The 230,491-nt window shown below is 41.0% G+C and overlaps 2 protein-coding genes and 1 long non-coding RNA gene across 5 annotated transcripts; 1 reads left to right on the top strand and 2 right to left on the bottom strand.

Moving 5' to 3' along the window:
* Positions 1 to 38,061: 38,061 nt before the first annotated feature.
* LOC124161864 (G1/S-specific cyclin-D2-like) lies at positions 38,062 to 149,669 on the bottom strand. The gene is made up of 4 exons (XM_046538089.1): positions 149,063 to 149,669; positions 145,077 to 145,292; positions 115,569 to 115,725; positions 38,062 to 41,678 (listed from the first exon to the last, which is right to left on the bottom strand). The coding sequence occupies exons 1-4, from the start codon at positions 149,261 to 149,263 to the stop codon at positions 41,293 to 41,295; spliced, it is 960 nt and encodes a 319-aa protein (XP_046394045.1). The 5' UTR covers positions 149,264 to 149,669; the 3' UTR covers positions 38,062 to 41,292.
* LOC124161866 lies at positions 66,665 to 182,595 on the top strand. Its single transcript, XR_006865417.1, has 3 exons — positions 66,665 to 67,007; positions 182,128 to 182,264; positions 182,344 to 182,595. It is a non-coding gene; the product is annotated as an uncharacterized LOC124161866 (long non-coding RNA).
* On the bottom strand, positions 165,410 to 210,179 carry LOC124161863. 3 transcript variants are annotated; one of them, XM_046538086.1, is made up of 8 exons: positions 210,099 to 210,179; positions 193,781 to 198,804; positions 191,227 to 191,424; positions 181,309 to 181,423; positions 178,412 to 178,457; positions 174,775 to 174,875; positions 171,707 to 171,772; positions 165,410 to 167,519 (listed from the first exon to the last, which is right to left on the bottom strand). In XM_046538086.1, exons 2-8 carry the CDS (start codon positions 198,578 to 198,580, stop codon positions 166,576 to 166,578), a joined length of 6,270 nt encoding a protein of 2,089 aa, XP_046394042.1. In that variant the 5' UTR covers positions 198,581 to 198,804; positions 210,099 to 210,179; the 3' UTR covers positions 165,410 to 166,575. The 3 variants fall into 3 exon arrangements, with proteins under 3 accessions (XP_046394042.1, XP_046394043.1, XP_046394044.1); XM_046538087.1 differs by lacking the exon at positions 171,707 to 171,772; XM_046538088.1 differs by lacking the exons at positions 165,410 to 167,519; positions 171,707 to 171,772; positions 174,775 to 174,875; positions 178,412 to 178,457; positions 181,309 to 181,423 and adding exons at positions 182,593 to 183,004; positions 183,487 to 183,914; positions 183,999 to 184,239.
* Positions 210,180 to 230,491: the final 20,312 nt, after the last annotated feature.

Raw genomic sequence — 230,491 nt, forward strand, 5'->3', positions numbered from 1 at the left:
TCTACGACAGTTTGATAGCTAAATTATGCGATTTATATTATTTAAGGCAAGTTTTTGGAAAAAAAATTCTATAACGTATTAGAACCACATTTTAAAAACGTATCTCAGGGTATTTAATTTGAGGTTGATGTAGACCTATACGGATATCAAAATCTGAGTCTCTTAGGGAAATACGCTTGTTGAATTAAGGTGGAGTAACCTATATTTAATAATCTAACCCCCGAATTTAATTTAATTTTTTGCTCTCTCCTTAGGTGCAAGCCGTCCCCGGACGTGAGGGGAAGAATGAAGGGTGGAGCAGGAAGAATGAAGAAGAGAAGACTACGATGGCCTCGCCGGACATCCAATGCTAATTCCTTTTATGTTATTCGAAGAGTTTTCATTCGAATTTTAATCCACATTTTTGCTTTTTCAATTTCAGGATGAATATTGAAGATTTAGAACACCATTCATCGACTTAAGTTGAAGAGCACAGTTTTCCTCGGACGCTGAGCATTGCCGTATCAGGTTTTCATCAGGTTTACATCAGGTTATATTGAACGTGAAATGGTAAATTAGGGCCGACCTGAACCACACAATTGGAGTTATGAGAGACTCTGGTGGAAAGTGAATTCACCCTCGATTATCAAAGCACGAGCTTTAGGTAACAGCAGTACACGAGAAGGTAACGGCTCGAAGGAGCCAGTTTAAAAAGGTTTCGAAACAGCGCTGAAACAAAGGTACCAGAAAGTGCACTTTAAAGTTATTTACTAAGAATGAGACCGGTCCTAGGAAACAAAGAATGCATTCTTAGGCAGGAAATCCATGTGGGTATTTTTGTGTTTGAGGTTCTTTTAAGGTATTTGGGTGGGTTTTGTACTAACACCATTTATTCCAGGAGTGAAGAATTGAATAAAGAAGACGTAGCTGAGGCCCCGAAGATTGAAGACATCGCAGGGGGCCTCGAAGAAAGAAGAGGGAAGATAATGTGTCTGTGTACATCGGGAATGAGTGGACATTGATAATCCCTCGCCTGAACTGAGTGTTTTTTTTTTGTACTTAATTGTAACATGTCTGTAACTCTTTCCCTTCCAGCCACGAAGATTGAAGACATCAAATTGAGCTCGAAGAACGGCAAGAATCCGATTGCGTGTGTTTTTTAATCTATCGTGTGATTTCGTGTGATATTTTTCTGCGTGTGATTATTAATATTTACGTGTGCTGCGAGTATTTTTCCGTTGCGTCGCGTTAGGGCTTGCATGTTAGTGTTATTTATATTTTTGTTTGTGCATGCACTAATCTTACCTCTTCACAGATTCAAGCCATCGCTGGACTTCAAGGAAGGAGGAGTGCAGACTGAACGAAGAAGAGGAGATTGAAGACGCAAGTATTCACAGAAGAAAGAAGAGGAGCATCGTAAGAAGATGTGTGCGATATTTGCGGCTTAGCTTTGGGCCCTTCTGGCCAACGAATAAAAATATGCGTAAGGCTAGGCGTTTTTTCCGTGCGGTAGGTTTAGTTTTTTTGTCCCGTGGTTTTGCATTACGTATTCCATGGCGTCATGCAGGAGTAGGGCTGTGGATAGGTAGGAAATGTTTGGTTTCCTATTGATTCCATCGTCATGCTTTTGTGTGCTGCTTTGGAGTGATGCAATCCTCGGAAGGGTTATTTATTTGTGTATGCACTAACCCGCTCTCTCCCTAGGTCCGCAAGCCATCGCTGGATGTGAAGAGAAGAATGAAGATTCATCGGTAGAAGAGAAGACAGAAGAGGATGGCATCGCGGGACCAGGAGAAGACGACATCTTAGTTTTGGGCCCTTCTGGCCGATGAACATAAGTTTGCGTAAGGCTAGGCGTTTTTTCGCGCGTTAGTTGTAGTTTTTTGTGCCGCGGTTTTGCATTACATATTCCATTGCATCATGCAGGAATGTGGCTGTGGCTAGGTAGGAAATTTATGATTTCTTATCGATGCCACTGTCACGTTCTTGCGTGCTGCTTTGGAGTGGTGCAAATCCTCGGAAGGGTTATTTATTTGTGTATGCACTAACCCGCTCTCTCCCTAGGTCCGCTAGCCATCGCTGGATGTGAAGAGAAGAATGGAGATTCATCGGAAGAAGAGAAGACAGAAGAGATGGCATCGCGGGACCAGAAGAATACGACATCTTAGTTTTGGGCCCTTCTGGCCAATGACCATAAGTTTGCGTAAGGCTAGGCGTTTTTTCGCGCGTTAGTTGTAGTTTTTTGTGCCGCGGTTTTGCATTGCATATTCCATTGCGTCATGCAGGAATGTGGCTGTGGCTAGGTAGGAAATTTATGATTTTCTATTGATGCCATTGTCGCGTTCTTGTGTGCTGCTTTGGAGTGGTGCAAATCCTCGGAAGGGTTATTTATTTGTGTATGCACTAACCCGCTCTCTCCTTAGGCGCGAGTCATCGCTGGACATGATGGACAAGGAGAAAGAAGACACTTGGAAGAAGATAGGATGAGGCACCTTACCGAGCCGGCTTCTTGCGGCTCTACATGAGAGTCAGCAGATAAGGATCGGTATGATCTCATAATGTTCATTCAAATTTGGTTCATTTTTCCCGCACAAATTTTTAAATTAACGAGTTGTTTGAGAATGTTCAATTTTGCATTCATTAACGGAACTCAATTGTGCTCATGCTTATAATGAAATTCTAATTTGCCCATAATGCCATCAAAATTAACAAATAAACTTAAAATCCTCCTCAATTTGACTACATAGTTTGCAAATTGTACTTGGCACTTAGTAACTAGAAGTGATATTTCATTGGCCTTTCATTAACTTTGAATTGAATTGAAAAGTTATGAAAAAACATTGCAATGGGCAAAATATTCTTTTTGTGCCAACATTTTTCTGGATGACTCATAATCACACATCAACGTCTTTTCTTTACAAATATTTTAGAGACAAAATATCACCTCCCTTAACTGTCTCCGCAAAATATTTTCACATTATAAAGCAGTCCGAATAACTTTTATTTATAATTAGTTTCTAATTATCTGTTTATTCATTACAAATTTTTTTCATCATTATTTTTCATTCTGAATCAGAATTATCTGACTATTGTTTATCCTGTGAAAGGTTACCCACTTCAAAATCAATCCTTAATTTTTTCTATTTAAACGAAGATATAGTTCCATTTAATTGGAATTACTTTATTATAATAAGTTTTATTAATTAATTGAATATTACTTTAATTTTCTCTCCAATACGGGAAATTTTATTTTTCACTCGAAGTTTTTAAAGCTTATTAAAAGGTGAGCCTATTCACTCTGTAACGTCCATGCGCCTTAAAAAAATTTATTCATTGGTTCGGCCATTAAGCCGATTTTCTAGGACATTGCTTTGCCTCTTTATGAGTGTTCGTTTTTTTCAATTGCAGAGTTCGTTGGATCGTATTGTGGGAGTTGACTACTCGAGGCCTCGATGAGAGCACGTGCAAAGAGATCGAAAGAATACAGCTCGTTGCCGCAGGCAGACGGTTAGATTTCATTCATTCCTCTTCCAAGTTTTGTGTTCAGTTAAGAAGCATTATTTAGTGATCAAACAGGTACACTATAATTGTTACATTCAGGAACCTCGATGATAACAGTAATGATTCCGTGAGAAAATAAAAAAATATTTTCACTTTTCCAATGCGAAATTATTTCATTAAACCGCACTCAAAATTAAGATCTCGCGCTTTTTTTGCAACACTCACAAAACTTTAATCCCGCGCTGAATCTCAAGGCATTGATTGGTTGACGACGACGATAGCGTTTGCTTTCATATATTTCGATTTGAAACTTCATTTTCATTAAATTTAATAATTCGAATGAAGGTCAGTTATGGGGATTTTCGTGAATCTATCATAAATATTTACTTTGCTGTTAAATTTTCTCATTGTAATGTTGAGGTCGAGGTTTTCATATTGGCCTTGCTTTTGGTAATTCAGCAACCGTCATGCGCGCTCAAGTAATTACTTCCTCGGAGACCCTACCTGAGGGAAACATGAGATTCCGGTCATATTTTCTACCTTTCTGAATTTTTCCGTGAATTTAATGAGTAATTATAAGTGACATATTTCAAAAAAAGTCGCAACAATAATGTTATAATGATTGATACTCTTTTTGTTTAATTTTGGATACTTAATTTCCGGTGACACGTTTTTCCTTGCAATTAAATATTTATTAAGCCAATGGTGTCGAAAAAATCAGTAAATATTTTTCATTTTTTTCGCCTGTTTTGTTTCTGAAGTGATACTTTGACCTCTGGCTCCTTACAATATTTTGTGAATTAACTTATATTATTTCTTTAGTATAGAAAGACTTAATTATTAAATTACATCCTACAAGAAATTATTAAAATACATCCTCCTGGATAGGCGTGGTGTCCTTATTATGGAGCCATATTTGTAACTTCTGTTTCTTCTTCTTAAATAATTTCATCGTATTGATTTTTATAATGTCATTATTGTTTTCCAATTCGTATAATAGTACATATATTAAATGCAGAATGGTATATATTTGCTATCAATGTTTAGTAATACTCATGAAGTCCAAGTAAGTCGTAAAAAAAAGTTATATAAATAACACACTCAGCTCACTGTAATGATTTCTGGGAATTTTTTTAATATTGCCCAATCATATCTTGTTTAAAGAATAATGAAAATACATTGAAATATCGCCAATGAGATAAAAGCGTCAAATAATTTGGAATTACCCACTCTTGCAATTTATTAATTTTAAAAATTTCTTCACACTTAAAAAGTTAAAATTTTTCTGAACGTCTTCCTCGAAATGATATTTCAGAGCTGTAAGTTAATTTTTTAGGTCTCCCCTTCGTTGGATTATGATAATTTTTTGTTATATTACCACAGGTCAAGCTTGTGGACAACGACAGCGATTGCTTTTGGAGACAACTGTGGAGGTCCATGAAATTTACACCTGAAGGTTACTGCGCCCACAACGGGAGACTTGAGGATTTTATCGTGAAGAAAGTAAGAATGAAGATTGGAAGAAAGAAGACACCAAGCCTGAAGATGGTTGTTTTTTTTGCATTTTTTGTTGCAACTATTGTACAGGGTGTTTGTATATTTTTTATTGATGCATGTGTTTTTTCCAGCTATAGTTAGGATTTGCGGCGTTTGCGTCCTACCGTCGAGTAGAAATAACTCAGATTAGGCAGGTCTTTGTATATCGTGGCCACGATTCCGTATTTAGGCGTTTAATTAATTCAGGCGTATAAAGCAGTATTTAGGTAGGCAGGGCTGTATGAATGGATGAATGTGATTTTATGAAGGAGTGAATGGAATTTGATCTTATGAATGAGTGAATGGAATGTGATTTTATGAATGAGTGAATGGAATGTGGTTTATGAATGAATGAATGAATGATATTAGTAGTAGTAGTGCTTGATTGCTATGATTTGCTAATTATATTTTGTGTAGTTTTTTTTAATTCTTATTAATTTTGGTAGTAGTGTAGTGCATGCCCCCCTCAAATCCAAACTGTTCCCTCATCGTGGGGAGGGGGTGTAACAGGGATAAGTCATTAATTTGCATCAAATGCTTACAAAATTGCACACTTATTGGGGATGTGATGGAATATTTTTTCTTCCAAAGTTTGTGGTTTTTTGGCATTAGTTGCAGATTGTAAAGTTTATTTGATAACATGCAAATGTGACTTATCCCTGGCTAAAACAGTTGGTGCATTTGTGATTTTGTATTTAAATATGTGAAACCATTGAATATAATATATGATATGTTGCTATCATCTTTATTCCAGTGCTTAGTACTATTTGCATTACTGTTTTTGTGATGTTTTTCGATAATATTGTACAGAGCCTTTTTTTTATTTTTGTAACTAATGCATGTATTTTTTCCCATCTATAGTTTAGACTTGGGGCAGTAGAGTAGGGATTTAATATTGCATCTTACAGTTGATAAGAAATAACTCAGAATAGGCAGGTCTCCGTATATTGCGACAATGAAAATATAATTAAGTAACACGCTGACCAGAATAAATTGTACCTATTGCTAAGGTCGATTTGTATTATTGTTGTTGATATTTTGTCTCGATTTTTTAATGATATTATTTTAATAGCATTTGAAATTATTGATTTAATAATTTAAATGCTATTAAATGGTGTGCATGTAATTTCTCCCTAATGCATTGTACAAGTAAAGGCAATAAAACCATTTTCTATGTACCTTTGACTATGTCACAAAGGAGATGTTGTAAAAATAAAATATTTTAATATCTTTGTGATTGATGACATAAAATAAAACATTTTACCTGTCATTTTTGTGAAAATAAAAGTGCTGGTACAAATCCAGTAAAATGGAATGTCGTTAAGGTATTGACAACATTTTACTATCGTCAGTTGACAATTAACCTAAATAAAGTGAACATATTCGAAAGCATCCATCAAGGTGCAATTACATTGGGCATATATTAAGTGCATAACAATATTTTAATTCATTCGAATGTATGCAAATAGGCAATTCGTTAACATTGTTAATCCATTTTTGGTAATGATAATATGACATTGTTACACAAAAAGATTAGGAACATGAATTTTTCAGGCTAAAGTTCAGGTTTGGAAGAGGAGAATATGGGTTGTATATTAAATATATAATGCTGTCGATTATAAATAACTTACACTAGGCAGGCCTTCGAACATCGTGACAATGAGTCCATATTATGGCGTTAGATAAATTAAGGAGTGCATGTTGAGGTATTTAGTTAGGTAGGGCTTAAATAATAGATTGGATAACAATGGATGAATGTGATTTTATGAATAATTATAATAGTATTGGTAATGCTTGATCAGTATAAATTGTTTTAATAATGTACTTAGGTATTTTTGATAACCATAGGGGTGTTTTGGGGGCATAAACATCCCCCATATTTTTTACCCTGGAGGTGACTACCTGCAACGCATCTGCTGAGAAGACCACAAGCCCTCTAGCACTCCCATTTTCTAATTATGTGGTTAAATTTCATCATGTCTTCCAGTAATCAACGAGTTGTCATAATGCTGAAAGATTATTTCATTGTTAAGTAGCTGAAAAGTTTGTAACGAGTGTATCATTGTCTGATACCTCCAAAGCGACGACAAAAGAGTATCAGTGCAGGCAAACCACATAACACCAAAACTCTTTATACCTTTCTGGCTATGTGGCTGACTGAGAACTCAGTAGCGATCTGCCAGGTCAGTTCAACCATGAAAATTAGAGCCTCATTTGCATAGCCAATTTGCATTGTGTTTTTAAATATATAACACTGTTAGACAGTAAGATGGAGGGAAAGGGGCTTTGGGATATCAGCCTCGAATATTTATACATATAAGATGAAAATATTCCAGGTTGGGAACACAGTGCAAGATAATTTAATGAAAATCATAACTCTGAGGAAGGTGGTAGATGCCCATGAAAATTTATTTTCATCTTTAAGAGTGTATTTTACTGTGTGCGCCCAACCTGGACGGTTTTGTGCTATACACCTCATAGAGGAATTTACTGAAGTATTTATACATAAAATGGTAAGCAGGGGCGGATCTAGGATTTATATCGGGGGGGGGGGGGGGGCACAAGCGCGATCGTATCCAGGATTTTGTTCTAGGGGGCACAAGGATACTCCGTAATACAAAGCGAACGCAATGATAATGGGACCGTATAAATATTGCAAATTTTTTTCAAGGGTCTGGGGGGGCACGAGCCCCCATTCCCCCCTCTAGATCCACCTATGATGGCAAGTTATTAGTAATATTCATATATTGTCACTTCTTAGTAGGGTAAGGTAAAGTATTATATGTATAACTCGCTGCGATCATTAATGGGCTTTGCCCCTTAACAAACCCGGGTCCGGCTTCGCCGTCTACTTTTATGGTTGTACGAAGAATTTAAATTCAAATAATCTTACCCGAATGTGCTAGTGGCCGTTTACGCCGGCTAGGTGGTAGGAAAAGGCCCCGCTCATTCCTCGGAACGGCTTTGCCGTTCCTCGTTGAGAGGCTGAGGGGGGTTTAACCTCCGGGACCTTGCCGAAAAAGATATAAAAGTCACCTTTCCGAGTAGTTTTCGTCACAATTCAGCCGGTGTTCACCACACCTACGACTTATTAAAACACCCGATAACCCCATGAAACCTTCCAAAAAAAGAATTTTCTGAAAAGTCGCCTCTTCGGGAATTATCTTCAGAATTCCGCCTCTGTTCCGGACCCCTTCGACTTATCGGCACGGAATTTATAAGAACGATTGGTGACCACTGGTACAACACAAGTACTTTACTCCCTCTCGTAAGTTGGTCGATCCGTCGAAGTATATTGTCTTACAATTAAAGCTGAAGCTTTTCGATCAGCGATAGCGAACAAAACATGCACATGAAACATCTGCCGCAATATCACAGCAAATAATGCCACTGAGTGTTAAATTCAGTTTGATTTAGTGACACTAGAAGACTGGTTCATTCCCTTTCCTGGCAATGAATTATCTAGCATGAGCTGCACAATTTATGTGGCATTAAACACTGCACATATCCCGCATACATTTTCCTTTAATCATGTTGTTATAAAAATATTGCGGGAAATGGGAATGTTGTTCAAATTTCCCTCCCACTGGTGCAATAGAAGATACCGAAACTCGATTTCAAAACTGCAGCGAAAAGACGCCGCTCAATTTGCTGCAATACTTTTGAATCCGACTGTACCTACTACCTAAGGGGAAAAACCGGTTTGCCCTTCCAGAACCGGTTCTTATTTCGTCAGGGATGGGGACGGGCGACTTTTTCCGTTTACTTCTCCTCCAAGGATTTTAAACCTGATGCCCACAATGGCGAATTACGAGACAATTCGGGGTTGGATTTTGAAAAAAACAGATAATTTGGAACGCCCAAAGTTGGGAAACGCCCAGTGTCCCTTTAAAGATGGAATTACAAATGGGCCCACTGTCGAGCTTACAAATATGACTTCCGCCGTAAATTCCGTGCACTGCATTGAAATTGAGGTTATAAACTGGGTCAAACCAAATGTCAACTTCGAAATGAGTTTTCATTCCGATTTCCAATACATCCCTTGCCTAACTGACATGCAATTTTAGTGCGGTGATTGTAATTGCTTAAGGTGGATTTAAAGACAAAATTATCAAAAAATTCAAACTCAGCACTCCATTAAAATGAAGTTCATAGCTCTACATCTTCATAATACCCAGCGAGCCACATATAGGGTGTTTGGCAGGGAGTGATCATTCACCAGCATGCAATTGGATTCGCAGATGCACAAGATTCCCATATGATCTGATCTTCCGTAGTATGTTGGCGTTCGTAAGATATGGCGAACTTAAAGACAAATACGTATACAAACAAATTATGCTACTATATGCTGCATTTGCTAAAATTGCACTCCTTCCAGCCTTCAATTCTAATTGATTAATGGTGTCCAAATTCTGGGAATAATTCTTCAATATTCATTCTGAAATTTAAAAATAATAAATTTGAATCAATCATTAAATCTGTCCGAATAACATAAAAAATAACAATGTAGTTCCCGCGAGGTCATCGTCTTCATTCCTCTTCTATTCTTAGAATCAGTCTTTATTCTTCCAATCACAACCAGGGATGGCTTGCACCAATAAGGGAGAGAGAGAAAATGAAATGAAATTTCGGGATCAGGTTTGTTAAATATGGGTAATTCCACTTTAATATGACAAAAGGTTTTCCCTTAAGAGTCCCAAATTATCATATAAATTCCTCCATGAATATATATTACATCAAAATAAATACCTGAGATCGTTTTAGGAAATTATGGGTGGTTTTAATGCGCATTTTAACTTTTTCCAATTTTTGCAAAAAATTATGTGCCTTGAATCACATTAATCCCAGAACTTCTCTATCCATCCGTGGAGCCATTATTTAATGCTTATTTTAAAGCTAATACTGTGCATAAGACGCAATGAGTAAAAATGAATTAAACTCCCTTCCTTATTATTGTTATATTTAAATGTTCAAAAAGTTATTGATCATAATTTATTTATTTTTCATTTATTATCGCCCAAATGTCCTTGTCTCTTTTAAAAAAATCAGAGGTAGCAATTAGTGCTGGGAGAAAATTTGTTTATTTAAGGAGGCAGTCCAAAAATCTCAGATTCACAGATTTGTTCAATGGTATTTCGAAAACGGCCTTTTTTTAGGGAGCTAGATGAAGTGCAATGGGATGGAGGAGGAAAATAAAAATCTCTCGTAAACAAATTGATTGATAGTGAAAAATTGGTACACATATATAAATTAAATCACTAATAAGTAGGGATGAGTCGATTCCACTTTTTTTCGATTCCGATTCCAATTTCGATTCCTTCAAATCGATTCCCGATTCTCGATTCCGATTCCATCGATTCTTGTTCATTCTAACTGGTGGGATTTTGATTTATCTGTAGCATCGCCGTCATTAAAATTTAAGAATTGAATGGAATAAAATAACTAGGGATGGACGGATCCAGGATTTTTAGAGCGAGATCTTTCGAATCGGATATTTTCGAATCCAAATGCATTTTCAAATTCCTGCCATTAAACAAAGTCATTATTCAAGTTTATTGTGGGTACATACAATCAATGGAATGCTTCTTAGATTTTCATTCACGTTCTAATATTTTTATAAATTAAAAATTATTTTATGGGCTTTCAAGTTGTTTTTTAAAAACATCTTCACATACTCAGGGCCTAAACTGTTACACTTGGGTTTGGAAATGAAAATAGGAAAAATCTTAGGATGAACCACTGACCAGTGGCGTAGCGAGAGGAATATAAATATAAAAAACACAATTACTTTCCTTCATAAAAGGAAACAAAATATTTAAAAATCATGAATTTACAAAAATGAAAAAAATGAATCTTTGAAAAATGAAGTTTTTCTATTATGAAGGGCGTTAAAATTAGTTTGAAACCCTCTCCTTTGTACCCTGTTGTTTAAAAATTTTCCCCCTGGTTTTGGATCCCCCCTTAACAAAATTCCCCTGCCATCGACTTAATTCCAATTTTCCTCATGCACGTTTCCCCCGAATTTTACTTTCTCATCACTTATACGGACTTGTGTTTCATCCGAAAATGCTTCAGTATGGTGAGGTGGATTTAGCACATCCTCGGGATAACTTACGCCACAGTGCACGCACATGGCATTCATTGGTTCTCCTTATCTCAGTGGAAATGTTTACACGCAAGACATTTTTATCGGCGCATCATTAAATTGAATTGCAACTGTGCAATTAGCAACACAATTAACAGTATTTAAAACGGCATTAACATCATGTGTGACGAGGTGCTCAACCGCTTAGCATGAGGAAGAAGTGGGCAGCAGAAGCACGTAAAGGAGAGGTGGAGGGGTGGCGTAGCCAGGAATTTCGTTCGGGGGGGATTCAAAACCAGGGGGGAAATTTTTTAAAAAACCGGGCACTAAATAATGGTTTTTAAACTAATTTTAACACTTTTTATAATCGAAAAACTTAATTTGTTAAAGAAAAATTTTGTAAATTCCTGATTTTTCAATATTTTGTTTTCTTTTGTGAAGGACAATAACTGTGTTTTTATATTTCGGGGGGTGAGGTCCGGACCATCCCCATGGCTACGCCACTGGAAGGAGCACGTGAAGGAGAGGTGGAGAGGAAGGAGCGCGCTCCCTCCGTATTTCAAACAACAAGGCTACAAATGAGGGAGTCGGACGAAGAAATCAGATTTTGCTTCAGTGACGTCGTTGCCTTCAAAGCGAAGCCGGGCGCGCTACGTGATACATGTAGTTGGCGTTTCCAATCCGTCTCTAATTGTTTGAGGGGTTAATGCTGCGCTTGTTTCTTTGAAAATTATGCTGTTTGGACAATGTTGCATATCAGTAAAGTGTAATTGTAGATAGAAAACTGAGTGGCAATCAGTTAGAGCTGAAAAATAAACTAATATCGTCAGGAATGCGTCTCGTTTGGTCTAATTCTTTTTTAAATCCCGTGCATATCATCTAATTGTCGAAGCTATCAAGATATCTTCGGCCCCAAAAAGTCACTCTCCTAGCATTTGTCGTCTAGAAACAGAGAATTGAAGCAGGTAGGCCAAAAAAGGTCAGTTGGTGAGGCGAGTTAGGGATGAAACACGCTTCAATTGTTTTCATGTGATTTGATATTTTCCTTAGAAGACAATGATTTTTGGTCCGTGTGATTTCGGATACAAAAAAAAACAACAGAGGCACGGGCTGGTGGACGGCCGAGGGTGGTTTTCTGAAATCTGCGACGTAGTTACTTTTGACGTGGTTATTATCCTACGGCGCTGAAATTCCTCCGATGATTGTTCAATCTCTTGGGAAGAGTCACACTATGTGCCAGTCGTATTTTGCCTTTTTTATTTTCTGGCTGAAAATCCTGACCACGGCTGAAATTCTACTCGCAACCTCTGCGAGAGCTTTCAAACAATACGGTTGATAAGTAGGACAAGAATCGCATGCGACGACGTATTCGAAGAGAGAATCGGAACTCTTTCCACCCTGATGGGGCGTTGCATTCACTGAATCTATTATTTAAAATTTCGGATCAACTTCCTCAAGGGTTGCATTGATGAAACTGGGCTATACAAACGCGAATGTGTCTAATTTTTTTATTATGGACGCAGACGCGTGTTAGTCTAAAAAAGTTACGTATATAAAAAAACCCGCTCTCAGCGCGTATTTATAAGAAACTTTTTTCACAGGAAAACTCGCTCTCTGCACGTTTTTATTATCATCAGACTTCAAATATCATTCAAAAATAAAAAATATATATTTCGATCTATTATACTTTAAAATTGGTGGTCGAGATTAATTCTCCGAATGTGATTCATAATCGCAATACTTTGATTTGCCGTGACCAGCGGCTAATAAAAGAACGGAAAACGCATGCATTGCTTCCCGATCCCGAGGTTTCCAATTTTTTTTCTCTAAGAGTTGCTCATGATCACGCGCCATTTCAGGGTTCGTCGGTTTGTCGCTCTTGCCGACATTTTCATGTTTCCGAGGCCGCTTAGGTATGCTAGTCGCAGCACCCGCGTGCAGGGCGTATCCTCCGCGCGGGCAAGGCTGACACCGCGGCCGCTTAGATGTGTGGCAGCCTTTGTGCCCCAAACTTATAGTCTATGCTCAAAACATTTATCTTCCTGGAACCGATGGAATCGGAATCGACTTTAGGCGATCGATTCTCGATTCCGATTCCGTGCCCGAGAATCGGTGGAATCGAGAATCGACATTTGGAATCGACTCATCCCTACTAATAAGTAATTTTAATGATTATAATAACAGTAGTTAAAGCATTTGCAGAGCAATAATTATTAAAAGATTGCAAAGTAAGCAAAAATTTTGGAAATATAACATCATAATTACTATGTTGTTTTTAAAAACAGTAGGAAGACAGCAATATTTAAAAATTAACTCAAATTATTGAAGTTATTGACCAAAATTAACGATAACGATATTAGTATGCTACAGTATTGATATTAGTTGCAGTACCTCTCGGCGATGTTACGTTTGAGGCCTGATATGCGCAAACAAGTGGATTTGTGGTATTCATCAATTATTTTTAAACGTAGTTTATTAAGCTGGTCAAAAGGAACGGAAGGAAAAATACTTTCATTAGTAAGCCACATGAAAGGTTGCAATATTTTGTGGTTGGAAGGAAATTTCTTAGCTTTTCTACAAAAACACACAATTTATTGCCGACTAGTTTCGGTTACACTGTACCATTTTCAATTTGTAGAAAAGCTGAGAAATTTCCTTCCAACCATAAAATATGGAATTCTACAAAGTAAGGGCCTCAACAATTCAGTGCAATTGCAATATTTTCAATTTTTTCTATAAATTTCGTGGGTGGTCCCATAATTCTGCCGCTGGTCTACAGCCCTGATTTTAATAACGATCATCGCCATCATCAGTGAATACTCCTAAGATTGGTTTGACGCAGCTCTCCATTCCTCTCTCCTATCCGCTAGCCTCTTTATAGCGACATATTTCTTCTCTTCTTCATCCTTCATGACCTTTCTTATGTAGCGCATTAGGTGCCGTCGCTTGCCCTTCTTCCCTTCCACTTGCACTTCAACGATTGTCTTCATCAGGCTATCATGCCTGCTAATAACGATGAGGGCACTGAAGTAACCCTCTCACACACTGAAAAACACGCGTGCGATACTTCTTACGTGTTCATTCAGGTGTCGAATCACTCTGATTTCCGTGCCAGTTCTCAAAAAAATTCTAAAATCTCTCAAAATTCTTTGACTCTCTTTATGAATATTTCCGTGCCGACGACGATTTCACCAAGATGGGCTAAACCTTTAAACTTACAAAGCTTATTGAGTTGTATTTGATGGTTTCCCGGTGAGCAACTCCGATGACTTCTTCTCAGGATTCCGTCTGAGTTAGGCTATCTATTTTTATCGACGTTTCGATGGACGTCTAACTCGGTCGGAAGTCCGAGAAAATTCATACCATTTCCATTTACGTAAATATTGAGGGGCAAAAATGTTACTCTTGGGCAAGAATTTACTGCAGGGAATTGATGTGGCCGATTTACCTGAGGAATAGTTCCAATTCATTTAAATTCATATAACTTATTTCCCATTTACTGTTTAATTATTGAGGTGTTTGACCTATTTACCACTCCTTTGCCATAGTTACGTTCCACGCGTTGATATGACCGGCTAGGCCTCACTACCAATATCCCCGTCTTCTTTGGATGCGATGTATCACGGCCTCTATTTCCTCACCCATTTCCTGGGCAAATACCTCGATATTCGGCACAACTGAGTGAAAGCTGAGGATCGAGCCAATTAAACCCCGAGTTTTCAATTTTGGCATGTTAGGCGTTCGTTTATGTATTTTTATCCGAAACATCGAGCAAATGATTGAGTGGACGGAATTTTGGGCTTTTGCTATTTTTTTTCTCACGGAACTCCATTACATGTAAATAGTATTTTAAATGTTCTAATTATTGAGGAACCAACTTTATTTCGAAGTATAATAAATGTATATTACCGTTTATGTTTTCTGCTGTTTATTTGGTTCCTACCTTCGGATTGTATAATTTTGTAACAATCGACTTATTTATGCCTGAGAATTTTCGCATCAAAGATTCGATTATAACGAAATTGTGTTAATTTTCACACCAATTTAACACATCTTTTAATCTGATACCTATATATTTTGTAGTTTCCAGTTCAAAAGACTCAGTTGCAAGCCAAAATCTTGGAAAAAAAGAGTGATCATTACCTTTACCTGATAGCGAAGAGAATTTATACTTGCAATTTTGATGGGTGACATTTATTTACGACTATTTCTCTGCTTCAGCTTAATGTCCATGCTCTATATCCAATGAAGAGGCGTGATAGAGTTGCTTGACGTGGCCGTGAATAGTGTTTGGTCGAATCTTGCCATTGTCTTTGCAAAAAACCTATCCAGTATGCCACCGAATGTATGCTATAAGATGAGCTTGCGTATAGCAGAATATTTCGATACCTCCACAACACAAACGCTTAACAATCGCCCACCGAATCAAATCAGCTCATCTAGTACTATAAGGGCTATCTAGATGAGCGGATTTGATTCGGTGGGCGATTGTTAAGCGTTTGTGCTGTGGAGGAATCGATTTCTCCTCTCCCTTTTCAGGCATTTACTTTATTGGTTATTGGTGATTGATTGAAATATACTATGACGATGCATTCCAAAGAGGTGGAGCAGACTGCGTTGAAAGAACACATAAGTGAATGAGTTTAATTTTTGAAAATGAATGATCTGCGGAAAATCAATGATTCATATACAAGAAAGGATAAGATAGGTATGTGACAATATGTTTAAACATGGGCTCCAGGGAAAAGAGAGGAATTAGGTTAGAAAATGAAAGTTATCATCAAATTATGGATTTGAACTTAATTCCGCTTGCACGAGAGGAAATGTATTCAACGGCCAGTGGATGATGGCTAACATTTCTGTGGAAAATCTATTAGTTCACGAGTTCAACCAAAGCCAACCTATGCAAGTATTAATCATAATAAAAAATGGAAAATCTCTTGAAATAAAATTAATCCTCTTCTATTTTCACAGTCACGTAGTCATGTTCAACCAAGTAATTTTCCGCCTAATTAAACTTTGAAATATTTGAAGCTATATCACTAACTCGGCAATAAATCATTATGATATTTCATATATTTTCTGATTCTCATTTGACTTCAGTTTAAAGAATTCATAAGACATATAATCCTAAGTTCGGCTACATCTATCATAATCAAACTCTGACTTTCAATTATGTTCTAATATTTAAATGGGTTTCAAGGGGTCATATGTGATTAAAAATCAAGTTGTCTTTAGTTATGAGGTTTTAAAAAGTTATTTTAACCTTAAATTTGGGCATTAATTTTACATGAACAATCGGCTGATTAACTAATTGATGCGATGCTTTGGGCACCGTATGAAATAAATTACTGCAGCTCAATTTCGAGATCAAACTTTTTTTAAAATAAATAATTTCAGCTTCACGTTTCCTTACGATAGAAGTAATCGCATTTTAAGCTTTTACGATGTTATAAATAGGAATGTATTTATGGAAATAAAATATTACATCTGAGCATTGAAACGCGGAATTGAAAACCGAAAACAGATTTTTCCAACGCTTCAATGTGGCTTAAATATTTGCTTTCGAAGTTTCTATTGCCGGAAAAAGGCGAATCCGCAGCACCCATTCATTTGTCTCCAAGATTAGATCCATAGAATCACTGGTCCGTGGCATTATACTTTCCTCATTACACCACCAGAAGACTGCGCTCGTAGAAGTTTCGATGTCCAAAATGTCGGCTGTGTTCACAGATATCCCGGTGAAATCCATTTTACGTGAGATGTGGGCGAAAAAATACTTTGGAATATTTAAGGTAGAATACGGTCGTTTCCTTCATCAAAGAAAACGAAATGCATTGATTGCGATTCCTTACCCACCATTAGCGTATTCATATTATACAAATTATTTGGTTTTAGAAATCCCGGTTTAGACGAATGTTAATGGTCAATTTTAACCGCATTTGAAAAAGGCCCGATTGGCGCCCATGCGATGCCACTCCACGTGACGTCACAGGGACCTAGTTTCTATACGATTAGATAGGAGTTTTACATTGTCTGTGATTACCAATGCATGCATGAGGCGCAGAGCTCAGGGAAACATCTCTTAATAATCTCCCATTAAAATTACCTAAGTTCGGAAAGTTTCCTCCGTTTGATAGGGTAATAATAATCCTATTAATAAATAAAAGCGAACAAACTATGTATAAATCCACCAATTTATTTTTGTGGTACTACTAGTTTCGACGCTTGTTGTTTCGAGTTTAATAATCCTTATTTAAGCCAAGCGCTACCTGCTAGTAGGGTACTCTGCTACCTGCTAGGAGCATGCATCGTAGTGGCGCTCATAGCCTCTCCCCAAGGTCACCTCACACGGCGACAGCTGGAACCAGAAATACGTCACACGGGGTTTTCCCAGTATTCATACTTAGCCGTCGCGTTTTCGCGCGCTTGAAAATTTTCACTTTTCGTTTAATCACGAAAAATAGATATCGTCATTAAAAAATCTAAAAGCGTGAAATACGCACTCCAGGAGTAATAATATTTTGATTTAGGCAATAAAAATAATAGGAAACCACCCTATTCGTAGTTTGGTCTCTTAAGGCCGTTTTACACGGGGCACGTACTTGCACAATCTGACGCGTGTACGAAGGCGCAATTAAAATTGCGTCGTGTAAAGCGGTGAATTGCTAGAGCACATGCGAGAATGCGTGGACGTGAGACGGCAAAATAGCCCCTCTTCTAATTTCATTCATGCATTCGTGCAAATACACGCCATTTCAGAAATTAATGCAGTTCTAACCTGCGCAATTCCGTGCCCCGTGTAAAATAACCTTTACGTGTAGTCATACTGCGACGCATACGATTGAGTTAGTCTGGTACAAGTGATCTAGTTTGAAAATTCCCGGTTGTATGAGAAAATTAAATGGGCAAAACTTTGGAGGACGGAATCTTAAAGTGTTTGCTGAGAATGCCGCGTTCAGACGCTAAAGATCTTTGCGTTAATTTTTCCGCCTCCGTACATAAATTCCGTACTATGTACATACAAATCTCACTATCTCATGAACTAGCTAGGTCACATATTTAAAAAATCCGCGAGTTGCATTTGTGGTCTCAGCACTTACAATTGACTGTCTTTCTTGTTTTGTCACTTCCGGTCAGACTGGTTGCATTTTTTGGACCTTTTGCCACTCTGTCCGTTCGAAGGTCACCGGTTCAAATCCCGTTTGAGGTGGAGATTCGATGATTGTGATTTGATAAGCTGAAAAGTCACGGTTCGGAGTACCACTACCAATACCAGCTGTATCGACGTTCGGAGCGCCGAAGAATGGAAAAAAATGCCTTTGCGTAAGATTCGCTCGGACGAAACGAATTTCCAAATGGGCTCTAAGGAATGTCATTGGTCATCGTACTTTTTCCTGTCATCCAACGGACCAATAAGAGCAAGGAGATCACAGGGAGGAGGTCCCAATCACTGTCGTTGAAGCTTCTACTCGTCGCACTTACCTACCCGTCGAGTACTCGTTAATTTTTTTATAAACACCTTAGACCGCCATCATTCAGGGAAAATATCATTCGGGGCACCCGATTAAAGGCAGTTGAATCCGTGAAATATCTAGAAGTTAGACTCAATAATAATCCATCGTGGAATAAACATATTAGGGAAATAAAAGGTGAAGGTAATCGCAAAATGGGTTTGTCAAAAGAATAATAGGAAAGTGCGACGATATAGTGAAAGAAATTTGCTCCCTCTTTAGACCCCATTTAGAATACGCTGCCAGTGTTTGGGACCTTCATGAAAAAGGCTTAATGACAGAGTTAGAACGCGTGCAAAGAAGAGCTGCCAGGTACGTGGAAAGTCGTTACGATAGTCTTGTTAGTGTAACTGACCTCTTAGATAAACTCGGATGGGAATCTCTTTCAGACCGTGAAAAATAGACTAAACCTTTTAGATAAAATCATGAGCAGTGTCTTTTCTAACGAAGTTAACCTCATTTTACGGACGCCAACATACTACGGAAGATCAGATCATATAAATAAAATAAGAGAGATAGATTGTAGAACAGACAGATTCAGAATGTCTTTTCCTCCACGATCAATAAGAGATTATAACGGCAGCGATGGAACTCATAGATAGATTGCATGACTTGTAGTGTAGACAACTAACCTATGTAAAACTTATTGCATGTTTCTTAATTTTATTATTATTTCTAACAGCATATAGTAGCATAATTTGTTTGTATACGTGACGTTTTATGGACGGTGTGGTGTGCATGTGGGAGTCCAAATGCATGCTGGTGATTGATCACCCCCTGCCAAACACCCTAGAGGTGGCTCGCAGGGTATTATGTAGATGTAGATGCAAAGTCGCGAAAGACACCGGATCTGGATCCGAAATTTTAAATAATAGCTTCAGTGTATGCAACAGTGTGTATGCCCCATAAGGGTGGAAAGAGTTCCGATTCTCTCTTCGAATGCGCCGTCGCATGCGATTCTTGTCCTACTCATGAACCGTTTAGTTTGAAAGCTCTCGCAGAGGTTACGTAGTAGAATTTCAGCCGTGGAAAATAAAAAAGGTAAATACGAATGGCGCATAGTGTGACTCTTCCCAAGAGATTGAACAATCATCGGGGGAATCTCAGCAACAGAAATTTGAAAATGCATTTGGATCCGAGAATATCCTATCCGAAAGATCCGGCTCCGAAAATCAAGGATCCGATCCGAATCCGGATCCGAAAAAAATCCTGGATCCGTCCATCCCTAGTTGTTAGCCATCGATATGCACCCAGCGAAAAACACTCGAATCACCAAACGCATCAGGCACGTAAAATACAGCTAAAGCCAGACACACACGACACCATCGGCGAGCATGGGCCAGCCCCAGGTATACTTTTCGAGGGAATGTTATGAGCAGATCGCAAAAGCCTGAGAGGGACCTTGACCCGCTTCTTGAATCTTCCCCCCTGGCCACAGATCCCTTGCCACCGCGAAACAGACCGCTTTGTTATTACCACTATGGGTTATTATAGCCACTGCCTCTCTGACCGATGCTTTCTTGAGAATGGAGAAATCACGGCGATTGCGTCACTTCTCGTTCATCCAAAACTTTCCATTATAATCGCAGCGACGACGAAAGCGGTCCCTCCAAGAAGCGGAGTACATGCCGTAGACGTGTAAATTACATAGGTATATTCTGATAACGCTTCATCGATTAGCAATTAGAAAACTCGGGATTTCCCAGCTATGTTTTCCCGGAATTGGATTTAAAATATAAATAAAATTAGGCTCTCATGGCGATGCCGGAGCAAGCATTGAAAAAATATCGATTTCTGTATAATAAAAATGACATGATGTCGAAAAACTTACAAGAAGTTATCTACGCTATAACAACAAGTATGATAGTAATAACTAAGTAAACTTAAATGTAAGAAATTTGATTAATTATCAAAGGAATGCAACTATTTGAATCAAAATCAGTTAGCTGTGTGAAAGTGGCGTCACAGTCGGACCACATAGCTCGAAAAATCAATATTTATATAATTCTTGTGCATTTTAAAATGTCTGATTGGCATTTGGAGGTGACGACGGGCAGTTAAGCCTGCTCTTAACGAAAGGCGTCAAGGGGACCACGGCTTAACGTCCCATCCGACGGACGGACAGCTGTATTTAAAGTGCTCTCCACAAAACACCCAAACAAGGATCCGGCAGTCTCTGCCTCCGCCGGGATTTGAACACGGACCAACTGGGTCGGAAGCCAACACACTAGTCACCACACCAAACCGAACCCCACAGGAGAAATTTCTCCATTAATGGTGCCATAATTTATCTCTTTCACGTCCATGGGCGTGACTTATGAAAAGAGGATCTTCTTTGCCAACCAAATTTACGAAAAGTATTTTTTTGTGGATCGATCAGCACTGGTGGAGCCTGCCAAGATCGTTCACAAAAACATCAGGTTAATTTGATTTCGAGTTCACTTGATGGCAAAGGAACGCGATCTCGTGTGACAATTGACGAAATAACTGCAACGGAGGAGTCATCTAACGGTCATCACCGAGTTGATCACTTCGGTTCTATGGTTACTATCGGAAATTCAATGCTCATAATTTTTAACCGTTAGATGCCTCCTCCGTCGGAGGTATTTCCTATATTGTCATCATTGCGATCGTTGTCCTACGTCATCAAGTTGACTCGAAATGAAGTTGACTTGGCTATTGGTACTTTCTAAAAGGCCCTTAAATGGCATTTGATAAAACTTTAAAACCCTTCGTAACAATATTTCCCAAGCCTGCTTCCTCGCCACTGCACACCCAAACCACTCGGACGAACAAAGGAATATTCCGCTTTCACTCTTTTCCTCAAAGCCGCGCGATCGCCGCTCTGACCTCGATTTTTTTCTCGAGCACCGTCCTTTACAAAAGCGGCCGCTGTTATTTTCGCACAGACGCCTTAATCGCCGAAATATGGATTCCCCTTAATGAAGTCTGCGTTCTCCACGAATGCTCTCCGGCCTAAGTTTCTCAATCGGCCGGCGGCAGAGCTGCGCAGATAATAATGAAATAATGCTCTCCATCGCCTCTTTCGTTTTGGACGAATTACTCGCTTAAAATGAATGTTTTAATCTTTAAATTTTCAGGGTAAGCATTACAATGAATTAGCAAATTTATTTAAAAACACACGATTTTATTCGAATGAAAGAGATGAAAAATAAAGAAAGCCCTGCCTTGGCCCAAGGCCACAACGTTTAAATTTCACAACAGATTCCATATTCAAAACTGAAGGCGAAGAGCGAATTCGCTTCAAATTTGATACCGGAGAGATATTAATTTTTCATTTTATATATTTGAGATTTTAGTTGTAGTATTCTCATGAATACTTACAAAGAAAGACTTACCTAGATTTAAATTGCTGGAGCTGATGAGCACAACATTTTTGGTTGTGAACATTAAGTCTTTTATCGGTATAGTTTAAACCAAGGACATACGGCCACGGCAGCTTGGTTTATTTGCCTCTGATTATTTTGAATAAAAACCTGGGTTTTCAACTATTTTTAATTTATTGCAATACTTTCACATTTTTAGTTCAAATAAAAACTTTTTAGGTTAAGGTTTCAATATATTGTATTAGTATTTTCATAATTATATTTTATAAAAATGATGCCTAGATGGCTACCAAGAACTCCTACATAAAAATGCGAAATAGCAAAGCCTAATAAAGGAAGATACGCAAAACCAAACTGTAAAAGTCATTTTTAAATATTCGGAAATAGTAACATCCTTGTCACGATTCTTCTCGCCGGAATGTTCTTTTCCGAAGGTGGAAACGTTATCAGCTGTGCCAGAATGAGCCTCAATTTAACTAACGTCCCTGTACCGAAGTGCCCAAGTCGCGGGTCTATATTTTAAGTGTGGGTTCTTGCTGTTGGTGAGAATGATCGCACACAAATACTTAGAGCCAAGGCGAAGAATTAAATCGCTCAAATGTACCCTGCAACTAAACGAATCATCCTAACGTTACTTGTCGCAAATTGGCGGATAACACGACTTCTGTGAAACTATAAGCAGCGTAAGAATGCATTGACATCCGGTTATAATCTGAACTGAGAATTTATAGTTGATAGCCAATCGTGAAGTAGGATTGAGTTGCAAGATTTTTCCCGGAAGGGCAAACACACAAAGTGATTTCATCAAAACTTGGCAATGCATGAAATTTAATCATAGAAGTAAGGAATCAGTTCATTAAAACTTACATTTGGAGTAGAATTCTCTACGGAAGTGAGGCATAGACAATGACAGCCACGGGAAAAACTAGAATAGAGGCCTTAGAAATTTGGTGCAACGAAAAAATGATGAGGATCAAATGGATTGACTGAGTTAGTAATGAGGAAGTCTTAAGGAGATTTGAAGAGAAGAGAAGCCTCATGAAAACCTTGACAAGAAGAAGGAACAGCTTTATAGGCCACATCTTGAGACATGGCGGCCTGGTGAAGACAATCGTCGAGGGACTAGTGAACGGCAAGAACGGCAAAGGAAGACCTCGAACAAAACATATGGAACAGGCAAACAAAGATGTGACAGAGAAGAAGAACGAAGGTGCGAATGGATTAGCTGATGGGAGAGCTGCGTCAAACCATTCTCTAAGATTGCCATGGACGAGTGATGATGGCGACCTTGGAGTGGAGGTCTTGAAACAATTAAAACTCAACTTTTGCCAACGTTTCTTTTTTTTTAGTTAAACATTTATCAGGGCTTGAAAATAAAATGTATATATAATTTATATTTCAAACACTCCTCGACTTGTATTTTCCCAGCCCTTTTTCACCTAGTAGAGGTAATTAAGGATGTGAAAGAGAAGAAATACGTAGGTGGAAAAAGATTAGCTGATTGGAGAATTGAGTGGAGAGCTGCGTCAAATCAATGTTAGGATTGTTGACCTGTTATGATGATGAAAGTTAGTTTCGACAGAAAGTTAAGGCAAAGATTTTCTGTAACGGAACTCTGAAATATATTCATTGGCGAAATCGAAGTAAGCTAAAATTCTGAAATCAATCTTCCTATGGTTTAACCTGCATTTATAAGTACACTCCCATAAATTTGCGACATTGCTTTTTAGACGTCATAAAAAATGGTACAGAAACCACTAATTTTTCATCCCAGTTTTGAAGATTTTCTCATAAATTGTCCAAAACAACGAAGATCCATAAATTTGGTTCAGATATGCATAAGATATATATAGATTATTGAACGATCATTATTGAACTTATATAGATTGGACGATTTTTCATAATTCCCTTCAACCTCATATTAGATAAATGCATCGCGTAATAATTTTTTTCAAATTTAATTCGTTTAAATATTGCATTTGCACAGGCAAATGATGAACAGGGTTCGTTCTGTTCACTCTGAAAATTTCAATATTATTGCATAAGTTTTACGCGAGTTAACCATTATTTAAAAATTTTATTTTATGACCTATCTTACTTAATTTGTATTTTATATCTTCCTTAGTTTGTATTTTATTATTCTTCGCTTTTACAGGTCCATCGTATTAGGTTATTGTTATGTAAAATTAGCCCAGTCTTGTGCGACGGATAGAGAGAGGCAAACCCGAATTGCCGAAATCGCCAAGGAACAGAATTGGACGAATTGAACTGTCCCCACAGACGTCAGTGGTTCTCGAAGATGTCGGAGGAATGCGTCGAAACTAGTTATACTAGTGGGCATATACTTATTCCTTTGCATATTCCGTTTCACCTGCACTCGAGTGCATTCGATGTACTCCAACAGACAGAAAGGCCTGCGCCCCGTTCAGCCCCAAAGCAGCCTTGTGCCGCCGTGCAAGGAAGGAGCCGTGAGTCGTCTATTTACGTCCTTAACGATTTCAATTGACTCGGCAGTGGTGAGGGTCCCAATGGACGGGGTTATCTGTTTCGGCAATTGTCGCGAATTCTTAGTCGGAGGGTCTGCGTACGTAGAGGGTGGAGGGCGGGGGTTTGAGGGGGGGGGGGTTCGCGAAGGATGAATGGGGTGGAAGAGGAGATCAAGGGCACGCTCCTTCATGACGTCACTTCCTCTCCCCATCCCCCCCACCAGCCTCTCAAGGCGACGCCAAGACTAAGGGTTGCACGAATGATGACGGATGGAAATTTTTGTCAGATACTCTAACAGTTTGTTAAAAAGAATGAGTCAGCAAAAACTTGTGAAATGAAAGGATTTTTGCCTCATTGAGTAACGTTATACAACTACACAGTTATCAATTACTGGTGTTTGCGTCCTTTAATTTAATTACTTAAGATGTTTAAATTAAATATTGCTATTCTCAACATAATATTTATTTTATTATAGGCAAATTGTCAGTATATTACCTACATTATCAATGTTGTAAAATGGGATGACACGCGTTGTGCGTAAAATGAATTCTTGGGAAAAAATTAATTTCCTAATTTAGCAATATTAATATTTTTCACCATATTGTACCGCAAATGACACTTACTTAACATTTACTGATATTTCCCATCTCTTCTGCCACTCAAATAATCCTCTCAGTGCGAAGTGCCCCACGGGAAGGAATTAGCCCCCATCACAAAAGTGTGCTATTTCAAACGCATGTGACTTGGATGAGTTGAGCTCTATCACAACCAATCCAAACCAGTGACACTCGGTGTCCCACAAGGAACCGTACTCGGCCCCATTTTGTTCATTACATGTTATGACCTATCCTCCCAACTATGAAATAAAATAGACAATAATATTTGCTAATGAGACTGTCATTTATGACGAAATTAGTTAACATTATGATTATGATATCCTCTCATCGGATCTAAAAAGCGTTTTACCAAGAAAGGGGATAAGAATCGAAGCTCAGCAACTACACTGCAGTACTGCTCTTGTGTAGGACATCTATCAATCCCCATGTACCCATATGATGTGGATATAGTTAACAAAAAGGCGTTTCATGATGTCAAATATCTGTGAGTTGCAATAATTTCACACCTATCATGGAACAAAGAAAGAAATATTCGCGCAAAAGGTCAGGGGGAACTAGGATTCTTGAAGCGTGGAGTGGGAAGGTTTGCGGGAGGAAGAGTGAAAAAGAGAGCGGTGCTATTGTGAACTCATCAGGCCTCACCTTCTATTACGCAGCGAGCAAATGGGATTCGGCGAAGAAATACTTCATCCGTGAGGTTAATTGTGCATGCAACGGAAAGATGCGCTATTCGTCAAACACTGCTAAGAGCCTACAGAAGGCGTTGCACAGGTTTTAAACGAATTAGGCTGGAATCCGCTAGAGACTCGAAGGATACGCGTTTGGCTTAGATTGCTTGAGCAATTGAGAAAAGATATCTTTCACAGCGACACGGAGAACATCATCTTTGAACCTCACTATATTTCTAGGTATAGGAATTTATTTTTCCCTGGAATAATGCACGACTTGAATGAATACTGGGCGGAACTTCGTTCCCGCATTTCCTTATTTTTGTAGACGGCCTCACGCCTATTGAATAAGATTGCGGAGTGGTAGTTTTTAAATGAATGATGAGGGAAGGAAGTAGGCCCATTTGCCAATTTCATCTTGTTTTCCATCATGATAGAGATTCAAAACTAAAGACATTCGCACTTTTTCGTTTTCCGCCGTCCGCTAATTTCTCTAGTTACTCGCGACGAAATATCGATAAACCCTTAACCCTTTCGAAGATGAGTTGGTGACGTAATTGATTCTTCCATTGCGTCTCGCCATCAAAGGGCGAGGTGTCCAAGGGTAAGGGACTGTCCCCTCGGGAATTTGTGCTATTTCTCACGCCAGTGGTTTACTGAAAGGTGAGCTCTACCCTCCCTTACACAAACCACTAACCCACGGGTTAAATCACCGAGTGGATGAAGATTTAATTTGTGTTTGCAGTTCATTTTGTGCGTCGATCCACCTCCTATAGCCAGAAATTTGCTCCGTGGTGCGCTTGGGTGGAATGCGGGTTGCCTCTTCTGGTATTTTGCTGTCGATTCTTACGCATCGCAAAACAATGCATTGCATTTCAATTTGCATTTCAGTCAGCTATATATTTCGTTGGAAAAATACTGAAAGTTAAATGCATCGTTGGTTTCGGCAGGCATAATGAAATGTAAATGGAAAAATGGAGTGTCAGAGGAGAGGTGTCCCTGGGCTGTAGTGGTCTCCTCAGTGGATGTGTCGCGGGCAGTCGCTACCAAGGAAATAATTTCGGGGGGGGGGGGGTGGAGGAGGTGAGGCCCCCCAAAGCCCTATCTACGTGCCTGTCCACCATTGCTTATGTATGGCCATCCACTCCGACGTTCGTGTGAATGGAAGCAGACACACTCACGCTGTCTTCGCTGCGTCTATATTTAGAAGAGCCCCCATTACCCACTCATCTCTCTCCCTCTGGTACCTACACACCGAATGTGTTTACGTTCGTCGCCGGCCGGAGTAGTGGGGGTCGCCAATCAAGGCGAGTCGCCGCTGAGGGGCAAGGGGGAGGGTGGGGTTGAATATTGGTCTCGTCAGGGGCTAGAGGGCAACCCCCCCCCCCCTTGAAGGGGTCACTGACACCGGAAGGGCACCGGCCCTCGGGAGGTCAAGGGAAGGTCAAGGAAATGAGGGCATGTATGTATGTATAAGGTCGGGGTGGTATGCGTTGGAACACAAATAAGTGCCGATTTTTAAGAGCTTCCGTTGCGATTGCGCAATTGATTATAAATATTCATTCAGAATTTTTCTTTAATGTTTCTTTTAACAATATTTCGTCTTTGTTGGTGAAAAGCGAAGCCATATACTTTTGCGTGGATCGATAAGTACTAATATCGTAAATCATTTCCCGAGGTGTACCATTCGAAGTCTTCTGCCATGACTAGATTACATGCATAATAGTTTTCCCCTGGGTTCGAGGCTTCATACACTAATCTGACAGGAAATGAGTTTTACGCGCACTTCCAGGATTTTTTTTGTTTTTCTAAGTGATACCCTCCATTTCAGCTAAAATAAAACTATTTCAATGTCTACGTTTATGTTTTACGTTTCACTTGACACTTATAAATTAAAACATGTACTATTTTTATTTTAGCGTCGCTCATGTAAATTTTTCGCTCAATTCTAAGAACTTCGGACGAATTTGCAAAAATCTGCAAAACATCGAATAACCATCAAAAGTTCGTCAACTACCCCTCCATATGTTTACTTTGAAAGCAGCTTTTACAATGTGTTTAAACTATTAAATTTTACTCATTTGCGGAAAAACTTCGGTATTACATACAAAGTCCCTTGTTTGTACTTGCCCTCACTAATCGAATAAGCGCATATTCTTTTGTGGTATTTTACTGATCATCGAAAACTTGCATGCTAATTGATCAGCAAATTGACTTACATTTCCGACAGCTATCACCTGAATACATTCATGGATGAATGACGAAAAGGTATATTTAATCTGCATTCTCTCTGCTTAAAGCAATGATTAGATTTGGTACCACTCGGGAATTGATTTGCGACATTAGCCCTTTTCCAATCACCCTAATATTCGTGTCTACAATGAATGTCTCGGAACTCACGCGCGATCTTCGAGGGTCGCAAAAATGGCCTTAAAAAGCAAAGAATCAAGTATGAAACGTAAACTCTAGTCTTTAAAGTCTATATTAAATATTCATTTCACGAGAGAATCGAATTGGGAAAATATATCACTGATAAATCATAGATGGGATCTAGAGGACTAGATAGAGCAGACACATTTCATCTCGATTCATCTTGATACCTGTCGCCCATTTGAGCGCATTTTAATCGGTTTACAAAAATGTCCGCAGCGCGGCTGTCTGTATTGCGATCGATTCATTCTCAATACTCGCAATGTAATACTTACAATTTATTTATTTATTTTATAAATTACCACACCAACGAAAAATATTTGGCCTTTACATCGGGATTTTTATTACATTTACAACAATTGAACGAGCGGGAACACCAATGCAATGGATAGGAGCAACCTATCCAGTTGGGACTCGAACCCGCGATCTATAGTTAGACAGGCGAGGACTCTCTCCACCGCCACTGAGACCATCAAAAAAATTTACTTCATATGGGGATCGAACTCCTACACTTCCGGAAAGATCGGAGGACGGTACCACTGGCCCAAATGGGAGGCAAAAAAAACCGTTTCTGCCAGGGATCGAACCTGGGACCTTCCTCGTGTTAGGCGGATGTGATAACGACTACACCAAGGGGAAGCGTCTCATGACTATCGCGTTCATTCATTCCCGAATCGTGGCGAATAGCATTGAAATGTTATGAGCTTGACAGATCTCATCATACCGAGAATATAAATTTCAGTCAACAGCACTAACTTCGCAGCTCATTTCTCCGTGAATTTCGGACCGTCCGTCAGCGACGCTTGTGGAGACTATCGTAAACCCATTTAAACGCGTGGTGAGTGTAAACACACCTGAAGGACAACTGGAGAACCCTCTACTTCAAAATTCGCGGATAGTTCACGTAGCAATCGGAGAGAGGAGGTAGTACTCACACAGTTGAGGATAGGGCACAGCCCTTTGACCCATGCGTATCTCTTAACTGAAGAGAAGGAACCTCCCAAATGTGATGATTGTAGGTGCCCGTTAACTATTGGACATATCCTGATAGATTACGTTAAGTACCGCGACGCGCGAAGACGGATTAATCTAGGGGGAGACCTTTTTTGGAGACCATCCTACCAACTTAAATTACACATTTCAGTTCCTCAAATAAATAAATATTTTTAATAAAATCTAATTATGCTTACTCTTTGTACGAAGACATCATATGCAGTGGCACTCTTTCTACATAAATTTTGGAATTAAATTGGAATTAAATGACGCAGTAGTGGTGCAAAATGACCTAGCCGTCGACGCATCCTAAATTAAAATACTACTACTACTACTAGTTCACTGTCCCGCTTTGTCCAGCGATGTTCCTTGGTTTAAAGCCGCGTTCTCAGACCATTTTAAGTTCATTATTGTAGCTCATATGGTCTAAGCCCACGTCACAGTTTAAAAATATGCGCACCAACCACTATCAGTTTTGTCTCCGCTGCTTGAACCCCCTCAGACCATTGCCTATGTTTACTTCACCTCATTTTCACGACGTTTTATTTATAAAATTCGAAAAATAATTTCAAAATATATTAATGAATGAAAATCGTCAATAGGCGATGGTAGCAGTCTGCAGCAGGCGATCGCTTATAATAGGCGATGGGAGTAGGTTAAGAGTTAAGAGAGCGATTTTTTCCGCCACGTAGAATTTGACGCGGAACTGAGAAAATGTTGAATTAAAACATGCGGTCGTGAAATCTGAGAGAAATGGGTGCCAAGCCTAATATAACAAATTATTTTTTAATGCATTTTCGAACATCTTGACATAATAATGAGGTATACTAACACCAACAAGGAAACGTTGAAGAGGTTAATCGTAATTTGACATTTCGCGCAAAAGTGATGACGTTACTCATAACCGTTAACGGGACCGGCTCTGGCATGAATGGCACTCATAAATGCCTTTAACTATCACCCCATATGATTATGATTGCGCAGAACGACTTAACTGGCCAAATTCAAGACCTGACCTTCGCGAGACTGCAATGCCTACTTGTTTGCCTTGAGGTTCGCAGTACGGAGTCCTTAACTTTGTGGTGCTCTATAGACGAAACACGAAATGTGAATATATATGAAATTCTCTAAGAGGATACATAAATACTTAGTCTCTAACATTGAACTGATACGAAAAATTCGGCGTTTAGTACCTAGAAATAAGCATACACAAATGGAATAAGTCCATGAAACCTGGTCTCCATTCACTCAACGTTTTATCGATATTTCGCCGCGAATTATTCGATAAATAAGCTAATAATAGAAAAAGCGAGAAAAATAAGAATGTCTGTTGCATTTAATCTCTATCACGATCGAAAATGAAATAAAATCAATTGTTAAATGAGCCAACGTCCTTCCGCCATCGTTCATTCATTCATATATTAAGCCCAAATCCCACACTCATTTTTTTCGTCATTTTCGAGTGATCACTCGGAAATGATCGTCGCGCGCAATTGTTTTTCGCGATCACTGCAATGATGAGGATTCCCATCGCTATTTTTCATCACGCGTCCGGTCGCTTTTTCCGTCGCTGAAACGGTCACTAAAACCTCACATTAGCCAATCAGAACGCATGCCCGTAGGGGGCAATTGCAGCGCAACGTTTGACAATCGTGAGAACGACATGGGAAAACATAAACACGCTATATATTTTCGTGATGCGGGTCCTATGACAACGAGCTGTTATGCGAAAGACGACGGCGGGAGGAACCGTGTGATTCAGAAAAATGATCACTTGAGCGATCACTTTTCCGGTCGCGAAAAGCGATCGCTCTAGTGATCACTTAGAGGGACAAAACAAATGACGATGTGATTCAGGCTTTTGCCCCATTTACACAACGATCGTAGCGGCGTTGAACGGGACTACTGCACGTTTACACGTCTAAAAGTTACCATCGTAACATGCTGCCCTCGTAGGGGAATTGTGTCAGATAACAACTGACGATGTGACTGCGTGAGAAAATTGAAATCCTGGATATTAAGAAGCAAAAGAATATTAATGTTTTCATGTGCTATAACTAAAGCTAGACCGAACTGTTGGTAAAACTTTAACGAATGTAGGATTCATTATGGGAATCGGTCCAAATTTTAACAATATTCATGCGGTAAAGACAGTAGATATGTCGCTTTGTTACGTTCAAAATTGGAATAAATTGTTAACTGGTCACTTTATCATAATATCGACTCAGTCCAGCTTGAACGTGTCCAAAATAAATTTCTCAAATTAAGTAATTACGATTTAGGAATCTCACTGTCTGATTACAACACTTCATATATTCTTTCCCTAGTCAATTTGAAAACTCTTGCACGACAAAGGATCCTCCAACAAAGGCCTATTCCTTTACAAAATTATCAATTACTATTTAGATTGTTCCTATCTCCTTTATTAGTAAATTTTAATGGATCCCGCCATAACTATACAAATCCGCACCTGCTTGTTTTTAATTACCATAGAGTAAATTATGTCTTCAACTCCAAGCTATCCAGAATGATGAGGTAAAACTAAACCTAGTCATAACAGTCCGTCAAGCCTTTAAGAATGTAGATTCTTCGAGAGAATATGTCAAAACATTCAAGAATATTCACGCATTAAAGGCAGTACATATTGTTATTATTATTTAACCAGAAAAGGCTTAGATTTCGGCTTGATTCGGCTAAAGTATTGATTTCTCCATGTCCTCTTCTAAGTGTTTTAGTTATTTCTGGTGAATTTTATCGTGAAATCCTGTATACAATGATTTAATTGGGTAAAATTTTGTGTGTGTTTATTATTTTCCATCATCTGTGAAATATAATGTAAGGATACATGGTTATGGGTTATCCTGTAAATAAGAAATGCATAAAACTGGTATAGTATAGAATATCCTATATCATTTGGTAAAAAGAACATCAGAATAAACTTTCCCCTCACGTCCTTCCATTACCTGCTCAATAATGTCTCCAATCGTTGCCATATATCTTTGATATATTAGAGTTATTTATGAAACATCAATGATCGTATCAAGATTACAACGGCGCGAAAGAATCGTATATGCATCGATCTTCGTTTCCTAACTCTTTTTTCTTGGCGCACTAGCGCTAACCATCGTAAGTTCGGCAGTGTTAGGTACTAAGGCCTACGATGGTAACTCTGCGCGTTTACACGACGTTTTGAGGTTTCGCGCGTACGGATCAACGTCACGACGATCGTTGTGTAAACGGGGCATTTACAATCCCGCAATCCGTGAAGCCGTTAAAAAAAATGAAACGCGCGTGCGAAGTCTAGCCTAGCATTTATACAAGTCATTTGTTATTTTGTGGAAGAACGAATTCCTATACCCATCCGTTTATCAAAATGTCTCCGTCAATATATCGTTTCTGTCGGACGTAGAATTATGGTGGGGTTCTAAAATGATGTTTTCCGAGTCACTCTAAAAGATATCTTTTCGTATCCGCTACTGCCCTGACGCACAGAAAGTGTAGCACTGATGTTACACTAATTAGGCTGGAAGCCAGAAGAGACTCGGAGGATACGCGTCAGCTTTATTTTGCTGGAGAAATTAAAAATGAATATCTCTAGAGCGACAGAAAAATCCTATTATATTTTCAGTCGGACAGAAGCGATAAATTAAGAGACATGTTTTGCCGAACGGGTAGATATGGGAATTCGATTTTCCCCAGAACAATAAAGGACTCTAATAAATGCCTAGTGGAACTTCGTTAGAGCATTTTATTTTTATATATGTTATCGGCTGGTGTCCTAACACTCCCTACCACAAGCCTAATGAGGCGGCTTGCAGGGAAGTATATAGGTATATGAGCGTGATACTTACCAGTAAGTAGTCTTCCTCGACAGAGCACCCGCTTCAGCCTGCTTCCACTTCAACCTCACCGTCTTGAGTCTCAAACTACACTCGGACAGTGCTAGGCGTGGCACAATTCCATTCGGGAATGCTGTGATTGAGAAAGAGAAGGAGTGTGGAGGAGAGATGGATGGTGAGGAGAGCGGTAGGGTATGCCGCACAAATAGCTCGAGGGAGGGTCAAGCAGCGCTCATTTGAGAATCATCTCGCGGTCGGATGGGATACATTTGATTAGCGCGTCGCGTCGTAAGTTGCGCCGTTGATGGGAGGTGGTTTGTGAGGAGAGGAATTGGAAGAGCCTCAGCGAGGGTGTGGAATTAAGTGCGCGAGGGCGCGCCACCCTCCGTGCACGAGCGCGGAAGGTGGCGCGGCTGCACTGCTTCTGCTTCCTACTCATGCGGTTCACCTGCACTGGTAGTTTGTTATCAAATCGCACGCATACTAAATCCATTAATTTCATTTAATAAGCTCTAAATAATTCGCTGACATGATGTAGGAAGTTAAACTCATCAATTTTAGTATGCCGAGACTAGCCACGGTGATAACTTTAAGAAGTCGCCGGCAGCACACAAAATGTGCGAAAATTCCACAGAGAAAAATATCATCCGCCTTGACCGGGATTCGAACCAGGATTCCTCGATTTCCGGCCGAGTGCTTAAGCCCGTTAAGCTACCGACACGTCATTTTGTGGACTTTACCGGACGAAATGGTTTGGACTGCGAAGCATGATTCCACAAGCAGTCCAATTCGTGCGCATCTTGTCCGGGAATAGTCCACGAATTTCCGCAATTGAGAATGACGCCGCGGAAGCTTAACTGGCGAAAGTACTCTACAGAAATTCGGGGGATCCGGGTTCGAATCCCGGTCAAGGTGGATGATTTTTTTCCCTGTGGAATTTTGGCATGCTAAATTCATCGTCAGTTATACACAGACACACTGAAATGTAACAGTATATCTAAAATGGAGAGTCAGAGAAGAGGTAACTCTGGGATAGTGGTTTCCTCAGCAGATGCATCGCGGGTAGTTGCAAATGGAGAAATCATTTCGATTTTTCTCTCCTCTTGTCTTGACCTCGTTTAATTAATGATAAAATAATTATTGGAGTATGGGTCAAACCCTGTTGACCTGTACTCCAAAAATTATTTCATCATAAATCATTTCGGGGGGGGTTTAAGCCCCCAAAGCTTCGTGGCCTCCAAAATGCCTCCTAATGGGATTGTTGGCCAGTTTTTGTAAAGCCTCGTTTGTGATAAAGTTTGGAAAAATAAATAGACTCATATTTTCCCATTTTTCGAAATAATATCACTCTAATTTAAGTAAATTGGAAATAAAGAAAATTTAACTATGAACTGAGACATTTAAGACGTTATTCTTTGTTCCCACTATCACGAAAAGCAATGGTTTCTCAAAATAAGGCAGCACTCCATGTGATGACTACTCGTCTGCTTTTCTTTCCCCATTTGCTCTACTTTTTATGTTTATCACAAGTTCACATTATATTCTTCCTCTACTATGACCCTATTGAGTATTTATTACCATTATATTTTCGCGGCAAACCCTTTATATTATTCTAACCTTTCAAGGATGCACAGTATTAATTACTTCTAATTTTGAAGCTCATCGCTACCTATATGAAATTGTCCGAGATACTCGCATCATAGTTCCTTCATTTGTTCATGACCCTGTAGTGTGCATGTGCAGATGGCACTTACATCATGGTGGTGATGGGTCATTTCCAGCCAAGCACCCAAGAGATGGCCTACAAGACATTATTTAGACTTAGATTGAAATATTTATTAAATGGCAGTTGAATTGAAATAATAATCAAGAGCATCAAACAAATTCTTTTTAAATAACACATGATATTCGCCCCTACGCATTATTACTACAAAACGTATGAGATATAATACGATCTTGTACACCTATGCACCATGTGCATTGTGCATATTAAAATTTCGCTCATTGTTGCGCGGAAACCACGTGACTTCCGGCGCCAAATAAAGGCCTCGTTCACCAATATTCTTTCTCGGTCGGTCGTTATATAGTTTGAAAAATAAAGACACCTTTACGTCTTTCGATCCGTCGCCTACTCATCAACCATACGTCGTAACCTTTTCACAGATTTTTTGATGACGTCAAGAACTCATGCCCAGAAAGGCAACCCTCGTTAGCAAATCCTTGACCTTGTGCATGGGCCTCCCTCGGTTCCTTGTTGTTTATCCACCTGCGATCGATTCTATCTCTCAATGTTCACGCTGAACGAGTAAATTACGTCGAAAGATCATGAAAAGTGGGTGGCAATTTTTATGTTTTCTTATTTTATAAACTTACGAGAGATTGGCGGAAGGGGGACGATTTATTTTAATCTTAGCTTCCGTTTCCCTTTCTTCTACATTCAAATATTTTCACGAATGCTAATTCGGGAATCAGCGTGCGATTATCCTTACGAAGTCCATTACCTCCACACTCTGATGAGGCAGAAGATCAGCCAGTGATATCATTGGAGGCAATCCACCTGGATTGGGTCTACCCCTAATTATGGTCGAGGGAAATGAAGTTGAGAAAATCGATCTCTGGAAACCTGTACAAATCCATATGATCCAATGCCCTAGAAACATTATAGGGAAGGGAATATTCATTTTTTTAAATACTATCAATTTTGCTAGTCCTTGAGTCTAGCAAAAAATGATGCTTGATAATTTTTATGTTTTCCTATTTCAAATTGCTAATTTTCGTTCAACTTGCAACTTACATAATTATGTAATTGGAATCTAGGTATTTAAAATTCACTAAAAGGAGAATTAGTGCATTCATAAATGAATTTTACTGTGCTTGGTAAGATTAAAAGTTGAAATATTATCGAAGATCTCGACACGTAGAAGACATCATGTGATTCCAGCCCTTTTATTCCGAGTCAATTATGCGTGTGAGGAGTTACTCATAGATCTGATTTCACACTACGCCAGCCAAAATATCTGCAGCCATCTCAGAAGTACCCACTTGATATTATGTATTTTCTATAACAGACCCTGCGGAATCTTAATATTGATCTGTTGGCATTTAAATGTAGAATTCTTGTTTTTAGGAGGCATAAGACATATTGTTTCTCCACATACTCTAACCATGTTTATGCAGTGGATGGCATTAACGTAAAGGCAACAGACGAAGTGAAGTACCTGGGAGTTACGATAACCTCGAACCTCACGTGGGGAACACATATAAAGAATATTTGCGGCACAGCCCTAAAGAAATTAGGATTCGTCAAGCGTATTGTGGGAAGATTTTCGGATGAGAAAGTAAAGGAAAGGTGCTATTTTGCTCTCGTCCGACCGCACCTTGAATATGCAGCGAGCATATGGGATCCGGTGCAGAAAGACTTCATCCGCGAACTGAATAAAATTCAAAGGAAGGCTGCACGTTTCGTCAAAAACTGCTACGGGCGTACAGACAGTGTTACCCAGATGTTAAGCGAGTTAGGCTGGGAGCCGTTGGAGACTCGGAGGCTGCGCGCTAGGCTTAGATTGCTTGAACAATTGAGAATGGATATCTTTAAGAGCGACACAGAGAACATAATATTAGAGCCACATTATATTTCCAGGTCCGATAGAAGTGATAAATTAAGAGAGATGTTTTGCCGAACGGATAGATATGCGAATTCGTTTTTCCCCCGAACCATAAAGGACTTTAATAAACGCTAGTCCCAACTTCGTATGCGCACTTAATTTTTTTTAGCTGTAAACGGCTGGTGTCCTAACACCCCCTGCCACACGCCTTTTAGGCGGCTTGCGGGGTATTATGTAGATGTAGATTGTAAAAACAATTCATAGCTCCCCTAGGCGCACACAGGGAATTTTTGAATCAGGGTGACCATAACAGAAAAAAATAATTCCTTCAAAATCTTTCTAACACTATTATTTTTTAGTTAAGAATATTTGCACGCAAAATAACACATCCAGCTCTTAATCCAAACATTTAGAAATCGTTGAGAGACTAAATTCAAGATGGCAGAAAGACGCGACGTAGTGGCGGAACACAACTTATTGCAGTCATAAGCAGAGGGAGAAACTCTCAATATTCTCTTCCAATTAACCTGTTGCATGGAAAATGGTCTAGTTTTGGTGAATGGGACTCTCATATTTACCATAACCCAAATCCCCCTGAGTTAAAAACAAATGTCCATTGGCTAGTAGGTCCGGCCTCTGGAGTGTAAAGTCGCGAGTCTTCGATTCCGCTGTCATCTTGCGAAAAATATCAGGATTATCACTAAGCATACCTACCTATCACGTCCAAGGAGAGTTATTCTGTAATTCTGGATTGAAATAATCTCATTGGGAGAGCTGTTTGGCTATTCAAATGAATCGTTCATTGAGTCATTCATTCACCGAGGAAACAGAGGGAAACAGCGATGACACGATATTTATGAACCGTTCTCACGTGAGTGAGCTGTTACTCGCGCGCCTGAGGTGGTCAACCATTGAATTTTGTTTTCCAAAAACCCTCATAGTTCTCTTCAAATTCGTTTTTTATCGCTCCACTCCCCCAAGAAACATTTCCTTTCCTTCTCTTCTCAACAATTCCACCATGTTTTTTATCAACAACTCCCTAACAACAATAAAAAACAGTAATCAAACGTCAAACGTCACACCCCCCGGATGTTTAGGAGAAATGCCCACAATTGTATTCCTGCCTACCTTAAAACGTATCAGAGTTTCAGCTCGGAAAAATTTGTTAAAATTTCATTTTTAGACTAAGGGCTATGGAACCTGGAAGTAATCATCTTGAATTTGAAGAACTAACTGTAAACTAGTAACTCTGTTATACGGGATGGTCAACACAAATGTATCACACAGATACAACCCCGGGGCTCCAATGGGCACCCCCTGGCCAGTCCGACCCCCTCAAGTTAAAAAAAAAGTCTGAAAACATCGGCGTAAAATCGCGAGTTCGATACACTCTAGATTCCACTGTCATTTTTCTCAGGTTTTCCTTTAGGTATATTCCACAAATAAAATAAAAAGACAAGTATTTCACTGGTATTTTTTATTACAAGAAGATATAATATATATTTATTTTGTGCATTTAATCACAACATTAAATAATCATTCCAAATTCAATTTAACATGGGTACAAGTCTCAAAGAGAGAATGGATCCTCAACAATTTTTGCCAGATGGAAGCATGTTTCAAAAAATATTCAGACTGAATAACTGCCTTCTTCATACACTGTTTCAAGAAATCAATGGACAAACACTCAATTTTAACATTGTGATTACGTAAGTTTTACAGCAATAAAATGAAAAAAATCATCAAATACACTTTGGTATAAACGCCTTTGACATAAATATAATAATAAATGCAAAATATTATTAATGATGATAATAAACACATAAAACTGACACAAGATGAAAATTCACAAAAATCCATGTGAACACGATGTTTCAGACAAAATAAAGGACTAGATATTGAATCTCCAGATTTCGGACCAGAACGAATTAAATACGCGACATTAACAATACAAGAGAGAAAAAATACTTAAAATTTAGCAAACCAATCCCCACAGAGAATTTTTTTACAAATAATGTACAACAGTGTAATCATAATATATCATTGTAATTACCGGTTGCTCATTATCATGTTCATCATCACAGGTGTAGCTAACCCTCTTGAATAATATGGCAGAGGGAAATGGGGTTTCAGAATGCAGGCAACACACATTCCTTCTTATAGAATACTGAGATCACGGTAAGTCTTTCCACATAGCTGAGCTATTAATAACTACGGAGAGGTGGGATTTCACAATACCTGAAGATACTGCAAATTCATGCATTATTCCATTTGTTTTGGCTAATGTTCAAACAATTTTGCTTCCACGGCAGATCAACAATTAACTTCAATGAAAAAACAAGTTCCAAAATACTTCGTTTCTCAAATTTAACACATTTTTTTATACGATCATATTTTTCATAATAATGGAGCGATATTCAGGTCAAACGTTTACATTGATATGCTGTTTCCATGACAACAGTCAGCACACTCGAGGGGTGTGAGTTCAAGACACTTTTTTTTCAAAAAAGGCAAACATAATTACAACAGTACATCTAAGTGTCCACATGTTGGAAATATATGAGATCATTCTGACACTAGAAACAAACGCTTTCTTCCCAACAGATGTCTACGGCTGCCTTAAGAAAAAAATGTAACCTCTTTTCCACTTAAATTTACGTTTTTTGGTATCGCACTCTTACAATAATATTCGTAACATATCGACAGCACAAATTAACGTCAATAAATACTTATACCATTAACAATAAGACTAAAATAGTAAAATATATAGACAGAGAAAGTGAGAGAAAGTGTGATTCATATATATATTTGTATAAAAATATTCGCTGGAAATCTTAATTCTTAACCGTCGTCAGAAAATTGGGTCGCAGTAATATAAGATGACGGATTGCAAAATAATACTTTGCGCGGATCTAATTCAAGATTTAGGAAATAAATGGTATTTAGAAAAGTCTACGAACATTAAACAGATTAAGAACAAGAAAGAATTTTATAAATAAGATGAAAATTCACGCAATAAATAAGGGAGTCTGGAAGTCCAAAAAAAATCACCGGAAAGTATTTTTAAACGCTGAATTTGGATTAGAATAAATTAATTTTTATGCATTTTTTTCGACCAAAAATTAATACCCTCAAAATGATACCTGCTTCAAGTTGGACAAAATTCTTTGAATGGGATTATTAATTTCTGCCAACAAGTTCTAAGAAAAAAACAAGCGATTCTTAATAACAAACTAAGTTACTGAATGATTTGAAGAATATTTTTCTTTTTGAAGCAAATCGAATAGAAAATGAAACTTGGGAGGTTTTTTAAAGAGGAGTGATTCCAAAGAGTTAGTCCGTCCATATTACACAGTTAGTTGGCATGGAGCATTAACTTATATGAGAGCGTTAGCACGTTATAAAACGCTTATTTTTTACTATTTCGGAAAAATACAGATAGTTTTTAAATAAATTTCTACATAATTTTGTCATATTAATCCCGCTCGAAGCAAAATTGGGGCGTAGTCGATTCTGCAATTTTTAAAGAGGTAGACTATATTATGGAAATCACTTTTTTAAGATGTGTGCTTTAAAACGTGCCTTGGTGAAGCATAAAACAGGGATGGGTGATGCAGAAAAGTCAAGAACAACGGGAAAGTGGGATGAAACTATAAAACTAGAGAAACTAAGAACTGGCAAAAGGAAAAACCGACAGCTTGATTAATCGTGAAACAGATAAGCACGAAGTCAAAAACTTAGAAGTCTAACAAAGGGAGGCTTGGGAGTTTGAGAAAATCAAAGTTAATGACTTTAGTCACTTGGAAAACTGGCCGGTAACTACATTAGACCTTCTAGACCGTCCTAATTTATGCAAGAGAAAAGGGCTATAAACGAGTATTCATCGCGCCTAGGCGGTAGTGAGCAAAAAAGCATTCGGCTAAGTTTTTGAAGACCACCGTATCTTGCAAGAGTTCAAAGAAAACCAGTTTGGCTCCCTGAGGCGCGTTTTCTTTCACACATTTTGATCAAACATCCATCCATCATCTACACCTTCCTTCACCTCCGACCTCCACTCACGCAAAAACACACAGGACGACGACAAAAAGGCACGTTTTGGTTTCATACACTGGCCGACTTGTATCCCGCACGGTCTTATGTCCCAGGTAACTTTGTACTGACAATGTGAGGGTGGTTTTTCCTCTCAGTTCGGACATTTATCCAATCGTAGAACTCTCGCTGCAGTACAATCACACAGCGAATTTCCTTCGTGGAAGTTGTGCCCCACGCGGAGAAATGTTTATAAATATGTGCCGAAAAAATATGCATTGGAAAAATAACTTTGTGTCCGATCGCTGACGGTTTGACTGACGCTGTGACCATCTCCACAGACCCATCATCCGCTGAAAGCATCGCTGGAAATGTTCGCGTCGGCCACGCTGATCGTCCCCGCGATTCCCAGCGGCCACAACCACACTTTATGATAAGAGCACCCGTATGTTTGCTACCGAGAAGAGTTCCAGGGGAAGCGTATCATCCTCGCAACACGCGCGACTTCCTTCACAGTCACGCAGAAGAATCCTCCCTCGAAGACTCCCTCTCCTCGCTTCAAGACTTCTTCACTCGCCCCGTTCCTCGAACTTGGGGCAGTTGTTCGCTCGGTGGTGGTCGGGCTTCCTCGCCTCCGTCAGTGCCGCCAGCAGCTCTCCCAGTCAGAAGTGGACGTCCTGCACGTCCGTCGGCGTCTCGGGCTGCGCCAGCCCCTCCAGAGGGTCCGCCACGGAGCTTCCGGACGGGGAGGGCGGTGAGGAGGGCGCCTTCTGGTTGGCGGGCGCCGCAGCGGCATCCTTGCCCGCTGCGCTGGGCGCGGCCGTCTGCGCCTGGTGTTGCAGCAGCACGGCCGTCTCCTTGAGGACGAGGGCTTCCACCCGGAGGATGAGCGCCTCCGCCTGCTCGATCGGCACCCGCGTGAGGGCGCACACGGAGCGCAGGGCCTCGTCTTCCCTCGGCGCCGGCTGGTGGCGCTTGAGGCCGCGCACCGCCGCGCCGATGCAAGCAGTCGCCACCACCGACGGGTACACGCGGATGAAGTCGGGATCTGCGAACGAGAGAAATACATACCATTAAAATCCTCCCTTTCTAACTTTCATTAAAACTTAAACTTAACGATAACTGATCCATGCACAGGAACCTAACTCCGAAAATGAGGAAGTTGACTGGGTTAAAATCCGAATTGGATCAGGTCATCCATCATCTAGCTCCTTATGGACATCGTAACACTGGTTGCTGTGGATCATTCCACCAGGTTAAATACATATTTGCGAAATCGTCATGCAGCTAGTTCAAATGAGGAACCTATTACCTTTTTTCAAAGCATAAGGGAATTTTATGGAAGAGGTTTCATGCATAGTACTCTCCATATCCTAACAGCTTCAATGAATTCAATATAAACATTACAGTTACTGAATGCTTCTTAAAAGTTGTAATGACAATTTGCCCTGTTATTTAGTATGCACAATGCACATTATATTTTTTCCACTCTTAAAAATATAGTGCCATCGCAGTCAAGCAAGAACTAAAAGTTTTTTTAGGACAATGACAACGAAAATAATAGAAAACCACGTGAACACGATCAAATTTTCAAAGAGAAAACAATTTTCATTCTCACGATTAGTCAATGCTACACTCATTTATTAGGTTACGATCTAATAAATCAGTGTGGCATATGAGTGACCTTTTGACCTAGGTTTTGACAAATTTGCTCGATCTTCATAATGACCAGCTAAATCGTTGGCAAGACATCTCGTGAGATTTAAGGAGCCGAAATTCCACTGAGAGGCTCTATCGGCCCTTTCATGGAAAACAATCATTTTCCATGTGTACAGGGTGGTGACATGTGTCCAATATGATTGTCCATCATCCTGAAATGCGCCCGCATTGAAACAATTTCAATTCACGGTACGATACGAGCCCCTCCTGCCAAACGCCTGTCCAAAGGTGAGTAAACCGAGTGGGCAGGTGGCGGGTGGAAACGGAAACGCACGCTGACGCATTTCCTGACGACGACGAGGAAAATTCCGAGCCGCAACTCACGAGCGAGCGCTTTCGTCCACGCGGTCGATCGAGTCCGCTGCTCCGAATGACGCCTCGATCATTCTCTCTCTCTCTTCTTACGTTTCAATAAGTGAGAAAAAATCTATCACGTGGCAATGTGATTGACCCAAAGTCCAAGGACTTCGAACAAAGCATAAAACGCATTCGGAGATTTCAACGCGTGAAACTGGAGACATCAACGCGCCGTTCCCTTAACCGGTCCATGAAAATAAGGCAGCAGTGTAAGTATGTCCCGAAATCATTTGTTATCACAAAGAAAGGATTCTATGGAACGCAGAGGGTTTTAATAGCAGTTTTACACTGGGCACAAAATTACACATCTTCAAACAATATGTTTTTCCCAACCGGGCATAGAACAATTTTATAATTAGAGCACGGGCTATTTCGCTTCCTCGCGTTATTGCTTTTACACATACGTTCATGCAGATGACGACTTTACACGAAGAACTTCGAAATACTCTTTAGTGAGTGCGACAGATCAAGAAATTACGTCCTCTTGTAAAAAGCTGCGAAATGGATTGAGTATATTGTTGTTTTCACAAGATGGGCCTAAGGCAAGTTGTTGTCGAAATTCATCACATGGGAGCTCTTTTTTTCTTTTACAGCTAACCACTTTTTTCATCTTGAAATAGAGAAAAATTTGTATGATAAACCATTTTTTATCCATCCGAGCTTTCGAGTGGTACGTGCTCAGTAAGAGCTGACGGAACACCCTTATAGCTCATGCATAATCTAAAAATAAAAGTTCATAAACAGGGTATTGCATGCTGAAAATACTCTCGCCCTACCAATCAGCCTTGATGTGGCCCACAGAGTATTAATGACACGCAGGAAGCGAATTATTCAGTAATCCAAGCGCTGACTCAGGCATTTCGGGCTGGGTACCTCAAATTTCGAAATAATAATGAGTGCATTCGATTCCATTTCTGAAGGGAGCCCACCATCACGATGGGCCATCCAGTTTTGTAAGCACGTGGTGGAGCGGGGCTGACGCGGCGTGCAAGACGGGACTCGTCCGACAGCGTTACCAGCCGCGTTCATTCAACTGAGAGAAGCTTTCGATGAGGAAGGGAGAGGAAGAAGTGGATGTATATGCATTGTGTGCGGAGCAGGATTTGCGATGGAGCGTGGGAGGAAGGCAAAAGGGAGCAGACAGGAAGGACGGATAGAAAGGGAAAACTGATTAGTGGCGAATAGGAGCGCGTCCCCGAGGAAAAATATAGCGTCCGCTTCATAGTCCGTCCTTTCCTTGACTCTTGTGAGTCTCGCCGTGTTTACCTCGCGTTGGACCTTTAAAAACCCTCTCCCTCGGGTCCGTGAAAAACTAGCCCAAGGAAACCACGCAACCCGAGGGATGAAAAGGTTCTCCCTTTCCTTTATTATTTTTTTCCTCCCTCTCCTCCTCACCCCCGCATCCTCTGGGGGACGACTACCCCAACCTCCCGACGAGGCACAGCCAAGAGCGAGTCCGACACCCCCTGCCACCCCCATTGTAGTAAAGGACTCTCCCCCTCACCCTCTCTCTCCTTAAAGAACACACCTGCTTAGTGCGTAGCGTAATGGAAGGGGGAAGATGAACGTCTGGGACGCGTAAGCTTGGTGCCGGCCATTTAAAAATGGCCGCCTCTCGAGCCACGTGGTCGGGCCGTTACCCAGTCTCCTTCCTCACCCCACCGCAACTTCCTCACCTGGCGCACAGGCTGACGGGCGCAAAAAAAGCGAACGCGTTCATAAATTCACTCTTTCGGTTGTCACCACTGGACTTTTCCGGGGATTTTGTGCAATGGTTTGAGTTCGTCTTTTTTTCGTTCGTCTTATTTTCTCTCTCCTTTGGGCCGAGTTGCGATTGTGACTGTGCGCCATTTTTAGCTTACCCAACGCATTGTCTGAATTCCTGCCTCACCCGCAGAGAGGTTATTGTGAAGAGATCGAGTTGCGAAGAGTTTAAAGGTATGTGCTCGCGTCTTTAAAAAAGTATTGGCTGGGTTAGCCATTTAAACTGGAAATGAGCAAACACATGCGTTTCTTTAAAGCCCTAGTATGCACTGAGGATATTTAAAACTGACGTTTGACAACTGAATGAATAGACGCATTGCTTAATAGAAAGGAGAAATTTTTACAGGCATTTGGTTCGAAAAGAACCTCTCATTAAATCGATTCGGATGCTGAGAAACGTGAAGTCGCATAAGAAATTCATGTAATTTTTTTAACTTTGAATAACTTCATAATGGAAATTAAGTAAACTTGACGGCATTTGAGTCGGTACAGAAATAAATAATGGAATTCACATAGCTTACTTACAATACCCACACATAGGGAAAGTCGACTGTTCTAAATTTCTGGCTCAAAATTTTCCTCTGAAGAATGCCAAGAAATTAAAAGAATTCCAGCGGAGAGGGTTGATTTAGGCTTAAACTGATGTAATTATAACCTTTCAAAAACCTATGAGGTAAATTTACCTGAAAATAATATAAAAAATAATTGAAACCACAAGTGCATTGAAATTTTTCTGAATAGCGCCTGTAATTATCAATGAACTGAAATGTTGGCGTTTTCTTTTTCTGCCGATCACTGCTCAATGGAATGGTTTTAGCCTCCGAGACGTTCGATTAACCATTCGATTGAGCCCGCGAGAGCAGATCCACATGGTCCCTTTAACGGGAACGAAACTCGAGGAGAGAAGAATGCGGAGTGAAATCTTATCAGGGCGAATGTCCCCCGAACGGGTTCCAGTGTCTGGGGGGTCCTCTCCCCCCTCTCGGCCCCCACCGTCTCATCACGGACGGTTCTCTCACGGCACCGCTACGAACGCCGATTCCGTCTCGTAGAGAACGCGAAGTCGGACAAGCGCGCGTCCAGAACGAAGGTAACCCGAGATACTACAACAACAGGCCGAGAAATCTTGAGCGAGGCATTGAGGAGGACGCTTCGCCGCAGTCCATCGCTGGACTTCTCGTGTTTTCTGTTGCCTCTTTGGGAGCATTTTAATTGGTTCTCAAAAATTAACGATCAGCCAGCCATATATTCTCAAATTCACCAGGTATAATATTTACAACAACTTTGAAATGTGGATTTGATAGATAAAAACAAGTCGAATATAAGTTTCTAAACAACAGACTCGTGTTGAATTTTTCAATCTTAGTTAAAAGAGCACACAAACTTTTGTAGTTTCCCACACTTGAATCACTCTTACACCGACCTAGATTTCAACAGATAGCCGACGAGAACTTGATAATGACGGTTATCAGTTGAAAACTAGGTCGGTGTGAGATTGATCGAAGCGTAGAAATTTAAATGCACAAATTTGTGCGCTCTTCAATGGTCATAATATAAGATCATAATATAATTCGGAAGATCCTTTGAGGATGATCAGCAATTCGCTGATCGAAACGTCGGGAGACATGGACGACATCAACCGGTGGAAAACCCGAGAAATTTTTCAGCAACTGATACGCCGGGAAAACCTAAGATCACACGTTATAATAAAAGTAACTACAGCTTGTTTCTCCGTGAGATTCAGATCGCTATGGCAGCCAGCTACGCGAGTGGCGACTTCGGTGAATCCATTGAAATGCACGTCGAGCGACAAGACACGTGGAGGAGGAAGAGTGGAGAATCCTGCGAGCAGCGATCGCTCGCTGTCTTGAAAGAGAGAGAGAATGGCCGAGGGACGGAGGTGAAGAGTGGAGTCTCAAGGAGGGCGCTCTGTTCGCAGGTCGTGGAAAATTTGGGACGCGGAGGAGGGAGAGGTGGGGGCGAATGCTAAAGGGGGCGCTTGTGGGAGGGAGAGAGGTGGGGGTGTAGAGGGAGTGGACGTCCGTTTAAATGCCCGCCGCCTCACCTTGGGACGATGTCGATCCGATGCCAAGATAGCCACGATGCGATAGCCAGACGCGCACGCGGTGGGCTAATAAAAAAAAAACAATCGAAAAACATTGGCTACACTTTTTTGCGGGTCTCGCGAAAGTTTTCTGACAATCAGGCACATAGAATAAACACCGAGGACGAAATTCTCCCTGAAAAAAATGATTAAATGTTATAAAACTCTTTACGAGCCATCAACAACGATTGCTATTTACTATGATAATTAGTAAAATGAATTTTACGGTCATAGACAAATATTAGCAACACGTTGCATACGAAAATTGTCCTGGACCATCTTCATGAGGACGTTTTCAAAAACAGGCCTAATACTTTCAAACAGGACAATCGTAATTCGGATGTTACGGCCTGTACATCTCGGACTGCGGTAAATACTCGACGAAAAATGACGGGCCGAGCGTGAGTTATGCGTCCTCTTATCTATCGCTTAAACAAGAGCGCACAGTGGAAAGTTTGCGGTGATCGGCGTTGGGGTCAGTCGCCCGCTCGTATTAAAGAGTCCCCTCACGTTCGCACGCACGAAGCTTTCTACGAGGAAGGCAGCACGCACGCACGCCCGCGTGTATACGCACTATGGCCCACTCCACGCTTCCCCGCACCGCCGCTGCTGGCGTCGTCATCGTCGGAGTATGGCAGAGGGGGTGGGGAAACACAATGAGGGCCCCTCCAGGTGCAAGGGTGGCTTCAAAAGGGCCCCCTCCCCCTGTTAGATTTGTGAGGGGTCCTTTGACAGTAGAGGGCCTCTCTACTCCACTACCTCTAGATTATACCCTCCCCTGCCTCTTTTTACTACGACTAGGAGTAGTAGTACTCAGGCACACCAGTCGGGACAGGTTTCCCGAAAACTTTTCCGCTCGGCCCACGTGCAGCATTCATTCCATTCCACGTTTTAGTTGTCGCACGATACGAAGCGCAAACTCAGAAATCGAAGGTCGAAATATTTTAGAGGAGTTGGTTTGTAAACCCAGCCTTTGCATTGTCCTGCGGTTGGCAGACTGGTGGCTGCTGCCTAGTTTTAAAAAAATACGTAAAAAAGCAATGGCTCCAAGATTCCACTGTACGTGTAAAAATATAGGGCAATATTTCTAATAAAAACCTAATAAACCAACATTTGAATAGAAATATGCGATGCATTAAAATCGCATATCTCTCATAATCATATCATCACGACAGATTATGGTGGACGTCAGTGTTCGATAGAGGCAGTAAAAATACCATTGAACATATTTTAACGATTACGACTCATAAAAGCACCGTAAGGAAAACATAGATAAAAATGGCATGGTATGGAATGTTCGAGAGTTTCTTCTTAATTTTCTAATGTTGAAGAGTAAATTAATGCAAGCTGCTTCATATTCTTCAACAAACATTTTGTTGCAAAATGCATTTCCACTGGCGCGATTGATATGATCACCACTAGGGGCTCTGCACTCTTTGCTACTATGACAATCAATCATAATCTGTAAACAATAAACTTAGAACATAAACTAATAACATATATCTGAGCGGAATGAATTTCCATACTACTACCATATATTTAAAAACATTTGTCAATATTATAAAAGTATTTCTTTTTATCTGAAAAACAAAGCTACATTTTCCCAACACGGCCTGAGATATTCCAAATGGATGGACATCTGAATTCTCTTTTCGAGTTCATATTGTAGGATGATGTGGGTTTTGGCAGCGCGAGGCATTCCCACATCCATCCATTGCCATATCCTCCGCGTGCGAAATCGTTCAGAAAAACATTATCAAAGAGAATCGAGGGTTGGAATTGGGGTGGGGGCGGTGTGGAGGAATGGTGACGAACACAACAATGGGAGGGGGGCGATGGAGGGAGGGGGGGGAGTAGTAAGTAGTGGGGAGGGGGTTGAATATTGAATCACGCCCGATCATAATCGCACTTTTGGTCCATTCTATTTGTGCGACTATCCGAGCCGATGATCGTGATTCGCCAAAAGAGGGGGTTCTCGACCCCCCGTTGTGCCTAGCCCGCTGCAGTTGATGAGGGCCGGTGGGAAATATATGAGTGCTGACAACGGAGATTGCAATATTGGGGATTTTTTCAGTCGGCCGCTGGATTTGAGATTATAACAGCAGCGTCAGAACTCGCAAATAGATTATATGACTTTGCAGTGTAGTCTACTAACTTATGTACACTTTAATGCATGTTTACGAATTTTATTATTATTTCTAACCGCATGTGGTAGTACAATATTTAAGTATGCGTAACGTCTTTTGGACCGTGTGCTGTGCATGTGGGAATCCAATTGCATGCTGCATTCTGGTGATTGATCACCCCCTGCCAAACACCCTAGAGTTGGCTCGCAGGGTAGTATGTAGATGTGTTTTTACCCACCGCGCATTCAAATACGTTTAGGAAGTCGTCACTCGCGACGCTTACAGGCATAGCGATCCGAACTTCAAGGGAGAGGAAAAAATTATACTTAGCGCTATAAGCCACAAAATATTCATAATATATTAATGATATTTTTCTCGAGTGAATTTCGCGAGTGAAAAAAAAAACAATATTATGAGAGCTTTATGTGTTAAACAATTGATACAAAGGAAAATAGACGACCTAATCTTGTCGGAAGACCAAGGGACAAGTATTAGCGGCAAGTAAAGAAGGATTCTGGAAAGAAGAGTTGTTGGCAAGAAAGAAAAAGAGAGGACTACAGAAAACCAATTCAATGATTCCAAAAGTTGCGCATACACGCATAAAAATGATTACTAATGCCTCATAAATTCACGTTTTGTGTCAAGTCAAGTTCCCTGTGTAGTCGAATGTATTCTTGTTTCCTTGTCCGTGACTATGTTTACATTCCTCAGCAACGAGCAACAGGCCGCCGTAGGACTGAGATTTCCAACAAGGAATCCGGCGTCAGCGAAAAACGCCCATCGAAAACTCACGGGGCACGATCAGGATCAGATGAAGAAGAAGAAGCCCTATAGAATGGGGTATCGTGCTGGCGGCCGTGATATATCAACGACGCGAGTCGCACGAAACGTTAAGGAGACGGATTCCATGGCACGCTAGCCGTTGCAGACGATACTTACTACGAGACACGGGAAGTGGTGGGGAAACCCTACTTGAACGAATTCAAGGAGCCAAGAGAAACATTAGATGAGAAAGAAGGGTAAAGAGGGTCAGGGAACGAGTGGGGAGGAGACGAAACCCTTTCAGGGCAAAGGGTCGATATATATCCTTTCCCACCCTATAAGGGGTCGCGACCCGACTATAAGAAAAAGAGGACGACTACAGGTAAACCCATAGCCGTGCGAAAGCCTTTTTGGCATTTATAAGGGCCCCTTCTCTTGCGGTTTCCGGAATGGCCCCACGGCGGGGGGTCCAAATTCACCCCCCTTCCCACACTTTCCCTTGGCTTCAAGACGCCGTATTCATTTCGAGGTGCTCATTTTTAATACACCGCGCAATAAGGGCAAAGGGAGAAGGCCATCGCAGGAAGTGAGGCATCAAAACACGAAGACCTCAAACATTTCCAATGCAACTTTGCGGAGTCGTGAATGTTTGGCCGCCGAGTGTTCATTGTCGCGAGCGGGAGATCCGCGATGGTGTAAAGTATGTTGTGAAATTGAATAGGAGGCATCCCTCCCGGTCTACTGGTCTCATTTCCTCATCTATACAGTACTTGCTTAACATTCAATCTGCCACCTTTAAAAATTCAGGGTGCATGGAGTGGTCCCTCGTCAAAATTGGTCTTCCCTCACTCGGTGATTCACCGCCAAGGGTGGTTTAGCGTACAGATGAGGGTAAAGCTCACCCCTCGATAAGGCACTGACGCCTGAATCACAAAAATTCTGGGAGAGGGGGCTAGTTCCTTTCCCTGAGGCACTTCGCAATTCGGAGATTTCTTTTTGGGTGTGAGAAGGCTTCACAAATATCAGCGCTGATACACTTGAGCCATCATTTTGCATCTGTCAGGGAATACAGAATGGACCCATGACCACAGGCGCAGGGTAAACTCAACGTACTCTGAAAATCTGCTGATTTTAGCTTACATTTTAAATGAGTAAGAAGTCACGAAAATAGTCTGTTTTGTAAATTTAACAGTTTAACTTTATGTTATTTCAGACGAAAACTTTTTTTCGTTTAAAATGCGTCAAATATTATCGAAATTATATTAAATTTACCCTGAATACATCCGAATTATTGGGAAAATATTAAAAAATTAATGGGCTGTGAAAAAAGGCAAAATACGATTTATTTTGGCTGGAGTGATGTGTAACCCAGACGCAAGGCTTTCTAAATAACTTTGGTTCACGGCACGGAAGAATCTCAGACGAGTAAGTGGTAAGTAGACGAGCGAAAAAAGCATTACGCACGAATCTTTCGTTCGTTCTGAATTAATTATTTACGGTGCAACCTCCTTGATACAAGTATGGAAAGCAAGGCTCACCCCACATTGACAAGGACCCTGACGCGGGGCAATGTTAAGAAATGGTCCCCGCAAAGAAAGGGTGACGTTGAAAAAAAGGGCGAAGGGAAACGTCCCAGGGAATGCATCCGACGATAAGAAAGGTTAAGTCTGGTAAGAGAAGTTCGGAAGGGGATCGGGAAGGGTTTGAGGTCATGAGAAAAGGTTGAGAACCCTTTCTTAAGCGATGCAGGAGAAAGGAAAACCCTTATTGGGGAGAGCAAAGCATTTCGGGAAGAGTCTCGGGTTCACTTTGGGAGGAATATCGTCTGGTGTTGGAAGGGTGTGAGGCAAAAAGGATGAAAACTTGAAGGGATGGAGAGAGAGAGATTGGGGGGGAGGGGTTGGAAAGCACACCCTCTTCCGATGCCCTCTCATACCCTTCGATACTACGACCACCACCACCAAGGAATGCGACATTGAATGTGTGAGCAACACACAGCGAAAAGAGGAATACAAAGAGATATAGGTGCCTAAATATAGGTGCTGCCAGCAGATTCCCACACAACGGAATTTCCCTTGGGAGAGAGCAGTTTGGAAGTGAAATATCGCACGGAGACTACTTACTAGAGCGAAGGCCCTCGCGTCCGACGCCCCGACAAAGCTTAATTTATACCCCCACTATGCGCCCGTTTTCAGTGGCGCAGCGAGGGGGGGTTTCGGGGGATAAACCCCCCCCAGAGCTCAGAGAAACTTTTAAGGTTAATCCATTTTACTTCATGTGATTAATATACTTATAGAAGAGTGTAAGGATTAATAAAATATCCCTCATAAAGTCGTAAAACTCACAATTTTGAACCATTTATCTTAAAATTCCGCAATTTATTTATCTCGCTCCTACCGCTTATCCTGGTGGGTATTCCATACCCCACACACCCCGGTATTAGTTGCACCTTAACCCCCCAGCCTTAATTCCTAGCTGCGCTCCTGGTAAAAATTGAAAAACGACATTAATCGTAAGTAAAACCGAAAGTATGTCGAGAGCAGTTTTCCAAAATGTCCGCAGCGCGACGATGAATTCAGAGCGATCCATTCCTTCTCATGGCTCTTGATAGAGAATTAACCCTCGCGAATGTTAAGATTGAAAAGTTGCTTATTTTAAAGATTGTATCACCACAGTTGACTTTCCGTCAACAGCCCTATTTACAGCTCATTTTTACGTGAAATTTGGATCGCAGCCACGCGAGTGGCGACTCGTGTTAGTCCACGTAAAACGGAGCGGGTGATAAAACATTTTATTGCGACTGGATGTACCAAAATTCGTGACACATTCGTGGCACAACGTGAGACAGCAGCCAATCAGAGTGGTGGCGTCCTTTGGACGAAGAAGCAAGCGGAGATGTGTTGTGGAAGGTGGGCATAATATCCGAAGCCGTCGTTCATTGCGTGGCGAGCGAAGGAAACCCGATATGATGCTTCCTCGCCGGAGAAATGCGTGCAGGGTGGAATGGGAGGGAGTGATTGTTGTTTGGAGAGAGTCCGGCGGATGCAGATGCACCCCGAGATCCTGTCAGAGTGAATTGGGGGGGTTTACAGGGGTGAGGGACAGTGCATCTCCGAGGAAGGGTCTGCCAGGGTACGCATCAACTGTGAACAACTCACTTAAGAAAACGCTACTAAGTAATAATAAATAAATCAATCGGTTTTGAAATTTGTAGAGTTCAACGCTGTGTACAGAAACTTTTTTCATTTTAGAGGTGCAAACAATATGATTGTTTAAAATAGTCAGGAATAGTCCTTGAATTAAAATAGTTAGTGATAGTTAAGTATGGGAAAACTATAGGAATACCTTGCACTCCAAGTTGGTCAATGTAACTCCGCTCGTAAAAAAGGAGTACTGTTTCGAGAAAAAATTAAGCACAAAAATACTACGGGGCAGAGGATTTTTTAAATTAAATGATGCATCTTAGAAATGAACGGTCTTCTAAAACGCTTTACACCTACTGGAAACTTTTCACCCATCCTATGGTTGGATTAGGATTAGGCTTGAGAGTTATGGAGAAGAATTCAGCCTATACTAAATTTTTCAATTTTTATTGACTCATCGATTTTCTCACTATGTGGCAAGTTAATAGGAATACTACTTTTTTACCCAAAGTTAGCTATGATTTTTATAATTACTAACTTCTCCATTTTCTAAAAATGTATGCGACATTACTCTTTCCAAAAATATTACTTACGATTGAATGCTCGCATATTTTAATTTCCGTATATTTTATATTTCATCCGCTAAATGTTTGTCTTTGACTATTTTTCCTCTCTCCGTGAATATGACGTCGAAGTTTCATGCCACTGCAACTATTTTTGCTGATTTTTACTTGGATGTCTGGTCTATTGTAGTGATCAGTCAGTATCAGTTATTACTGCATATTATAGTATTGAATGGTTGGGTTTCTTTCGTGTTCGAACTGATGTGCAATGTGATTTCCCACCAAATGCCCACACGGATGGACGGGTGGGCGTGGTTGGAAGTTCTACCCCTAGGGGTCGTCGCAACGTTTTCCCACGGCGCCCATCCTAACCTCCTCCACCACAGAAAAACACACACCCGATAATTATCGTCCTCTCGTCTGAATGAGCGTCAAAGGATATGGGCGTGGGATCACCCCAACGCCGCCAGCACAGGGAGATATTATGGCATGCACCAATACTTTGATACTAGTTCACGGAATAAAAGTAAAGACCCTGCCTGGATTCGAACCTGGAACCTTTTACTCGCTGGGCCAGATGCAAAGAACTTAATCCTTAAAATATTTGCCGAAGCTAAGCGATTAATACAAAATCGTCGAAAACGGGAGCTGCTTCTGGAGAACCAGAAACAGCGCAAGAGTGCATTTTCATTTGAACTCAAAATTATAAGTCGATAGCTAACCGGGAAGAGTGGTGAATTTGCATTCCAATTTTTACCCACGAGCACCGAATAGCGGCTTCCACCACCTATTTCAATATTACAACATTTAATGTACAAAATTTAAGTATTCGTAGTTTTTTGTGGCTAATGAAGCTACGGTATCATGAGCTAAAAATTAATCCCACGTCTACTTTAGCGTCAACTAGACATACTTCGAAATAAACCCGATAGTATCATTTTTTTACTGAAACAGATCCACTGAAGTGTGCCGCTCATGCTTAAATTCTAACACTATCAACAGAGAGCCGTTATGTAGGAGCTCAAAAAAATCGAAGAGAACTAGCTTCATGGTGGAAGCCAAAACCTCTCAGGAGGCACCCGCAAGAGCATTTTAATAAAATAAAACATTTTTATGGCCTCAGAAAATGGGATGGATAATTTTGATTACGTTAAGAGCCCTGAAAAAGTATTCATGATTTTCAGAATACGCAATGGGATAATAAGCGCAAAAGCAAAGCCTCTCAGAAACCACAATAAGTACTGAAGATTCTGGGGCCACGTGTATAAATTTTTACAGAGTTGACAGGAACGAATTAGTGAAATATTTCACTTTCCAGGCGTTTCCAATCTTGTTCATTCGCTCCAACGATGTCATCATAGAGGCATTCCTGCTCATTTGAATTTTCTCTCGATATGGGCATTAAATTTGTGATGAAATGCGTCCGCCGTGAGTCGAGGAGATAGAGCCATCGTATTCAAAAAAAGGATCACAGCGTCCCGATATGAAAAGGAGAAATATAAAACCCTGATGAATATTTCAGGTGAGGGAAGATGTGAATAATATAAGGTCCTAAACTAGGAGCCTTGACATACGGAGTAATATTCCCTGGGGACAGATCGAATGAATACGTCACGCGCGCTAAACAGCGGGAAGTGCCGCAAATCCAATGGAAGCGAAGACGGTGGTGACTCCCTCCAAGTGGGATGCGACAGCGGCAACAGAAGAGCCGCATCCCAAAGGTAATTTATGATCGTAAGGTGATATCTCGTCCTTTTTAAATCGATTATACCTCCATTATTCATCACTATTCAAGGTAGCAAATAAGTTTTTTCCTTTGAATTAGGTAATAAAAAGGTGCCAACCGTGATAAGCAACGAGACTTAAAACCAAAGATTAAGAGTAGTTTCAAAAGCGCCTATGACCAACTTGATGACGTAGGATAATGGTCTCAAATGACGAACGGCCTCCTATTGAGGAGACATCTAGCGCCCATAGCCGCGTAAGTGACTGAGGTACTGAGGTTACCATTGGAAATGCAATGCTCATTATCTTTTAACTCGGCGAAGATAACTTGATACCGTTGTCATCCGTTATCAAGTGAACTGGAAAACGTGTGTTGATACTTTCGAATACAGCTAAATTCCTAATTTGGTTTGTTAATTTGATCGCATACAGCGATAATGCCATTTTAAAGCGACTCAGTAAATGGAGAACAAATAAATAAATAAATTTTCCAAAATTCAAACACAAACAGGAACAACATCAAAACACTCACATAAAATGTACAACATAGCTGAGGGAATGCCAGGGGAAAAGTAGGATGAAATTAAGTATGTTTTGGATAAGTTTGGCTATTTTCTGGGATATGAGACATTTTAATTTTGATGGATGAGCCTGAAGAAAGAAGAAAAGGGTGAATACGAATCTCAGGCAAAGAGTTTTAGAGTGGGGAAGATATGCGACGGACAAGTTTTCCATATCGTCGCGTGCTCCGTCGCCCGGAATCGAACCCGGCACTCCCGGAAGGGTGGCAAGGTGTGAGGCGAAGGCAGCGACCGGCTGCGAGCCTTTTCATTGGTCGACACGAACGGGTGTGGAGTATTGCACGTACCAACACCATAGCTACGAGATGACAACAAACTCGACACAAGGGGTCATCCAGGGGTCACGCGTTCAGGGGCTGATGAAAGAGAGTAAGCAATCTGGACGCGTTATTTGGGGAGCTGAGGGGCGGGAGAATAGTGCCAGATGACGTCACCATTAGCATACAGGTGACCCTCCCCCCTTTTTAGACGACGAGTAGCGTCACCTGGCCTCACTGCCACACATGTCCCCTGCATCAGCAGACTGCCTGCACACGGACCTATATGCACTTATTCCGGTTCTCCCGCAGCTAAGAGCCAGCTACAGCTATGATTAGTTGGCGCTGAGCAGATAGAATAATAACTATTATCGCAACATTAACAATATCTTTGCCATCTTGAGTTATTTTGCCTCAATTTTCCCTCAACGATCCCGCAAGATTTAAAGCTGGTTTTCACCTCACTATTGACTGTTAGAACGTAGATTTCCGCTGCGATGGTTTGATCTCTGCATTTCTTCAGGTTTTCTTCCGCGTAGGCTTGTTTGTAGACAACAGTTTTGACCTGAAGACGCTGGCAGGATAGCCAGCGATACTGTTGTCTACAAACAAGCTGACGCGGAAGAAAACCCTGAAGAAATGCAGAGATCACTATTGACTGCTTCAGCAAAAGGCTCTAATCATTACGGTTATATCAATCCCGTTCCGACTCAAGTATACGGTATGACTGGTTATCGTAAAAGAGCTTCCATCGAAATTTAAGATGGCCATGGTCGTAACACACGAAATCTAACATGAGCTTGTCCCAGATTAAGCATTGCGTGAATTTCACATATTCAGTTCATTTCCCCGGATATCGCCTCCATCAGTAGCCCAATGTAACTAAAAATAAGCATAGGAATATTAATTAAATTATAATTTAGTGGCAATTTTCCACGAATAGAGCTATTTACAAAATTTCAGCAATATCGATTTGTATTTTCATATATTTTTTAACAACAAGTGAATACTTGTCCCTCGACGATTGTCTTTTTTGAGCTACTGCTATGTGGGGAAAATTGCCCTTAGCTTTTGATTCAGAAGGACAGGAATAAAGGCAGGTATTTTTTCTAGGTGCGGCGTACATATTCACGCATCTAGCAGCTATCGACTGCGGAGAAGGGGTCAGAATGGACGCCGTGCCCCTTCCCCTCCCTTGCCTCCCCCTGAATACCCTGAGGGTTTGAATAGGGAAGGGGGAGGAAAAACTAGATCCACTTCAATCGAACGTTTCAGCTGCTGGCTCGAGAGTTTTTTGTTACTCTATCGCCTCGTGTGTGCTTCTATCTGTGACCACTAGAGGGGGGGGAGAGGACAAAACAATAGTAAACAACCACATGTCTCCACGGCGACCCTTATACCGAGTGTCCGGCAAGGGTATTCCGTCCGAATCATAAATGTGTACAAATGCATGATGAAAAACATTCCATGACAACCAAAAAGTACCCTACTATTTGTCGTCCTTTGTTTACGATTGTGCTGTGGCATAATTCAAACTTTTATGAATCCAAACTCTCTTTAATACGCACTTTTCGCTACTTCTGTAGCATCTAGTAGTAAAATATTACCTTTTTCAACTTTTTTATCATCAATACAGAAATTAAGCGACACCAGTTGACACATTAATTAGTAAAAATGTGTGTCATTTATTATTCACCATAGCATTCGAAAGTTTTGAATAAATTGCAAATGAAACGTTTATGACAAGATTATTTTCTAATTCCAACCATCTTCTTCAACCATCTTCGGGTTCACTTTTTAGGAGTGTAAAATAATCTCATAATAAAGAGTATGAGTAATCAATTTTTGAGAATTTTCTTTGGTCCCTATTGATTTTATGATAGGCAATGTAAGGAAGACGTTTTTGTCTCAAAATGGCACTAACAAAGAGCTATCACTCTTATTGTAGCAAAAACAAGGCTATGCCTTGCCTCGCGATTTATTTTATAAAGTGATATAATAAAGTATTTCTACCGTCTACTTCTTGTAATGCATGTAACTTTCTTACTCAAAAATTCGTTCACATTCTTTAATAGCCCAAAACTTAGTCAATAACTTTTTAAAATCATCAGTAAGTTTTACCGACATTTCCTTATTCTATCGACATACAAATGAGATCAATATCAGCATTAACGGATCATTTTTCAATTTCCAACTAGTCTATCCTTATTCACGAGAAAAATATATAGCCAGCGCCAGTGAAAATCATCCACAGAATTCCAGGAATTCATTCATTGCTGCTGCTTTACGTCTTCAAAAAATAAATATTAAAAATCAATTATTACCTCTTTGAGTCCAGCGTGTGCGATGCCTATCGTATTGAATATAAAAATGAGCAACACTCGACCCTCTCCTAATGTATCCTTAATTCATTTTTATGATTTTTTTAACACTCGCACTGCAACTCCATTGAAAACTCACTCCTTCTCCGGAAGCCACATGGGTGCGTAAACAGGAATGCTTAGAGGTCGTCAGCAAAAGAATGCCATCTTTGTAACGTGATGAGAAGATACATGACTTGCACATTCGGACCACAATTCCATGCATGACAAAATGCATCTCAAAGAGTGAATAGCAAAGATACTCGAGGAGAATTATATGAATCTTTCGACCTCGCCGTGAAATACTATTACGGAGAGGAAAAAAAGACGAACGTGGCGCAACGCGTCCACGATTTTTTTGTGGATTTTTGTACAACTAATACGATTCGGGGGCTGGTGGTGAACTTTCCCATGATGCTTTCTGCTTTTCGGTCGAGAGTCCTCAGGTCCCATTCAGCGACTCCCATAATGACATCAAGCGACGAAATAGAAATTACGTCTAAACCAGTTAGTTCAATGCCGTGTTAACACAAAAACAGCTGTAGCAGTACCTGCTTAAATACGTAGGTGAGGTGGGGAGGTTTTATTTACTCTCCGATGCCTTTTGATCATTTCTATCCACGCTGCGTTTTTTTACCTTCCTTTTCGTTTCTATGTTACCGAGGGTTGAGCAAACTGCTGCACTAGGCGCACTTCACATGCTCCGAGGAGCAGATGCGGTCCTCTTTGAGCATTCCTCACACGCTTGCCTCAACCCTTCTACTCATCCTCTGCTCAAAAGACTAGTGTCCTTAATCCATCAACTTTGGTTTTCCTCGTGGTCAATTCTCCGCGTCGCATTGTTTATTTTTTTACGCGCTCTTTGCGGCTTCATTCGTGACAAAGAAAGCGTATAAAGAAGAGACACTGTTGAAGTCCGCGTTTTAAGGAGTTGCGTAAACCTCGCGGAGACTTACTCCTAGGGAACTAGAGACTCCCAGCGGTTCAAGAGGGTGGGTTTGTTGCCAGAGCGGTCTGCGACTGTTTGAAATGCCGTCTCGCACGACAAGCTCTATGAATGGATAATAAATGTCCTCGTAACTATTAGGCTGGAAGTGAACGCGCTTAGGACGAAAAAAAATACACAGAACTGAATGTTCAAGGCTCTTCCTCGAAGGAAAAAAACTTATTTAGTCCCAGAAATATCTGATGTAATACACGGCATTATCCCTAACCATGAACGACAGGCCAGGAACCGTAGCAAATTTATGTCCACGTGTGCCATGGGTGTAAGAATAATATTTGGAAACATGAGACGGGTATCGAAACGAAGAGTTGAAAAAGGAACTCTTATTAAAAAGTCATCTCATTATATTTAAAAAATCCTTAACGTGTTCTCTGATTCACTTTTTTTCTTCAATGCTTTATATAAACTATTTAATGGCAGACTTACATCTATTTAATGATATATTCTTGCGTGTAAAAAGTATTTCGCTACCCTGATCATTTCAAACTTCAGAAGTAATTCAAATATCGATATTCTTTTCCCTTTCTGATAATACGATAAGTAGATTAAATTTGGAAGGATATTTCAAGACAACTGGGTGGATTTGTTAGGAAATTAAACGGCAGACTATTCATTCGAAACATGGTCTGTATTTATTACTAATCCCAAATCAATATGTAGTATTTTGTCTAATTCTTAAATTTTTACTTGTGTACAATTGTCGCAACAACGATATCATCTTATTATCTTAAGGGCATCTAGTTTAAATCATTGTCAACATTTAAGTATGTATCAAATATAAACATTTGACCACCTGATTTACGATTACTATATTAGCCACACACAGGAAAATGGTGAAAATGATCGACTGCAGATATACTGGAAATTACAAGATCGTATCTTAGGTTATCAAATTATTGATAAGTCGCGAAAAGAAACAGACCGAACGGGAGTGATGCATCGTCTTAAAATTTTGCATTAAAAAAAAGCGCGATTGCAATGAAAAATAGGCTTGTGAAGAATTAACATCACACCCATTTGTCGTGCGATGTATTGAGAAAGAGGGCTGAAATAGCGCCATAAAGGGATTGCGACTCATTTGCAAAGCAGACTTCCCTAGACAATAGTGCCCATCGTGCACCCCCCCTTCCTACTTCCGGTGGCGCCTCTCGTGGCGGCGGAGGGAGTAATTACGGGGGGAAATGGAGGAGTGCCTCCCTCGCCGCGGAACATGGCGGTGGTGGTGGCGGACAGAAGGATAGTACAGTGGCGTAACTAGGACTATGCTTTGGAGGGGGATAGTCTAGGGTGGAGACCCCCCACCCCCAGGCAACGGGGGTTGGGGAAAAGTTTTGAAAAAAAAAACATGCCTGGAAATACACTTCACATCATTTTCGCAAAAAAATTAACTTTAAGTAGACGCAGCTATTAAATGCCAAAACTAGACAATAGTTTTAAATATTTTTTTTATTTCTCTGAGGCTTTGGGGGGGATCTATTCCCCTCACCCCCCCCCCCCCCATAGTTACGCCACTGAGGATAGATAGGAGTTGAGTTCTCACCAATCGCTCTCAATGCTCAGAAAACGGAAGGCAAAATACTCAGAAGGGGGCCAACGAGAAGGGGGAATGATATGGGGGTAATGTTAGGCCAACAGTGCGCCCAAGAATACCGACAGCCGCATCGAATAATTCTCGTTAACATGGAGTAGACACATTGCCCACACATTATATGCCTTTTTTTCACAACGAAGTGACGTCGCGGCGTACAGCTACAGCCAGGGGCGTAGCCAGGAATTTCGTTCGGGAGAGGTCCAAAACCAAGGGAGAAAATTAAAAAAAAACGGGGCACTAAGTATTGGGTAAACTATTTTAACTAATTTTAACACTTCATAATCGAAAAAAATTCCATTTGTTAAAGAAATATTTTGTAAATTCATAATTTTTCAATATTTTGTTTTCTTTTATGAGGAAAAATTATTGAGTTTTTATATTTCGGGGGGTGGGGTCCGGACCCCCTGGACCCCCCCCCCCCTTGCTACGCCACTGACTACAGCGCTCCACTTTACTGAAAATTTCAAGAATAACACGTAAGTTTCAATATAGTAATCCGTCCGCGAAAAAATACAAGTAAATGCTTTCGCCCTCTTGCAGGTTTCCTTCTCGCAGGGACGACGCGTGTCCACGGAGAAAAGCGGAAGCGTTGGAGAAAGAGAGAGCAGCTTGGTGCGTGAGGAAACGACGCTCTGGAGAGGAGAACTCCCCCACATATTCAAACCCCCTCTCCTGTAAATGCCCTCCTCCACTGTGGCACACCTGATCCGTCCACATGGCGCGCCTATCCCTCCGAAGTCACGTGCCCAACACCACCCGCCCTATCCACTAGACAGAGGAAGAAGCAATCAAGCGAAGAGGTGGGGGTGGAGAGAGAGATAAGATTTTTCCACGGGATAAGAGAAACAGAGCAGTTGAGGGGGTGGGGGGCTGAGGGGAACAACCGCCCTCTATTATATAATGTAAGACAAATTTTAACAGAATGCAATATTAACGACATAAAATTTAATTCTTTCCTGACGAACTAATTAAATGACTTCTTTTCGGGTCTTCAAACGGACCAAGTCCGACGCGTCGCGACGCTTCAACGACTAACTCCGCCATCATCCTCGTCAATACCCTGAGAAGGATGGCGATTTAGTGATCGAAACGTCTATAGGCAGCAGAAAACTTGACCATGTGAGAAACATGAGAAGAATTCATCAAAATTTGAAAGAAATAATTTTAACAGAAAAATGTTTTTAAAATTCTTTAAAGAATGAGCTATATAATTTTAATAATGAACTATATAATTTTAATAATGAACCGTATAATTTTGCCGAACAGATAAGATTAGGATAGGATAGATGATTTCACTGTTGGAGGAAAATTGTCGTATGAAATCGTTGTCCTTCGTCATGGAGTGAACTCTTAATCGATTTAACTGGATTATTGGCACTTTTGAAAACCCCCAGACAGGTTATTTTGGAGGGGAGGCGGGGCAGTGCCTTTGTCATTTGCCCTGGGCGGTGGGCACCTTAAATTCCTCCCTTTGGGGAAACTCCAAGGAAGCACCCCCCCCCCCCCTGCGGAGACGAGAGCAATTCCTTCCAAGGCAACATCGCAGAGAAGGCGAGCCACCCTCATTAGGAATTCACAGATCACCGTGGCGATATGACGCGCGACGCCCCCTTCCGCGCGGACATTGTCTAACATCAGGGCACTGCTGGCGAGGAAGTCCTCCTTTTTTTATTATCATTTAAAAAACCCGGAGCATACGGTCATCCGGAGCGGTGAGGGGGATATCGTCGGAACTGTTAAAATGCTTCCAAGGACATTTCGTTCGCTCGCTCGGGGGCGGGTGGAGGGGGGTGGGAGGGTGGAAATGGGGCAAGTTGAAAAGGGAAGTTCATTTCTCCGGTGTCTAAGTGGAGGACGATTAGCACTCGGAAACAAAAGGGATCTACGAACATTTATGTATTCCTCCCACCCTTTGTACGTGTTTTCTCTTTCTTTCCAACTGGTAAAGTTGGAAAGGCCCTCATCTGGCCCAGTTTGGTCTCTCGCCAGTATTAAAACCTGCTACAAACGTTTGGCAACCTGTTACGTTTCCTTCACCAGAGAAAATTTTCTACAGCGATGGAAAATGTGCCGACTGAAGAGAAGATGGAGACTACTTATAGCTCTAAACAAATCACACGTTAAGAAAGCATTAATTTTTGTTGGTAAAGTTGGAATGGCCCTCATCTGGTCGAGTTTGTTCTCTCACTAGTACTAAAACCTGCTACAAACTGTAAAAAAAAGTTCGAATGTTTACACGGCATTTTGTAAACAATTACATTAAAACATAAAGGAGAAAATATTAAGTGTACGAAGTGATTAGAAAAACATTCAACCACTCCGATTCGTCCACCAACACAAATCGGAATTTAAGGATTAAATAAATTTATAATCATGGCAAAACGTACCTAAAAGTAATAAACGCTAAGAGGTGTGAATACCAGCTTATCAACATAAGATAAATCAAAATCAGCACTTTCACTGGCCTCCACAAACATTGCATAAACGCTTCCATTCTTTTCTCGTCCTCCTCACTTATTGCCCACGTTTCCTCACCGTAAAGCGAATAAGCTCCACTTCAAACTCTTCTCCAGCATTTTCTTCATCTCTATGCATGAATATCCCCTTATCAGCTCTTTCCTATTCACTGAACTGCGCCTCTTACATTGACGCAATTTTCCCCTTGATGTCCTTACACCGCGATGCATATGTTTTCGTCTGCCTGAATGTGCAGCTCAAATAGTCGAACTGCTCCACCTGCTTAAAAGTTTCTCTGCGCGATAGGAAAGCAGAATAATTACCGGCCTATCGCATCCTAGTTCCAGCTCCGACGAGAAAACAAACAGATGCTCCGGAGGATAGACGCGATGAGGCAGACGTAAATCAGATGGTCGCTTCCTTCGCAAGGGTCGCGCCTAGACAGATAGGATAGAGAGAGAGAAAAAAGGCTGCTGTACATAGCAATGGAAGCAAAAGGCTGGCTGGCTGGGGGTTGAGGAATTGGTGAGAAAATAGGATCTTCTAGCCGAGAGACAATGATGTTACATGGGGCCATCACTATGGTTACACTCGTTTTTGTTGATTCATGGTAAATAATTCATGAAAATATAGACCGGATTAATATATATTATGGAAAAATTTGCGATAAATTACTGATGCCATATTTCGGGTTTTCTCCCCTGCTCTATTGCTGTTTATCGGTTGACTACAGTCTCGCGAGCACTGCTACTCGCGTCTTCAGGCTGAAGACAGATGTGACAACTCTTGATGCAAATTTTTACTTATCTTAACAAATGTTGTAGAATTGTTTTCCCCACAAGGTATACATTATTGCTTCAGTAATTGCGAGTGCAAAATGCTGAAGTCAATGAATTAACTAATTGCTAATTTAAATTAAAATAAATGAGATAAAGGATTGCCAATGGTCAAGAGTTGTTGATTAGTTACAGGATAAGATGAATCAGTCAAAGAGAGAACAATGGCGTGTATAAAATTGAAATTAATAAGATCATTGTTTACATTAATACTGTGTCTAATAGTTATTTATGGAGCAGAAGAAGAATTAATTTCAAGACTAAATAATTATAGTAAAAGTAGAATTAAAGGCGATCACGTGAATAGCCACGTTGAGGGAAGGAGAGATAGGCGAGGCATAAAACTATGGGTGAGTGTAACAGTGGAGGCGAGCGTTAAGTCATCAAAAAATAAAAGGAAACTATGAGTGAGGTGGAGTGGGTGGGTGGGTGGAGAGTAGGATAGTGCGTGTAGTGGCGGCACCTGTCCCTGCGTCTTCTTGGCCAAGGATACGGCCGACCCACTCCACTGCCCCCTCCTATTACGGAGTGTGTGCGATCACAGATGTCAGAGGGGGCGCCCCCTACAATGGGGGTGGGGGCGGGGGTGGGCAGAGTGGAGAGCGACCACCCCCACCCCTCCTTCAAGCACCAATACCTCAAGTGGATGTGTGTGTGTGTGTGCCTATGTAATCCAGTACAGGTATCTGACTATAGGGGCGCAGCTAGAAATTAAGGCTAGGGGGGGTTTCAGGCGCAACTAATACTGGGGTGTCTGGGGGTATGGCATACCTGCCAGGGTAAGCGGGAGGTGCGAGGACCCTCCGCCAGAAAAAAATTAAGATAAATGATAAAAATTGGCGAGTTTTACGGCCTTCTGAGGGATATTTTAATAATCCTTACACTATTCCATAAGTAATATAAATCCAAATAAATAAAATAGATTAAACTTTTAAAAATGCCTGAGCTCTGGGGGGGGGTTTTATCCCCCAAACCCCCCCCCCCTCGCTGCGCCACTGTCTGACTACCCAAGTATATACTCGGCCACATGTACAACGAATTCTCGCGAGCATTCCTCATGGAACGTAAGACAATGGTATTTACCCAGCAACCCTGCTTTGTACTCGTTGTGATAATCGAATGTATTAGCAGGTACTCCAGTACTCTAGTATATTACATATTTATTTTTTTATATGCATATTATCTATATATGTGCTCGAGTAGGTATCTATACAAATAATCATCAACACACCCATTCCTAATGGTACGTAAAGTTAATTCCCCCAACACCTCGTTTTATACTCGTTGTAAGTGTAACCCATTTATTCCAAGGGATAAACAACGTTACTCACCTAGATTCCCGTCTCACATTGCTCTCATTGATACTCAAGTAATGAGAATGGATAGTCATCGCCATTTTCAGAAATTGATCGGAAAAAGTACTTAGCATTTGATAAAACTAAAAACACATTTACAATACACACTGATTCGTACACATGTACAATGCGTAATTGAACATAGATAATCAAAGCCACAAACCAAGAGAAACTTATTTCTTAAATTTGTTACGCCTAAATTTCCAATTAAAATTTCCAAGACCTGCTAATAATATCTCCTTTTCCCCCGAATCATAAAATTTTTATTCAAATTCCCGACTTTTCGATTTTTTTCGTGGCATTAGTATAATCCCAAAAAAAGATACGGTTCGACTGCAGAAGGATAATCGGTATATTGTACGTAACAAGAAAAAAAAGAAGGTGGTGCGTAGAATCGCGCAGATCTTCATTCAAGCACACGGGAGATGTTAGCGCAAAATATCGGTCCCAACTTAAAATCTTTTTCGATAGTAGCTTGCCTTGAACCAATAGCGTCGCACTGCGTCGGCGCACCGCATGCAACTAGCACGATACCATGTCATGATTGAGCTCTTCGTGTAAAAATTATTAAAAAAAAGTATCAATGGTGGGTTTAGATGCTTGTGACCGACTGCCTCGATGGTAAAAGGGACATGTCTGTTTACTTAAACACGATTTAAGGTGCAGCTACGCATGCGAGGGAATTATAGTATAAATAGAATGGAGATATGATAAGGGGGGGGGGGGTCAGCATGAAGAAGGGTTCAGATGGCCGCTCGAATGGTACGGAGGCGAGATAAGGCGGGGATTGCGACGATGAAGCGCTCTCCTTGATTCAACTGTTTGTCCACGCGCGATTAGACACATGCTCAAGTCGAGCAGTTGGGGGCGATGGTCGAAGCGCTTGTATAGCTGCTCAGCAGGTGCTAGCGGACGCATTGAATGTATACATGACAACGTAACAGAAGAAAAGTGATAAAACTAGCTCAGTACTCAAACTAGAAGCCCCCCGAATAACGTTCCAATAAGTTAAGCAACCAAGGCTTCGGTATCAAACTACTAACGCCGAGTGCATTAACACTCGGTACTCCGCAGTCCATCCCCAAACTAATGACAGATTAAAACTTTCATTACGAAATCGTATGATAATATTCCATTACAACGATATATACTTCAAATATTTCAACGAAATCGGCAATTTTTTATATATCAAAGATAGTAATTATATATTTTCTGGGCTTATAGCGTATTTGTTTTTATTTCTGAGTAATCCTGTCCTTACCGACGTTTCCATTTCGGCGAAAAACAAAAGCTCGCCATAGTAACTAGGCAGCGATCCCAAACAAATATTGCGCGAGCCCAACTATTGTGTAATTCAGGCGAAGACAGTTTCGATCAATTTAGAATAAACATAACTTACAGTTCGATTTTATAATTCTGACGCTCGCTTATTATTACAACGACAACAAATATTATATGAAGCGAAATCTTCTACATCGCATAGAAGGATATTCCTGGGAGTTCAATTTTAAATAGGATCAGTTCAAGATCACAAGATTGAAAGATCACGCGCGGCTTTGAAACCCTATCTTCACGGAGTCTCAAGACGAAGACGGAAGCGAGTGGCTGACTAAATACAGCAAGAGAGAGAGAGAGAGAGCGGATTACGCAACCACGGATGAATGGAAGCAGGTAGGTACAAAGGTTTAGATATTATTAGCTTGGACATCTATCCCACCGTGTCATCATGCTTAGCCTCGTCATCAAACTCGCCATCTTGATCGCTGAGGACTAAAGGAATGCGATGAGTAGCAGTTAAGGAAGAGAGAAAGAAAATTCTAAGGAGAGCATGAATGACAAGGAATTTAGGAGCCATAAGCGAAAATTTCACATAGGAAGATAGCAAGGTGGCGACGTAAACTTGAAAAAAATACGCATGTTTGCAACTGAAACTTCGCCAAGTGATTTGTAATATAAGGGATTAATATAACATTTTTATCACAGGATTTGCCAAAAACTTGCGCAAAATCATTTTAAAATTTTATTTACAATTTTAAACTAATATTTCACACATTATCGAGGAAATGTCAAAATAAAAGGAATAAATATTCACATCTGAAGGCTCGTCTTGAGATTGTAACATTGTGGGTAAATATAAAACACGTATTACGGGTACTTCCAAAGCCTTATGCGACAGTTGTGGAAGATATTATGCAGTTCATTATTAGTTCAATGGAAAAATGGTGCGTTAATTCCATAATAATTGTAATGAAACTTGGTTGCATAGGTCGACTCTTTCCTTTTTCGATTTCATTAGTCACTACACAAACTGCGAGTTTGTCCAAGGATGATGGAAAATATTTATTCCACTTTTTTTATTAAATTCAATAATAAAAAATTTCACAGCTCATATGCTAAAAGTTTTCAGTTGCCCCACTCCCTACAATTAACGTATTGGCTTGCCATTTTTCTCACGAGCTATTCCTTCATAAAAATTGTCTTTAGAGGATATTCTTAATGCAAAAATATTCCTATATGCAATTCTAAAGATTTACGTGAGCTTAAGGGTTCAGAGGATATTTGTTCAATTTTTTCAGGGAAAATACTGAAAAATGTCTAGTTGTCATTGGCATTTTATCCCAAATTTGAATAGCTTCTTTGGATATATACAAAGCTTTTTTCTTAAATTTCAATTAACCTGATTTAAAACTATTGGAAACTATGTGAATATGCAATATTATCGCACGTTCTTTATGACAAATACGTAATTTTTCCCAAAAAGTTTCTTTCGTACGCCAAGTTATTGAAGAAAATCGCCCAGCCTATGGATCGTGACGAGCCTTCGCTGCATAAACAACGTCACACTCTTGCACTAATCTGCCACAATTAGTCTAAGGTGGTGTGCGTTTTACTTCATGCGTGCGTGAGTACCACGCGTGACAGGGGCCGACGGAAACGACTCGAATAAAAAACGAGTGAAATGGTGGGTGGGGAGCATTTGAGGAGAGGAGGGGGGGGCGACACAAGGGTGGATGGATGGAGGGAGCAGCTGTAATAGGAGGGCGAGCAACGGTGGTGCATCCACGCGGCGGAGGGAGGAACTAGAGGAGGGATAGAGGTAGGGTGTGTAGAGCCAGGGGGGGTCGATCGGTAGCCAGAGAGAGGGAGGCCAATAATGGAGAAATTAATATCTGGACATCGATATGGATGGACACGGATAGAATTTAATTTTAAAGAGATAAACGAAAAGTACGTTTCATTGATCCGGTTTTGATATTCAAATAACTGTAAAACTTTATATTCCGCTTCCCATTCGACTTAAAACTTTTTTTCGCACCCATTGGAGAAAAAAATAAAACATCACATCAAAATAAATAAATTTTCATAAGTCTAGATACATACAGCTCAAAGTAAAGGTATTTTAAAATTGATTTTTTTCCCTGAGCTTGTCAGAATATTCGTCGGCTATTTGATGAACATCTGAAAACCTAAATGATGAAATCCACCTTTTGCTGTCATCGGTGGAGACGTGGTAAAGTCCTCACCTGACAAACAAGAGGTCGGGGGTTCGAGTCCCGGCTGGGTAGGAACCCCTATACAGGGCGTGGATGTTGGTGGGGGAATAGTACATCAGCCCTGAATAAAAGCATGATAAAAATTAAATAAAAAGAAGCGGAGATGCTTGTGCTGAATCTCATTTAGCATTTAGTGAAGCTCTTAATTGTAAGACACGGTATCAGGCGTTACATTGTGGAACTGCTTCATCATAAAATAAATATACTTTGTCCTATTCCACACTTATCATGCCATCATCAAATGATGATAGCATGATATGCAGAAACCCGGGTCGTACTATTTGAAATAAAGTGTGGAATATAACAAAGTATTTTTATTTTATGACTCCTAATTGTCATCGCGGAAAAACGAATTCCTAAACCTATCCATTCGGTAAAGTATCTCTCTCCATTGATCATTTTTTGTTAAGGCCGTTTTACACGGTACACGGAATTGCTCTATCTGACGTACGTGCGAAGGCGCAATCAAAATTGCGTCGTGTAAAGCGGTGAATTGCTAGAACACGTGCGAGAATGCGTGGATGCGAGACGCCAAAATTGCCCGTTCTAATTTCGTTCATGCATTCGCGCAATTCCACGCCATTTTAGAAATTAATGCAGCTCTAACCTGCGCAATTCCGTGCCCCGTGTAAAACGGCCTTTAGACCTTGAACTTTACTACCCAGGTCTAAGATGTCTCTTCTTTATTGCTCTAGCAATCGAAGTCGATCGCCAGAGCTTTAATTACTCATATTCGTGAATTTGAGTGCGAGGGGTGTTCGTGGTTGGCAGGGCGAGGAACGGCGAGGCGCATCTCCCCTCTCCAAGCAGGAAGCCCCGTCTAATGTTGTGCTGGCCGTCGCACGCGCCCCTCGACGTGGGTCCGGGAGTCACCGGTGCATGCGAGACAATGGCCGCGCGGGTAATGCCGACGGAGGCTCAGGAGGGTGGCGGACAGCGCAGCTGTTCCCCCCGCAGTCTGTCAGTGAGCCACCGCCATCCAACTCACCTCAAAATCACTCGTTTCATTATAGCCTCGTGGCCAAGTCATCCCTGGTGCAGATAGATTCATAATCCTTGAACTACATATAATATACGAAAGAAATCTCCGCGATTCGTCAAAAACTGCTTTATTTTATTTATTTTATTTTATTTTATTTTTTATTTTATTCGCAAACCACCGGATACAGCTCTTATTGGCCATTTTACACCGGGGTGTTCAACAAATGTAACTAGTAAACGTACACAGACAACCATGCCCTGGACCGGGGAAACCTACCCAGGCGGGACTCGAACCCGCGACCTCTCGTTTAGCAGGCGAGAACGTTACCCCGCCGCCACCGAGGCCGGCAAAGTGCGCCGTTTAGTTATTAACGAAGAAATAAACATTTGCTATAGGTTCTAAATATTTACATTTTCTCCGATTTTTAGCTTATTTATTTCATTATTTTTTTGAAAGTCCCCTTGTAATTTGGATTTTAATGCTAACATTTGTTTATAATTTTTTTCTTTGCTGATCTCTCGAAACACAGCTCGCGCTCTTACAGCACCAAAATCCCAAATCAGGCGAATCGGAAAAAAAGGTGCAGCCTTACTTCTCAATTTCAAGAAAGCATTCGGTACGGTGTCACAAAAAAAATTACAAATCACAGTCATGCGGGCTAAATGAAAAAGTAGTATATTGGTTGCGCTACTTTTTGTCTTCCACGATCTTCGTTGCAATACAGCAATTGATGGTAAGATGAGACAATGTCACCGAATTGCGAGTAGTAACAGGCCTGTAAATCTCACATCAAAAATCATTTTAGATTTAAAAAGGACTACCGAGATAACTCTATAAGCGTAATTCATCAACATATATTAATGCGAAGACATTAAAATATCTTAATAATTAAAGAGTACAATAAAGTGTCCAAAGAAACGATTTACTTATTGATGCATTTTTAAACATTGTCCATCAATAATGAAGGAAAAAGATCCCTAATAAACGATTTAAAAATATACTTTCAACGATAATAAAAATACATTTTCGACGAATGTTTCATCGATTCGGCCGTACTCTAGGTATTTGCTAAATTCTATTGGAACTTCGGGATGCTCCTAATAGGATTTCCGTATCGCCTCATAAGATTGAGCGAGCCCCAGTTCTGCCAAACTCCCTTTCCAAATCAAACACAAACGCCAAGCGTTATTTCCCTGCGTTCATCAAATGAACAGCCTCAGTCTGCTGCAAACATTGCATTGTGATGATCGGTGATGCCGGAAATGCAAACGAAACGATCTGGCATCAGTCCCCAAAGCACATAGCAGTTCACCCACACTCCACATCACTTCCGGATTCTGCGAACGACAATTCGCCGAACCGAAGTACACGTCACTCATAGAGAGAGAGATACAGACGACACTTTGCATTCTGAGGAAACGTCAACGCGAGTTGCTTCAATGCCAACAATTGGACGAAAGCCTTGCAGGAGCGTAATTCCACAATAATAATAATAATAATAATGTCGTTTATTTTCGAAGGCACTGGAGCCCATGAGAAAATAAATGTACAGCTTTCTACATTTCCAACTTGGTAGATAAATAGAAGTAAAAAAGTAAATAAATATAATTACAGACAAATGCAACCAGTGCATAATAATAGACGCATTTCATAAGCCGCAAGAAATAAGGCAAAGCGATCCTTAGGGTTTGTGTATAGCCAATCAGATCGCATCTTGAGCACAACTGGTGTCAATGCAGTGCCTCGCCAAACATGAAGATGGCGGTGGGCGTTTAAATTCACCACGGCAGAATTTCCAAGAAATTAAAGCTACGTACACATATAGTAAATATACAAATATCGAAGTGAAAATGGTATCTAAGCTTAACTGAGCTAAATATTACATTTCATATAAATGAATTTTATAGTTCAGAGTAAACTAGCGCCTGATAATAAAGAAAAAACATCGAAATTATGAGTAGGCAACACCGACAATACTTATGTGGAGTAATATATTTCACTTGCACAGTGGCTAATGTTTAATTCATTGTTCGTTATTGGCATATGTAATAGTTTGTGACTATATGGAAATAGAGGATAGGTAACAGAGGATAGGTGTCACTATGCCAGTGGTCTCATCGGATGCACTGCGGGTAGTCACCATTACGTAAAAATTTCTAGGGGTGGGGCAGAATCCCCATAAATTCTCCCCTGACGAACACAGTCCCGTGCCAGGCTGCAACCCGCAAAGTATCCACGCGACCACTCTAAATCACTTTCTAGACCACTGCGAATCCTTAAAGGCAACGTTTTTCCGGCCGCTATTGTGGTCCAGGCAAAGGGTTCCTTGAGGAGAAAAGGAGCAGATTGTCGGAGAAAGAAAGACTTCTTGGCGAAAAAGATGAATGCCCTAGAGCGTCTAGGAGGCTCTCCCTCGGGTCAAGGCCTCACGTAAATCAAAGTCTCGAAGAATGGAGAGTGCAGTATTCATTTCAGGGTTTGGGATATGCACGCGCTCCGATAGGTGAGGGTTTTGACCCGTTTAAAGGCTCGCCATTTGCTCCGAGATCGTGTGCCAAGTCCTTGTTTCACTGCGACAGACCTGCAGTGGTAACAGAACGGTCACGGGCTATAGTCATTGATGGTAAATACCCGGTAAATGAAAATCCTGTCACGAAAACTTTCAATATATCTGGCTGGAATGAATGCACGCATATCTAATTAAAGTTATGGGGAAAATGATTGGACGCAAAAGCGGTCGTGCTGGATAGTTGGGCTCCCCGAACATGTAAAAATGTATGCCATGAAAAAACTTGTTGAAATACCAAAAATTATGATTTTCTCTGATTGTTTAATTAATTTTTTCTTTACTCTGAGCGTACATAAAATATTAATAACTCCAGAATTTCCGTAATATCACTGTGCTTGATTCCAGTTTCTACGAATTATAACGTGTTTTAAATTTAAAATTCACATAATATTTCAAATTTAATTGATAATCTACATTGATGCAAGATCCGAACAGAAAGCATTTGTTTAAATTAGTATTCTTTCGTTTTTATAAATATAGTACTTGATTTTTAGTTGCTAAGAATCATGCAAAATTACCGTCTGGGCCATTAAAAGGCTTACGAAAACAAACTCTTTATTAATTAAAATAAACTGGAAAAAGAAGAGCGTCTAGTGGTGGTTCTGGGGCATAGAAAGATTAGTGACAGATTCCGAAACTGTTTAAAATCCAAGCCTCGGGTCAACTCGTGACGCACAGAGAGTTAGCGGGGAAATGGAGTGGGGTGGGGTAAGGTGTTGAGGTCTGCCGGAGGAAGATGCTGCTGAGGAGAGAGAAGATGTATATGCCTCAGGAGCCGGGTGAAAAGAATGGAAAAGGACATTTGAACGGCGGGAGAGAGTTTGAAAAGGAAGAAGGGAAGACCCTGTGGGATAAGGTGTACGCATGAGAGGAAGGATCTTTTGGTTAGAGAAGGGATTTCCATTGTATCCAGGCGAAGGTTCTGCCTCAAGGAGGGCTGCGGAATAGAATAGAGGAAGGACAAGGGAGTTCTCCTGTCCTTTTAAAAGGTGGGTCCAAGACGCAAGGAATAGCTCACGAGATGACGTGTCTAGGATGCAACGGCTGCAGCTTGCGAGGGACGCGTGGCACAGATACAATGGAGATCGAGGACGCAGGAGGATTGTCGTAATTTGCAGGCATTCAAAGAAAGTCGCGATTCGGAGGGCTTATTGAAAGTGACCTTTCAGAAGAAGAGCGAGTCGCTTGAATCCGGAAGTAAAGAGAAGGAAATCGATAACAGTCTTGCCCCTCAACGTGCTGATGGTTCATCAATATTCCATCCGTGTTCCAATGCAATAATTGCGAAATTTAATGCAGGAAAGGATACATTATTCAAAAATTAAGCGGGCGATGTTTTGCGAGCGGATTCTGCAACGCTTGTAACCGTGCCGCAACTAAATATTCAACTGATGGAAAATTGATAATGGACATCGTGTTAAGAAAAGTTTGGCTGATTAAATTCCATTTAATTGGTAACCAGATTCGATTCGTCCAGACCGAATTATTTCGCCAAAATGCTGAATCGACTCGAAGTAGAAAATTATCCACTCGGAAGTGTATAATATTCATTTATGCGACTAAGTTTGTAGCATGAATAGGGCCTTGATGTTTGATCAGTATTCAAGACGTTAACATTCTTCCGCGACGATTTTAGACCAGAAACAACCGACTGCTCATCTTCTTAAATCAGCATCATAAGGAATAATTTTAAGGAAGTGATCTCAGAGATGAAGGAAATGTTTCCGGTGTTGGGTTGTGATAGCCGTGAGGAAAATATCGCATGCATGTTAAATCAATCATCCTGTCTCGACCAAGAGCACAAAAAAAGAGTCGTGAAATCCGGCGAAGTAGCGAGCAGGTTTGCCCCCGGAGATCTCAATGCTCGAAGTTGGAATTCCGTCCCGTTAATTCGCGTAAAAAACAGGTTTGCATCCAGCTCATCTGAGTTTCCCGGGAATTACACGTAACACGCTACGTAATGACTCAATTAGTTGTAGCCGGGAGCGCAACACCATCTACAGGCTTCCCGGGAAAGCGCGCGTGGTGCCGTCTTTTTTCCTATCCATCTCCAAGATCATCATTCCTTCCTGTTCCCCGCAAGGGGAGGAGGAAAAAATAAAAGACCAACTAAACAAGGGACGAACGAATACCGCAAATCGTTTGTCGTCTCATCTCGGAAATAAAGGTTCTGCGTAACTTCTTCTTACTCGATCTGCTGTAAGAGATAAGGGCAATGCCGAAATGGGAATCTACTCTTTGGGACATCCACACGACTTTTATTTTTTTAACTGCTCGGATCCTGTTGGGGAAACACACGCTCACGGCATCCTAAAATGAAATTGAGTGAAACGCCTCTTCCGACCCCACCTCCTCGTGAGCAGCGCGGCCCGTGCTCAAACACGGAACCATCGATTTGTGGCCTCCCAAAAGACGATCTCCCATCACTCTTAATTGATTCCCTGTTCAATTATCAGCTGCTCCGCATCAGATTAAAAAGAACGTGCTTGTAGCACAGGAAAACTGGCGTCTTCAACACGCTCACGGTCTAAGTGTTTGTGTGTCTTGTTTTAGGAAAGTTCCTCATCAGGGAAGCAAAGTAAATTCCATTTTCATGGGAATTCCTTCACGACTTTCTTCCATAAATACCGTCGTGAATTCTTTGAGTGAAGTTTTCCGTGCTACTTTCTCTCCTGGAAATAACATTTTCAAGCACTGAAAATTCGCGAGCATCATACTGCAATGCTTGTTTACGCTTGTTCTAAATAAGGAATTACCCCAAATACGCGTTGGTCAAAATACTCTAGATGTGTGAAAAACTGCTATAGCAAATACTGTATAAACTTTCTCTATCATAAACTTATGATTTAATTATAATTTTACCCTTCTTCAAAACAATTCAATGAAACAACTAACTAGGACAGAATATTATTTACGAGTCTGCAACTCGAAAATGATGCATTGCACAAAAACATTCTCGTCAAAATGTTTTTCAAAAAGTGGGAAATTACAATTAATTCAGCAGTACAAGATGGAAAAATGTTACCACCTTTGTACTTCACCTTACTCCATGTACTCTGAAATTTCAAGATGCGTAATTTTAAAACTAGTTAAGGGGCAGGGAATGAAATAGGAAATAAGACGGGTTGAAAGGCGGGAGTAAATTGGGGGGGGTCACCTGATGAAATTGAGCGACCCCCCCCCCTCCTTTGAGACCCAAACACCCCCCTCCTCTCCTTTCCACTGAACACTTCAAACAGGATCGATCTATTGGCGAGGTCCCATCTTCCCGAAACATCTCTGCCTCCCATCTTAATTGATTTCCTCCGATCGTTATCTGTCCCTCTGTATCGGGCGAAAAATGGTTTGCTTGGAAAGAGCGAGAATACGGCACGCTTTTTAGCCCTCACTTAAGTGTTTGTGTGCCTTGTATTAATCTTCTTCCTCGGTGGGAGTTTTTTTCTTAAGATGTCCCAATGTTATGCAGAATAGAACGAATTAGGCTCCTCGTTAAATTTAATCAGTATTTTTTTGGCTTCTTGGGGGAGGGTCTTCTCTCCAGCTTCCCTTGAAGTCTTAGGGTAAGAATATAGGCAATGGTGATTTGGAGGTTTACTCCTGGGCGTAAGCAACCAATAAATAAAGTCACGTGACTTGACCCACTCCCTTACTCTCCAACATTTCATTTACGAACCCTTTTCTGATTTCGCTTGAATATTGAGCCCCAAAACACCCCCTCCCCCTGGGCACGTGCCTGCAGTGGTGCAGCGAGGGGTGGGGGGGGGGGGTTTAGGGGATAAACCCCCCCCCCCCCCAGAGCTCAGAGAAATTTGAAGTTTAATCCATTTTAATTAACTGCATTGATTTTACTGATAGAACAGTGTAAGGATTGATAAATTATCCCTCAGAGAGCCGTAAAACTCACCATTTTGAACCATTTATCATAAAATTCCGCAGCAATTTATTAATCTCGCACCTTCCGCTTCCCCTGGTGGGTATTCCATACCCCCACACACCCCGGTATTAGTTGCACCTAACCCCCCGCCCCCCCCTCCAGCCTTGATTCCTAGCTGCGCCCCTGCGTGCCTACACTCGATATACCCGGTAATATTCAAGATGGCGGAGTAAGAGCAAAACGAAGCAATGCGAAACAAGAGAGACTCTTCCTCTTCAGACCTCCTTCTCTGCGGTGTCCCTGGAGACCCGATTTCCAGTCTTTGAGCGAATCCGGGCGCAATGCAAAGTCATCGCCATCCACCCTTCCTTCCTGTTTTCACTCGATTCGACCTATCGCTCCGATTCGATCTGTTTGATGGCGAGCGGGCCGCCCGCCTCCATTCCAAACACACCCGAGGCACCCCCCCCCCCCATCTCAAATCCAGTGACTGTGTGTGCACAGCTGCCGCGCCCATCTTCGTTCGGGTCCATCGGCACGAGCCGCGGCTGCGACCCCTATCGGGATGAGGAGGAGATAGAGTTGAAGTCCATTGTGCGCACATCGAGGGGCCCACATACACGACGCACCACTCATTCCCGTCGAAGCTTGATTTTGTCGATCGAGTAAAAGCGTTGCTAGGCCAGATTCATGTCTGCACTTTAGGAGCATTTCAATCTGTTTCCAAAAATCTCCACAGTGCAGAGGAGACGTGAGAACTAACGCATTCATTCTCAATTTTTACAACATAATATTTTTCATTGCGCGGGATAACATTGAAAAGACATGAGTTTCATAGATTATACTGCCCTCCTCTCTATTTTCTATATTTCACTTAGTTCACGGATTAAAACTTCCTGCTCCGGATTTTTATGAGCTTTTCGCGTATTGAAGGTGGTACAACACGACCGTGTCACCGTATTCGGGCAAAGGTGAAGTTAAATAATGAATGACGCGAATACAACGCCTTTGATTACTCGGCGGAACCTTTGAAGCAGAAGCCGCGACTGTTTCCTGCACGGAAACACACTCATTCGGAAGGTAGGGTGGTCCAAGCAGGGGTCTGCATGCTTCGCACTAAGGGGCGCGTGCCCAAGCCAGGGTCATGGGTCACGGGGAGGAGGGCGTCTCGGCCTGCACAAGGAAGGCCTTTCCTGTCACCGGAAGGGCACGGAGGTCCCGGGGAAGGAGGAGGGGAGAAAAAATTGAGGAACGGTGAGCGATTGGGTGAAGACGTTATGCATGAGATTGGGGTTTGTCTTTTGAGGGAACGGTGCGAGGGAGAAAGGGTCGTGATGTCGCTTTCATGGGGACAGAATGAAAAGGGAAAGGATAGGTAAGGGAGGAGGAATTGGAGGGAATTTAACGGAAGGGCTGAAGATTATTTATAGAAGGGTCTCTCCCAGGTAAACGGAGGATCTTTTTAACGGTCGATCACTGTGCCGTCCGGGATGCATCCATAGGACCACATTGCCGCCTTTCACTCTCATCCAGAAACCCTCTTTAAGGACGGAGAGTGGAAGTGCGTGTCAGGTAGGTGAGAGGCAGTTGGCATCGGATGAGGGGTGAAATGGGATCGGAATTCCGTTACTTTTAGTTATACACTAAGTCCCAGAGAAGTGCCCCAATTCACATAATGCCGTAACGAATTCCATTGATGGCTTACCGATCCGTTTTCGGTTAACAGAGGAGAACGCACTAATGCATCTTCACAACATTTCTCTGTACGATCCGCTCCTAATTCTAAAGACCCCCTTCTTAAAATGTAGCAGATGCCTTACCCCAGCGGCCCTCCTTTACAACGATGAGATCTCATCTCCAACTGAAATTTGACCTCCAACGAAACTTCAAAAATGTAAAAGGCTCAACTTGTGTTCTTCGGAAGAGCCACGTTTGAAATACTTCGACTTTGCGTGTACCCTTATAAAAATACTCGTGCGACTTCCAGGGAATTCTTTCCTGTCCTGCAAAAGGGAAATGATAGCCTACGTAACTTGTACAAATAAAGATCTTAAGATACCATTTAACAAGAATATTACACCACAGACAACCGATTCCTCATATTAAAAGAAATATTTTGGTACATCAATGGAAGTAAAATCACATAAAGGATGGATATTACGACGAATTCATTTAAGACACGAGTATTGCCTGCTATTGAAACTTCAGAAGGTGAAAAAGCATTGATTTGGGAAGCATGAGATACATTAATCAAAGAATTCCTCAATCATATCATTTTCTAGGGCCAATAATCTTTCCCCCGAATATTTCAATAGCGCTAGAATCCACAGTCAGTTCTTGGGAAACTATTAGTAAAATGGAAGTTACTGGAATTTCTCCACGATACTTTAATTTCACTCTACGAGCAGTTTCAATACCGTTTTTAGTCCTGAAGATTATACAAAGTGCATTGAGACCAGTTGAGAAGTGAAACTAATATATATAGTGGAAATTTTCCATTAACTTATAATTCACTTATTAGTGAGAATTCCCATATATCATGCCTGTAACATTCTCTATAATCGACAGATATGGTCGACCCATGTCTTTTAACGAAGATTCTCATAGAAAAAATGAATTCTCTGAAAAAATAATAAAATAAACGGGCAGAACAGCATTCCTGCGGCGGTTGAAACGTGTACGAGACGAAATGCCGAAAGGAGGCGAATCAATTCCACTTGATTCATTCACACCCAAAAGATTCGACGAGAGAGAAAGACGGAAATGGAGCCAAAGAGGGAGAGGGGGGGGGGAGTAAAGGGGAGGGGTTCGTCTCATGTGTAAGGGCCGCAGCCGACTGCGCCGCGTCACGCATTATCTGCGAGCAAAGAGTCAAGACATTGTGGAGGGATGATGGAAACACATCTTGGGATTGTGGACCGCCGGTACGGAGAGTGCTGTGGGGTATTGTGGGATGAAAGGGAAGGGGATGAGGGTGGAAGAGGTGAGGGTAGAGGGGGTGGATTGGGGGTTGAATGGTGTGCTCTCGTGCACTAAGGAACCAACCCCCGGACAATGGGGGTGGGTGGCAGGAGGGTGGGGGCGAATCTTGGCACGCGCCAATGGGGAGGGGGTGATATGAAAGAAGGGAGGGGGAGGTTTCTCTCCCTTCTTCTTCGTCTTCTTTTGGCTGGGGGGGGGGGTGGAGGGTGGAGGGAAAGGTGTTCTGAGCAGAGAAAAGAAGCGGGCGGGCATGGAGGAGGTGGTTTGGGGTGGCACGCGACTCGCAGCGAGGAACACTGGGCCAAGGAAGTGCGTTGAGGTACACCCCCAAACGAGCGACCGAAAGCGATCCGGATTTTGACCCCGAGGAGGAGCCCCTGCCCCTTGGACGCTCGCGCTGAGGCCGGTCGCGGAGAAGGCGGTCGATCCACCACCCCGTGCGATATTATTCATCCAAGCCGAAATGATATCCATCATCTATAAGTGGAAGCATCAATACCGCTAGGCCGATCCTCCTCCTTCACGCATAGTAGATGTGATCAACACTTACGCTATTATCTTGAAATTCTAAGAGCAAAGGAGGTATTTACTAATAATAATTATAATAATAGTAATCTCATCTTTATTTCCTTTGGGTGATACCCCTTTTGAGCAACAGAGTTTACAGATTATTTACAAGAGACTTCACTTCAACTTTCACAGTTCCAAATATAAATATTAAAAAAGACATTGAGCAAGATTGAGGTGTGTATTTTTTTTTTAAATTATAACAAGGTAGCAAGATAATAAATACAAAAATTAAACTAAGAGTTAAGCTCGTATGACTTGAATATTTTTATGAATGCGCGAAGCTTGATTCCCGCAAATATAGCCCGAAAGACGAGAGCCAATTGCAGTGAAATAGAGAGGGAGAGCATTGAATTCGAAATGAGAAAAATTTTCCGCAGAAATCGCCGTGGCGCCGAAAAATGTGCACACTCCTGTGCCTAATTTCCCGATCGTCCAGCAAACCAGTTTAAATGTGCGACGACGCTTGGTTTCCGCTTAAAGCACACGGCGCCAAGCCACACACACACCCAGAAGGCCTCTTCGCTGAAATAGTAATCATAATGGGAACCTTCCCTTCTTCTCCATATCATTTCTCTTAACACAAAGAATACCCTGCCCTCCTTTCTTCCACGAATTCCTTGTGGCCCGAATATCTTGACGAGGAAAAGGAATAGGTTGAAAAAATAGCCACAAAGATGCACAAGAATCCCTCGGAGCGGATGGACTGCTAAAAACCTTTTTACTCAAATCATCCCCTCCCTGTGGCACATATCCACCGCTCGAGCACAGAAATATTACTGTCCTTTCGGCACTCCACAAACCCACACCTGAAGCCTCACGACACCACCGAGACATAAGAGGCACTCATGACTCGGAAGGCCAAGAGCGCCACATCGATGATACCGAATATTCAACGCTGGACTATTAATAATTTCAAATTTTCACATTCAAATGGCAGGTTGGTATGACCAATGCGCAAAGGAGATAGCTGCGTCTCAGATACAAAAATAAGAAAGTCGACCGTGGATATTTCTGCTTCCTAGGAAAACTGCTATTTACTTTTTAAATAAAATTTAAAAATTCACGGAAATATTCAATCTTCATTTCAAAAAAGACAGCACGAGAAGAATTGCGTGTGGGCAGTGGAAATCTACGTATCGAAAACTTTCGGAAAAATCTGGCTTAAATTGAAGCGTGCTAAATAAGTTGCTGGTGGTGTGAGAAGGAGATGAAATGGACGGATGATTGGTTTGAAAAAGGGGAAATGTAGCGAAGGAAATGAGGAGAAAGTAAGGGAGCTGTGGAGTAGAATAGACCAGAGAATAGGGGGATATATGCCAAGTAAAAGAAAACACATCAGTTGCGTGAGGAATATAAGGAGGAGGGTGAAATTGAATAAAATCTCCCCCAAAAGAAGACCAAGAGATAAGAAGAAGGTTCTAGGAATAGATAAGGATTGGCACAAGAGAGGAAAACATGCGACAAACAGCCAAGAAGAAATGGAGAGCTGCATTTTGAAACTCTCCGTATTCCGATGCTAAAATAAGTAAAACAAGTTATAAAAAATCTGTATCATAGGATTTTGATATTAAAATAATAAAAAATAAGTTAAAAATAGATGCACTCAAAGCCTCAAATGATAGAGAAAATAATAAAAAAGTGTTATTATAAGACAAGGTATCGGGCGTTACTTTGTGGAACTGCGTCATCATAAAATAAAATAAAAATACTTTGTTCTATACCACACTTCATCTAAAATAGTACGACCAGGGTTTCTGCATATCATGCTACCATCAGGGTATAGCTGATGATAGCATGATATGTAGAAACCCGGGTCGTACTATTTTAAATAAAGGCTGGAATACAACATAGTATTTTTATTTTACGATGAAAATGTTACTTCATTGGTCTAGAGCGGCCTTAACCGTGAAGCGGAAGGACGTGGTCGTGGAGTCGTATTCGTATAAGAAGGGAGAGAAAGAGTGTGAGGAAAGGGGGGAGGGGTTAGGGGGCGTCTGCTGGGGGATGGAGGGTGGGGTATAAAGCGGTGAAAGGGGGGAGGGGGAGACGAGGGGCACGAGCCAAACCATCCCCTCATCCCACCGCCGCTCACAGAGGTAAAGGCCAGGTGTGAGTCCAATGGAGGAAGGAGCTCCCGACAGGGCAGCAGACAGTCATATGGGCGGGAGGGGGTGGGGGAAAAGAGGGGAAGTTGGAGGGGAGGTAGGGAGGGGAGACTCGAGAAGGAGAGAGAGAGAAGATAGGGTTGAAGAGGAGGCTCCGAACCGATTTTTCTGTTTTTTTTTTTTGGGAAATTAGACAAGTCCGAAGCTATCAATTATATTGACGATGAGTTGACATTGGGCAGGGCCTATTAACGTGCCCATTAAACCCCTTTCACCCCTTGAAAACGTTGGGCAAATAGAGCAGGAAGGGAAAGATATCGGATTACGGGCTCTTTTAAACGAACACACAAATACTTAGCTGGGGGTAGAGATTAATGTAAAACTGTCCGAAGGACTTAAAATACTAGTGATAGTGACGCATTCCTGATCTCTCGATTTCATACGTCTCGAGCAGTAAAAGCGTCGAGAAGGACCGATGCCCAAATCAGCCGACGTCGCGGGTCTTATTTCAGAGGGAGAAACTCTTTCCTTATTTTTCCTCAGTGCCTAACTTGTTGAAGATGGCTGGCAGTCGCATCTGTGATGGATATTATCGCAGTCTGCCAATCTCGTACTTATATTCATTTCTAATCGAAAGACGAAATGAAATAAATACCGGAGAGATTATGATCAAGCCGTTGCATATATGTTTCTGATTTATATTTTAATCTAAAAGAGATAAAGTTACCGATGCAAAGTTATAGCAATGAAGATAATAGATTTTCTCATTACTGGGAGTAAGAATTTTTCCTGTATAGTCATTACCACATTTGGGGTCAGGTACATACTATTGGTCGCCGAACGATGCGATTTCTACAAGTATCCCGTTGTTAGGAATATTTCGAATGTTTCGCCTTCCAAGCGTAGTCGTTCACGGGTGATGAGAATAGAATTAAACTTTACTTTAAGTCGAATCTCTTCGAATCGAAAATTCACGCAGTTCTACTGGCACGCTAATGCAATTACTAAAAATCCAACTAAACCGTTAGACTTACATCCAGGCTCACGTAATAAAACCCCAAAAAAAGCCTCTGGTATAAATGAATAATGATGACCAAAGAAATACATACATAGAATAACCTTGCCAAAGCTACAATGAGTCTTGTCCACCCAATGGGTCACGTATCCGTCAGCCAAACTCATAATCCCATGGCATGTTCTCCAGCTAAGAATACGCACCGCCAGCAACATTCATTTAGTAAGTACAGAAGAAGTCCGTAAATTCCATCGCTGGGTAATCAAATTTCATTTGCTGACAACGTGCATAGCCGAGAAATGGAAGGACGTTCATTTGAAACAGTGCAACTTGAGGCGACCTATTGACAACTATTCATTCCATTCCCTGCTCACATCCTCTCTATATAGAACCCTATCTCAAAACACATTCTCGCCTTCGGCGTTGTAACGAGGAAATATCATTGAAAGTTAAATCGATAATATAATTAAAACACGAGATTTCCAATATTCGATTCCAATCGCGATGATGGAAGTGGTTATTCTAGCGCAAGATAAATGAAAGGGCTTACGATTGTACACTACTCTTCCTTTAAGAGTGAGAATAACCCAGAAAACTAATGAATAATTTAACGGGAAAGATACTTCGAGGTATGGTTTATATGCACGCAAAAACCGACTTTAGCCGGAGAGGGGGTTGCAGTATTTTTTTACCAGCTCAAATTAATGCTAAAATTTCTATCGCTGCGATAAGTTGGAAGAAATACTTGTTATCAACGAAATTAAAGACAACAGAAAATCAGTACACTGATTGTAATTATTGTTCTCACTCTCTCTCTCTCCATGATAACAATAACCATCAAGCTGATGCCAAAAAATAAAAAAATATGTAGCCAAGTTACAGCTGATTTTATTAATCGTTCCACACCTAACTTTGTGGAAGTAACTTATTATCATAATGAAAAATAACTTAGTTGTAAATACATAATTTTCATTGATAAATCCGCAAGACTTTAATCAAAGCAGTGCCACATGATTACACTACGAAGTTGAAAGTCGGGTTGGATTTTATATTAAATGTGTGGATTTAAAATTATGTCATTCTTCAATACAAATTTCCTGTGCCGACCGCAGGGCACGGATTCGAGATCCGTACGTTCCACATCTTTGACTTTCATGTCATGAGATACTGATGGTATGGAACCCACGACCTACAATGTGACACATGCAGGAATACTCTTGACACGTTTCAACACCAAATCGATGATCGTATATTCAATTCTGAAGTCACGAGACGGTCCGAGCATAGTGAACCACGAGAATTCAAAGCAAGAATCCCAATCAAAGTCACTGAGCGCACGAGTTCCGCGAAGAGAGCTCCCTCTCCTTCGATTAAACCCACTAACACCTTGCCGACAGTTTTCCGTGCTATTTCCTCGGGTTTTCCCTGCACCTCGAAACCTGCTCAGTTCATCCAATTCACCCCTCTCTTTACAACTGGACCCGTCGCGCTCATAAAATGCAACGCCCTTCACAGAGAATGATGGACGAGATTCCAGGAGACCTTTTTACGGCGGCTTTTTACGGAAATTCAATTATAAAAAAAACTTCACAAGCGCACACACTGAACAACATGAGGGATGTAAAAAAATCAATTAACTTGGGGTCACACTCTTCCGGGAAAGAAATGGGGTTGAAAAAATATATTAACGCATGGTAATTCGTTTCCAAAAAAGATCGCATCCACTCTCCCCTCTGAAAAGGAAGAATGACCACGGAGATATAGGGACCTCACCTAGCCGCAGAATTAGCCTTTTTTATAGTCGGAGCACGCACCACTTGAGAAGCGAGAAGATATATGACCTCACGGAAAGAGCTTTTGTGAGTTAAATTTTGTCAGAACCCTTCACAAAGTCTCGATTCTCAAAAGTAGCGCAGGCCACAAAATGAGGTGCTTTAAACGTAGTAATAATGATGAGACTTGAAATGCAAACCAAGGAAATCTTGCGCCCCTAGCGAGACCAATTTTTAATTTCTGAACTGAAATGAAACTACACAGCAACACACTTAGTCATCAGTTTTCCATGGTAACAGCCCAGGTTTTTAACTTTAAAATAGTTTTCTGATGCTTTAACCGCTAAAATGGTGGTATAAGTCGACACCCACGTCTGCATGATTTTTCCATAAATGTGAATAATCTTAATTTGTTGCCATTTTTCTGATATAGAATTTACCTACATTACGCCGCACGCCATGAAACGTGACTTAAGAATGGGCACCAGTCGTCTATGGTTACCCTGAGCATTACGGAAGTAGGTACCCGAAATCGTGGGTGTAATCTAGGAGAGAGAAAGGGAATTCAAAATAAAAACAATATGAATGCAAGTCAATAAATATGTGCTTCAAGTGTTTTCCTAAAATCATTGACGACAATTCAAGGTCAATTACAATAAGAAAATTCATAAAAACCTTTCCACAATGGAATATCTTGTGTATGTACCCACTAATTAATAAAAGCCGGAACCGTTACCCACATTTACTTGGAAAAAATACATGAACACCGATTTTTCAACGTCAAATCCATCATATGCGGGAGCTTTTCCTTTCTGCGAAAGAATGGACCGCCGTAATGCATGCGGCGAATAAAATTGAGAAAAAAAGGGCCGCAACGAAGGCAAGGGAGAGGGGATTAGGGCGGCCCTGACCCTGAGCAAGGAAAAGATGCTAATGCAGGGCCCTTTGGCGATGACCGTTATGGGAAGGAAAAAAGGAGGCCCTTTAAGGAAGCCAAGGACCCTATATAGAACCCTAGGGACCAAATATGAAGAAAAAAAAAAGCACAAAATGCGAGCGAAAGAAAAACAAAATGTGAATCACGTCGAAGATGTGGAGAGGGGAAAAAATGGAGGAAAAAAATCTGAAAGCGGTCGAGGGGGAGGAGGATTGGAGGGTGCATACATTGTGGATGAAAAAAACGGGGAGTCGAAAGAGGATCGGGGGAATGAAAAGACTCCTCGAAGGTCCAAGAGTTGAAGATCGGGTTTTAGTGGAGGCTGTAGTCCTGGCCTCCAATCATGTGGGACCTGGTTCAAACCCAAACAGTGGCAATGACTTTCAGGGGTATTGGCGGCTTTGTGCAGGGCACTTCAAGGACAGCACTCCGTCCGTCGGACAAGCCGTGGTCCCTAAGGCACCTTTCGTCAAGAGCAGGCAAACGCCGACGCCGGGTTTCTCTCCGCCGTTCATTTCCTTCCCATTTCCTCACATCGCAAAAGCCCTGAGCCGTCTCTCGCCCCTTCTAACGTCATACTATCAGACAGCTAGACATGCTCGGATCGGGTCATTGCATGACGAACGTCGTTGCACCGATATGCATTGTCGTAGTTAAAGCAAATGTCCTCTAAATGATCAAAATAGGGAAAAGAGATGTATCAAAGGGGTAAGAGAAAGGAAAGAGGGAAAAACTGTATTAGAAGTAGAAACCTTGTTTAAAGGGTGCGTCGACATCTTAGATAATTTTGCACCACACCATATCTTATGCTAAAAAGTTCGTGAAGTTGCGCTAAACTTTGTGTAGAAGGCCAGTCACTTTCAAAAAATTAATTACCTGGCTAAGTTGCTCAGGGTCGTCACGGAGCATGTCCTTTAATCCTCCGACAAGGTCCATTCTATTTCGCAATACCCGGTATGGATCATACTCTGTCAAGAAATGTCTTACACTGACAACGGAGTCACATACATTACCCTGAGGCGGGATTTTATCTTCCGTGAATAGATAAGAGTGAGTCATGGCGCAGTGTCCTATCCTCAATCGTGTGATGACTACCTCCTATCGCCGCGTACCCCTGACAGATGAGGCCCACCCGCTCCCCACGGCGCTCCCCACAAATACACGATAACAGATTTTTACAAAAATATAAACTATTCCAGTTCCAAAATCATCTATGCGCAATGTTAGAACCTTTCGCTAGGAATGTAACTGGTGGCCTTCACGAGCGACCGATAATCTCCTCAGTACAGCGAATAATACGTATTCTCGCACATAACCGGATATTTGGCCCTTCTCATGAACCGAGGCGGAAGCATCAGCTTCGCAACAAGGACTCGCAAATCCAGTCGAACCCCGAGGGGCCCGCTCTCCAAGAGAAAGTACCCTTCCAGGGCCCCGAGGGAACTGCCCTTGGCGAAGCGATATCCCTGGAGAAGGCACGGAAGAGGCTCGGAGAAGATCCGGCGTTTTTTAATCTTCCCTCGTTGGGCCATTCACATGCTGAAACGGCGAGAGAGCGGCCGTGAAATATTATGATGGATTCTTTTGATGGAGAGGAGGAAGGTCATGGAGGGGCAGAGGGATAAAGGAGGGTCCGAAAGGGTTAGGTCAGAAGGGTGGGCTCACAAAAAGACTTCCCCACTCGCGCACAAAGTGTAAAAGGGGTGGGGGAGCTCACTTTCGCAACTTCCGAGTCTTTGTTCAGGTGAAGCAATGCAAGACCTTCTTCATATCTAAGGAGATATATCCACGCCTCTAAACCTTCCGCAATTGAGATCTAGAAAGCAGTTCTGGCACGAGCAATTACGAAATATATAGATTATCATGACTTTACAGGCTTCGTGTCCCTTTTGCATTAATATTCGATCGTTGAAATTACCATAGACATAAAATTTACTCTTAGGATAGGAAAGATCCATCACTGACTTCGGTCTATGCACCTAAAATCACGTGAAAGGTGATTCCCCTCTAATCAATTTCCGTTAAATAATTGGAAAAATATATGAAACTAATACTGAGGCACATTTATAAATGTTCACCTTCTGACAACTGAATTAGCAGAAAAATTGCAATACAACAGAGAAAAAATAAGACACAACAATAAGTAAATGTTTTTTAACATTGATCAATCGCGGTAAAACACCAACAGAGATGTTAGTTTCGGTAACTCCTTTGACAAATCCAAAGTGAAGACAGGCCCTCGTCGTAGCTGGTCAGAAACCAGGAAGCTATCAGGATCTCAGAAGGCGTTGATACGCAGCAATGTCATCAGTGATCATTTGCTTGAGCCGCGACCCCAATACGCCCAGAATTGAATTGAACACTGCTCCAGAGTTGGAGTCGTTATTTATTAATTGCCCCAAAAAACTAAAGAGGGAATTTATAACGAGGAATAACCGAAGGAGTGTGAGAGCGAAGATGTGCTGGGGCTAAGAGAAGGGAGAAGACAGCGGGTTTGACGGGGACGAGTGGGAAAGAGTTTTGGAAGGGGGAAAGACGTTCAGAGACATCCGATAAACCGACATTTAGAAGTACTGTGCCCGTGAAAGAAAGCTCGACTTTCAATATGACTTCCGTAGCTTAAAAAAATCAAAGCATATAACAGCGTAAAATTTGGTACAAAAAATAATTAATTTCAACTTCCTCACGAGAGCTGTGCATGAGATCCAGATTTTTATGTGAGGGCACAGCGTCTTAGCAATCCATTAATCAATTGAGGAGGGAGAATAATGCTGTAGGCATGCAATGAAATGGAAAATGACAGATCGAAACGTTGAGCATCGTTTAAAATAAAAATAATGCACTGTATGTATAGGTGTAGAATTCGGGATAGGCATGAATTAGGCATCCCTAGGATCGGCTTGGAAGAAGAGGAAAGATGTGACGCATAGGCATAATAGGAAGAAGAGAGGACGAGGAGGAAGCAGACGGACATCAGTCTAGAGAGAGTGCTTTCAAGAGAAATGCACGCAATGATCAGCACCTGCCTGCCTGCCCCGCTCAAAGTGAGTGAGGGGGCCTCGCTTTTCTTTCGTCTCCTCGCGGGCGACACTCACCCCCCTTCCCACTCAGCCATTTAAAATCCATCGAGACTGACTGCAGACGATTCCAAATTCAATTGCGACCACTGTTGAAGCTTGATTTTTGGTTCCTTTTTGGACACAATTCAATCTGTTTTCAAAAATATCCGCATCGCGGCGAGGAGCACAAAGTTATCCATTTATTTCCAATCTTTGAAATATAATATTTTTAATCACGACGAACGGCATTGAAAACTTATGAACATTATAAATTTCATCATCATGAGAATGAAGTGTCAAAGTAAAATTTACTTTCGTTCCATCCTTTATTTTAAAATACTCGGTGAATGCAAAGTGCGTCCTCCAAGGGATCCACAAATGTTGGTTAAGTTCTTTCGGTTAAACTCTCGGTTAATATCTTCCGTCTCCTCCAAAGTTTCGACGACTGAGTATTGGCAAATCGAGACGCTGAAATTCCGTCTAAAACAGGCTCTACCGTAAATTCGATTATAAACCTCAAACCAAATTCAAACCATTCCCGTAATTCATGCGATAAGCATGCGGATAATTTGGATGATGCCTCTAGCTGTCTTAAAGGAAGTCGGCTTTTTAACGATCATTTCCCACTTCTTTGTATCCATACTGTAGTAAATATGTAATAAAAAAATGAATAGATAACCTTCGCCGTCCGAAAAACCTGGAGACGAAACAGAAAAAAAACCGCGATGGAGCAGTGGGGTGAGGAAGAAGGGCTTGATTTACTCCGGGTCTGAAAGATGCGAGCGCATTTGAAAGGAGCCAACGCGGGAGCAGATGTTAGTGCTGCGCAAGGTGCTGGCGAAGTTTTTCGGAAGCTGCCTCGAAGAATGAAGGCGAAAGGAGCGCGTGGAGTCCGTAAGAAGATAGGCCCGGAGGGAGGGAGCGGGGGGGGGCGAGGGAGACTGCCGGCAGACGCTCTTTAAAGACCTTGCCTCGGGAGACAAGACGGCGGGGGTGGGCGGGGGATGAATGGGAGGGGCAACGACTCCCTCACACACCTCCGACCCAAGGAGGAAGAGATCTCGAGCGACAGAGCACGAAGAAGATGGTCACTCTTAGAAGCACCGTCCTGATGACATGGGAAGAAAATATCCCGTTTCACCATCAGCAGGACCAGTTGAATTGGTGATACAACTATTCCTGTGGAAGAAATTGATAGCAGGAGCGGTGATAACTAGCGATGGGTAACTATAAATATATGGTAAGAATGGTGTGTGCGTCGAAGTAGACTAATCGAAACGGTTTACTACGCATGCATACCGTTTTGCAATCCACTAGTGGTCGCCAAATACTTCAGAAAAAGTCGAACAAAATTAGGATATTCCTCATTCAACAAAAAATCATTATTTACTTAGCGGAGCTATCCATGCTTGTGATTTATTCTACACTGATAATCACGCTAAGTTGGCAGTATGATATTAGCTCACATGCGATATCACGCAACCATGCAAGTGCCACGAAAGAGCCAAAACGCTTGGTAACACCACAAGAGGAATAGCAAAAGAAGAAGGGGAAAGGTTTTCATCTCCTCTCTTTTTCTTTTGGTTTTCGAGAAAACATAACTAAATTTCCGTTAAACATTGCTTCATCATGCATTAGGAACATGGAAAAGAGGAAGCTGTAGCTACATACTTTGCTTGCATAGCAAAAGCAGCTTAATCGCATTAGGAGATTACATCAATAGGCATATTGCGGTCTTCAAAATTGTCCTTCTACCTTTTTCTGCTTCTATTATGAAAGCATCGATTGTATGGAGGATTTAGTTGCAAGACACAAATTTCAAATTTTTATGGAGTGACTTTAAAATCAAATCGAGTGTATTGGTAATAAGAAAGCTGGCTCTACCCAGGCAACGAATGTCAAGGCACTTCCTACTCGATATTATGCATGAATAGCATTAAAAGGGACGGATCCATTGTTCCACCACGGGCCTAAGTTCCTGCGGAAGCATTCCCGAAAACATTTATATGCTAAATTGAGTCCACCTCTCCCCTCAACCCAACAGGGACGCAGAGAACCCTTCCGGGAGAAACAATGGGCCGACAAACGGTGTTGGCACGATTCTAATCTCTAGGGCATTGTTCCAGCCACGATTCCAGTCCTAAGGGTACCCTTGTTCAGGGTCAGGGAAGGGGTACATACCCTTACTGGAGATGGTTCAGCAGCATCCGAAAAACGGTCGATTTGAGAGAAAAAAAAAGAAAAGAGGTAAATGCGAATCGAAGCGGTGAATGAGGAATAGTTGTTGCTGGAAAAGGGTCTTAGGATACGCACAAAAAAAAGGGTATAGGAAGAATGCACGAACGGTTTGAGGAGTCGGAGAGGTAGGAACGCAGTGTGGGGGAATCTCAACAGTGGGACAGTTCGGGTAGGGACGCAACAGGGGTTCGCGAAGAAGACTGCCTCACACAACCATCCTCTCTCTTCAATTTTCGCTCGGCTAGACCGCGCCTCCGCACAATAGCGTCGAGCAGTCCCTCCTCTCCAGACTGCTTACGCCACGGGGCCAAAAAGGTGACCGCCCAGCGATCCGTCGCGCAGCGCGAGTGGAGGGAGAACGAGACGTGGGCAGATGTCTTTTCGCTAAACGGTCGCCGTGGTCGCGGTGCCGACGCGGAGACTTCAACGCGCGCATGCGCACATTCACGCGGAGATCCAACGCGCTCACATTATGTGCCCGATATGTAACTATGAAGTGGGAGGTGCGTGTTGAGTGTAGTCCGCGACAATGGGAGGCGAATAAAAAAGTCAACCACCGCTCGGGAGTGCACCGAGGAAGACCCGTGGGCTGTCACCATCAGCACAGGGAAACAAGAGCGCATCACGGAAATAGCCTCGTGTAAGAGGATGCTGTCAAGCGAAAACGACATCCGATAAAGAAACATTCCATTGATCATACTTAAATGTTTCTAATCCACAACATTTTAAATTGCGTACAAACGGTTTCACTGCATAGCAGCACATAAATGTCTATAAAATTAAACAAAAAATTAAAATGTGGAATAGTTCAAACAAAAATGAAAGTAAACGACTGCCACTAAGTGAAGTCTATTGCGGTTGAATACGATAAGATATCCAAATTATTCTCTAGTCAAATTTTATCCATACTCCAGAATAAAGAAACGGAGTACGTAATCACTAGAAGAATATTTCTCGAAAATTTGAAAGTGAGAGAAGAGCTTGCTTCCACCTCTACCACTTCTCTCTATCGGAGATTATCAAATACCCATTGATTAACCTCAGACAGATTCAGTGGAAGTACAAAACTCTTTATCGTCTAGCAATTAAAACGATTTTACACTTGAAGTTGTCGCTAACACTTGATTAACGTAATAACGGTATAAAATGGTCTCACTTATTTTCGTCGCAATCGATTTCCGGTATTTCGCGACCATAATTCCGAAGCGTGGAATTATGATCGCGAAAAATGTTTAACACCAAATCATTACGAATTATTATTGTAAAAAGCAGGGCGCAATACTGGGCCAATTCCGAAAACTTCTCGCATACAACTGGAAATTTTAAAACTGTGGCTGTTTCTGCGCAACGGTAAGGCACGCTCAAATTTAAATGGCTCCACATTTGATAAGAATCAGTGCTTTCGAGACCTGAATTGCATTAGCGTGTGCCGATGGCCGGTGAATAATTAATTACGCTCGTCACGGTGAAAGGCCAACGCTCATTGCGCCGCCCGTCCCCAAGCGCAACAGGAAGGCGCGTCTGTTGAGGCGACACCACCAAAATATGTTTTCCTGCATATTCAAAGACCCCATTCTCACTGCTCTCTACCCATGTTCGTTAACCATTACCCAAGTAAATTCGAAATTATAAGTTATATACATTGTATATTATATCCTTGTTTAATCAGCATTTTAGATTTAGATTTTATTATATTTATAGAGTGCCTTTATTAGCATATACAAACTTGGTCCTTCTAAATCATATGGCTAGTCAGAAGGTTCCATTTATCCTACACAATGGCAACATTGAAAGCATAGCATTTATATTACATTACAAGTTACAACTTCATATACAAAAAAGCAATAACATGGTACAAAAAGTTGTGGGAGCTTTGAAACAAAAATATGAGAATTTAATATAATTTGTACATTTCCGATTAAATTAAGGAAATTGCAAGTTTACAGTTTCACTTATTATCCATTCTTTCACTTTTCTTTTAATGTCGGCCAAGGATTTTAGATTACATAGAGCCTTTGGCATACAAATGAAGGTATGAGCTACAACATACTTCATCAGCCTTTTACCATACATGTTATTGTAAAGATACGTTTTCAACAAAGGACTGTCACGTTTATCCTTACAATTTTCATCATTACATTTAATTCTGTGCTCTTTTTTGAAATAGTCCTCTATAATAATGAACCAATTCAGCATTTATTCACAGTTAACATATTATATTTAGTACACAGTGATTTAAGGCCAGAATTACAAAAATTTCAATTTTTTAAACTTAAAATCAGTGTTTTTACGGCCGTGGCGGTGCGGTATAGGGCGATAGTCCTCTAACCTGTAGCAGGTGTCCCAGGCTCGAGTCCCAGTGTCGGCAATATTTTTCCCCTGTCAAACACCCTAAAGGTGGCTCGCAGGGTATTATGTACATGTAGATATTTTCTCAAAAACTGATTTTCATTTTTTTAAAGGAATTTCTGGAAAGAGATGAATTCGATCCATCCTAAAAATTTTAAAATGATAGCTTATGAATTAATGGTACTGTTCGTCGCAAAACAAACGAGAAAGTAGAATCGGTCGGGAGGGATCGATGCGTGTCCTCTAGACGTCCGTTTTGAAGGCGAACACGCAAAGCGTCGCTTTCGACAACATTCGTGTTTAAAGGATAACGCTGATGCATATGAGCCTCCCCCATCCCATAACCTCGAGGGCGGAATACGAAATGTGTGCCCCAAACACGGGCTGGCAACGGAATTGGAAAGGCCAGCTAGCCCTGCGATTCAAATCCAAACGATCCCTCTCTTTCTCTCACGGAAGAGCGAATTCGACCGTTTTCGCCTTCAAAATCACGACTCCAAACGGCCAAAATCCAGAACTCACACAATCAAATGAAGGAGGGAGAGGGGGGGGGGGGCTTCCCCCTACCAGAGGAATTCTCGACTTTGCGAGGAACATAATCAGGATCGGACGTTGGGCATTCCTCCCCCCCCCCCAAACACTCCCTCTCTCCGCGTACCCTGACACACAATTCTGCCCACCTTTCTTTCTTATTTTTTCAAAAATCCCCCCTCATATTAACGGTATCTCCCCCTCTCCTTCCAACAGCACAACCGCACCAGTGCCACACCTTCGCGGTTCCCGTATAACACGCGAGAAAGCCTTCCGCAACGCAAAGCCATTTATCTCCCGGGACTGAGACAAGAGAACTCGGGGAGGCATTCTCAAAGGAGGGAGGGAGTGAGGCCACCGTCGCATCCCGACACTCTTTTGTTTCGCCCCATCCCCCAACACACACTCCATCCATCCGATTTCCACCATCTAGACCCTTCTCACACCATTCGCTTTCCCTCGGACCATCCAACACGCCAAAGAGCGCACTTCATATTCACCACGTTGCAACCCCTCCCTTTCCCCCCGTGTCCCTGGCAGTGAGCCTCCCCTGTCCCTCTCCGAAATCACCCCAAACCAGACAAGCAGCGAGAAATTTTCCCCAGAGAGCTAAGATGCATATTCGGATACCCAGTTATCGATTCGCAGTGTGTATTTCATTGAACCTGATATATCTTTTTCATAATTCTGAAAGTTAACTTATCATAGTAGTAATTTTATTTATGAAAATGAGCAATTGAAATTACCTGACACGCATATGATAACCATAAACATTGAGAACGCCAAACAAACAGTCTTAGCGATTGATTCAGTACCAGAAATTTTAGTGCGAGAATGATTATCGCTGTCTAGCAGCCTGGCTGCGCAAGTACCATAAAAGCTCGCTTGAACTCCTCGTGAGAAGTAAAATAATTGACAACTCGCTCGTGTGAAGCCAACTTGACTGAAGTCTTTCCTTGCTCATGTGCTGTAAGGGTCGGGAAGTCTATTCCCCAGGGTTAAAAAGGGTTCGCCCCCTTACCCATAACTTCTCCCCAGAAACCCCAGGACCCTCCCGTGGGGTAATGCTGGAGACGTCCCAGACAGCAAGCAACCCCTCTGCGCGGCTGCCCCCATTTGCAAGGGGTGGAGCAGAAACACACAGCGCGAATATATAAAAGGAGTGGGGGGGGTGAGGGTGAGGGAGTTCCTTTGCAGCCGCCCCGTGGGGTCCCACAGATTCCACCGCTCCCAGACTCACGCTTTTTTTCTTCCCTTCCCTCCACCCTCTGTCCCGATTCCGCCGCGAGTTTCAATGGAGAGGTAGACCCACGCGCTGTGGAGCCACCGCCGATACTTCCACGGTTACGTCTACACAGACACAGACGGCTACGAGCAGAAGGCAGCAACGGGCACCGCAATCTTATGCTAAGAGTACCCAAAGGGACGAATCACGAATACTAGACACAATAGAGGACTCTCCAGTCGGCATTCAGATGTTTTGTCACCCACCGCGAATTTAAATGGGTTTAGAAATTTCACCAATTGCGTCTCTGACGTGCAGTGCGATCCGCATTTGGCAGAGAAATAAGTTATAATTAGGGCTAATGACCTAAATTCATATTTCTGATGATATGATCTTTCAACTACATAACTTGCCTTAGTTATACCTACACAAAATATAAAAAAAGTTTCCGAAATTCATCCACCATGGATAGTTCATTGGATAGTCTTTAAACATCCAGTTAGACATTACTGACAAATGCAAGATTTATAAATCGCTTAGAAAACATTTTTTTACGTCATTTTCACCCTTCAGCCCACAGAGGGTCTAAACAAACACGGAAACGTCTCGGATCATCGAAAATGCCAATTGAGATAGAAAGACGTCCCTGTCTCGTTTTATTTTATATCCTTGTGAAAGGCTTCTTTTTTTGTTCGCGGACAAAAATCGCCGAAAGCGTGAGAAAAACGACTCTTCGGCGTCCGCATGCAGGGGTGGACAGCCACAGGGGCGGGCTCTTCTGCTTTCCACTGCAACCTCGTCTTTGGGATCGTGAGAAAAACGCGTCCACGGAGAGAAGCGATAGCGGTGAATAGGACGGAATAAGTCATAAGAGTATCGGAAAGAGACGCACCACGCCGCAATTTCCGGAGAAGGTCAAAGGAAAAATAGACCACACGGGTCATTGGGCGTCCGCGGATAGAAGTAAAGATAGGAAAAAATCGGGGGAACCAGTAAATCCAGTTGGATACTAGACGAGAGATACATTCGACGAACTAGTAGCAGCGAGGCCCAAAGAATAGCAACGCCTCGAAACAAGTTCGACGGATTTTGCTGGGTTGAAGAGAGAGGGGAACTTACAAATATCTAATCGAGGCAAAAAAAAACATACGAAGGCAGTAAATGACCAACTTCGGGGTGGGGATCCCGTGTAGAAGTCGGCGGGGCGTAATGACATAAATTATGGCATTCTGCCCTCCGCGAAGTCTCAAAGAAGAGACTTTAACTATGCAAATCCGTGTTTTTTTGTAATATAAAAAGGGTCCCACGAAAATGCCTTGAGGGATACCCTCTAAAAGATGAACGCGTAATTACAAAATTTTTCGTTATTATTGAAAAAAATATATGATTGGGTGGGACGGTTGTTTTTTTTTCATTTATTTCGGGGTTTACATAGGCTACGCTGAGGAGTAAACGTAAAGGGAAAATGCCGACTAATGACGGGGTGCCGTTCGCCTCATAAACGGAGCCGGGATACAATTTGCGAGATTAATTAATGGCAGGGCACGGGCTTCAAAACAAACCGATGGCAAATGTCTGCAAATGCGATGAATACAGAAATAAAAACGTTCGGAGCGAAGCCGCTTTCGACGAGGGACATATTAATTCCGGGACGGTCCGAACAAAGCAAGCAGCGTGGAAGGGGGATCGTATTTAGACATGGATCAAAATTAACGACTGCCAAAGGCGTGGACCCGTTCTCCGTCTGGAACAGGTTGCTCCTGTCACAGCCATCGAGAGCAACTGGTCTCCCTCCCATCCTGCCATGCTCCATTTTCCCTCCGATAGGGGCGCGCGTGCGCCGAAAAGAGACGCATCGCGAAGCGGGCGACTTGCTCATCCCCCTCTAATCACCACACCAATCTAAAGCCCAGTTCATAGGAAACAAATTAGCAATAAATTATCCGTATATATCGCTTAGCGCAAAATTCCTGAACTCGCATGCTTGTGTTTGTAGAAAAAGGAAGTACTTATCCTGGCTAAATTAACGGGAAAAATAGCGTAGAGCTTGGTCGATTTTGAATAGACGGGAATATTATGGTGTAATGTTTAGATCGAGCAGTTTGGTTGCCATTTAATATGTCCGCTTTTTATCCGTATTAAATCAAACCTCGAATCATTGACGGTCATATCGCGGGATGAAAATTAGTATGGATAAGCCATTGAACAACTAATAAAAACTCCGGAAAATGCATCGAGGATTCTCAGAGCTCGCAGACTCGCCCCTGAGTCGTTAGCTAATTTTTCGTGATGTTCGTAATTTAATTCTCGCTACTTTTGCATAAACTCGCCTTTAAGTATTGAATGGGTATAAGAGAAATACAGAAAATAAGAGAACGAAATATTTTACATGATAAAAACTCAGATAACAGTATTCTAAATGTTATAAAACAGCTGAATATATGTATTCACTCATTCATAATCCACCTTGCTAAATCTAATGTTTTCAAGGAATATGAAGAAGATATCACCGAAATAGTATTAGTACAATTAATGAAATTACTTACTTTTCGTTAAGTTCTCAGTATTTAATTTTCGCTATTTGTTTCTTATAAATTGACGCTAAGGGACAACCGCCTGAACTTCAGACCCAAGCGCCACCAGCAAGCGAATAACCACCCCGACGCCCCCCCCCCCAAAACCCACCCCCTGAGGGCCTGACCAATAAAGCCGCCTTAATCACCGGTCACCAATAAACTAACGGTAATTGCTCGAGGAGAGAAAACAATTTCCTCTCTCCGTGAATATCGACGGAGAGGTGGAGGAAAAAATATTATATTTCTTGGCAGATGTCGTCTCCTCTTGGAAGATGTACGTGAGCTGGAATGTCCGGATAACCCTTCCTCGTCTCCTTCCACCTTTGGTTCACGACGGGGATGAAGTCCCCCACCCCATGGCCATCATTTCAAAGAGACAGAAGAAGCCGCCTGGTTAGAAGCAGCCTTTTTGCAGACTCCCTTATCGCCATCTCCGAACCTCAATCAATGACTCACGAATATACGATTCCCTTATCGGAGCGACAAGCGATTAATTCGCGTGCTTATAAGCCTGGACTCGTCCGAACTCGTTTTCCCCAACCAACAACATAGCATAGCCTTCCTTCCTTTCTCGTTCGCGGAGGGCAAGGCAGGCGCCCCCGACGGGATGTCCCCGGGGAAAAGATGGTCAAAGGCGGAAAAAGGTCAAAGGAAAGAGGCAAGCAAAGTGTTAGTGCGACGCTAATGAGTTTTGGATCGGACGTTGTCATGGGGAGACAAGTGAGGCGATGGAGGAGGCGGTCTCCAAGGCGATATTCTGATACAGACTGGATTTGTAGAGATGGGGGAAAAGGCCTAGCCTCTTTGCGGGCGAAACAGAAGGGAGGAATATAAGAAGGGGGCAGAGTGCTATCCTAACCCCCCCCCCCCTTCCGAAATGAGAAAAATATTTAGCATTTAAGCAATGAACCACCCGCCGGCATGAGCCATCGTAATAATTTCCATCCATCTACTAGCGCTATCCTATTTTCATTATTTTTATTTATATGTGTTTTCCATACATTCCATACATTTTAAAATGATTTCCCCGAATAACACCGAAAATTTTAAGTATAAAGAAGAAGAGACAGTTTTTTTTTTAAACTACTACAAAATCAAGAATGCGAGTCCTTACTCTAAGATAAGATATTTACAAGTAAGTTACACCATATATAGGAAAGAAGAGAGAAACTATAAGTTTACAGAAGAAATAAGACAAAAGAGCAAAAGTTGTTAGACAACAAGATCCATAGTATGAGGCCTTCCCCTAAGACAAGATATTCACAAGGATTTGGCTTCACCTAGAGACAAGTATAAGAAGAAAGAGGCACGAGAAAAAAAGAAACGAAAAAACTATAAAAGAAATTAAGATATAATGAGGAAAACAGAATGAAATTCGAATGACAAGCCTGACATTTTCTAACTGTAAGACTAGTTGATAATAATTATCATTATTTTATTGTTGATAAATGCGAGATAGCTTAGCGAAACTGTTACAGATTTAGTATCATCGAATGAGATTAATTAGTGTAAACCCAGCGAATTTGGGATGCCAAAAGATTCACTCAAGGCCTCGAAACACATGAAGACTAAGCCGTATACATAAATTCCATGGTATTTCAAACAAAAATGCATAAAATTATAAAATATATTGGAAAGACATAACAATCTCAAAGTATTTACAATTTCAACAAAATGAAAATATCAAAATTCAACAAGATTTCAACAGAGCACCAATATATGTTCAGCTTACTAGTACCACATATGAAAATGAACTTGCATCTCAAATCTGATATTTAACACGAGGGCTTCATGATACATAAAAAGCATGCGCAACTTTATATTTCTACATTTATACAGCATACACATATATAGAGATCAAAATGGCTGTGTTTACAGAAGTCACCACTGGCGACGCTGATGAAAGAGCATTCTGTTTCGCAGATTTGCAGTGATTTTTAGATGTATATCCGAGATCCTAGTCAAGATGGCCAGATGTGCAAAATTTCTGGCTTTGCTCGGAAACTGGGGGGGGTATCGTTGTTACATTGTTATCGAGTTCGGCAAAGTAAGTTCGCCCACTTCGCCGACAAAAGGTTCAACTGTCGTTCGTTTGATTAGCAACCGGATAACAAACGGTCGCCACGACGACAGCACAGCCAAAACGCTAGATGAGTTCCGGGAGCGGTTGACTCGTGCACACCTTATCCGCTTCGAGGCGCACTTGTCGTTCCAGTTTGTTCATCAAACAGGTAATGCACGCAGAGTCATCTCGGCCGACAGCAAGACTGCAGGTACAGCCGTGAAAACCATTCCGGCGACCTTTTAAGCGAATGAGCGGAGGTTTTTAACGGTTCTGTGGAGCACAAAGAAGAATCAAGGGCAATAAATAACCGAAAAAGGCATGCCAACCGCGTGGACCGCTTTTAAAAGGGTAGGATAAAGGGAGGGTGAGCGAAATATTCGCACAAAGGATCTGGCCTTGAAAAACCGCACCTCGGACGACATGCTAATTGAGGACGTTAGTGGTACAGCAGCTACTCAACATTGGCAAGCATGAAATACGAACAGGCCCATCATTCAATGATGAATCGCTTGCTATCCATTGATTCGGATTCGGGATTCGACTCCAACATCGGGAGCTGCAAGAGACTCGAAGGTTGCTCTTCAAGGCTGGTCGATATGAAAAATAAGGAATAAATTTATATGGATCACTTAACAAAAAATTTCCTTCACATCATTGCGTAGATTATAAAAAAAAATTTAACGCGAATTTGACGCCATCTATCATTCATCTGTAGAACTAGGACAGCAAACTGCCTCACGCAAGGGCACCTGGGTTGATCTCAGGCGCATCGACGCGTTTTCTCGAAATTTTCTCCTCGATTCCATGTCATTAATCATCCCAAGATATCTTCTTCCCAAAATCACGGTCTGAAATAACTAAAACAAAATGAAAATTTCACACTGGACGTTACAAATTTACATCCAGGCATATGGTGAAAAATACATATCTCGAAGATTTAAGCTTTAAACGAGTAAGTCGTACGGAAACTGACAAAGTATAAGTGCATAAATCGAATTCAACAGTACTAGCTTACTTAATGATGATACATAATTTTCAGCAAATGATGAGGGGGAGAGATTTTTTCGTAAATTCAGCATAATTAAATTTATGTTGAGCGCCCGTTCGTTAAGCTAAGACAAGGTAATGGTGGAGGGAGCGACGAAGCAGGAAGGACGCAGAGCATTTCATTTCTGCGCGGTGAAGATCGCAATGGGTTTGGGTGCTCACATCTGCTTCGTCCCGTTTAAGCAAATCCCACAGACTAACTAAACATCGGGGGGTTCAGAAGCCATGGTAACGCCGCACGCGCCAATTCCGTCGCCAATTACTTCCGAGGGAGACACCGCTCTAAGGCTTCCCAGCATCGCGGATCTTGAGCCCGCGAGAAAAAGATACACTACGGATAAACATAAGGACGCTCCAAGAAAAAAAACACTATCGTGGGGAGAAAAGCCGCGACCGAGAACATTTTAAATGAGAGGATTCTCCAGTTGTGCCCAAGATGTGTTGCCACTCACCAAGTATTAAAATAGCTTTACGAAATTCGAGGTTTTTAGGCGAGATAGCGGTGGCGCGGGGAACTAAAAAACTCGCTTTCTGCTGGTCGCTTGCGTGTTCCCTTCGATAGCCACAATCCACCCTCTCTTTTTTCATCGCTTCTCCCGTCTTTGCAACTGCCATTCCATTAAAAAGCCAAACACGGGGTTACAATCGCTGTTATGCCTCGTTCACATTACGATTGTCCGAGCGATCGTCCTAACGATAGTTGGCCCAACTAGCCGTGTGAAAGCATGTCCTGACAATAGTTGACGTAGTTACTGACGTTGCCATTTAACGATTGTTAGGCGCTGGGAGACCGGAAACGGAAGCGACAAGAGAAAGACGAAAAGCTCGTGAAGCTCTATTTTTTTCATGGATTTATCCTAGGAAGGAAGAATATGGGCGGAAGAAAAATTATTCGGTAAATTCACGTTGAACACAGTAAGATATTGCTCATGCATACCGCAACAGCTGTGCTAACCGTCAATTTCCCGTTCGTTTAGATGTCAGCACTAGAGGGCAGCACAGTTTTTAACCATCGTCGTGTGAATGCACGATAGTTCCAACAATCGCTGGAACAATCGTAATGTGAATGAGGCACTAGTGGCCGCGCGTTGTGATTGGCTGAAAGACGGTGTCAGTGTTGGTTTCAGCGACGTAAGAACGGGACATGCCGATGACGACGCAAAAAAGGGACGGGATTCCCATCCCTGGAGGTATCGCGGAAAACGATGGCGTGAAACGGTCATTTTTCCTTCATCATTGGAGCGATCGTTGGAGCTATGGCTCGGAAGGGACGGAAAATATTAACGTGTGATTGAGGCTTCAGATAGAAGGCGTGTAAGGGGGTGTGGGGGACAGCTGCCCTCCCGCGCACCCTGACAGAAGTCGACTGAACCCCCTTACCCCTCCTTAATAAGGGATTTGCAGAGGGCGCACGCGATCAAGGTGACGGGGAAGGGTACAAGCCTATGCGGCACTATCCACTATAATATTAGACTCGGCCGCCCTCCCTCCTTTGCATAAAGAGGAAATGACATATGGCAAGCACGCGCTCTCCCACAACAGGGCCTCACTGAATGTCTGCACTTCCTCGGTCTGACCCAAATCGTGCAAGGGAACGACATTCCACGACTGCAGTTGCTTCACCAACAGAACGATTACCAACGAGTGCACAAGGAATAATACTAAACCTGAAGGATTAGAGCTTCATCATAAGAAACTGCCTTGAATTCCGTTTTTTTTTGCTTAGTCCACAGCACCCAATATCCAAACAATTACCATAAGAAAACAAAGGAGCAACACGATTTGTCCCAAATTCTATTTTCACTTTTTATCACGGCACGGTTATTTTTAAAGCATATACAATGTACTTGTCAGCGATGGTAATTATTTTTTCATCATATGAAAGAAAAGTCTAAAGCTAATACGAATTGTTCGTGTCGGTCAGCTAATACAAACTAAAGTTGATTTCGGCATCTGCGCAAGTGACTACGATACAATATCAGATCGCGGGGCCCGTGATGGATCCCATTGGCTGATTTCGACGATTTTACTTACAAATTGAGTACTTGATTGGCTAGCTTTTTCCAATCCCATGATAATCACGAATTTGGAGGTCTCCACGCTGGCCTAAGGTTTTGGCAACGGCGCAGGACTCTCGCTTACATTTGCTCATAAGTTCCTCACAGGCGGAGATATGCGTGGGTACGGAGTGCGGCGAGTCTGCGCTCCGACGCCACACTCATCAGCCACCCTCAGCCTTTTGCGTGGGGATTGCGGCCGCTTGGGGGAAGCCACTCGTGAATGCGAGAGGTGGAAAACAATTGAAACGCGACTAATATTTTTCAAGCGCCTCGCCGTGAGACGGTGACCGAGGTAAATAGCATCGTATACGCGGTGAATAGGGTTGGGGAATTGGTGCGCCGTCGCGGCGACCCTGAGGGCCCTTTCGGATGGGGTTGAATGGGGCGCAAAGGGTTGAAGGGGAGGCATGGTGATCCCGAGGGCCCTTCCGGCATCCCCCGACAATCGTCAGTACGCCACTTGGTGCCCGTTTCGCGTCACAATGGCCCTCGTCATCAGCAATGAGTGTATATATCAGCATAGGATCGCTTCTCGCGAGACTATATATACTACAATAAATGCGCTGCCATTTCAACAGCGAGTACCTACACTTCCCCGCATAACGAAAGCTCTTGTAGAAGGGCTGAAGCATCCCGCATAACTGGACATGTGAAGGAATGATCGCCACTTGATTATTATTTATTCATGCGTCGAATATCCGTGGACCGACTCTGCGGAGCTCGGAATTTTGACGATGAAATTTATACGCGCCTTTTCAAAGCTTCTCGCGTAAAATGATTTCATAGCCGATCAAAAGATTTCAGTACTTCCGCGGCGTATAATGCAATGATGAAAGCTTCAAATGTGAATTTCACTAAGCTGGACGTCGTCAATCCAACTTTAAATGGATTCCCCTGCAATGAAGCCATATTCAGGAAGCTCAGCCAAAAAAATGAAGCCGTTTCGAGATTTGGGATTCGCAGGTAAAAATCATATCATTCGATTTGTAATGGAAATACTTGAATAATGGTACTTAACGACCATACACATTATTTTATGCCAAAATATTTAATTCAGTGCTGTTCCAACAACAATTCTCATCAACAATCGAAGACTAATCAATCCCTTTAAAATAATTCTTATGGAAACGATACCAATCTCAACATTTCGAAAAGGTCCTAATCATACAGAAAATAATAGTTTTCGAAGCCAAAAAGATTTCAAGTGATAATTCATGGTTTCAGTTAAGAAAATAACAATTAATATTAACAATAAATATTAACAACAGTTAAGGGATTCATCAATTAGGCCCGTGAAATGCGAAACAGGATGTTTCATCTTTAGTTATTTAACTCGTATGTTAAATGGCAAATATCTGTGTCACAATCCGTCTTATATGAAGGCGTCACGTCATATGAGCAGAAAAACGTCAACTCATCCAGACTTTGGTCCCTCCGTCCAAGGTATGGTTTCGAAGTAAATCAAAAGTATAATCATAATATAATCCTATCCACTTCATTCCCCTCCCACCTTCACCAAACATTCTTCATTCCAACACTGTTTCCAACATGCCCTCCCCGCTCTGTACTCGCTCCATCCATCCCTTCTATCTCCCCCATACCTCATCTAAGAGTTACTCTTCCTCACCCACCATGCCTGGCACTTCGTCGTTACTCCTCCTCTCCGTCCACCTCACCTTCTCCATTTCCTCCATGTCCACATCTCTGACGCTTTCAGTCTTTTCTCTTCCACCATAAACGTCCACCGTAAACCGCTACACTCCAGATCAGAATCTTCACCAGCACCTCATCAGCTTTTCCCTATGCATGAATACCTCCTTGGCAAACGTAATTCTCTTCCTGAAATGACTTCACAACCATGATTCCGTCAGGTAGGATAATCTTAAAACAGCATCGACCATTGGAGACTTTAACGCTAGAACTTAAAAATCGCAGCATCACCAACATAACGCGATGTTTTGATGAATGTCGCCGCAAAATGATTTTTTCCGCGCCGCACTAAATTTGCAGTCGACGAAAGGACACCGCCGGCGCGAAGAAATTTGCCTTTCCGATTCCGCAGGGGAGGGGGGGAGTCACATTGGAAATAAGGCAATATGTCACAGACTAGAATTTAAGAAGACTCCCTCCTCTCGGCAGATCATATTTTGCCACCGTTGCTGGCATTACCCTCTCAAAATTTACACTCTACATTTTGAAAAGTTCCGGGTTTCAATAGCCGAGTATGTGGAAAATTTTCCCGTATCTCAAATTTAAAATTTACCTCACAAGTATGAAATTCTGTCACTAATTACTGTGAAATTGCGACGAAATCTAATAAATAAAACTTTACCCCTCCACGCTCCACCCCCCCCCCCCCTGCCTGCACCCTCCTGACAGCAGCGAACAGCGAGCACTACGGGTGAGTCACCACTTTCCCTCCTCCCCCAAACAACCACCTTCTAAGTTCCACTTTGCACAGGAGGATTCTCTGCTTTTTACGACGACGTTTCACTACGAAACGAAGTATTAATGCCGTTTTTGCGGTCATTGCAGTAAATACTCTTCTGAAAACAGTCTTGCATTACCACGCTATGGGATCCCACTCTTAATTTCTAAGATATTGCACTCAAGAGTCGAAAATGTCTAATGGTACCAATGCATATATGCTTATTCATACGTGGAAGAGATGACTATCAAGTGTAAAGTGTTGATTTAACATAATTCAATGAATGAACATTGTGTAAAGAAGTATCAATTCCATTCTTGAAGTTCCAGAATAAATGGACGAACGCGATGTCAATCCCGGAAGACTTGTATTTTCAGATACAACCACCCGCGCGGAAGGTTACACAAGGGCGTGGGCATTGTTTACGTCGTGTAGAGAGGGGGACACGGGGAAACCCCCCAAGGGTGTGCAGCCTAAGCGTAAACCGGTGGCTAGTTCGCGCCGCCACCGTCCCGAAAGACTGGTGGCGGGTCGGGCGCCCCTCTCCATCGCATCATCGGGAGTTATTTGTTCGCGAGGAGATGAGGCAGCTGCCCCTGGCGACGGCGAGCCCCCCCTAGTGGAGAACCCCCTCAAAACAGCCCCCCTCAACTCAAAAGGTGGCGGCGCGGGGCGGCTGCTCTCTGACGATACCTGGTGAGGAGGAGGGGCGAGGTTAGAGCTCGCACTCAGTGGAGTATGAGGAGGGGTCTTTTGGAGGGGGGCGGAGGTAGAGGGAGGGGGAAGGAAAAGGTGTTTGAGTTTTAGAGATTGGAGGGAGAGGCAACATCAAATGGATACGCGCTACAGCGCCGCCGAGCGCCTAGCGAGAGAACTGTGGGACCACTGGTGAATTATGAGTACGGGAAAAGTAAAGGTTCACATTAAAGTTGGTATGTGAGTGAAATAAACAGAGTATCATGTGCTTAGAGGAAATCAATGATTATATAAATCTGTAAATTTATCTGCAAAATGATTTGGAAGACTAAGCGTCACCGATAAAAAGAATACGGCGACAGGAATATGTAGAATCCCATTCAAATACGAACATTTTAAATTTAATTCTGAATATTTGTAGATAAATTATATCCGGCCGGCCTCGGTGGCGGAAGGGATGGGCCCTCGCCTGGCAAACCGAAGGCCGCGGGTTCGAGTCTCGCCTGGGCGTCTCGGGCATAGGTGGCTTTAAATGTACTTTGGTTCGAGTATCGAGGGGGGAGAGGATGTAGTAACACGGTGTCAGAGAGTAGAATGCTGGGTAAAGGAGAGATAGGAAAGAGTGAGAATATGATTTTAAGAGGGAAACTGGAAGAATGCCTCTTAAATACTCCATGCAAACGTACTTAGACCTGTGGAATACTTATAACAATAATAATCAAGATTAAAATGATGGTGAGTGGGGAAGTATGTTATGATCGCATAAACTACTGTCCGCTCGGGAGAAATACTCTGGGTCGGTGGGAGTGTATTTACGAGGGCCTAACATTCGGAACGACTCAAGGTGTTTGGGAGCTAGAGGTGAGGGGGGTGGGGGGACAAAGTGATTCTAGGGGGGGGAAGGGGGAAGATTTTTATTCGAGGGAGACACAATAGCCGGGACACAACGGAGAGAAGAAAGAGGGACTCCTCTCGCTTCGAGGGGGGAGGGGGGGCATTTTGCGGGGGGATGAGGGGGTGTGCAGCGGTGAAAATCACGAGGGGCCACCCTCCACCCCTCCCCCCCCCCCCAATACCACACTTCCTCCTCCTCACCACCACGCGTCACTGCATCCCGATGAGTATCCGGAAATCATGCGAGGCCCTCACTCGTTGTGACTCTCTGCAAGTCACGACGCGACGGAGTGCAAATATTCGCTTAAAAACCACAGCAGAGTAAATGAAAACGAGAAAGTATACCGAGCATGCGACATAGACGATGGCGTTTGCTGCCATGCTGTTTTTTTCATTCATTCGTATATTTTATTTCCGCTGAATTTTATAGGAAAAAATAACATAGCGATTCGCACAGCATCAATCGTTTAGTCCGAATAAAACGACCGTAAGCAGCATTAAAAAAGCAACGCAAAAAACACTCCATCAGTAAGAATTGAGTGAGAAAACAAAAATAACATAGTTATTCGCTCAACATCAATCGTTTATTCCGAATAAAATGACCCTAAGCAACACAAAAAACACTCCATCGGTAATAATTGAGTGAGAAAACGAAATATAAAGGCTCAAAAAGAGTCTTGGAATGAAAACCTCCGCTCCTCTCCGAAAAACGGAAGCTGCTGCGTCGCACAGCGAGCGACGACCAAAAAGTCGACATTTTATGGCAAACATCTCGTAAAAGTCCCGTAAGATATGCGCGCTTTATCGGGAGAGTTAACGATTGCCATTATGATGATTGGGTAGGGAGGGGGCGGGGATTGAAATCCACCAGAGGGCGCCCCACTCAAAAAAAAATTTATATCATTCGAATTGAGAGGCAATCGTAAAAGTGTGACAGGTGAGCATCGCGAGCGCAATTCCTCGTCAGTGTAAACAAACCTCTTAAGTGGCCCCCCCAAAGGGGGAATCAATTAAGCAATGCGTGTCCGTATCTCCTTAATTGACGTCAGATTCCATCCGCGAGCGACAGAAATGGCGCATTCGAGTAAGTAAAAGCAGATGATAACATTTGCAGAAAGTTAAGTCCGGTTTATGGAAACGAAATATCAATATATTAACCCATAAGGAACACCTTGCGTGAGGTTCCAGCACCCATACGCTAACGGCGGCGTTCATGAGAAAAATTAGTGCGTAAGCTAGTGAAATTAGGTCAAAAATTAACGTGGAACACATACATTGTCTTCGTCATTTTTGCTCGTGCGATTTTGGAAATATATTTTGTTGGTTCTGACCGTGAATCATCGAAGAAAACATCTCGGGGTGAAAAATAATGTATATTTAATAATGAATTGAAAAATAAATCCCAGAAAGGGCATCGACGTGGCCAAAAAAACAACCAATTTCAATAGCTTGTCGGCATTCATTTGAGTTGGTTACGCAAAAGAATGACAGATGACGTCGAGTACGAGATAATATTATCCACCGTAATTTCACCGCTTGACCACTTTGACGTAAACGTTTCATTTCCCACAATTATCGCATGTTCATTGAACCAAGAAGCGTTTAATTGATATCACCCTTGCTATTCAATAGGTTGGCCTAAATTCATTAATCGTGCTTCCATTTCAGAGCAAATGATATTCCTTCTTTTTGGATTAATAAAATTTAACGTTGTTTTTATTATAATTTATTGAGGAAATTTTGGAAAATTCTGCAGAAAAACAACATTAAATTTCATTCATTCAAAATGTTCAGCAAATTCCATAAGTATCGCCGCAAACCACCGACGATATTCATTCACTTCTGGGACTCCTCCTCCACTCAGTTTCAGGGCCAATCCCTCTCCGACTCTTAGGCTTGAAATGAGAGCAACGGGACTCCTGAAAAGGAAAAACCCACGACCACTCCGGAAGGCGAGAGCGAATGTGAAATACGTACCGTGAAAACTTTGGCATCAAGGGGAACTTAAGAGGGTTGCTTTGACATGAGTTCCAAGTTTGAGAGCCAAAACACTAACAATACAGTGCACAAATTCTGAGTTAAGCATGTTTAATCGACCCCAAGCTACTATTGGAACACAGTTGAACGGAATCTTTGCCACTAAAATTCTGCATGACACCATGTATTAAACAAATTGCTTAAGACTCGACCAATCGTGCCTTCGAAAGAGAGGCTTAAGAAGACAGAACAATATTGTTTTGTAATTTCGCTCAACTTTGTGTTCAAGATGATTTTCTTCTCAGTTTCCATTAAAAAGACCTGTTAAGAGTCTGAGATAGCATTCAAAGTGTCTGATATTTATAAACAAAAGGTGCTTTTCAATAAATGTGGCAATTCCAGTTGCCAAAATGATTTCAAAGAACCACACACTCAAGATTCCGTGATAACTGTTTTTTTTATATATTTAAAATTGAGTAGTGAAGATTATGTGTCTTGACTTTCCTTTTTTGATTACTGAAGGATTTCTCCACTAGAACAAAAATAATTGGAATATGGGTCGTGAAAAAAATAGCCTCGAAGTACACGTTCAAAATAGTTGAGCACTACGTCAGAGCGAAACCTGGATTTCTCGTCGAAATTTCCACTCGGCAATGGATCGAGAGGTTTTGAGGAAGAGAGAGGAAGGAAGGAAGGACGGACGGAATAGCAAAGGCCTAGGTGAGTGTAGAGTAATAGGTGGGTGACACCAGAGCCATAGAGTACCTTTTCGGTGGGGTGAGATGGTGGGGAGGGGGTGCTTATAGCGAGAGAGCAGATGCCAGTGGGGAGGGGAGGGGATGATGGTGACAGATGCACCCTCCCTGTGTGTAAGGGATCCAGGGGGTGAGGGGAGGATTACAAGGGTGGGGAGAGAGGAAGAGGAGGAAGTTTTGTGAAACTGATGTAAGGGTGCGTGATGGGAGAGATAGTTAACTACCTCATTGAACAAACTAAATGCATTCCTATCCATGCTTACGGCATTAAAAAAATACATTATACATATTTTACGTATACATATTTTTTAATTGGCAGGTTGGGTACAATTTGTTAAAATGTCAAAAAATATTCCATTACGTCAAATCAATTCACAAAATTCAGTAAAAAAACCACATCCAATAAATAATGGAAATCGGAATGATATAAAAATGTTTTCAGAAAATAGACCTTAAAATTAGGATTCAAAACATATTAAATATTTACATATTTCAATTAATTCATACGATGTTTTTCCTCAAGTGATAATTCCTCGATAATACATCTTCAAGTCATAAGTTGCATCAGTTCTCGTTAGTAGGAGCTTACTTTAACTGAACACAAACGCTAATAGCTTTAGCTATTATGATTTAAGATGATAACAATGATAAATATTTTTATGAATAATAGTTTTTGGTTGGATGAAGTAAAATCAGAGCCGCTAGTGGAACACAAAATCAGCTGCCTCGTAAAACATCAGCACATTAGAAACGTCACCCAGCACACGCGTCCCCTGCGACACAATTGTCCTCGTCAAGCAGGAAGGATAGAATTAAGGATATGAGCCTTCCATGGAGAAGGATTATTGCGAGATGCATGATCTCGCAATGACAGAAATGAGCCCTTCGACCCTTTGACAGTGGGGAGGGTAAAAAAAATAGTAATGTTTGTCCCAGGACCACAAAAAATACAAATCCCGCGACGCAAGAGGTCAGGGTGCATGAAATAAGGGTTCCTTCTTGAAGGGAGGTTGGGTCACGAGGGAAACCCTTGGCGACGTCCAGAGAGCAGAACAAAGACGAAGGAAGGAAGGGGACTATAATACGTGTACACGCCGAGGAAGTTGTGGAAGTGGAGAAGGACCCAATTACGGAGCGATGCTCAAAGAAACGAAGGCGGGGACTCGATCGATAAAATTATCGGTTGCCGAGATCCAAGCAGGGGGTGTGCACGAGGAGGGGGGGGGGGGAGAGGGAGACGTAACGGTACAAATTAAGGGTAGGTTGAGTGAGGGGTTGGAGCATAATGGAGTAGTATTTGCTCGGGGCGAATCTTTAAGTCTAATGAGGGATTACAAACACTCGTGGAGGGGTTGCCTGAATCAAAAAAGGGGGCAGGTATGAGTTTGTCGTCTTCTTCCATCTATTGCTTTGTCACCTTGAAATTTCCAAATTACATACAGTAGACGCTTTTCTACATTTACCTTTGCCTAATATACGTTTTATATCTGAGTAAAAATTAACAATGAAAAATCATTTGGCGTAGCCGAGATGCTGGTATGATGGAGATAATGATAACTAGTAACTGCTGCATTAGCCATTGAGCTTTATGATAACGAACGCAGTAAACATCAAGAACGCCTCAAATGATACAGAAAATGATGCCTTAAGCAATCATTAAAACTCATAGGTGAAATGACCGTGTGATTCAGGAACGAAAAAGGACCGGTTGTAAGCTCGCTCGGGTCCACGTTGACATTCCCAACTACTAGAAATAAGGGCACTCAAGTGTACTGCGGAGAAACGAAACTTTGGGTCCGTCCCAGCAATTACGACAGAAGACGCACGATTTGGATTTTTTTTGTTTGGGGGAAGGAGGAGTGTGTGTGGGGGGGGGGAGAGGGGCCATCTGTAGATTGTCCGCCGGTGATACCCTGCCTCCAAACACAAACATCTCGGGCAGAAAATTTGGGAGGGAACACGCCGAAGAGGAGGATCCGATCAAGTTATCAAAACATTTCGGAATGAGTTTGGACAGCGGAAAAGCGGAGCCATTCCATCGACAAATATCGACAAACGAGCGATTTCACGTAATAACGGCGTGGAGAGATGAAGACCACGCCAAATTTTCCACGTGATCTCACTCCCAAATTATTTCCTGAAAAACGAAACAGGCGTGAACATTGGAAAAGAACAAAAAAACATTTTTTCTCATTATCTTTCAAATTATTCGCATTCAAATGATCACATAGTTGAACTCTCTCACACTTGCTATGACTCTTTCCGATAAAGATCTTCAATTCTCGCTAAAAACAGAGGCGTGAGCTATTATGGGGATATAAATGTTTCATACTCCACGGAGGTCTTTATGTCATCCGTGACAAGTTGATCACGCAATGCTTCAACGAGATGCCAAGAGTAAGATCTCTAATGACCAATAATGATTGGAATGGACGCAGTTGTTCTCACTGTGAACCCGAAGGGATGTCGAGTCATCTTTATTTTATCTATAAAGCCATAAATATACATAAGTACTTGTGATCATTCGCATTAATTAGTGGTTCCACGTCGCCACGTTTTCAGCTTTGCCTCCGGGCACACATCGAAGGACCAGAAAAGGCTATTATCACGGACACGCATAACTTATCTCGAGCCATTTCCAAATGAACGTCGTTATTTATACAATGAACGTCTCCTTGACGTCCAAATTGGCGCACAAATGGGATGGGGTGGGGGCAGACAAGAGACGTCACAGCAGGCGAACTTTCCTCAGCAACACTATACACACCAACGCATCAATTTCGCATCTAAATACATACTCCCAATGTCCTACGAATGTCGACCACAGTGCACCGGCGCCAATCCCAGGGAAAGCCTTCGGATAGACTCAAATAAAATCCTCGAATAGCGAAATGACTCAGGGAAAGGAACTACACTGAATGTGTGATATTCACACGCATGTGGCTTTGGGGAGAGATCTGCCAACACGTATTCAAACCAAATTTCGAGTTGAATCACTGCGTGAGTGAATGCCGTGAAAAAATGCATTTATAGGGGTTACTCCGAGTGGTTAAGCAGAAGTACCAAGGCAAGTCAAGTGATCATTACCTCTCCGGAGATTCCGATAACTACAATAAATAATACCTACAAAAATGCAAATTGAGCTTTCAAGACGGAGAGAGGACGAATACCCCCTATACCGGAGCACAATATTCATACACTACTGCCCACAGCCAGCATGTCATGAGGGCTTCCTGGCGAGGGCCATCGAAAGATGTGACTCTGGGGGACAGCTGTGACGCAGTGAAGCGAAAGCCCGTGAGTCTCCACCCCGTGACCCAATGCACGGGAAAAGACGCGGTCGGACACTCAAGAGGGAAAACAGAAATGAAACTGTGTCATAAGAGTCGTCTCCGAAAGGAAGAAAGGAGCGGCTCGCAAAGCACACGACACATCGCCGAGGATGAGAGCAAATGCACCATCAAAAGGAGCACTTAACGACAAAACAGCAGCAGGCGGAGGGAGGGGAAATGAATGTGCGAAAAACGAAATGCACGCGCCGAGACGAACAGAAGGCCCATTTATATGTATGCCCATTATATAAATATATTTTCACGGGTTCAAATCGGAACGGAAGCATATTTTTTCCATTTACTGCAAGGCGTTAAGTACGCCGCCGCATAAGGAGATAAATTGTCATTAATTAAATGCTGTTTGCGGTCTTTCGACGTATTCCAGAGAGGAGAAGTCCCATCATCCCCGAGATAAATATCGGGGGGGGTTGGTTTTTAGGGGGAGGGGAGGAGGAAGAGCGGGAAGTTTGACCTAAATCCGCAAAGTGATAGAATGTGATCTCCCGCCAATTAAAATTGGAAATGCTCGACGGACGCCAAACCCCCCCCACCAACATCTTTTTGTTGGAGGACATCTTCCCCCCGCCCCCCCCCCCCCCCAACCCCCCGCAACCCCTTTCTCCATTCTTTCATCGGAAGAGAGCAAGCAAGCATCTGGATGGATATGCGAGTATACACACGTCTCCAAGGGACCTCTCTTTATCTCTCTCTCTCTCCAAGGGGACAGCTTAGAGAGGAGGAAAAAAAAACACTCCAGATATTATCATCTTGTACGAAAGCATGCGAAAAATATTTACGAAGATGTTACTGTTTCAGGAATCGTAGTTTTTCCATAGTTTTCTTTTTGAGGTTTTTCAAGCGTAACTTCTTGTTGAATATGTGAAGCATTCACGGTAAGACTGATAAGGGACAGTAATAAATTATTTTTCTTAATTGAACAGTTGTTTACTCATGTATATATTTCTCACGCGTGAATCGCCATATTCCGGCGCTTTTTGAGGTTTTTCAAGCGTAACTCATCCGTGAATCTGTGAAAATTTACGATAGCAATCAAAGGGAAGGGGAAGGGAGGAAGCCTAAGACGAACGGCATTATAAAGTTTATTTAAAAAAATAACTGTCGCAATCAGTGGCTTTCGTATGTTTGGCACGTGAACAGTTACCGAAGAAGAGAAGACATCATAGAGTGATAGAATAATATCACAACTATGCCTTCATTTCAGAATGGATTAGACGATTTCCAGGATACCAATGCAGTCTCATCGTGATCAAATTAGCGAAACGTTTGAGAGCTCTCGTCTATGACGACCAGGAAAATATTTTGATGCATACAAAAAAGAAGAAAAATCAGGTACTATAAAATAAATTTGAATTAGCTTTTAAGCGGGAAATGTAATCTCCATCGCTATGTTATAGGTATTATCAGGTCCAATTAAAATTTTTAGAGCCCGAATAACAAAAAATCTAAGATACACGTCGAAAAAAATTCCCTAAAAGAAGAGCAGAAGTCCATGGTTCTGCCCACTTCTAAATTAAGTTATTAAGCTCAACAAGCTGAGCTAATGGACTCTTTAACGACTTCTATTCTTGATATGATAAAGATTTATGCCACTATCGTCAGGAAAAAGGCAGTTGCGTGCGGAAGACGTCCACCGGTCCAACGGGATACCGCGAGAGGCAAAGAAAGGCGAAATGAAGGAGAAGGAGGCAGACGAAGCGGAGGAGAGAAGTTCGCTCGGGTGATACGTGGGGGGGGGGGCGCTGGCTCTCCCGGACGGATGATTTGATTAAACAAAAAACACAAGTCCACGGAAATAATAAAATTTTGCTGTTGCAATTCCAATTCCGTCAAATGCACTTTCATGAGGTGTCGAGAGCGAGTTCAAAGTCCCAGCAAATACGATGGCAGAAGAAAACACAAAGATTTTTGCAATTTTCCACACTTTAATCAAACTAGCACCGACCTAGTTGTCAGCGAATAAGAAGCACTACCTGGTTAACTGCCAAATTTCGGATTCTCCACCCACGTTTGTCGATCGTGATTGAGTTTCAAAGGCCATCCTGCTTTCGTCTTCAGGCCAAAGGTTTGTCATTATCTAGGTTAAACATTGATTCCTTGAGAATGACGGATTTTAATTAAACTCACGTCGGCGTGAGTTGATCGAATTATAGAAAATTACATAAGTTTGTGCGTTCTGCTTTCATCATGATTGACAATGCCACCAAATTAAACCCGAGTCCACTGCTAATATTCCCACAAGTGTTTTAATAAAGAAAATATATTTGATTATTCTTCATCAACAATTTTTGGTGATTATGTAATCATAACGATTCTACCTAGGCTTAAATATTTATGTAAATCCATTTTTTTACAGTTTCATACTCATACATATAGAAATTGATGAAAAATTAGAGCTGTAAGCGGAGATTCAGTGTTTAGGGCATCAAAAATCGCGTCTATTTTTCATGAAAATCTGGACTAAACATTTTTAAACGCTATGATGAGCTGCAGTTGGTATTGACGAAACGTTGAAATATCCTTTCGTTTCCGTTGTATGCCATTGTTATCGATTGGTCAGTTTTCGAAATAGAACACTTACAAGTCGCGTCTCTCGACTTTTTCCTAAGACACCGTACTCACCAGTGTAGCAGAGCGACACCAGGGTGTGCGCGTGTCGTCGGATGAGCGGGTTGCTGTCCGCCCAGGATACCCTCGTCAGGATGTGCTCCACAAAGTCGAACCCGGTGATGCCAGTGGCGTTCCACTGCAACTTGGACAACACGAGGATCTCCCAGTGCTGGAAAGAGAGACAAATGAAGAGAGAAAAGCGTTAAAAACAGGAAAAACAGCAAACTAACAAAATCCAGCGGACTAGATCCAAACCTTGAACCTCAATACATAAGTAAAAATAAACGATAGAGATAGTGAGAGGAATGGTTATCCAAATAAGCACCGCGAACTCATCACAAAACTAACGGAAATGGAAATAATTACGAAAACTCATTCTTCAACCGCTAATCACACTCACAATATTTATTTATTCTTGGTACCATTGTTCTCAAGTAAATGTGCCGTAGTTGATTTTTTGGAGATAACATGAAATTTTTCGACTAAAGAAATATTTCCAGGCAATTCGAACCGTAAAACTAATCCGATAGAAACAATTAGAAACTGAATTTTTTCATCCAACCAGGCAAAAAAACCAGTCCACTCTTTCGAGGGAAAGTATTGCGCTTTAAAAAACACCGCTGCAAATCATTAATAAAAGCGGGTACTGAGGGGGAGTTACAACGAAGTAAATGATATAAAAATCGTCTCCTTGAAATAAATCATAAATATGCTAAATTTAAAGGTTATCAGTAAAATGGTGTCTAAGTCACAAACGTCCATCTGTTAGAGTTAAAAGAAAATGAAAGTGGAAAGGTGTTTTCACTTACGGAAGATTGGCAAAAAATGCTTCGGGCGAAGACAAAAAATTATTGGCCCATCAATGATAGTATAACAGCCTCCTGTGTCACATCCCTCAAAGTAAGACCGCGTTCTTCCATATTTGAAAGTATAATATCCCTTAAAATAAAAAAAAACTGTCGGCAAACTAATCGATATGTCGAATACGCAGCGAAACGTCCGCATGGAATATCTCCCAGCAGATGTCGCGATCCTCTCTGAAGTGTCACTTTCGACTCTCCGAATAATTGTTGGTTTCCGTGTGATCCAACGCTACTTAATGATGGGATTGTAACTTCACCATGAATATATGGTACATAAGTAAATAACTTTAGATATACTATTATAAAAATAACTATCACAACTCAATATATTATATAAATAAATAAATAACTAAAAAATCAAAAAATTGTAACAAAGTAAACACCTATTGAAATTCCTTTGAATTTTCTAAGACTAATAATGAATATCACGTATCAAATATATGAATATCAAATATCAATATATTTTTATTCTAAAGCGTAAACGAATATATGAAATATTGCTGGTAAAATTTTACATAGTACCTGAATGTAATTTTCTCCAAGCATGCAATATTATATGTGCATGCATCGAAAAAGAAATTTGAAGCATTTCTGCGAATGTATTATTGGCCCGTCTTGCATCGACCTCCATTTCAGACTTGAAGATGCCGTCGGTGTATCCGGCGAAACTATCGTCACCAGACATCAAACGATGCGGTGGAAACCCGGAAACAACGATATCAAAATCATACATGTCGAATAAAGAATAGGTATAAATTCAATGATGCAAAACATTTTCAATCGGGCGTTCGATTAGGAAGGCCATCCGGAGCGGAGCACAAGGCGAATTAGAGCAGGTGCTCGCCACGATGAGTGAACACCCAATAGCAATCGGGAAAAACGGGTCCACGGATTAACACCTCGTCTAATGCAAAGGACCTTAATTGGCTCTCACTCCGAGAAATGAAGCCACCACGCGATATCACGAACTATTCACTCAAATGATTATTATTAAAATAATAATCTAAGCGGGCCAATCGATTAAGCACCTGGCTATGATCATTAATTTTAAATAATCATCGATATTTCAAAATTCATATTTATATTTGCCGCATCAGAGTAGGTGAATAATAGTCTCGCAATATCCAGACGACATCTTTTGTTTGCTATTTACAACACGTTCCCTTGGAGTCAATGCAACCAACTGCTTATGAGAAAGAATAAAAGGCATTGGCCATCCAAAAGGTATATCGGCCACCACAATTCCTACCGCCTCCCGAGCGAACCATTAATTAATATATTTTTTTTTTAATTTTTATTTATCATTTTTAATGGACATAAAAGCGAGACGGGGATGGCCCAAAAATGGATAGGAACAAGGTGTGAAGTTTTGGACATCTTTAGGGTCGCATCCGCATGGTATACCATTTCTCCACACCGGCACTCAAACCATGACAAGATGACGGGTGATTTATTAAATATGCCCCTTTTAATTTTATTATACTCCTCGACCCTCTATGTCTCTAGTAATGAGATGCTAATCGTCCTCGGATGCGCGCCTGCCGTGGACCTGTCTTTGGCAGGAGAAGGAGGAGGAGAGATGAAGGAGAATTTGGCAGCGAGGACCCAAGATCAGATAAAGCCAGCTGCTAATTCACCCAACACACACACAAGCCCTCCCTCCTCCCAGCCACAGAGCTTTCTAAAGATGGTGTTAGAGCATAAAAGTGGAGCCGCCAGGAGCCTGTTTATCGATGCGGTCGCCATAGTGATCTAACGCGATTGTTGCTTTCCCTGAAGCGTGCGCATCAGCCCTTTCTAACCCAGTGTCGAGGAGAAGAGCGCGTAGTAAAAGGGCCGATAACCAAAGTTAACTTGATGACGCAATGACAATGATACAATTTTCAAAGGAGAAGACATCTATCGGCCATCGCCGAGTTAAATAAATGAGCATCGAATTTCCAATAGTCCCCATGGTACCCAAGTCATTAAATCGGTGATGACCGCTAGATGTCTCCTACGTTGAAGGTAATTCGTAAATTGTGATATGAGATAGACTTCCTACTTCACCAACTGATCTCGTAAGCGAGTTAACTTGGTTGTCGGCACAATCGAAAACGGCCTCCGTTTCCTGTATGTTTGCACGTTAAAAATCCTCGATTTTTCGGTAATCCGTGGATGAAAAAATATATGTGCACATTTTGATTTAGCATCCAACTAAATTTCTTCGAGTATGTATTGAAAAGCGAGAGAAAACATTGAATTTCGTATCGAATAATTATCATTAGAGCCTGCGCATTTGTGCTTCATCTGAGGTAGAACAATATGTCGGACGCCCGATTTCACCTGCCAACAATAGGTGGTATAGTAAATGTCGTCTCCAGGAACCTCTACATCCTTCCACACACATCCCAGTGTCCGAACACATAACAATCGATTCTTCCGGATAAAAGAGATAAAAAGTCTCGAAATGGGGAAAAGGTTTCTCTTCCTGTCTTCGTGCAGTGTCTCCAGTCGCTTCGAACGAACTCCCCTCCCCCCCTCCCCCTTGCTGTTCCCTCACACAGAATCCGTAAATATTGAGGGAGAATGAAGAGGCTTGGCCAAGCCGCACTCACAAAAAGGCCTCCCCGTCGAGGAAAATAAAAGCTTTGGAGGCACAATTTGTCATCCCTCGGCTCCTCGAGCGCTAGAAAGGAAATATTTCTTTTTTTAGAGGACCATAAAAAATATAAAATGCGTCATTTTATATTCGCATGCGAAGATGCTTGTAGATGGAGAATTTCGCCATCTCCATTTATATTCCATCGCACAGTGTCAACGTCTCCGCAACGAAGTGAGCATAAATAACACCTAGAATTACATAGCAACCGGGTGATAATGGGCCTCCCAAGTAGAATACGCTTTATGTTTTTTCCTAAGCATCGTCGCCATTTCCCTAAAATCGTTGTAATAGGTGGAATTCCAACAAAATAAATGGGCAACTACGTGAAAGATAAGCCGTTTGCCTAGGCTTCAAATTTATTGCTTAAAAAATAAATTGGTTGTCAAGGGGATTTCGCAGCGACCGACGAACACTCGTCACGATAAAAGGCGATGTCATTTGTTTTTATTGCATCCGTTTCCCTCAACGCACCGCGAGTTGCTCCAAGCGAATTATCGCCAAATTTAGGTTTTTTTGAAATGAGATTTTAAAAACTTCTTTCCTACAGCCAAGGTGCGAAATAAAGTCTAGGCTACCTACGAAAAACAATTCTCGAAGGGAAAGAAACTGCAAAAATAGCACCCACTAAAATAACTCCACCTACAGGACAAAAAATTGTTAACGTCGCTTACTTCTCCACCCAATCGCGATGAAAAATCGGTGACCTTACTAATTTTGCAGAAAAGTTGACAACGTCACAGACTCCTGTCGCACGGGTCACCACGTCTCAGCCACTCCTGGGCCTCACTCGCCCATAAGAATGTCCGCAGCACGAACTCTGTGGTTCGAGTAAACTTCCACTGACTGTAATATTATGCTATAGGTCCAATTAAAGGGTTTATTATTTAAATATTATCAATGTGTGACATATCTTGAAACATTGCCCTTGCATAATCCCCTTATAAAACCTTGCGATGTTGAACTCAAATTAACGTTGGACCAGGCCTTTAGAGCCAGTCTCGACGTTGGACCGCAAAGGGTTAAATAAATGTACAAAAGTGCTTTCCCTAAGGGATGGAGGTTCTCTCATGCAAAGCATATAAGATGACAAGGAAGAACATCAAACTGCAGCAATTTTGGATACTTCCCACGGAAAATTAGTGCATTTACTCTTTTCACCGCCCTCTGAAAGATTAGTCTATATTTCAGATGACGACACAGATTTAGCCATGCACGATAATTGCCTGAAGTTCAATAAGTGACCGATTAAAGCTCGGCGCGCGAGTATCTTCCATTCGGAAATACAGAATAGCCGCCTGAGGAGAAATCGATTGATGGAGGCGACTCATTCTCAAAAGATACTCACTAAGTGAGCCGATTATAACCCTTCCAACGAGGCAGAGCCGTAGTAGAGAGACATGTGACTCGAGGCTGATGGTTAAATGTGGACAAAGGGAGTCCTTATGAGAGTGACCATAACGCTAAGAAAACTGTCCGGTGAACGAATCATCACATACACGGCAGGTCCACAGTCATGGCGAGGTTTTATCGCATCTCTCAAAACAGGTCACACGGAAAATAATGATTAAAATAAATAGTGCCGAAAAGGATTCACAAAAAGAAAATGGATGTTTTGGGGGCCTTTATAAGTCAGCGGGGAACAAGGGACTTCGGTTAATAGAACTCTTTTCTTAGAATAAGCTTACTACGCATCAAAAATGACTAATTCATTCAAGAAATCTTTTCATGACGACGCCATAAAGATATAATTCATACCTCAATTAATTACGCTCTTGGCGGATATTGTATAAGAAAAATAAACAGACTTACCTCAAGCCAGGGTCCTGGTCACATTAACTGGTGGAGAAAATTATTAACGATGAGGAAACCACACCTGCTGGCCAGAGGTTGTCAACATTGACACACATAACATTGGTACTCATCATATGAAATGAGTGAGCCTCGAAAGAACACGAGCCCATTGGAGGAAATATACCGCAAAGCTGTCGTAATCTACTCAACTTATTCGAGCTAAGGATTGCTCTTAACATAAAGTTGAAAACATTTTCGTGTATCTTTCTGATCTAATTTCTTTCAGTCGCACTCTCTCTCTCTCTCTCTCTCTGTTTATATTCCCTCAGCACATGACCGTCCGCTTTTCTTTGAACCCTCGTTTGGCAGTTGGCTCAACCCCTTTGTGCGAGAAAATAGATATGGCAGAACCTCAATGACTCAAGGATTATGACCAAGGGGTCAGATGCAACGATATACGGCGGACGGCACGCGTCCAAATGTGTACCTGGGAGATGAGGAGGGGGCAGCGGGGATCGAACGGGAGCCCTTTGAATGGGAGGTGGATGCGAGGCGGCTGGAGTCCGCCCGCATGTAACTCGACACATGCACCGGTGAGTGAGTGGGACACAGGCCAAAATGGAAAACGAAGCGAGCGCAAACAATAAAAGGTTGAAGGCATCAGTTGATAAAAGTTGAAGGCACTGTTGACGAGATGCCGGAGAGGTAGACGACAAAGGTGAGAATAGCAGTATATTGTTGTATTGCCAAGGGTATTGCTGCATGGGCGTACCCAGCGAGGGGCAGGAGTGGACAGCTGCCCCCCTAGAAACAAAACTGGCAAATGTCTTTAAGGAAAACAATATTTTTTCAGGTAAATAATTTTTAAAAACCAATAAATAGCTGTTACAGTTTGCTAAAAATGTTGATTTCCTTCACCTTTTCCATCTTACCTACAACTTGAACAACCATGGCATGCCCCCTCCCCCTAGTTTTGATCCTGGGTACGCCCTTGTATTGTTGAGGAGAGGGGCGGAGATTTTTTGTTATTGCGCATATTTGCAAATAATGCCCCTACCCATCTCGTCATTCCTGGCTAGAAATAGTTCCCAGGGAATAGAAGTAGGACAAATCATGTGGAAAATGAGGGTGTGGTCATTCGAACGTTAGCATATAAATTCTCCAAATATTTTCGAAAAGTATAATCTGTTTTTAAAATTTATCCTACGAAGTATTCACATCTACGCGGGAGATAACAATTACTAAGTTCAAAGGCACGCGGCTACATCATGTGCTTCGATGGAGAGCAACTGTGGATATCCTTAGCAAGATGGCCAGATGCGCAATTTCTCGATCGGTTTCACTCGGGTCGTCAGCATTCAGAGGTTCAGAGTTCAGTGATGGGGTGATATGCGGGAAAGGGGATGCAATGAAAGATGGAGACGAGAGTAAGATATGTCCCCGGGAGAGAGAGGGGGTAGTGGAGGGGGAGGGGGTTGGTGGCAGGTGCGACGAAGAAGAAGAAGATACGGGACACGAGGCAAATGAATTGGGGAAAAAGAGAGAGAGGGAGAAAAAAACGAGGGAAGTGAGAGGCGGCGATCCGTAGACACGAAGAACAAGCGACACTCACCCCTAATTCACCCCGCTGGAGTCCGGGGGGGGGGGTGGGAGGTTTGTTTTCTTCTTTTTAAGGGTAGAACAGCGGATGGAGTAAGGGGTGTGTTTTTCCGAGGTGGGAAGGTTGCGAGATGGAATAGGACGAATGCATATAAGCACAAGGTGAGGCTTTAGGCCCTCAATGGCGACTGCCCGCGACACTTCCCCTTCAGGAGACAACCGTAGCCAGGGGCCACTTGCCCTATGGCTTTCTCTCAACTACTAAATTTTGTGGGTTGATATCAGGGTTTCAGTTTCTAATTTTCCCAAAATGGGATAATACTGAGCACCATTGCTAGAGCCCTGAAAATTAAAATTTTTAGATAAATTCATGCGAATTTTGTAAAAAAAAACAAACGCATACGAATAAAGCTGAGGCCGTTCCGTTAATCACCAGAGACACTGTAAATTTCAGGTTCAAAATTCTTGTATTCGTGGGTTATTGTAAGGTTTTGCGATGCTTGGGGATTGACAACAAAATAAACCCACCAAAGCCCTCCCATGGAGAAAATTTCTAGTTAAAAAATTGCCAGTATGTCAGGATGTGCACGTGGTTTTCCGAGAGTTGAGGAGGGGGAGGGGAATAGTGGTGCCATCTCTTGAGCGGTAGAAGTAGTAGTAGTGGTCATTGTTGAGTGGACACATCTGTTGTCTTCGTCGCCAAGACAAGTTTCGGCCGAGTGGCTTTCACGACACGCTTCGAGGATTTAGACCAATGAGAAACTTCCACTTGGAAGCATTGCGACGCATTTTAAACATGGGAAAGGATGACATGTGGCCCGATAATTCGTGTGGCTTGAAATTTAAAAATATATAGCAGGCATCCTTCGAAAACCCTCTCCTGCTCTTACCTCTAACCTCCGAAACTTCACGGCCAGAAGGTGTGGTGGATTTTAACTCGTCTTTTAAATGGAAGGTATAAACAAAAAATCTTATCCTTTGGATAGGGTTTGATGGTTTTTACGGTACCCATTCATAAAAAGAGCGTCTCTTTATTGCAGAAAAAAGAGAGCATCTACAAGATGTATAACACTTATTTCATCTCAACTTAAAATCATTTTTCGTTCATCATCACATAAAAACTACTCATTTTGCTCTCGCATGAAACGCAATGAACCACAAGAAAGTTCCGTGATGATTTTCTCCGCTTCACTCTGGAAGATTTTTCACCATTTTTTCCCTTCTTAATGCACAGTCAATGAATGCGAAGGTAATAATAAATGCTGCCATAAATAAATATGGCATAACTAAACTAGGGATTTCTTCGACGGGGCATAGCTGGAGAGAGAAAGAGAGAAGATTCCAGAAAAAGACAGCTCACAACGACTCACTGAATTTCTCGCGGAAAAAAACGCACACTTTTTCTCTAATTGAGATAAAAATAGTGCCGCGGGAAGTATTTTGGGCGCGTTCTTTTGCTGAGTCTCCTCGTGTTCCTCGTGTTGCTAATTGACTGCGGGGTCGAGTAATCCGTCCTCCGGAGAAAGTGAAGATCCCACCAACATGGGGAACACTTGAATTGAGGAATTTCCTCAAATGTGACGAGCAGACGGAAAGATTGACCCAACAGGTTATCCACTGCTCCTCTGAGGTCAAAAGGCACGTACCAGCATGATGTCACGCTTCGTATTACGTGCCCGACATCTATTTTTAAAAACTGCCAGACCATATCGTGCAGCTAGTAAACACTCTGAGGCGATACTGTTTGACGCTGGTATTTTTCACAGCACAACTTTTAATAGGATGGTTTCCAATTATTTTCTATGGCCTAAATCGAAATTTAATTACTCCTGGAGTTCGCATGTCATACTTTTAGATTTTTAAATGACGATATCTATTTTTCGCGATTAAATTCTGCTAGCAGGTAGCAGAGTACCCTGCTAGCAGGTAGCGCTTGGCTTAAATAAGGATTATTAATACCCTATCAAACGAAGAAAACTTTCCGACCATAGGCAGTTTTAAAAGGCGATTATTAAGAGATGTTTCCCTGAGCTCTGTGACTCATGCATGCATTGGTAATCTCAGACGATGTAAAACTCCTATCTACTCGTATAGCATCTAGGTCCCTGTGACGTCATGTGGAATGGCATCGCATGGGCGCCAACCTGGCCTTTTTCAAAAGAGGTTAAAATTGACCATTAACATTCATCTTAACTGGGATTTCTAAAACCAAATAATTTGTATATGTATAATGAATACTCTAATGGTGGGTAACGAATCGCAATCAATGCCGCTCTTCTTCTTTGATGAAGGAAACGACCCCATTGCCCAACAGCGACACAAGTGAAACACGCGGAGTGAGTGTTTTCCCTCACAAGTTGCACGTGGTTGTCGAGGCCGTCTCCATTCATGAAGTCCGACTCTCGCGTACGTCTCACTCGACATGAGCGGATCAATTTCCCCTCTCCCTTTAATACCTCGGATGCGGCGTCTCATTGATTGAACCGTTCATTCGGCCAAAGTACCCTTGACTGCGTTCCGAAGAGGATACGGTGTTGCCAAATTATCCTCTTCGATTCGTCCTTGCCGAAATATTCTCATGTAACGCAACGAGATCGAGTATTGAAGTAATATTTACGTCATCACCTAATTACTTGACGCGCCGAAGGCGCCATACAGCTGTACCGATGAACCACATTCAGCTTAACCAGCCAGTTCACAATAGAATAATTATTTTGCGCCAATGAATGTGTTGTGTGTGTAGTGTTGTGTTTGTGTGAACCGAAACTTACATCTAATACAATTTTATTTGGCATGACTTAACTATAATTTGAGTATTTATTTTTTAGTTATTTTTAATATTGTTAATTTTTCAATACTTGCTTTTTTTTAGTATTATATTTTTTGATTGATATTTAGTATTATGTTCTTTTTTTATTTTGTAGAATTTTTTTATTTTTTTTTTTCCTTATGAAATTAATCTTTTTTTTATTTATGCACTGCATATATGTACTAACATTTACATGCGCGAGTCAAAAATCGAGACGTAAACTACGCAAATAGATGACCCGGAGGACAGCCCGAGAAGAATCTCTGTGGCTAGTCCGCCGGGAAAGGTTATTATCGGAGCGTTTACGAGGGAGCATGAACAGATATTGACATTCTCTGCTGTGAAAAGGCCTTCGAATGCTGAGACGGAGAGGGTTTAAAAATATGGTACTCTAGAATATGTTTAGTGCGAGTAGTCCACAGCCCTTCCATTACACAAGCGTGTATTTATACACGTGAATTAAATTTGATGGTGGCAGAGGGCATCCCTTTGACCCCGCTCTTCGCGTGGGAGGGGAGGACTCCGGCGGCTGACCCAAGAGACTGCGTCCACTTGAGATGACCGGGGGGGCGGTTGTCTGCCTTTGTGACGTCATTTCCCCCGCACACGCTCCTCGGAATCACTCCAAGTTTCTCACGGCCTCGCACGCAACGCATCACGCACATCACAACCACGCACGGATGACGATGTTAGCACGCATTCCCACATTCCCAAACTCGACTTTAGACTACCCTGCCTCCTCTATTGAATTTGAGAATAGCAGCTCAATGCAGGCACTCCCCACTTCATCCCTCTGATTATTCTGCCCACAATCTCTCAATGCCAAGTACCTACTCATTACCATTGCTTATCCTTTCCTCCCTTATAAAGAAGTAACAGCGTTTTTAGTTCTTCTCTTTCAAAATGTTCATCGTTGTATTCCTATCCACCAGTCTTTTTTTGTTTTTAAGTATTTTAGTTTTAAGTTTCATGAAATATATATATATAATTTAAGTTTTTAAGTATTAACTTTGTACAACGTAATGTACTTATCTTTTCTTTGTAAGTAACATAATGTGCTTATCTTATCTTTTATTGTATCTTTGTAATCTTATCTTTTATGTAAAACTTATCTTATCTTTCAACTAGAAAATATTTCTCATTATTTTCTCTCTTCAAAGATAGGTATAGATAACCTGGAATTTGTATCTTGAATTCAAAAAACAAAAAACTCACAATATACTTGGGTGCAAGGAACTCTTGGGTGCATTGCTGCATGTTGGTGATTGGTCACCCCCTGCCAAACACCCTTGTGGTGGCTCGCAGGGTATCATGTAGGTGTAGAACGATGAGCACAAATGCATTACGCGGGTGTACGGGACAGGCCCTAGCCCCACCCAGAACCACAGCCAGGATTCCCGTCCCTGGTTGGAATCCGCATTAGCAGAAAATCACTCTCGATCACATTCATGAAAATATTATGGTCACTCCTTTTTATGGTTCGCACCAAAAAGGAAGCAAGAAGTGCTATGCGCGCGCGGCAGAAGTATGTTTGTGTCACGTTATCAGCGGAATGTGTGTCTGCAACAGTCCCGATGGGTCCACTTCATTTTTTTTTAAACTCTCGTGCCTCGGCCAATGAATGAGTGAGTGTAGGATGACTCAACCGTGCGAAGGTCAAGCGGCCCCAAGAATTCCTTTAACCCCGATCTAAACCTCCTCCTCGCGCTCTCCGAGTGGGCGGGTGGAGTCGACGAGGTCTGTCTGACGCAAAGCGCGGATTGGGAAGGGGTTGCGAATATTGTGAGGTTGTGTTCTGGGGCGTGGGAGTCCTTCCAATGGAATGAGAGAAGAATGGAATGGATGGATGAATGAATGGGGATTTGGACAAATATTCAATCGACTGCTCTCGAGATAATCTCCCCTTAAAGATGAGGACAACTCCAACCATCTCGATCGCACGTATTTTCAATGCCTATTTTGGTGACGAAGCGTTACCCCTTTGAAACTCATGCTACTCACTTTGCAATTTTAAACAACATACGGAAGATACCCTTTTCAATGATCACCTACATCTCAAGCACAGACTTTTCCCCCCTGAAAAGTACTAAGGGCTTTATTTTCACAAAAAAATGGAATAGGGTACGTTAGAAAAATATCCATTCCCGAGTGGGAACAAATCACTGAAAATTGGAAGACTTTCTCTCCAAGTTTATCGCTTAAGTCATGAACGAATGCGGAGACATTGCTTACATTCACCAGTGCATAAACCGAACGAGCTCCTCCATTTTCATTTTCATTCATGAGAACAAATTGTAGTTGTTCGTCCCAAAAATATTCTTGCGCGGAATCTTCTTCGAGTTTGGCATGCTGCCATTGGGTCAGAGATCCTTACATGTAATATTTGTTATCACATTGAAACTTTCGACATCGGTCGAGATCGAGCATTAAAAAACAAAACCCACGTATCGATGTGCTGACGCTGATAACAGGGAATACGATGATCACAGAACGTATGTCACGTCCTCTCCACTGCACAGACGATTGAGTCCACAAAGGACTCGATTCGGGAAGGACTGAAGAACATGGCTGTGTGTGCGAGGGCATGACGGGCGGTGCCTTAGAAATCTCTCGGCCCTGTCTTCCCTTCCTCCCAATGCCTTATATCCTGTCCCCGCCACTTACTTCCCCACGGACCCTTTGTTAAATGGATTCCATTAGGGATCCCATCGCCACGGAACAAATGAAGACCCTTACTCAACCTATCAATCGGAGACCAATCATTAAGTTTCTCTCTCAAAAAACAACATATCCACATTCTCCCTCCCTGGCTCCATCGATGAAATTGCGGTTAGGTCACGGAAACGGTTTTACTCGAAGGAAAAAAGAAAGAGAAGTGCTCCGCGCTCTTTCGAAGCGCATAACTCAATCAGAACTTACGCTATCTTAGCACCGAAAAATTCTCAGTAAAAATAGGAGAAGTACTGGGTTCTTCCGCTGCCTCGAACATTATAACAATGACATCACAGTTTCCTCAAGACGTATGATTTATGTATTTCATACATTTACGGGGAAATGCTGAAAAAAAGGATTTATTTTGTCGTTTTCTAGCACTTTTCATCGATAAAATCAGCATCCCGTAAATGAGGCCTTGATAAAAGTCTCCAAAAGGCACCTAATTCTTCTTTTTTTAAATCGTTCATGTGTTTGCAATTTTTTTATTATTATGGAATAAATATCGCATATTCCGGCGTATAAGAATATTGAGCTATTTCTATTGACCCCCCATTTTTCCAATTAAAGTATAGATTTTGGGCTATTCTCACAGAGAAAATCATTCAAATTTTACTTTTTTATGCTCCAAACATGCCACATCGTCATAAAACTCCCGAGCCATTAAAAATCGGGAAACCTAGAATACGATGATTTCTCTTCCTTAATTGTAAAACCCAATCCTAGTTTATTCATAGGATAGGTTTAACGGTTCTTGCTGATTCAAACCAGCGGAGAAAGTGTGAGAAATGTATAAATAATAATTTCAAAATGCAAACAAAGTATTCACACGAGGACATCGCCACTAACAAAAAAAGACAAAACGAGATCGCTTAGTTTGGAGGGGAGGTGGCTCTGAGAAGGCAGCGGGGGGGGAGGGTTGGAGAGTGGATGGATAATAATAATAATATTTATTAATTTTTATTCGGGCGAGGTTGAGACTAACAAGTCCCCTCTTCCACCTAACCCCTCGATAGCGTCAATGCAAACATATCAAAAAATGGTATTTAAACCTTTTCAATACAAAATGTATACAATATACACTATTATTGAAATGTCAAAGAAGATTAACAAGTATGTGTGAAAATTTTGTGCAAAAAAATATTTCTGTTTGTGGGAAAAAACATGAGGATAAGGGTGTAATATCGTTCAGCGAAAAAACCCACTGCAGGAAAACGCCCACACAAGAAGGGGGGCGTGAAAAACCTGCGAAAACCTACCGAGTGAAAGCTAATGCCATGTAAAATAAAACATAGATAATGAGGTACAAAGTATACACAAATATTACAGATGCAATTAAGAGGATATGGAAGAGACGACAAAAAATAAAAGAGAGCGGAGAGGGTAGTGGCCACCTCCCACCCCTCCCCTGGGACGGCCGCCCACTTCCTTCCTTCCTTCCGACAAATTCCCCAAGCACCCCCCGCCACCCACCCCCAAACAACAAGAACAGTTCCTCGCTCCGATGCACCCACTTCCTAAACTTCCCCTATTTCCTCCACCCTCACGACAAGGCCTTCTGCCGCGGAGAAAAGCCAAGCGGGGAGGGAAGAACATAAGGTGACTCCGCTATCTATCGATGCATCCGCCCTCTGGAAAATTGTTAATTCGCCTCACACAACGCACCACACTGCACTAACACCACTCGCTGCCTTCGCCTCGAACGCCACTCTCACTCCCACTGGAAGTGGCCACCACCGGAACTAACTGGAGGAGGCGTTTTTACCTTCCCCCTCGATCGAGTGTGGGTGGTGGGCCGCGAATATATTGCTGTTATTTCACCACGATCATTCCCCTCGGTCGCACTATACACACGATGACCACCGCGCATTTAAATGGGTTCACAAAAGTCGCCAAGAAAATGATGGACAAAATTGAAGTACAGATGAGCAGCGCTGTAGTTGGGCCGGTACGGCGGCGTACCCCCTAAAATCCAAACTCGTTATAAGCGTGCCGGTTGAAATACTTTTTAAATCTATAAAAAAGAAACCTATTGTAAATTTTCCAATGGATTTCAGAAACAAAAATCGGAAATGATTACTTACTTGTTCAGAGTTATCTCCTGGCATGACTCGGAACTAATTTAAGAGTTGGTGTTTGACATTTCAATCGCGCCCGGATGTATAATACATGCTCGGCTGTTGGAATTTTTAGTGTGTACCGCCTAATTTTTCCCAACTACGGCACTGCAGATGAGGGAAAACACTGAAAATGGCCTTGATGGCAAGAACCACGAACGATGAGTTGTTTGGAGGGATACGAAAAAGACTGTGTCTACTAAGGGTATGCTACATAGGAGAAGGAACTCCTGGAAAGGCCATTGAAGCTGAAAGATTGGTTGAAACCGAAGCTAGTTTAGAGGCAAATGTAGATGTAGATGTAGAAATATAGAGGGGGATACAAGCTAATTTATAGGCAAAAAACGAAAATGGCTGTGATATAGAATACGTCATGGAATAGTTGGTCCTCGAAAGGAGGAGAGCCAGTCTTGATGAATGAAATATACGAGCATTTTACATTTTCACAGACAAAATAAATTTCGACTCAAATTTCGGATGATTTTTCACTCAGAAAGCTACATAAGGCCCTATGGAAAACATTCGTTATCCAGGAATAAAGATGGTTCAAATTTTTAACGGAATTAAGAATCTATGAATCAGACGCCCCTCTCATTCTATCATCTAGGGAAACATGGCAAGTTTCAAGACGACGAGCACCCATAGGCATCCTTTTGTAACTTGAATAATTTTACTGACGTCAGAGCAAATAAATCAAGAGGAGAATACAAGAAAAAATCACAAACGTGGAGCAAATCTCGACGCTTAAATCAACATCATTTTGGTCCCTTTGCTGTAGTGCCTGCCCCCTTGCGGTGTACCCATGGGGCATTTATCATTTTTTCCTCGACATAAGAGCCGCATGCATTTATAATTTTGAGAAATTTTGGTAGACCGAGAAGAATCGTTCGTGGAATAAAAATTTATGCGTGCAAAACCTTTCAGAGTGCTGGAGTCTTTGTGTGTAGGGCCCTCATGATTCTCTCAATGTGGGATAGATTTATGCAAGGAGATAGCATGAGAGGAGGACCCATTCTGTCCCGTAGTATGATCTCTGTTAATGCACCCACTTTCCTTACCTTTAAACCCTTTATAACCCAATGTTGCTCCTAAGAAACATCAAAAATGCGTACATTGTCACATATATTCAGGACAGATTTAAACTAGTTATTTTTCTGTCCTGCATAGTTTAATGGCGAAATCTGTAGCCGCCACAATAATTTTGATTGAAAAGAAAATTTTCACATTTTTTACATGAGAAGTTTAGAAATTTAATTTCTGCTAGAATCAGCTCTGGGTTAGAAAGGGCTAACCAGTTTTCGCAAACGTCCGCAGCACCGCATGGAGTTCGGAGCGATCCATTCATTCTAAATATTTTGAATTGAGCATTTTCGCTCACGAGGAAAAGTTTTGATTGGTTGAATCTAAAATAATAAACATGGCCTAATTCTTCTTAAAATTCGTATCGCTCTGCCATCAGCGACACGAGTGTACTTTTCATTCCCTGAAAATGTCGAGAAGACAGCATCAGTTGTGAGCGAATAACAAAAGAATGTCGATCGAGGCGGAGGGATGCATCCTGTTAATCTTTCGAATTATCCAAGTTTTATTTTTGAAATATCGATTTTATTTCTTTCGTTATTTTTTAGTGAAAAGCGAATATTTAAACAATTTAATCTTGAAAATTGAAGCTTAAACCATAAAAATTGCAATTCACTGAAAAAACTGCAAAGTTTTTTTCTGGCTCGATAGAAATCACTTAATTTCTTTCAAATTCAGAAGTAATCATGTCAATATAGTCATAAATGAATGAATGATGGTTTTCGGAAGGAAGGTTTACAAAATTAGCACAAAGTACCAATGGCACTTCTGGCAGTACTAATCGAATCATTCGGTTAATTGGTAAAAAGAAATATTTATGGAAAGGTAAAGAGATGGAACAAACTGGTCGGATAGGTTGTAAACTAGATAGGACAATTTCGAGATATACGCTAGCAGAAGATTATTTACGGCAAGTAGCTGCGCACGAACTGACTTCCTTTGTTTTTTTTCGTCCGTTAAATGGGGGAAGGAATCGAGTGGGTCGAATGGGGCCGTTGCTTTGTTTACAGGTGACGCGGTGAAGGGGGTGCGGTAGAGATGGTGCTGTTAGCAGCACCAACGGTGCGTGAACGACACCAGCGACCAAGGAGGGAGAGCACAGGATGGTCCTAAAAGGCCCCCCTCCCCCCCATTCCGTACTTTTCAGGGGGAAGCAATGAATTATCTCCGAATCGTCGTGGTCTAGAGCATGAGAACTCATTTCAGTTTCGTCCAGTGTTTTTCCACAGAAAAATAAAGCGTATTCGTCTTGACCGCAAAAGCGAGAAGAAAAACGCGTTTTCTCCCGTGTCATTCATGCATTGCGATTATAAAGAAACCAATGAATTACACGAGACATCTATTAGCTCGCTGATTCACGAAAATGGAAAAATTCACAAATTTTCTTTTAAATTGTCGCTCGTGATAGTGTTTGAACATCCAGAGACCAGCATTTTAATTTACCCATTGACACAGCTACACACGACAATAAAATCGACCTGCGATTACCCTTTGGCAGAAATTTTGATGACGTCACGAACTCGATGGCGACGTTGTCGCCGTTTCTCACGATTACTCCTGCTATTCATCCCTCTCTTGCGTGGCTCGTCGCTGTCTTCATCCTCGCGAGGGATTCCTTCCGTTTTGTGAGTGGCTCTCTATGAAAAGAGTTATCGAACCGAAACTCTAATGACGTCATTACCTTATCAAAAGTAGGCGGTAACTCGTCAGTGTTTTCATTTCTTACTTTAAAATTATGAGAGGATAGCAGATCTAGTAAGATTTTGTTAATTTTTGTCGAAGCTCATCTCTTCCACTTCTACAGCAATTCAATTATTTTAATTAATTTCGATTTATGTTGGAGTGAACCAGTCTACTGAGTAAAAAACATGCCCATTCATAGAGGAAGATGATAGCTTCCTATTGTGGTAAATACATGGAACCAACCGCATTAAAATTCTAGGAGCAGAAACTCCCAGAGAACAGTTCTGACCGTTTTATTCCACAAATACGTTAAAAGCTCTTTTATTCCTTGGTTCTCCAACGAGATTTTGTGTGTTGGAATGGATACAGTGAGCATTCATTATCAGGGCGTGGAGATTATTATTCCACGATAGCGAAGTGAAAAGCCCAAAGAGCCATTCGGTAGACGATGTAAGATTCGCATCTGCGCATTAAATACGGAAGAAAATACCTCAGGACGCTCCCCTGAAATTCAACCCGGAGAAGAGGGAATGGGGAATATTATAAAAATACGCGCCGCCGTTTAAAGAGGAGTAAAGGGGGCCATAGGGGGTTTTTACCCCGAAAATTCTGAAAAAGGAACAATTGTATGGGCGAAGTGAGGGAACGAAAGAGAAGGGGTAGGACGCACCCTTGGGACTTAGGAAAATGAGATACAGCCAGTCATGAGGGGCGGTGGGCGAACCCTCATCGTCCATGTTCCAATACTATGGCTTAGTCATCGAAGGTAACTGCCACGATTGAAGCAAAACAACATATCTCACTTAATTCAGTGAAACCTCGGTTAGCGAACGCCTCAGATAACGAACAATTCGGATAACGACCAAAAATGTCGCTAATTTGCCTCGGATAGCGAACAAAATTTCGGTTAGCGAACAGATGTGCAGCGGACATGTTTGTGTTCGGTGCTGTGCGATCCCAAATGGATACAAAGGAAAACAATGTCTACAATAGTAAGTCTACAAGTAATGCAATGTAATACAATACCTAAAGAGCATGTAACTTTCATATGATAGCGAGTCAATAGGAGCTAGGAACCAATAATTCCAATTTCCTTTATTTCTTTTGGGAAAATAGTTTCGGATACCGAACATTTCGGATAACGACCAGCTTTCTGGAACGGATTGTGGTCGTTATCGGTGGTTCTAATGTACTCTCAACAACACATGAGTGCCCAAAGAGTACCAATACCGACGCGCTTCTTGATAACAAATATAAAAAAAAAGAAATGAATTGCCGATGGCGAGAGAGAGGTATCATCAATCCTATATCGTTTTTTTATAAAATATAATTAAATGTTGGCATACAATTTCTCTCCTATAATTAAGAAATTGAAAGTCAAGCTATAGCTACCTTCTATAGTTGCGTAGTAAAATTAACTCATGAGTTATATTGATAACCACGGATTTCTATTTCGCTCAAAGTTGAACCGCTTCAACTTCGATAACAGATCGAATCAAGATCGACCACGTCTTCTCATCGATAAGTTCTCTCTACTAAATCGCCGCTCAACTGAACTCCAAATAACGTAATGCTGATATCATGATGTAGATGTATCATGCTGTAGATATCATGATGTAGATGAATCACCTCCCCAATTGAAGCAAAGAAATCGCGCATCTGGCCACCCAGAGAAGGACCTCCAGGATTGAGCTCCATTAAAATACTACATAGGAAATCGCGCAACTTGGGATTTCTACTCAGCTCATATAATTAGGATGAGATTGCGAATCGGGAAACAAATTTATTGGATTCGATTGAACAGTTTTTGCACCTTTAAGTTTAATATATAATTTCAATCGAATTTCGCACATTTTCTTATTTAAAATACATGGGAGTCGGCCACGTTTGGTGGACCCGCACGAGCTTCAGCGCGACTTCCATTGCTTCCGTACATAGCGACAAGCAGTCTATTGTTTAGACATCAGTGCGCTCATCACACTTCCGAATCTAGCGTGATAGTTGTTAGCAGTCGACTGCAACAGCGGCAGTCAACATCGAAACGCCTTACCATCAGCTCTCCGCAATGAATGAATCATGCTCCAGAAGGGTGTTGTTGCACCCATGTGGAGACGGGTCCCACAGAGCGAGGCCCGAGCATTCAGCCTTTGGGGCCCTGCACGCCGATAGCACGGTCTGGGGAGCGTGGCTATCGCACCGCGGCCATCTTCGCAGAGAGGATCATGGGAAAGGAAGCGAATTTGCATCAACTGAGGGGTCGTGGGAAAAAAAGCGAAGGGGAGGGTGCGCATTAAGAAAAATAAGGCCTTCGTCACGGTGTTGTGTGGTGGTACGAGCGAGAGACTTCAACGGGAGATGCGTTTAAGTAGATTAAGGGAATAATCACTCCTTTTACAGGGTCTCTTTCCACCAACAATTCCTTAGGTTCACAAGTAACACGCATAAGGGCGGCACGGTGCTCACCTCCAAGTCGGAACTCCCCACCCCAAACACTATTGAGATTTAACTAATTTAACCTTTACCATCTTTGCTTTGCCTTGATCTTATTGTTTAATGTCCCAGTCTCTTCGTTCCGAGATGTCTTCTTACATAATTCCACGAAATAAAAACATTGAAACAAATAACAAAAAAAATGTCACTAAAGAGATTTAGCACCAATTCAAAATGGAGAAAAATTACGGTTGTTTTTATGCGATAATTTACCCGTTTTCCCAACTATGATCGCATCTGAAGCACACGAATTACTTTGGAGCGCTATTGTCTCGCTCTTCGGTTCATTTATCGCCATTTATTTCCACTAATCGTCCTCAACCAAGATGAGGTAAATCCATGTGATGACGTAGGCTTGGCATTCTCTTGGACCGATTCTCTTTCTCGTTAGAAGCAGCGCCTGGAAATCACACTAACCACATAGCATGATCTTGATGGTGCACCCTGAACCCTTTCGCCCGCCTAGTGCTTACTTTGGCGCAGTAAGGAAGACTTCTCATCCACCCTATTTCCTCCACAATATTCCGAACCCTCCTAATTCCTTCCAGGGTATTTGGGGAGGGGCGGATTTCAGAATGGGAGAATGTTAGCGGCCGAGATGGGAAAAGGGTGAGGAAATAAGCTCGTTTTCCACTTAAAACGAGGAAAGCGGACGGCATGGAATTTACATTAAGCAAACACAGCTCGCACGGAGGCGAGATAGTCGCTGGACCGTGAGATGGATCCCTTGGAGATGCTAATTTCCCTATTCCATTTATCTATGATCGCATTCCCTGCCATACATCCCATCGCACGCACGAAACCCACCGTTTCCCTGGAAGAACATAAAGACGGCAATGCTGAACTCGAAAAGTGGAGTCCCATCCGCCCGAAATTTGAAAGTAAATAGAAAATGCGACAAGTTTAAGAGATAAGCAAGAGCCATACACGACGCGCCGCATCAGACGCAGTATAAAGGAACTGTTTCAAAGGTAAATTTAAGCGTACCCCTTTACGCATATCAGATCGGACACATTCAATGCTTAAGCGAGAACTTAAAACCCATTCACGGAATCCTCGGCTTGCATGGGCAATTAGAAACGATAAAATGGTGAGCCCTTTTTAATTCTTCCGACTGGGGTTCCAGAACTTTTCAAGGAAACAATGCTGGAATGTGTATTGTACGAGACAGCGTGATTCATGCGATCCTACATCTCCATGACCTTCTTCAACCCTTTTTGTTCGAAAAGAGCTCTGAAGAAAAAACCTTCTGCCTTGAATAATATTCATTCACTTGCAAAGAGCATCAATAACTACAATGTCAAAAACGAGAAAAAACGGATATCCAGGAATTCAAATAGAATTCTTTTGTGTTCACATCGGAAACATCGTAAGTTACCCGTTTTAGCTAAGAGTGCACAGACTACCTGCCCTGCTACGAAAAACCTCACCAATGAAAGAAAAAAAAGAAAACGTGTGCAAGTAATGGTAGTATGGTTTTAAATTGCAAAGCAACTTTGCAATTATTAGAGCGAGTTTCTCCGAGTAAGTAGTTGCGTCGATACTTGCATAAAACATGGGCACACAATTTACAACGATCATTCTCAGAGAGCTGGTATTTTCAAAAAAAATATAAAAGTGATATCCACGATATTTCGAACTTTCCTGATTTAGTTAAAATAACTCATTATCAGATCATATCTTAAGATCCGTTCGTTGTATTAGACATTGTAGAAAGTTTTTAAATAAAGTGAAGCGACAGATGACGACCAATAGCAAGTATCTTAGCCATAAGCCGCCGCTGGGATATTCCGTAGCTCATTAGCATCGCTACGCAACGGTGCGGTGGCACGCGCCGCTATCAGATGACGGTCGCGTGCCGCAGACGACTTCAAATTGAACGCTTTTCGGTTAAACCGACAGAGGTCAGCTTGGGAGTGTCCGTTGGAAGTGGGAGGTAGGCGAGGAATTCGGAAAGATCGCTTCAAGATTATGAGAGATAAAAACATAAGTGGAAACGACTTAAAGCGATGACGCACGTGTCATTCCGTGCCATATTGTTCATAGAGGAGAAAATGAATCGTAAGGATGGGCCATATGGAACACGGTTTCAGCATTTCCACTTCCATCTTTAAACCTTTCTCTGTCGCTTGAGAATCGAGTTAGATGGGAGGCTTAAATACCACGCGAATTTTTAAAAGAACAGACGTATACCATAAACACAACAGGATTCGGGAAATACATCTTTATCCTTTGTTTGTAACATGGCGAAAACAATATTTACATCGTTAATATAACAAAAGAGGATTCTCCAGCGGTGGGCCATTAAGTGTGCTCTCATTTCAATGAGTAAATTGTCAATGGCGTAACTAGGAATATGCCTTGGGGGGGATGAGATGGCTACTTTCCCCTCCCCCTTTTGGCTTTGGTGAAGGGGAACTATCCCCTCACCCCCCCCCCCCCCCCATAGTTATGCCACTGAGTAAATTATAAAAGTCTCACAGATTTCTACCTCGAACTTAGCAGCACGGGGACTACATAGATCGGGCCTTATTTTGGCCCAAACGGTAACTACATGCGTGGAGAAGACCCTTAGAAGCTTGATTCATTGTTGTCACATTGGACGCATTTCAAAAATATCCGCAGAGCTGCGATGAGTCAATAGCGATCGATTTATTCTCAATGTTTACTAAATAGCAGTCACAATCGCGAGAAATAGCATTGAAAAATTATGGACTTCCTAAGTCACATTAGCAGCAATACAAATTTCCGCTGACAGCACTGGTGATATGTTATATCTCGGTAAAATTCGGTTCGGTCCTCCCGACGTGAATTGCGAGTGCTTTTCAGTGATCTCACGGGCGACAGCAGATTCTACATGAGTGGTGAATTCTCTCTTTCTCTAATCTAGGAAAGGGTTACTGCAGCGCAGTCGTTATCGTCGTATTGCGAATGTGTGCACATGCACATTTTACGATCGTGGTGACAGCAACACGAGGCATTTGCCACCCCTGTCCCCCCCTCCGTGGCCACCCCTGGTCACATTTCGCGCGGCCTCCAAGAACGGATGCAGAAGTCCCAGTGGTCCGAAGGTGACATTTAAAATTCGTCCTGCCACAAACTTCATTATAATCCCAGATGACAAAAAGGAGGCGTCCGGCCAGTCTCCGGAGGTCACAGAGAAGACGGAGGAAGCAATATACTTCCAAGAACAGCTGAGAGACACGCGGATCAATCAGGTGATATTTACGTAGATAGATGGAGGCATTTGGAGGTCACCTCACGCGTCTATATCGATACCTCACTCGTAAATTGGACGAAATCCTCAAAGAGTTGACACGCAGATAAACGAAGGCGCTAACCAAATATGGACTATTTGCGTGTGTTATTAATAACACATTTCGACCATAACAGACAATGATTTGAGGCAATCTCATCTATATTCCTATTTAGACATTTCAATATTTTACTGGTGAGTTAGATACTAAATTTCCTAAATTACCAATGGAGATATCGGCTGAAATCGATTGAACCAATTTCAAATTTATAAAACATGATATTGGCATCACAGACGACTGAATACCCGCATAGTTTGGCTTTCAGGTGTTCTGAACCAAGTTATATGCCCATACCCCAAGACTGAATAGCAAAGCCCCAAACTGAAGGGCCCCGCACCTCAGATTGGGCATGAGGGCCCACAGATCCCGCTTTCATTTGATGCATTGAAAACCGTGATCGATCAAAAACTGACTGACGAGAAAAAAAAAATATGGGTGGAAGTTAGTAGGCGAAATTAAATGTCTCGTGAAGTGATTTGAATATAATTTTATTCGCTCATTTGCTATTGAGTCAAAAAGAAGTTCAGAAGTGAGCAATGTATTATCTTCGTCATTATTCTTTACATATGACGAACACTACAGCCATTTCTGCATAATAAATACATAACCTAGCAATAATCAACATTTTCCTGAGCCTAATATTGATGGAGGTCGGTCATTTGCCGTAGGTCAGTAAATGAATACGTTGCAAAGTCGTCAAAAAAACCCTTAGATTAGTAATGAAACAAGATCCAGTTAAAAATATAAAGACTACGAAAAGTAGCTTAGAAAGCTTATGTCTGAGGACATCAGTCGATGAGAAATAATCAGGAGAACATTTATTGAAATTTTCATAAAAATTACACATGTATGGTTTCTTGACAGCCTTAAGCTCTCTTGATGTTTTAGAGAGCAGCCGAGAGTAAATAAAATCTCTCCTCTTAAATATTAATCAGACCCTCACAACAGAAGAAATTCGACGCATCAATTTCGCAATTCTCCTGCTGAAAATAATTCAAAATCTGCTGGTGCCCTTGAAAACAAAATTGATACTTTCGTCGCGGCGTTTCTAGTCTAAAAAAGAAGTCTTCAAACCGATGGACTGCCTAGCGCCCATAGAAAAATATAACCGATAAATCACCACTCTTCGTCACCAGCGCTGAAGTCAATACCATTGGCAACAGTTTCCTGCCAGTTCGGACAGGTTGGGGATTAAGCAAAATGTGAGTAGGCGAAAATAATTTTGTTCATCCGGAGGCAGATGAGGGCGCATGTCCTCTTTCCTCTACTCACATCCGTGACGCTACCGTGAACTTCCGCTATGCACGAACTTCCGATACACCTGGAGGAGGCACGGACGAAGGAAGAAGACCAAGAGTGATTCTCACTTTTTTCTTTGTCGGGAGGAAAAGCGAGAGTAGATTGGTAGGAGAGGTGGCCAAGACCGGATCCTTGAGGTACACCCTCGCCAATTGTCTCAAAAGCAGTGAAGATAATTGAAGTACGCGTTATTTTACTCAAAATTTCAAAATATACTCCCATCTTTGTCCTTCATCGATTTCTTAAAAAATTGCCATTCCGCCTGACATTTGAAATTTCAACCACGAACTCAATTTTTTCCGTAGGATCTTGCGGAAGAAAAGCGTTCAGTATAGATGGACTAAAATTAGAAAACCTCAGCATCCGCTCAGAATAAAATTATGCCAATCGTACAATAATGTTAGCGATAAAAATAAATGTAGGGAAGTTGCACCGCTATTTCTTGAGTTATTATCAAATGATACAGCAACTGAAGAGATTTTACCTACGTTATTTCACTGAAAATGGCGCAAATGTATTTCCTCAACCAACTGGACCACACATTAATTTTGGGTTTTGACCATTGCATCGCCAAAGCTTTCTAATTTCCCTTTTTGACACCGAGTTATACCATCGAGAAAGCAAAAATGTTTTCAACAAAGTAGGCGAAAATTGTCTTGAATTTTAGGATATTTTTTTATGATTGAAGTGTCTTTTGTTTTCGGGAATATGCGGATTTGAATGGAAGTGATGGGAGGCAGGTGTTCAATTCAAGAGTGAGTAAGAATTAAAGGAGCCGAGATTCAAGGCCAGATCCCGATAGATTATAAAGTCGCCACTCTAATTCCGTGAGAACCCTTCTCATTTTCTTTGGCCATGAACTCGGATGCATGCGAGTCGACCCATTGTTGTCCGAGCCGTCGGAATTGGCCACAAGCTGCGCCGCGCCGCCATGATTGTGAGCCTGACTGCTTTAATTTCGACGCCTCTTTTCTTCGCACAGGAGAAGAAAAAGAAAGACGCGAAACATCATGAATGGCCACAAGGAAAAGTGCAAAAACCTCAACGAAACATCTGCTTCCTTTGTCTACCTAGTGTGCAAAATATTCGCATTTTTTATAAACGGACGTAAATACACAACACCATTTCCTGCAGGAGTCATATTTGAGAGGAGAGGTAAGAAAAATCATCGGAATATTTTCACTATCTTCAATACCTTTCCATAATGCATAATGTTTTCTAGTAAAATGCTTAAAGTGTTAGATGTGACTTTATCACGATTTCTTTCTTTGGCCACTCTCGTCACTTATGTTCCTGAGATTAATTTCGTTAATATTTCAGGGATTTTTGTATAAGTCCTATAAAATACGAAAAAATAATAATTTTGGCGGCTCTAAGTATCGTGTTCACTACCACACACGAATTCTATAGAAATCCTTCAACAAAATAAATGATATAATTCAATATGTGGCGACAATCTCAGGAAAGCTGAAAAATTCTGGAAATAAGAAGTAAGTTTCCTCTCATCTATTGCACGTTAGTGAATCGAGATAAAACTCCCTTAAGCACTGACGCAGATGATTCTGATGCCACGGCACGCATCAATAGATCAGAGACGCAACAATGAAGGGATTTCTCTCATGAAACGCCGCGCCACGGCCAATTCGCAAAACGACAATTGGACTGAGTCACGCGTGTCGACGCTCCTTCCGGAGGTGCTTCGGACCATCAAGATGACCTCCGCGCATCAAAGGATGCGGTCCCGTTCCCCAGGGGACAAAAGTGGCACCCTTGAAGAGAAACCCCTGTGCGAATGGGAGGAGGAATCTGGCGCTGGACGGGGACCCCTGCAGGGATCGCCGCTTTGAGCAAAGGCAGGGGGCGTAAGGGGTTGGGGGTACAGGGTGCAACAGCCGGCACCCACCACGGATGAATGCGGCGACAGCGCCTCTATCGGCGATACGACGGACGACGCGACAATTGAATCCTGGGGGACGCGCGAGTGACGTTGGAGGCGCCGATTGGAGGAGAAGTTTGCAGCAAATGAAAGAAATCAAATGACGATAGTCACTGCGAATATAAAAAATAGCCCCCTCTGGTTGTTCTCGCGACTCCATTAAAAATGTCTCCTAAGTAACCATTCGCATGCTCCTTCGTCCTTTCCATTCCTGGCGCCTGTCGATGACGTAACAATCAAATTTAAGCAATAAATGCTTTCCGATCGGATGCATTAAGGCCTGTTTACACGGTACATTAACACGCACGGGTTAATGTCTAAATGTATGAATGCGAGAATGAACGCCAAAATGCACCGTGTAACCACCCAACTTGTGCAAATGCATGCACAGAAAATAGAACCTGTTCTAATTTGGTTCATGCATTCGTACATGTTCCATTCCGATCCATAGAAACCAGATCATTCATGCAAACAGACATTAACTCGTACGTGCTACTGATTCGGGTAAACAGGCCTTTATAGAAAACAATCTTGTTTCTTTTCTTTCCATGCCAGCGGAGAAAGCGTCTTTGGATGCCGTTGAGAAATTGAACGCGTGAATAGTGACGTAAGGAGCCAATGCGATTTTAGTAATAATACGAGAACGCTGGCAATGACGGCATAAAACTTACAGATGAGAAACGAACGGTGAACAAAAAATTACGATTTGATAATAATGAAGACAGTCTGTCATTACGGGACGTTCCCACAATCCACCCGGAGCTGAAAAGACGGAATAATTGAGTAGCCATCTTTCGGCATGTCCCCTCGCACCAATGCCTGTCATGTCACACCCTTCCCGTAACTGCGTGGGAACCCCCGGTGAGGCCATCTCCGAATGGGGGGCGCAACACACAACACTGTGATTGCGGTCTTCGACGGGTGTCTTTGTGCCGAGTGGAGACGGGCGAAAAAACTGGGCGTCATTCATCACCGTTCGGACTTTTTTCCCTTGCCGTCCATCTCTATCCACGAGAAAGCATTGTGGAGTCCACAAAATGGAGGAGAAAAAACAACGAGTCCTAAGCCGTCAAAGCAAAGACATCACCAGAGGAGACAGTTTCACGGCGAAAAAATGTCTAATCACCACTAGAGTCGCAATGTTCCAAACACTGCAACATACAAAACGATTCAAGTTTTAGGTATTTAAAAAACTCTATCATTACTTTCATATTATAGTGAACTCGCAGGTATGAAGTATGAAGACTGCTCATCCAAACTTAGAGGCTAAATTAATCCAGGAATTACGCAACAATTAAGGAAAAGACCCAACGAGGAAGAGACCCTGAGTAATAATCGAGGAAGAGGCCCAAAGCAACAATCGCATAAGACCCGAACTTATTTTCTTTTATGAAGGAAAATAATTGTTTTTATATTTCGGGGGTGTGGATCCCCCGGACCCCCCCTGGCTACGCCACTGGTTGACACAAGCATGGAAAAGGTGAATGAAACCAACATTTTAAGAAAATTATAACACCGCTTCATTAATTTATGAGATTATTTCCTTGAAATAATACTTTTATTTTAGTTACATATATTACACTAATACATATCAATTTTCGTGGGCTTAAAGAAAATTTGTTGAATACTTTCGTTCCAATTCAGTACTGATATTGCTTAAAGACTTTACCGATTTTTGCTTATGGCCCCCCTTTGCCCCTCGCTGGGTACGCCCATGGGTTGACAGGAAAGTCTGAAAGGAGCGCGGAACAATATTGAAAGGCAATGACGCGTGGGTTTAGAGACAAATTTTGGATCAATCTCCATTGAATAACCCAAATAAGAGATAAATGGTCATCATGATAATAGTCAACGTTGCGTGATGAACAAAAAAATCAATCAATGCCATTACGGATAGTGTTTTCCTTTGTTTTTCAACCATGACACAAGTGCCCCAATGGAAACCCTGAGGGGAAATAGAGCCCTCACGATGGGGGTCTTTTCTTAAGCAGTTCGTCTTGACGGCGGAAACCGCGGAATTAACCTGTACGCAGCGAGGCCAGCGAAGTGTGCGATTTTTCGGAGGAGTCCCTTCCGTTCCGTTGACGCTTCAATCATTACAAGGCACTCGGGCGACCACCCCCACCGCAAAGAAACACGACCCCAAAGCGGAGCAACCCTTTTCTTAATAGCCACAGGAAGAAGGGACTACTCGCTTTTTTTATTGTAATCACTGAGAGACCCCACCACTTCCTACAGTGGGGATAGAGCCCACTCCTTGAGACCCTCGCTCCTGTGCTCAGCGACCCCAGTTCCTGTCCAGGAACGCCCCGAAATCTTTATTATTCACTTGTCTCGTTCTTCCTCGGAGGGGAAGACACACTCCCCCAAACCCACCCACGCGTCCCCTCAGCAACAATCGAGGAAGACGTCCCACGCAACAATCAAAGGAGACTCGAACGGAGTTTCTTCCCACCGAACCATTTTCGGGTTTGGACCGTGGAATGAACGTAGTTGCCTGACATTTGGCGACGCCGTAAAAATTAATTCACCGCAGTTTCTGATTCCAAGTAATATCGACACAAAGCACGTATGCATGGCTCTTACTGCGTAAATATAACGGAGTTTGAATGAATAATTCTCCCACAAAAATATTTTGCTTTTAGAGCTGGTAGAAGTGGCTGGAATAGCTGGGCATGAAATATCCCCATTTATGGAAGTAGGTAAATACTCATGAGTTTTAAACTCCAAACTTTGGCAATAAAAATTGCAAAGACCATAAAGCCATCCCAAGTTTCCATTTTGACATTTCATACGATACTGTAGCACCAACTGCGTATTGGGTAGCAAATGTTATTCCTATCACATAAAGCTAACCTTCCTTCAAATGTTTGCATTCTCAGAAATGGCTAAGTACCGCTGTCGAAAAATACATCGCCATATCGCCACCACGGTAAAAAAAAAACGATAATATAAAAGAAGTTTTGAGATGTCGATAGCCTCATAGATAGTGAGTAGCTGAGACTATCGACCCTAAAAAAAAATTTATTTTCAAAAATGGTCCATCGACTTTGGACCTCGAGGGATGGACTGTCTCTCAACAATTTTTGGCCTTATCCACATCAATATTGGGGCCACCGTAAGGGCTTTCGCATCCATTCAATCTTGAGGTTCGACCATAGGCTCCTTAAGGGTACTCACCCTTAGTTCGTCAGGGGTGACGCTGTAGTCGGTGTAGTGGCAGATGAGCTCGACGGATAGAGGGTGACACTGTCGCGTCTTGGAGGCCAGCAGCAGGCACACGCCTGCCACCATTTGAAGTTGGCTGCGAGAGATTTGGCACTCACAGAGGAAGCGGTCCAGGAAATTGGTGGAAAGTGGGAATACTTGGTCCTCACACCTCTGCTCCTCGCAAACCTATAAAAAAGAGGGGAAAAAACAAAGATAACACATATACACTGCCAGGATTACTCAAACGAGTTTCAATATCTTAACTCAAATAAGTACCTGAGATTAACGATTGCTTCACGCATACGAGAAATATTTGAGACAGAGCCCAGATGAAGCTATGATTCGTAAAGCGTGTCGTTGGAACGTTTTCGGATGAAAAAATGAAAGAGGGTTGGTCTTAACACAACAATCGTTAACAAAAAGAAAAAATGAGAAGCGCGTACTGAGTCCCGTTCATCATTTATTTAAGCCTTTCATTGTTATCGAGGGAAAAACGAACTCTATGATTTCGGAAAAATATATTCATAATTACTCAAGCAATCGAAGCCTACCTCGTAGCCATCGGGTCTCTAACGGCTCCCAGCCTAATTTGTGTAACGCTCCCTGTTCGCTAGAAGCAGTTTTTGATGAATCGACCAACTTTCCTTTGTAATTAACAAAATTCATATATTAAATCTTTCCTCGGCCGGACGAGTGCGAAATATCACCTCTCATTATTTAATTCTTCATACGAAAATCTTCAACAAAAAAAAACCTCCTTTCAACGCCTCTATCCGTGATTAATGGATGCCCCCAAACGCCAATCGGGGGTCGCCGGAGAAGAGGAATGATGCCACTGGATCATGGCACCTTGTTCATATGGCCTTCAAGTGCCTGTAAATTAAGACCCCAAGTGGCGGTCATCGCACCCCCACGCACTCTTGAAACATGTGCTATTTCATTCGCGATTCGATCGTGCTTTACAGAGGACCCGTTCACCTATTACAGAGATGAATTGAGTTGCCAAATTCATTTTTAATAAAAAAACGAAATGGGATATCCATTATTTTATAACAAATTTTTACAGTAGACCACGATCAGTTTAAGAGTTTTGAAACGAACGTAAATCATGTAAACGAATAGAAGGCACTTTTCCACAAAGTTTTACGGCCGACGCGTTACTTCTATTACATCATTATCTAACTAGCACACAGTGTACTTGATAATGGCGTAAATGTCGAATTATTATATTAATTCTATGTCGGCATTAACCGATACAAATCCCAGGAAAAGTGCTATCTATTTTAATTAAATAATGATGTCTTTCCGTTATATCTCGCCATAATTAACATTGATAGTACAAAGGGTGCTGATTTCATTTATATGCTAGGGAAATAATTGAAAGCATGAGGGAACCCCATTGGAATTCAGGACCTATACGAATCTGTCATTTTTCATTAAACTGGGTATTACTTTCGTAATATATCCCCATAGGCGGATTTATGGGGGGGAAGCACGGGGGCACGTGCCCCCCCCCCTTCCCAGACGCTTAAAAAATATACTAGATTTATATTACAGTTATCATTTGGTTCGTGTAATTTTTTTATCATGGAGACGAAATCATTCAATTTAATATTGATAACTATTAAATTAATACCAAAATAAAGGGAATATTTTCTACAGTAATTTTTTCAATTTGTTTTTAATCTCAAATATGAGAAGACCTGTCAGAACCTTGTGCCCCCCCAGAAAAAACCTGGATCCGCCCCTGTATATCCCCCCATAATTAAAAAGTGGGAAGCCTTTATAAGTTACTCGTACACTAATTACGATTGAACAAATATACTTATCACAATACATGGAGAGCGTGTGACATCCGACGCAGAAGGATTTAATCTCCGGACTAAATAGTAAATACAAAATAAATCTGAGATAGAAATCGTTATATTCAGCTACTAGCGAGCAGATAGCGTAATACATATTTTACACGACTTAGACTGGGAGCCGCTGGAGACTCAAGAGGCTGCGCGCTAGGCTTATATTGCAGCAGCAATTAAGAATGGATATATGTCAGAGCGACAAGGAGAACATAATATTAGAGCCCCACTTTATTTCCAGGTCCGACAGAAACGATAGATTATGAGTAATATTTTATCGAACGCATAGATACGGGAATTTGTTTTTTCCCCGAAAAAACAAAAATGAAAACGCTGGGTGAGACTCGGAAGTCAAAAAACAAAAACGGCGACCTTCTTTTCTTTTTTCTCCAAATTACTGTTGTCCTAACTCCCCCGCCACACGCCTATTGAGGCAGCTAGCGGCGTAGTATGTAAACGTAACAGTGATCCACGCTGTGAGCTACGAATGGGAAGGCGAGAAAAATACAAGCATTCAAAACACGCGCCTATTAAGGATGTCATTTAGATTAAAAACTTCATCGCAGTCGAGTTTTCGCTAATTAGGGGTGCTTATGGTGGTTCGGTCTCTCGCGGGCGAAATGCGGACAGAAGGTGTGACGTTGCATGGGGGTCTGCAGGCAACAACAGTAAACAATCCAAGCGGCGAGCGCAACATTTTGATACCCATCCTCAAATTACCATCCCTTCCTTACTTTCTTTTCCATCAACGCACCGAATCACAACAGCTGTTCCGAAGACGGAAAAAAATGCCCCACGAGCTTCACCGGCTCGCGTTCACGTGATACGCGAGAACAAAGTATGCTGACAAGCGATACCCTTGCTGCATTGCTCGACAGAAAGCAAGGATCCGACTCGTAAAGAAATAACGCGATCACCAGCACAAACGCATACAGATCCATTTAAATGTTTCGCTTCGGTTTGCAGGGCAATAATTATTTTGAAACATATGAGAAGGATTCCGCGGCGGATAAGTTCATGTGTTCTGATAAAGGAGACCCATACACAGACGGCGGCGAGTTCAAGTGACGCGAAAGTTAACGAGTATTGACAACTAATATATTTGTCATTACAAAAGTTGCCGTGGCAGGAAATGCCAAGCAATGGTAAACAGGACATGTATTTGGCAAGTTTCACTGAGCAAATAGTATTCTCCAGGCATGGGTCCCGCATGTTTGCCGTCCAGTTTTTAAATTTGAGTCAACGCTAAAAAATGCACAAACCAGGCGAAACAGCGATGAGAAAATGGTTCCATCATGTTCTAATTTCGCGCATCTGAATTAGAATGTATCCAGCCACGTACTTGCACGGGTAATTGTATCGAGTAAACACGGCTTTAGGATTTGAGGAGGGGCTACTCAGCCACATATTTTCGCATGGATTCACGGAATTATACGCCATTCATTTTTACTTACACGCCCATACCGGCAACAGTGGCGGCGGGGCAAAGTCCCCGTCTGCCAAACCGAAGGTCGCGGGTTCGAATCCCGCCTGGGTAAGCTGCCCTTATCCAGGGCATGGGCGTTTGTTAATATCCTTCTATATGAAATGTTCATTCCCCGTAGTAAAAGTCGTTCATGTGCTGTTAACGGGAAATGAAAATAAATAAATACGTGCATAAAAATGCGATGGTGGTTGGCGTAACATGGTGAAACTCCTTCATGATGCACAAATGTTTTCTTAACCTTTGTGCATTACGTGCATAAGGTTGTGCATTGCATATGACATTTGGAGGGGAGACCGTCAGCTTGTACAACATGGCCTATCTTCATTTGCGCCATGAGGGAACGACCGAGAGGAATCCTGCGTTGGCATTGGCCTGTTCCTAACGATAAGTGCCAAGGGGACCACGGCTTAATGTCCCATATGACGGACAGATTGCTGCACTCGAAGTGCCCTCGACTCTTGCATTCGGTGAAATACCTCCGCAGCCGTCGGAATGTGAACCCGGACCCGCAGTGTGGGAAGCCAACACTATTGCCACCACACCAACCTCATCTCGATGGATTGGTCTTCGAAACTGTAAACAACTGAGCTATGATGTACTTAGTGAGCTCTTACCTCAAGCATCCACGTCGATACGACGTTCCTCATGTACGGGAATATGTCGTTCTGCACTTGCTGGAAGTAGTCGCATCCCGGCACGTAGTTGGACTCCAGGTCAATGAGGTTGTCCAGGACACGGGCGTCTTCGAATATGACCCTGTCTCGCTCAGCCCGTCGGCAGTCCGCGTTCAGCTTCTCCAGGCACAGGAGTTCCATGGCAAACCGAACACAAGCCACAGACAGACAGGGAGCCGAAAAATCACTGTCAAAATCGTAAAATTATCCAAATGGCAGCACGTAAATAAAAGTATGTATCGCAGCCGAGTCAACTGCGTAGGCGTCCACAAAACTGAACAACACAATAAAACTCGGCGTGCGTATCAAGAGAGGAGGTCCGTCAGGGTTCCGATCCGGGACCACTCTAGTTCTTCAATGCCGAACCGAGCAAGGGAAGTCAGTGGGGAGTAGAGGGGTCGAAGTCGTGTCACTTCACTCGCGGTGCCAGCCGACCAACATATTCCGCGTCGTCAAGGGAGACACCAAACAAGTCCCTCACTCGCACGCCTCGACTCCAAAGCAGCACTCCCGGGGTGTGTGTTCGTGCGTCTACCTTCGCTCACGGTGAGACCGCGACTGACTGGATTCGGGGCGGTACCGGGCCGGCTGCCTTCGACAACATGTGCGACCCCTTCCCCCCCCCCGCCCCCCATTCACTCTCACTGCCTCCCTCCCCTCCATTCCCTTTCCCACTTCCCCTCCGCGCCCCTTCCCATCCAATGCCCCCCTTCCTCCACGCACTGAATACGTTCCGAACAGTGACGGGATGACTATCGAAAAAATTGAATCGATCTCATTTACAATTACTACACTCTCAATTGTGCCATTAATTTCAATCACAAATTGAACGAACCTCGTTGAAAAAAATTATCGTAGGATTACAATTACTTATAATTTTGCCCCTCTATATGATGTTGGCGCGGGCAGTATTTTCTAAAACAGGTAGTACTACCGTGCAAACTAGCATTTTTACTATTATTTAATGGCTTCGCATGAAATAATAATCATAATGTTTGATTGCGGGACTTTTGTCACAATTGAATAAGTACGTGGATGAGATTGATGTCGCTGGGGCTTTCGGGCATCGTCCATGTACAAGTAAAACCTACTTCTTTTCATGTAACCATTACAAGCAGAAATTACCAAAGATGTAGATAATCGTCGAGAGTAATTCAATTCGTTACAGCGCATCACGGGATTTGAAGATTTGGTCGTGGGTCGGATTGGTCTAAAAGGCTGAATCACGCGATCATTTGTTCCGTCCTTTTCTAAGGATAGCTCCAGGGGTCGCTCCAATGATGGCGGAGGAATAACCGTTTCGAGCGATCATTTTCCGTGAAGGCTTCAGGGATGGAAATCCAATCCCTTTCATCCAATCCAATTCCATCTTTCGGCGCGTCCCTTTTTCCGTCCCTGAAACCATCGCTGGCACCTTATTTCAGCCAATCAGAACGCACAGCCGCTAACAGCGATTGTAACGCCACGCTTGCATCTAAATGAAATGACAGTTGTAAATACGGAAAGTGAGGGAATAAGCGATGGAAAAAGGGACAATGGTAATGACCGCGTGATTCAGAAAATGATAGTTAAAGCGATCACTCTTTTGGTCCCTGAAAACCTATCGATGGAAGAAATTATCGTCTGGTTCAGGATTTACTCAAAAAAGACATTACTTTTATTAAAGTATATACGCCAAGTGTAAGGGTAAGTATGTTTTTAGTTAGGTTTTTTGGAGGGTTTTCTAGAGCGTAGTGGGTAGAACGCATTGGCCGTTGATCGAAGTGTGCCCGCTTCGTATCCCGTTTGAATCCTTGGGACATCCCCGAATGAAATCCTGCAAGCGTGAGGTGGCAAAAGGGAGAGGGACTCATCCCCCAACCCTTGACTGAGCGAAATTCACATCCCTGTGGCCTGGTTCGAGGTGAGCTCTACCCTCGCCAATCCAACCGAACATTATAGGGTTAAATCTGAACCTGAGTGAAATAAGTGTGTAGGTACGGAGCATCTGAGAATTCTACTCTGTAATGGCCTTAATTTATTTTTCAACATTTCGGAATTCTAAAAAAAACTGTCAATTTATAAAATTATATTAAGTCTCAGTTAACTGAACTTCTTCTGTTCAACTTTGTATTTTAAAAAAAAAATGATAAATATAGCCAATGTCAGTTACATTCCTTGGTTTTTACAGGTGTATGTTTATAATATAATGACATAAACATAGCTCCAGTTTCACAATTTGCATTTCAGTTGCATTAAAATCGTAGTCATGTACTATTGATTAGAAAAATAGTACAAATATATCAAAAGAATTTGCATTATTTTATTTTCTTCCAACTTCAATAATGCAACAATTTATAAAATCGTTTCAGTCCTAATTTTGTGGAACAATGCTATATCCATGATAAAAACACGTATGGTAATGACCTAATGACCTTTAAAATGACACAAAGTGTCGAAACCATGGTCGGTCGTTTAGTGTTAAATAAAATAGTGTGGAAATCACCGTTTGGGTTTTAATCTTGAATGCAACAATTTTACTTTTTTGATGATGCTGCAGAATATAGAAATCAGTTTTAGTCGGTTGTCATAGCATAGGTACGGCGTAACACCCTAATAGGTGCGGCATCGCATGTTGCGGGTGGCTTGCAAGGCATTTATCTCGCAATAGAAGAACCGTTTTAGTATGGATGCAACGTCTGTTATCTTTGTGGATAGAGAGCAAAATACGCAAAAAAAAGAAACAGTTGATTTGGCTAGATTTCATAGGAAAGCATTAGTTTATTGACCTAGAAAAAGGAATGCACTAAATCCTGAGCTTTTCAGTGAAGGTCGAGGGTGGTTCCATCGTCACAAAAAGCTATCTAACTTGCGTTGTGTCAGAACGAGTCAGCACTGACAGCGAAGCTGTAAGTGAATTCAGGGGCGGATCCAGGATTTCTTTCTGGGGGGGGGGGGGGGGGGCACAAGCAAGGCCGTATCCATGATTTTGTTCTGGGCGGGACACAAGGATACCTCGTAATACAAAACGAACGCAATGATAATGGGACAGTATTAAAAATCTTGCATATTTTTTAAGTGTCTGGGGGGAGTCTCGTGCCCCGTGCCCCTCTTAGATCCGCCTATGAGTGATTTCATCGAAATGTTTCAAGAAATTGTTGACGAATGCGGTTACTTACCTCAGCAAACCTTAAATGTTTATGAGACTGTTTTATTTCGGAAACGCATTCGCCTTCAAGAACATGTGGCTCCAAGGGAGAGAAGTCCATTCCTGGTTTAAAATGGCCAAAGTTCGCTGGACGATATTTTTGGGGGCAATCTATCAGGCGAACTGAAACTGAAGCCAATGATAGCGTGTCATTCGGAGGACACAAAAAGCGGTGGCGCAGCGAGGGGGGTTTTGGAGGATAATCCTCCCCCCAAAGGTCAGAGAAATGTTTAAAGTTTAATCCATTTTACTTAATTGGATAGATATTACTAATAGAATAGTGTAAGGATTAATAAAATATCCCTTAGAAAGCCGTAAAACTCACCATTTTGAACCATTTACCTTAAAATTCCAAAATTTATTAATCTCGCACCTACTGCTTATCCTGGTGGGTATTCCATACCCCCACACACCCCGGTATTAGTTGCACCTAAACTCCCTCTAGCCTTAATTCCTAGCTGTGCCCCTGAGTAAAAGGGATAGTAAAACATCGCTTGCAGGTTGATTGGAAGGCGAATGCTATAAATCTTGGGCGACACAGTCCATTTTCATTGAATGGTTCCGTTATTGCGCTAAAGGAGAAGGCAAAAACTAATTAAAAAATCAACTGCAAAGAAAATAACTAGACTGCATTGAAAATGCAAATTAAATGTATAAATTGAATCTACAAAGGCACGTGAAAGCCATATTTCGCTTCGAACAGAGAAATTTTCGCCGTTACTTATATTTACCGCGTTCTCCATATTTTCGGCTCTTGCACTGGCGATATTTCGACGATATAATTGCCCAGGCGTCGCGACGCCCACTCGGGCGCGGCGGAATCCATGTCACTGCTGCTTGAGTAGTCGATGAAGACATGCACTCGTTTTTTATGCCACAATTTGGCATTTCCATCATTAAAAAAATGCCCCAGAAGTTATGCGATAAAATGTTTTCGCATGGCGAAAGTTTGGAACCGATTTTTACATTTTAGATTGCTTCTTTTGCTTCGTTTGACGTCGTTTCGTTTACAGTCAAAATTTTCAGGGATGATAAGCATGGGTGCACCCAGCAAGGAGCAGGGGGGGGCACCTGCCCCCCTTGCCCCTTGCTGCCCCCCCCCCCCCTAGAAGCAAAAATCGCAAAAGTCTTTAAGAAAAAACAGCACTCAATTGAAACGAAATTATTCAACAAATTTTATTTAAATACACGAAAAATAATACGTATTAGAATAAGATATGTAGCTAAAATAAAACTATTTTTTCAAGGAAATAATCTCATAAACTAATGTCACATCTTGGCTTGCCCCCCCCACCCCCCTAGAACATGGCTTGCCCTCCCCTAGTTATGATCCTGGGTACGCCCTTGATGGTAAGTGACGTTAAACGATACACTGCATTGACAATCGTCATTTATGTAAAAAAAAACTATTTAAAGTTATCCTTGTTTTTTGAGTCTTAGACTTTTAATATTTGAAATTATGCATTTACTGATCATTGAACAATACGTCTTCGTTAATTTTACGTAGACAAAACACTGCAGAGATTCTCCTTTACTGGGAATAATTGAAAGAATACAATGATGTATGTCAGCAATTGGATTTTGCAATGAGTTATTTTAGCTTCAAATCGATTATACATTCTGAAGCTCGTAAAATTATGTCGTCAAAGTAAATGTGAACGAAAATAAATTTATTTTTGTGTGAGTTGCAACTGTGAACGGAGCATTTAAGTGTATTTAAAATCAACGGTAAAATTAAAATCAACGGTAAATCGTACAATTCATGAAATTATTATAATATAATTTTCTATCGGCAGGGTTTAGTTCATTACCTATAGCGGAGAAGTTCCTCCATTTTTCTGCCCAAATATACTAATATAATTTTTACATTCTAAACAAAAAGCATTTTCTCACAATATACTGGGATAATATTTACTAAATTAATATAATAATATTTTCTGAATGAAGAACAGTATACTTCCACTGGTCATTTCGTTGGTAATTGATTGGCAAATATGGATTTGGGTGCTCAGCTCGCTCAAAAAACCGAGGAGGAATTTTATCGGCTAGGGTATACATTTTCTCCGAATATTAATTCGCCTTTTACCCTTTATCGGCCAATGTATCTCATGCGATACGCCATTAAACCTGTGCTGAGAAATAGATATCTCGCCTCGCATGTCTTTGAATTCGGACGATCTAACTCGGAAGAAACGCGTGTTATAAAGGCACAGTAAACTGCCGCCATCTCCCGGAATTTTCTCAAACTACGTTTACGTTTCATGAATTTCAATTTGGTAGCGAGTAGATCACAACCTCACGAATCATTGGTTGTGTTTGTTCATGTAATTTTTTGTCCATGGAGATGCGGAGGCACATACCATTCTGTCTTATATTTATTCGGAGTCTCGTTTGATTTTTTTTACCAACGCAAAACATTTATTCAGCCAAAATGGGCAATGCATACCTCAGGAGATGCATTGCATTATTTAATAATTAATCAACATAAATGCAAATGAACAAGTATTTGCTGTGCCATACCCATTACGCTAAAATATAAATGAAAAGTTTTAACTCAAAATTTGAATAAGTTACACCGATTGAGGGTTAAAAGAATTTGTGGAAAATGTGGGTGACAAAATAAAGCGTAAAAATGGAAATAACCATTCCAGGAACAAGGCCATGATTCATACATTATTATATAAATTATATACTCAATATATTGAATTCTCGATAAAAATAACCATTCCGTAAAACATTTGTCACAAGATTAACCTCTGATACTCCGAAATTTCGGTTGATTTGTGTGGTCCGTGTACGGAACTCGGCTTCCTACTCGCGCCGGGAATCAGAAATTAGCTACTTACTTGCATTTATTCATCTATTTATGTATTTAATATAAAAACAACCGATTTTGGCAATTATATTGAATTTAAAACTCAAAATCAGCAGCGTTAACAAATATAAACCATAAAAAATAATTTAAAAAATGAGATTCAGCAGCATAAGGATTTTCAAATCCGCCTCTTGAATGCTCAGAAGGGCGCAGATATCTACATAATATCATAGAGTAAATGCAGGCACGAAGTGGCGATGAGCTGGGTAGGAATTCTGTAAAAAGATGATCTCTTGAAGAGAGAAAGATGGAATTTTTGTTAATGCAGGTGGGGATGTGAAACGAAAAGTGTGGTAGTATTTCGCGGGATCGGTACTCATCCATCGTCACAGGCAAGTGAAAGAAAGGTCATAGATATTCCTACTGGAGGGGTCCATGAAAGGGCAGACATTATTAAAGACCGAGAAGAATTAACGGAATTGAAGAACACATTGTCGGACACAGTGGCGGATTCAGGGCGGTCACGGCGGTCATGACCCCTCCCCAAATTTAATGAAATATTTTAAAATTTTATTTGTTAAATAGTTTTTGTATCCTCGCAAAGGCATTAGGGGAGTGTATATGTAAATCATTGACAACAAGTCCCAAACGTTCGAGATCTTTATTTTATAATTATCGTAACGCGTAGAAAGAAATGTTCTTTTCTCTTTAAGAAATTTTACACCGTAGAACGCCCCTCTCTCCCGGGGGGCATTCTGTACTCCCTTGACCCTGGTCACGACCACCCCCACCCCCAAATTTGATGCTTAATCCGCCCCTGGTCGGACCACTGAAGTAAAGAAATAATATGGCGTTGAAGAATTTTCAAGTTGGAGAGGCAAAGTTTTATGGTATGATGACGTTTTCCCCCCAAATTTGCCATTTTTTCTGCTGTTTAAGTTGCCACTGAAACATGGGCGTTCCCAGCGCCTGGGAACTCGCCCCCCCCCCCCCCCCAGAAGCAAAAATCGCAAAAGTCTTCTAGCAAAATCAGCACTGAATTCAAACGAAAGTATTCAACAAATTTTCTTTAAACCCACGAAAAATTATATACAATAGTATAAGACAGATATGTACCTAAAATAAAACTATTTTTTCAAGGAAATAATCTCATAAATCCCATTGCTTGCCCCCCCTAGACCATGGCCCCCTGCCCCCCCTCCCCTCTAGGTATGATCCTGGGTACGCCCTTGCACTGATATTTATAGGTGCTACCATAGAGTAAGTACATGGACTTACTCTATGATCCTACGACAACGAAAAATGCCGGAGAACTATTGGCGAATCTAGGGAACATGGATTCCAATTCAATTTCATTGCTGCTTGCGGCATATTTTGAAAAATAATGAGATCCTCATTTCTTCATTTTTTTATCAATAAGTCGTCTTCTTCTCGAGCCATCACGGCGAAACTCCAAAGGCCTTAACCTTTACAAAGATAAGTATGCTGAGTAGGTTACCACTTCTCAGATCCTATACATTTGATATAATATATATAACATATAATGTATATGGGCCTCGACTAGGGTGCACAAAAAAAAAACCTTTTTTTTAGTTGCACAAGTGGATGAATTTTTTGGTGTAGTTTCACCAGAAGGCATGGCCCTCAAAAAAAACACCTTTATCACTCAATGTTTAATCCTGCCGAATCGTGCTTTCATTTCGTGCGTGAATTTTCTACACGGAAAAAAAAGATTTGATTAAAACTATCGAACTGGTGTGATAGGGAGTATTTTTGTTAAATATACTTAAACTTTGATGCAAATTATGAAGCACTTGATTTATTTTACCAAACGCTAGCGTGAGCTCTTGATATATTTCATCAAACATTTTGGTATTGCATAATTTGGTCAATTGTACGGAAGAGTTTCGTAAAAATAACCGAATTAATTCAATACGATTCTGAGTTTGATAACTTTTATCGAAGTTATGATTAATTTTACGAAGGTGATTGCTTGTTTGGTAAAAATTATCAAACTCTACATTGCTATGCAAATTTGGTTTGATAGAATTTACCAAGTGTTTCGTAATCTATCGAACGGTCTATCGTTCCTCTTATGTTTATACCAGTACACATTTGCAGTTGAAAGATTCTTAAACAGGCCTTACATAAAAGATAAGTTTGTAGAAATGATTTTGTTTTCATTATTTGTGATGGCGATAACGTTTTAATTTTGTTTACGTTCATTTTTCTGTTTTTTCCTGCTTTAAATTGCAATACTACCCGCTAGCTGGTGCATCAAAGACATTGATTGAATCGCATATTATCATAGATATTAAAGCTGTAAGGAGATGTTTGTGTATTTCGACACATTAAAACTTTTATTAAAGGTATTCCTGAGGTATAATCAATCGCGATCATGTTTAATAACATGTGATAAAAGCCGTGATACTAGACCCAATCCATGCTAAGGATATCACCCAGCACGTTAAAGCCATCTCTATATCGATGTAACGTAGCCTACGTTATATACAAGGCCGTCCAACGTCGGGAAAAGGCTGGGACAGCGCACGTAGTTGAGTCTTCGGCCGGTAGAGGCGCTCTTTTGAGAACATGAATTACATGAGATCTTACGGGAAATAGCAACGGAACTGATGAAATTACGTTATTTTTATCTTAAGAGAGGCTCTAAATTCTTTCTAATACTTGTAAATCTACATAATACCCAGAAAGCCACCTTTAGGGTGTTTGGCAGGGGAAAATAATGAAGAATGAGAAAAAGCGAGGATATTTATTTTAAGGAGGTCTCGAGAAAATTAGTCCTAAGGCGATTGATTTTGGACCCTATTGCAAAACATTTTTCGATGGAAATGATTACTCACTAACCAAAACTTACCAAATATACAAGAATTGCCATGAGAAAAAAATCTCCTGAACCGGGAATCGAACTGCGGTCATACCGCCATGCGCGTCTTTAGGGCAGGGTTGAGACTCTTAACCGGTCGTGAAGGGGCCATAACTAGGACTTTTGTCAGGGGGTGCAACGATCAGTTTGCCACTATCCCTCCCGTGATCCCCTTCTCTCTTCCACCCCTAAAATATAATACCTTTGTAATCCATTTTTTTATTGTGCGTTAGTTGAAATTACTCGCCGTATGTATGCTGTGAAGAACTTTTATTAATATTAGTTTAAAATGATTTTTAATTATTTTGGCTAACTAATTTAATTATGAAAGTTAAATAAATTTTCTAATAAATGTTACAAAATTTTCTGCTCCCCTCTCTGAAATCTTCGCCAGAGGCACACGCCCCCCTGCAACGCCCTAGCTCCAGTCTTGGGTTGCGGCTTCATTGAAGTCCTTTTTTCCCGCGTTGACATCCTTGACGAACCACAAGGGTTTAAAATCTAGCAGTGACGGATATAGATCTGCACCAACTAGGTGGGGGGGCTATCTTCGTGAATTACTACACAACCAGGGGAATTTCCCCCTAGCCGAAGGGGGGTTCGGGGATTTTGAAAGTTAGGATTTTCCAGACTCAAAAACGGCTGTTTTAGACTAATTCATTGATAAAAAAGACACTATATTATGCAGGCGTAGTAGATCGTTTTACCAATGCCAAAGCGTTAAAATAGGCCCTATAAGGTTAAAAATAATTTGTATTTTGACTCGTTATAGTTGGTAAATTTGCCGGAAAATTTTGCTATCTGCTTTACGTCAAAGTAGTGACATATGAAAATTTCAATTTTTATCTATAGCGTATGTTACGACTCCTAAGCATCTCCCCTCCCCATGGATCCGCCACTCTCATCTTGTACCATGAGCCTCGGAACAATTGCCATGGGAATCAAAGAAAGTCTGCTCAGTGGCCTGGAAATCCAAGATCACTGCCTCGATTCCCGGTTCAGGGGAATATTTTCTCACGGGAAATTCATGGATATATCACCGCCGTTCACGCAGCAGGTTGATTGCGTGAATCGTTCAGGGGCAAGGGGGTCGAACCGATTCTCACCCAATCTCACGTGGAGGGGAGGGGGGTCCTGGCAAGTATCACGTCATTTTTTCCGCAAGAAACAGCGTAAAATTGTAAGAAAACTGGGTGGAATTGAGCAAAACGTGTTCCTCTATTAAACTAGTTAAATTATATTTTTTTGTGGGAATTTTCACAGATGGCCAACGTTCATTCAGAAGACAGTATTCCATTGCGCGCCTTGTGACCCCATTTCGGCCTCTATTCCTTAGCTACGATTCTAGTCACACCCTTGAGAACATGAGAAATCAGTTTCTTGGCCGTAGACTGACATCTGACGGAGTAAACGTTTCCAGTGACTTCGTCAAGTTACTCTACCGACAGCAGGAAAACAGTGAAAACATGTCAAGAACTTGAATTTCAAAACTTTCTACCTCTCTGCGATAGAGTAAATGACTCTGAAGATTGCAAATCACTGTTGCTTATCAGGAAACTCAATGACATTTCTAAGGGCCATGAAACTCCTGCAACGCAACCGGAAGATCTTCTCGAGATATTAAGTAGACCTATTCCAGGTAAGGTTACTGAAAAAGTGTTTGTCGACTGATTAATTATTTGATAGTTAATTCATTATTATTAACAAATTTCCCCAAGTGACCATCGCTTATATATTTGAAATATATATGAGAGAAGCTGCAGTAGCTTTCGTGGCGGGTTACCTAGTCCGAATCGCAGAGGAGAGAACTGAATGTATAGGGTGTCTGGAACCTCTCGCCGCATGTCAAAAAAGTGCTCCCTCACTGTTATTAGTGAATCATTTGAATAGATCATAGATAGATTGTTATCCTAGCAAAAACTTTACATATTTCTCAGTGTAAGCAGTGCGCAAACTTGACAGCAAAATTTTATATTCGGGCAGTACTCTTTCTGCAACGCCAGCTACTTGAAGAGCAATTACTGACATTCATTTTACCAAGATTTCTGAAGGAATTTGCTTGTAAGCAATGCACAAACCCGGTATTGCTTCATGTAATATTACAAAAAAATTTTAAGGCCACTTCTGGACAATTATGCTAAAATGAAACGGACACTGTAACATGGAAGAAGTAACAGCACCTGCGTTTAGGAAAATATCACTTTGTCGGAAATTCCTATAATTTTGAAAACATTATTCCGTGAAAAATACCAAAAAATAAAGGCCAAAATTAAATAAATATGGTAAATGTTAGCATAATCACGAAAAGAGAACTAATTTTGACAAAAATCGCGTCTGTTTCAAATGTTCGCCACTCATTCCCATACGAATTTTGTTCTCAAAACAGCGCCAGCGGCGACTACTGGAACTAACTCCAGACATGCTCATTCTGCCCGTTTACAGCTCACGTTGGACGGCCTTATGAATAACGTAGGCTACGGATGTAATAAGCCTGCAAATAAAGTTTTCTTGCGCATCTGTACTAGATATTCATATGGAGTAACTACGTAATGCAATTGTGTGCATCAAGTATTCCTCTTAAGCATACAAAGGGAAAATGTAGTCACACCTTATTCACATTTCAAAACAAAGATTAAATACTTACAATAATAATATATTAGAGAGTTTAAATTAACAATTATTATGACAACCGATTTAGACTAGTTGTTAGAGTCCGTAGCTACCACGCGGAGGGCCCACGTTCAATGCTTCATGCAGGCTTGTTATTTTTCCACTTTTTTTTGTATTTTTTATTGCAGAAACTTACGCCAAGCTCCTAATTTTATTAATTTCAATCATAATAGTGCTTTCTGGGTTGAAAATCTTTCACATGTGCACGCTACGTCGATTTTATTACCCTTTCGATTTTGATAGTTTTTATCGAACTGCTGTAGCCATTTCGGTAACAATTACCAAATCAGCTTGATAGAATTTATCAAACTGGTTTGGTAATAATTACTGAATTTTTCAATGTGCCATATGAACCCAAAAGTTTGATAAATTTCATCAGAATTCGATAGTTCTGACTAAACTTTTTTTTCCGTGTATAATCGATAATTGCCTCGTTTATATCGGCTGTTTTATTTCTCAAGTTTTTACCGCAGACATTGCGGTTATCCATTACAAAGTTATTTTTTGGTGCTGAATATTACCGTTACATGGTATCCTCAAATTTGAATCGGTTAAAAATTGTTAATAGTGACCGTAACCTCACCTCTACCACCATATTCCCAAAGCTGAGAAATATTTCCATCCGACTGTATCACAATTAGTCACTGCGGTCTTCCAAGTTCATTCATTCGCATTAGTTATCCCCTGAATCAAATCATCTGATTAGAGGAATGCCCTATTAGCAGAGATTAGGAGTACTGAGTAGAAGTGGCCAGTGGCAGATGCATTTGGGGGGCGCAAGCCCCCCACGCCCGGCTACTCGCATTGCCGAACCACACCTTTAAATGAAACTATCTTCAATTTTGCACGTAACTTGATTATTTTTAATTGCGATAAAAGCACATTTAGCTCAAAATATCTTTATTCCCCCCCCCTTTATTTTTTTTCTGTATCCGTCACTGGAAGTCACAAGTAACTCTGTTACCAGTAACGAATACATTTCAGGCTTTTGCTTGTAATCGTCATATGTATTTGAAATGAATGTAAATAACTATTACTTTTAATCAATTCATTGTACTTTTCGAAAGTAATCGCTACTATTCCATTGCGACAACGCCGACAGGTGTCTGCCAAATCAGTGCAAATTAATGTATTTATAAGACAACCTCGTCGAAGAAAATATCATATACAATAACAATGAAAAAAATACATTTCTATTTCAAATTGGTTTGAACGAAGGCTCAAATTTTTTAAGGACTCAATTTAGAATTTCTAGGCAGGGGATGCAATGAGAATGCCAATAATTCCAACTGGAGTGTATTTATTAATCAAAAATTCCAACAAGATTTTAATAAAAATCAGATATTATAAAGGAACAGGGTGCAGCTAGGAAATATGGCTGGGGGGGGGGGGCGTTTAGGTGCAACTAATAATACCGGGGTATGTGGGGGTACGGAATACCCACCAGGATAAGCGGTAAGTGCGAGATTAATAAATTGCTGCGGAATTTTAATAAATGGTTCAAAAGGGTGAGTTTTACGGCTTTCTGAGGGATATTTCATTAATCCTTACACTATTCTATTAGTAATATCAATGCAATTAAGTTAAATGGATTAAAATTAAAAATTTCTCTGAGCTCTGGGGGGGGGGGGGTTATCCCCCAAACCTCCCCCCACCCCTCGCCACTGTTAGCGAATGCTGTCAAAGCCCTAAAAGCTTAAAATTACATATTTAAAATATCACGCACATTTTGGGATCAAATACCTGCAGACACTATGGCTTAATAGCTACGACTGTTTCAGTAGTAACAAATGATTCCTTGATGAAAGGTCTTTTTTTTCTAGGGTCACACTCAAAGAGCAATGGTCGAGTGTTGATTGTCTTAAACTTGACTCAGTTGCCATGTTGATATTATGAGACTTCACTTGAGTCCTTAAGCTTGATCAGACTATATTCCACAAGTTGAGTCCCAGCTCAAATTGATTCGCCAAGTTCCAAGATATCCGCTGCCGTCGCCGCTCATTTTCTTTAATGAAACGTCTACCATAAAAATACTGCCACATGTGATATTGTGCACCCATGCCTCGCTCACCGCAATTTCGATTCAGGGAAAATTTGTTCCTCGGGGAAACATCCCAACGCTGCTTAGCCTAATCAAATACCTTGAAACATTCTCTTGAATTAACGTGAGCTTGCGCTGATTACGCACGAAATTGTGCTCATTTCACGCATATCAATAGTATTTCTTGCCTCAAATCTTCTTTTTCCATATATTCGTCGAAATCCATCGCTGCGCAATGGCCAAAAGTGTCATGTGGTCTGGATAGCCGACCTACCCAAGTAATTTGTCTCGTCGCCTTAACAGAATGACATTAGTTGATTTATATCATTAATCACGTTTGGAGCTGCTGGAAATTAGTTTTTTGAAAGCAATACCCTTTGAGACGTAATTTTTTCCGTCATAGGTTACCGGGCGAATTGACTTCCGCGCAGAGGGTCCACCCTAAAGCATTCATCAGCATTCACGTTAGAGAAACGAAGCGGTGGCCGAGTTGCGTATGAATGATATCAGCACGTGGGTCCGAGAGAGAGTCTCAAACACATTAGGACATTGGCTTCATTCCCTCCCATCAGCCGTAGGCCATCCGCGTCTCAGGAATACAGTGCGTCAGTTGTTCAGCAATAGAAAGTGATTTTGAAGGAGCCATACGGAGTTAAAACAAAGTAAACAATGACAAAAAATAGGAATGCGGACAGAAAAATGAAACGTTATCAAGAAAACAAGAAAGTGATCAATTGACCAAGCGGTCAACACGCACGCGAAGTATACCGCTGGAAAAAACAGAAAGATAAACGGAAATATGGATTTATAACGAATGGTCAAGTGAAGTTTCTTGATCTCAGGCAGTTATTTGTGCAAAAGCGTGGCTTTATTTGTATCTGTAAAAGAGGACGAGGGTGGTAATCTCTCCGAGACATTTCGCGAAAGCTCAGTTTGTTCCCAAAATTTAAACGGGAGCAGGTATTTTCAGAGCGGCGATATCAGGTGAATCTGCAAGCGCTGATAGCGCAGTCGTCGCAACATTTTCTGATGAACTCCAAGCCTCCAAGCTGTGATTGAATTTCCTTTAACTAGTTTTTAATTTTGACGAGACGGGATCGATTTGGAAGAGAGTGCAATCTCGTTCATTCATTTTCCGGGAAGAAAAACGTGGGTCAGGTTTCAAGGCATTTAAAAACCGCGGTTTCAAGTTTCTGTAGGGTGCTAATGCCTCGGAGGCCTTCAAATTAAAGCGTTATGATTTATCACTCACAAACTCCGCGAGCAATGAAATGGTACTCAGTAGTAGCATTTTCCTGTCATTTGGAAGGGCAAAAACAACACAATAATTGCTTTAGCCAGCATCCATTTTTGATTAGCATTTTTCCCTAGATGTTAGCCCACCCGCACGAAAAGAGGGAATTTCCAAAGCACGTACGAATTTTATTCAATGAGAAAAAATCGTCTTTGAATGTGCGCCTACTATCACTAAGAATATGTTTTTAACTATAAATGTTTATATACATAAGGTTTTCTAGGGCTATTAACCCATTGAGTGCCAACAGATTTTCTAAGTACTATGTGCCGAGGCATTTTTGCTGATTTTGCAGTAGTAGGTATATAGGAAAAAAATTAGGTCTCTAAAACAACTAAAGTTATATATTCAAAAACTTAAAGAAATCTTTATTACACGCGGTTTCACCTTTTTTATGTATTATTTGATGAATCTTAGGTAATATGAGTTAATTTTTACGATTTAAAGAAAATAGTTATTGTTAAAATAAAATGAATACTAACTATTTAATAATTAGCAAACTATTGGCATCTAAGAGTGACACTGCAGGGTTAATAGAAATACATATGCTTTTTAGGAAATTCGATACCCAACACCTATGCTACGGGGAACGCATCCCTATTTTCCCAATGTTAAAATGGTCTCGAATGACCCGAGATCGATTACTGAAAATACCCCAATAAGTGCATCCCTTGTGCTAAGCGAGGCATGGGTACTCCTAAAATGCTAGCTTTTGATTATGGTATTTTGAGGAGATAACCAGCAGCTAAGGTCATTGGCGACATAGGGGTGGGTGGGGAAGAAATGGTGGGGAGAAATTCAGAAGTGGCATTAGCGTGCTCTCAACAAAAGGCTCCAAGGGGACCACGGCTTAACAACAGAACAGCTGTTCTGGAAGTGCCCTCCACACAGTACTCAAGCAAGGATTAGGCAGTCTCAAAAAAATATCCGTCGGTAATCTCCAGAATTTGAACCCAGGCCCATGAGATAGGAAGCCAACACACTTGTAACCTCACCAACCCAAACCACAGTTTTTGATGTGCAGGAGACAATGGCAATAGTTTTGAGAAATGTAGTATTTTGTTTACTTTATGACAGACAGTTACCACAATTACTCTGGCTCATGCGAGGAAAGTGGAAATTAGTTTCCAAAATATGAACTCTTAACTCAAACCTAACTTGAGTTTAACATCCGAACCACTGAGGTACAGTGAAGACTGAAGACGGAGAGTGGTTCTGGAACATGGCACTGAGATTCCGGAATATTCCAAATATTGTGAAAATTAACATTCTCAAATACTGGAACCCAGGTCCCTTCAGTCCATATCACACTTTGCAACCAAACACTGAAAATGCAAGTATACATTACTTGGTACCGCCATTCCATGAAAGAGTTTCAAATCAGGTCTTCAGGTTATAATTTTACAAGCAAGTTTATTTCAATTGCTTCATCAAAATTTTTTAGTAAAAATATTCTTCAGAAACATTATATCACAGTTCACTTCTTGGCAATTACGAAATCTCCATAAAAGGTCATTGAAATATTCAAAAATTAAAAGTACTGGATAAATATTTTCCCCGAGAAGAGGACAAACATCAAAAAACAAATTACACCAACAGAGACTGCAAAACTTGAAATCAGCCAGCGAGAAAAAATAAAAACATATAAATGATGCTGGTATGATATGGCAAACGGCATTTTTCAATTATATGAAATATGAAAAACACATTGTTGTAAACAGGCAGAGATAAGATGACCTCAGAAGCGGAAATACAAAAGATATTGATATTGGTATTGCAAACTTAGTGTATTGATCTTGGACTAGAAAAGTAGCATGAATGTAAATGGTAGATGCAATTAACAATTTCAATGCAATAAAATGCATCGCAGTCTTAAAATAAATTATCCTTTTCAATACAATAACATATTAATAGCTTTATGCACACATAATAAATAGTATCAATGGGAAATACCTGAAAATGAAGTGATAATAAAAAAATGATTCCACGGAATCCTTAAGTATTTTAAAGAAGTCTACAGGGTGAATAAATTAGCATGAAAGATAAATCAGAAATGAAAACTTTTTTGCATCATTTTCAGGAAAAATGGGTCAGTAAAACATGTACTGACAATATCACTAGCCTTGAGGCTAACAACTGCAGTATGTAACGCACACTACCAGTTATAAATAGAAATTTGCATACAAAACTTCTTCACCTATTTACAGAGCTTGATCATACAAATACCAGCGTATATGCCAGATTGAAATTATATCACGACTGTAACACTGCCATTGCAACTCGCATTCCTTGCATTTTAAAGCTAAAGAGTGACAATTACTTCAAATATAAATACATAGTTTCACCTGAACAGCAGGATGAAGGAAGGCAGTGAATTGAACTTTGCCCACCATTTCAACGCATTAACAAGAAAAAAATATTAGCGCAATGATGATGTCACCCTCAGAACACAGTGCGTTCCACTTTCAAAGGCAGGCCTACGAGAGCACTCGAGGAGGAAGAGAACTGAAACGCACACTTTGGGAAGCACTCCATTGGCTTGCGACCAATCCACCAATGTCCCTAATCCACTTCAATGTCCGATTCCTCCGAAGGCAGTGCTTCCAAGTCCTCTTGAATGAGTTCATTAAGCTCCTCATCATAGTCTTCCACCTCCTGTTTCACGGATACCGAGATCCTCTCTGGAGAACAGAATTCATCTTGCAGCGGAGCATTTTCCTCGAAGACCATACTCTCATCCCCACATCCAGCATGACTCGACTCCGCAAAGTTTCTCTCATCATTGGGTGCAATATCATCTGGCGGCCTTTCCAATTTCCCAACTCCATCGAAATTAACACAATTTCTCACACCGGCAAGACCTTCTTCATCCCTTACTCCTTCATCGTTTTCCTCTTGCTTTGCGGGAGCCCCTTCATTAGATACATGCAGAGGAGAAACACTGTTGCAACGAGTGTCCAATACTTTTTGGCCATCCACTGTGTCAGGGGATGATTTCTTCAAGAGGGAATGATGCTTTCGCGCAAGGCAAGGAATTATGAAGTTGTACTTCCTCAATGAGCGCTTGGTTGCAGCCGACACATACCTTCCAGAAAACAACTCTCGATTTCGGTTCATTGAGCTTCTTGATTTAGGTTGCTTGTGTTTTTTGATCACTGACTCCTCGAGTACTTTCACCGGTGGCTCATTGAGCACTTTCACTCGTGCTTCATTGGGGACTTTCGTGGGTGGCTCATCAAGTTCTTTCACGGGAAGCTTATCAAGAACTTTCACGGGTGGTTCATCGAATGCCTCAAACACTGGCAGAAATGACAGTGGAGGTAACATAGTCGCCTTTTCCTCTTTCACAGAACTGTTTTCTGTCAAAGGATGAACTTGGACTGTTCGCACTACTGGTTTCAATACTTTGATGGTTTTCACCGGCTGATCAAAAACTGCTGCTGGGGTCGAGACACCTTGTTTTGAAGACTTCCTCACAGCCTTCGAAGAAGCACCTCTTGGTTTGCCTGTAACGAAAAAAAAAAAACATGGATTCCATAAAAAAAGAACCTGATACGCTGTGGAGGCATTTTATGAAGAGCTAATATCAAGTTAACTTGATAACATCGGAGAACAATCTCATATGATTATTTAGTAACTAACTCCAACAGTGGAGGCATCGTCCAACGCTGAATTAATGATTACAGTATGTACTATTGGAAATTCACTGCTGATTTTTTTTTAACTTTGCTTCGACCACCATATGTATCCAATGTTGAAGTTGGTTCATAAATTGTTATGTTAAATTGATGTCCTACGTCACAAGTGAACTCAAAATCAAGTCAATTTGATTATTGGCACATAATAAAATAGCCTAAACACTAAAGTAGTAAACAAGCCAAGGATGGTCCATAGAAAAAATTAGAGATAAATTAACTAAAGGGAGTGAAATTATAAAGTGCCCATTGGTCAATGATGGCATTCATGGAAAAACTTAAGACCAAAGCTGGTTAAATCAGTGTGGGGATTGGTTGATTTTTGATTATCTGAAAATATCATTAATGTATCACTTTAAAAAATTCTAGTCAAGCATCAATATACATAGACATACGAGGTGTGTTCGAGAAGAAATGCAACACTTTTTTTTCATGCCCAATTTTGGTTGAAACAACTTGACATTTCTTGTGGAACATTTTCGATAATTCCCGCTTTGTACAGTTGCATTAATATTAAATGTTGCATTGACTTCCGATGAGTGATCACACTATGTGGAGCTGTTAACCCTTTTGTGCCGCAAGTCAGGTGGAGCCAACGGGCATTTTCATACGCAGAACACCTGACGTCGGGTATAGCTGTTGCAGATTTTTCAACACAGACGACCAGACGTCGGCTCTGGCCGATGCAAGGGAAGGGAAGTGACCGCTGAGGTAGCAATTGTCCGATGCATTCAGGCCCGGCCTGAGATCCAGCTTAGCGAGTCCTTAGGGCCACTCCTCTGCAATAAAGCCCGACCCTCCCACTCATTGATGACCATCCTCAACACAGGAATCAGTTGCGTAGTAGTTACGTTGTCAATAGTTTTTTCAGTGATATGTTTTATTGCATACTTCAATGTTTTTATACTTTGAAATGAATTCTTCGTTTTGTCTGTGCCCAAGCAATTTTTAAATGGAATTTTAGCAATAAAAATAATGGACTTCCGGACTTATAGTCTTCTTACCTTATACAGTGGAACCTCGTTAAAGCGAGTATGGGCTATAGCGAGACCCCCGCTATTACGAGAGATAGCCGATGCACCGTCAATTGATCCTATAATAAGCATGTTAAAAATTTCGTTTTTACGAGGCCCTTTTGGTGTTGGCTCTCGCCATAGCGAGGGTTTCACCGCCGGAAAAACTTACACCAAGACTCCTTAATCTCTGTAAAAGCATTTGATGGAACACACCATGGCCAAAAAGACACCAAACACGTCTAAGCGAGAAAATAAAAATAAAGGAGCAATATGAGGTATATTGGCTACTATTTGCACCACCTCCGGTAAGCGACAATTCGCTATAGCGAGTGTTTATTGGTGCACTGTGGGGTGTCGTTTTATCGAGGTTCCACTGTATTTACCTATGTACTTTGTTTTTATTAATGCTAGAAACCTTTTTAAAATTAAAAAATGCTTAAAAAAACGTTAGTAATTCTTTTAAAAGAGTAAATCATATATTTAAAATAAACAGCAATGTTTGGATTAAAAAAACACTGGTAACACAATAAGTTGACTGTGGATTCGTGCAATGATAGGGTTAGAGGGTGAAGTCAAGTGGCCGAGGTAAGGGACGGGCGGTTGAGCTGGGGCGCAAATCTGAGGGATGAAAACACCCAGGCAACTCACCCCAAAAAAAGAGCTCTCTACAGAGAGGTTTAAAATATTCTTATGCTACTCGGAGCACGAAAATGTTTTTCTATAGAGGGCGCCGGCAGGAAAAGGTTAAAATGATGTCTGTAATGGAGGTGCATTCTCAACAGTGGGCAGTGATTGAGTTCCTTTTGGTGGTAAATCAGGGTATCTCAGTTATATTTACAGGGGCTTGCAGTATGGCCACTGTAATATGTCGAGGGCAAGAGGTCGAGGTGAGTTGCAGGGCAATTTGTGTTTCATCATCGCCACTACACAAATGATGAAGAAGTTATTGATGCAGTACGATGCAGTGGCTCCAACATTGACCACTAGATTGGCACTGTGAGGGCATACAGGCGCTCCATTCAAAGTGACGTCAAGCCGTAGCTTTGGATGGAGATTGCGTTGAAAAATAGTGTTATGTTGCTTAAAGATTGTGGAATAGCATGGTGTATTTGAATGCTGAATAAAACGACCCCTGTTTCAGAAAATAAATGTGTTGCATAACTTATTGAACTTCCCTCGTACAATGTAATATGTACATGCTGCACTTTTCCACAAGATCTTGTGGAAGAGTGCAACGATTCTTTTATTTATTTAAATATGTCTAAATTCCACCAATTGAAGCCTGAATCTGTTGAACATATCTTGCATAATAATCATCTTAAATAATATCAAATCAGGAGTAAAATTTGATCCCTCCGCATTAAAAAACAGAAAAGAAAATTGTCTCACACATTAAACCATTATCAATATATGTGTACCATATCGTTAAACTTTTTTTGTCAAGTGAACAAATATTTATGTATTTCTCAAGCAATGGCGAAATTTTGTGGAGTGCTCCCATATGGGAACATGCTTGAAAATGCAGTTAAAAATGTTTGTTTGGGTTTTCTTTCATAATACCACTGAATTAGTTGTAACATTTATAGGATATGCAAAAAAAATAAAATCAGTGGGTAAGTTAGTTTGGTCATTGAAAGGTTAAACCATTACTGTATGGGAAGTGTGTACCAGTGGGAAGGTAAAAAAAGGGATACCAAAGGATTGGATTGGCAAATAGGTACACTTTCCACGAATTCATGGGGCTAACGGCTGGTTGATAGAAGAAATTAGCAATAAAGCAACTGTGGAGAGCACTTATCATTGAATTCCAGCACCCATAGATTAACGGTGGGGTTGATAGAAACAATCAGAGCATTACCGGGATAAAAAGTGAAAATTAGTTTGGAATCAGCTTGAAATTTTTGTGACATTCAGTGTAGTCAGGGGTGCCGACTTATAGAAAATATTGGGGGGGCCATACTGGGGGTCTTGCACCAGGAAATTTTATAAATAGTGAGTTTGAAATTTTCTGAAAGCATTAAGAATAGTGATATGATCAACATTTGAATCCTGAAAACTTGACTCTCGATAACTGGACACTTAGGGGAAAATCGACAAGCGTGACACATTTTTTTCTCCCCCTCCCCCATAACGAATTTTTGAGGGGGCTCAGGCCCCATGTAGTCTGAGTGTAGTACATAGTCATTTGACTCATGTGCTTGCATTCTGAGTTTTATTTACTCAAACATTGATTCATGGATGAAGACACCTCACCATGAGAAGTAACACACACACAATAATGGAATGGAGAGGTGAACTCTAGAAAAGAGGATTCCATCTCAATGCCTAGCACAGTGGCTGTTTGTGGTTAGTTCTTCAGAAGAGCGACAGATGGTGCCCAGATTCAGTTCTTACTTTTTATTAAACTTACCACAGCCATGAAGCTTATTTTTCAGAAAGCGTTCAAGATAATTTTTCCTAGTTTTTTCAACTGGCCCTAATATACTCCCAAAAACATGAAAAAACAATATCTATTAAGATGAAAAAATTTTCATGAAAAAACTGAGCAAACAAAAAGAAATGTTAATAATTGTACACTACTTCTCCACTCAGTTAAGTAAAAAAGTACAAATATATAAATATAAATAATTTCCACAAAGTGAAGCCTTGTATTGTAAAACATAACCAAAACAAATGATACAATGCAGATAAACATACAAGCTCACATTAGTTTACAATATACATACAACCTTTCCAAGTGGATATGTCAGCAGTTATCATTGCATCCAACCACAAAAGGATGGCATTAGCTCAGGCTGAGTTTCTGATGTGTTAATCAATGCCCACGTTCCATGCAAATCTACCATGACTGCTCGACTACCGTTGATTACAATAATACAGGTTAGAAATGGAAATTAAGAAGAATATACATAAATAGGGGTTAAGGACGATCACAGACAAGAAGTCACAAGCAGCCCCACCACTGCTCCTACAGATGCATACCTTTATTAATGCTAGGCTGAGGCTGAAAGTTGGGGTCCTCAATTTCATTGTCGGAGTCCCGGCCATCTTCATTGTTATGAAATGTAAACAATAAAGCATCATCCCAAACTGATCACTCGTGAGGCCTCTGTCGAGCTCACATAGAACATTCAGACAACTCTCTCACAAAGCAACAATTATATGCATATCGCCTCTAATATTGAGTGCCACTTTCCCAATCATACACCCGTCTCATTTTGCAGGGAATGCATTATCCTTCTCACTTCCACTGTGTCTGCTGTGAGGCAACTAAAGCATGTACACCCAATTCCCATTTAACACAGTTCCAATTAGTGGTGTCTCTGTTTCAAGAGCATGTTCCAGTTAGATGCAATCAGGTTCCGTAAAAGCCCTCTTTTAAAATATCACGATGAGCCTTGATCACTGCACCACAAGCATCCTTTACATTGATTAGAATTCTATTCTGTTACATGTTTCGAATCTAAATGGAAAATCCCTTATTTTAAACTTTTATAACTGAATGTTGCCAATAATACTTTGTATGAGAGAAGAAAAATTTTCCAAAGAGTTTGGTCACAGTTTTCATCGTAACATCATAAAGTTTGATGCGACCTTTGATAAATTGATTAGCGACCTTTCACCTAAGTTCCGAACGAAGTAAGTAAAATGATGTCCTGACATTAGTGATCGGAAAATTTCCCTGACAGTACTATGTATATGTGGCAAATATTCTTCCAATGTCTTCATCATTAGATTTGAAAATTGCAGAATAACCCAAAAGAACAAGAAAGCCTTTTCGTTCCATCAAATCAATGTTTTGTAGCTCCGGCCTCCTATTCCTTTTATACTTCTCTCTTGTTGCTTGAAGCTTCGTGTTTGTCCAGTGCAACATCAATTGCAACATTTGCTCATCAAAAATCTGAGATTGATGTTCAAGAGGCTCAATATCCCTACGAAGTGATGCAATGTAATCCTCCAAACCAGGTTTCTGAGTAACGATGTTATGGAAGGGTGTACAGAATTTCCTCTTTGGCTCATTTGATGACAACTTATAGCAATTTCTCCCGTAATAAATTGTCCTTGCCTAGGGAGAACTTAGACTACATCATTTCTGCCATCATCTGAGCTCCCTCCAACACTATCAGTCAGCATGAGTCAATATATTTTCGCTCTACTTCAAAAACTACACATTTGAGGGTTTTCTGGTTGTTTAAAAAAAAAAAATAGCAGACAAAAATATGCTTTGGACGAATGTAGACATGACGGCACATGCATTTTGTCGTTTTACTCTCAGTGTTTCCCAGGCCCTTTTAATTTCTTATTGCCGTAAAACTCCATGCTTGGCTGTTACCTCCCCAAATACTTAAAGGGACTGCAAAAATATAGGCACAAATGAATGTTGCACCCCAAACGACGTGGGCGCACAAAATCTTTAGATTCGATTGCTTCCAAATTACAAAACGCATTTCATACATACGTACTGCCTGCTATGGGTACGACAAATTTATCCCTATTTTATAGTAATTATCTATAACATCCATTAAAATCTTAACATTTGAAGAAAAAAAGGGTAAAATTTCCAATAAAAACTGGATTTCATTTGTTTTGCATTCGCCTTCAATAAGGATTTGAACAGTCATTTATTCTTACATAATGTATTCTAGGAACATTAAGTACTAACTTATCCACCTTTTCCAGCTAAAAATGCTTCCTAACAAATTATAAATTATTTTTAATGCTTGATAAATCACCACGAATTGTTTTTAACAGCTTTTTGAATCATTTCCACCGACATTACGCAATTGATTTTCCAATTTAGTGAAATGTGAGGTCTCACACACACCACTAATCGAATTCAGTTTCAAATTGAACCCTTTCACTGCAGCAGCCCATTTCAGGATGTGGGATGTGCGCAGACCGCAAAAGGCCATTTTCCGGAATTTGCAACATTTCAGATTTTAAAATTTTTCAGATGCTTAATTGTATTTACTACGTCTAGATTTTTTTCCAAATTCTTAAGATGTATTTACATCTCATAACCATAGATTGATTGTGGGGATTTACATAAATTACAGCCGTTGAAAAGGCCACAATCATTTTTAAAAAGTTTAATAATATGGGCCGATAAATCGGCCCCTGGCAGTTTTCGCTCAACCAGCGGTGGCAACAAAAGGGTTTAAGAAGTAAGTAATAAGATGATTAAATTTTAAGAGTGTCCTCTATGTCCTCATTATACAGATATATGAAGCTAATGAGAACTATAGATATTTTAAAATTGTAATTTTGGAAACAAAGCAGTCTCTCCGACAGCATGTCACTGACTAAAGGTTAAATGTAAAACCTCATAAAACAAAAATTTCATAAGAATTAGATTTTTATGCCATTAAAACATTGTATTTCGTGTGATACAGCTGAAAAAAAATTCTATTTAAAATTGAATTTAATGAATTTAAAAACCAAAACAGTTATTTATGTAAATGTTGTAAGACAAGAAAAATAAAGTTTTTTGTTGATACTGTAAATTTTGATATTTTTTATTTACAAGGTTCCACATTAAAGGTGACGATATGTGAATGAGTTATTTTTTCTCAGAGTTTAGGCAAATAATTCCTTCGTATCGCGATTAAATCATCAAGCTAACCAAAGAAATGACTTTTTATAGACCTTTGCATACCTATTTGAATTCATTTAATCAACCTCCATCCATCTTTTTTAGAGTCACTTTCTTCGTCTATAGAATTATTTTGATATTTTATGCAAGAAGAATAAGAATAGGTAAAAAAAATAACAGCCTGGATATGTAATCCACAAGCCCTGTTATTGGGAGCTGGATAATTGAGAGTTGGCTTTATGAGTGAAAGAATACAAATAAAAGAGGTGATCTCTGCATTCTATTCTTCTTCTTCGAACCTACATTAAATGAAAGAGGCGTTGAGGAGAAAGTGTTTCCCATTAAAATGCATTGGGCATGGCCTGGACTTATCCACCATTATGATATCGAGAGGATTATGAAATAAAGAGACGTTCAGCATCCAGAGGTTTCACTTTGGACAAATGTAAACACTTACATCTCTTTTTTGGCTTTCGACGTTGCTGAGGAGCCCTCTGCTTCCTACGAATGGGCTTCTGGACCGGGGCAACACATTCTACATCTGCAACCGCACGTGGTCTGAAAATTAATTGAGAATACAGCATGACCAAAAATTTTCAGACAAAAACTGAAAAATGTCTAAGGCAGACTGGTTTCATAGTTTCTGTTACAAGCCATTAATTGTCAAAGCTTGATGCCTCCAAAGAGAGAGAAATGTTAATGTTGAAAAGGTAAATATCGAAATAATAATGAGTAATATTTCAAATCCTGCAGCAAGAACAGCGGTGAAGTGTACATGAATTGCAGAAAAAAATTCCCCTGGACCAGGAATCAAACCACGGACATTTGGCTTTCCACTGCGCAGACAGCAGAGCCATCCAGGCTTCTTAATTCCCATGGCAATTGTACCTGGGGTCATGGTACTAGTGTTCAGGCACTCAATGTCCATCAAGGATGGCAACATATTCAAAGAAACCACAATCGGTTGAGACCCTCAAACCTGCGCTAAATCTGCGCAAAGCAGCAAAGTTCAATGCTTCAAATCCTGATGAAATGTATGGCAGTGTAATAATTAGTGTAATAATAGCAAGCAATTTTCCATGGAATATGAGCACTAGTTACCCCAAGTTTCCTCCCTGCTCTTCCCACTCCACCACCACAACAATTATGCTTTCAACGTGTTTCTATCTCAATATATCAGCTGAAGGTACACATTCCCCAATGACAGTTAAGTCCCTTCCAAGTGAGAAATGGATGAAAACATAATTTTTAAAAAATTGGAGGAAGAATTCACAGTTAGATCATTTACAAGTTGTCATACTGCGACACATGTGATTGAATTTCGCTGGGACAAGAGGTTAGCATTTTTGAAATACTCACGAGGGGAGACCACATACCTTGCTCCACCTTTTTCAATGCCGTATTTGTTATGGCCTTCGGAATGTTGAACACATCTCTGAACTAGTAATGATTCCGTTGAATGGGCCTTAGTTTGGCTGTAATTAATTAACTTTCATGCGGTACTTTTCACAAGCCGTATATAATTTCAAAATTTCGCATTACTCAGCAGCCGGGTCAGGTGGGGTAGTGGTAGCATTCGTGATTCCCATCCAGGGGGCCAGGGTTTGGGGCTTTGTCATGGCAGTTTATTTTGTTGTCTTCATTGTGATCATATGGCGTCAAGTTATTCATTTATTTTAATTGCAGCAAGCATAGACATGAGACAATTTTTTTATCATCATAATGGCATTTAGGTATTTAAGCAGTGTCATTTCAAACGCGGAGATACGACAACTACACTAGCAAGGGTTGGTGTGACTTCAAATATTTACTTTTTCTTTTCTTATGCTGATCAAATTCCACATTAAAAATGAAAAACACTCTTGCGAGAGCACATGCCATTAAAGGCTCGCGGCGATTAACAACATGCGTACAGACATAATTAATAAGAACACAAAACGATTATAAAATGCCATATTTCTCGAACACTTGTAATTCACTTTACTCCAAAGGGAGTTTACTTACACAGTCCCTATGTGCTACAAGAACCATTCTGAAATACAATTTCAATTAACAAATAGGATGAAATAAAATTTGATAACCCTGGACCAGGCACGCTGGCATATAAAATACGTCAATCTTCGAAAACCAAGGATTGTACGTACATTCTGGGCTAGAATGCTCTCGTGTATTCCTACAATATACTTTGACTGTCTATATTGCGAGTTCTCAAAGTTTGAGGTATTGTAGCTAATTTTTTTAGATCAGCAAGAGGAACCCGTGGTGTATAAATTACGCCGTGCGATCGGCCGTGTACCACCGGTACCTTTATATCTGTATCAGCTATAAATGTAAAAGATTGAACTAATTTCTACAAATAAAGATTAATTTTAACAAAAATCGAGTGTTATTTTATGCACATATCATGGGAAAAGTACGCCATTCGCCCGGTCGTGTAGAAATAACAGTCGCACACGCTAGAGGGTTGAAAGCAACAACTACGCCAAATGTGTCTTGTGCTCGCCGCTTCCCAAAATATTCTGTAGCCCTTCCAATATAATAACAAGAGGCCCACCTACAAATGTCATTTCTTCGAAAAAAAGCCACTGTTATAGCCCCCCCCGTTGATCTTTCGGTATATTTTTGAGGAGAGTAGCAAGTGTAGCCTTCATTTCTCCGCGATTGAAATGGCACTGCTTAAATACTTAAACGCCATTATGATGATAAAAAAATTGTCTCATGTCTATGCTTGCTGCAATTAAAATTAATGAAAAACTTGACGCAATATGATCACAATGAAGACAACAAAATAAACTGCCATGACAAAGCCCCGAACCCTGGCCCCCTGGATGGGAATCACATACGCTACCAATGCCTGACCTGACCCGTCTGCTGAATGGTGCGATATTATAAAACTATACCCGGCGTGTGAAAAGTACCGCATGAAAATGAATTAATTACAGCCAAACTTAGGCTCATTCAATGAAACCACTACTAGTTCAGAGATGTGTTCACCATTTTGAAGGCCATAAAAAATACGGCATTGAAAAAGGTGGAGCAAGGTCCGTGGTCTCCCCTTGTCAGCTGTATGAGAACATTACGTGGACACATTTTTGGAAGACATCTTCAAGAATTCACTCAGCTGCTTGTATTCTCAGATGCCAATGAGCATTGTACTGAATTTTTTCCCCACCGTACTTCGATGTATTTTCCCAGGTGAGTGTCTCTGTGAGCCAAAACGCCAATAATTGGGAAAAGTGCAATTGTTATTTTATTTTGTTAATATGTGAAATTTTCACAATATATTGCCCGAATTGATTGAATTTTAATTTGTTTTTCCTCGAAGAGGTACTAAAAGAAATTTTAAGTTATACCCTCTTATAATTTACCTAGAGATTAAGTACGTTATCTGGATAGAGAGTTTTAGACAAAGTAAAGCATAGAGAGGAAATTCTTCCATTGGAAGATATGTCATGATTGTTCCAAAAATATCATTTGACTCATTCTGTATATTATTGTATGTGATTTATACCTGATTTGTTAAGGGAGAAATTCATGACAATATGGCCAAGTCATATTTTTATGTCTTACGTCTTACAAATAGCCAAAGCGATGGAGCATCTTAACCACAACTGGTGCCATGCAGTGTGTTGTGAAAACGGAAATCAATGCAATTCACCATCATAGTACACCTGATAAGCAAAAAATATGAAATAAGGTCAAGTAGCAGCAGTGACATAAACAAAGCTAAGTAGTGCCAAGTCAGCATTAACCTGTGCTGCCCAGCTAAGATGACAACAAAATGCCCACCTTGTCACTAAAACCCAGCAACACTCCGCATGTTCAACCACAATTTTCACATTTTCCCTTTGCCTCTGAATTTTCACTTTTTCCCTTTGCCACTCGAGTTTTTCCCTCGACATACCCACTCTAATTTCCCTCAAAACACACAAAACTTCCACGGTTAAATTCAACGTTAACCTCACCAGCACACCAACATACAACCAACACAAGGATATTGCAGAGGAATCATAGAAACAAAATAATAGCTTCCGCAAACAGATTGAGCAATTTCATTAAAAATGACTAAGAGTAAACTTTATAACAATATTTACCTTGCAATTTTCTCCAGTTCTTCATATATCTTGTACATGGTCTCTCCTGCAAATTAAAAAAAAATCTTAACCTCAGATTTTAACCTAAAGAGAAATCTGACGAAACAAAAGCATGTACCTCATGAAATATGATTCAAATAGTGAACTACATCTATATATCGAATAAACAGATAGGTATAACACTATAGGATATAACAGGATAGGATAGCTATCACAATGGTATAAAATTGATGCTATCTGATTCATAAAAGTAAAAGAGAAACAAATTTTCCAAAATAAAAATAACCATTAATTCTTGAGAATCCATTCTGCCAACAGCCTAGTTATAAAAATAAAATACACATATTTTCTACGATCTGAGTGAGTGAACTTCAAGATAATAAAGCTAGGCAAACTTAATCATCTTTCTACCTACAGTTGCCAATATTCTATTCTATTTCATTTCCCACCAACTCTTGTCAACATGAAATAATTTTGGCACATTAAAATACCTATTATAAGGAATGAAAAAACTGAATACAGCAGACTCCCTATAATCCAGCAGCTGTTTATCCATGTGGCGGATTATCCATGCACAAGTTCACACGCCATCAATGTTATCCACGATCTTTATAAAAAATAAAACCCGATGCAAAAGCACCAGGACATTTGTATTTCAATGCAAGGCTACACCAGACTTATTATTTCCATTCAAATTCCATTCGCTGACAAGGAATGCTTCAAGTATAGGCACTTGGACGTCAGCTCTCGTATTTCACACGACCATCAGCAGCCGGGAAAGAATGATTAATTTTTGAGGATTCTTAAATGTTAACCTATCGAAAATTAAGAAAAATGTTGCCTACAATCTTTATTTCATATTGGAAATGTGCAATTGTTGCCGTGGCCTCGCATGCAGTTGAATGCAGCCCAAAAAGAACCGAAGATTTTGTCTCACTCGGACACGTTTCCACCACGACTAGTCAAGGTCAAACAGGAGAGGAAGGGAAAAGTGGAAGTAGAGATAGCATGAGTCATAGCCAGCCACTCCCCTGCATAGGCAATTTGCCTTACGCCATGGTTTCCTATAATCGCTGCTGCACGATGGTGTAATCACGTGCCAGTTGCCATCACGGGAGTTCCGTGTTCCTTTTCCAAGTATGATGTGCAAAGGTTGACTGCCTGACAGTGTACATAGTTTCTGACGTTGCGCAGTGGTTTTCAAGCATTCGTGCAAACCACTTTTCTGAGTTTGTGACCTCACAGCCAGGGGCGCATGGTTTTCGGAAACCAGGTATTACTAAAGCAGTACTAATACAAGAACAATCACATTATCACCGAGAAAACAAAGCACTAAATGACTCCAAGAAAACAATCTTTAAAAACAGGAAATGTATTTAAACACTAATAGATGGTTTCATTTATGCAAATTATGAACTTTACAAGAAATTTAAGTGAAAGTTTGGATTACTTGCGTTTTTCAATTCTTTGTGCCCTCTCTCCCCATCATCAGCTCTAATAGTCGGGAGTTAGCTGTAACCAGCATAAAACACTGCATTGAAGTACTTCCTGACCGATATATTTACAATTTCTAAATGTAAGTGATTAGTCGATATTGTCAAGAATGCACTTGTAAGTAAATGAATGGCATCAGTTTCAATGAAACAGTTTGCAAGCTACAACATAAAGGCAACTTGAACATTCTTTTGAATTTACACTTTTCAACAATTAATTTTACAATAATCTATCTATTTGCTACCTTTTTGGTCCGTTGCATTTCTTTATGGTGCTGCTCTACGTAATTTTGAGGAACAGGTAGGTATGGGAATTCACTTTTCCCTCAAAAGACAAAGGACATTAATTAATGTTAGGTGGGACTCAATAGTCATATCACTCCAACATGAATTTTCTTTCCTCGTAAATGAATAGCGTTCTAACATCCCCTGCCACTCGCCTATTGAGGTGGCTCACGGAGTATTGTATGCATTCTGGGTGAAGTCTTCAGACACCCCCAAAAGAAAATCCTCAAAGTGCAAGGCGGCCCGGGGAAAGGAACTGGCCCACCGATGTTGAATTACAGATATTCACATGCCTGTGGCTTAGCCAGTCTGGGATGCAATGTCTCCTCAACAATACAAACCGACCAACAAGTGCAATTACTGAGTGAGTAAGTGAGGCAAGCTATGCTAACTTCCAGAAAATTATAAAGGAAAAAGTTTATACCACCCTGTAGGTCTGTTACGCTCTTCCAGGAATGGGTGAAGACCTCAGACGTGAGCAGGGACTTGTCCCCAGAACTGCTCCTTGGACATTTTGGGTAACATTTGTCTTGAAACTTACCCAGTGGAGTGAGTTCACTGTCCACCACAGGCATGGTTGGATTTTTAGCAGGACACACAACGAAAAGTACAGCATATTATGCACACAACAGCGGAATGCATCAAAAGGAACATCATCATTTAATGTGCCAAATAGCAGTTTCTTCAATGGTAGCCTCAGAATAAACTAGAAATATGTCTCAAACAAATGAATGCAATGTAAATGCAGGACATTGTTCACCAAACTAACTTAAAATGCACGTCAAGAAAATTTAAAACGATTCTTTGTGCTTTTTAATTGCATCAATGAAAAGTAAAAGCAAATTATCTACAAACACTGATGGAAAACTGAGATCACAATACATATTGGGTAACAAAAAATAAATGAAAAAAATTTATTACAAATAAAAAGAGCAAAAACCGAAATAATTTTCAGGGAATTGTTATTGAATTTGTCAACAGTTTAGGCAACATGCAAATGTTCTGGACCTTTAATGTGCCTTGTAACGTATAGCTTATAGGGGCGTTAGAGTCCAAAACAGACAGGAAGCTCATACCCCAGCAACTAATTTTAATATAGAGAAATAATAGAATAATTACCACTGCACATATTCCTCAGCTTTGCCAGAAGAAAACCTTTACGTGTATTTTCAGTGACCAGAGTTTGACAAAGGGCTCTTCCTTTTTCTTCCAAAGAATGAATTAGGGACCAACTCTGCAAAAAAATAGAGATTATGTTACCACTCTGCATTCAATCAGAAATGACACTTGAGTCTACTTCATTCACCTTGATAATGGTAACTAAATGTGTCAAAAAAAATCCTATGCTATGCCAACAATAATTAATTTCTTGAGGACCAAAACGAACTCTTTCTCTTCCGGAAAGTAATTGACTCTTGAATGATTGATCAAATATTTTCAAAGTTGCTGATTAAATTTTCAATGATTACAGATAACTGAAATTACATGGGAAACTTTGAACAAGAATTGAAAGGTCAAGCAAGGTATACTTTGGAACTCCATTTTATATTTTTCAAGAAAAAATACTTTGCACAATATCCTAATATAAACTTCATTGCACATTCAACATGTTTCACTATATTGAAGCACCATCAGGACTTCCTACACCAATAGAGAAAACAGTAGAACCTCAGTTGAATGATATTCAGTTCAGACAATAAAAGTGGGTTAGCCCTGCGTACACACAGGTATATTTCTTTGGGAAGTCACTCTGAATGTACCCTTATATATTTGCATTAAATCCAGTAAATTTATTACATTATGTTCAGCATTTATTGATGTAACACAATGTATGTACCTGTTTTACCAGATTTATTTTTAGCATTGATGCAAAAGAAGTGTGCTACATACTTTCCTTAAACTTAATTCAGGTTTTCTTTTATTCTCATTATTTTTTAGGACTTCAAAACATGGTGACTACCTTGATGATTTCATCCAATATATGTACCTACAATGATCCGTACAATTATTTAAGAGATCTGCATTACTTGAAAGAATGGCACTATATTTTATTTAGCATGGGAATTTATACCAAGGTAAAGGTTTTCCAAGGAGATATTGACAAATGTATGTACTACTCCTACCAATGTTGACATGAGCCAACAACAATTGCAGAATGCCTGATCCACCGATACTGAAAATCCTGATGTCCCTGCAAGATTGATTAAATGCCCAGTAGAATTGTCACTGAATGAAGATTTCCCTTTTCCTAACGGGAATAACTTGTAAGGGACTAGAAAAATCCCAGGCTTGGTGAGTCATCAATGAAGTAAAGAAAGCTTTGGATATATCAAGGCACTTATTTAGAATCCAATTTCAAACGTCAACGAGACCAAATCTGTTGAAATAAAAATGAATCTATGCTCATCTGACTACAAGTTTATTGACAATAAATTACAAATTGTTTAGTATTAACAAAATTTACAATTATTTACAACATTTACACTAATTTACAATTTTACATACAGTTATCACATTTATATACATGATTGAACAAACATAGTTACAGTTGATTGCTCGTTAGTTTAGTAAATAATTGTAGGGGCACTCTAAAATAATGATAGAGATACTGTGACAATTGCCGAGGTGGCACAATTTGCAACTGAGGAAGGCATGGGAAGATAATGCAGGTGACAGGAAACCAAAGGATACTTCCATCCTGAGCTGGAACGACAAGGTCCACAGGAGCACCATGAATAAAATGTAATAGAGAGAGACGCAACGCAGAAGAGTGGAGCTAGCCAGGCAAATGTGGCAACAGGAGCAGCTACCGTCTCTAAAATTGAAAGAACAATATATTATTTGAAATATTAATATTTGCACCTTGGTTACTATTAATTTGCACAAGATAAATGCACTGTAGTAAGGCATAGATATTGTTTCTTGATGATGAAGAGTTAGCAATGAAATATTGCATTTTGGGTCATATATGTCCATCGCATGATTCACCAGCTAAATGTGTGTTTCATTTGAATTCAAATATTATCCTCACATAACTAATTAAATTGCGGAACCATTATCAATTGGAGGAAACTTTTCATGGGTAATTAAAAAATTTGCAAAGCAGGAATTACAACAAAGACACTACATATCTTTGATTTAATGTTACCGCGGTCATCTTGCTGCATGCAATGAGGGAAGACACAATCATTCTAGGAAATATTGTTTCCATTACTGCTAATTATGGCAATGAAGTTGATGCCAGGCCAGTTTTTTTGCGTTCAAACACTTAAATTTAAAATAAAAGACTTCACAAACCATCATCATCAGCTGGCGTGTCTTTATCTCTTCAATTTTTAATTTAACCTCGTTCAGCTTGACTTTCTGCGCCAGCGCCCCCTCTTTTTGCTTCACTTGCAGCCTAATGATTTCCAGCTGCATCTCATGCCTCTCCCTGGCTGCTGACATTTCTTGCTGCACTATTTGCAGCTCGAGATTGTGGTACAGCCTCTGCTGGTGTCGGCTCTCCATGGCTGCGGCTAGCTCCACCTCTGCTGTCTCCAGCCTGAGAGCCCGAACCTCATCACGCTTACTCACATAAGACTTCAAGCCCTCAAGCTTAACCTTCAGCTCTCTCTCCAGAGCATCTCCTCTGGTCATGCCGCCAGAGGAGGATGCTGCTCTCTCTGGATCCAAGCTCGCTAGTGCAGCACACGGAGCATTGCTCGTGGAAGCCTCGCCAAAACCTACAAAATAAAAATAATTAGCAAAATTTGAACATGCGATAGCAACAGGTAAAGTAATTAAGCAACAACACATCACTTATTTACCTTTTGAGGCCTCCAAAAACGGAATATGTCCCGTGTGCTCACTGCTTCCGCTGGGGACAGGCGGTTTCTCCACAGGGAAGTCATCAACATTCCCAGCGCTTTCCTTGCAGTGTGCTACCAAGGAAATGGCTTTTTCCAGATCAGGCTTTGCATCTTCCACTGGCGGTGTACAAAGCCCACCTCCAGTGGCCATTTTCTGTTGGGTTTCCACTTGGTCTTGGGGCCATGCCTTCCCCGGCCGCTAATGAAAGTGAATTCCCCTTTATTTTAACCAATTGGTGCTCAGCACATAAGTAAATAGATTTGCTACCTTCGCAACGATAAAACTTAAATGCCCCGTGTTTCATAAAACTTCCATTTCAATCATGAACACAATTTCTTAAGCAAATTAAATTATTTAAGGTAACATATTGCGTTTCTTACGATGTAAATGGACCAGGGCATTAAATGAACTACACTGCTATGTCGGAAAGTAAGTGTACGACACAATATTATTCGATTATTAACTTATAAACAGCGGCGTGTCCATTAAAATACACCATTTTTCTCCAGTATCATACCTTTTCAGCAACTGTCACAGCATCCGTTTTCATATTTTCCAGAATGTCCCTATATTTGATTACCAAACAAACCAGAAAATCTCTTTCTATATTACTCATGCGCTCCATTTTTGTAATGAATGTGAATGCTACGTGAGTTATGCTTCATCTTTGTTTGGCTGGGTGCACAGATCTCGGAACCGATCATTCTGAGAGCGACAATACTGATCCAAAAAGCCTGACCTGAAGGAGTGACTGACAATATGAGCCTTCGTAAGCACAACCGCTGTCTCCTCCGCCACAGTGTGGACTTGAGATGTCAACATCTGGTTCAGTTAGACCCCATTAGATATTTGCTTGGGAAGGAGATGGCTGAATAGAGTAACTGGTTAGCGTACCTGACCAGACATCAGGAGATCAGGGTTTGTTCAAATTCTAAGTGCGCCAAAATACAAGGGTGGTTTGACAAGTCCATGACTTTTTGAATAAAAGATATTTTTTCAGCAAAAAAGTGTTTTATTCCACTACAAAGTGTCCTTTTAACTCAATACATTTAGTTCAATTTATTCCAATTTTTTATTCCTTACAAATAATAGCTTTCATCAAGGCCCTGAAAATAAGCATTCATTTCAGTGATAACATCTTCAATCGATCCAAACCTCTTACCACCCAGCCATTTCTTCAGATTTGGAAACAGAACATAGTTGCACGAGGCTAAATCTATAGAATATGCTAGATGGGTTAGCAGTACGCAGCCTAATTTATGGATTTTTGCCATATTGACTACACACATGTGCATCTGTGCGTTGTCTAGATGGAACAGTACTTTTTCCTTATTCATATGTGGTTCTGTTTTTCTTCAAATCAATATAGAATCTATCCAAAAGCTCTGAATATCGTCCGTCGGTAATTTTTTTTAACACTTTTCAAGGCAACCGATGTGTATGACACCGCATACATCCCGAAACTGTAATCAAGACCTAGTTAGCCAACAGACCCACCTTAGCCTACTGTGTGTGCATGTTCACCCACAGAAACCCAATGTCTTGACTTTTCTCAGATGGTGTGTTGTGATAGATCCATGTCTCATCCACGCATACAAAAGGGCATGCAAAACTACCTAGTTTGCATTGCAACTGAACATCGCCAAACACTCGTTTGGAGTGGTCATACGGTTGTACTTATCCTCTAGAGAGAGTCATCATGGCACCCACTGCACGGATAGCTTTTTCATGTCCAAATATTCAAGCAAAATGTGATGTATCCACTCAGTTGAGATGCCCACAGCATCAGTCATCTCACACACTTTCATTAACACTCACACGGGAAATTAACTTGAAGCTTTCGAAGTACCACTGACTTCTTTCTCAACTTGAGTAAGAATGGGGAGGAAAGGAGTGTGTTGGACAAGGGAAAAGAGGGGAAAGGGGAGAGGTGTACGGGGAGAGGGGGTTAGGAATAGACGTTAGGATGCGACGTTCAAACCCAGAAAGCTATTGGCTTGAAAGGGCCAAATGCACGCCAATTTGAGAGTGTGGAGATTGAGGCCACAATAACATCCCTTTTATTGGATGTACCCAGAATAAGCTCGACTTATTACATATTTCATTTCAAAGTAGCCAGCAAAATGCATTTGGATCCAAAATATCTGAAGAGCTGATACCTGAAATCAAGGATCCAATTCTGATCTGGATCCAAAAAAGAAATCCAGTATCTGTCCAACCCTACCTTATAACACAACGAAAGTAATTTCAAACACAATAAATTCCGATCATGTTGCCAACCTCTTAGAATCAACCATTCACAGTGTATACAATTGGAATTATTCAAATACAGTAGACTCTCGTTAATACCAACAACCTTATTAAAACGTTCTTGTTCTCACAAAGCAAATACTTGATCCCGACAAAAAGGCTAATCCAATCCACAGTAAGAGAAAAGTTATTACAGAACTTTTGTTATTACAAAATAACAACCTAGTCCTGGTCCTGGCGGTTACAAAAAGAACTTTACTACGAGGATCGACAGGTAAGCAATGGCATTTAGGTGTATATACTCTATGCTAAATCATAATCATTGTGCTACCTTTAAGTTCTCGTACACTGTGCCCATGATCATCAATTATGGTTTTTTCTTCAGTAGGAGATACCGTATAAGCGCGTGTAAGAGGCACACCTTTTTTCCCAGAAATTGCAGCCGAAAATGGGGGTGTGCCTCTTAGACAAACTTCGTATCTTCCCCCCCCCCCCCCCCCCCCCCCCCCCCATCGCCGGTCACTAGTCCAAGGGGAACTGAGTGGCCTTGGTTTTCAGCGTGAGTCAGTCATCTGAAACCCTGGGTCAAAATCAAGCGGCAGGCAGGGGAGTTTCTCCCTTAGTGACGTATTTATAAAATGCTTCTGTGTGCATTTATTGTGCCGTCATGTCGGTACCCCAGAGGTGAACATGGAAAAGATCGCGCCGGGTTATTCGCTCCGGAGCGCGCGATAAATTTACTGCCACGAGAGGGCATCCCACGGCATTTATACTGCACATCGCTTATCGCTTTATACTGTAATCGCTTATCAAACGTAGAGAAATGCGTACTTTTGAAGGACATACCTGGTTAATAGTCAACATCTGTCTTGCCGAGCAATTTCCATTACGCTGAGCACATGATTTTTCAAAAGTCATCTTCAGAAGCTAATATGAGGATATTTGCAACTGAAAATTATATTGGTGTCAAAACCTGCGCTTTAAAAAATTCGAACAAGTGTGTTCATTGTTGGATTTAATGGTGGATAGAAGAAATCGGAAATGCTTCTAAGTAAAGAGCGCTGAAGGAGAGGTCGAGGGGAAGGAGCGCGCTCCCTCCCCTCCGTATTTCAAGCAAGGAGGCTATGAGCGAAGGAGCAAGGAAAGAACACGTCCGATCTTTCATGTGACGTCGTTGCCTTCAAGGCAAAGGGGCAAAGGTGCAGCAATGTGATATACGCAGTTTGCATTGCCTGAAGTTTCCAGTCCGTCTCGTCTTGTTTGAATGCGCTTATGCTACGCTTGTTTCTTCCGAAATTGTGCTGCTTGGACTATGTTGAATATTAGTAGCCTTGTTTAAAGTATACCGGGACTAGCCGCAGTGATAACTTTTACGGGAGTCACCCGCAATGCACAATCGTGCGAAAGATCCACAGAGAAAAAATCATTTGCCTTGACCGGGATCCGAACCCCCACATCCATCCACCCAATATCCACAGAGAAGAATGACGCCTCGGTAGCTTAACTGGCTAAAGCACTCGACCGGAAATCGGGGGATCCCGGTCAAGGCGAATGATTTTTTCTCTGTGGATCTTTCGCACGATTAGTAGCCTTGTTTTAACTATAAATCTTTGCGTCAATCAATTAGAGCTTAAAAAATATAAATTCTGTCAGATATACGTCGCGTTAGGTCTCATTCTTTTTAGAACCTCGTGCGTGTCATACAATTGCTGAAAGATATCGAGGTATCTTCGAGCTCAGTAGGTGACTCACCTAGTATTTTACCTCCAGAAACTAGGAGAATTAAACCTGGTAGACCAAAAAAGGTCAGTTGGTGAGATGGGGTAAGGATGAAACACGTTTCTATGTTTCCCCTGTAACTTGATATTTTCCTATTTTCCTGTGGGGTCTCGGAAAGGAAAAAAAAAAACGGCAGAGGCATTAGCTGATGGAGGGCCGCGTGTAGCTCTGTAAAATCTACGACGTGGTTATTGTCCTACGGCGTTGAGATTGCTCCGATTGTTGTCCAATCTCTTGGGAAGGTTCATGCTATGTGCCTGTCGTGTTTGACTTAAAACTTTCCACGGCTGCAATTCTATTGCAATACTCGTGCGAGAGCTTCTACACAAAATTGTTCGTGAGTAGGACTAGCATCGTAGAGAAACGACGTATGCGAAGAGAGGATCGGAACTCTTTCTACTCCCTCTTATGCCGCTATTACCGCCACAGTTATAAAAATTTTCTCTTTAAATTAGCGTTGAAAGAGGAAATTTCGATAACTGTCAAAATTCCAGGCATACGTCTGCAACACCGCATGATAGGATAAAAAAATGCCGCAAAATTTTTTTTCTTTATAGTTTCGATGCTCAAAATAGGGGTGCGCCTCTTACACACGCTTATACGGTACTTCAGTATCCACACAACATCATATAATAAGCTTTATTCCTGTGGAATCACGGTGACCCACTCATTATCGCTCATAAATTGTACACATGGTAAGTCCTCTTCTTACAAGCATTCGATTTACCAGATACATATTAACATTCAAAAAATTCAAGCCTACCCAAAATTTTCAAATTTCAAATTTGGCAATTTTGCAGTAGGCCAACGCGATGCAGTGAGGCATTGAGGAACTCGCACTTCGGGCCCAGTCTGAACAAAGAATCGATCCGCTGTGAACTCAGGAACTGCTCAGCGTTTCACCTGTTCTTCCTTCCTGTGGACAGGGAATTCTATCGGCTCCAGCCACGTCGCATGCTCAGCTACATCAGTTCATCACAATTGTGAGTTATTGCAAATTTGCAATGCATTGTTGCATTCTGCAGGATAACCACACTTTTCGATCCCTTGAGTGGGTTTATCAACTTATAAACAAAGTCTCAGATTGCATCTTGCTCGTATGTCAAGGACTTCCAGTATTCTGGAAGATATCAACCCTCGATTGCATCATGCAGCACCCAAAAAGTGTCATTATCAAATGGATGTTGTTGATGCCAAATGATCATGACATAGACTCTCGTTAGTACGAACAACGTTATTACGAAGTTCTCGTTTTTACGAAGCAAATCGTTGGTCCCGATGAAAAGGCTTATCCAAGCTATAGGAAAAAAAGCGTTATTACGAAATTCTTGTTTTTACGAAATTATGAACCTCAGTTCCAGTCCTGGCGGATACAAAATGAACTTTAATACGAAGTTCCACACACAAGCTATGGCATTTAGATGGATATTCACTACGCTAAATTTTAATAATCATGCCACGTTTAAGCTGTCCTGGTGTACTGGGACCAAGAGTGTCATTTATGATTATTTCTTCACCATTCGCGCAACGTCATATAATAAACTTCATTCCTGGGGAATCATGGTGACAGACTCATTACTGATCGTATATTTGATGTACACTTAGTTCTCTTCCTACGCACATTCGATTTACGATCTACCATAGATGACAGCATTCAAAATTTTCAAATTTCGAATTTGGCGCCTTTTGATTTGGCCGTTGCTACGCCATGCGGCATAGAGGAAATCGTACTCTGGGCATAATCTGAACAAAGTATCATTCATTCCGGTGTGAAGTTAGGAACTGCCGATGATGGCACAATAGGAGGTGCGGATAACCCTTCGCCAGCACGGTTTGCAGCCAATCGCTGTCACACCATCGCCTAGTCATACAACGTTGTCAAATGCATACAGAGAAGCGAAATAAGCCTGATCCACTAAAACATGCCCTTTCTTCGAGTCGCCAAAACAAGTGATTCTTCCACTGGGTCCTTCACCCTCGTCGTCCTTTCCGTCTCCTTTCCTCACGGAGGCCTTTATAGGCGTTTCACTTTCTCACCTGGCAACGCTGCCCCAACCTAGAGTATTCTGCCAGTCATTGGACAACTCTCAGCGGCCAGACCGTAGGTTTGTCAACTTAGGAACAAGGTCTTGGAACGCATCTAGTTCGTAAATCGGACTTACTGTACTCGGGAGGATATCAACCCTCGATTACGTCATGCCGCATGCCAAAACTGAAACGAATTTTCATGTTTATATATATTTCCGCGTAATTTAATCGCATTTGTCACACACGGTTTTTTTCAACGATTCCTAATAGAAACGTTCATACGAACTTTGTTATTACGAACCTCCGGATTTTCGGTCCAGCGAACTTCGAAATAACGAGAATTTACTCTATCAAAAATGGAAAGAGCTAGGCAGTCCAAATTTGTTTTCCCTAAAATCACTTTTCAAGCAGTTGACTTCAAAGCCAAAAAAATTATTTAAAGATATTATTTTGTAAAAAATTTACCGCTTTAGTCGCAAAAATTCTAGAAAGTGCCATCAATGCTTAATTTCGTTTAAATGATAAGAAGCTATGTCATTTCAGATCCATCTTCCATCAGTTGGATTTCCACTAAGCTATTCCTGGTAGATACAATTTTTCTATGGTTTAATTACAGTTACATATCATTTAGTGTTTTATAGATGATATGAGATGATTGAGGAGATGCTGAGATTTAATCTCCTATTGATAAAAATCAAATGAATGTGCTTGTTTTTTACATAATTGTGTGTAATATAATTGTTTGTATCATACACATGACTCTCAAATACATGTTTTTCATACGGGAGATTGAAGAGACAAGAAATTTTGGCAAGGTATGTATTTTTTGCGATGATTTCTAAAAGAAAAATTCTTACGAACTTTGTTATTATGAACCTCCGGTTTTTTTGGTCCGGTGAACTTCATGACAATGAGAGAGTAATGTACTGGAGTTAAAAATTAAAACACTTGATTAAGGACTAGGACACAGAACGGCTATCAGGAACTGAACTTCAAATGGATCTGTCGAAAATGTAGACTCAACCTATTCTTACTAATAGCAATGAAATACATTAGTTAAATTACTGAACCATAAGTCGGTGATAGTGAACCAAAAACATTTAAAGAAATAGATTGTCTCACACTTACGCGATAAATCACTTTCATCAGCACATCAGTCTTCATGGAATCAGGAAGCAGGTTGATTAGCTCATTTTTTGCAGACCGAATTTCTCGTCGTCTTCTCAACTCGAGCAGTCGCCTGTTGTCATCTCTCCCCAACCCACATTTGGCCAAATTTTCAGCAGTTACATCATCGTATCGGAATACACCCTTGCTTGTGATAAACTGCAAAAAAATTTATTACAGTGTTTTAAAAACACACACAGTAAAATCTCTGTAAATCAAATCTAAAGGGGCAGAAATGTTGGCAAGTAAGAGAGGACTACATCAGAGAGGATACACACACAGCCATTTTTCATAGAAATGTTGAAATATTTGAGTAACCTTGCTTCTCCACAGATTTCCACAGAAATAATGAAGAACTTCCAGTATTTCCATCACAACAGTTTTGCCAGTGGTCCTCCTGACATGGTCTCCAAGTCAAAGGTGCACAATTCCATATTTTACCCATGTTATTTAGCATTCTGAAAACTCTACTTCCATGATCCAACATCAGAGGTACTACACAAAGAGCAGCTCTGCGTTTTGCTACCTCTGTCTTTTCCTACCCATTATCAGCACTGACAAATGCAGAGCAGTAACTTTGATCTAAAGATGCCAGGAGGATCACTGACAAAATTACTGTCGCTGAGACACTGGATGTGGTGTAGACACAAAAAAGGGAAAATCGTGTACTTGAGTTCAAAAGTTTTGAAAAAAGAAGTCATTACATATTCAGCAATGGTACTGAACAATACTAAATCAAAAAAGAAGTCCAAAGAAAAAGATAAATTAGCAAAGTGTTAACTTAGCGTGAGATATACATATATCAATGGTGGTATTCTTAGGAAAAAAAAGTTGGAGAGGAACTTGGTGAAATCAGCATGGGGTTCGGTAGATTTTGGCCCAACCAGAAAATTAGTGAAACTTTGGAGTTTTTATTTGGGATTGGAAACAAAAGAATTCAAATTACGTGACCTATCGTCCTTGCACAAAGATAAGCTGCCTTAATATTAAGTGTTGCATCTTGGTAACAATGCAGTTGGTTGAAATAACTGATAAACTGATAATGAAAGGAAATTTTTTTCTACATTCACATCAACACAAACTTGTGCTTACATCATGATTATTTTTACCAGTCACTGTATGAAAAAAGTTATGGTTTTTGACTCTAGGAAAACGGTAGCTCAACTTTGAGTGATGTTTCTTTTGACAACTTATCCATGTATTGGCAAAGGAATCAATAAAGAGAATAAATACATTGCTCAGAGAAGAACCTTATAGTAATTGCATGATCACCAAAAATTTTTATTGTTTGAAAAAATTGTCTTTTTGGTGATATTGAGGAAAAATATAAATTTCTTTTGCTTTCTAATTTGCTTTATTACAATCAATTGAGAGATGTTACCAAGATAAAACACTTCAAACTCCATTATCATCACCTTTTACAAGGGTAGTAGAATCACTTAAAATTCTAAATCCAGCTATAGTGCTAACAATGGCTATTACAATAATGACCATCCATGATTCATTACATCATATGCATGCGACAACATCTCCAAATACCTATGACCTTATACCTATGGCTTACCACCATGTGGAAAATTTGAAGAAATTGTTTTCAGCTAATTCTAATAGCATTCCTTCCACTACCTACTCATATGTGAGAAGCTATTCTGGTGAGCTAACAAGTACATTATACAATAATATTTACGATTTCACTCAGCACTCGGTTTGAAAATAGCATTGCTTAAATTTTGTAGAATACCCTAAATATATTTCATTACTTTATTACCTTTATTTTTTAACATGCTATAAAAAATGCACTTGCATTTGAAAATATCAGAAAGCTAAAATCACAATCCAAAAAAAAAATCTTGGATCCACCCATCCCCAGAGGTGACTGGAAAATTGGTTAGGAGGGGTAGGATTAATCAAGCCCCAATAGTTAAGGTGGAGGACCGTTTACCAGCAAAACATCAGCACTTTATACACTGAGAATTAGTGTCTTACATGTCATCTTTCTTGGCCACAGCTAAGTCTCCAACGGTCAACAGCCCTCCAACTCAACAGTCGAGGTTTGGCCAACCCTAATGCACATTTTCTATGGTCACTTCAAATTACCATTTGTAGTTGCCTTGGGACAGTGGCGTAGCCAGGAATTTTGTTTGGAGGGGGGTCTAAAACCAGGGGGGGGGGAAATTTGTGAAAAAGAGGGTACTTAGCAATGGTTTTTAAGCTAATGTTAACACTTTTAATAGTCGAGAAAACTTCATTTGTTAAAGAAATATTTTTTAAATTCATGATTTTTCAATATTTGGTTTTCTTTTGTGAAGGAAAATAATTGTGTTTTTATATTTTGGGAGGTTGCAGAGGCCCCCCCCTGGCTACGCCACTGCCTTGTGAATGGCCAGGTAGTCAAGAGCCCAAAACGTAGGCTGCCTTCCATCTTCCTACTTGGAGGCAAGCCCAAAGAGAATTCATCCACAGCAATCCCTTCGGAATGAGTGAAATTACTCATTTGTAAATATTTCAAACTTACATGATCACCATCATCCACAGTCCTGATGTCAATCAAGTCATCTCCATGTTTTAGATGGAAAAATCTTTTGCTCTCCACAAAGGTCCACTTCAGAACATAGTCGTCAGGATACATTTTGACGTTGGTGAAGGTATTCAAGTAAGCACTGGCCTCTTCTTCACACCTGAATTCCGGAGGGATTTTGTTTAGGTGCCACGATGGGTCAGCAAACCTTATGACATTTAAAGCCGTCTTGGTGACAGCAATTGCCTTCAAGCATTTGAGATCGGAGACGAGGAATCCCTTCACAACAGTTGCGTCTGCAGCCGCTTTGCAGCTGTCACTAGGGCCATCATCCCACGAGGATTCCCCTTTGTATACAGTAAGGTCTGGAGACTTGGCTGCATCTAATTTGGTCCTCTTAGCATCCGACTTGCGGTTCAACTTCTGACGAGCCGATTCCTTGGACACACTGCCAACTGATTTGGATCTTCTGGCACGCATGGTACCTGACTTGGAAGTCAACTCAAGTGCAGATGATTCTTTGGAATTCATGGCAACTGAATCAGCTGCATAGCTCATTGAGGTATCAGAAAAGGGATTCACATCAGTTGATTCTGCAGATGCTGTGGCCATAACGTTTGTTCTCTTAGTGATTAAGGTACCTGACAAGGAATTCACAGCACAATGATCAGTTGAATCTACAGGCATAGCTGCTGTTATATTGGCTCTCCTGGAAACTGAGATATCTGGAGAGGGGTCCACTGCACGAACACCAGTACATTCTATAGGCATTGGGGCAACTGTACCAGCTCCTTCGGCAACTGAGGAAACAGAAGAGGGAGCCACCGCACTAAAACCAGTTGAATCTACAGTCGCAGCTGCAGCTTTATTGGATGTTTTGGTAACTGAAGCATCTGATGAGGAATTTACTGCCCTACTACCACTTGATTCTACACATGATGGGGAAACTTTGCTTGTTCTTTTGATAATTAAGGTGTCTGACAAGGGATTCACTGCACAACTTGCTGATTCTGCACATGCTAAGGCAACTGAATTTGTTCTTTGAGCAGTGGAGGTAACTGATACAGGATTCACTGCACACACACCAGGCTGTTCAATAGACGCAGGGGCAACTGAACTCGTTCTTTTGGTAATAATGGTATCTGAAGCAGGACTCTCCATAGCCACACTATTTGATACTACAGGCTTGGTGTCAGATTTACTGACCCTGTCAGCATACAAGGTACCCGTAAAGGGACTCAATTTCAGAACAACAGCTGCATTCAATCCATTCTCATCGATTAATCTGAATCTTTCGGCAATGAAGGCTGATGAGGGATTCCCTTCAGAAGCGACAGACGATGCCACAGAATTTACTTCAACAGTTCTCCTGGCAAGGTTCACTTGGCAGACACTACCCGAATCTCGAAACTTGGAGGCAACTGGGAATGCCTTTATGGTGACTGAGTTGTCTGCTATGCTGTTCACATCACGAGGACTAATTGAATCTGCCCTGTTGCTGGTGACCACATTGGACTTTGTATCCATTAAAGGGTCCAACACTGCAGCCACTTGATGGATGCCATTTCTGGATACTGCACACTTAGGGGATTCCACCTGGCCCAGGGAGTCCATTGACATTTCCGTCGGCAGAATCTCTTTCTGCACAACAGCCAAGTTAGAAGATGAAGGAACAACTACACTGACTGCTGCACCTGACACATGCAACAAGGATTTCATAGTAGTCTCACTCGAGTCCGTGCACTCCTTGGCAACAATGCACGCACCAAAATCTGTTGAGTCATCATGCGTAGGATTCATAATATCATCAAACCCTGACCAGTTACCCTGAACACTTTCAATTTTCATACTGAAATCTGACTTTGATTCATCACTCAGTTCAGAATCCATCTCTTCCCTTGGTTCTTTTTTTATGGTCACTGAAGACATGCTACAAGGATCATCAGTTTCATCAATTGTGTCAACTTGAGTGAGGCTTTCATTAACAGTTGAAGTGACAACCGGCAAATCATCAGTTGCAGTTCTCTTCTCCCCAACACTGGTTGGTCGCTCAGTTGTTCTATTCAGGGGGTCAATCCCTCTCCTCGTTGATAATGACTCAATATTTTTGCCAAATGACGATGCTTCACTCATTCCCCTAGATGAAGAGGATTTGAGCAAGGATACCGACGGCTGAGCCGTTTGACGAGCAGGGGTCCGACTGTCCGTCCTGGACACTCTTGGCATTGTCTCCGGAGTCAAAGGCTCCTTAGAAAGCTCCACATGTGTTCGGATCAGAATTCCATTCACTTTCACAAAAGCCCTAATTTCTGGAACTTCATAATTGTAATAAGGACCAACTTTGACGGAAATATCACTGATCATGTAATCTGCATAAACACCCTGTTTCCAGATCTGATTGTTGAACAGATAGTTTGATCCACTCGAACATGATACCCTAACAGCAATGTCTCTTTCCTTGGACACTCGAAGTGCATACACCATTTGCGTGTAAGTGGCACTGAAATGTGGCTTGTCGATGATTATTTTGTCAAAACTTCGGTCAAGATTTAAGCAATACCAACTCAAATCTAAGAAGCCCTTTGATGCTGGTGCTGGTACGACCAATGGCTTGGATTGAGGGCTAGGGGATATCACTTCTTCCTCGTGTGATTTCTCAGACACAGTGGAGTCCGGAGAGGCCTGGCGATGAGTTTCAGATGCAGAAGTTGTGTCTTCCGAGGAAGGAGAGGGAAGATCATTTTCCACAGCAAGAGAGACAGGACTGCTGGGAGTATTTTCGGAATGAGCAGAATTTCGAGCACGGCAAACCGGGCTTCCAGTAGATTGAACTGCAGCTGGATCATACACCTGTATATCAGGTTCTGGGATTTCATTGATTTCAGATTCAACAACAGCCTCATCCGTAGCGTCATTATCACCTAGTGCCTCTTCAGTATAGCTTACACTTGAGCTGTCACAGATAAGGATTCTTTTACCACCATTATCAAAAGTCAGCTCATTGAACGCCTTCGAGCAGGACCTCATGACTTTGATAAGAATTCTTTCACTGAGTTTGGTCCTCAAATTTAGGTTTCCTTTTATCTCCCAGTGCAAGCCATGGCAAGAAAGAATGCAGCATCCATAACGTTCAGGGTTATTCTTATACAAATGAAATAAATAGTCAACACTAGAAACAAAACCACCAACATTCTCCACCTTTGCCAAGTTAGTACTCGTGAGATCTGGTGGGGAGTCCCTGTCTGTGACCATAATTTTGACAGGACATTTTGGGATCTGACTTATCCATAAATAAGCCAATCTTTCTTTAACCATCTTCTCTAAAACATCCCATTTCATCAACACCATACAATTGACTCGTGCAGGGCTCAATGATGAAGACAACATACATGCTATTTGGCTATCAGTAACCTCTCCCGAGGCAAAAAATTTTCGATACTCCTTGTAGTTCCTGAAGTACTTTTTCAAACTGATGTCTTGATAACTGCTATCTTTCGAGCAACTGGGTTTGTCTGCATGCGTATCTCTTTGTGGCGAGTAAAAATTACTGGAGCTTTCTCCACCAGGGTTGCCTTCATGAGAGCAATGAGCTTTGTATGGTTCATCTGGCACACTGTATCTGAAAAGGGATGATTTAAACCTCTGCTTGCCGGATATACTCTTAATAGCCACGCAGATGGGCCTCTTCAGTTTAAAGGCACTTTCATCATGAGAATCCACAGAATTAGGCTCAGAGCTCTTCTCGTTAATTTCAGGGTGATTGGTATCAGTAGTCAATTCACTGGCGCTCTCTGCTTCTTCAGCTTCTTTACTCTTAGGAGGAGACTTCTGCACGAAAAGTTTGGATTTTTTCTTAACTTCCGCCAGAATGTCGTGTTCTTCCTCCTCTTCAAGCCATCTTTTCGGGGGCCTCCTCTGTCTTTTAGCCAAACCTCCTTCCATCTCCGGTGACTTTGCCTCAGCACTTAAAAGTGTTAGCCTACTGGAGTCTCTTGGTGTAAAATTGGGACCTCTTATACAGTGTTTTGAAAACATGCAATCAGCATGGCCACAATGCACACGTTTCCTCTTTGCTTTCAAACTATCACACATGCATCCCAGACGGCAAAAGTCTTTACCACATTCCTCTTTCCCTTTCCTCAGCGGGACATTTAATGATGAGGAACATTGAGCCCCCTTCCTCTTCACTCTAACAAGTTGACCACATTTTTTGGGCTTCCCTTCTTTTCCCTGCAGCTTCCTGTGCCTTCCCATGCTGCCTCCTGCATTAGATGCAGTCAGCTCCGGTGCATCCTCCACCAACGGACATTCTGAGCACCCTTCATCAGAGCACCGGGCCTCAGTGATTGCCATCGCCAGCACAAAATCCACTTTGTCCTGTAGCTCACTAAGGCACGGGAAGGCATCATTGTTCAGTAAGTAAATTGCATGATGACGCAACTCAAATCCAAGAAACTGGTCACTGCAAGCCCCTAATATTTTACAACGATAATTTCTATCGTCAGGTAACTTGGCCATGAAATCCACTTTTACATCCCCACCAGTAGAGCGAGTTAACCTCCGACCATCCACCAAATTCTGGTTTGGCGACTGAGACAAGTTTTTCCCACAAAAGCTGTTCATAGTTCGATACTCCTTCCATACTGGAGAAGATGGTAGGGAGGTAATGACGCATCCCTGAGATTTAATTAACACTTTCACAGTTTTTTGTTCACTAATCCACTTAGGAAGTCTTCCCAGATGTACTACTGCATTATCAGTTTTGGGGTTTACTGATGATTTCCTTTTATACCTCATGATACCTTTCAGTATCAATTGACAAAGTCTCTACGCGTGAATCTAACTAAATTATATGCTCATGAGGCCACAAACACTTTGCATTAAATTTGAGATCAATCTTTCACTACTTGCAACATCAAAAATAAACACCTAAAGCATCAGATCAGTGCCCAAGAATGCTTTCATTAAATTTCCACAGCTGGTGTTTCCTTAGCAGTGGGCAAAATAATGTGTCTGAAACCCTGAAAAAAAAAGAAACGCAATCATATAATTTCGATCAAATAAATTCACAATACGTTTTTCCTGGATATATACAATTACCTATACCAAATTAAATTCACAATGGCAAATGCTACAGCTGAGACATTTCAACTCAAAACCATGAATACACTGTTATCAGAATAATATTAAAAACTCAAATCTTAGCTCTTTCTTAATTCAATTAAGTGCAGAGAAACTTCTCTTAGCAATCACTACTATCAGATGCAGATGACCAGTATTTTCCAGAACCAATAGCAATTATAATTAAAAACTTTTGGGACATGTCTCCACTTCAATGATTTGGGTGTCCCAAAAGTTTCACGATTAATGCTGGTTGCTTTTTCAAGGAAATCTGCTGAGAAATATTTTTATTTTGATACATATATATATATCTCTCTCTCTTGGGTTGCAACCTTATCATGGCTGATGGACTGGCATGTTCCCATAAGCCCTAGAGTTGCACTGGCGGGATTAATTCTCAATTATTCCGAGAAGGGCCAACCATGCCAAATAGGTCGAGGGTGGGAGCCAGAGGAAATATAGTCCATGTGATGGTGTGAATCTAAGCTTAGGCTACCGGCTGGATGCTCAGGTTAACGACTTCTGTACTCTGGACAGACTTTCAGAGCATTCGAAAACAAGCAAATTGACTCATGCGCAAGGCTGAAGCACACAGCTGGGGCACTGCCCATGTAACGCACCAAGGATTGAACCTATATTATAAATTGCTAACTGCCTTAAAATATTTGGTACTTGGAAAGTTCAACCAGTATGTGAAAGGTATTCCAAACAACATTTACATTCAGCATGAATGAATTCATGGATTGCTACTTCGAAGTATTTCATTTCGTCCACTACATTTTTAAATTTGATGAGCTCCACATGCATACCGTTTCATACATACATATCTATTTACATGTCCAATGATGAATACATGCAAATGTACTTTTACCTACAGAGATAAAAATTATGATGACTATCATTCCACTAGCACGGTTTACTTATGGCACTACTTGCATCAACATTTCCACAGCATTCTAAATTGTCATTTAAGAGAAAAACGGGGGCAAGGAGAGGTGGGGAGAAAAGAGGCGTTTAGCAAACTGCTAGTTTGCTAAACAGTAAGGATTCTCTTTACCTGTTAGAAGATAATGATTTGTAAGTTTGTATAAATATAACAGTGGAAATATAAGAAAGGAAAAAGTGTAAGAATGCAAAAGTAATAGTCTGAATCAACTGACATTGTGAATAAAAAATAAGGAGGTTTCAAATGTATCTGAGGCACAAAATGATGATATTTGAGAACGGTGAGTAGAGTTTAAAAGCTAATACATACAATGTAAATACCGCATAAAATTCAGGAGACAGCTGTGATGAGCTGATGCAAAAAAAATGCAATTTGACACACCACTGTTTCAAGTCACCAAAGGCGGCGGCCGCTATTCATTCTTAAGGAAGCACAACACGAAGTCCATAGGCATCGCTTAATGCGTATTTGTATTAGCCCAAATACGATATAAAAACGTAAGCATAAGCAAATCTTCACCATTAGCATCAAATATATTTTTAAAACAACACACTGAGATGACTGTGTTTGCCACATTATTTTGGCATGCAGAATAGTATTTTTCCATAACCAAGACAAGGAAGGGTTTTGATAGTTGTAATTAATTATCAAATTAGAGTTAAGTATTGAATACAATCCATCACTTTCTTGGACAAATATTGCAATGCCAATCTATCTATATAATCATCTTGTGTTGATCCTGTCCTTGTGCCTAAATATAAATATGCTTGTGACGAGTGCTTCCTCTTTCTATTCCAATTATCTATCCTACAGAATAATATCTATAAAAATAGTACGAAACCTGTACATTCAAGCACAATAAACACAAAAACATGAAAATTTTAAATAAATTTTAGTCTTAGATAGTACTTCAAATGTTGTTTTCAAAGGCTAATTCAAACAAATTTTCCAAGAACACTTAGCCCCTATAGCCCTAGAATGGCTACCCTGCATCCCATCCCATCATGAAACTCTTTAACTTTGCCCATGGCCAAATAGTGAGACTAAATGTACCTATGGAGGTCATTCAAAAATGCTTTAATCGTAACAAGGAGGCGATAAAGAATTTCCTAAGATATTTTCCATTTCAAACATGGGAGGATGTCAATGCTGCCACAAATGTCAACAACCAACTGAAGATTTTCTTAAATATATTCTAAATGCTCTTCCATAATGCCCTTCCATCAAAGATCACAGGGTACAATGCAACTAACAAAAATATCAGTTCCACAAAAACATGCTCTAAAAACATTAAAAAAAAAAGGATTACAATTGAATAAATGAATGAATTTATTACTCCAACTGAAATGTACACTTTTTTTAACAACACAAAATAAAGAGGAGAATTTCCAAGTGATGATAAAATAGGTATTGAAGAATAACTTGCAAGTGATTCAAAAGAAAGCGTAAGTTTGGAAAGTGATTGAGAAAATTATAACCATGAATGTTCTGAAATTAATGCACTACGGTTGAACCACTGCTTAAGCAAGGACGCTGTGTTTAGACGGACAATTTATAAAATTCTCCCGCTCTTGCATAACCACTAAAATGTAAATGCAAGACTGACTTTGTTGGGCCATTGAGGTTGAACCAAAAGGATGAATTTGCATTCCACAATGAATGAAAACAGTATTGAAAGGCAAAAAAGAAACGTGGAAGCCTGTTTGAGAGTTAGATTATAATAAATTCATGGGTGGGGTGGATCTCAAGGACCAGTTATTGCATTCGTACCTAATATGTACTCAGAAAATCAGCTGGCAACCAGAAAATGCAATTCCTTTCCTATTTCTCTTAAAAAATCACCTATTAGATTTTTCACTATTCCGTTAACTCAGGGCCTCTTCAACTTGTTTTGGCTGTGAAGGATTTAGGTTCCTTAACTGACAGAAACCTTCTCAGATCACATTCATTTAATCAAGACCAAAGATATGTCCCCCCTACATCTCCTCCACTGCTCCACGCAAAAAAACCGATCCTCAAGCTCTTAAATCATACTTCACAGCATTTATCCTTCCAGTCATAGGAAACTGTCCCCCAAACGGTCCATCGCAGCTCCCTCTAACCTCACCTCTCCCAACTAGCTTCTTTGCCAGAATTGTAAAACACAGTTCCCCACTTTCATAACATGTCTCCTAGCTCGATTCTACCTTCTCTGCCATCAATGAATTAAAACAGATTAAAAATTTATCTATAATACTCTACGCTTACACATTGATCGTCCTGATTTGCTTTCCTCTATTGATGCCAGAGTTCCTAGTTGATCCACACGTGTGCATTCCTTACTCCATATGCCTATGCCTCGTCAAGCACTCACTCCGCTACCGCCTTTACTCCCAGCTCAATTCATTGCCGGATTACATTGATCCGTTTTCTCCTGTCCTTAAACGAACTGTCAATATCGCCATGCCCCATTACCCGGAAAATAAATAAACCTCTTCCTCTATCTCCCATTCCATGTATCTTTTATTCGTGTTCATCATATTTTTAGCCAGTACTCTTTGTTTTGATTCCTTACATTTATATTCCATGTTTACTCCTTACCCAAACCTAGATATCCTGCAACATCAATTTTTCTTCACACCACCTCTCATTCAGCTAAAATCCATCTAATAAGTGATCAACTCCTTTGCTAACAAAAGGTCTGTGGGATTTCATCTATCTATCTTAGAAAGACATTTTCTATCTTTTTTTTAAAACTTCAAATATAAGAAGTCCAGAGCAACACTCAGACAACTATGTACATACCTATTTCTTCTCTATCAACTTCCTCAAAGTTATTTGAAAAGCTGATGTTTAATCTTAGAGTTAATTACTTTTAAAAATTTAACCTCTTTCATCCACACCAACATATCTTCCGTGAACACCAATAAATTATTTCAGCAAATTATAAACATTTGTCAATCAATAAATAAATACTAACAGGTTATAGGTACATTTTATAACTTAAGTAAAGCATTCAAAAATATTGACAATTCCATATTATCAAATAAATTGTTGGGAACTGGTAATTCAGAAGTGGCAGATTCTTGGCTTCTGTCATATTTGTCAAATAACCAACAAATGGTTCAATAGAAATATAAATATCAAATGGGAACAAAAACCTTTAGATCCACACCACACTCAGATGATTAAATGCCAAATGTTTGACAACATTCATATCATGAGGAATTTTAATATGTATTGGTGAAGGGAGAAACCTATCATTATCAGAAGAATGAATAGGAAATATTAATGAGAAAAATCCATCAAAATTGGTCTGAATTACACAATGGAAAACAGAGAGTGAGACCAGAGACTTGCAGAGATGAACTTTTACATTTCACTCCTCAATAAGAATTATGGATGCGATTTTAAGCACCCAAATATACCTTCAAGCATTACTTTATAAATATGCCGTTCCACAGTTTCTATTTCCCCACACAACTACTTCATTAGGGCCTCCCAAATTTCATAGATAATGACTGTGTGCCAGCAGGCAATTTGCAAAAATTACATTGAGACAGTCTAAATTTTTACACAGGAAATGAAAAGCTGTTATTCTGACTTGTACAAATGAAATCAGATAACTTGATCACAATAATGACCCAATACAATTGAACTTTGATTAGGGAGAGTTCAAGGGACCAGCATTATTTTCTCAATCACATAAGTTCCGGAATGACCTCTCTCACTCACAGAGGTACACTTAAGGAAGTTGGGGGAGGATAGAGCGGGGAAGCCACAGTCATATAATCATTGTGTATGTATTTATCTACACTTAAACTTGAAATTATTTACAACGTTCATCTGAAGAAATCTGTTGTCTTTTGAGATTCTCTTGTGGTATTATTAACATGTTTTTTTATCTCATTTCTCTCATCGAAAAGAGATTGTTGCCTTTTTGAGATGACTCTACAGCCTTTCCCTCTTAACTTGTGTGTGTTATAAAGTGATTGAGTCAAGAAGAATGTGTTCCCTTCGAGTCAACGTTAACTAAAATGTATACTAATCTAAAGTTTGAGTGCTAAATAGGTTTCCCGTCAATCCATATTGAGCCGGACGGAGTGGACACATTTCCCCAAGTAGGCAGAAAAATCTCTTGCTTATGGAGGTTCCTAGATTCTCACTTATAAAGTCTTTCAAGGGTAAAACTGACAGGTGCTGGCAATGAATCTCTCACTTCTCCAGTTCACGGTTATCGAAGTTTGACTGTATTTCAAAATTGATGCACACTATTTTGGATAGAAAGGAATTAATAGTTTGTGACCACAAAATGTTGCTAATACATAGTTGAAGGATTTTTTGAAGGCTAAAATGACAATTCTAGGGGTCACCACATCCTTTCCATAATCCTGACATTCTTGCAGCCACACCTAAAAAGTTTCATAGATAATGATTCATAAACAAAAGAGAAAGAATACTTACATTAAGTACAGCATTTCACGTTGAAAAGTATGGACTTGAAATGGAAGAAAAAATGAAAAGACTCCTAAATTTGTAACTGAGAACTGACACTAAAGTAAGTATAAGCAGCTGTAAGGAGGCGGAGAGGCGAGCAAATGACTTACTCACAGATGTATTTTCATCCACCAAAGGAACCTCATTTACGTGGTATTATGGTAGGTCACAAGGTCCAAGTGCCCCAACGAGGACAGAGATCAGTACTACAAATCAGGCATATGGCAAATCAGGAATTGTGGAGTACCATCAGTGTGCTTCAATGATAAAGACTCACAAATAAATCCTTTCCCCTCCCCGACCCTTTCCAAGTGTCATGTGACCCAATTGTTAGACTCTGACACATGATTTGACAGTGCTTTGGAGAAAGGGAGAAAAACTGGCAAACATTGGTGGACATTAGTGTTTCTACCGAATATTTTCTAAGAATGTTGTGGTGATTTGACTCAAATTGAAGTGGGGAATGGATTTTCTAAATGAAAACGGCGATATGCACGATTTGAATAAGGAAACATTGGTGGTCAGCAGTGGCGGATCCTGGATAGGGACAAGGGGGTTAAAATTCCAGCAATGGTGGGGGTTGGAAAAATATTACTATCTAGTGTAAATTGGATACCCCCCTGCCCTTAGATCTGCCACTGGTGGTCAGCATGATTCTATTGCGGAGCGGCTCAGCTGATTATTTAATAGAGACATCACTAGGATCACACACTAGAGGTCAGTAGCAAGGCAGCGTGGAAGCAAGAAGAGGGTGGATTATATGACGAGGAATCCACTGCCCTCAGGGGCATATGCCATGGTGTTGAGGAAACCAATCAATAAGAAATGCATTATGGACAGGCAGAGCAAGAGGACAGCTAGCTGCCCACCATTTGCCAATACACTAGTCTGGCCTCAGTGGCACCAGGGTGATGTCCTCATCTGCCAACCTTATTGTGAACATTTCTTTGCATTTGTGTGCACGTGTGGTACCTATTCGTCAACAGTGCCCTCTATAGATCAAGTGTTTCATTCTTCAGCTACAGGAAGTTTTATTTTCCAGCCTTTCAATCGAGTGGTCTTGCAGTGTTCTCTGACGTCGATCATCCTGGATCACAATCTTGTGGACCGTTGCCATCTATGTCCCACCCATACCCCGTTCGTGGAGTGCTTGTTTTACTGGTAGTGCTTTTGCCTGGTGATGTGGAAATGAACTCTGGTCCTTCCCCCGTATGAACTTTCTCATGTGTACCACCAAAAATAAACACTCAAGTGATTTTCATGCTCAGGAACTCTCTGGTTTTGATAACTATTACTTACACAGAAACACGGTTATCTTCTTCTGTTCGTAACAATGAGTTGTTTATCCCTGAAAAATACTGTTAGTAACAGTGAGTTGTCTTTCTCTGACAAAAATACTAATCTCCCTAAACTTTATCCAGGCGATAGATCCTCTAGAGGCAGTGGTGTACTTCTCACCATCAACTCCAACTTTCATTTGAAGCATCACGAGATCCTGGAGATGGAATATGAAATTGTGCGGTGTGTAGCTTCTCCTCCCAATCATGGGAAATCAAAAGTGTTACGGTGTTCCTACCCCCCCCCCCCCCAAACAATTGACATCATAATTTTACGAAATTGTCTGCATTCATTTTTAAGTGCCATGAAGCTTGGCGATGTTATTGATGATGTTTTGGGAGATCTTAACCTCTCATTCCATTGGACTCCCCAACTTGTGGAAATCCACTCAACATCCATGATTGACCACTTGCCTTCAACTATTCCAATATAATATTCACCACACTTGTGATTTGGCAACTCTGGATTTCCTTCTCTCGCCCCTTCCTCAGGGAGAAATTATGCCAGGCCAAAATATCTTTGTTTCTCACCATGAATCCATCAATGCCAAGTACCGTTTCTGCCGTTCCCGGACAACCCGTGCCCAATGGTCTTTTGTTTCCCCTCCCTGCCTGATCAAAAGTTTGTTAGGAGGACGTCAACCGGTGCTTCAACCTCATCCACTTGGGCATTTGCTTTTTATTAATAAGTTTACTTTTAAACCGCTGCTTTTCCCTAGGCACTTTCCACCACCATTGAAAACTATTAATTTTATACCAATACATAAATCCAGCCCAATAAATGTTGCTTCAAACTATCAACCCATCTCTCATACTCCCAGTTCTCTCTTCTGTTTGTGAAAGAATACTCCTAAATCCAATCTATTACTTCACACAGAATATCAACATGGTTTCCTTCCAGGGCGCTCATGCTTGACAAACTTGGCTGTTTTTTAACGTAATGCCTAGAGATACTTGAAAATCACACTTTCATTTTATCGCAATTTCATTAACAGTTTATCGCATTTTGTAGCGTATTTTTTTTCACAATGAGGTAGATGGCGATAAAATGTAGTGAAACACAGTTATATGACAAAATACAGAATATTTTAAATTATTATGTAGCAGAACAATAATAAATTAAGGAATAAGACATAGGTACTATAGTAAATAATATTTTCGTGCCTTTTACGAAGTTTGGCGACAGCAGCGTGCCAAAGTGCTTCTAGTGGTGGAGGTGTAGCTTGCCCGTGCCCACTTGTAGTTCGCAGCCACGCTATTGCTATTCGCTATTAAAATTACGACAAACACTTTAAGCCATAAAATGGGTGATGAACCAGCAAACTTTTATATGAAATGAATTTGAAACAAAAGATTCCAGCTTGGAGCAAAAATTCATTAATAATTCCAGCTAATTAAAAATTCACGCAGAATTCCCGGTCTCTGGACACCCTGATATCTTATCTATCACTAAATTAGCTTGTTCCTGCAGGTTCTTGTCTCTTTTTCATAAATTTGACTCCTTTTCTGCTTGTTTGTCCTCTACTTTATGTATAGTTACCAGGCCACTATAAAATGGCAACACTGCTGTATGTGGTTCTATCTTAATGATGAAAAATAAAATAAAAATATTACATACATGTCCTCTATCATGCCAAGGTGTTTTCTTCCATGAATCTCAGTGAGAAATAATAAAGAATGGATGCAAAACAAATAAAGATGAAAAAATAATATTTCACTGCACTTTCCTAAGTTTCACTCTTGTTTTCCTGTTAATTCAAAATGGACAAAACCCCATAGTAAACTCTTCTATGAATGCCATCATTGAGGTATGGCTACTAGAATCTCACGCAAAAGATTGCGTATATGGATAATTAATACCTATTTTTTTAATATGGAAAAAGGCAACCTTGAATGATAAATAACATGGATGCAATATGGAATGCCAAAGTAAACTAAATAACCATCCTAGTTTTTTTAATGAACACCTCATAGTGGCGAGGCTAACTTTATCGTCAAGTGCTTATTTATATTCCTCCATATCAGCCTTTATTCATGGGTGGAAACTTTGGTATTATCTTTTATAGACTTCTGAAGAGTGGCTGAATAGGGAAGATTATTTTATGCTCCAAACTTATCTTGCCCTTTCATCCACAAATTTCAATTTTGGGTGTGAACGAACCCAATTGCCTCTCCCTCCACTTGCATTACAGTAAAATTTTCCAAGAAACAAGACTGGAGAGCACAAATTCAAGGTGACCACTTGCACTGATTGCAACAGTAACCTCTAACTTCCCTTTTTCTATCCAAAACAACACCAAATAGCAACCTCAAAGATTTTCTACTATATTTTAATAAATTTTCTTTTGTGCCTATTGTAATTGTACTAACATAAATGTGAATTCATTATTCCATATCTAACTTGTACATAGTATGTAAATTGTGCTGTCATTCCCACGAATTATTATGCTCAGATCAGCACAATCCCAGTATTCAAAGCATAATAGGCTGCCCAGTCAACACAACAATTATGGCCACACTGTGGCCGGATTGTGGTTTACCTGTGTCAACAATGGCTATGGCTAGCCACAGCTTGCCATATTATGGCCAGACTGTGGTTGCCATGCGGAGAGCCATAGTTTGGCTTGCCAAACATGCGCAACTATGGCCACACTGTGGATCGTCTCAGAAAGGCCACAGATTGGCAAACCAAACATTTGTAAACATAAGTATATTACGGTTGCTATTGACACAGGTTATTTGGTAAGTTATTAGAATGGAAGTTGATTGATTCAATTGATATAAAGAAAGTGTATTATCCACATTTAAGCCACATTATGGCGAGCCACACCACGGCCAGGGGTCAAAACCACTATGGGCCATAATGGCAACCCACTATGACCACAGCACGGCCACATTGTGGCCACAATTGTTGTGTTGACTGGGTGATCTCTCCTACAATGAGATAAATTAACCTATCACCTGTAGCAAGATATGTGCCATGGATTTTTATTGTTATTACTAGATATGACATCGAACCTGAAGATCATTGTTGAAAAAAACATGATTACCAACCTCCCACGTGTGGCCATGTGGCCGATAACTAGCCCAGCACAAAAATTGGAAAAGCAAAATGAAAAAGTAACATAAGCAAGTTGGTGACGACTGGGTGGGAAAGATTACCCAACATGGCTCAAGCGGTCTACCATCACGTTGCGTTAAAAACATCGATTAATACAGGGTCAACTCTCATCACCGCAACTTCACCTTCAAACTCATCTTTTGGCCAACTTTGTCAAATCGCTCTTTAAAGCCAATTAGGTTCTATCCATTAAATGTTTATCATCCCATCTGACACTCCTCACGTGTAAGTACGCTAAGATTTCACACATGCAATGAAATTTTACGACCTTTATTTCGAGAATTCCCACTCCATTCACCAACACATAACCATCACTACCCACTGTAGGTTCTCGTGTTTAGTAATAGTCAATGGCTTTCCACGATAAGAGCACATGTGAGGCGAGTGGCCAGGACTTTTAACGCCATAAAAACACGAATGACAACATTTTACACGAAGGAACTCCAACGGCACTGAAGATTGCAAGGACCACCACAGAGGTGCGGTCAATGGCTCATCAAAACACAACAGTATCTCGAGAGGTAGTACCCTCGGCTGTTGTAAGATCTTATGGGAGTCACATTCATTCCCATTTTGGGCTCAACCTAGATCGCATCCATAAATTCCAACCACTCCAATACGACAAAGCGTTCAGCCACCCAGAGGAAATGCTTTACTTCCAAACGCCATTCAAGTTAAAACAAATCGCCAAGATTATAATCCAGGGGTGAAACAGTTCAGAGATCTATTCTAAAGTAAGAGATACACTCACATACATCGCAAACGATAACATGACACCGTTAAAGAATGTTGCTACCATTTCCAATTCGTCAAGGATGACATCCTTAACGATGTGACAGAAATTTCTTCTAAGAGATGGAAGTATACATTCGAAAACGTATGTCAAAGCAAAAATTACACTCTCAATGAAGATGCTAGAGCTTGGGGCACAACCCACCAAGTACCACATCCCCATACAAAATACTTCGTGCCACATCAGTTAACACGCGGTAGTGACGAGTACTAATGCACTGCGAATTACACATGCATACTACATTTAGCATGCTTCTCATACACTCTTCACACTGGTGATACAATATTATTACCCCATCTGCATGGAAATTAAGGCAAGGACACAACCATAATTAAGCACTAACAAAATAAACCGCGCCTTCGAGTGGGCCATCAATTGCTATTACCAAGTATTACTCAAAACCTTTGGTAAACAACCGGATATCAATACGTAACGAGACATTTCTGACTACTTGTCTTAGAACTAAGAAGAAGCTGAATTTAAATATTTAAGTACACGTGCTATGGTAACATGAAACTCACGTGATTAACGAAAGCTTCCGCCAAGAGCGATGTCAGACACGACCTGCATAGACCGACATACTCAGACACAATGAATATTAACCGGTAGACGAAAATGGTGGACACTTTCCGACTCATGCGGGATCGGCGCCCTCACTCGTGAAAACTGGAATGAAGAAGCGCAACCTTTGACTTGCAAGTTACTTCTAGAAAGTTATATAACAGCTGAGTCGGTATAAATTTTTGTTTTAAAATTTGTGCTAATCATGTAAAATTTTATTATTTACGTTTTCTGCCATTAATACGCATAAAAAAATATACTACAGAAATGAACGCCAGATGGCGACGGTGCTGTCTTTTGTTTCCCCTCTTGTCTTTACAATTTTCCATGAATGTAAGAATTGGCGCCGTAATGCAGCGTGTAGTCCACGAGGATTGAAAATATGCATTATTGTTCTAATTTTTTCAGTGATGTGGATTTCTCGAAAACGATACGATTCCGATTATTGGATTTCTATTATATAAGGATTGAAACTTCCTATTATCAGAGTATCAGTAGGCGGCGAGTTCTATTAGGACGGCATTCTTTGACATACTTATTGTTATCCGTAGGTGATATGTATGCAGATTAGACTGCACACATGGAATAGCTCGGTTAACGAAACTGGTAGCCATGAGGACAATAAGCCATTCCAAACTATTGCACGGTGGCCTCTTCACCACTGCTTAACTGATAGTTCATAAGTCAATAATTATAGTATACTATATATATTACTAGATACTATATATACGAAGTATTGACTTTTGTCGTCGTGTCTTACGGTGTAAACTTACATATGTTTCACAATCGGTGACATCAAGAGACCGAGAGACCTCGGGGTGGAATATGGTGAAGAAAAATTATGGCGTAGTTATTAATGTCTTTATCTACAAATATCTTTGACAATCTCCCGCGAAAAGCGTATAAAACACCTCCAACGTTTAATTTTAATATTCAGTCATCCGCACGATAAATATCATGCCTTGCAGGAATACTATTTTCCTAACAAATTTAAGCACATCATTGGTACAATATCAGCGGATATATTTTCCGCTGTTATTGCTCATCCCTGTTTAAAATGTCCTGTCTGTTCCAACCAAATTCAAATCTAAAACAGAACTGTGAAACCAATGTTTCACGTAAGAAACTGACGTTCCAGATATTGAACATATGGACAGGCCCGCCCAGAGGGGGATGCCCTGGGGCAGACTGCCCCTGGCCACAGAGTTAAGGGGGCTATTTCTCCTTGGGGGGAGGGGCCTCACACCCATATTCTACCCTGGTTAACAAGAAATCTGTGGGTGGCCCTGCAGATGGATTTTTCATATGTGGAACGAAGGTTTGAGGCAACCTGAGGTCCAGATATGCAACTTTTAAGGATTCTAGGATCAATCCAATATCACTTCTTGCCTATGGTAAAGTATCCTACATTCCATGAATATAAACAAAGAGTTGCTTACACCTATTTCCTACCTGTTCCCCTACCACTCCTGTATGTTCTCCACCTGGTATGCTCGTCCCATATCTGTTCATTATGAGTCATGTATACTAATTGTACTGTTTCCCTATCGGTTCTATGCTTTCTTTCTCCTAGTTCCTAGGTGGGTCCATATTAGTTACATCTGTTCCATATTAGTGCCAACTTGTTCCTGGAAATTCCCGTGATAGACGTCTGAAAGAACATCACCAATCAGTTCAGATGGGCCAGTTTCAAGAGTACCCGAGATGTTCGATATTAGATCATTCCACTACCAGAAAAAGAAACCTCAGAATGACAACTGCTCTTGCCCAAGCGCTCAAAAGCCTTCGTCCAACATTGACTTTGATGTGACCAAAAATATGGAACTATAAATTGATATCCGTGTTAAATTGTTACACTGGAAAGCCTTGAGAATCAGTATTAACTAAACATAGCACCAAAAAGCATGCAGCCATGCTCAATGTTGTTATGTCATGGGTAGATATATTTGATTTCTTAAAATGGTTACCAGTCACACTTCTTGCTGCATGTTGAAACTAAGCATGTCACCTTGAATTAAATGGAACCAAGTTACTACCAGGTAATGAAACATGCTACTAAATACTCCTACTTGTTCCTAGCTTAAACTTAATAGGTCTTCATCAGAGGAAGATCGACAAAGTTAGGGGGCTGTAGGCAGCAAACGCTCTCCTCTCGAATACTCAATAACATTGATACTGAAACCTTCAGCATGAAATAAATCCTTGAGCCTTGGTTTTCATTTAAGTACTGGCACAAACCAACTTAAGTTTAATTTTCTATGCTTTCAGCAGCTTATCTTGAATGCAGGATTGGATAGTGAGAGGGCAGAAACGGTTATAGTATACCTCTGATCAGGGGTCAATTAGGCTCAGCCATAATGTGTCTTATAGGGGTGTCTCTCAAGGTGGTGCACTTGCACTCCCCTTGCCCATGAAACAATCTGGGGAATGATTGTGCCAACTGTAGTAAAAGTAAAGTATACTTTTGTAATTTTAATTTGAGCGATGAGTTTAGAAAAGGAAAACATGACAAAAAATAACTTGAAATGTGCCCTTGTTAAAGCCACATAAAGACTGACCATCTCTTCAATTTCTCCAGAAATTACAGGAGGGTCGGTCACACACCCACCCCTCCTTAATATGTGCCACAGCCTCTGCCAATTGTGTATCATGCTATGAAGGAAAAAAGTATTGAGCATGTAATGAGTTGTACGGAATATAATTATTACTTAAGAGTAAAAAGATAGGCTGACTGGGTAACAGAGTGGAGAGCTGAACCAAACCAATCTTAGGATTGCTGACCAGTGGTGATGAACATGGTGACTCCTGACTCAAGTCAAGATAATTATAACAGTCTGTAACAGAGGAAACATAACTACAGTTAAAATTAATGACTACATCATTATCAGCTTCCTTCATACATAATCAAGGCGACAGATTGTAAGCTGATAGATTTCATCAAAAACTGCTAATAAAAGCAAACAGAGTTTCTTCATATAAGGTTGGGAGCTAAAAGATGTACAGAGGCTATGCAAAGGCTAGGCTAGGCTATGGTTACTTGAGAAATGAAGAACTTTTAGTGTGGCATGGAGAAATTATCTTGGAACTGCACAATATTTTGAGGTACAATTGAAATGATGAAATAAGAGAGACACCTTGCCGATGATATTGATACAGGGATTCGTTTTTCCCCCAACAATAAAGGGCTTTGATAAATGCTAGGTTGCAGTTGAATAATAAAAAAGTGATCCACACCTTTAAATCTTTGCAGTGCGTAAAACGTTGGCATCCAAATACTTCCTGCCACATGTCTATTGAGGCAGCTAGCAGGGTAGTTTGAAGATGAGGATGCAAGTGAACTCAAATTAGAGCATATAGCCATAATGTGACTGTGACCATGTCTCAAAGCACTGACCACTCATGGCCGATCACATGTCTACATCAACTGAAACAAATTTTGTCTCACTGAAAGCTGTTGAAATATCAATGATTATTTTTTAGGCATTTTAATAAATACAGTGTTGCACATAAATGTTAATAATTGTATTCACAACAGACTCACAGAATGCAATGCATAAAACATATTTTGAAAAGGGCCTTACTGACTGACAAGGAAATGCATCAAAATCACCATATGAAAGGGGGTGGCCATCTTCAGAACAATCAATCCTTAATGTACCAATTACACCATCAGTAACAGGCATAATACCCTAATATCTAATCAAAAGCCTTACTTCTCTAAAACTCGATGCAACAATGTACGCTACAAAAAAAGGAGCCACATTAAATACCAGTCACATGGTCAGAATGCTAAGGACAAAGTAATGTAAAATTATTGTCTAAGTTATGTGGCTTGACTACTTGGATCAGCACATGCTGGAGAATACCTGAGTAAATTCTGAAAAGAATTTACTCTGGTATTAATTAATTAAAGATTATAAATTAAGAAAAGAATATAAATTTCAAAATTATTTAAATTCATATTCATATTAATACGAATTTCATTAAATCAGCTGAGAATTACATTTGTATTATGCTGTTTTAGTCATCATTAGCTTAATTAGAATTGTTTTCAAAATCAATCAAATTTTTTGAAAAAATGCTGAATTATAAGGTATGGTCGGTAGTATTTAATATCATCCTATTAAGAGAAAATTTGAGATCTTATAGACCCTGATCTCAGTGCAAATCTTTTAACAGTTATTTCAATCGTGTCAGGTGAAACATGATGGAACTCCTTCATGATTAATCACAAAAGGAAAGACAATGGAAGGTTCCTCATTTTGTTTCTTTGTTGAAGAAGGCCAAAATTCCCCGTCAGTAATGACGTTAGTCAACAAGCAATTGTGCTTGTGGAATTCCCCATTCTCAGTGTGTTTTCTCAACCCTACCCTCCTCCTCCCCTAAGTCTCCCTCATAACCCTGACCACTCCACCCTTCCTCCCCCACCTACATACTCCACCTCCCCTCCCATTCCTACTGGCCCCTGACTTGACGCTGCTACCCAATCCGCATTAACCTCCCCACCCCTATCACCCAATCCTTGATGCTGTTAACCATTCCCCTCAACCTCTCCCCCACCCCTTCTTCCCTCTTGACTACTACACATATGTATGTGGAAACAAATCTATTAAAAGTGCCTGATGATGATACTATGTAGGTAATTGAAACCAGTCGCAGTAATTAATAAATTGTGGAACCTGCCATTGTCTTTCCTTTTGTGATACATTTCAACAGTTCATAGAAAGCCAGAGGATAAGGGCTCCTAGGCTAGTTGTCTCAAGCTATTGTAGGCAATCGCCACAAAATAAAAATAAATTGGGGGCCCCCAAAGGAACCCCTCCCCCTGGCCTGATTTTGGCAGTGTCTAGGCTGCCATAGGCACCTCGAGTTGCAGCTGACCATAACAAGGCCATAATATTGCCTTAAAATGTGTTGAGCCATAGTCATTACCCCCACACTACAACTTACAAGTTCAGTCAAATGATGACTATGTTTTCATTGTTGACTTTTTTCCCACCCCTTTCATTATGTGCACTGGCTAATTTAATCAATAGAATTTTTTGCCTATTCATCTCCTGTACATCTGGGATCATTAGCCTGAACATACTGACAAGAATCTCTCTGATGAGAGAAGAACAAAGAACAAGAATTCATGGATGAATTAACCAATACGGATCATTGAAAAACGAGCTCCCAGGTAAAAATATTTGGTCTGTAACTGAGTTGGAACAGGTCTGGAACGGGGGTGGAGCTAAAGGTCTGGAACTGGGAAGAAATTAAAACATTTTTCCAGACCAGTTTGGTCTGCAACTGGTCTGGACAACGGGTGGGTAAACTGGTCTGGACCCAGGTATAGCTTAGTCTGTAACTGGTCTGTACTGCTCGCCCCCCTGCTCTGGAACTGGTGTGTTCTCAGGGGGACTATGTGGTCTGGAACTTATCTGTTTTAGTGACTAGTTGGTTTATACTACTTAACCTGAGACTCAGGATACCTAAAAGATCAGTCAATCTCATTGATCTGACTGGTTCAGTTCAGCTCAGAGGGAAAAGGGAACAGCTTAAACAAATAATTTGAGAAGCATACTGAAGGCATTTCCCAGCCAGCAAAATATGACAGATAGATACAAAGGTATACATGATAGCAGTAATCTTCAATTGTTATAATAGCATTCTTACATAATCAATATAATGCATTGTAAATTTTGAAAAGTGATGACACATCTCTATGGATGTCTTCAGCTGTAAGGGGCAAGAAAGTTAAGTAATGCTTGCTACAATCAAAAGCTCAGAGTAGATGATTTCCAGATAATGCCAGTATGAGTGCAAATGGAATTCTGAATTTAACAAATGTCAACCCGATCGTAAGATATTCATTTTACTCACACATTGCAATTGCATTTCAGCTGTGAACTCCCATCAAAGTTCCAAGTTGATAAAACATGTTAGCATATGACTTTAGACAAACCATCAATAACATATACCCTGCAACTGGAAATTTTGCATTTAAGGTTTATGATGGAGACAGTTGTGAAATTGAAGGTGAGGTACAGTTTACTGGAAGTAATGTAGGTAGCATCTACAAGTTGGATATACTTCCAGAAAAGGTGAATGTTGCATCTGCACCATCTGGAAATAGACGGTTGTGGCATAGAAGGTTGGGACACATGTGCCGAAAGTTGATGGATCTTTAACCGGGGGTCTAGCCATTGGCATAGAATTCACAGGAAAGGATGATGATCCCTGTATTCCATGCATTGAAGGGAAACATTCTCGTGAAAAATTCCAGCATAGTGAGGCTAGGACGTCCCAAAAGCTAGAACTTGTGCATACGGATGTTTGTGGGCCCATGAGTGAGGAGAGTTGGGGTGGAGCCAGGTACATGCTGACCCTCACAGATGACTTCACGAGGAAGACATTTGTCTACCGAATGAAACGTAAAAGTGAAGTTGTTGAAAAATTCAGGGAGTTTAAATTGCTGTCAGAAACTCAAAGTGGGGAAAAGTTGAAGGCTTTACGGTCTGACAATGGGAGGGAGTACGTGAACAAAGAAATGGAGAAATTCCTTAAGGACTGTGGTATTGTTCACCAGAAGACTGTCCCCTATACGCCACAGCAAAATGGCATTGTAGAAAGGGTGAACAGGTCAGTTGTTGAGAAGGCATGCTACAAGGTATGCTACAAGATGCAGGCCTGAGCAAGAGATTCTGGGCGGAAGCTGTGAATACAGCAGTATATTTGAAAAATCGCTCCCCAGCGAAAGCAGTGAAAGGTATGACCCCAGAAGAAGCTTGGAGCGGAAAGAAAATCAATGTTGCTCATTTAAGAGTCTTTGGTTACAAAAGTTTTGTCCATGTCCCAGATGAGAAGAGGACAAAGTGGGAGGCAAAGAGTAAAGAGTATATATTCACTGGTTATTGTGAAACTTCAAAGAACTACAGACTGGTTGATCCTCAAAATCCCAAGAGTGTTGTATTTTGCCAGAGACGTCATCTTCCTTGAAGGTGCGTCTCCTCCAACAGTTGAGGAAAATATTGAGAGCAGGAACTCAGAAGTCCCCATCAGTGCATTATTAGACGGAAACAGGTGTTGTGACATCCCAGGGGAAGTTCCGACTAATGATGACAGCAGCTGTGAGCGGAGCCCGGTAGAAGAAAGAGTTACTAGGCATTCATTAAGAGAAAGGGTGGCCAAACAATGGCCTGATGATATTTTACTGTATAAAGCTGTGAGCAGTAATCTGTGTGATCCTTCTTCGGTGCAAGAGGCATCGACGGGGCTGAGAAGGATGAGTGGAAAAGGGTGATGTATGAAGAATACAGATCGCTGATGGACAATGGTACATGGACTCTTGTAGATAGGCCTAAGGACAAAAGTGTTGTGAAGAATAAATGGGTGTTCAAGGTGAAGTCTGGTGGTGATTGTGAAAGTTGTAGACACAGGGCCAGATTAGTTGCGATGGGCTTTACTTAGAGATATATATGGGGTGGACTATGAGGAAACATTTGCTCCTGCGGTCAAAGGATCATCGATGAGACTGCTGTTTGCTCTGGCTGCGGAGAAAGACTGGGACATTGATCACTTAGATGTTAAAACAGCCTTTTTACAAGGGGACCTGGATGATGAGGTGTATATGGAGCAGCCTGAATGCTTCAAAAACGGGTCAGATGACAAGGCATGTCTTTTGAAAAAGGCAATCTATGGCCTCAAGCAAGCATCGAGGCAGGGGAATAAAAAGTTTCATGCATCACTCATGGAGGAGGGGTGGACTCAGTCCAAAGTTGAACCATGTATTTATTACAGAGTTGAAGGTGATTGCATACTCATTGTGGCTATCTATGTTGATGATCTTGTTTTATTTTGTAATCAAAAGCCATTTAATGGAGGAGCTGAAAAGAAATCTCTTAAGGAGGTTTGAAATGAGGGACCATGGGGAGGTGAGGAATTGCCTCGGTCTGCGAGTTCGGAGAGACAGAGAGAGGAGGACGATTACTATTAACCAGCAGCAGCATGTGGAGGACCTGCTGAAGAGGTTTGGAATGGAAGCGGCCAAGCCAGTAGCAACCCCTTTGGATCCGAACCTGAAGCTGCAGAGAGCAGAGCCTGGAGGAGCAGGAGAATCGCTCCCGTACCGACAACTGGTCGGGTCTCTCATGTACCTTGCAGTAAACAGCAGACCCGATATTGCGCATGCTTGTAGCCAGCTGAGTCAGTTCAATAATGACTATGATGAAAGCCATTGGAAAGCTACAAAACGTGTGTTGAGGGGTATTTAAAGGGTACAAGTGATTTCTGTTTGACTTTTGGGAGTGCTAAGGAAGACCTGATTGGGTATGTGGACTCAGATTGGGGTAATGATGAAGGGGATAGGAGATCATATACTGGGTTAATTTCAAGTTGAATGGTGGTGCGATATCATGGGAGTCAAGAAAACAATTAAAGGACTGTAGCACTCTCAAGTACTGAGGCTGAATATATGGCTCTAACAGAAGGGTGTAAAGAGGCCATGCATTCGAAAGGACTCTTTAGTGATTTATTTGGTTCGAGTGAAAGCATAGTTTTGTTTAATGGTAATCAGGGTGCGCAAAGACTTGCTTCTAATCCTGTGGTGAATCGAAGATCAAAGCATATTGATATTCGTTACCATTTTGTGAGAGAGAAGGTAGACAGTAAAGATATTAGTATTTCGTATTTGTCCACTGATGAAATGGTTGCGGATATTTTCACAAAGGGAAAGTTTGTTTGTGAACTTGGACTAAAGACGCTTGATTAAGGAGGAGTGTTGGTATTTGATAATCAATGCGTGAATGTGTTTCTTAGTCATTTGAATTTGCCTGCATTGAATTATGTTCGGCATTTGTTTTTTTTAGCAGTCTTTTTTATGTTGTCTACTTCCGGGTGCCCGGCATGTTGTGATGCGTTTTAGCTCAGTAAATGAAGTGATGAGTATATCCTGGTGTATCTTTAATTTGGCGTGTCTATAATTATTCCCTACCTCCCTCTAAGAATACTTGTACGCACGTACAATTCGTCTCACGTTACATTACGAAATAATTTGAAAATAACATTATTGAGTGATTTCTCAATGCCTCGTTAACAAACAAAATTATGCAGGCAATAGGTCTCTGAACACCTATGTAGGTAAAGACGTTTCTGAAAAGTAGGTGTAATTATTAAGCTAAAAGTTATAACAATATGGCTGTAAAGTCATCTATTTTTTTATTATGAGCATTTAAAATACGTCTTACAAGCCATCAAGGAAAAACGTAATTCGCACCGCCGCCATCTTGAATGACGTCAGCTCATGCAATAGTGTTGTTCTTAACCACATTGACCGTGCGCATTATTGTAGTTTACAGTGGAGATATTGTGGTTATTACGCCGTATTTTTCGTGTCGTAGTTATTCCTCGATATGTCGCAGCGTACTATAGCTTCAAGTACTGCATTGTGCCTAAGTGCAGAAATATGACTAGAAATGCTCCAAATAAATATTTTCATACGGTCACCCAAGACGTAGAACGAAGATTGGTTAGGATGAGAAAGTGCCGACGAATGTGAATGAATGAAAAAAATGAATTCTAATATTAACGCATTGTTTATCAGATTTGACACAATCCTATACCTACTCATCTTCACCAGTGAAAAGTTTTTTCACTTGCTTGCTTTATCCACTTCGAGGGGATCTCTGTCCGACACTTTTTGAAAAAATTGTATTCCTCAAGGAGACTAATGCAACCATATAGAGCAACATTTGAGAAGTTTTTACTTTAAAAAATAAAATATATATTTTTAAAACATACCTTTCTCGTGTACTATTTGTAACTATCCTTACGAGCAAAAACAGGTTAAATGTTTTTTAAGATCTCTTAGTTTCCATAAGGTGAGGTGGGGTAAGTGCGACTCCCCTACATTCATTGAAATCTTAGTGAATAACCACTGACGCACCAACACTTCTGTGCAGTTGTGCAGGCTTGTTTCGTTGATGTATTATGGCACAGTCGACCAGTAATGTGGTGAAACCAGTAATGGTGTGAACTACCGAAATAACAGTATTTTAAATAGGTAAAAAAATCCGAAATGGGTGAAACTAAAAAATATAAAGCATTTGGCCTACGCAAATTTTAAGCAAAGTTACCAATTTTACTCGGCTACTTTTGAGTCTTCTCAGCACATTATACCCTAAACATTTTCTTGAATTAAAATGACGCAAACAGCAAGCAGTTTTTTATCAATGTGCCAGAAAACATTACCACGACAACGAAAGTCCACACAAGCATTCCCTTCAACTTCCACGTGACTGCACTCCGGATTCCCGCCTTCGGATCACACAAACCGCGATCACACGATGGAGTCGCGCCGCACGCACGCATTATCATAAGACTACGAAAGTTACCACTCGCGGCGCTGACGATAAGTTGATATCCCGTTTTCATGGGGAAATGCACGGTAAGCATACAGCAATATTGGTACCATGGAATACAGTAGGTACTGAACCAATTAATCATGTAAACCACGCATGTGAGATGCGTTCCAACTAAGCTGGATCACTTCAATCCTATGGCCTGCCTGCCTTTAATCACACCGTAATCTTTATCTTTATTCATCCACGGCGAGGATTGGCCCTCGCGGATGTTGTATACAACACATTTATAAAAACATTCGATACAACGAAACATACAAAACATGTACATTGGATCAAAACATTAGAAACACATACATTACAAAGATTACATTTAAAATAAAAGAGAAGAAAAGTCCAGCTCAAAATACTCATGAATTGAGTACAGTGGATAATTGCACAGCCACTTTTCCAGCACATTTTTCAGTCTAGTGATGCTCACTGATCTGGCTTTGCTGGGTAATTTATTGAATAATTTTACTCCCAAATTGTCAGACTGGTTGTTGGTCTTAAACAGCCCATACAAAAAAATCTGTGCTGTGACTGCACTAAATCTGCACTGTAACTGGACTAAACTCTGTGTTTAGCACAGTCACAGCACACTTTTCTGTACTAGACTGTACTATGGCAGCTAGAATTTTAGAACAACTGTACTGTAACAGTGCTGGATCACTGTGCTTGAACTGTGCTAGAGCTCAGACTGCACTGTGACTGGGCTGGGTAACATGACTGGAGCTGTACTATGGCTCAAACTAGACTGTGACTGGGCTGGGTAACTGGACTGGAACTGTACTATAGCTCAAACTGGACTGTGACAGGGCTAGAAAACATGACTGGAAGTGTACTGTGGCTAAAAGTGGGCTGTGACTGGGCTGGGTGACATGACTGGAACTGTACTATGGCTCAAACAGCACTGTGACAGGGCTGGACTTAAACTAGTCATTGATGGGAGAAAGTATTTCCTATATTATTTCATATTACGATCAACTATCATTTCCATGAGAATATGAATGCGTAAATTATATAAAAATTTATGTTGACATTACCGCGGCTATACATAGCTCCAGCTTGCTTATTATTTTGGTAAAGCATGGTCAAAAGAACAACTTCCGCCGATACTCAGCCATCTTTGTTGGACAGCATTGGTCATTGGCATTGGGCATTGGCATTGGTGTTGAACGGGTTGTGACATTACTTGTTTACGTGCTCTGAATTCTACGCTGTACGATGGATGCGTCGATGTAAGATCGACGCTTAGAACGTGAAGAAGTGAAATTTACTTCAATTACATCAAAATTAGCTACTTAGCCGGGAATTTTTCTTGCTGGTGAAGTGATATCGTCGATTTTGCTGAAATCCGTGTGGTTCGCGATGAATCAACTTTCCACGATTGATTTCGACGACTCGCAATCTACTCCTTGCGAAGCACGAGAGAGTTGAAAAAAGACATCTTTATTTATACTCTGCTGCTGGGGGTAAGTACTCAACTTTCTAAAATTAAATTCAGACAAACTTAAACAGTCAAATTTTGACGTAACACTTGATTAGATATCAGTATGTAATGTGATTTCCTTTTAATTTCAGGAAGGAAGCCAAAGAGGCAAATGAATTGAGCGGCCATGCCTTAACAAGACTTTCATTTTTATGTTTATAATCATCGAGTATATTTGTATTTAATAAATTTCTTTATTTTCATATCTTATTGTAATTTATTGTGCTCCACGGCGTTAGTACTGAAATTTCATCAACAAAAACTATCGAGGTGGGCATAGATATTTGTGGCAACTAGACAAATAGCACTGAAGTAAATTTTGATGGTTTTTATGTTGAGTGCCCGTTGATGTGCAGAATAGGATTTGTCAATTTTTCTCATAGAACCTAAGTGCTTCGATAGCAATATTTTTAGTACCATAAAATTTGTTCATATTAAGGAAATGGAACGTAACAAATTCAGTGAGTGTCTGTTAGGAATATGGTTTATCTTTCCTTAGACTAGTCAACATTCGAATGAGTGTAGTCGTTTTGGCCACTGTTATCTCTTTGCGGTTTTCTGATTGGATCAGGCAACCAATCTTCAAACACCTAAAAAGGGAACTATATATCTCTGCTAATTGGCCTATCTTGATTTAATTCTGCTTCTTGTTTTCAATAAGATGTTCAGGGAATGTAATAGCCACATCAAGACTGTCAATTATTGATTCATGGAAAGAGTATTACAGTAAAAACTGGGCTATGGCAGCTGCACTGTGGCTGTGCTATGGCAACTGCACTATGACTGCGCTAAGTAGGGATGGGCAAAAATAACCGGTTTTATTTATAACCGGTTTTTTCAGAAGGTTAACCGAGTAAAAACCGGTTATTTTTCGACGCCGGTTAACCTGAGTACTCGGTTTTTTTTGGCATAACCGAAAAATAATTTGACTCCTGATTCCCGCACTCTCTCGCGAACCGTTGGAACTACCAGCACTTTTGCCGCTGCCACTGGATGAGGTTTTCCTGCGCCTCTACCGGCCACAGAGAACATTAAAACCGGTATTTTTTGATGCAATAGAAAAACCTAGTGGCCGGTTAAAACCTAGGCCACGAGTACTCGTTGGCATAACCGATGGCAGGCGGGAGAGAAAAAACCGGATGAGGGAGTACTCGTTGGGGAAACCTATCGCTGTGGGAAGGTTTTTATCAATGGAAAAACCTAGTGGCCGGTTAAAACCTAGGCCACGAGTACTCGTTGGCATAACCGATGGCAGGCGGAAGAGAAAAAACCGGATGAGGGAGTACTCGTTGGGGAAACCTATCGCTGTGGGAAGGTTTTTATCAATGGAAAAACCTAGTGGCCGGTTAAAACCTAGGCCACGAGTACTCGTTGGCATAACCGATGGCAGGCGGTTATGGCAGGTTACAGGTATAGGTTTTTTCAATGCATATCAACTAGTAAAAACTGTAGCGAGTACTTGGTTATTCTCCGGTTATTGCAAAATAACCCGAGGAAAATAACCAAGGCGTTGGAGTAGCTATTGCGGAAGTTAAATGGATATGAAGTACATGAAATATTATATTACTTTGCGAAAGCATGCCTGCCATGTGACCAAATTCAATAATACAAATATGAATATTGAAAATTCGGGGGGGAGCCGGTACCCCCTAAGCTTTTTATACAATCAGGATCGAAAGGGTCGTAGTTCCCCATAAAATTTCGGGGGGGGGGGGGGGGTTGTTATGGACCCCCTAGCTTTTAATAAACTTAGTTATATTCAAGCACAGTCATGGTTAGGGGGTTCTGTCCCCCCCGGGAGGACCGTAGTCTCGTTAGAAAATCTGGGGGGTCAGACCTCCTTAGGTCTCTGTTATAAATTTAGTTATGTGAAAGAATGTCTGCGACATCGGAGTGGCTAGGGAGTCTCAGGGTACCCGGCCGCCTATAAAAATTCTGGGGGGGTATGATGACCCCCCCTAATTTTTTATGTAGATTTTGTTACTTTCAAGCACGGCTGTATCTGGGGGCGTCCTGGCCCCACAGAAGGGGTCGTAGTCCCCCTTAAAATTTCGGGGGGGGGGGGGGGTTATGGCTCCCCTAACTTTTTTGTTTTAGACTCAGCTACATTCAAGCACTGTCATATTTAGGAGGCCCGGCCCCCCCTGGAGTACCGTAGTACCGCTAGAAAATCTGGGGGGCGGGACCCCCTTAGCTCTCTGTTATAAATTTAGTTATGCAATATATCTATGCTATATATAAAGCATGTCTGCGACATCGGAGTAGCTAGGGAGTCTCAGGGGACCCGGCCCACTATAAAAATTCTGGGGGGGGGTCCCGCCACCCATATTTTATAGCGGGGTCACGATGGCACCAGATGGCACCACCCGCGAAAGAAAATAGTCCCAGACCGAATACAGTTTTATCGATGAGATACAATTTTATCGATGCATATGAATTTGCCAGTCCTCTTGCATCTTTTTTCGTCATTAAAGGAAATAAAGAAACAAAACCTTCTAAGTAACTTCCTAAGCGCGATTTTTGTATCTTGATTGTCCACCCTCGTATTTAGGTACGAAAACTTCCTGTGCCGTCTGGGAAGTAAGACTACGATAAACTACACCACGAAGAAGGAAGACGAAGTTAAAAAATGCGGTAGGTTTTTTAAGAATAGAAGATATGCAACACGCAATGCTTTAGGTTATATAACCTGAATATAACCGGTTTTTTTCGTCCGGTTATTATACTCAGGTATTCTTATCACTCAAAATAACCGGTTAACCTAACACCGGTTTTTTTCTCATAACCGCCCATCCCTAGCGCTAAGGCAACTGTACTGCGACTGTGCTATGACAACTCCACTGTGACTGTGCTATGACAACTCCACTGTGACTGTGCTATGGCAACTGCACTCTGACCGTGCTATAACCGTACTGTGATGTTTCAATTCGAGTGCAGTTTAAGTAGAGTCACAGTACAGCCCTTTTAGCACAGTTACAGTGCAGCTTTAGTACAGCCACAGCACAGTTTTTTTTTAATGGGAGCCTACAGTAATTAATATTTAGGCTATTTTTAGCCCTAGTGTCATGAGAGTGGATGGTGGATCGTATGGGGTAGGTATCTAAGTTATCTTTAATGTGCATAATGCTGCGAAACACAAAGAGGCTGTAGATGGTGAGGATATGAAAGTTTTTAAAAATTGGCCTGCAGTGGTCACGGGGCCCAGCACCACTCAGAATCCTCACTGCTTTTTTTTGCAGTTTTAGAATTTCTTTGGTTTCATTTGCATGTCCCCAGAGTCGAACACCATAGGCAAGAGTACTATGAAAAAAAGCAAAATAGGCTAATCTCATGTACTTTTCATTGACACAGGTTTTAAGTTTCCTCAATAAGTACAAAACCCTAGAGAGTTTTTTGCTGACTAGGAAAACATGTGAATTCCATGTCAATTTCGCGTCAATATTGAAGCCTAGAAGCCTGACAGGATCAATGTTTAGCTCAGTACTTTTAAGACAGCATGTAAGATGTTGTGTCTTGCCATTGTTCAGAAAGAATTATTATTGGCTGTAAACCAAAGTTGAGATTCTTCTATTGCCTTTTTTGTAAGAAGTCTGACTTGGCTAGGAGTATTTCTGCACCAGAGTGGTGTCATCTGCATATATCATGCAGTCCATAGAAAGATTGTAAGGTAGGTCATTGATTAGAATAAGGAACAAGAGAGGACCAAGGACGGACCCCTGAGGAACTCCATGTTTCACTGGAAGAAAATCAGATTGGTTACAATTTACTTGTACCATCTGCTTTCGATCAGTGAGGTAAGAGGTCATGAATTTCAGCTCACTGTTATGAAAGCCGTAGTATTGGAGTTTTTGCAGGAGGGTAGCATGATTGACGCAGTCAAAGGCAGAGGTTAAATCACAAAGTGTGAGTGAGACACATTGCTTGTCTTCAAATGCCCTTGATAAATTTTTTACCACTGACTCAACTGCCAATTCAGTGGATTTCCCAGGGCGAAATCCAAACTGGGAAGGGGTGAAGAGATTGTGTTTCTCAAAGTGTACTAGAATTTGTGTATAGGCAATAGTTTCTATTATTTTAGCGATCACTGATATAATGGTGATGGGCCTATAGCTGTTGGGAAGAGTATAGTGTCTCCTTTTTTGAAGACAGGTATGACCTTGGAATATTTTAAGGAGTCTGGGAAGTATCCAGTGGAAAAACAGGCATTAATAATAATAGATAGAGGATGAGCTATAATATGTATTATGGACTTAATCAGATCATTGGAAAGCCCATTGATGTCACGACTGGTGGAGTTTTTAAATTTTTTTACTACATTGAAAATATCCCTCGTACTAATCCATTGCCACTGAAATTTAGGAGGGGATATCAGGTGTTTATTGAGTAGTGCTAAGGCATCACTCCTGTTATTTGTGATTTTTGATAATGTGGTGTCCACGGAATTGACAAAGTGATTGTTGAAGGTATCGGGATCAATTGTAATAGGAGATCTGTTTATAGAAGTGCCTTTTTCCCTATTGATCACCACTCTTTGAATTATTAATCTCACCACTGACGCTGAAGTGGTGGATATAGAAAAATTTCAATGAGGAGGGGGGGGGGGGGTAAAAGATATATGAGCTACCTTTACTTTAATCGTAATAAAATAATGCAATCAAATGCAAAGTTTAAGAGAGTTTTATTGAAACTGATTGTACACGTACAGCAGATGAGGCCATCTTATGATATAAAAAATTTACGATCGTGGTTGTGTGCACTATTCGGCAATGCGGGCGAACCCGAAAGGGCCCTGTGGAGGGCGCGCCGCCCCGGGGCGGCGCGCCCTCCACATGCATCCGCCAGTAGACACTGATATGGAAATAATTTATTGGTATGCATTCCATCTAATGCACCAATTGGTTCATTATCACCTTATTAATAAGGTGTTAATGGGATGACCCTTCTTCCATGGGATCACTAGCAGGGATGCCGAAAAAATATTGGGGGGCCCAAATCGGGGATCTTGCCACGGGAAACTTGAAAAGTAGTGAGTTTTAAATTTTTAAGCATTTTAGAAGAGTCACATGATCAACATAAGAACCCCGATAACTGGAATCTCGATATCTGGAAACTCCGGGGAAATAATCGACAAGCATAACACATATTTTCCTCACGCTCATAACAAATTTTTGAAGGGGCTCGGGCCCCCTCAGGCCCCATGGAGTCGGCGCCACTGATCACTATAGTGAGCTATAGCTAGCAAGCAATCCTTTTATCATGTCACAACCTATTTTTTTTTTGCGGTAAGTAAAAGAGATTAGCATTTTTTCCCAATTTTTCAACTGTATTACAAAATTGATAATTCATTGGTATTTTGCCCTTGTATTACAACTGAATTGCGACTACTCTGTTCATAATAAGTTTTAATACAGCTACACAAAAATCGGTTCAATTTACGAGTACAACAGTACAAGCGACTTATATACTTTTGCTGTCTGGGGATATGATAGCTCGAAAAGAGAGAAATTTGATGAAATATTATCACGAAACAGCATTACTACATTGAACAAGAAAATAGTAAATAATTGCCGTCGATGATGGATATTTTCATACCTTCAGTGGTAGCTATCACACATCTACTCTGATTTGGAGTCCAATCAGTCCATTTTCATCGAGAAGATGACTGATGTGACAGGCGTATGATATCAATTAACAATACATCATCGCAACATATTAGGGCAATATGGCAAGAGGAATCAAAGTAGCTGACATCTGGTGGGCAATTTCAGAAATGAGATAGAGGTGATCGGCCTGTTTGTTTACTAGTGCTTAAGCTTGGTGGTGAGCGAAACGAGTGTTTTTTCAGCAATTTAGTGAAGCGAATACTAATATGTATCTCAGTTGTGAATAATGGATGAAATAATTTTCTCCAAATCCGACATTTTGGAGTTCAATAGAGGCTTCAAGAGGCCCTTCGTTGAGGGCTATGAAGTGGAACGCTATAATCACATTTGGAAGTTGTCGTGGTTGAAGCACTGGAGTGCTTGGTTCTTGTAATGGGCTTTTACATACAAACAAGCGTTATTAATGCCATATTACACGAGATAAACGCTCTACGGAAGAAAATTGGCGCTTCTTTTTCCGTTTTTATGGTATAATGTTGGACGATTTTATAAACCATCTTTTACAATATATCATTATCTAAAATCATCAAACAATATGAGAGGCATCTCCTCACATAAGCCATCCGTCCTCAATAAGCTAATATCTTATGTTCTCCAACCCCATGCATAAGAGTCCCTGTGACTCCAACCTTCAAATTTTTCTCAATATTATCCTTGAAGTCCCTTCAACAGATTTAATAAACTAATTAAGTATGGTGAACCTTAGATGAAACAGTTTTGAGCTGTACAAGATGTATTCCAATACACAACCGTAAAAACACGTCATGCCGAGGCTACATCAATGAGCCACATGATAGCACTACAAGTACCTACAACACCCCCCCCCCCCCCAGAGCTGAGAGAAATGTTTAAGTTTGATCCATTTCCCTTAGTTGGATTGATATTTGTAATAGAATAGTGCGAGGATTAATAAAATATCCCTCAGAAAGCAGTAAAACTCACCATTTTGAAAGGTTTATCTTAAAATTCCGCAATTTATTAATCTCACACCTACCGCTTATCCTGGTGGGTATTTCATACCCCCACACATCACGGTATTAGTTGCACCTAAACCCCCCCCCCCAGCCTTAATTCCTAGCTACACCCCTGGCGTGTGTTTAGTTGTCACTAATTTGGACATATCGCGAAACCATAATTTTCATTAAATCGGAGATATCTTTCACTTGAATAATGCTGAAAGTTAAATTCATCATTGGTTATTGGCAGACGTCTTCAAACATAACTGTAGCAAAGCGTAACTGAATGCAACCCGTGGAAATTGAAAAATGTAGAGTTCGAGCATAGGTGACCCCAGGCTATTGGCCTTCTCAGCAAATGAATTGAGGGTAGTCTCCGACAGGAAAGAAGTTTCAGAGGGCCACTAAGGCCCCCTAAGATCACCCTGGCTACAAGCTTGTGCCCTATCTACTGTCGCAAGCGACAACTCTGGCTAGATTAATTGTAGTATTGGCAAACCTTAGACCAAGGGAAGCAGATGATGAAATCACTAATCTTGTGTTTCATAATTCATCATCCTCCTCCTTCACCAACATTTCCTTCTGCTCAGGTAATGGCGACTTCCAACTCTCCCTCCTACCATTCCACCCACCCCCTCCTTGCATCTATAAAATGCACACACAAGAAAAGTCACCTAATAGTCAGCGGAGTATCCGGAGAAGAGCATTGGGTTGGACACCCCCTGCTATAGCCCAATCCAATATATAAGATAAAATAAATATCCAGATAAAATGGTGATTTTGTTTAGTTTTCACTCATGCATTTACAAGAGAGGAGAGCCCCCCTAGTCACCATTCCGGCTCCACCACTGCTCATGGTGCCATAAGAAGTCAAACCTATCACATTGAAAACTTTTCATGTGGAAGTTCCCCAGAAAATTTCAAGTTCATAACAGGATGAATTTCAACGGAGTTAGTATGCCAGAAAATATATAACTAAATTGAATGAATTAAATTGTACTTATAGTCATATGCTTCCTGAAACTCCAGGCAAGCTCTAATAGTTTGCTGATGAAAAGTGAAAATGATTGACTTCCCATCCTAAATAGATAAACTTTGAATCGCCATACATAATAAGAATTCTGTCGACGTGTGATTGGAAAATCCCTTCCTATGTCACAATGGTTTTCATCTCTCCAAGAGCCTATTTCTCCACACATGTTATTCTTCTCTTCAATCTGATTGATATGGTAAAAGATTCTAGTACATGATGGAGGCATAGAAACCTAGATGTACACAAAAATTTAATTATAAAATTCAAGAATTTAATTCAGATTTCCTAACTAAGACTTATACCAGTGTTCACATCAATTCCAAATTTCCCTGACTTTTCAATAGTACTCCATTCCAAATTTCCCTGACTTTACATCAATGACAATTTAAAATTGTCACATACCTTTAAAATGCCTTTGCAGCCTCGGATTACATCAAAATTGACGAGTTATTTCAACGTATATGTCTCCGAGAAACACGAAAAACAAGGCATATCACAAACGTGGGGGCATCGATGCTGCTGCTGGCTTCACTTTTGAGCACTAACATCCTCCAGAAACCACAATGTTTCTGATATACTGTCATTATCAAGGTTGGATTTGCTTGATAATGACAAGAGGCAAAATAAAATAGCAAAATCTCAGAGTGCAGTTAAACGATGTTTTTACATGATTGTGATGTAGACTACATGCAAATATATTGCTTACTCTGAAGGCATGGGTAGAATGTCTAACAACAGCAATTGGTACAAGCATTATTGAAATAAACTGTACTTATAATTTCTATTTGAAAAAATTTGTTGCCTCTCATAACTACACACAGGTGTGAGAA

This window comes from Ischnura elegans, chromosome 7 (genome assembly GCF_921293095.1).
Source record: "Ischnura elegans chromosome 7, ioIscEleg1.1, whole genome shotgun sequence".
Taxonomy (NCBI): domain Eukaryota; kingdom Metazoa; phylum Arthropoda; class Insecta; order Odonata; family Coenagrionidae; genus Ischnura; species Ischnura elegans.

Bases quoted from the DNA above. Each gene is read 5' to 3' on its own strand.
- LOC124161864 (XM_046538089.1), bottom strand. From the start codon at position 149,263: ATGGAACTCCTGTGCCTGGAGAAGCTGAACGCGGACTGCCGACGGGCT. The intron at 115,726-145,076 runs GTGAGTACCCTT...CTCTCTTTCCAG, and splicing joins TCACCCCTGACGAACTAAGG to CACTGGGAGATCCTCGTGTT. The intron at 41,679-115,568 runs GTGAGTACGGTG...TCTCGTTCGCAG, and splicing joins GGTGTCGCTCTGCTACACTG to ATCCCGACTTCATCCGCGTG.
- LOC124161863 (XM_046538086.1), bottom strand. From the start codon at position 198,580: ATGAGGTATAAAAGGAAATCATCAGTAAACCCCAAAACTGATAATGCA. The intron at 171,773-174,774 runs GTAAGTGTTTAC...ATAACAATGAAG, and splicing joins TCGAAAGCCAAAAAAGAGAT to ATGGCCGGGACTCCGACAAT. The intron at 167,520-171,706 runs GTATGCATCTGT...TTTTCGTTACAG, and splicing joins TCAGCCTAGCATTAATAAAG to GCAAACCAAGAGGTGCTTCT.